This window comes from Myotis daubentonii, chromosome 5 (genome assembly GCF_963259705.1).
Source record: "Myotis daubentonii chromosome 5, mMyoDau2.1, whole genome shotgun sequence".
Classification (NCBI taxonomy): domain Eukaryota; kingdom Metazoa; phylum Chordata; class Mammalia; order Chiroptera; family Vespertilionidae; genus Myotis; species Myotis daubentonii.
The window spans coordinates 7,708,432-7,996,789 of NC_081844.1; the positions used below are offsets into that span (position 1 = coordinate 7,708,432).

At 45.5% G+C, this 288,358-nt stretch overlaps 3 protein-coding genes, 2 non-coding genes and 3 pseudogenes across 18 annotated transcripts; 5 read left to right on the plus strand and 3 right to left on the minus strand.

Annotated features, from left to right (window-relative positions):
• Positions 1–38,967: 38,967 nt before the first annotated feature.
• Positions 38,968–56,353, plus strand: LOC132234465 (zinc finger protein ZPR1-like; annotated as a pseudogene).
• An 11,905-nt stretch (positions 56,354–68,258) lies between these two features.
• Positions 68,259–148,754, minus strand: SNAP47 (synaptosome associated protein 47). 5 transcript variants are annotated; one of them, XM_059695822.1, is made up of 6 exons: positions 148,334–148,750; positions 129,859–130,016; positions 128,442–128,985; positions 89,613–90,103; positions 83,557–83,681; positions 68,259–70,910 (listed from the first exon to the last, which is right to left on the minus strand). In XM_059695822.1, exons 3-6 carry the CDS (start codon positions 128,939–128,941, stop codon positions 70,764–70,766), a joined length of 1,263 nt encoding a protein of 420 aa, XP_059551805.1. In that variant the 5' UTR covers positions 128,942–128,985; positions 129,859–130,016; positions 148,334–148,750; the 3' UTR covers positions 68,259–70,763. The 5 variants fall into 5 exon arrangements, with proteins under 5 accessions (XP_059551805.1, XP_059551804.1, XP_059551806.1 ...); XM_059695821.1 differs by having other exon boundaries at positions 129,835–130,016; XM_059695823.1 differs by lacking the exon at positions 129,859–130,016 and adding an exon at positions 138,792–138,897.
• On the plus strand, positions 139,114–140,872 carry LOC132234466 (beta-1,3-galactosyl-O-glycosyl-glycoprotein beta-1,6-N-acetylglucosaminyltransferase 3-like; annotated as a pseudogene).
• Positions 148,755–148,800: 46 nt separating the features above from the next.
• JMJD4 (jumonji domain containing 4) lies at positions 148,801–153,572 on the plus strand. Of its 4 annotated transcripts, none has more exons than XM_059695818.1 (6): positions 148,802–149,251; positions 149,504–149,669; positions 151,500–151,625; positions 151,954–152,200; positions 152,722–152,820; positions 153,174–153,572. In XM_059695818.1, the coding sequence occupies exons 1-6, from the start codon at positions 148,987–148,989 to the stop codon at positions 153,471–153,473; spliced, it is 1,203 nt and encodes a 400-aa protein (XP_059551801.1). In that variant the 5' UTR covers positions 148,802–148,986; the 3' UTR covers positions 153,474–153,572. The 4 variants fall into 4 exon arrangements, with proteins under 4 accessions (XP_059551799.1, XP_059551801.1, XP_059551802.1 ...); XM_059695817.1 differs by having other exon boundaries at positions 148,803–149,251; positions 152,722–152,868; XM_059695816.1 differs by lacking the exon at positions 149,504–149,669 and having other exon boundaries at positions 148,801–149,251; positions 152,722–152,868.
• A 21,416-nt stretch (positions 153,573–174,988) lies between these two features.
• Positions 174,989–248,483, minus strand: ZNF496 (zinc finger protein 496). 7 transcript variants are annotated; one of them, XM_059695832.1, is made up of 10 exons: positions 248,345–248,483; positions 246,886–246,988; positions 246,115–246,541; positions 245,568–245,751; positions 242,344–242,420; positions 193,253–193,385; positions 192,696–192,803; positions 191,574–191,687; positions 187,246–187,875; positions 174,989–178,528 (listed from the first exon to the last, which is right to left on the minus strand). In XM_059695832.1, the coding sequence occupies exons 3-10, from the start codon at positions 246,502–246,504 to the stop codon at positions 178,494–178,496; spliced, it is 1,671 nt and encodes a 556-aa protein (XP_059551815.1). In that variant the 5' UTR covers positions 246,505–246,541; positions 246,886–246,988; positions 248,345–248,483; the 3' UTR covers positions 174,989–178,493. The 7 variants fall into 7 exon arrangements, with proteins under 7 accessions (XP_059551815.1, XP_059551814.1, XP_059551813.1 ...); XM_059695831.1 differs by lacking the exon at positions 174,989–178,528 and adding an exon at positions 184,226–185,800; XM_059695830.1 differs by lacking the exon at positions 174,989–178,528 and adding an exon at positions 247,501–247,662 and having other exon boundaries at positions 184,226–187,875; positions 246,115–246,494; positions 248,345–248,482.
• Positions 184,216–184,352, plus strand: LOC132236311 (small nucleolar RNA SNORA4). Its single transcript, XR_009453253.1, has one exon. It is a non-coding gene; the product is annotated as a small nucleolar RNA SNORA4 (small nucleolar RNA).
• LOC132234649 (polyadenylate-binding protein 4-like) lies at positions 194,201–200,321 on the minus strand (annotated as a pseudogene).
• On the plus strand, positions 234,339–234,468 carry LOC132236335 (small nucleolar RNA SNORA33). Its single transcript, XR_009453273.1, has one exon. It is a non-coding gene; the product is annotated as a small nucleolar RNA SNORA33 (small nucleolar RNA).
• Positions 248,484–288,358: the final 39,875 nt, after the last annotated feature.

Sequence of the window (288,358 nt, forward strand, 5' to 3'; positions counted from 1 at the left end):
AGCAAGTTCGGGTTTGGTCATAGGACGCAGTATTACGGAAAAGTGCAAGCAAAATTCCTCACCTGTTTACTAATGTGACATTGAACAAAGCAAGTTATATTACTATCAGAAGAAAGGGTGGGAAGGTACACTATGCCCCTGAAGTTGTGCTGTCCTGACAGTATGTACACAAATGAACAGCACTGCGTTCCAAGAAAACGTTATTTCCAAATACAAATTCGAATTTCATGTGAAGTTTACATCCCACAACATATTCTTTTGTTTACCCTCAAGCATAAAATAATGTAAAAACCATTCTTAATTCACGACTTATATAGAAACAGGTAGTTTGCCAGTCTCTAGGTGTTTCATATATATACAGGGTACGGCCCCCCTCCCCCCCGCAAGATGTATACACACTTTAAAAGATGATTCTGTTACACTCTGAAAATAAAATGTATTTTAATAAACACTGCCTTTATAATTATTCAAAGTGTGTATCCATTTTGGGGGAGATATATATTTGTTGTAGTTTAATCCTTTATTTGGATGTGGTCCTTTCCATAAAATTATTTCCCCCGGGATTTATTTTATGTTTTAATTGAATTTATTGGGGTGATATTAGTTAATAAAATTATATAGGCTGCATTTATACAGTTATACAATACATATCTGTATGTTGTATTGTGTGTTTACCACCCCAAGTCGAGTCTCCTTCCGTCACTATTTATCTCCCTTTCACCCTCTTCTACCTCCCCCCATCCCTTTCCTCCATGCATATATTTAAATAGGTTTTACTTTTTTGAAAGAAGTTTTAGAATCACAGCAAAATTAATTAGAAGGTACTGAGGTCTACAATGGGGGAAGCTATGAATGTGTGGTATTAGGAAATCTTTATATTTCTTGATATTAATCCCTTGTCTTTTACAGATGATCTCTGACTTATAATGGTTTGGCCTAATGATTTTTTTACTTTACAGCCATGTCAAAGTGATACCCATACAACATTCTGTTTTTCACTTTCAGTACAGTATTCAATAAATACATGAAGTATTCAACACTTCAATATAAAATAGACTTTGTGTTTGATGATTTTGCCCAAATCTAGGCTAATGTAAATGTTGAGCATGTTTTAGTTAGGCTAGTCTAAGGAATGATGTTTGGTAGGTTATGTGTATTAAATGCATTTTTATTTGTATTTTCAACTTATGATGGGTTTATTGACATGTAATCTCATTGTAAATTGAGGAACATCTGTAATATATTGCCAATAATTTCTCTTCCTTTATGGTTACTTGCACTTTAATATGTTAAATATGTTTCAAGTGTGTTCATAATTGCTCAATGGAGAATTTTTATGATAGCTGCTTTAAAATCTTTGTCCAATAATTCAAACAATGTGTTAGCTTAATGTCTATTAATTGTCTTTTCTTATTGGAGTTGAGATTTTCCTGATTCTCAATGTAACAAGTAATTTTGGACTGTATCCTGTGCATTTTGAGTATAAATTTTTAAGGCTCTGGTTCCCACTTAAGTCTAATTTAGCAGGTAGTCAACCTGACAAGTCAGATGCATATCTGGCTCACTTTAGTGGACTGTGATTCCAATAGTAGTTGAGTTTATAAAGTCTCTGGAAAGGGATGCTGCTAAACATTCTATAAGGCACAGGACACCTTCCAAAAACAATGAATTTCCCAGCCTTAAATGTCAGCAATGCTGAGTTGAGATATCTTGGCCCATATGCTCAACAGGGGCCACCTTACTGCTGGGAAAGGGCTTGAAAAATAGCCTCCCATCAATGAAGCCAGCTTCTTCAGTGAATTTTGGAGGACTGAGGAGTGCAGCTTCTCTCAGAGCAGGCATATGGTGAGAAGGTTTCTGTCATGTTGTCCCACCCTTTCCTGGCCCTTAGCTTTTCTTATGGCTGGTGTGTGTTACCGCACAAATAACCCCAAGTCCACACAGGGGAAAGAAACACCCCAGGGATCTCCCCACTGGATTCTCCTTTCAGTTTTGAGATCCCTAGTTTACCTCCTTTTGTCCACCTTACAGAATCTTTTGGTAAGTGACTTGTGGTGTTGTGATTAGTGGCATAAATAAAATGGAATGTATTCATCATTTCTGTCTTAAACCTTAAAGAACTGGAAGTACTTCATAACTTTAATTTATCTTCCTTCTCCTAGCTGAGTTTGTTTCCCACAAATTGCAGTTTTCAACTTGATTGACTTGGTGTTTATTTTTCATGTTAGAGGCCCTTCTTAGAGGTCTGGTATTTCTTTGTCTTCAACTTGAAATTAAGACTGCTAGAACGAGAAGTGATTGGAAACTCTGGGCTGTTGATGTGGCTTACTTACTTTGATCTTCTCAGTGAGAGAACTGGGTGAGTCATGGGAAGCTGCAGATATCAGTATCTTTATATCATCTCTCTTGGGCTTGTTAGCTTCACAGATAATAACAAATTCTTTCTTGAATGGTGAGGATCTTATTGCAGGGTTCTGGCAGCTTAGATAGAAGGTGCCTGTGTCTAAACATTCTGCATTAAGTATGTTCATCATCTCCTAACCTTCCATTGTTGACATCCAGGACCCTAAACTGTTCCTGGGACTCCCCAATGTGGATTATCTCTTTTACTCTCTGCAGAAACCAAAACTCCAGATTTCTGCAATAGTAAGCTACATTAGTCCAGAGGTATGGAGTGGGGAGAAGGCTTAGCTATATAGTAATTGCTTTCAAATAGTCCCCCTGCCCCCTCCAATACTCCTAGGGTTAGCATTCCATCCCATAGATCTAAACATACTGCTTCTTTTTGAGAATTCTGTAATATATAGATCATGATGTTTTCAGCTTTCTTTATGGCCCGTCCAATTCTATTAGGTCAATTACTATTTATAGACCTGCCATTCAGCCATAAAATCTTTTCTGTTAAGGTAAAACTTACACACAATAAAATTGATCCAGTCATGCAGGTTTTGACAGCCAAGCTATAAAGGAGTTCCACTGCCCTGCCCAGTCTCCTCTGCCCCCAAATAATCAAGCCCTCCTACCTCCAGCCCCTTGAAACAATTAATGTAGTTTTCTACCCACATAGTTTTGCCTTTGTTCCAGAGTATCATATATGTAGTCTTTAGAGTCTGACCTCTTCTAGTTAGCATACTACATTTGAGATTCATCTATAGAATGGTCCGTAAAACCAACTTGGTCTGGAATTTTATTTTCTGAAGGGTTTTTAACTATGAATTCAACTTCTATAACAATATATAAGAGTACTCAGGTTATAGATTTCTTCTTGAGTGAGTTTTGATGCTTTGTATCTTCAAGAAAAATATCCTTTTCACTTGAATTGTTGAATTTATGGGCATAAAGTTATTAGTAAATATTCCCTCTCAATTCCTGTAATAATGACTCTCCTTCATTCCTGATATTGATAGCTTCTAACTGATTATTGTTTTATATGTGAATGCTATTGTTGGTTTGTTTTTGTATGCTACTTTACTGAATTTTCTTTCAACTTGTGATAGTTTCACATTGATTCTCTTTTTGTTATTGAGTTGTAAGATTTTTATAAATTCTTGATACAGCTCATCAGATATATGGTGTGCAAATATTTCTCACAGTAGTGTGCTGCCTTTTTACTTTCCTGAATGTGTTCTATGACACACAGAAGTTTTAATTTTAAAGAAGTCCAATTTATCTCTTTTTTTGCCGTTTATACTTTGGAATTTATATCTAAGGAACCATTGCTTAACCTAAGATCATGAAGATTTACTCCTATGTTTTCTTCTAAGTGTATTATCATGTTAGTGCTTACATTTAGGTCCATGATTGATTTTTAGTTAAATTTTGTGTGTGAATATCTGTCCCAGCATTATTTGTTGAAAAGAGTAATCTTTTCCTATTGACTATCTTGGAACCTTTGTCAAAAAACAATTGACCATAAATGTATGGATTTATTTCTGAACACTTAGTTCTACTCTATTGATGTATGCTTCTGTCTTCATGCCAGTTCTACACTGTCTCAGTTACCATAGTTTTGTAGTAACTATGTAATCAGGAAATGTAAGTCTTCCAACTTTGTTCTTTTTCAAGATTGTTTTGACTTTTGAGTCCTTTTTCATATTACTTTTCGATCAGTTTGTTAATTTCTGGAGGAAATCCAGCTGAAATTTTGAAAAAGATTGTAATGAATCTGTAGGTAAATATCGAGAGTATTACCATCCATTATGGGTTGGATTGTGTCCCCTCAACAAATATGTTGAAGTCCTAATCCCAGTACTATGAATGCTAACTTACTTGCAAACAAAGTCGTTGTAGATATTCTTAGATTGAACATGAAGTCAAACTGTAATAGGGTGGGCCCATAATCCAATATAACGGGTGCCTTTATAAGAAAAGGAGAGAGAAGCATACAGGGAGAAGATGGCCTTGTGAAGACACAGAGATAAATGGAGAGCACAATATGAAGATGGAGGAAGAAATTGGAATAATGCATCTGCAAGCACAGGAATTCCAATGATTGCTGGCAATCACCAGAAACTAGGGAAGAGACATGGAACAGACACTCCCTCGGAGCTCTCAGAAGGAACCAACCCTGCTGACACCTTGGTTTCAGACTTCTGGCCTCCTGAACTGTGAGAGAATAAATTTCTGTGGCTTTAAGCCACCAAGTTTGTGGTAATTTGTTATGGCAGCCCTAGGAAACTATTACAGATTTTGGTAACAGAAATGGAGTCTGACAAGTTCAAAATCTATAGGGCAGGAAATTCTGGCAAGAGTTGAGGTTTCAGTCATGAGTCTGAAATTGGTAGGGCAAGTCAGCATGCTGGAAACTCAGACAGTTTATGTGCTAGTCTTGAGTGAGGCCTTTTTGCTTCTCCAGGAAACTTCAGCTTTTACTCTTGAGGCCTTCAACTGTCTGGATGGTGCACACTCAGAAATCAAGAGGAATCTCCTTTACTTAAAGTCAACTGGTTGTGTTTGTTAATCACTTCTACAAAATACCTTCAGAACAACATTTAAACAACATCTAAAAAAACAACTAGGCACCATGGCCTAGTAAAGTTGATACATAAAATTAACCATGACAGTTCTCTCTTTTCAAGGTCTCCCAATCCAAACCTGATCTTCAAATAAAGACAATAACAAAGTCATTCTTTTGTATTATATGATACAGCCATCCTGAACAACTGAAAATGCACTAGCCCTTTCCCCAGGAGAGGATGCATCCTTGGGTGATGGTTGCTCTTCTTCTTCATGTCCTATAACACATTCACACATACATGCTTGCATGTGCACACACACACATACACACATGTATGCATACATATTCATAGCAAAGTGAACCCCAAAAGACTGATGCCAAGGCACATTATAACTAAATTGGCAAAACCAGCGACAAAGCAAGAATCTTAAAAGCGGCCAGAGAGAAACAGAAAGTTACCTATAAAAGATCTCCCATCAGACTAGTGACTGATTTCTCAACAGAAACACATCAGGCAAGAAGGGAATGGGATGAAATATACAAATTCATGCAAAGGAAAGGTCTGAATCCAAGAATACTGTACCCAGCAAGCTATCAATAAAAATTGAGGGTGAAATCAGGAGCTTCACAGACAAAAAAGGATGATGAGAGTTCATTACCACCAAACCAGCAATGCAAGAAATGCTAAAAGGTCTGCTATAAAAAAAAAAAAAAAGAAGAAACAAAGAAGGAACACAGGGGTAAATAATAAAAATGGCGACAAACAAGTATCTATCAATAATAACTTTAAATGTAAATGCATTAAATGCCCAAATCAAAAGACATAGGGTAACTGAGTGGATAAGAAAACATGACCCATATATCTGCTGTCTACAGGAAACCCAACTCAGAAAAAAAGATGCACACAGACTGATGGTGAAAGAATGGAAAAAGGTTTTTCAGGTGAATGGAAATGAAAAAAAAGACGGGGTAGCAATACTTATATCTGACAAATTAGATCTCAAAGTGAAGGACATAAAAAGAGATAAGGCAGGCCACTTCACAATACTGAAGGGATCAATCCAACAAGAAGAAATAACTCTGATAAACATAGACACACCCAATATAGGAGCACCCAAATACATAAGAAAACTTCTGGAGGAGATCAAGGGAGAGATTGACAGCAATACAATCATAGTAGGGGGCTTTAACACCCCACTATCACCATTGGACAAATCCTCTAAACAAAAAATCAGCAAAGAAACATCAATCCTAAATGACTCACTAGATCAGAGGGAATTAATTGACATCTTCAGAACATTTCACCCCAAACCCACAGAATATACATTCTTCTCAAGTGCACATGGTTCATTTTCAAAGATAGACCATATATTGGGTCACAGACAAATTCTCTTCAAATTCAAGAAGATAGAAATCATATCAAGCATCTTCTCAGATCACAATGGCATAAATCTGGAAATCAACTACAATAAAAACAATCCAAAAAAATCAAACACATGGAGACTAAATAGCATGCTATTAAACAATGACTGGGTCACCAGAGAGATCAAAGAAGAAATAAAAACATCATGGCAACAAATAACAATGAAAACACAACAATCCAAAACCTATGGGACACAGCAAAAGCAGTCTTGAGAGGGAAGTTCATAGCTCTACAAGCTCACTGCAAAAAAACAAGAAACAATGATAATAAATACCTAACCCTACAACTCAAAGAGTTAGAAAGAGAGCAACAAGAAAAGCCCGGTGTAAGCAGAAGGAAGGAAATAATAAAGACCAGAGTGGAGATAAATGACAGAGAGACCAGAAAAACATTACAAAAGATCAACAAAACCAAGAGCTGGTTCTTTGAAAGGATAAACAAGATTGATGAACTTCTAGCCTTAACCGGTTTGGCTCAGTGGATAGAGCGTCAGCCTGCAGACTGAAGGGTCCCAGGTTCGATTCCGGTCAAGGGCCTATACCTTGGTTGCGAACACATCCCCAGTGGGGGGTGTGCAGGAGGCAGGTGATCGATGTTTCTCTCTCATCTATGTTTCTAACACTCTATCCATCTCCCTTCTTCTCTGTAAAAAATCAATAAAATATATTTTTTAAAAAAAGATTGATGAACCTCTAGCCAGGCTCACTAAGAAACAAAGAGAGAGGACCCAAATTAACAAAAGCAGAAATGAAAGAGGTGAAATAACAACAGACCCCACATAAATACAAAGGATTGTTAAAAAATACTATAAACAACTCTACTCCAACAAACTAGACAACCTGGAGGAAATGGACATATTCTTAGAAAAATACAACCATCCAAAACTTATTCAGGAAGAATCTAAAAATCTAAATAGGCCAATAACTATGGAAGAAATTGAAGCAGTCATCAAAAAGCTTCCAGTAAAAAAAAAGCCCGGGACCAGACAGCTTCACAGGGGAGTTTTAACAAACAATCAAAGAACTAAAACCTATCCTCCTCAGACTTTTCCAAAAAATTCAAAAGGAAGGAATATTTCCAAGCTCATTCTATGAAGCCAGCATCACCCTAATACCAAAACCAGGTAAAGACAACACAATGAAAGAGAATTACAGGCCAATATCCCTCATGAACATAGATGCCAAAATCCTCAACAAAATCTTAGCAAATTGGATCCAGCAGTACATCAGAAAGATCATACACCATGACCAAGTAGGATTTATCCCGGGGATGCAAGGATGGTACAATATCCGCAAATCAATAAACATAATACATTACATAAACAAAAGGAGAGATAAAAACCACATAGTTATATCAATTGATGCAGAAAAAGCATTTGACAAAATCCAACACCCATTTTTGATAAAAACTCTCAGCAAAGTGGGAATAGAAGGATCATACCTCAACATAATAAAAGCCATATATGACAAACACACAGCCAACATCATATGCAATGGGCAAAAATTAAAACCATTTCCCCTAAGAACAGGAACAAGACAGGGATGCCCACTCTCACCACTCCTGTTCAACATAGTACTGGAAGCATTAGCCATTGCGATTAGACAAGAAGAAGAAATAAAAGGCATCCAAATTGGAAATGAAGAAGTAAAACTGTCTTTATTTGCAGATGACACGATATTGTACGTAAAAAACCCGAAAGACTCCGTCAAAAAACTATTAGACTTAATAAATGAATTTGGCAATGTAGCAGGATACAAAATTAATGGCAAGAAATCTATGGCATTTCTATACACCAATCATGAACTTACAGAAAGAGAGACTAAAAAAGTAATCACATTTACCATCGCACCAAAAAAATTAAGCTACCTAGGAATAAACTTAACTAAGGAGGTAAAAGACGTGTATTGAAAAACTATAGGAAGCTGAAAAAAGAGATAGATGAAGACATAAACAGATGGAAGAATATACCATGTTCTTGGATTGGTAGAATCAACATCATTAAAATGTCCATACTACCCAAAGCAATCTATAAATTCAACGTACTCTCCATTAAAATACCAACGACATATTTCAGAGACCTAGAACAAACTTTCCAAAAATTCATCTGGAATAAAAAAGACCCCGAATAGCTGCAGCAATCCTGAGAAAGAAGTACAAAGTAGGTGGGATCTCAATACCAGATATCAAGCTGTATTACAAAGCCACTGTTCTCAAAACTGCCTGGTACTGGCACAACAACAGACATATAGATCAATGGAATAGAATAGAGAGCCCAGAAATCAGCCCCAACCAATACGCTCAATTAATATTTGACAAACAAGGCATGAACATACAATGGAGTCAAAACAGTCTCTTCAATAAATGGTGCTAGGAAAATTGTACAGATGCATGCAAAAAAATGAAACTAGACCACCAACTTACACCATACACAAAAATAAACTCCAAATGGATAAAGGACTTAAATGTAAGATGGGAAACCATAAAAATACTAGAGGAATCCAAAGGCAACAAAATCTCAGACTCAGACATATGCCAAAGCAATTTCTTCACAGATACATCTCCTAGGGCATTGGAAACTAAAGAGAAAATAAACATATGGGACTACATCAAAACAAAAAGCTTCTGCACAGCAAAAGGAACCATCAACAAAACAAGAAAGCCTACTGCATGGAAGAACATATTTGCCAATGTTATCACTGATAAGGGTTTAAACTCCAACATTTATAGGGAACTCATACAACTTAACAAAAGGGAGATAATCCAATCAAAAAATGGGCAAAGGACCTAAATAGACACTTTTCAAATGAGGACATTTAGAAAGCCAAGAGACATATGAAAACATGCTCCAAGTCACTAATCATCCGAGAGAGGCAAATCAAAACAACAATGAGGTATCATCTCACACCTGTCAGAATGGCTATCATCAATAAACCAAAAAACGACAAGTGCTGCCCTGACCGGTTTGGCTCAGTGGATAGAGCGTTGAACTTAGGACTGAAGGGTCCCAGGTTCAATTCTGGTCAAGGGCATGTACCTTGGTTGCGGGCAGTAGGGAGTGTGCAGGAAGCAGCTGAATCGATGTTTCTAACTCTCTATCTCTCTCCTTCTCCCTTCCTCTCTGTAAAAAAATAAATAAAATATATTTTTTAAAGAACAAACAAAAAAACGACAAGTGCTGGAGAGGATGTGGAGAAAAAGGATTACTTGTACACTGCTGGTGGGAATGCAGACTGGTGCAGCCACTATGGAAGAGAGTATGGAGTTTTCTCAAAAAGTTAAAAATGGATCTGCCATTTGACCCAGTAATACCACTTCTAGGAATATATCCCAAGAAAACAGAAACACCAATCAGAAAGGATATATGCACCCCTATGTTCATAGCAGCACAATTTACCATAGCTAAGATCTGGAAACAGACTAAGTGCCTATGATCAGATGAGTGGATTAAAAAACTGTGGTACATCTACACAATGCAATACTATGCTGCAGTAAAAAAGAAGGAATTCTTACCATTTGCAACAGCATGGATGGAACTGGAGAGCATTATGCTAAGTGAAATAAGCCAGTCAGTGAGAGAAAAATTCCACATGATCTCACTCATTTATGGATAATAAAGACCATTATAAACCGATGAACAAAAATAAATACAGAGGCAGAGCAGCATTAAACAAACTGTCAAACTACAGCAGAAAGGCTGGGAAGGGTTGGGGGGGGAGGTAGGAGATCAACCAAAGGACTTGTATGCATGCATATAAGCATAACCAATGGACACAAGACACTGGTGGGTAGGGGAGGCTGGGGGAAGGTTAAGGGGGGAAAAAAGGAGACAAATGTACTACTTGTTGTAATATTTTAAGCAAAAATAAAAATATATATAAAAAATAAAAATAAAATAAAAAACAAAAAAACAAAAGAAAAAAAATAAAGTAAGCAGATAAAGAACATATTTTAATATAACAAAGGTCATCTTTACTAATAAAAGACAAACATGCAAATTGGCCATACTTTCGCTATGCCTTAAGCCACGCCCATCAGCCAATCAGAGAGACTATATGCAAATTAACCCAACCAAGATTGCGGCCGGCAGCCATGGAGCTGGAGCAAGCTGGAGGCTTGGTTGCCCCAATGATGGAGGAAGTCAAGCTTCCCAGCTGCCTCAGCTGGCTCTGAACTCCACTCAAAGCAACAAAGTTTCAATTATAGAAGGTAAATAAACCCCAGATGCCTTCTTTCAGCTGGCTGTGGCCACGGAGCTGGAGCGAGCAGGAGTGGGTTGCCCCTGGTGATGGAGGAAGCCAAGATTCCCTCTCACCAGCTCTGAGCTCCTCTCAAGGCTACAAAGTTTCAATTATAGAAGGTAAATAAATCTCAGAATTTAAAAAAAAAAAAAAAAGGAGAGGCTGGGAGCTTCCATCGCTGGGGGAGGAGGGCTTGGCCAGCCTGAAAACGGCCCTCAGCCCCTCACCCAGACTGGCCAGGCACTTTAGTGGGGACCCCCACCCTGAAGGGGGTGTGACCAGCCTGCAAACACCCATCAGCCCCTCACCCAGGCTGGCCAGGCACCCCAGTGGGACCCCCACCCTGATCCGGGACACCCTTCAGGGCAAACCAGCCGGCCCCCATCCATGCACCAGGCCTCTATCCTATATAATAAAAGGGTAATATGCAAACTGACCCTAACAGCAGAATGACTGGGAATGACTGGTCACTATGACACACACTGACCACCAAGGGGCAGACGCTCAATACAGGAGCTTCCCCCTGGTGGTCAGTGTGCTCCCACAGCGGGAGCTCTGCTCAGCCACAAGCCAGGTTGACAGCTGCCAGTACAGCGGTGGTGGTGGGAGCCTATCCTGCCTCCTCAGCAGCACTAAGGATGTCCAACTGCAGCTTAGGCCTGCTCCCCGCTGGTAAGTGGACATTCCCCAAGGTCTGCTGGTCTGCCAGAGGGATGTCCGACTGCCAGCTTGGGCCCGATCCCCCAGGGAGCGGGCCTAAACTAGCAGATGGACATCCTCCGAGGGGTCCCAGATTGCAAGAGGGCATAGGCCGGGCTGAGGGACCCCCCCAGAGTGCACAAATTTTTGTGCACCGGGCTTCTAGTCCTATATAATAAGAGAGAAATATGCTAATTAGCCTCAACTGGATATGCTAATTAGTCATGACCAGTATGCAAATTGAACATCACTCCAACACACAAGATGGCCGCCACAAGATGGCCCCACAAGATGGCTGGCAGGGGAGGGCAGTTGTGGGGGACCAGACCTGCAGGGGAGGGTAGTTAGGGGCAACCGGGCCTGCAGGAGAGGGCAATTGGGGGTGCCCAGGTCTGCAGGGGAGGGCAGATGGGGTGACCAGGCTGGCAGGGGAGGGCTGTTGGGGGCAATCAGGCCAGCAGGGGAACAGTTAGGCTTCAATCAGGCTGGCAGGGGAGTAGTTAGGGGCAATCAGGTAGGCAGGCAGGCAAGCGGTTGGGAGCCAGCAGTCCTGGATTGTGAGAGGGATGTCCGACTGCTCGTTTAGGCCCAATCCCACATGTATCAGGTCTAAACAGGCAGTCAGACATCCCTCGGGAGGTCCTAGATTGGAGAGGGTACAGCTGTACTGAGGGACACCCCCCCCCAGTGCACGAATTTCGTGCACCGGGCCTCTAGTATATAATAAGCCCATAACTGACATTGTACTCAATGGTGAAGGCTGAAAGATTTCCCTTTAAAATCAGGAAAAGGACAAGGGTGCTCAGTTTCACCACTCTTCTTAACACAACACTAAAAGTTTTAGCTAGAAAAATCAGGCAGGAAAAAGAAACACAAGGTACCGGAAATGGAAAGGAAGAAATAAAATTGTCTCTATTTGCAGATGACATGACTTCATATTTAGAAAATATACATTTTTTGTTCTGACCCTAAACGGGCAGGCGGACATACCTCTCACAATTCAGGACTGCTGGCTTCCAACCGCTTGCCTGCCTGCCTATCTGATTGCCCCTAACTGCTCCCCTGCCAGCCTGATAGATGCCTAACTGTTCCTCTGCTGGCCTGATCACCCCCAACAGCCCTCCCCTGCCAGCCTGGTCACCCCAACTGCCCTCCCCTGCAGGCCTAGTCACATATGAGGATCTGGGAAGTTGCATTCCATCCTAACAAGTTAAATGCTGTACAAACTGAAAATCAACAACTCTTCTTTGATTCTTTAGAGAAATGAGGGCATAGGGCAAACCCCCAAAACTAGAGAGACAAAGGTGAATCTAGAGAATCACAACTTACCAGAGAGAAACCCATGAGCAGAAACGTCCTGGGAAACCAGTGCTGGGGCAGGAAACCCTGAACTATCCTATATAATAAAAGCCTAATATGCTGTCCAGTTGTCCAGTAATCTGTTCAACCAATCAAAGAGTAGTATGCTAATGATATGCTAAGGCCACTCAACCACTCGCTATGATGTGCACTGACCACCAGAGGGCAGACGCTCTGACCCGTAGGTTAGCTTGCTGCTGGGGTCCAGCTAATCAGGACTGAGTGAGATGGGTTGGACATGCCCTGGAGCCCTCCCGTGTCCCCTCCCCTGCTGGCCAACCTCCCGCATCTCTCCCTGGCCCCGATCATACACTGGTGGGGTCCCTCAGCCTGGCCTGCACCCTCTCACAATCCGGGACTTCTTGGGGGATGTCGGAGAGCTGGTTTTGGCCTGATCCCGCAGGCCAGGTTGAGGGACCCCACTGGTGCACGAATTCATGCACCGGGCTTCTAGTAACAGATAAATGCTGGAGGCTCAGTGTGAACAAGACTGAGTGCAAAACTCCAGGAGAGCCTTCACTTTTATGAGTTTTAACTCCAGGAGCCACATCCAGTTCTCACACTGAAGATGAGAGAAAAATCCTTTACTCCTTCAGGTGGAGTGCTGGGGGAAATAGTCATTGTGAGTACACCAGAACATCTGTTCTTCTAACAAGGCCTGCCCTGAGGAGAAATCATTCCACCAGAGCCTGACCACCTTGGGGGAGGGAAATGCCCACCCCAGTCCCTTTATCTTTCTTATCCCACCTAAGAGGGGCTGAGGAACACATGTGAAGGTCACAGCTCAAGGTACAGGCCCACAAATACTGAGATCTGCTCATAGCAGGAAAGTAAGAAACTAGAAAAATCCCTGGGCTATTGGAATGGGGAAACGGAGACAAGAAAATTAAACAAGGCCAAACAGATTGGGCAGCTTGCAGCCAGCTTGGGAATCACAAGAACTTATCCTCCCCAACCAAGGACACTTGAGAGCGAATGGTTTATACCTTTCTCCTTAACCAGAAAATACATAGCTTAAACCACCCTGGCTGGGGAAAAAGAGAACAATGACCCAACTAATGTGATTTGTGCCAGCTAAACCCAGGGACAGATGAAGTTGGGGAACAAATAGCAATAACCCCATTAAAGCCAGACAGACCCTAGACAAAAGCAAAACAGCCCAAAGAATAACCCAAAACTCCCCTATACACTCATTTTGATGCATCAGCTTATTTAAAATGCACCTGAAAAACTGATGAATAGGAGAAAAAAATGGCAACTAGCAGGAAGGTAGGGAGGGAGAGAGTGTGAGAGTGCAAGGAAGTGATAGAGGAGTGTGTGGATGTGTGTGGTATGTGTGTGTATGAGCTAGGGACAGTTAGATTCCGCAGGTCTTCTAAGGGGCTGCTAAACTGGGCAGTCTTAGGCGGCGGCGTCCCGCTCCCTGCAAGGACACTCCTGGGCGGCCAGCACAGGCACAGCGACCATGCCATCTTGGGAAACAGAGCTGCTTGAGACTAGGATCCTGGCCTCAGCACCACCCAGTCTGATCTCAGACGCATACCAGGACCCTACAGCCACTGGGGACAGAGACCTGTGACCACAGCTACAGAACTGCGGACACCAAAAGTTCAGAAATCCCCGCGGCAGATCCGTGAGTAACAGAGCCCATCCCCCCTTCCCGCAGGCTCGTGGGCAGCGCCAGGGTAACTAACCCACCCCTTGCCTGGGCCTCAGCACTGCAGGAACTTTGGCCTGGAAGTGCACCAGCACCTTGGAACTGATCCCGCATAGGGCCGGGTTCAGGAGTCCTGGGCTGGGAGCAAACGCGTGAACCCCAGGAACTGAGCCTACGTGCACTGCGGCTTCGGAGTCCTGGGCTGGGAGAAATCGCCCGAACACCAGGAATTTGTCCTGCATAGCACAGGCCCAGGGACCCCGATTCTCTGGGCAGGAGGCAGCACCAAGCACCAGTGACTTGACTGTGTTTCTTATCACCTGCACCTGAGATCCTGATTCCCTGTGCATTCATACTAAGAGCCAGTGACTCCAATTCCTGGTGCAAGGGCACACAGGGAACCTGATTCTCAAGGCAAGATCTCTGATACTGGATTCTTGGGGAACTCTGACTCCTGGCACACGCTAGGGGGCTCTGGTTTTCAACACGCTCTAGGGGGTTCTCTGTTTCAGCAGGGTCCCTGATTCTAAGGGCGCGTACGAGACCACATTGAGCACTGACTACACTGACTCTGAGCGAGCCTGGTTCCCACCAACCCACAACAACCACACATCTTAGTGTCAGAGCTCTTCAGTGACACTAGGGTGGTGGGAGGCTCCCACTGCACACGGCCCAGGCCCACACAACTCGACGTTTGAACCATTGGGAGATAATCAGAATGAAGAGACGACACAACACCCAGAGGAAAGACAATGAGGAGTGGCCAAGAAAGGAAATTAATGAAGTTGAAGCATGCAACATGACAGAAAAAGAATTCAGAATAATGGTTGTACAATTCATTCACCGGATGGATAAGAAAACCAACAACCTATGCAAGAATCAGGAAGAAATGAAAAGTGATATAGCTACAATCAAAAACACCATGGAAAGTTTCAACAGCAGACTAGAAGAAGCAGAGGACCAAATTAGTGAGTTAGAAGATAAGACAGAGAAACAAGCTCAATCTGAACAGCAACTGGAGAAAAAAATTAAAAAGCAGGAGGAGAGCCTAAGGGAGCTTCGGGACAACATGAAACGAAGTAACATACGCATAATAGGGCTGCAAGAAGGACAAGAAGAGCAGCAAGGATTAGAAAATCTATTTGAAGAAATAATGTCAGAAAACTTCCCAGATATGGGGAAGAAAAAAGTTACACAAGTACAGAGAGTCCCAGGCAAGATGAACCCCAAAAGACCCACACCAAGACACGTCATAATAACGATGGCAAATGTACAAGACAAAGAGAGAATCTTAAAGGCTGCAAGAGAGAACAGAGAGTTACCTACAAAGGATCCCCCATCAGATTATCAAATGATTTCTCAACAGAAACACATCAGGCCAGAAAAGAATGGACAGAAATTTACAAAATGATGCAAACCAAAGGACTGAATCCAAGAATACTCTATCCAGCAAGGCTATCATTCAAAATTGAAGGGGAAATAAGAAGCTTCACAGACAAAAAAAAGGCTAAGGGAGTTTATCACCACCAAGCCAGCAATGCAAGAAATGCTAAAGGGACTGGTGTAAAAAGAAGAACTAAAAAGCCCAGAAAGAAAACAGCCACAAAAAAATACAAATGGCTACAAACAAGTACCTTTCAATAATAACTTTAAACGTAAATGGACTAAATGCTCCAATCAAAAGACATTGAGTGGCTGAGTGGATAAAAAAACATGACCCATATATTTGATGTCTACAAGAGACCCACCTCATTAGAAGGGACTCACACAGACTGAAAGTGAAGGGATGGAAAAATATCTTTCAGGCAAATGGAAAGAAAAAGAAAGCTGGGGTAGCAATACTTATATCGGACAAAATAGACCTCAAAGTGAAGGCCATAAAAACAGATAAGGAAGGCCACTTCATAATACTAAAGGGATCAATACAACAAGAGGCTCCCACTGCCTGATAAACATATATCCACCCAATGCAGGAGCACCCACATACATAAGAAAACTCCTGGAAGATATCAGGGGAGAGATCAATAAAAATACAATCGTAGTAGGGGACTTTAATACACCACTGACATCACTGGATAAATCCGCTAGACAAAAACTCAGCAAAGAAACAGCAATCCTAAATGACTCACTAGATCAGATGGACTTAATCGACATCTTCAGAACACTTCACCCCAAAGCCACAAAATATACATTCTTCTCAAGTGCTCATGGGACATCTTCAAAAATAGACCACATACAAAGTCTCCCCAAATTCAAGAAGATTGAAATCATACCAAGAATCTTCTCAGACCACAAGGGCATAATATTAGAAATAAACTACAATAAAAACAACTCAAAATACTCAAACACTTGGAAGCTGAATAGCATGTTATTAAATATTGATTGGGTTACCAATGAGATCAAAGAAGAAATTAAAAACATCCTGGAAACTAATGACAATGAAAACACAACAATCCAAAACCTTTGGGACACAATGAAAGCAGTCCTGAGAGGGAAGTTTATAGCTCTACAGGCCTATCTCAAAAAACAAGAAAAAATGGTAGTAAATCATCTAAATCTACAGCTCAAAGAATTAGAAAGAGAGCAACAAGAAAACGCCAGAGTGAGCAGAAGGAAGGAGATAATAAAGATTAGAGCAGAAATAAATGACATAGAGACCAAAAAAACAATACAGATAATCAATGAAACAAAGAGCTGGTTCTTTGAAAGGATAAACACGATTGACAGACCTCTAGCCAGGCTCACCAAGGAGCAAAGAGAGAGGACCCAAATAAACAAAATCAGAAATGATAGAGGTGAAATAACAACAGATCCCACAGAAATACAAATGATTGTTAAAAAATACTATGGACAACTCTACTCCAACAAACTAGACAACCTGGAGGAAATGGACATATTCCTAGAAAAATACAACATTCCAAAACTCAATCAGGAAGAATCTAAAAATCTCAACAGGCCAATAACTATGGAAGAAATTGAAGCAGTCATCAAAATCCTTCTGGCAAACAAAAGCCCAGGGCCAGACGGCTTCACAGGGGAGTTTTACCAAATATTCAAGGAAGAACTAAAACCTATCCTTCTCAGACTACTACAAAAAATCCAAGAGGAAGGAATACTTCCAAGCTCATTCTATGAAGCCAGCATCACCCTAATACCAAAACCAGGTAAAGACAGCACAATGAAAGAGAATTACAGGCCAATATCCCTCATGAACATAGATGCCAAAACCCTCAACAAAATCTTAGCAAATAAGATCCAGCAGTACATCAGAAAGATCATACACCACGACCAAGTAGGATTTATCCCAGGGATGCAAGGATAGTACAATATCCGCAAATCAATAAACGTGATACATCACATAAACAAGTTGAAAGAAAAAAACCACATAGTCATATCAATTGATGCAGAAAAAGCGTTTGACAAAATTCAACACCCATTTTTGATAAAAACTCTCAGCAAGGTGGGAATTGAAGGATCATACCTCAACATAATAAAAGCCATATATGACAAACACACAGCCAACATCATACTTAATGGACAACAACTAACACCATTTCCCCTAAGAACAGGAACAAGACAAGGATGCCCACTCTCACCACTACTGTTCAACATAGTACTGGAAGTATTAGCCATTGCAATTAGACAAGAAGAAGAAATAAAAGGCAACCAAATAGGAACAGAAGAAGTAAAACTGTCCTTATTTGCAGATGACAAGATATTATACTTAAAAAACCCTAAAGACTCCATCAAAAAACTATTAGACTTAATAAATGAATTTGGCAATGTAGCAGGATACAAAATTAACGCCAAGAAATCTATGGCGTTTCTATACACCAATAGTGAACTTGCAGAAAGAGAGACTAAAAAGGCAATCACATTTACCATCGCACCAAAAAAATTAAGCTACCTAGGAATAAACTTAACTAAAGAGGTAAAAGACCTCTACTCAGAAAACTACAGGACATTGAAAAAAGAGATAGAGGAAGACATAAACAGATGGAAGAACATACCATGTTCTTGGATTGGTAGAATCAACATATTAAAATGTCCATACTACCCAAAGCAATCTATAAATTCAACGCACTTCCCATTAAAATACCAATGGCATATTTCACAGACCTAGAACTAACTCTCCAAAAATTCATCTGGAATAAAAAAAAAAAACCCCGAATAGCTGCAGCAATCCTGAGAAAGAACAAAGTAGGTGGGCTCTCAATACCAGATATCAAGCTGTATTACAAAGCCACTGTTCTCAAAACTGCCTGGTACTGGCACAACAACAGACATATAGATCAATGGAATAGAATAGAGAGCCCAGAAATCAGCCCCAACCAATACGCTCAATTAATATTTGACAAAGGAGGCAAGAACATACAATGGAGTCAAGATAGTCTCTTCAATAAATGGTGTTGGGAAAATTGGACAGATACATGCAAAAAAATGAAAATAGACCACCAACTTACGCCATACACAAAAATAAACTCAAAATGAATAAAGGACTTAAATATACGATGGGAAACCATAAAAATACTAGAAGAATCCAAAGGCAACAAAATCTCAGTCATATGCCGAAGCAATTTCTTCACTGATACAGATCCTAGGGCATTGGAAACTAAAGAGAAAATAAACAAATGGGACTACATAAAAATAAAAAGTTTCTGCACAGCAAAAGAAACCATCAACAAAACAACAAGAAAGCCCACTACATGGGAGAACATATTTGCCAATGCTATCACTGATAAGGGTTTAACCTCCAACATTTATAGGGAACTCATACAACTCAACAAAAGGAAGATAAACAATCCAATCAAAAAATGGGCAAAGGACCTAAATAGACACTTTTCAAAAGAGGACATTTAGAAAGCCAAGATACATATGAAAACATGCTCCAAGTCACTAATCATCTGAGAGTGGCAAATCAAAACTACAATGAGGTACCATCTCACACCTGTCAGAATGGCTATCATCAACAAATCAACAAACGACAAGTGCTGGAGAGGATGTGGAGAAAAAGGAACACTTGTGCACTGCTGGTGGGAATGCAGACTGGTGCAGCCACTATGGAAGACAGTATGGAGTTTCCTCAAAAAACTAAAAATGGAACTCCCATTTGACCCTGTGATCCCACTTCTAGGAATATATCCCAGGAAACCAGAAACACCAATCAGAAAGGATATATGCACCCCTATGTTCATAGCAGCACAATTCACCATAGCTAAGATCTGGAAACAGCCTAAGTGCCCATCTGTAGATGAATGGATTAGAAAACTGTGGTACATCTACACAATGGAATGCTATGCTGCTGTAAAAAAGAAGGAATTCTTACCATTTGCAACAGCATGGACAGAACTGGAGAGCATTATGCTAAGTGAAATAAGCCAGTCAATGAAGGAAAAATACCACATGATCTCATTTATGGATAATAAAGACCATTATAAACTTATGAACAAAAATAGATACAGAGGCAGAGCTGCCTCGAACAGACTGTCAAACTACAGCAGGAAGGCCGGGGACGGGGGGTAAGGGAGGGGGTAAGAGATCAACCGAAGGACATGTATGCATCCATATAAGCATAACCAATGGACATACACTGGGGGGTAGGGGAGGCCATGGGATTGTCAAGGGCGGGGGGGGGGAAGGAGACATATGTAATACTCTTTGTAATACTTTAAGCAATAATAATAAAAAAAAACAAAAACTGATGAATATTCTACAGAAACCCTCCCCTAAGATTCTCCCCAACAGAAAAAAAAAAGAATAGAAAGCCCTCAGGATAAAGATTCAAGGCGGGCTCACTCTAGAGCACCTCCGTACCCCTACCCAGGCATTAATTTTTTATTTCTTCCTTAATTCTAAGGGTCCCCATGAGACTTGCATCTAGGGAAGCAGTGAGCAGTGGCAACTCGACCCAGGCTCACCCCTGATCCTGTCTCCAAGGTCCTCTTTTTCTCTGACGTCCCAGTGAGCTAAAGCAGCCCCACCCAGGCTCACTCTGTCACTGCGACCTTTCCTTCCCAGTGAGCCAACAGCAGCCCTGCCCAGGCTCACTGCTTTCCTAGAGCATTTCTAAGGAGCCAGAGCAGAGCACCTCCTACGCTCTCCTGCTGCTTCTACCCTAAGTGCTTCCTTTGTTTCACTGTCCCCAGAATTAAAAAACATACTCTCAAAACCATCTGACTCCTGATGCAAAATCTTTTCTACACAAAGTCAAGAATCTGCATACTACAGGCCAGCCTGAGGTAGACCTGCTCAGGGCCGGCCTCTGTCCAGTAGCAATAGAATTATGGAACGCTCTCCTGTCCCACACCTCACCACCACATTGAAATGACCCCCGGGTAATAATAGAAATACAATTTTTAAAACTATGTTTCTCAGACAATACTTAAGTCTCTGGGGAATCTCATAGATCAAAGAGGATAAGGGAGACAAAACAAGGACAGCACAGGAAAGTTTGTCCTCTGACAAGACAGCTACAGCATCCAAAACCTCATACAAACCTCACACAAAATTGTTTTTACCTCAGTTCCTTTTACTTGTGCATCTTGTCAGTTTTAACAAAAAAGTATAAGGCATACTAAAGGGCAAAAACACAGTTTGAAGAGACAAAGCAAGCATCAGAACCAGACTTATATATGGCACAGATGTTGGAATTATGAGATAAGGAATTTTAAAACCACTGTGATTTATATGCTAAGGCCTCTAATGAGTAAAGTAGACAGCATACAAGAACGAATGGGAAATATAGGTAGAGATGGAAATTCTAAGATAGAATTAAAAGAAAATGGAAGTGAAGACTGTTTTTGATGAGCTCATTAGTAAACTGAACACGTCCAAGAAAATAATCATGAGCCTGAAGATATGCCAATAGAAACTTCTAAAACTGACATTGTAATAGAAACAAGGAAAAGAAACAGAATACCCCAGAACTGTGGGATAATCAAAAAGGTGCAACACAGCCATGACCAGCATTGCTCAGTGGTTAAAGCATCAGCCTGCACACCAAAGGGTCTTGGGTATGATTTCTGGTCAGGGAACCTACATAGGTTGCAGGGTCGCTCCTTGTCCCTAGTACGGGTGCATGTGAGAGGTAACTAATTGATGTGTCTCTCTCACATCAATGTTTCTCTCTTCCTCCCTCCCTTCCACTCTGAAAAAGCAATGGAAAAAATATCCTCAGGTGAGGAGTAACAAAAAAAAAACACTTTTTTTTAAAAGATGCAACATACACATAATGGGAATATCAGGAGGAAAGAAAAGAGAGAAAACAACAGAAGAAATAATTGAAGCAACAATGTCTGAGAATTTTCCAAAACTAATGATAGGCCCAAACCACAGATCCAGGAACCCCAGAGAACATCAAACAGGATGAATACCAAAAAAGTCTACAACTAGCCATTCAATACCACAGAAAATTAAAGACAAAGTCTTGAAAGAAGTCAGAGGGGAAAAGCTCGACCTATAGAGGAGCAAGGGTAAGAATTATATCAGACTTTGCCTCAAAACCAAGCAAGCAAGAGGAGGGGAGGAAAATATTTTTTAAAATATATTTTATTGATTTTTTTTACAGAGAGGAAGGGAGAGGGATAGAGAGTTAGAAACATAGATGAGAGAGAAACATCGATCAGCTGCCTCCAGCATACCCCCTACTGGGGATGTGCCTGCAATCAAGGTACATGCCCTTGACTGGAATCCAACCTGGGACACTTTTCTATCCACTGAGCCAAACTGGTTAGGGCAAAATATTTAAAACGTGGAAAGAAGAAATCTCACTAATCTAGAATTCTATATTCAATGAAATTATACTTCAAAAGTGAAACAGAAATAAAGACTTCCTCAGGAAAACAAAAATTAAGGAATTTTGTCACCAGTAGACCTAACTTGCAAGAAATATTACAAGAAACTTTTCAGGAAAACAGGGAAAATTATACAGATGAGATACTTGGATCTACATAAAGAAACATTGGAGAAGGAGTAAATGAAGGCAAAATAAAACATACCAAACATTATTCATAGTAGCCAATAATGGTAGCTAGAAGGCAGTGAATAAAATATTCAAAGTGCTAAGAGAAAAAAAAACTATTAACCAAGAATCTATATCCAACAAAGCTATCCTATCTAATAAAAGAGAAACATGGTAATTAGCCGTAACTTCGCTACCCTTCCCATTGGCTAATCAGCAAGATATGCAAATTAACTGCCAACCAAGATGGCGGCCGACAGCCAGGCAGCTGATGCGAACAGGGAGGCTTGCTTGCTCCAGTGACGGAGGAAGCCAGGTTCCCCGCCTGCTGCTGCCGGCCTCTCAGCTGCTCTCTAAGAAACATTGTTACAAATATAGAAGCTAAACAAAACCCCAGAAACCTGCTTTCAGTCAGCCGGGATCTCAGAGCTGGAGTCGCAACAAAGTTTCAAATACAGAAGGTAAACAAAGTCCAGAAACCTGCTTTCAGCAGCCGAGGTCTCAGAGCTGGAGCCGAGCCTCAGAGCTAAAGATGGCTCTCAGCTCCAGTGACAGCCATAGAAGGTAAATAAAATCCCAGAATAAAAAAGAAAAAAGAAATAAAAGAGAGGTTGGGAGCTTTGGTCACCCGCCAGCCTGAAAACGGGCCTCAGCCCCTCACCCAGGCTGGCCAGGCACCCCAGTGGGGACCCCCACCCTGAAAGGGCTGTGACCAGCTGCAAACAGCCATCATCCCCTCATCCAGACTGGCCAGGCACCCAAGCGGAACCCCCACCCTGATCTGGGACACCCTTCAGGGCAAACCAGCCGGTCCCCACACGTGCACCAGGCCTCTATCCTATATAGTAAAAGGGTAATATGCCTCCTAGCACCGGGATCAGTGGAGCCGCAAGGCCTCCTGGCCTGGGATCAGCGGAACCACAAGGCCTCCTGAACCCGGGATCAGAGGAGCCATGAGGCCTTCTGGCACCGGGATCAGCGGAGCTGCGAGGCCTCCCGGCCTGTGATCAGCGGAGCCGCGAGGCCTCCCGAACCTGGGATCAGCAGAGCAGCGAGGCCTCACTGCCCCTGTGTCAAGCGGAGCCATGAGGCCTCCCGAACCTGGGATCAGCGGAGCCATGAGGCCTCCTGGCCCCTGGAGCAGCACGACAGGGGGCAGCACCCAAACCCCCTGATCGGCCCTGCTCTGTGTGTGACAGGGTGGAGCCACAACCTCCCCATCGGCCCTGCCTTGAGTGTGAGAGGGGGTGTCGCCCCAACCCCCCAATCGGCCCTACCCTGAGCATGACTTAGGGTGGCATCACAATTTCCTGATCTGCCCTGCTCTGTGCATGGCAGGGGGGATCCCAACCCCCTGATCGGCCCTGCTCTGTGGGTGACACGGGGGAGCTTCCCAGCCCCTTGATCAACTCTGCTCTGTTTGTGACAGTGTACAGAGCCCCAACCCCCCTGATGGGCCCTGCTCTGTGCGTGACAGTGGGCAGCGCCCCAACCCCCTGATCGACCGGCTCTGTATGTGACAGGGGTGGTGCCACAACCCCCTGATCTGCCCTTCTCTGTGTGTGACAGGTGATGGCGCCGCAACCTCCCCATCGACCCTGCCTTGAGTGTGACAGGGGGCGGCACCCCAACCCCCCAATCGGCCCTACCCTGAGCATGACTGAGGGTGGCATCGCAACCTCCTGATCCGCCCTGCTCTGTGCATGACAGGGGGTGGTGCCCCAACTCCCCAATTGGCCCTGCTCTGAGCCTGACCAGGGGCTGCGGGGAAGGCACCTAGGGATTGGGCCTGCCCTCTGCCACCCGGGAGCAGGCCTAAGCCAGCAGGTTGTTATCTCCCGAGGGGTCCCAGACTGTGAGAGGGCACAAGTGGGGCTGAGGGACACACACACCCTGCCCCCCCCCCGCCAGTGCACAAATTTTTGTGCGCCAGGCCTCTAGTCTATAATAATAAAAGCCTAATATGCTAATTAGACTGGACAGCTGAACAACCTTCTGGACGTCATTCCGGACGACCTTCTGGACGAAGCCTCTTTTGTGTTAGTGAATTTTATTGTCAATTGCCTTAACAGTAAAATATACATTGCAGTAAAATACACATCACATAGCATTTACTATTTTGACAATCTTTTTAAGTGTTCAATTCAGTGGCATTAAGTGCATTCTCAATGCTGTGCAACCATCACCACCATCCATTTCCAGAAGTTTTTCATATTTCTAAATAGAAATTGTGTGTCTATTGTTAACTCCTGCTACCCCCTACCGAAGCCCCTGGAAACTTCTATTCTACTTTCTGTTTCTACTAGAGGCTCAGTGCACGACATTTGTGCACTGGGGGGGGGGTGGAAGGGAGGGGTCCCTCAGCCCAGCCTGTGCCCTCTTGCAGTCCAGGACCCCTCAGGGGATGTCCAACTGCCAGCAGGGAGTGGGCCTAAGCCAGCAGGCGGACATCCCCTGAGGGGTCCTTAGTGCTGCCGCAGAGGCAGGAGACGCTTCCGCCACCATGGCTGCACTCACCAGCCGTGAGCCTGGCTTTCCCTGTGAGAATTCCACTCAGCCAGAAGCTGGCTAGCTGCTCCTTAGTGCTGCCTCGGAGGTGGGAGAGGCTCCTGCCACTGCTGCTGCGCTTGCCAGCCATGAGCCCAGCTTCTGGCTGAGCAGCACTCCCCCTTTGGGAGCCCACTGACCACCAGAGCACTCCTGGATTGAGCATATGCCTCCTGGTGGTCAGTGCATGTTATAGCTACTGGTCATTCCACCATTTGGTCGATTTGCATATTACCCTTTTATTACATAGGATAATGTCCCTATTCTAGAAACTCCATATAAGGGGGATGGTACAATAGTTGATTTTTTGTGTCTGCCTTATTCCAGTTACCACAGTGTCTTCAAGGTCCATCCAAGCTGTAGCAGGTGTCAGAATTTCCTTCCTTTTTAAAGCTAGGTAACATTCCATTGTATGGATAGACTACATTTTACTTATCAATTCATTTGTCCATAGGCACTTGGGTTGTTTCCATGTTTCATATTGTGATTAATGCTTTCATGAACATAGGTGTACAAATACATGTTTGTTTGCCTGCTTTCATTCTCTTGAATATATCATAGAATTGTTGGATCATATGATAATTCTAAGTTTAACTTTTTGAGGAACCACCAACCTTTCCACAGCACCATTTTTCACTCCCAGCAACAATGTACAAGAGTTCCAATTGTCCATATCCTAGCCAGTACTTGTTAATTTCTTTTTCTTTTTTCCTTTTTATTGACTTTATTGGAGTGGCACTGGTTAAAAATATTATATAGGTTTCAGGTGCACAATTCCACAACACATTCTCTGTATATTGTATTGTCTGTTTATCACTCAAGTCAAGGCTTATTCCATCACCATTTATCCCCCCATACCCTCCTCCACTTGCCCCCACCCACACTCCTCCTGGCAATCACCACATTGTTGTCCAAGTCCATGAGTTTTTTCTCTCTCTTTTTTCCTCTCAGTTCCATCACCCGGCTCCAGCCCCTTAACCTCCCCCTTGCAGATGTCAGCCAGCTCTCTATCTATGAGTCTGTCTCTATTTTGCTTGTTAGTTCAGTTTGTTCATTAGATTCCACATATGAGTGAAATCATATGATACTCTGACTAACTAATTTCACTTAACATAAAGCTCTCCAGGTCCATCTATGCTGTTGCAAAGGGTAATTTTTTCTTCATTTTACAGCCAAGTAGTATTCCATTTGTAAATGTACCACAGCTTTTTTATTCATTCATCTACTGATGGACACTCAGGCGGTTTCCAAATCTTGGCTATTGTAAATAATGCTGCAATGAAGATAGAGGTGCATATATTATTTTGAATTAGTGTTTCAAGTTTCTTTGGATAAATTCCCAGAAGTAGAATTGCTGGGTCATAAGGCAGTTCCATTTTTAATTTTTTGAGGTAACTCCATACCACTTTCCACAGTGGTTGTACCAATCTGCATTCCCACCAACAGTGCACAGGGGTTCCTTTTTCTTTACATCCTCACAATATTTGTTGTTTATTTATTGATTACTAGTGGCCTGGTGCATGGATGTGTGCACAGTGAAAGGAAATTAATTAGAAGAAATATTTTAATATTGCTATAAAATGAGATTTAGTCTCATCCCATAATTTCGACATAGCAAAACACATGTGTGTGAGAGCTTTATATATGGTGCATGCACAAGTCAACGTTTATTTTTAAACGTTGTGTGCATTATATGCACTGACTGGTCGGTCAGTCAGATGGTCGGATAGATGTACAGTCATTCACAGCTTTTTATAGATAGATAGATAGATAGATAGATAGATAGATAGATAGATAGCACTCTGACAGGTGTGGGGTGATATTGTGGTTTTAATTTGCATCTCTCTGATGATTAGTGATGTTGAGCATCTTTTCATATGTCTATTGGCCATCTGTATGTCCTCTTTGAAGAAGAGTCTATTCAAGTCCCTTTTCCAAATTAGATTGTTTTTTGGTGTTGAGTTTTATAGGTTCCTTATAAATTTCAGATATTAATCCCTTATCAGATGTATCATTGGTGAATATGTTCTATCTTCAGTGGGTTGTCTTTTCATTTTGTTGATGGTTTCCTTTGCTGTGCAAAACATTTTTATTTTTGTGTAGTCCCATTTGTCTTTTTTTTTCTTTTACTCGCCCAAGGAGATATATCAGAAACAATATTGCTATGAGAAATGTCCGAGATTTTAGTGCGTATGTTTTCTTCTAGGATGTTTATGGTTTTGAGTCTAACATTAAGTTCCTATTCCATTTTGAGCTTATTCTTGTGTGTGGTATAAGAAGGTGGGTGGCTGACCTTCCCCTGGTGAATTTACCACTAGACTCCAGTAAGGCTGCTGGGGCTGACCAGAAGCCCCTGAACAATGGATGAATGGATTACTCCAACAGTTTCACTGTGAAAGAGAAGGCTACGGGACAGCTGGCTGAGGAAGCCAGGCAGCCTCAATTGCCTGCATCGTTAGCCTTTTATTGTAACAGCAGTTTGAGATAAAGTTTATCTTTTAGATACAATCAGCAGAGTAAGTAATATTGGGAGGACACATGTGTTTGTAGTGTCTTTAAAGCAAGGACACCCAAAAGATTAAGCATAAGGATTCCAGTAAACACCCGGGGGTCTACACCTGCACAGACTTGTTTGGAAAGGTCAAGGAATAATGAGGGGCACGCCTTCAGCACTCCCATAAGTCTCCCCTAAGTCAGGATTCCGATAAACAGGGCAGGAATCCGCACACTTCCCTTTTCTCAGAATGTCCTCCTTATAAACTTTCCGACCAAGTCTTGTGTGCTCCCCAACACAGGGCCTTTACTCGGCCGGGGGGCAGGACCTATACAGCGGTGAAAACAAGACCCCATGGCCACAGTGTAATTGCAAGGGCAGCTTCCACTTTGGGGGATGAAGGCCCTCTGCTGGCAGAGGGGCCAGAGGTCCTTGCACTTGTCCAACTGCAAGCCTAGACTCCTGCATGCTGCGCCCAGAATGCCCACCTGGCTATAAGGAGTATCAGTGACCACTGTCCCCTGGGAGCCACATGGACAGTGCACCAGCAGATGGGAGCTCCTCTGCGCAGGGTCTGGCTCCCCTCCCCCAGTCTCTGAAGGCAGGGGCAGTGCCACCTCATCTCCCGACAGTGCTCAGGGGTGAGGAAGGGCCTTGGCCTGGTCAGGTGCGTGCTGACCTGAGCTGCGGTCTGCTCCCTGTGGGCGGCTGGTCTGCCACAGGTCTGGCGTGGCTGTGCCTGGGGGCCGGCAGCGGTGTTGGCAGATGTTCCCCTAATCCGTTCCCTACATAGCCAGGACGGCCCAGCCCAGGTGGGTTCACTCCAGCACCACAGCCACGCAGCCAAGATTGTCCAGGCCCCTCCAGGATGTGTGACCAGGGTGAGGCCCCACAAACCCACCCCATGGAGGAGGGTGGTTACGTGCAGACACAGATGAAATTGGGTGAGAACCCCCTCAACACACAGAGGGATGCTCTGCAAAACCGGCACACCCTTTTCAGACGTCAAGTATCTCAACAACTTTCCACTGTACAGATCATGCCCCATTCTGCACACCAACACATATTACCATGGGATGCATTTTTTAAATACATTGGCTTATGGGAGTGTCTGCATAGATAGAGCTTGATGGAAAGATTCCCCTAAAAAGGCTGTACAAGCGTCAGCCAGCAGACTGAAGGGTCTCGGGTTTGATTCTGGGTCAAGGGCATGTAGCTGGGTTGCAGGCTCAATTCCTGGGGCACCCGTGTGGGAGGCAACCAATCGATGTGTCTCTCTCACATCAATGTTTCTCTGTGTGTGTGTGTTTCTACCCCTCCCTTCCACTCTCTAAAAATCAATGGGAAAAATATTCTAGGGTAAGGGATTAAAGAAAAAAGGCTGTACTAGCTTAAACTCCCACCCCATAGGCCAGCTCCTTCCAAAACCAAACTGTTCCTAATACCTGTTCCTTGCTCCCTATGACCCCTCCTATACCAAAACTGTCCTCAACTGACCTGCTCCTTCTACACCCATGTCCCTCCTCCACCCCACGTGTCCCCATAGGCCTGCTCCTTCTAACCCTATATTTACTCCTGTATCCAAACTGTCCCCAAGGATCTGCTCCATCTATCCCATATCCCTTCTATACCCCAGCTGCCCTACAAGCCTGATCTTCCACCTTTATGTCCCCTTCTGTACACACTTGGCCCCCACTGACCTGTTCCTTCCACACTAGGTCGCCTCCTGTCACCCATCTAACCTTATAGCCTGGCTCCTTTCATCCCCACATCCTCTGTTCTATCCTACTTGTCCCTGAACACCTAGTCCTTCCACCTTTATGTCCCCTTCTGTATCTCATTTATCCCTCACTGGCCTGCTTAGTCCACCTTCATGTCCCCACCTGTACCCAACCTTTTCCCCATTGGCCAGTTATTTTCACCCACGTGTCCCTTCCTGGATGTGCTGCATGGGGAGCTGTCACTCCCCACATGGGCCTCTCTGGTCCTTCCCAGAAACCGCCCTCAGCTCATGGGCCAGGTACAAGCCTGTGTCCCTGGGAGACTTGGGGTGGGAGAATTATTCCTCCTGAGAGCAGGTAGATGGAGCAGGCTGAGAGCAGTTGTGACTGTACCAAAGTGGGGGGTACCTGCTAGGGAGGCCTCACGGGCTCAGGGGCCAGATGGGTGGCCCTGCACAGGGAAGCCAGGTGGAGGAGCAGTTTTCCTTGGCCCGAGGACAGGCCTCTGGGCAGTGATCGTGAAGCCACCACTGGCCCCAGGAGCCCTAGACATGGTCTTCAATTACTGCAGCTGTAGAGCTACCCAGGTCTTCCCTGGGAGATGATGTGAGCAGGGAGACATGGCCTGCTCCCGTCTAGACAGCATTCCTCCCACAGCTGGTTCCCATCAGAGCAGGGCTCAGCTGCCCACCCCACCCCACAAGTGAACTTGTCGGGCAAATGTAAAAACCCCCAATAGTCATCTCCTTTACCACATTCCAACCCTGGGAGCGGGAAGAGCAGTACTCCTGTGTCCCCAGCCAGTCCTTGGAGACCTTCACTGTCCACTGGCTCCAGAGAGAAGGGCTCCAGAGAGAGGAGCTGGGAGGTGGCCCACTCCATTGGAGGAGCAATAGGAGCTCCCCCATCCCCCATCCCCCCAATGTCTTTGGGCTGTGACTTTGGGCAGGGAAGGGTTGCTTGCCCCCCTTTCAGGGCTAGACCAGTCCATCCTCTGATGCTGGTGGGTGGGGCTCCAACGCATCAGAGAGATGCTCCCATCCCCTTGCCCTTTGAGGACCCACCAGCGTGAAGGACAGAAGCTGCCCCTGACTCCCAGTAGCTTACTCTGCTTATGCCCCTGGGGCCATAACCCGAGAGCTGCTGCATCCCCACTTCTTCACCTGCCTCAGCCAGTTTCTCTCCCCACTCACTGGCCTGGCAGCCTCTGCCCTTGGCCTGGCACAGCCCTGGGGCACAGTCTCCTGTCCAGGCTGGAGCTGGAGTGATGGGAACCCAGTGTTCTTCATTGCTATAGAGCTTCTGCCTGGGGTGCTGTGTGCTCCCTACCCCAGGGGCTCCTTGGCATTATATAGACAAAGGTTAAAGAGACAGTAAGGACTGTCCCCCAGGCAAACTGGTTGAGACCATGACCATACTATACATGTGTGTGTGAGCCATGATGGGTGCTGTGCACACCTGTGTGGGTGCCATATGTTGTATGGGTGCATAGGTCTGGTTCTCAGCCCTGACCTGGTCCTGGGGAGGGTAGCAAATATGGGCATGTTCCTCTGGAGAATAGAGGCCTCAGCCCGACTCCCCAGGGCCATGAGGGGAGCTGCCCTAACTCTATAGATCAGGAAATGATGCTTACCCCTGGCTGGACATACTGCTCCCTTTCTGGACCCTGTGGCCTCTCAGTGAGCCCTACTGGGAGAAGATGGGCTAGGGGAGCGGGGGGAGCACGGGGTTCCTCAACCCCCTCCTGCCCTGGGGCACATCTCCCAGGGCTCCCTAATCAGAGGCCTACAGGGTGGCACTGGGCCTGGCTGATGAAAAAGCTAGAGATGGATCCAGGTCCTGGGGATTCTCTGCCTTCAGGTCCTGGGACTCTCGCTGTTGGTGGGTGGCTGGTGGAGTGGAGGGTCCCAGTCATGGACTGAGGGGCCTGGGGACAAGTGTCAGCCAAATTGCTGGAAAAGTGGCCCAACCCCAAGGAAGACCAACAGACACTTGGGAGCTGGTACTGGACTCCACCCACCCTGCTTTACACTCTGGGAGCCAGCCAGGACCCCTCCCTAGTGGGGCTCTCTGGGCCCAGGTCCAGCCTGGCCCTGGGTTCTGTGATTCCAGCATACCTGGAGTCTGGAGTGACAGGGTCTCTTGCTCCCAGATCCTATCCCTCTCATCCCTTAGCTAATGGTCACCACTGCCCAGAGATTCTGCCCAAACACCCACCTCTCCATCTGTTCCATCTGCTCTGGGCTTGTCCCCCTTACTGCCTGGACCATGGCCCTTCAGCCTCCGTCTGACCCTGCTCCCCACCGCCAGAGGCCTGCCTTCAGCATGCTTTGCAGTTCTGTTCCGTCCCCTGGCAGGCATCACTGCAGCTGCAGGACAGCCACCTTGAGGGTGTTGCCAGACCCCTGCCCTCTGTCATCCATCCAAGGCATCAGTCCACACCAGACACACAGGCAGGCATGCTGGAACATACAATCTCACACATGCACACATGTAATCACACACTTGCAGGCATGCAATCACAGATGAGCCCTGGCATACATGCACGCATGCACTTGTACGTATGCATGTGTGTACACTGCATGTGGATGCATATTTGCATATGCACTGGCACATTGGTACTCATGCTGTATAGAAGTAGATGGGGACAAAGCCAACTCCATCTTTGTGTCCCAGATTTCATTTCATGTGTTAGTTTCATGTTGTCACCTCTGACCAACCTCACTGTCCTCAGTGAGCATATCAGAGCTTTCTATTTGATGATTATCTGTGTTCATTTAAATGTAGCCATGAATATTTTGTTAGCAACAGCCAGAATGGCATGACAACCAACATAAATATCAAAGTGGTGATAGTATTGATTATAAACAATCACCACAGGCCACCAGGAAATGGCTCTTGCATTACTGCATTCTTTGTGTTTTCCTGTCAGTGCCCGAGTTGTGCTATATATATAAAAAAAAACAAAAAAACAACAACGGTACAGTAACAGGGGTTTGTGAGCTGAGATAATCTGCGCAGAACTGCTGGGTCGGTGCCCTGTCTGACCCAATCTTCCCGCGTGAATAGATCATCCTGTAATAAATACCATTGTACTCGTGGAGTTGCCTGCTTTGTTCGTTTGTCTGAAAATACCTTCTTGTTATGGTGGCCATTAAACTTTTGCCCCACCATTGGACACATGCAGTCGCACACATGCACATGCGCTGGCACACGTGCACACATGTTGTGACATTCATGGCACTCATGCACACATGTGCTCTGGCCACACCAGCCAGGCCCACTTTCACTCTCTCCTTCTCTGGACTTTGAGTTTCAGCTGTCCCCCTGCCTGGTCAGCTTATTGTCAGCACTCAGCGTCCACCTCACATGAATTTCCTCTGTGTAGCATCCAGCCCGCAGGTGAACCCCGGGGCAGTGGTCATCTTGAGGGCAAGAGTGCTCCAGACGCACACACCCCTCCAGCAAATGCCTGCCCAGCTGGGTGGACATGACTCACCCTGACTGCTGTCATCCTGAGGCTTCAGGGTTCACACTCAGGAGGGAGCAGGAAAGACAAGCTCAATCCCTCACAGCACTAGGTCACCCTCCACTATGAGGGCAGGTAGCTACTGGCCCAGGGTCAGGGCACAGAAGCAGGTGAGCTGGGATGTGAGCCCAGGGGTGCAGGTGTTGGAGCTAGACCAGCCTTGGGCAAACTACGGCCCGCGGGCCGGATCCGGCCCGTTTGAAATGAATAAAACTAAAAAAAAAAAAGACCGTACCCTTTTATGTAATGATGTTTACTTTGAATTTCTATTAGTTCACACAAACACTCCATCCATGCTTTTGTTCCGGCCCTCCGGTCCAGTTTAAGAACCCATTGTGGCCTTCGAGTCAAAAAGTTTGCCCACCCCTGAGCTAGAACTTCACACCTGCACATTCTGGCTGGGAGGATGCTGTATGCTGGGAACTGGGCTGCCTGATGGCCCCAGAGCTTGACGGGGCCACACTCCTGGCCAGGACAGTCCCTGGATGAGGGATGCTGGACCAACACTCTGGGTCATGAGGATGGAGCAGGAGCCCATGTCCAGCCCACCTCAGGAAAGGTTCATCCCAGTTTTGCATGGTGACAGAGGGAGGGCAGGAAGATGAGAAGGAGCCAGTGGTCTCCCCACGAGTGGGGTCGCCTCCATGACGGACATAGGTCACACTGGTGGAGAAGGGCCAGTGCCAACACCTGCAGGCTGCTACGAAAGTGGCCTTAGAGCAGGGGTGGAAAAACTTTTTGACTCGAGGGCCACAATGGGTTCTTAAACTGGACCAGAGGGCCGGAACAAAAGCATGGATGGAGTGTTTGTGTGAACTAATATAAATTCAAAGTAAACATCATTACATAAAAGGGTACGGTTTTTGTTTTTTTTTTAGTTCATTTCAAACAGGCCGGATCCGGCCCACGGGCCGTAGTTTGCCCACGGCTGCCTTTAGAGTGAAGTATGTGTAACATAGCCCGCCCCTCCCCCCATCCTGCAGATGGAGAGACTGAGGCCCAGGCTGGGATAGTGAATCAGAGATAAAGCTGGGGAGGGGCCTGGGACACAGATACCTGGGAAAATGGGAGCTCTGGTGAGAATGAGGGAACAGCAGTGGCTCGAGTGCAGGGGCAGGTCCTGGCATAAGGACAGACATAGGAACAATAAGATGAAACTGGGAGTCCAAAAACACACCAGGCAACTATGGTCAATGGATTTAGCCAGGATTGCCAAGTCCATTCAGGGAGAAAGAATTGTCTCATCAACAAATGGTGCTGGGACAACCGGATAGCCACATGCAGAGGATGGGACTCCGGCTGCACCTCAACACCCAAATCAGCCAAAATGGATCAGGGGGTTAAAACTATAAAATGTTTAGAAGAAAACACAGGGCAAATCTTCATGGCCTAGGATTTGGCAATTAATTCTTAGATATGACACCAAAACACAAGCAATAAATTAAAAATAGATTAGTTGATATTCATCAACATTAAGCACTTTTGTAAATCAGAGGACATCATTAAGCAAGTGAAAAGACACTGTACAAAATGGAAGAAAATATTTATGTCATATATCTGAAAAGAATCTAGTATGCATAACATATAACGAATTATTTACAATTCAACAAGAAAAAGACAACCCAGTTAAAATGGGCAAAGGACTTCAACAAACATGTCAAACAGACGCACAAACAGCCAGCAAGCACATAAAAAATGCCCGCCATTACCAGTCAGTCAATAGGGATGTGCAAATCAAAACCATAACAAAGTATCACATCATACCTGTTGAGATGGCTAGAATAAAACTAACAAAAATAACCACACACACACACAACAAAACCCAGAAAATAACAGGTGTCAGTAAGTGCAGAAATTGGAATCCAGGTGTCATGCAGGTGGGAATACAAAAGAGTACATTCATTATGGAAAATAGAATGATGATTTCTAAGAAAGTTAAACATGGAATTACCATGTAATCCAGCAATCTTACTCCTAGGGAATGGAGTTTCTAGAACTGAAAACGGACTCAAGTAAACACACATATCCATGCTGACAGCAGCATTATTCACAATTGCCAAAAGGTAAAAACAGCCCCGTGTCCACCAATGGTGAACAGATTAACTCATGTCAAAGAAAAATTACAAATGGAGCCACTTTAAAATGGAGTTAGAGCTGCCATCCCAGAGGAACGGCCTTTCAAGTCTTATGCTTCAAATCTTTGGGATGTTAAAACAGGGCAGTATAACCTTTGAACTGGGCCTAAGCAACATTGTGTCCCAAAGAACTGTTTGCAAGGATAGTAAGAAAGCAGATATTATGACTATTGGACTGATGGCCGCTTACTGAAAATTAAAAACATTGTTTAAAACTAGCGGCACTCTGTTGGTTTATCTGCACCAATACAAATGCCTCCTTCCACTGAGGGAATTGTTCCCCTTCTTCTTCTCACAAATACCCTTTGCCTTTGTCCCCTAGTCAGGACACTCTCTGGGCTTCTGCCTGAATCTGTGTCTCACAGCTTTTCTTATGATTTCAATAAATGTGTGTTGCATTTTTAAAAAATCCTCACCCAGGGATGTTTTTTCCCTTTGATTTTCAGACAGAGTGGAAGGGAGGGAGGAGGGGAGAGAGAGAGAGAAAGAGAGAGAGAGAGAGAGAGAGAGAGAGAGGAATATCAACATGAGAGAGACATCAATTGGTTGCCTCCTGCACAAGCCCCAACTGGGGCTGGGGATTGAACCCACAACTGAGGTACGTGCCCTTGACCAGGAATCGAAACCACAATCCTTTGGTCCGAGGGCTGATGCTCTAACCACTGAGCCAAGCTAGCCAGGACTGTTGCCTTTTTCTGAAAGGCCTTTTATTTTTAGGTTAACACACAGAATATCATACAGCCACAAAAAGGAGCGAAGCCCTGACACAAGCTTCAATATGGATGAACCCTGAAAATATCGTGCTCAGTGACACAAGCCAGACCCAAAAGGCCACATTTTGTGTGATCCCGCTTATATGAAATGTCCAGAGTAGACAAATCCATAGACCCAGAAAGCAGGTTGGTGATACCAGGGAACAGGGAAGGGATGGGGAGAAACTGCTTATTAGATATGGGTCTTAATTTGGGGTAATAAAAATATTCTGGAACTAGACAGAGGTGATGGCTTCCCAACACTGTGAACGTGCCAAATACTACTGAATTGTTCACTTAAACGTGGTTAATTTCCTGTTATGTGAATTTCACTCTGTCCTGTAGCAGCAAGGGGACCATCAGTGGTCTTTTCAGAGACTGCTGACAGCCCACCCAGAGTGAACCCTGGCCTTCCTCCAAGCCACCTCCAGCCTCACTCACACCTTTGCATCCCTGACCCCTACCTTGACCCCAGGAAGGGTAAGAGGCTGGTGAAGAGTCAGACAGGACCAGGCCATTTCTATCTAGGGCAGATAGCCATGGGGCGGGGGCGGGGCAAAGCCTTCCTGGGACATTGTCTTCGCACTTGGCCTGAAGGTGGGGCTGAGGCTTTGGCAGCCCTTGTGGGCTGGGTTCCCCGGGCCCAGTGCCATCAGCCACCCATGGCAGTCCAGCTTGTCCTGCAAGCTCAGTGATACCCATCTCAGTGGCTCTAGCAACCCCTCAGGGGAGCTTCAGAGGTGTCCACAGTTGCCAGCATCCCAAGCAACCCTTCTCTGAGAGCCATGGGCCACACCTTCAAGACCCTGCCACAGGGAGTCCTCCTGCCTGCGGTGCCCTGACCCCCGCCACAGAGCCCTCAGCCCGAGCCTATACAGCCACGACAGGTGGCCACTTCCTGGGTGTGCAGGTCCTGTGGGAAAGGAACATTTCTGTCCCTTTTCAGGGGAAGGGGCTTAGTAGCAGGTATGGTCTCTTTTGGAAAAAGGTGTTCACAGGTCTACAAGCTTTAGAGTGTAGAAAGGGTGTTCATCAGGCTACAGATTCAGATCCCTGGGTTCTCCGGGGTTCTGGGCCCAGGAATCTGTGTGTACCTCCCAGCCCAGATGAAGTGGTGAGGGGTCAGAGTCCCACAGACCCTGAGTGAGTGGGCGGAGAAGCTGGGGGACCACACTCTCCAGCCCCCCCTTCAGTGACCCGGGACTCCTGCAATGTGTTGGGTGCTCCAGCCTTCGGAGAGGATGATACACAGAAAGCACCTCTGGCCTGCAGATGCAGACTGGGGCTCTGTGGGACCTGGAAGACCATCCTGCTGGGCAGACCCCTCACACTGAAGCACAGTATGAGGATGCTTTGCACCCCTCGCATTTAGTGCATTTTTTAAGTGAGAAATATTTTTTAAAGGAGTTATCTAAGTTTACTTTGGAAATCAGTAATTTCAATTTAGCAGCTTTCTTTGTATATTTAAAGGCCAATAGAGGGTCTCAGACATCTGTGAAGTGCGATTTGCTTGAGAGGCCCTGTGCAGGGATGGCTGCTAGGCTCTGTTTTTGTTTTGTTTTATTTTGTTTTTAGCCAAGTTAGCCACCAGGGTTCAGAATACACACAGATATCCACATGCTTTTAGATGGTCACTGTCCTTGAGCTGGTGCGTGGCCTGGAAGAAAAATGTGAGAAGCTTAGCCTCAGAAACCCACACTCACAGCACTGAGACAGGCTCACCCCACAGAAGGAAGGAAGCAAAGAACCTGGCTGCTCCTGCACTTGACGCTTGTTGGGGGAGTTTGAAATCACCTACTTTGAGGACCCTACCATTTACAACTTTGGGGAACGTTCAAGCAACAATGCAGAGCCAGGAGCAGCAACCCTGGGTGAAAGCGAGGGCACTAGCCCGCCTCTTTCTATTCCTTCTGAAGGATGGGACCTGGGGCCACGTAGCTGGGTGGCTCTGTGGAGGAGCCTGAAAGAAGGAACTGACCAGGTGGGCTGCGGTCTGGTCCAAGCATGGACAGCAGGAGAGGGCAGCAGCCAGAGCCCCTGCTTAGGAGGGCATCTCTAGAGAGTTAGGGTAGAGGCAGGGGGGACTGGTGGGTTTCTAGTACTTGGGGTAGGGAGTCTAAGGGAGGGAGGGCAGAGCCTGGGGTAACATGATGGGCAAGCAGGGGCTGCATACCTACCTGGGCAGAAAAGCCAGATGCTGGGGACACCTGGGAGACCCCAGCCCATGGCTGCCCCGGTCCCGTTCAGGCCTCTCTCCTGCCTGTACAGTGGGAGTTTTTTATTCATTCGCACAGCACTTACTCCTCAGTTTGGGAGGCTGATCCCTGCGCAGAGAGAGCACAGCCAGCCTGGGGTGAGGGATGTGAACTGTTCTAAGAGCAAGGGGCAGGTTAAAGGGAATGATGGGGTGTGTCAGGCCTGAGCAGCTGAGAAGTCATCTAAACAGGAGGAAACCCCCACAGCAATCCAAGGCCTGACTGCTCAGAACAAATCACGTCCCTGGGGCCCAGGACCTGGCAGCCCAAGGAGGGCTGACTGTTGACCCTTGGCCCTCTTGTGAGTGACCTCATATGGCCCCCATGGTCCCACCCCACCAAGGGGTATAGGGGGTGCAGGAGGGCGGCTCCACCCTTCCTGGAAGCAGCATGTCAGTCCCCTCTGGTGAGACCACACATATTCTCTAAAGTACATTCCAGGGTCCATCAATGGCCCGAAACCCTCTCCTGCCATTCCACCCTGTGGGGCCCATAGTGCCCCTCGGCATCTAGGGGCCTGAGTCTACATTTCACCAAGAGAAACAGGATTCACAGTGGCCTCCTGCCTTTTGTTGGGACTGAGAAAGGGTGTGCAGCCAAGAGATGGTTCCAGCTGTGTAGCCACATGGCCACAGCTTCCCTCCCTCTCCAGGACTGGCCTTGCTGCCACCTCTATCCAGGAAGCTCCAGCATGTCCTCTAGAAAAAGGACCTCTCAGCCAGCTCCAGCATGTCTCAGCTTCATCAATGCTCCATAGACATCTGGGGAGGCTCCCTCTCACATGGCTGCTCAACTCACACAGCTGTTATACCTCACCCAGCTGCTCCTTCTCTCCTAGGCTGCTCCCTCTCTCCCAGGCTGCTCCCTCTCACCAGACTGCTCCCTCCCACCAGGCTGCTCCCTCCCACCCAGGCTGCTCCCTCCCACCAGGCTGCTCCCTCCCACCCAGGCTGCTCCCTCCCACCAGGGTGCTCCCTCCCACCCAGATGGCTAAAGATGGGAAGGGCCTGGAGAGAGAGGGAAATGCTTGTGGCCATATGGCTGCACAACTGACGTCCACCTTACCTCTGTCTCAACAAAGGACAGAGAGATGGTGACATAAGGGTGTGTCCAAACCTGTCTCCAGCCTGTCCTCAGAGTACCCTCTCTGATCCCCAAACAACACTCAGCCTGAGAAGACAGCCCCTCACGACCCAGCAATGGCCCTTTTCAATTCCAAAGCCACCGCATTCATCTGGAGCATGGAGGACACTGACAACACAGCAACCTCAGGTGGAAGACCTGTCCTGTCACTAATAGGCACCAACGTGTGCCAGGTATGCCTGGTGCTGGTCATCAACATCGCTGAGAGCAGCTCCTGCCGGAAGGTTCTGCACTTCACCTGGGGACAGCATCAAAAGATGCAGAACAGGCTCCCGGGCCTGCAGATCCTCACCTGTGACATGTGGAACAGTTATACCCATCAGCTCAGGTGCATGAGGACTGACTCAGGAACCCTGGCTATCACCACATTGTCATCGCTGTGTCTCTGCTTTCATTCCCAGCTCTATGTGACATCACTGTCCTTTCTCCCATTTTCTTTCTTGTAACTAATCTATTTTCAGAGAAATTCTGTGTCCTTTATGAGCTGTTCTAAGATCTTTCAGAACAAGGTGCACTGAGTATATGCTGTGTGTGCCTATCTGCACGTGTCTGCATGTCCCCATGAGCCTACCTATTTTCATGTGGGCCTCCATTCTTCTGTGCATCTTTGTGTTTCCTTCCGGGTGGGTCTGTGAATTTCCATGTGTTTCAAGTTTTCATGTGTCTGCCTGTCTTCATGTGGGTCTGCAGGGGCCCTAGTGTTTGTGTAATTTCAGATCAGTCCATTGATGCATTCAGCCCTGTCTGTGTGTTGACACTGGCCCATTCATGGAGGTGGCAGGGAGGAGGTCACGTCTTCATCAATCTCAGCAGTTTATTTCTGTGGTCGGACAGTAAATTCAGTGGTGTGTTTTTTAAACTTGCCTTGCAATATCAGGGCACATTTTAACGATGCTGATCCAGAAGCTCAGAAGGAAGAGAGAAGGAAAACAAGGCTTAACATGGCTGTTTGCATTTCTGCTTACAAAAAAATAAAAATCAGCCAGGAGCACCAGCACTTACAAGGCCCTGGAGTCCTCCCTAATCTAATAGATGTTCAGTTCCAACATTTGCGGATTACAGAGGCAACTGGCAGCTTCCAGGACAAGAGTGTGGGGCACTTGCCCCAACCCCCCCCTCAAAGATCAGCCCTGGCAGCTCAGGGGGATGAGGCTTCTGGAGAGAGCCTGCTTCTCTGGGACCACTGCAGTGGCTCACATCCCTCCAGGGCCATCACACACCCGCTCATGTGGCCTCCACCCAGGGACTCCGGAGAGACTCCCCCAGGTGTCTCTGCCCCCTTTCCTGGTCTATCTCCTCAACAAGAGGGTGAGAGCTCCCTAAGCCCTAATCCAGTTTTCAGTGTTGCGTAGATGTTTCATTATAAGCCAGCATGATCCTTTGTGAGAGGAACGGAGCACAAACCATTAATTAGTCCATAATGTATTTATTAATCATAGTAGAGCCTTGTCATTTGAAGATTCTGTATCAGTGACTTTTCCTCCTTTTTAATTTAGACTTTCTTCAGCTTTTTGAAACTTGTTTGGCCTCTTTCAGTGACGACCCAGAAATACAGGACTGGAGTTGAGAAGAAAGGCCTGCCCTGCTGAGCAGATCTGCGCTGCCCAGAGGGCCGCTCTGAGCCCGTTTTCTGCTCTCGCCTCTGCAGGGGTGCGGTGGGGCCTGGGGCTCACTCCCTCATTCCCTGTCTGTAGGTGATGGGGAGTAAACCAAGGGTCTCTCCTCATATCCCTCCCGCGGCTTCTCCCTCAGGGAAAAGATGTGCGGGCTTGGGAAAGTTCAGAACACTCTCCCACTGGCCCCTTCGCCAGGGAACCAGACTGACCCTCCCTCTGTCCCCTCACACTGCTGTCCCCACTGTTCCTGTGGACCGTGCCAGGCATGTGTTCCCTAACCAAACATAGCTCTGGAGTCAGGAGGGAAAAGGCCAGCCCTAGGCAGGGTTCCTGGTTAGTCTCCTATGCAAATCCTGGTGGCCAAAGCCCAAGGAGCCAGAGGTTAGGGATCAAGCAGGCCATAGATCTGGTCGGAAGTTGGCATCCTCGGCAAGGGGCCAGGAGCCTCCTGATGCCCTCCTAGGCTGTGGGCAGCCTGTCTGCAGACATGTTTGTGGAGGACCCTACTGTGTGGGCAGGTACCACTGTCACCTCCTAAGTTGCTGTTTCCAGCTCATTCGTCGGGGCTCCACCGGTCTCCCTGCCGAGGCTTGGCACTTGGAAGGTGTGGGTCCTTTGCTCCCCTCGCCCATGCTTACTGAAGACCTGCCTCATAAACATGGCTCAGCATCCACCCCTCCCTCTTCCACACACTCTGGGTTCCAGCTGCAGTGAAATAGCACCAAGCTCTGCACTCCCCTCTGTCCCCTACCGCCTTTGCCTGGATGCCCTCCCTCTGCCCGGGTCCAAATCCCTGGGGTAGGCCACTCCATCCCTCTGCCCCACTGTGGTCATCAGCTGGCTCTTACCCCCTGGGGATTGGTCAGAGAGCAGGGCATAGACGTGCTCACACTTGCAGGTGAGTGTGCTCAGCAAGCGAATGAGTGAAATACTTCCTGCTGCACAGAATCTATCCAGTCTTTTCAGCACCATGTGGGCAGCAGGGCCTCAGTCTGCACCTCATTCTATCAGACTCTGAACATAAGGAAATAATTGAGTTGAAGGGGGTATCATTTCCAATCTAAGCAGATTTCTGTTTTGGAACCTTCTCCTTTGAAATTCACAGAAAGCCATTCCTGACAGGAATGCTTTCTTCTGAAATTGCAGAGTAATTTGTTTATTTGTTCAGGCTATGCACTCGATGGGATGGCATCTGGAGATAAACATCTGCTTTTGATGAGAGTCTGCCATTTAGTCATGTCCCGCACACTGTGACTTTGGCCACACAAATGCAGAGTGCCCAGCCCTCTTTCTGAAATAAGAGACAGGTCAGAGTCAGGCCAGGCGTGGGGTCTTCCACAGGACAGCTGATTGCAGAAGGGACCTTGGACCATTCATCCTCCTCTCCCCAGGACCCTGCTCCGAACCGTCACCTTTCTGCTTGTCCGCCCGCCTCCAACCCACAGTCACCTCACCCACCAGGCAGAAAGCAAGGATGGTCTCATCCCCACGGCCACAGCCCTCACGATGGGCTTCATCTGTTCCTTCTGTCTCTTCAAGTGTATGAGAGAGAGTAAGGGGATTCCCAGGACCACAGAACTAAGGGACTCCTGGAACAGGAGCGGCGTCACTCCTGGAGCCACAGGAGGACACCGATGATAGCAGAGGCGGTGCAGTCTGGGCCAGGGGTTCTGCCTGATTGTAACGCTGGGTCTTCAGGATCCCCACACTGCAGCTGCAGAAATGGATGTTCAGAGGCAGGATGTAACTTTCTGAGGCCCTACAGATGGAGAGGAGAGCCAGCATCAAGGCTCAAGCATCTATTCCCTGTGGGTAAGGGAGGAGTGAGGGTGGACCCTGGCTGTCCTTGGGTGGAACAGAGAGGAGCAGATCTTAAGAGGCCCTGACATTCTTGTCTGGTGCACACAACTTCTCCCAGTTATCCAATCAAATGTTAATTAGGTGCTGCCATCAGCTTCTGCAGATGGAGTCATGGTCCCTGATCAGTGGGGCGGACGATCACTCCCCCGGTGGGCCTGACCTGATAGCAGGGCCCTTTAAAAATCAGAGTTTTCTCTGGCTGATTGCAGAAGGAAGTCCAGGAGTCACAGTGTGAGAAGGATGTTACTGCTGCTGTGGTGTGAAGACAGAGGGGCCACAGGCTGAGGAATGTGTGTGACCTCTGGGAGCTCAGTGCAGCCCAGCTGAAGGCCAAGAGGAAATGGGGATCTGGATCCCACTGCCACAGGAGCTAAAACCTGCCAACAACCAGGACGAGCTCGGAAGAGCCCAGACCAGGCCAGATGAGGGCCAGATGAGGACGCAGCCAGGCCAACACCCTCCCTAATTTCAGAATTCCAGCCTCCAGAATTGTGGGGGAATAAATTTCTGTTTTTTTCAAGCCTCCCAGTTTGTGAAACTCTGTTATAGCAGCCCCAGGAAACAAATACAAATCCTGTCACCTGGATGCAGCAAATACCTGAAAATGTAGAAGTGCTTTGGAATTCAGCAATGGCTTGAAATTTTTGAGACAGAGGATGGAAAAGGCCTGGACTGGCTTGAATAGACTGTTGGTAGAAATACGGACATTGGCGACACTGCCAGTGAGTGCGCAGAAGGGAGGGAGGGACACGGCACTGCAGACTGGAGGGAACTGGTTATAAAGTGGAGAGAACTTGGGTGAAAAGTGAAAAGCAGAACTTGTAAATAATAAATCTGAGAAGATTTCTAAGCAAAATGTTGAAAATGCAGCCTGATTTCTCCTTGTGTATAGTAAAATGTGAGAGGAAAGAGATAAATTGAGGAAGAAATTGTCAAGCAAAAATGAACCAGCACCTGATGGGGGAAATTCTCAGTATGTCCAAATAGCAAAAGATGCTCAAATTAGGAGATTGTGTTTGGGAAAGTGTGCATTGCACAAAAAGCCAACAACGTGGCTGGAGAAATTAAGTGTGTGACTTGTGTTTGCGCTCAACCATCTCGGCAGAAGCCGGGAATGGGATGGGCTTGCCCAGGAAAGATCTGTGGAGGACCCTCTTCTCTGATGGTGTGCATCCCCATGACGAACACGGGAGACACACAGGTATTTGAGAATGTTGTATCAGCAGAAAACTCATGTTTAGACTGAAAGGGAGAAAGTGAAAAAGGGCGGTGGTTGGACTGCCAACATTCTACAGGCAGGAAATAGGCAAAGAGCGCTACTGAGCTGCAAATATGTTCTACACTTCAAGAAAATGGAGTGATTCCAAGAGGGGAGTCATGGGTGCAGAAGGTAAGGCCTTGGGCCACAGGGATTCTACTCAGATCTTGAGACCTAATGGAATCTGCCTGCTGGGCTTGGATATCCTTCTTTTACCTCCATCCTTTCCTTCCCTCATTAATTTTAAGTACACTTTTTTTTAAAGAGCAGTTTTAGGTTCACAGCAAAATTGAATGGAAGGTACAGAGACTTCCCATGTACTCCTGTCCCCACATACAAGAAGCATCTACCACTGTCACCATTCCACATGGAAGAGTTACATTTGTTACAGTAGGTGAGCCCACACTGACACATCATTATCACCCAAAGTCCATAGTTTACATTAGGTCCACTCTTGATGTTGTACGTTCTATGGGTTTGAGACAAATGCATCCACCATTACAGTATCACACAGAGTAGTTTCACTACCCTGAGAATCCTCTGTGCTCCACCAATTCATCCTCTTTGCCCCCAGCCCCTGGCAACCACTGATTCTTCCACTGTCTCCATAGTTTTGCCTTTTCCAGACTGTCATACAGTTGGAATACGATATGTGGCCTTTTCAGATTGGCTTCTTTCACTTATTAATATGCATTAAGGTTCCTCCATGTCTTTTCATGGCTCAACAGCCAATTTCTTTTTAGAACTATATAATATTCCATCGTATGAATGTAGCACGATTTATTTATCCATTCAGTCCTTTGGATAACAGTCCTTTATCTGATGTGTCATTTGCAAATATTTTCTCCCAGTCTGTGGCTTGTCTTCTCATTCTCTTAACAGTATCTTTTGGAGTGCAGAACATTTAAATTTTAATTTAGTTCAGTTTGTGCCTTTAGTGTTCTATCTAAAAAGTCATTACCACACCAGAGTTTTATAGTTCTGTGTTTTACATTTAGGCCTATGATCCATTTTGAGTTAATTTTTGTGAAGGGTTGTGCCTAGATTATTTATTTATTTATTTATTTATTTATTTATTTATTTTTGTTAGCCCTCACCTGAGGATATTTTTCATTGATGTTTAGAGACAGTGGAAGAGAAAGGGAGAGACAGAGAGATAGAAACATCTATGTGAGAGAGACACATCCACTGGTTGCCTCCTGCATGTGCCCCGACCAGGGCTGGGAATCAAGCCTGCAACTGAGGTACATGCCCTTGACCAGAATCAAACCCATGACCCCACAGTCCACAGGCTGACACTCTATCCACTAAGCCAAAACAGCTAGGGATTCATTCATTCATTCATTCATTTACATGTGGATGTACAGTTGTTTTAGCACCATTTTTTGAAAAGACTATCTTTACTCCATTGTATTGCCTTTGCCACTTTGTCAAAGATCAGTTGACTATATTTATGCGGGTCTATTTCTGGCTTTCTATTCTGTTCATTGACCTATTTGTCTATTCTTTCACCAGTACCACACTGTATTTATTACTATAGCTCTGCAGTAGTGTCAGTTCTCCAACTCTGTTCTTCTTGTTCAATATTGAGTTGCCTATTCTGCTTCTTTTGCCTCTTCATATAAACTTTAGAATCACTTTGTTGGTATCCACAGGAAAACTTTCTGGGATTTTGACGGGGATTGCATTCAATCTATAGATCAAGTTGAGAAAAACAGATAATATTGAGTCTTTGGGGGATCCAAGATGGCTGCCAATGGGATGGAAGGCTGCAAGATAGTGTGTGAGTGAGAGAACGGAAGGAGAGTGTGTGGACGTGTATTTGTGAGAGAAGGACAGCTATATTCCACAGGACTGCTGTGGACTGGCGGACCAGGCTCCCCTGGATGGGCAGCCTCTACTGCTGCTGAAATCTCTCCCAGAGCGCCGGCTCTGCCATAGAGATCATGCCATCTTAAAGGGGAGACCAGCTGTGATCAAAAGCCCAGCCTTACCTTCAACCGGGGAGACCTCAGATACCTCCCGAAACCCTACAACCACAATGTCCAGGGACCAGCTGCCTCAGCTGCGAACCCACGAACACCAGGACTCCAGCCTCCCCGACTGCAGGCACCAAGAAAGTCTGTCCAGGGGACTGAATATGCAGACAGGCCCTGCGCCTTCTCACAGAGCAAATAGAAGGAACAGCTGAATCAAACAACACCCACCTGGAATTGGCAAATTAAACATAGCTGGTGAGGCAACCGGTGGATGGAAAGGTCAGATATCACCTAGAGAAAGGTAAGATCTGGGATCCAGGCTGGAGGGAGAAATGCGCCCAGCGGGGACTAGTCTCAGAGGAAGACTGCGCTCTACAAAATCCGCGGCCAGCCGTTGGGGTCAGTGTAGCTCTCAAATGTGGAAGGGGGTCCACAGGGCTGCTGGCAGAAGGGGACTCTAGATATTAGTCCACAGCTGGGCTGGGCCCAGAAAGGCAGCCTGAATTTCTATACCAGCTGCACAGTGCCAGGGGAGTTGGTGCACTTCCTATGGCTTTTTTCCTTTTTAATTCCTTGATTTTGCTTGCTAAGTCCAGTACATAGGATCTTCCAATTAAAAATACTCACCGAGACTGCAGGGGAAAGTTGTTTTTATGGAAACTGGGGATCAGAATAAGGAGAGATGAGCAGGAAACCAGTTCTAGGGCAGTCCGTCCCTCCAACCAAATATTAAGTGCAGCAGAGAAAGAAAAATCTAAACACTGGGTAGAGGGGCCTTTTAGCCCTGGCTATTAACACAGAAACACTGCCACCCAGGGGTTGTATCAGAAATTGACTCTTGTGTAAATACAACTAAAGGCAGGCTGAGAAACAAAGGGAGCAGAGAGATCCCGCCTGCTTGAAAACAGGGTTGTGGCTTATGACACAGAGGAACGGTTGATCGAAGGGAACCTCAATACTGTGCTGACTACCTGATAGGAAATAGATGTGCCAAGCAGAACAGTAGAGGAAGTAAACGACCTTACTACTTCACTTTTTTATTTTTTATCTTTTACTTAAGAAACCAAAATGTTTTTCTCACTTAATTTTATTTTTATATTATATTTTTATTTTTAATTATTATTATTACTACTATTACTTTACCTTTTTAAAGTTTTATTTTATTTTATTTTAGTATTCGTGTTCTACATTTCATTTTTATTTTTTAGCATTATTTTACTCTATCTGAATTTTTTCTTTATGCCAACACTCTCTTCCTCACTTTTCCCCTTTATCACCCTGTTTCTCTTACCCTGTTCCTGCTTTAGTTTTTCTCTATCCTTTCTTTTTTCTCCCTGTTAAAAATTGATTTTATTCATATATCTAATTTCCTCTCCCCTGCTCCAAGTCCATGTACACTTCTCTCTTCTCTTTCTTCACTATCCAAAAATATTTTTCTTCCTCTTTATTTTTCTTTTTCTTTCTTTCTGTCTTGTTGGTGTTGTTTCTTTAATGGTTGGTTAGTTAGTTTGTTTGTTTTTTACTTCAGTTTTTCCTCTCCTCACTTGTTCTCTTCTTCTACTAATAGCGGAATTAATTTCAATCACCACCTCAGACCTATTGTTTTCTAATAGTAAATGAATACATACATAGACAGATTAAAGGAAGGGGAAAATTATATATATATATATATATATATATATATATATTCTTTTATATATATTTTTATACATAGTTTCTTTTATATATTTTTTTATTTTATTGTATTTTGTTTTTTACTTTTCTTCTTACACTCTCATTCTCTTTCTACGTCCTCTATACTGAATTGTGGCTATTTCCCCATTCATTCAATTCCTTGACCATACCTTCTGGAAATAAGCTCTGCCTTCTCAGATTCATCTGGGTGTTTGTTGTTTGGGTGTCTGTTGTTTGCATTTTTTGGATTAGTTGTTGTTTTATTGGAGTTTTCTCCCCATATACATATCTTTTTCCCTTCTTTTTTCTTCACTTTATTCTCTCTCTTACATTTTTTCCTTTTCTCAATATCATTTTTGCACTCCTTTCTTTTCCCTACTTCTCTTTTCTCTGATGGTCACCTTTATTTGGGATTATTAGTATTGTGAACACATTTGTGTTTGGTGCCCTGTACGTTGTGTCTTGTTGTGTTGTATTTTGTGCCTTTAAGTCGACACAGGAGAGAGCTACATAACCAGACACACTGAGAGAGCAATCATGGGGAGACAAAGAAACAGCCTGCATATGAAAGAAAAGGAGGAATCACCAGAAAAGAAAGTAAATGAAATTGAAGCAAGCAATATGACAGAGAAAGAATTCAGAGCAATGGTCATAAGGTCACTGAAAAGGATGGAAGACAAATTCACCAATGTAAGAACCAAGAGGAAATGAAAAAGAACCAAGAAGAAATGAAAAATGATATCACTACAATAAAGAACTCAATAGAAAGCATCAGCAGTAGACTAGAAGAAGCAGAGGACCACATAAGTGAACTAGAAGACAAGGTAAGAAAAAATACCCAACCAGAGCAGCATCTAGAAAAATAAACTTAAAAAACCTGAGGGGAGCCTAAGGGAACTTTGGGACAACACGAAACGAAACAACATCCACATAATAGGAGTGAGAGAAGGAGAGGAAATTGAGCAAGGAATAGAAAACTTGTTTGAAAAAGTATTGACAGAAACCTTTCCTGATATAGGGAAGAAAAAATTCACACAAGTACAAGAAGCTCACAGAGTCCCAAATAAGATAAATCCCAAAAGACCGACACCAAGACACATTATAATTAAATTGGCAAACACCAATGACAAAGTAAGAATCTTAAAGGCTGCCAGAGAGAGACAGAAATTTAGGTACAAAGGATCTCCCATCAGACTATCAACTGATTTCTCAACAGAAACACATCAGGCCAGAAGGGAATGGAATGAAATATACAAAGTCATGCAAAGCAAGGGTCTGATTCCAAGAATATTGTACCCACAAGGCTATCAATAAAAATTGAGGGTAAAATCAGGAACTTCACAGATAAAAAGGACTAAGGGAGTTTATTACCACCAAATCAGCAATGCAATAAATGCGAAAGGGTCTGCTATAAAAAGAAGAAATAGGAAGGGAAGAAGGAACACAGGCATAAAGAATGAAAATGGTGGCAAACAAGTACGTATCAATAATAACTTTAAATGTAAATGGATTAAATGCCCCAATCAAAAGACATTGGGTAGGTAAGTGGACAAGGAAACATGACCCATACATCTGCTGTCTACAAGAAACCCACCTCAGAACAAAGGCCTCGCACAGACTGATGGTGAAGGGATGGAAAAAGGTTTTTCAGGCGAATGGAAATGAAAAAAAGCTGGGGTAGCAATACTTATTTATATGAAAAATTAGACCTCAAAGTGAAGGTCATAACAAGAGATAAGGAAGGCCACTTCATAATACTAAAGGGATCAATACAACAAGAAGATATAACCCTGGTAAACATATATTCATCCAATACAGAAGCACCTAAGTACATAAAAAAAAAATTCTGGATGATATCAAGGTAGAGATTGACAGCAATCAGGTCATAGTAGGAGACTTTAATACCCCATTAACACCACTGGACAAATCCTCTAAACAAAAAATCAGCAAAGAAATATCAATCCTAAATGACTTACTAGATCACATGGAATTAATTGATATCTTCAGAACATTTCACCCAAAGCCACAGAATATACATTATTCTCATGTGCACATGAGTCATTTTCAAAGACAGACCACATATTGGGACACAGGCAAAGTCTCTTCAAATTTAAGAAGATAAAAATCGTATCAAGCATCTTCTCAGATCACAACGGCATAAAACTAGAAATCAACTACAATAAAAACAATTTTAAAAAATCAAACACCTGGAGGTTAAATAGCATGTTATTGAACAACGATTGGGTTACCTCAGAGATCAAAGAAGAAATAAAAAGCATCATGGCAACAAATGACAATGAAAACACAACAATACAAAATCTATGGGACACAGTGAAAGCAGTCTTAAGAGGGAAGTTCATGGCTCTACAGGCTACCTCAAAAAACAAGAAAAATGGTAATAAATTATCTAACCCTACAATTCAAAGAGTTAGAAAGAGAGTAAAAAGAAAAGCCCAGTGTAAGCAGAAGGAAGGAAATAATAAAGATCAGAGCGGAGATAAACGACATCCAGACCAAAAACACCAATACAAAAGATCAACAAAACCAAGAGCTGGTTCTTTGAAAGGAATAACAAGATTGATGAACCTCTAGCCAGGCTCACCAAGAAGTAAAGAGAGGACCCAAATAAACAAAATCAGAAATGAAGGAGGTGAAGTAACAACTGATCCCACAGAAATACAAACAATTATGAAATTACTATGAACAACTCTATTGCAACAAAATGGGTGCCAGCAAAAGACTGGTGTGCCATGTTTGGCACGCGTGCCAGGGGTTGCCCACCCCTCTCCTAGATGAACATAAATGCTAAAATCCTCAACAAAATTCTAGAAAATCGAATTCGGTATTACATTAGAAAGATCATACACCATGACCAAGTGGGATTTATTCTGGGGATGCGAGGATGGTACAATATCTGCAAATCAATACATGTGATACGTCACATAAACAAACGGAGAGACATAAGTCACATAATCATATTAAGAGATGCAGAAAAAGCATTTGACAAAATCCAACACCCTTTCTTGATAAAAACTCTCAGCAAAGTGGGAAGAGAGGGATCATACCTCAACATAATAAAAACTTTATATGACAAACGTATAGCCAAAATCATACTCAATGGGCAAAAACTAAACTCTTTTCCCCTAAGAACAGGAACAAGACAGGGATGCCCACTTTCATCACTCCTGTTCAATATAGTACTAGAAGTGCTAGCCATAGTGATCAGACAAGTAGAAGAAATAAAAGGCATCCAAATTGGAAAAGAAGAAGTAAAACAGTCCTTATTCGCAGATGACATGATACTATACATAGAAAACCTCAAAGGCCCCATTAAAAACCTACTAGACTTAATAAATGAATTTGGCAATGTATCAGGATACAAAATTAACACCCAGAAATCTATGGCCTTTGAATACACCAATAATGAGCTCATAGATAGAGAAACAAAATAAAACAAAAACAAAAAACAAAAACAACCACAATCCCATTTATCATGGCACAAAAAAAATTAAGATACTTGGGAATAAAGTTAATTAAGGAGGTAAAAGACCTGTACTCAGAAAACTACAGGACATTGAAAAAAGAGATAAAGGAAGACATAAACAAGTGGAAGAACATACCATGTTCATGGATTGGTAGAATCAACATCATTAAAATGTCCATACTACCCAAAGCAATCTACAGATTCAGTGCAATCCCCATTAAAATACAAATGGCATATTTCAAAGATGTAGAACGAACTCTCCAAAAATTCATCTGGAATAAAAAAAAAGACCTCGAATAGCCACAGCAATCCTGAGATAGAAGAACAAAGTGGGAGGGATCACAATACCAGGTATCAAGCTATATTACCAAGCCACGGTTCTCAATACTGCCTGGTACTGGCACAAGAACAGATATATAGACCAATGAAACAGAACAGAGGAACCCAAAAATTGACCCAAGCCATTATGCTCCATTAATATTTGACAAAGGAGGCAAGAGCATACAATGGACTCAAGAGAGTCTCTTCAATATATGGTGCTGGGAAATTTGGTCAGATACATGCAAAAAAAAAAAATGAAACTAGATCACCAACTTACAAGATACACAAAAGCAAACTCAAAATAGCCAAAGGACTTAAATGTAAGACAGGAAACCATAAAAATCCTACAAGACTCCATAGGCAGTAAAATAGCAGACATATGTCGTAGCAATATCTTCACAGACACAGCTCCTAGGGCAATGGAGACTAAGGAGAAAATAAACAAATGGGACTACATCAACATAAAAAGCTTCTGCACAACAAAAGAAACCATCAACAAAACAACAAGAAGCCCCACTGCATGGGAGAACATATTTGCCAATGTTATCTGCGATAAGGGTTTAATCTCCAAAATTTATAGGGAACTCATATAACTTACCAAAAGGAAGATAAACAATCCAATCACAAAATGGGCAAAGGACCTATATAGACACTTTTCAAAAGAGGACATGCAGAAGGCCAAGAGATATATGAAAACATGCTAAAGTCACAATCATCCAAGAAATGCAAATCAAAACAACAAAGAGGTACCATATCACACCTGTCAGAATGGCTATCATCAACAAATCAACAACGACAAGTGCTGGCAAGGATGTGGAGAAAAAGGAACCATCGTGCACTGCTGGCGGGAACGCAGACTGGTGCAGGCACTGTGGAAAATACTACGGCGTTTCCTCAAAAAATTAAGAATGGAACTTCCATTTAACCCAGTAATCCCACTTCTAGGAATATATCCCAAGAAACTAGAAACACCAATCAGGAAGGACATATGCACCCCTATGTTCATAGCAGCACAATTTACAATAGCTAAGATTTGGAAACAGCCTAAGTGCCCATCAGCAGATGAGTGGATTAGAAAACTGTGGTACATCTACACAGTGGAATACTATGCTGCTATAAAAAGGAAGGAATTCTTACCATTTGCAACAACCTGGATGGAACTGGAGTACATCATGCTAAGCGAAATAAGCCAGTCAGAGAAAGATAAATATCACATGATCTCACTCATTTGTGGAATATAATGAACAATATAAAGTGATGACAAAAATAGAACCAGTCATAGAAACATTGAACAGACTGTCCAACCTATGAGGGAAGGTGAGGGGTGAGGGGGTAAGAGATCAACCAAAGGACTTGTATGCATGCATATGAGCATAACCAATGGACACAGACTGGGTCGGGGAGGGAGGGGAGGGCATGTGCTGGGGGAGGGGGCAGCTGGGTAGAGGTTAATGGGGGAAAAGGAGACTTATGTAATACTTTAAAGTTTAACTGAGTTAAACAATAATGTTTTTTTAAAGTATGAATCTAGACAGACTTTTTGTAGATTTCTTTATGAAGTTGAAGAAGTTCTCTCTGTTCCTAGTTTTCTGGGAGTTGTCATTATGCACAGGCATTGGATTTTGTCAAATGCTTTTTCTGCATACATTGATGTCATCATGTAATTTTTCTTCCTTAATTTGTTAATAAAGTGGGGTTATATTGATTTTTTAAATAATTTTTATTTCTTGAAGTATTACAAAGAGTATTACATATGTCTCCTTTTTTCCCCCCATTGACATTCCCCCGGCCCCTACCCCCTAGTGTCTTGTGTCCATTGGTTATTCTTATATGCATGCATATAAGTCCTTCGGTTGACCTCTTAAGCCCCCCCCAAACCCTCCCCAGGCTTCCCACTGTAGTTTGACAGTACGTTCAATGCTGCTCTGCCTCTGAATCTACCCCTGTTCATCAGTCTATACTGGTCCCCATTATCTGTCCCAACCTCACTGGAGCCGTCCCAACCTCACCGGGGCCATCTCGGCCTCACCGGGGCTGTTTCAACCTCACTGGGGCTGTCTCGACCCACCGGGGCCGTTTTGGCCTCACCGGGGCCGTCCCGACCTCACCGGGGCCGTTTTGGCCTCACCGGGGCCGTCCCGACCTCACCGGGGCCGTTTCAACCTCACTGGGGCCGTCCCGACTATTGATTGATTTTTGAATGCCGAACTTGCCTTGCATACCTGGGATAAACCTACTAGGTCATTATGGGTAATTACTTTATACATTGGTGATTTGCTAATATTTTGTTGAGCATTTTTGCATCTATGGTCTGTAGTTTCCTTTTCTTGTAATGTCTTTGTCTGGTTTTGAATTAGAGAAATGCTGGCCTCATAGAATGAGTTTGGAAGAATTCCCTCTCCTTCTATCTTCTGGAAGAGATTATAAAGAATTAATATGAATTCTTCATTACATGTTTGGTAAAATTCACCAACAAATCCACCTAGCCTGGTGCTTTCTGTTTGAGGGAGTTATTAATTATTGATTCAATGTATTAACAGATATAGGCCTATTCAGATTGTCTATTTCTTTTTATGTGAGTTTTAGCAGATTTTATACTTCAAGAAATTGGACATTTCCTCTAGATCAGCAGTCGCCAACCTTTTGGACCTCACGGACCACCAGTGGTCCGCGGACCACCGGTTGGCGACCACTGCAGACTATCAAATTTGTGGGCATAGAGTTGTTCATAATATTTCTTTACTATCATTTTAGTGTCTACAGGCAAATAAGGTGATTTCCCCCCCCTTTGGATCCTTCCAAGATTTTTTCTTTATCTTCGAGTTTTTGAAGTTTGAATATGCCTAGGTATAGTTTTTTGGTTTTGTTTTGGCATTTATCCTGCTTGTTCTATTCTGAGGTTTCTGGATCTGTAATTTGTTGTCTGATATTAATTTGGGGGAAATTTTAAGTCATTATTTCCTCAAATAGTCCTTCTGGTTCTTTCTGTCTTGCTTCCTTGCTTCTCCTCCTGGTCTTCCCAATAATTACACTTATATGTCACCTTTTGTAGATGTCTCATCCTTGGGTATTCTGTTCTGGTGTGTGTGTGTGTGTGTGTGTGTGTGTGTGTGTGTGTGTGTGTGTGTGTGTTTCAGTCTTGTTTCTCTTTGCTCTTCCATTTTGGAAGTTTCTGTTGACATGTCCTCAGGCTCACTGATTGTTCGATGCCATGTCCAGTCTACTAAATGAGCCCAACAAAAGCACTCTTCATTTTTGTTACAGTGTTTTGATCTCTAGCATTCATTTCTGATTCTCTCTTAGAATTCCTGTCTCTGCTTATACTGCCTATGGGTTTTTTCATGCTTTATACATTATACATTACTTTATACATTAGAGCTGGATATTAACAACAATTGTTTTAAGTTCCAGCATCCTTGCATGTCTAATTCTGATGCTTGCTCTGTCTCTGCAGACTACTTTTTGTCTTTTGGAATGCCTTGTAGTTTTTTCTTGATAGCCAGAAATGTGTTGGATAAAAGGAACTGCAGTAAACAGACCTTCAGTGATGTGGTGATGAGATACAGGGATGGGGCATTTGATTATGCCCCATATTTGTGAGTCTGTTGCCTGGGCTGTGGCCTTTACATATGCTCCTCAGCCCTCCTTAGGTAGTACAAGAAAGATAAAGGAGCAGGATGGGCATTTCTCTCCCCCAGGTGGTCAGGATCTGATGGAATGATTTCTCCTGAGGGCAGGCCTTGTTAGAACACATGCTCTGGTGTATTCACAATAGCTACTTCCTCCCCACACCCAGCCTGAAGCAGGAGGGGATTTTTCTCCTGTCCTCAGTGTGAGAATCTGGTGTGGCTTCTAGAAGTAAAACTCACAAAAGTGGGGGCTACAGCTGTGTCCTCGCCCACTTCGGCCCCAGCGGCCTGTTTTTCCAGCCCATCAGCGCTGAGGACGAGGGCCAGCAGCCCAAGGAGATCGAGTCACTGTGCAAGAACAGCTATGGGACGGTGTGACGCGCATGCTGTTCATCACGATCCCCTTCTTCAGAGAAGTGATCGGCAGCTCCTTTTCCTGCGAGCACTGCAGCTGGAATAACATGGAGGTCCAGTCACTGGGCAGCATCCAGGGCCAGGGAGTGCACTACACTCTGATGGTCAGGGGGGTTGGAGGACATGAACCGAGAAGTAGAGAAGACTGATTGCCAGCCATCACAAGGATTCCAGAGTTAGATTTTGAAATTCCTGCCTTTAGCCAGAAGGGAGCTTTGAACACTGTTGAAGGATTGATCAGCCGTGCTATCTCTGGCCTGGACAGGATCAGCCCACATGAAAGGCAAATGAAGAAGCTGTAGCTGAAAAACTTGATGAGTTCATTGTCAAACTGAAAGAGCTAAAGCAGGTGGCCTCTCCTTTCACCATGCTCATTGATGACCCCTCAGGGAACAGCTTGATGGAAAACTCGCATGCTCCCCAGAAAGATGATGCCTTGCTGATCACATATTATAACCAGACTCCGCATCAAAAGGAGATGCTGGAGCTCCAGGCAGAAGCACCAGAAGAGAAGCCACAAGAGGAAGATCTCAGAAACGAAGTACTGCAGTTCAACACAAAATGCAATGCTCCAGCTCAGACCAACATGAAGCTAGTTCAAATCCCCCACTTTAAGAAGGTTATCATCATGGCTACCAACTGCCAGTACTGCGGTCATCCAACCAATGAGGTAAAGTCTGGAGGAGCAGTAGAGCCCTTGAGCACCAGGATCACTCTCCATATCATAGATCCCTCAGATATGACCAGAGACCTGCTCAAGCCTGGGACATGCAATGTGGAAATCCCAGAACTGGAATTTGAGTTGGGAATGGCTGTTTCTGGGGGCAAGTTCACAACACTGGAGGGGCTGCTGAAAGACATCTGGGACCCGGTGATCAAGAACACTTTCACACTGGGTGACAGTTCCAATCCTGGCCAGATGGACAAACTGCAGGAGTTTAGCCAGAAGTTGGACCAGAGAATAGAGTAAAATGAAGGCCCACTTTATTATAAATGATCCAGCAATAAACAGCTATTTGCAGAATGTGTATGTATCTGAAAATGATCTAGAGATGAAGGTGGGACGTTAGAAGTGCACGTTTGACAAAAATGAGGAGCTAGGGCTCAATGACATCAAGATGGAAGGCTATGAGAAAGGCCTGGCCCCACGGTAGCAGTGGACAGTTTCCCAGCCAACCTCCTGTGCTGCTCAGATCACAAGCATATTTATTACTATTGGAAAAGTGGGAGTGACCTCCTCACCTGCTCATGTGGGGAGGGCACCTGGTCTGAATCAAAGATCCTGGCACACTTTTTAAAATGTGTGGTGCAAGTGCACACCTGTTGGGTTATTTGACTTTATTTTGGAGGTTGTGAGTTAGCTTGGGAGGAGACCTGGAAGTGAACTATGAGGGATGTCACTATCACTTTTTCCCACAAGTCTTCACCCTCTGTCCACAATGTGCCCTCCTCTATAGCTGGAACACTGAAGTTGAGGAAGGTGGAAGACAGCTGCAGCTGGAGTTTAGGTGTTGGTTTTGGATGTACAAAATACTGATTTCCACACAAAGAAAGTCTTCTGAGGAAGGAAGTCCAGCACAGGTGAAGAAGTTCTCATTAAAATGATGTCTGTCTCATCAACAAATCAACAAACGACAAGTGCTGGAGAGGATGTGGAGAAAAAGGAACACTTGTGCACTGCTGGTGGGAATGCAGACTGGTGCAGCCACTATGGAAGACAGTATGGAGTTTCCTCAAAAAACTAAAAATGGAACTCCCATTTGACCCTGCGATCCCACTTCTAGGAATATATCCCAAGAAATCAGAAACACCAATCAGAAAGGATATATGCACCCCTATGTTCATAGCAGCACAATTCACCATAGCTAAGATCTGGAAACAGCCTAAGTGCCCATCAGTAGATGAATGGATTAGAAAACTGTGGTACATCTACACGATGGAATACTATGCTGCTGTAAAAAAGAAGGAACTCTTACCATTTGCAACAGCATGGATGGAACTGGAGAGCATTATGCTAAGTGAAATAAGCCAGTCAATGAAGGAAAAATACCACATGATCTCACTCATTCATGGATAATAGAGACCATTATAAACTTTTGAACAATAATAGATACAGAGGCAGAGCTGCCTCAAACAGATTGTCAAACTGCAGCGGGAAGGCTGGGGAGGGTTGGGGGGCAGGAGGGAGGGGGGTAAGAGATCAACCAAAGGACTTGTATGCATGCATATAAGCATAACCAATGGACATAAGACACTGGGGGATAGGGGAGCCTAGGGGACTGTCTAGGGCGGGGGGTGGGGGGGAAATGGACACATATGTAATACCCTTTGTAATACTTTAAGCAATAAAAAAATAAAATAAAATAAAAAATAAATAAAAATAAAATGATGTCTGTCAAACTGCACTGGCCCGGAATTCACTGTCTTTATTTGATATGCTGTTAGACTCTACCTCCTGAAGAAAAATTTCCCCAATGTGGCCACTGTAATTTGGAGATGGGAGCTGGCATTTCATTCATTCCTTCACAGATGTGCCAAGCACTCACTGAACAGTGAACAAAACAAGGCGCTGCAGTCACGAAGCTTGAAGTCTAGTGGGGAAAATTGACAATGGGGTGGATTGATAATAAACCAATTAAGTTAAAAAAGAAAAAGAAAAGAAAGTATTACATAGGTTGCCCCTTTCTCCCCATTGATTCCCTCTAGCTTGCCAATGGCCCCAACCCCAGGCCTTCACCACCGTATTGTCCGTGTCCATGGGTTATGCATACAGAGTCTTTGGTTGACTAGTTCCCACCCACCCACGTGTCCCCACTTTCCTTTGAGATTCTGCACTCTGTTCCATGCTTCCATGTCTCTTGATCCACAACATTCATCAGTTTATTTTGCTACTTAGATTCCACATATGAGTGAGATCATGTGATGCTTGTCTTTCTCTATTTCGCTTAGCATGATGCTCTCCAGGTCCCTCCATGCTATCTCAAACAGTAAGAGATTCTTCTTTTTCACTGTTGCATAGTATTCTATGGTATAAATGTACCACAACTTTTTTATGCAGTCATCGACTGATAGGCACTTGGGCTATTCCAGATCTTAGCTACTGTAATTGTGCTGCTATAAACACAGGGGTTCATACATTCTTTCTGATGGGTGTTTCAGATTTCTTAGGATATATTCCTAGAAGTGAGAGCACTGGGTCAAATGGCAGTTGCATATTTAATTTTTTGAGGAAACTTCATACTGTTTTCCATAATGGCTGCACCAGTCTGCATTCCCACCAGCAGCATACTAGGGTTCCCCTTTCTCCACATCCTCGCCAGCACTTGTCATTTTGTTGATGATAGCCATTCTGACAGGTGTGAGGTGATATCTCATTGAAGTTTTAATTTGCATCAATCTGGTGATTGGTGACTTTGAGTATTTTTTCATGTCTCTTGGCCACCTGTATGTCCACTTTGGAAAAGTATCTATTTAGTTCCTTTTCACATTTTTTATTTGAATTGTCTTCCTATTGTTAAATTGTATGAGTTCCTTATATATTTTGGATATCAACCCTTTATCAGATGTATCATTGCCAAATATGTTCTCCCAGACAATGGGCTCCCTTTTCATCTTGTTGATGGTTTCTTTTGCTGCACAGAAGCTTTTTATTTTGCTGTAGTCCCATTTGTTCATTTTGTCCTTAGTTTTCTTTAACTTAGATATACCTGTAAACATATTGCTGAGATGTCTGAGATTTTGCTGCCTATGGTTTCTTCTAGGATTTTTATGGTTTCACAATTTATATTTAAGTTGTTTATTCATTCTGAGTTTATTCTTGTATATGGTGTAAGTTGGTGGTCTAGTTTCATTTTTTTTTATTTTATTATTTTTTTTGCATGTATATATCTAATTTTCCCAATACCTTTTACTGAAGAGACTGTCTTGACTCCAATGTATGTTCTTGCCTCTGTTGTCAAATATTGAGAGCAATAGCTTGGGTTGGTTTCTGGGGTCTCTGCTCTGTTCCATTGATCTATATACTTGTTCTTGTGGCAGTTCCAGGCTGTTTTGATCATGGTAGTTTTGTAGTTTAACTTGAAATCTGGTATTATGATCCCTCCTACTTTCTCAGGATTACTGCGGATATTCGGGTCTTTCTTGATTCCATATAAATTTTTGTGGTATTTGTTCTAGATCTGTGAAATATGCCATTGGTATGTTAATAGGGATTGCATTGAATCTATAGATTGCCTTGGGTAGTATAGACATTTCATGATGTTGATTCTACCAATCCATGAACACTGCAGGTATATTCCTGCAGTTAATTTATATCTTCTTCTACCTCTTTTATTCAACATCCTGTAGTTTTCCGAGTATCTTAATTTTTTTGTTGCAATGGTAAATAAGATTGTTTGTTTAGTTTCTCTTTCTGAGAATTCATTATTGGTGTATAAAAAAGCCATTGATTTTTCGGTATTGATTTTGTACCTTGCTACATTGCCGAATTCATTTATTAAATCTAGTAGTTTTTTGGTGGAGTGTTAGGATTTTCTATGTACAATATTATGTCATCTGCAAATAATGAGAGTTTTACTTCCTCCTTCCCATTTGGATGCCTTTTATTTCTTCTTGTCTGATGGCTATGGCTAGGAATTCCAGTACTATCTATACTAATAAAAGGGTAATATGCTAATTAGACTGGACATCCTTCCGGACAAAGCCATGGTGGTAGGGCCAAGGCAGAGCCAGTTAGGGATGATCAGGCCGGCATGGGAGAGCAGTTTAGGGGGGTCAAGCTGGAAGGGGAGAGCAGTTAGGGGGATCAGGCCGGCAGGCAGGCGAGTGGTTAGGAGCCAGCGGTCCCAGATTGTGAGACATCCCACAAGGGGTCCTGGATTACAGAGGGTGTACGCTAGGCTGAGGGACACCCCACTCCCGTGCATGAATTTCATGTACCGAGCCTCTAGTCTATAATAATAAAGGTGTAATATGCTAATTAGACTGGACGTCCTTCCAGATGACCTTCTGGACAAAGCCAGGGCTGGAAGGAAGCCCAGATCCTGGGTGCCTGCTGGTGGCCAGAGGGAAGCCCAAGTCTTGGGTGCCAGAGGGAAGCTGGTGCTGGCAGCCAGGGGAAGGAAGGCCTACTTCTGCACAACTTTCATGCATCGGGCCTCTAGTGTTGAATTAACAGTGTTGAAAACGGACATCCTTTTCTTGTTCCTGTTCTTAGGGAAAATGTTTTTGTTTTTGCCCATTGAGTATGATGTTGGCTGTACGTTTGTCATATTTGGTCTTTATCATGTTGAGATAGGCTCCCTCTATTCTCACATTGCTAAGAGTTTTTATCAAAAATGGGTGTTGGACTTTGTTGAATGCTTTTTCAGTGTCTATTTATATGACCATGTGATTTTTGTCTTTCAGTTTATGTGATGTATCACGTTTATTGACTTGCAAATATTGTAACAACCTTGCATCTCTGGAATGAATCCCACTTGGTAATGATATATGATCTTTTAATATATTGCTGGATCCGATTTGCTAATATTTTGTTGAGGATTTTAGCATTTATGTTCATCAGAGATATTAGCCTGTAATTCTCTTTATTTGTAGTGTCTTTATCTGGTTTGGGGATGAGGATAATGCTGTCCTCATAAAGAGTTTGGAAGTGTTCCTTCCTCTTGGATTTTCTGGAATGTTTTGAGGAGTATAGGTGTTAGTTATTCTTTGTGTGTTTGGTAAAACTCACCAGTGAAGCAGTCTGGACCCGGGCTTTAGTTTGCTGGGAGTATTTTGATGACTGCTTCTATTTCATCAGTTGTTATTGGCTAATTCAAGTTTTCTGATTCTTCCTGATTCAGTTTTGGGAGATTGCATTTTTCTAACAATTTGTCCATTTCATCTACATTGTCTGGCTTGTTGGCATATAGTTGTTCATAGTATTTTCTTACAATCCTTTGTATTTCTCTGGTGTCAGTGGTCATTTCTCCGCTTTCCTTTCTGATTTTATTTATTTGGGATCTCTCTCTTACTTTCTTGATGAATCTGGCTAATGGTTCATCAATCTTGTTTATCCTTCCAAAGAACCAGCTCTTGGTTTTATTGATTTTTTATATTGTTTTTTAGTCTCTATGTCATTTATTTCTGCTCTCATCTTTTTTTATTTCCTTCTTTCTACTTACTCTGGGCTTTTCTTGTTGTTCTGTTTCTAGTTCATTAAGTTGTAGGATTAAATAGTTTATTGTTAATTTTTCTTGTTTTTTGAGGTAGGCCTGTAGTGCTATGAACTTCCTTCTCAGGGCTGCTTTTGCTGTGTCCCAGAAATTGTGTGTTGTTGTGTATTCATTTTTATTTGTTTCCAGGAAGTTCTTGATTCTTTTTTTTTTAAATCTCACTGGTAACCCATTCATTGCTTAATAACATACTATTAACCTCCATTTGTTTGAATATTTTGGGGTGTTTTTACTGTACTTGACTTCTAATTTCATTCCACTGTGATCTGAGAAGATGCTTGATGTGATTTCAATCTCCTTGAACTTGTACAGACTTGTTTTGTGTCCTAACATGTAGTCTACCTTTGTGAATGACCCAAGTGCACTTGAGAAGAATGTATATTCTGCAGATTTGGGGTGAAATCTACACTAATAAAAGAGAAACATGCAAATTGGTGTCACTCCGCTATGCCCACCAGCCAATTGGATGAGTATAGAAATTAACCCAACAAAGATGGCGGTTAATTTGCATACACAGGTGCAGAGCAAACACTGAAGGCTCCGGCCAGACTGAAGACCGAAGACTGAAGACCGAAGAGGCTTGGCTTCTCTGCTGCGGCTGCAGCGGAGAACCCAAGCCTCGCTGCGGCCACAACGGAGAACCTAAGCCTCGAGGCTTGGCTTCTCCGCTGCAGCCAGACCAAAGGCCTGAGTCCCGGGTGCCGGAGGATTATCGGTGCCAGCAGCCAGGGGAAGGAAGGCCTATTGCACGTATCTCTTCGTGCAATGGGCCTCTAGTATTCTGTAAATGTCAATTAAATCCATCTGATCCAGTGTGTCATTTAGAGTCACTGTTTTCTTGTTAAGTTTTTGTCTGGAAGGTCTATCCAGTGAAGTTAGTGGGGTGTTAAAGTCTCCTACTATGACTCTTCCAAGTCCTGTAGAAGTGTTTTTTTATATTTAAGTACTCCTGTATTGGGTGCATGTATGTTTACCAGGGTTATATCCTCTTGTTGGATTGATCCCTTTAGTATTAGGTAGTGACCTTTATTGTCTCTTGTAATGGCCTTCACTTTGAATTCTATTTTTTCAGAAATAAGTATTGTTACTCCTATTTTTTTTCCCATTCGCATGGAAAAATTATTTTCCATTCCTTTACTCTCATCTTGTATCTGTCTTTTGTCCTGAGGTAGGACTCTTGCAGACAGCATATAATTGAGTCATGTTTTTGTATCCATTCAGCAACCTTATGTCTTTTAATTTGAGCATTTAATCCATTTACATTTATTATTGACTAGTGGCCCAGTGCACAAAATTTGTGCACATTAAAAGGAAATTAGAGGAAATATTTTAATATTGCTATTTGCCCTTTCTCTATAATAGAAGTGTTAGAGATGAAAGAAAATTAGTAAAATGTATATGAAAATCTTCCTCCTGTCAGAGTCTGGCGCACACCACGGGACCCAGAGTCAAGTCCCCGCCCACCCATGTGCACCTCCAAATGGCGGGCAAGATCCAGACCCGGCCGGCCCCACCCCCGTCAAGCCCCGCTGGGTAGGGGGCACAGCCTCAGGTCCCCCGTCAAACCCCACTGGGTGGAGGGTGCAGCTGCAGTTCCCCCGTCAAGCCCTGCTGGGTTGGGGGCTGTGGCCTGAGGTCTCCCTTCAAGCCCCGCCTGGCAGGGGGGTATGGCCTGAGGTCCCCTGTCAAGCCCTGCTGAGCAGGGCGGGGGGGGGGGGAGCGCAGCCTCAGGTCCCCTGCCCCAGCCCGGTGCCACGCAGCCTCATGTCTCTGCCAATGGCTCGTTAAGGCTCGTTATGGGAACCCCGCCTCCTCTGTGGGTGCAGCCCACGTCTTATGATGGCATGCCAGAGTGAGGGTCAATTTGCATATTACCTATTATATAGGATAAGTACTTATTTACTGCCATTTTAATTCTGTATGCATAGGTTTCTGTCTCTATTTCTTCTTCTCATTACAGCAGTCCCGTTAGCATTTCTTGTAATGCTGGCTTGACTGTGATGTACTCCTATAGCCTTTTTTTTTTTTTTTTTTGGTCCGGGAAGCTCTTAATTTCACTATTTTGAATGATAGCCTTGCTGGATATGGTAATCTTGGTCTCAGATCCTTGCTTTCCATTACCTTGAGTACTTCATGCCATTCTCTTCTGGCCTGTAGAGTTTCTGATGAGAAATCAGGTATCAGCCTTATTGGAGCTCCTTTGTAGGTAACAGTTTGCTTTTCTCTTGATGCCTTTAAGATTCTTTGTCTTTAATTTTTGGCATTTTAATTATGATATGTGTGGGTGTGGGCCTGCTTAGGTTCTTCTTGCTTGGAACTCTCTGACTCCTGAATTTGTGTGATAGCAAATGTCTGCATGAGAAAGATGACCTCTGCAGCATGAGGGAATGACTCAACACAGGATACTGGGGTGTCTGCTTTCTGAGCTCTAACCCTTGAGCACCCCATTCTGGCTTCTTCTCATACATCTTCAGTCCACTCTGCCCTCCTTCTGCTGGAGCACAAGGTGAATGGCTACACAGGGAATTTTGTGTGTTGGCCCTTTAAGAGGGTTCCTGCATTTCCAGCTGTCTCTCCCTGGTGGACAGTAAACCTCACTGCTCTTCACAGCCAAATGTGGGTATCCTTCTCAGTTCTGGTGCCTCTGCTGGAGGCCCTGGCTTGGGGGTTAGATCCCAGATTTCTCAGTGGGAAAACCCCACAGTTGAGATATCTCTTTGGAATTTCAGTTCTGTCTGTGGAACCCAGACATCCCTTTCACACCTTCAACCCTCCTACCAGTCTCTATGCTGTCTCCACTTTCTGTTTTCGGTTATCAGGTTCTTTGTAGCAAGTCTTCCATTGATTATTCAGAAACTTTTTCTGTATTTTGGTTGTAATTGCAGTTTGGCCCTGGGAGCATGTCTTGAAGCACATAACTCTACCCCTATTTTTAAACCCTCTCTCTCCTAGAGTTTTGCACTCAGTCTTGTCCACACTGAGCCTCTAGCATTTATCAGCTCTGGTTCAGGGTTTCCTGCCCCAGCACTGGTTCCCCAGGACGTTTCTGCTCATGGATTTCTCTCTGGTAAGTTGTGATTTTATAGATTCACCTCTGTCTCTCTAGTTTTGGAGGTTTGCCCTATGCCAGCCATGGGCAAACTATGGCCCTCGGGCCGGATCCGGCCCGTTTGAAATGAATAAAACTAAAAAAAAAAAAAAAAAAAAAAAAAAAGACCGTACCCTTTTATGTAATGATGTTTACTTTGAATTTATATTAGTTCACATAAACACTCCATCCATGCTTTTGTTCCGGCCCTCCGGTCCAGTTTAAGAACCCATTGTGGCCCTCGAGTCAAAAAGTTTGCCCACCCCTGCCCTATGCCCTCATTTCTCTAAAGGATCAAAGAAGAGTTGTTGATTTTCAGTTTGTACAGCTTTTAACTTGTTAGGATGGAGTGCAATTTCCCAGATTCTCATATGTCAGAACGAAACAGGAACTCTGGTGCCCTAATTTTCATATTTTTTCTCTTTGAAGTAGGAGCACCCACCTCTATATCTAGAAATTGCTCATTTTTCTGACTTCACAAAGTTGGAGAGGAATTCTGCCCCATGATGGACTGTACTATCACCCATATTGGACTTAGAGATTAAAGCAGATGATATATAGGTGAGATTTTTGGACAAAGATTTGATGTGTAATAGTTGAAAATTTTGGAGATGTTGGGATAGAGTAAATATATTTCATATGTGGGATGAATGTAAATTTGGCAGGGATAGAGTATCATAGGTGGAATTGTGCTCCCCAAAATACATATGTCCAAGCCCTAATTCTAGGAACCTGCAATTTGATATTACTTTGAAAAGGTGTGTCTGCAGATGCACTAAGGTTAAGGTTCTTGAGATGAACAGATCATGAGGAATTATCTGTTGGAAAGGAAGATCCTGAAGTCAGTGGAGAGTGAAGAGCCAGGAGATAGGGAGACCCCACCATGATGTAGGGTCTGTGCACAGTGAGGGCTGGGTTACAGGGAGACCCAACATGCTGTGGGGTCTGTGCATAGTGAGGGCTGGGTTACAGGGAGACCCAACACGCTGTGGGGTCTGTGCACAGTGAAGACTAGGTGACAGGGAGACCTCATCCATGGTGATGTTCCTGTGTTGGGCAGCATGATAAAGCGGAGCTGAGCAGGCAGTAGGCTGAAGGCAACCTCAGGCCAGTCTGAGATGCCCAATAGGCAGAGTCTATTTTGCATAATCCAGAGGTGAGAGCTTGGATGAGATCCTATCACACACAGCTGCTGCCCTAAGGTACCAGCACTGTAGGTGATATGATGTGATAGGATGTGTGATAGGATGGCAGCCACAGCTTTAGAATGCATGCCCACATCCGCAGGAGCCCGGGATATGCAGTGGTCTTTCCTCATGACCGCACACTCCAGCAATGCACACAGTGATGAGGCTGCTGGTTCAGGTATTTCTCTGATTTTGGTTTGTGCTGGAGAGACCAAGACACCCTGTACCTTCGAGGGCATCTTAATCCACCCACCCACCAATCCCCCATATTGCTCCTACCTTGCCAGGGCCATGTCCCACATGGATAAGATCACTGGAAAGAAAGGCATTGTGTGAGTTCAGCAGGCAGCTCCCACCTCTGGTAGGAAACTAGTTTACTCTGAGATGGCTGCTCCCCCTTTTCCAGGGCATCTGCCCCAGAGCCTCTGGACATGGACTGGCCTCATTAACTTCCCAGCAGCAGCTGCATGGCCGAACATGGAACAAAAGGATCGCTGAGGCAGTGGGGCAGTTGAGAGTATGCAGAGGAGGAGACCCCCTCAAGACAGCAGCCTCAAGCCATCGGTGCACATCCAGGGACACCCACCAGGCCCAAACCCTCCTTTGCATCCAGCTGGGCTTCTGCAAACATACCATGGGCGAGAGCCCTGTACTCATCTAGGAAACATGACCCTGCTTGAGCAGAAGGGACACTTCCCTCCCCAGGATTTTACCAGGTCAGGGAAGTTTTCTGCCATTATTTCTTCAAACATGTTCTCTGTCTCTTTCTGCCTTTCTGCCTCTTCGGGCAAACCTGCTAGTCGAATTTCACACTGTTCTACAGCTCCCTTAAGCTCTCCTCCTGGTTTTTGTTTATTCTTTATGGTTCTCTGATTTTTTTCAATCCTGTCTTCTAATTCACTGATTTGATCCTCATCTTCCCTTAGTCTATTGTGTATTCCTTCCAATGTGTTCTTTATTTGTGCTATGTCGTTCTTTGTTTTCATAGTTAATCAAATTTTTTCGCATGCTGTTGAGCATCTTTACCACCATTACTTTAAACTCTATATCAGATACATTTCTTATCTCCATTTCATTTAGCTCTTCTTCTGGAGAATTCTCTTGTTCTTTCATTTGCGGGTTCTCTGTCTCCTCCTTTTGGCTGCCTGTTGGGTTTGTGACTATGTATTTTACATAGACCTCCTTCTCCTCTCAATATCTAGTTCAGGACAGTGTAAAACACTGTTTCTGACTAATTAGCTCAGGCAAAGCCTCAAAGCCTCCAGAGACCACCTCTGCCTACAGACTGATAGGAAGGGGCAGAGGTGGGGCTAAGAGATGGTGAATAAAATTCAAGGGCCCTGAGGAGCAGGTGCTGCTTAAGACTCAATGGGAGACTGTGCTGGAGGAGCCTGTGGTACTGGTACCTTAGGGCAGCAGCTGTATGTGATAGGATGGCAGCCACAGCTTCAGGATGTGTGCCCACATCCACAGGAGCCCTGGTTGTGCAGTCAGGGCCATGGAGCACACCTTGAGCTGGTCTTGCTCCTAGGTCCTGGCCCTGTAGCCTAGGTCTCTCTGTCCGGGCTCAATGGTCTTCACTCTAGAAACTATACATGGTCCTCGATGGCTCTCCCAGCGGCAAGCAACTCCTGGTGCCTAAGAATGGATGTTTTCCCCGCTCTGCCTCACAGACCTGCTTCTCACTGAGGAAGCTGAGGGGAGGATAAGACCAAATGACCCTCTGGGAAGCAGACCACCCTTGCCTTCTGATGAGTTGGAGGACCAGCCCTGTGGCTTTTCACTTTCAAAATGAATCAGGGAAAATTGCTTCCTCGACAAGTCCATTGCTATCCCACGTTTCCAGAAGGGTGCCAAAAGCTGGAAATACCATGTGGATATGTGGAGATCAGTTGCAATGTGAAACCTAACTACAATGTGGGTGTCTTTCAAGTTTTAATAAAACCTACAGCTAATAATTAAACTGGCAGCAGTGAAAGGGTAGGGGGCTCCTTCTAGGTGAGGCTGTGGGGCCTTGGAGGGGCCTCCTTGTAAAGTGGTCTCACGCCAGGGTAAATGCCTCAACCAATACAGCTGCCTCCTGGAGGGCATTTCACCCAACCCCAAACCAAATCAAGCCCCCACCCTGATTGCATACAGTTGAGTTTTCTGTGGTTTTGGAAATATCTCAAGGACTGATGGGTTTTTATTTTTTCTTCTCTCCTAAAATTTGTGTGTGCTGATTTGGGGCATCCAGGGAAGATCACTTGTGAAAACCAGCACATGCCTTTCCTCATCTTGCCGCCCCCCCGGCCCCGCCCCTTTCCACTGTGCCCCTATTCCAAGCTCTGCTTTCGCAGGAATAGGACCAAATGTCTGCAAAGCTCTGGACAGAGGAGCACAGCCGGAAAATGAGGTGGCGAAGGTCTCCACCTGGACTGGCATTGGCAGCAGTGTCATGATGAGGGCTGAGGCCACTCTTCAGTTGGGGGATAAGAAGGGCAGTGAGTCACCCTCTAGCACAGACATTGCTGAACTGTGGCTGTAGCCTTGGAGGTCACACCTGCTGGGCAGGTGAGCAAGCACAGCAGCCTGCTCCCCTGTGGCCTGCATGCGAAGGACCTACTTGAATTTTTACTGATTGAAAGAAAATCAAACAAGAATACCATTTCGTGGCGCATGGAATTCCAATTTCACAGGTAGTTTTATTGGAACCAGCATACCCATTGCTCACAAGTCCAGGCCATCTTCACATAAACAGCAGACCTAAGATGTCGTGACAGACACCAAAATGGCTCAAAAGATTAAGTTACTCCCTGTACTTTTACAGAAAGTCTGCTGACCCCTGCCCTAAGCTAACAAAAGAATCAGCCCCCTCTTTTATTGATTTTTAGAGAGAGAAGAAGGGAGAGGGATAGAGAGAAACATTGATGAGGAAAAACATCACTGACTAGCTTCCTCCTGGACATTCCTGAGCCCACAATTCAGGCATGTTCCCTGACCAGAAATCAAACTGTGACCTCTTGGTTCATGGGTTGATGCTGAATTACTGAGCCACACCAGTAGGGCAGAATCAGCCTTTTCTGATGAAATGTCAGAGCTGTTTCATTTAGCTGGATTCGAAGGACTTACACTGTGTCTACCTTGATATAGAGAGTAACTAAGCTCACATTAAGTTTTAGGAACTGCAAACATCTTACAGGGTGATAACAAACTGACAAAAATACTGACAGGGTAAAGGGCAGACAGATTTTGGTGCAGGAATGATGCATGTGGAGAGCCCCATGCATGGATGCATGCATGGCCCCACACACAGGCCCAACATCAGTGTCAGAAGGTAAGCTCCAACTCAGGAGAGGGAAAGCAGGACCGGAGACAACATGCTCTATGCCAACTAATGATGATGATGACAATGGCTCTAGAGGGTCTAATAACCTGATCCACTTGGTGGGAGCCATCAGGGCACGTGCTATCTGGATGTAAGAGATCACTAGCCTGCCTGCTGAACTCCTTTCTCCGGTCTAGCATCTGAGCATCATAAGGTCCACTCCCCTCATGTTTCTCCCTAGGGTGAAAGTGTAAGGTGAAGACAGTGCACCAGGTGAGGGGGACAGTGAAGATGAAGACAGAGAACTGGCAGTGGGAACCCTGGAGGGTGAAGTTGCATCGCCCTGGATGTGCTAGTCTAAGGAATTGGTATTTGTGCTCCTAGTGTGGAGGGGCCAGGAAAGGTGGAGTTAGTGCACCTAGGGTGGGAAGCAGTGGGAGGAAGAATTGAGCACCTGGGGGGGAGCAGGGGCTGTGGGAGTTCTTAGTGTCAGGGTTTTTGGCGCTTTTGCCTCAGCCTGGCTATTGTTAGTGGGTTTAAACAGATAGGTTTCTGTGTTTTGGGCTCGAGTCATCAACTCAGATGGATTTTCTGCTACTGGAAGCTTCTAAGTGCCTCAGGAGGAAGCGTAGCCCTGCAACACCCTGACCTTGGACTTCTGGCCTCCAAACCTGGAGAGCACACTCCTGTTGTCGTATACTCTGTGTGGAATTCCTAAGGTCAGCTCAGAAAGCTAGCACTGCCCAGGGCAGTTCTCTGAACCCACCTAGGACTCCAAACACAGCAGCACAGGGCCTGAAGGCGCCGTTCCAGGAACTGTAGACACTCTTCAAGATCCAAGGAGCCTCTCTGTGTACAGCCTCCCAGGATGCTTTTTCAAAGTGGTCTGGGAGATGCACGCTCCTCCACTTTCCCCTCATCCCCCAAGGGGCCCTCTCATGGACACCAAACCAAGCAAAAAGCAGCATCAATGTGTATCTTCACAAAAAATCCTAACACTACCATTTCTCTTTTGTTTCTGGACAGAAATGGGGCAGTAAAAGCAAAAATCAAAACCTTTTAAACAGGTGCAATATATACTATTTTCACCTTTGGCTAAAAACTGAGCAATGAAATAGTATTTCAGGTGTTTACTAGTATATGATGACCTCAAGGTATGCTAGACTCTTAGCTTTAGTTAGAAAATGACAATACAACCAAAAAGAAACTGGCCTTCCCACCAGAGAGATGAAACAAGTGAGGGCGGTGGGTTGCTTAGCGGCCCACAGAGGGGAGCAGGCTCAGGCATGTGGTCCTGGAGAAGGGACTGTGCCGATAAAAGGTACACCTGCAGTGCTTAGACCCACAGTTAAAAAAAAAGCAGATTTTATTCACAGAGGCTTAAACCTTCCTTTTACGCCCAACAAGAGTGGAGAAAGGATGATAATGCAGCTACTGGTGATGCTGGAGACCTGGGATAAGGCCATGCAAAGTGGTCCCTCAGTGCTGGGTGCAGACCAGCCTCTGAATGAAGAGCCACCACGCAGCTGGGCAGGGCTCACCAGGGCTCAGCCACGTGCTTGAGTGCATGGGTGCTCCTGACGGCACCAGCAGCTCGAGAGGGCCTTGGCGGGATACCGTTTGCTGTGTCCACAGGCAGAACTCCTCTCCTGCAGCTGCACCTTCAGGGCCCTGCAGAGGACCCCTCCGTGGCTGCCCAGGTCCTTCACAGCAGCCTTTGTCCTGAGGCAGGACCGCAAGTTTTTCTCTGGCCCTGAGAATGACCTCCTGTGGTCATCTGAAGGCAGCATGCAGGGGTTGAGGACAACATACTGAGATGCGATTCTCATCAAAAGCTCTCACCTCTACCCTCTCTTGTCCTTCTAGGTCAGTTTTTTCACTCGTCGATTGTGCTTGTCAATGGTTAAGGTTGCCCGGTCCACAGCAGTGGCGATGCCATCCAATGCCTCATCCTGTCTCTCCAGCTCCGCCTCAGCATCCAAGGCAAGACCCTTCAGCTTCCCAAGGATCTGGAGAGAAGCACAAAGACAGGAGGGGCTTACTTTCCTTAAACTCTCAAAACAGACTTCTTTCCACCATTTTTACAATGCTTAAGGAATTTTGTAAGTCAGTGGTGATAACACACCCTCTGTCCCACGGTGGAGCCGAGCTACAGCTTGGGTTTGGGTCTCAGCTTGACTCTGCCACTGACTGGAGAGCTGTTGGAAGATGATGCATTTGCCCCTGGCCTTGCTCCAGACATGGGCAGCACTCTGACCTCGAGTCCCTGGGGCATTACTGTTCCAGCCCGCAGTATGCTGTGTCACCAATGCCTTACCACATCCATGAGGAATTCCAGCGGTAGTAGAGGGGCGACAGACACAGGAGAACCAGAGAGCTGGGGCCAACAACTAGGATCCAAGTTCCAGCTCCTGCCCAATCACTATGTTCATTACCTGTCTACCCCCAATTACCTAACTGAACACTGAAGCTCAAAAAACAATATGTAAAAAGAAAAGCAAAATCCTTTTCTTGTCTGTGTTTGAAATATTTCACATACAAATACAAAAGGCAGCATAGAATACAGCACTAATAACTCAAATCACACAGCACAGCCCCCCCACCCTCGCCCCGTCCCACATGCCCTGAGCCTGAGAAACTGAGAAACAAGGGAACTAACCAGGGGCTCCAGGAGGTAAAGAAGGGACCAGGGCAAGGACAGAGAGGGGGCACAGAAATGCCACAAACCACAGTGATGCCACAGGGGAGGCTGGTGGGTGCCCACAGGGTGGAGGCTGAACTCAAGGCCCTCCCCCACTTGTGATTCATGCATGACAGCCTTCATACCATTAAGAGTGGCCGTTTTATCACAAGTCTATTGAGACAAACTGCATTGTGAAATGTACTTTAACTATATTCTTACTGAGTCTGGGTTGAAACATTTAATATTCTCAAGCTGACAAAAGGAATGGTTTTAAGAGAAATTATAATGACCAACTACTTGCTATAAATGTTAATGCCCCTTTTAGGGAAACTTTCAATCACTGGTTAGGCCAAGCGGCAGGAACACAGAATAGCAGTATGAGAGACTGCGGAGCCTTGCTTGTCCCAGGGGATCAAATGCCATGTCACATAGGGATGGATGTCAGCAGTTATCAGCCTGGATGACCACCCCAAAAGACCCCAAGTCCAATCCTACATAATAAAACCCTAATATGCAAATCAACTGGTTGCTATGATGTGCACTGACCACCAGGGGGCAGATGCTCAATGCTGGAGCTGCTCCCCTGGTGGTCAGTGCACTCCCACAGGGGGAGCGCTGCTCAGCCAAAAGCCAGGGCTCACAGCTGGCAAGCACCGTGGTGGTGGTGGGAGCCCTGCCTCCGCGGCAGCCCTAAGGGCCCCTCGGGGGAGATCCACCAAGGGGTCCCTCCCCCCACCCCAGTGCATGAATGTTGTGCACTGGGCCTCTAGTATGTTGATAATACATCATGCCCCACAATGACAACAGCCCCGGGTCCCACCAGGTGGTCCAGGACAAATGCTACCCCCAGGGGAGCAGAGTGAATGGCCCCATATAGTGTCAGGAGGCAGGGATGGTACCTGTGCTGTCACACAGCAGCTCTACGCTTAGAATCACAAGAAATGCCTGATCACCTGGCCACCACCCACTCGTGGGAGGACTACTTCGTCTGCTTAACAAGAAACAGAGTCAAGGCAGGATGATGGCCAGAAGGATAATAAGATCAGCCAGGAATGATAAGGCTCCAATGAGGTTACAAATGTGAAAACTGTGAGGTGCTATGTGTGGTACTTCAGCCAAGCCTCAGTATGCTTGGCCTGCAGGTGCCCAGTGCCAGCCCATTTGTGGAAGGGACAGGGACGAGCAGAGCTGAGGCCATCCATGCAGTCACATACAGGTTGGTGGCAGAGGCAGGACTACCCCATATCTCTCTCCAAACACAGCATCATTACTGAATCTTCATCCTGAGACACCAGCAGATCATAACTGGGCCATTCAGCCCAGGCACTACCTTTCTGCACCCTCTTGGAGCTGGTGGAAACTCCATCAGTTGAATCACTTGAAAAACTGGACGGTGCTCTGGAAAGTATACCAAAGGGTCAGCCGGCTCTGGAGGGGCTGGGCTGGATGACCTAATACAGGAGGTCTTTTCCATCTCTCATTCGAATGATCTCACAGGGCTGAGGCCCAAACAGCGTACTAAAAAAATCAGAGCTCACCACCATGTCATGCAGGTCCTTTCATGACGTTTTTCTCTGGTCAACTATTCCCTCCTAACTTACCTCCACTGTTAGTGTGATAAGAAGACTGCTCTACCAGATACTTGCACAAAATGTTCCCTGGATGATTGGCCTTTGCCGCACATGTGCAGCTGGTTTGACTCCCCGAGGTCTTTCTCCTGAGCTGAGTGATCAGGCTGCACAGACCCCTACAGCTCTCTCTGCACCCTCTGTCGTTGTAAATCATATCAAAGTGTGGTCAAGTTCATTTCCAGTTGAACTGTTCTTTAGGCCCCGGACTGTAAACAGCCACCCTTGTGCTGTGCTGTGCTGTGCTGTGCTGAGGGGGAAACGGGCTCTCAGCAGGCAACCATGGTTCCCTTCAGTGCAGATCAGGATATAGAACTTAGAGAAGAACCCACCGAAATCCACATCCAGACCGGGCCTGTCAAACAAGCACTGTGAGCGACTCTGGTGGCACCTTCCTTCTACTTCCTTCCATCCCAACAATCACTCCCACAGAAAATTAAATTGGCTTTAGAGTGTGTACACAGATTTGTTTTCTGTTTCCTCATTCCCTAGTCATCCTAAATAAGGCTGAGTTATGAGGCCTTGAGGTGTGGCTGAGTTATGGGGCCTGGAGGTGTGCCCTAACTATCCTTTCTCTGTTAATTCTCAAAGTCACTCTACTTCACAAACTAGGCTGAGGGTGCTGGGTGACTTGTATGTTTCCTAAGCTCTCAGGATGCATCTCCTGGTGTAACCCTGACATGACTGTCACACAGATACCAGAGGTCACAGCGCAGTGACTCAGAGGTCACATACCAGGACACTGAGAGAAATCGAAAACATCCCTTAAGAAAATGGCAAAAGAGCCACCACCAGGATTGGCAAGTCATACGCACACCAAAGGAGGACCGTGCCAGCTCATAGAGCCCTCAGCAAAAGTGGGAAGAAGTCCAGTATAAGGAGAACCACACTTGTAATTTTAAATTTTTTAATACAGTCAAACCTCAGTTCTTGAATATCTCCCATCTCGAATAATTAAGTTCTTAACCAAGTTGTTCACAGAAAAGGTCATGGTTGTTGAACAAAACTTCGGTTCTTGATCTGACAAGCGACAAAAGAGAATGAGCAAATATGAGTCAGTTTACCGCTAACCTTGCATTGTTAATATCTCAGGAAATTGTGCTGTGAATCTAAGGGGAAAAAATGATTTGGTTTTGGAATGAATCACTTCTCAAAGAGCCTTCTGGCCCTGGCCAATTGCTCAGTGGTCAGAACATCGGCTCTCAGACCAAAGGGTCATGGGTTCGATTCTCAAAGGCACATACCTTGGTTGTAGGTTCAGTTCCAGGCCTCAGTATGTGCAGGAGGCAATCAAGTGATATGTCTTTCTCACACCAATGTTTCTCCCCCCACACCCCCACCACCCACCATCCTTCCCTCCACTTTGTCTGAAAATCAATGGGAAAAATATCTCCAGGTGAGAATTTTAAAAATTAAATAAAAAAGTCTTCTGGAACAAATTAAGTTTGAGAACCGAGGTTCTACTGTACTCACATTTTAAAAACTAAAAAATGAGTGTAATTAATTTTAGTAATATATTTTATTTAACCAAATCAACATCAAATAGTATTGCATCAACATAAAATCAATGTAACTAATGAGATATTTTATAATCTTTTTTATATGAAGTCCTAGCAAGATGGTGTGAATGAGAAACAAAGGAAGTAAGCAGGTACTATATATACATAGCACATCTCAGTTTGGACCAGCCATTTTCCAAGTGCTCAGTAGCCACATGTGGCTATTGTGCCACATAGCATTGTACCACAATGCCACATGACGGTCCCTGTGTGTCCTCCATGTCCCATGGCCGGCCACCTTCCTTAGGAGGATGAATTGACTTCCTCTTTCCCAGTCCACAATTAAACAGTGGCAAAAGCAAGAATACCTACTTCCCCGAGTCTATGTTTAAGCAGCACAGTAGTAACAGGCACATACCACTTATTTTGTGAGCAAGAACAGCTGACATGCCTAAAGAAGTTGAGCATTTTATTGAGTCTGTAGTGCAAACAAGGGCTGGTTCCTGCCAAATTCTTTGATTTGGAAAAAGTCTCCAGGATGATGGCCTTACCTATAGCACGCATTCTATGCAGCCTGTTGAGACCCTTGGATACTCTGACAAAAATGTACTTGAAATTAGTTTTGCAAAAATACTAGAGAGATCTTTACAGCTACTAAGTGTACAAAGACAATTCCTGAGTAAACCTCTAAATTACTATACCTCAGAATACTGTGTCTTTTTCCTTTAAGACAGGGATTGAAGTAATTAAATGTCATTGCGTGCATTCCATATAACATGGGATGGAAAGAATGGAGAATAGGAAGACTGGCCAAACCACAGTTGTTACTTCTGTGGCCCAGGATGACAAGCTGTCTAGTCATCTACATAAGACGCTGCCAGCCTCTAAATATCAGCTGGCCTCTCAGATGGGCCCTCACTGGGTTCTGAGTCTAAGACCAGGCTCAAAGTGGGCTCTTCTCCGAGTCCATGTGACACTGATAAATAAACCAGGAGCCTTCTTTCCAGCCATATTCATACCTATGTTGAACTACCTGGTTTAAAGGGCATTGAGTTTTACAAGAAAATAACCTTATAAACTCCAAAGAAATACACAGTGCATTTAGTACAAGAAGACACAAAAGCACATATGCTAGCGCTGCCCAGGCACAGGGTCATGAAGAAACAGGAGCACTCGGTTTCCTTAGCGCGAGGGTCACAGGTGCCCACAGAGCCAGTGCAGGAGGCTCAGTCCCACAAGCAAATGCTGAGCGCGTTCACCAACGTCAGTGATTAGGGGTGGGGCAGCTAAGAAGACTCATGTAGAAGTGGGAGGCACTAGGTGGCTCAGGGCAGAGCAGACATTACTGGAAGGGTAAGAACCTCTACTTGGGTCACATACTATGGCGCCTCCATCCTCCAGTACCACAGATCTCAGGACTGCAGCACAGGCACCATCTGGGTCAACACAAGAACAGACATGGAGGCATTTTAGCCTTCTAACCACTTCCATTTTGTTTCTGAAAACAAAAAATAAGTTATGGAAAAATAGCTTACTCAGTAGAGTAGGTCCACTCACCAAAACAGACATGTTTACATGTCTGTGCCTCACCAAGCCATCAGAACCCTGAGCTCTGCTGTGAGCTGTGCCCCTGAGGAGCCCTGAGGCATGTGTCACTGAAGCAAGGGAAGAGCATGGTGCACAGAAGGAGAGCCTGGATATCTCCAAAATATCTACAAAATTCTAGTTGCTGTCTCAACTTATAGTCAGAAAAAAAGTAAGTTTTGCTCTACTTCATGATAAAAATCCAGGATTCTGAGTTTTACTATATTAATATTAAGCACTTAAAATGAGTTTAGTATTAGCTAGATTGTCTGCCCTCATCTTGTTATTAAGCTGACTCATTGCAAAACTGTGAATTTTCTTGCAGTGAGAAATTAGCAACCATTTAAGAACAGAGTTGGGATAAATCAAGCTGTCTGCAACTCCAAATAGTTCTACCAGTCGGGGCCATTAATATGCTACAGAGAAGGGTAAGAGGAAAAAATTGGCTTCTAGCACAGCCAAAGCTTTAGAGGCTGTAAAGAACATTCTGGGCTACAAACTGTCACATTCAACACTCATAGACCACCCCTATGTCCCATAAGATCCCCCTGCTGCATTCCTGAGCCGCGGCTCCTCTTCTAGGAGCCCCTGCGTGCTCCCTTCCTCATGCCCCCAGAGGGGAGAGCTGAGCACAAACCCACTTGATGAATCAGGGCTGCAACCACACAGCAGGGAGTGGTCAGTCCTGTTATAAATGGCCTCTCCAACTCAAGCACAGGTGAGCACCTCCCACGACAGGAGGGGGTCCTGGGAGCCAACCTGCCACCAGACCCTAAACAGAGCTTCCCATGACAAGAACCAGGTTTTTACGAGAACAAAGAATCCCCACTAAGTAAGACTCAATTAACTGAAGGTTCCTCTTACATGTGAAAGTAAATGCCTCAGTGGGGCAATTCTCAGAGTATGAAACATATGGAAAATGTATTAAGTTTGTGGCTTTTCGGAGCTGACAGGGTCACAGTCAATCAAAGCCCCACTGACATGTTTGTCTAGAGCTCACAAAACAATTCCACCCCACACAGTGCAAGCCTCCTCACCTCATCCCTACACAACCTTGAGGAGGGACCCTGTCTTAGAAAATGCGACAGGAACACTGAGCAAACATGCAGCTTGCTGAAGGTCACACAGCTAATGGGGCCAAGGTGCTCTCTGGCCACCTCAAGCCAAGTCTACAACAAATAGTCCCCAGACCTTGTGCTATAGATGGGACAGACAGAAATATGCTGCTGAGGACACAAGGCTAAGCATTCTCCCCAACACTAGCTCACAAACCATACAAACCAACTTCCCAGCATGAGCTAAAAACCACCTAATACCTGCTATTTTAAAAAGTTAATAAAATGAAATTGGTAATGGATAAGACACCCAGACAAAAGATCAGTAAGGAAATAGAGGATGTAAACAACATTATACATCAACTGGACCTAACAGATATGTATGTACAGAACACTCTACTCAAATCAGCAGAACACACACATTCTTCTTAGAGTTTCCAGGACAGACCATATGGTGGGCCACAAAACAAGCCTCAGACATAAAAAAGACTTAATAAGAAGTAAATTCCCTTGCTACAGGGGAATAAAACTAGAAATCTAGAAAACTAGAAAATTCACAAATATGTATAAACTAATATATTCTTTTTTTAATCCTCTTTTCCATTGATTTTTTAGAGTGGAAGGGAGGCAGGAGGAGGAGGGAGAGAGAGAAACATCGACATGAGCGAGACACATGGATTGGTTGCCTCCTGCATGCTTTGAAACAGGGCGGGGGATTGAACCTGCAACTCAAGTACGTGCCCTTGCCTAGGAATTGAACCCGAGACCTTTCAGTCTGCAGGCTGACACTCTAACCACTGAACAAATTGCCCAGGGCTAAATTAACATATTCTTAACCAATGGGCCCAAAAGAGAAATGAGTAAAATTCTTTGAGACAAATCAAAACAAAACACAACATACTAAAATACTAGCAAACCAAATCCAGGGATTTATCCCAGAATACAAAGGTGGTTCAATGTAAGAAAATCAATCGATGTGATAAACCACGGTACTAGAACACCATCTCAAATGATGTGGAAAAGACACCGATAAAACCCAACATCCTTTCATGACAAAATCAGTCAGAAAATGAGGAATGGGACTTCTTCATGAACCTAAGTAAAACTGTGAACACCCAACACTCAGTGAAGCCACCGGGCTGGTGAACACACTGGTGTGCCAAGAAGAGTGGCACACCAGTTCTACTGGGGAGGGCACAAAGCTCCAGGTGGGCCCCTCCCAGACTTCACCCCAGATGTCTCTTAATTCGGCTGTTTCCGATCTGCATCCTCTGTAGTCTTAAGAAGAGTGAGTTCCTGAATTCTGTGAGTAGCTTTCATGAACTATCAAACCTGTGAGGGTTCATGGGAACCCCCCTACATTTGTAGCCCATTGGTCAGAAGATGGACCCAGTGCAGCTGGTGTCTTAAGGAGGAGCAGTCTTGTTGGGGGCAAGGACCACTGTGGGGTCTGCTCTAACAATGGGTAGTTAGTGCCAGGATTGAATTGCAGTTCACTAGCGGGGCTTGAGATTAGAATTGCGTCAAAGGGCATTATCAAGAAAGTCAAAAGACAACCCACAGAATGAGACAAGTATCTGCAAACCACAGATTTGATAAGGATTTAATATCTAGAATTTATAAGAAACTCCTACAACTTAAACAAAGAGACAGCCAATTAATAAATGGGAAAAGAACTTGAATATACATTTCTCCAAAGAGAACATACAAAAGGGCCAAGAAACCCATGAAAAGATGGTCGACAATGTTAGTCACCAAGGATGTGCAAATCAAATCCATAATGAGATGGCTCTTCACATCCACCAGGATGGTGATAACAATTTTAAATTTTTCAAACAGGAAAATAAGTGTTGGTGAGGCAACATTTTGAATGTAATTAATGCTACTGAATTGTACATTTAAAATGGTTAAAATGGCAAAATTTACATTATGTTGTTATTTTACCACAATAAAAACCATGGTCATAATATATATAAATAATACATATTCATTACATATACAATAATAAATATATGTAACCATCCAAAGCCAGGCACTCAATAACAAAAAAATTAAACACTTGATTTTAAGACTTGAGGATCATTTAAGTGCTGACTGAGAAGACAGGAAAATGTTCCAGGGAGAACAAGTCATCCTTTTAATCCTGCCCCCACATCCCACCTCCTGCAGCCATGAAGCTGCTCTAGAAGAGGCTCACCCGGGCACTAGTATGGTCTGGAGTCCTGGAGGTCCTTATCTGGCAGGTCCCTCCCTGTCCACATGTTCCGGGGCAGTGGAAGGGACAGAATGCATCCCAAGATTCATGGGCACAGGCACCTGGACCATGTAGCCCAGATTTAGCCATGGCTTCTATGTGAGGGAGGTCCAGCACACCTGCACAGCCTTCTGTCAGCTGCAAGGGACACATAGCCACATGCTTGAACAGGCCCTCCCACTCTGAACAACCATTGCCACAGACAGCATGGGTCTATGCCAAATAAGTGACCACATTCAATGTGACAAGAGCTCTGACGCTGTTCCTGGGATTTCAGAGGGACCACAGCAGGCAGGGTAGGGTGGGGTGGGGGGTGTTGCATGTCTGCTGTCCTTCAAAGCAGTGCTCATTGTTACCAGTGACCTAGTTAACCCATAGAGCAGACAGAAAAATCATGAATGGATATTTAAAAGGCTTGGCACTTTTTGTAATTCAGCTTTCATTTCATCATGGTAGTTTCGGAAGTAGACAGTGGGGACCGGAAGCCAGGGTCTTGCCTTTCAGTGGTGGCGGCTGAGACCAGGGAAGGAGCAACCTGTCTGGGTCTATGGACCAACAGAGCAGGGCCAGAAGTAGCACCAGGACCCTAATTCCAAATGCAGGGCTCATTCTAGGGCACATGTCCTCTTATCAAAATGTCAATGGTGTGTGGATGTCAGAAGTTACTAAGCACTTTTCCTCAGTTAACTAATATGGTTTAACATTTAGAAATGGCATAGGATGTGATGTAAGGAACATTTATTAATAAATCACGATTAAAGTAACAGATATTGAAATAAGTGGCCTAGCTCACTGGTAATATCTCAACTGGTGTCAAAGCCATAAAAAACAACAACAGCATCATAACCACACCTCCTCCCCCAATTAGTAAGTGAAATTAGCAGTCAGGAGAAGGTTCAGAAGGCACAGGACAAGAAGAGAACCAGAAGAGGTATTCAAGTCTGAAATTATCCCACCACGCCTCACTCAAAAAATCCTCAGTGACTCCAAGCTGCTTACAGGACACACTTCTGACTCTCTGCCTGGCATGAAAGTCCCACTGTCTGTGCCACACCCCTTGCAGGTCCTTCCTAGCTGTCTACTTTCGAGGGTCCCCCAGCCCAGCCACACGGTGGCCCTCTTCATTAGGAATGACAAGGGCATCAGCTCAAGTCTCCTGTCGTTGCTGTTTTCAGCGCCTTCCCTGCAATCCACCAGGGTGGGAGCCTGCCCCGAACCTGCCTGGATAAACCAAAATACCAGACTCGTGCCAGATTCTTATCTGGTTCTTTCCTGGTGAAAGAGGGAGGCAGGATGAAGAAAGACCAAACGCAGGACAAGACAACGGAGTTGATAGGTTCAGAAGTTATAAAGAAAATGCCATGAAACTGAGATGCCCTCAGAGGAAGCCAAATGTGGTTTGGTTTTGTAATCTCCAAATGCTGCATCAAACATGTGGCAGTCACAGACTGTAATAAAGAGCCACCGTTCTGAGGCAGGGGGAGTTGGCCCGTCCCACCTTAGACAGGAGTCAGGGCACACTGCCAAACCCGTCCCAGCCAAGCCACGCTCTCCAGCCCCCACAGGGGTCCTCTTGCAGTGACACAGCCATGGCCACCACAAGGAGCTGCCACCCCAGGAAGTCAGGCGCACCATCTCTCAGCATCAACTGCAGTTTGTCACCAAGACCCATTTCACATGACTTTAATAGCATTTGTAGCAGAAACCACAGCTGAATTGAAGATGCGTGTGCATTCTTTTCTCCCCAGAAATTTAACTCATTCCTCCATATGCTCAAGTTTCATCATACAGTGAGATCTCCTCTCTAAGGAAACATGAGACTAACCTCTAAAAGATCATCTCTTGAAACTAGGCTCTCCCTGCAGGAGGAAGAGTGAACAGCTGACAGTAGAAAGCCCTGCCCCTCCCGCAGCAGCCCTGTCCAGTCACTGGTTACCACTTCCTCGGCCCTGAGGCCACTCCTGACTCACTAGGCAACTGTTTCCAGCACTAATGCACAGGCTCGCTAATAAGACTTATTGACGACAGTCAGGACCAGCTACACAGAAATGTGCTCTCAGGGGCTGTGGGTGAATTTATCCTGACCTCTCCCATCACTCATGGCTTTCAGAGGAAGGGTCCTCTCAAATTGCATAGCCACCTTCAGAATTAACAGATAAAATCCCTACATCCCCCATCACAAAGCCACAGGTTCCTTCCTCAGCCTCAATAACGTCATGGGAGGAGGGGGCAGATTCCAGATCCCACCAGCCTGAGACCTATGCTCCCATCCACTCCCAGGAGCATGGGCACGTCAGCCTTTATAGATCAGGGGCTCTCAAGCCCAGAGCAGACAAGAGCCACATGTTCTGGAAGCAATTAGGAACCTGCCACACTTGCTAGTAGCAGCTAAAAAGCAGCATTTCTATGTCATTACAAAAAATGACTAAGTTAGACCAGGAGGAAAAAGTGACAAAACATGTATATTTAAATTACCCCACAGTAAAGATGAACACTTTTTTTCCCCAAAAGGAAAGGGCTAAGCTTAAGGACTCTATGCCTGGGCAGACACATAGAAAACAGGCTTGCAGGTGTGTCTGCAGCTCCAATGAACTGGTCTCTCCAAAACAGAGCTAGGTCTGATGGGGCCTTAAAGCTGTATACTGACCTACAGAGAGCATACTGCTCACCCTGGGGAAACCAAGTCAGGAAGACACAAGTTGCAAAATGCTGATTTCAATGAATAAACTGCAAAGGAAAAAGAAAAGATGACAGAGGGAAGCTATGCATTAAGGTGTTTCACCGGACCCAGAACTCAGGTCTCACGGGCTCCTGAACTACAAATGCACAACACACTCCTGAAGTAGGATGACAGGGAGATGTCTGATGACAGCAGAAATTACTTTTTTTTTAAGGTAAGCTTGGTATGATGTTGGTTTTTATTTAATTACTTATTTTTATTTCTTTTTTCAAAATATATTTTCATTGATTTTATTTGATACCTGTTTATTGTCACTTTAGGTAAATAACTAATTTAATATTGCTTCATAATGATATATGATCCTATTTAGCCAAATGTCCAAACTTTACTTTTTAATATATTTTTATTGATTTCAGAGAGAGGAAGGGAGAAGGAGAGAGGGATAGAAACATCAATGATGAGAGAGAATCATTGACTGGCTGCCTCCTGCATGCCCCCTATGGGGATTGAGCTCACAACCCAGGCACATGCCCTGACACTCAACCACTGAGCAACACTGGCCAGACATAATGTTGGTTTTTTAAAAACAGTTATCTTTTAAAGATACATACTGAAATATTTAAAAATAAAAAACAATGTCTATGTATTTGCTTCAAAATTATTTAAAAGGGTAAAAAAGCCATTTTATTGCCCAGCAATAACATAGGGAAGACAAATTATAAGTATTTCTATCAAATATTATTTAAATTTCAACTTCCTGGATACAAAGTAGCCAGTCTCTTCAGAATCTAGTTGAGCACTTGAGAGAGATGACAGAACAAATGCCCTCCACTGGACGCACACACACAGCACACCTGTGTATACACACACACAAAAACCTAACAGCACATACACAGTACACATGTACACATATGTATGCTGCACAGGCTCACACACATACACAGACTCACAGCACACACACATACACCCACACAGCACACACGTACAGACTCAGCAGGCACAGCACACACATGTACCAGCTTAGCTCATGTACACATAGCTCCTGTGTTTACATACGTGCATGGGTAGAAGCATAGGAAGGCTGTGCTGTCTGCATGCACAGAGCACAAGGACTCGGGATGGGCACTGTCTTTCTCAAATGGATGTCTCAAATGGGTATCTCAGCAGCTCCTATGGGTGAGAGGCAAGTACAAGCCAGGGAGAATCCTTTTCAGGCAGGAAAGAGTAGAGAGTCACCTGCAAGGGAGGATGGAGCCCCCAAATGCATGTTACCTGTCTGAGTTCCTGGGTGTCCTCCTCAGAAATGAGGGGCTCGCTCATCTGTAGTTGAAGCAGCCTGCCCTCCTGGTTCCCCGAGGAGGGCTCTCGGTGCCTGGCGCAGTCCACTGGCCTGGATGCTGAAACACAAGTCAAACAGCAGTGACCTCTTCCATGACGCACACAATGTAGAAGTACTGACTTTACAAAGATCGCTCCTGCTCTCCAGGCCAACGGCATCTCTCCATCTGCAGTCTCTGCCTGCTGGTCCCCACCCTGAGCCTCAGCTAAGCTGAGTGGCTATGGGGCCTGCCCAAGCCTTGCCTTCCACTCCAGTCCAGGGTGGTTTCCTTAACCCACCCCGATCCCAGTGAAACACTGTAAATACCTGGGGTCTGGTTCTATAACTGGCTCTCAGAAGAAAGGGCCCTCTCCAGGAATAATCATTTTCTTTATTAGAAAAGACTATGAATTTAAAGTTTAAGATAGTACTTGTTGAATCCTCATAAACCCACAGGCCACTCTGGGTCTGGAGAGCACTGGGATGGCCAGCTGACTGGCCAAACAAAGGTAACTGTGGAGCCACGAGGGAGGGAAAGTCTGAGAGCACAAGGCCAGGCATTGCTCAGAATGGGTTTCCGCTCCAACAGCACCTGCCTGCGTAATGTCCCCGAGGAGCAGAAGGGCAGCCTGGTTAGAGGCTGCTAATCAGGTGGCTCACAGCCCCTCCCATGGTGTGCCACCTGTTCTTTATTTAAAGAAATGACTCCACCTGTACCCTGGCACTGGGAACCCAGATGAGGGCATCAGTTAGAGTCTGCTGCCTACTCTTCTGCACAGACCACCTCAGGTACACAGTAGTTACTGATTAGGATGCTGGAGAGGAGAGCAGGTGGCAGAAAGTGCACAGATCTGAGAACCAGCACCAGATGCTCCAAGCAGCCTTCTCTGCTTTAGTGGAATGGGGGCACAGCAGGGTAACAGGTGACCCCCACCTCCTTCCCAGCACCCTAGTGGTGGTGAGCAGAGCCGCCTTTCATCAGAGTGGCTTGGAGCAGCTGCTAAGGAATGGAAAAGCAAGTCTGTCTCGGTAAGGCTCTCACTGGCCTGAAGGGCTGAGGCCCAGCTGGTGGCCTTCAGGACACACCGACTGCACAGGTCCCTCCTTGGTAGGAAAGGTCAGCCACCCCAACCTGCACACAAAGGTGCCCCCACTAATCCTATTTCTTAAAAAAAAAATAATTCTTACAAATAACACTCCCTGAAGAGTGCCTGGAGGAGGAAGATGATGCTCGGCCTGTGGTCAGCAGACTCCTATCCTGCCTCAGGATAAAAGCAGGTTGTGATGGGACAGGAAGCAGGTTCTCAGGATCCCGGGAAGAAAAGGGCCAGGCCAAAGGAGTAAGCTCAGGCAACAGAGGAGTCAGTCTGCCGGAGGCAAGACCCCAGCCCTCCCCCAGCCCATCTCTAACTGTGCGAGTGAAAAACGCATCCTGTACAGAGCCACCACACCTGGACCTCATCTCTAGGTCTGGAAAAGTCGCACAAGACAAAACATTACTGCAAATCATGCACTCGAATATCTGCTGTTCTAGGCCATTCTTTATGAAAATGCTAGTTGAAGCCCTTCTAAACAATGTCATAACTTGTGTTCTATACTTGCTAAAGCCCCACCTACTCCAACATCCTGGGGGGCTTGTTCATCAAAATGGTCCCCATTGTTCCAACGTGGTCTAGTGTCCCTCACTGGAACATCACATATGAAAAGTCCTTTTCTAAAGTGTCAGTCAGCAGCAGAGCACTGTCAGAGCTGGGTTGAAAGCTATCATGGCAGAACAGAGGGAGTATCCTACTAGTTATTATTAGCCTAAAGGAGAGGCCACCTTATGCATGCCGTTAAAGCACTGCCTGTGATGACACAATGGCAAAGTGCACTTCATAGGCCTGAGAATAGCAGTTCTCTGGCCTCACTCAGCACGTACCTGTGCTCAGTCTAACCCCTCACCCACCCCCAGCATGCTGGCCTCACCTACCTCTCCACCCCACACAGGTCCTGCACTTGGCTCTTCCATCTGCAGCAATCCTAGTGTTATTCCATTTGCACACCTTTTAATGAACTTGCTTGGAACTGCCCTGCTGTTTATTTTTTCAGCATCACTCCAGGAACTCTCTGACTAGCTTCTGTGAGAGATGGTCCATCCACTCACACTGTGCACAGGACTGTGCTCTGGTGTCCATTTCAACACCTATAGCCTTATTACTGACTGAGGCATACTCTTTTTGAATGTTTAGTGAAAGAGTATTATTTAAACAACCAGAAAGCCAAAATGGAGGAAATTCTTCCTAGACTATACTAAGTCAGAGATGTTTTTCAGGACAAGCCATGGGCTCAGTGGAATCCCGCCCAGCACAAGGCTTTGGCCACCCCCAGTGCTGTGTTGACACTGGAGCTATTGACTCAGTTACCTCAATGCTTTGAAATACCTTCTGAGAAAAATTAGTTTGGTTCAGTATAAGATGGTTTTTGACTCTAAAGTCATTAATTATCTCTGTTAACCAAACTAAGCACACATTGTTCCAGCTAAAAGGAAACTTACAGATGATTTCACTTTCCAGGAAGGAGAAGACATTGAGGAGGGCCTGACTGGGCAGTAGGGGCGGCACCAGAGGGCAAGTGTGAGGCAAGATTTCCATGGGGTGAGTGAGCAGGTGACCAGGGTGTCTTGAATTAGGTGGTCAGGGAAGGACTCTCTCAGAAGGTGCCAGTCAGTAAACAACAAGAACAAAAATCAGTTCCGGAACCCTTAACAGTGCCAGGCATGGCCTGCTCTGATGGAGAAGGATCTGTGGGCTTCCTCCCACACCTGTCACTCCAGGACCATGAAACAACCTGGGAGCATGCTACGACTGCTAAAAACTATGAAGACCGCCAAAGTAAGGAGAGTCTGAGTAACTGACACAGTCAAGAAGGGTACAAGGAGATGCGCTACCTAAATGTCACATGGGATCCTGAAAAAGTAAAATGTAAAACAATCTGAATAAAATATGGACTTAGGAGAATAGCAACGTATCTGTATAGGGTCATTAGTTATGACAACAAAGGAAGCTAATGTCGGGTGACAACAAGAGTGTGGAAGACATGGGAACTCTGACTATCCTTGTAATGTTTTCTGCAAGTCTGATACTATTCTAAAATTTGAAAGGTTATTTAAAAGATACTATGCAGAAAAATAGTACTTTGCAACTGCTCTTCCCTAAAGTGGAAAGTGCCCACCTGTGTCATTCAGGGCCCTCAGAGGTCCACACAACACATTACCTCAGAGGTCTCTGGAAAGTTCTACTCACCCAAGGCAAATACCTGTCTCCTGTTACTAGACTGCCACCTACTGGCCAAATGTTTTACCCAAATACCTCATCAAGGAGAGGAATCCATTTCTGAGATGTCAGTCACTGTTTCCACCTCCACTGTCTCTGCAGTTTCCAATGTGGAACAGCAAAGACAGAGGTGATGGCAGACACAACACAGGCGACAGTGAGAAACTGACCCTCGTCGCTAGGCTTGCAGAGGACACAGTGAAGTTTCTAGCAAGTCAGATGCCATCTCACTTGCTAAACTCAACATGCTGGCTTCTTCCAAATACATCACTTCTCATTACCTGAGCCTCTCCAAACCCATAGCTGTAAGGTGCTCCTACTCTGTGAGGCAGGGTGGCCTCGCAAAGGGAGGATGGAACTTCTTGCTCAGAGCAGAAGAAGACACTCTGCAGGGATCCCACCCAGGGGCTAAAGTTAGCACCGAGATGAAAACCCATCTGTCAGCTCATTCCACACACATTGGATCCATTACTGTAAAAGGCCAGGCCACAGCTATTCAATCCAATCCTAATCTAGGTGTTTATAGTGTGGATAGAGGAGGCCTACAATCATTGACTTTAGGTAAGGGAGACTGTCCTAGATAATGTGGTGGGCCTGCTACAATCAGTTGAAAGGCTTTAAAAGCAGACCTGTGGCTTCCTGGAGGAGGAAGATGATGCTCGGCCTGTGGTCAGCAGACTCAGCCTGTGCCCAGGAGGTTCAGCCTGCCCTTCCTGACAACAGGCCTGTGGAACTTGCACGCACCTATCTTCCTACAGTCTGCCTGCTCCTCTCCAGCCCTGTCTGCCACCTGGGCTCTAGCGTCAGGGCCTGCCATCCTTTCATGGCAACCCTGACAGCAGGCCCAGCAATTTTGTGCAGTGTGACCTCTGTGCTACACATAGCGTGCTCACATCTGCCATCTCATTCATTACATGCTGTGCCCTATTTTCTATCAGAAACCCCATGTCCAACAACCCACAAACATGGTGGAGCTCTGTGACAAGGAGGGTTGTGGGTTTTATTTAGCGTTTTTTCCCAAGACTATAGGTGCCGAATACCATGCCTGGCTCTGCAGGGTTCTCAGTGCTGGCGGAACCAGTGGCTGATGGTTCTGTGTGTCTCATCCCTACAGAGCCTCCTCCTCTCACTGCTGAGGCCTCTCCCATGGGAAAATGCAGTTGGCGATTCAGTCAAAACTTGGGGCATCAGAGCAGCTGCCCAGCTGGGCTTGTGCGTGGCCTTGCCTGAAGGGCCCTCTGGTCAGGGTCTCACATTGGCTGCCACAGCCCACCATTCTTGCCTATTTTATGGGCCAGCTTCTGAGTCCTCCTTGAGTGAGGGGGCCAAAGAAAAACCAGAAATGCCAAGAAAGTAAGTTTTTAAATTAAGTTTTTACATTAATATTTCTAACATTTTGGATCTCATGAGACCATATCTATTATCAAGTATATATTTTTTGGAAACTCGAAGTCATCTAGAATAATATCAACATATTCATGTGTTAGGGAAATAGGTTACATATTAGAATTAAAATCAATCACTTAAGAGAAAGAAGAAAAGGAACCAGAATAGTAACAAACATCTCTCTTACTTTAACAGACATGCAGGAATCAAAGATACTTGTAGAAAAAAATCACATTAAATACAGAAGTAATATTACCTATAATTCTAGTATTAGAAAATATCAGAATATTTTATGACTTTAGTATTTCTTAAATGGGGCTCACAAAAAAACTTACGGGAGGAAATGGTGGATCGGACCACAGCAAAATTAAAGATTTCTGTAATGGAGGCTGACAGTCTGGGAAAGCACTGGCAGCCTCTCAAATCAATAAGGAATGAAAATCTACATAAAGAATACATAAAGAACTCTTGCAAATCCGACAAAACAATAACAACAACAAAACACACAGAACAGGCAATCCACAGAACAAAACCTGTGGGATTAAAGAGCAAATAAGCATCAGATGCTCTATCTCACAATCAGTGAAAGAAATTAAAATACCATCAAGATGCCACAGAACATTTGTAAGAATGGCAAAACTGAGAGGTCAAACATCAAGTTATCCTGTGCTATGGAGGACGCTGTGACCCAAGAACCTCGAGATGTGTGGACATGTAATATATCCGCATGTCCTGCCTCCCACACTCCACCCCACTGGACATGCCAGCTACACCCTCCACACCCCAGAGACCTGCAAGAGAACACCACAGAGAAAGCAAGTTTTTCAGAATACCTCACGGATGCCCCATAAACTACCCAAACTATGCTGCATAGTTTTTAAAGATTCTGATACCTGAACACACACCTGGAAGGTGGTCTGGGAAGACCTCAATCAAATGTGAAGGAAAACAGGAGTGAGGCTGAGTAAGTTACTGATGGGGGGACTGCAGACTCAGCAAAGCAGGTGGGGGCTACGGCTAGTTAAGACCCTGAAATGCTAATTCTCAAATCAAATAAAGGAAAGAGTGAAAACACTTAACTCAGACCTCTTTGTTCTGAAAGGGTCATCAAAACTCTTTCTGATCTACTTGGAAATCTCTATAGCTTTCCAGTGTATGATAAACCAAAGTGATTTGAGATTCACAGTTGACAACTACTAAGGAAAAGGGTCTGAAATTATTTTTATTTACAATGCATCATGTTAAGTACATACCACAGGCAGTCTAAGACTTCCCAGGTCTGTGCACAGGCTGTGTTGATGGTCACTTACCTGCCTGCCAGACTGAGTAGCCCTTCTCTGCTGGGGAAGAGGTTCCAGTGCTTCTGAGCATCAGGGCATCTTCTAAAAACTCGATCTTCTTGCTGAACTGCATTTCCAAAATGGGGACAACTTCTGGCATCTTGGCAGATATCAAACGAAAAGTTATGTCTGGCTTCCCAATGAACCGCTGGCGGATGCTAACTTCATAATGTGTGTGAACCTTAATGTCATCTACATCTTCTCTTTCAAATCTGTGTAACAGCAAAGAATTTGAGTCATGGATTTCCAACCCAGAAACAAGGATGGTGAGCCTTCCTGGTTTAACATGAGATTCTGTTCCTTGGGAAATAACAGCAGGAATTCTGATCACTATCCCTTCTTTTCCAAGAGCTTTGGTACTAGCCATTGAGGAGCCTCCCCTGGAGTTTGTGTCTGATGGCATCTTCCAAAGCTTGAAGCTAAAGGGCCACCAAGAATGAGATTCCAGTTCTTTCAGCAACCTAGAAGATGAAACAACATAGTAAAAACTAAGCCATGCAATTTTTAATACTTTAACTGCTTTAGCCTTTATAAAGCACTTTTACCATTTTACAGTTTTCTTTTCCACAAGTACTCCATGAAACAGAAAGAGCAGAAATGGTTATCTCCACATTTTAAGAAAAGAAACCTAAGGCTAAAAGCAGTAGTGTTATTTGCCTACGGTATGTATACAAAGCTATCTGCAGTGGACACATTATCTTTAGACTTGAATATTATTACTCTTACCACACTAACCCTGGGTAATTCTGACTCAAATCCTGTTCTTAATCTCTAGAGAGGTAATAGAATTCTGGCAGTGATCTGTACTGTCCAATACAGTAATAGGCACATATGGCTACCGGATACCTGAAATATAGCTAATGTAAGGAGGAACTGAATTTTAAACTTAAATTTAATGTAGTTCCTAGCTACCATATTGGACAGCACAACTCTAAAGTAACGAGTAACAGATATATCTAAAAAGTCAATAAAAGGGGAAAAAACAGAAGCAGGACTGGGAAAGCAAAGGAATAAGGATCAAATAAAATAAAACAAATAAGATGGCGGAATTAAACACAACCATATTAGTAATCATATTAAATAAAAATAGACTAAATTCTTTAATTAAAAGGCAGATTATCAGCTTGGAAAAAAACAAGATCAACTATATCTTGTTTACAAGAGACACTGTGAAATATGATGACACAGATACATCAAAAGCAAAGGGGTTGGAAAAAAGATATATCACACTAAAAGTAAACTTTTAAACAAGCAGTGTACCAGGAATAAAGAGGGACCGTGCATAATAAGAGGGTTGAACCAATTGAAATATTTAATACTAGTGGCCCGGTGCACAAAATTCGTGCACGGGAGGAGGGTGTCCCTCAGCCCAGCCTGCACCCTCTCCAATCTCGGACCCTTTGGGGGATGTCGACTGCTGGTTTAGGCCTGATCCCAGGATGTCCGACTGCCGGGATCGGGCCTAAACCAGCAGTTGGACATCCCTTTCACAATCCTGGACCGCTGTCTCCTAACCACTCACCTGCGTGCCTGCCTGATTGCCCCCTAACAGCTCCCCTGCCGGCCTGATTGACGCCTAACTATTCCCCTGCCAGCCTGATCATCCCCAACTGCCCTCCCCTGCTGGCCAGATCACCCCCAAGGCTTTTATTAGTATAGATATGGCCCTTCACAGAAAATTTCACTAACCCTGCTTTATAATAAGGAATTGACGATTGAATCATTGGGGCCAGGCACCACGATTTCCTTTCTTTGAATAGTGGAGGGAATAATTATCTTGTCTTTAAATTGCCCTGAACATCAAATGAGATAATGACTTAGAAAAGCATAAAAGCACCATATAAAGACAACTGTCTTTTTCATGTACTGAAAAGATAATAAAGTGGTAAAATGAAAAACACTATTTTTATTCTCCCCCTTCCTTCCTTTATAGCCTTTATTTATTTAAACTTTGACATTTAGAAAAATTTCACTCCTATTTTCATTTATTTACACTCAATATTATTTTGTATTAGTTTCAGGTCTTATATTAGTTACAGAATAGTGATTAGGTAATCATATACTTTACAAAGTGTTCCCTGATATTTCCAGTACCCACCTGGCTTCATACCATCATTACTACACTGTTGACGCTATTCCCTATTTAAGTGACAATCCTATCTAATAAAAGAGAAAAATGGTAATTGGCGTACGACGATATCCTTTTCATTGGCTAATCAGGGCTATATGCAAATTAACTGCCAACAAGATGGCGGCTAATTTGCATATGTAGGCACAATGCAGGGAGGCGAAAGGGAAAGCAGGAAGAAGCCCCCTGCCACTGACAGTGATCGGAAACCCAGGGGGGAGCTAAGAGCTGGGGGGCAGGGCAAAGGCGGCCCTGGGGCCGCCTTTGCCCTGCCCCCCAGCCATGATTGGAGAATCAGGTGCCTTTGCCGCCCTGGCCAGTGATAGCAAGAAGTAGGGGTGGAGCCAGCGATGGGAGCTGGGCACGGTTGAAGCTGGCAGTCCCGGGAGCTAGGGGTCCCTTGCCTGGGTCTAAAGCGAAGCCCACGATCGCGGGGCCGCTGCAGCTGCGGGTCCCCGCTGCCCAGGCCGGACGCCTAGGCCAGAGGTGTTAGGCCTGGGCAGGGGCGGAGCCTGCAACCACGGGGAGCTGGGGGGTCCCCTGCCCAGGCCTGACACCTCTGCCAGAGGCCTCAGGCCGGGTCAAGGGGCCGATCCGGGATTGGTGATCGGAGGGTGATGAGGGTCAACTCCTCTGGCTGAGGCATCAGGCCTGGGTGGGGGGCGGAGCCGGGGGTTGGGGGGATATGATGGTCCCCTTGCCCAGGCCTGAAGCCTGGGTCAGAGGCGTCAGGCTTGGGCGGGGGGTGGAGCAAGTGATCAGAGGGAGATGGGGGTCCCCTGCCCAGGCATGATTCCTGGGCCAGAGGCCTCAGGCCTGGGCGGGGGCCAGAGCCAGTGATCGGGGGGAGATGGGGGTGCCCTGTCCAAGCCTGACACCTCTGGCGGAGGCGTCAGGCCTGGGCAAGGGGCCGATCAGGCGATCGGAGGGTGATGGGGGTCTACGCCTCTGGCCGAGGCATCAGGCCTGGGCTGGGGGCAGAACCAGTGATGGGGGGAAATGAGGGTCCCCTGCCCAGGCCTGACGCCTCTATCAGAGGCGTCAGGCCTGGGCAAGGGGCTGATCCTGCGATTGGAGGGTGATGGGGGTCAACGCCTGAGGGCTCCCAGTATGTGAGAGGGGGCAGGCTGGGCTGAGGGACACTCCCCCCACACACACACACACCCAGTGCACGAATTTCGTGCACCGGGCCCCTAGTAGGCTTATAGGTTCCTTCCAATCTTTTCTTTTGTGTTGCCCGCCCTTCCTTTTCTTTCTCATGTCTTCCCTCATTTTCTTTATATAGTATCTCAATTGGCCCTCAAAGCTCAGTGAAGGCACTGGGACACGCTTAACACATTTTACAGAGCAGGAAACTGAGGCCAATTCCAGGTGGCTATGGAACTGGACTCCTTGCGCAGGAGCCCTCACAGCCGGCTCTCCACCTTTCCTAAGGGACAGCCGCTGGGCAAACAGAACAAACCTCCCCATGAGGCTTCCAAGCCTCATTCTCCAGCACCTCTTCATCATGGATGCTCCACATTCTTTCCTCTCCCCCGTCCCCACCCCATTCTTTACTGCCACCCCCCCTTCTGGGGAGCAGGTGGTAGGCTTGCACTCACCGTGCAGGTGTGCACCCCCACCAGGCGGGGCGAGAACTGGGGGCGGGGTGGATGCAGGCTTGTTTTGGGGCCAAGGTGGGAGCAGGTGTCCTGGCCTCTCAAGTGTGCAGGCCGAGGCAAGGCCCGGTTAGCACCGGGAGCTTCACCAAACCGCCGCAGTGGGGTACCCAGCAGTGCAGTGCTCCTCCACTGAGGTGGCGCCGCCCCTCCACCCCCGCCTCAGGGCTGCGAGTCCGCGCCCCTCCGCGCCCCCCCCACCCCCCGCGTCCTTCCACGCCTGCAGTCATTGTCTCTTGTTTCCCACCTATTGGTGCCACTACAGAACCTCACTCTCCCGGGGCAAGGCACATATCCGCCCGCCAGCACCCTGCCCAGGCCTGAGCCCCCTCCAGTGCACCCCACCTTGGTGCCGCTCTGCGCCCCTTGGGCCTCCTGCCTCCTGGCCAGCCGAAGCCATGGCGCTTGCCCAGGATCCCCCATCAGGCGGAGGCCTGTCCGCGCGCCTGCAGACCCCATGGCCGCGGCTCCTGGCGGCCGCTTTGCCGAAGGTTCCTCTACCTTCAGGCTCTCTCCTCAGACCCCTGCCAGTCCTTGGCTCCCTGCAGTCCCCGCTCTACTCAGCTCTTCTGCCATCCACCTGTCGGGAAGCTGCCCGGCGCCTTGCTGAGGGCAGGGTGGTTCTGGGGCAGGGGCTGGGGGTGTGGGGAGCAGCTCCAGTAAAGTTTAGTAAACCCCAGGCCCTGAGCCCCTCCTTGAGCAGAGCCCAGGGCAGGCTGGGGGCCTGGGTCTGAACACTGCAGCTGCGGAGGCCCCGCCCGCCCAGGGCCTCACACAGGGGTCCTGGCTGGTGTTGGGGCTTAGGTGCCACAGGGCCGGATGGCAGCTTGAGCTGGCCCTCCCTGCCTGGAGTATGCAAATTGGCCGCCATCTTGGTTGGCAGTTAATTTGCATATCGCCCTGATTAGCCAATGGGAAGCGTGTCAGAGGTACAGTTAATTACCATGTTTGTCTTTTATTAGATTAGATTACTAAATATGTAAGTATCTAATAACAGAACTTCAAAATTCATTAAACAAACATTGATATTATAAAAGGAGAAATAGATAATCATAGCTGTAGATTTCAACAAACTTCTCTCTATGATTGATCCAGCAAGAAAACAAAAATAATTAGTACGAATATAGAAATTTTGAGCAACACAATTTAACCAACTCAACCTGATTGGTATTCATAGGAACAGCATCAACTGCTGAATCATTCTTTTCAAGTGTATTCAGAACATTAAAAAAAAAAAAAAGAGTGCCCTAGCCAGTGCACTCGCACAGTGGTTCTCAACCTTCCTAATGCCGTGACCCTTTAATACAGTTCCTCATGTTGTGGTGACCCACCAACCATAAAATTATTTTTGTTATTACTTCGTAACTGTAATTTTGCTACTGTTATGAATCGTAATGTATATATCTGATATGCAGGATGTATTTAGGCGACCCCTGTGAAAGGATCGTTCAACTCCCAAAGGAGTCGCGACCCACAGGTTGAGAACCGCTGCACTAGAGGGCTGAGGGTGGTGGTAGAAATTACTGAATAGAAAACAGGGATGCTCCTAACATTGTATAATGCATGGCACAGCCTACACACACACACAATTTTAAAAAGTAAACCCCTAGCAAGAAATGCTCAAGAAAAAAAAATAAAGAAAATGCAAATTACCAATACCAGGAATAAAAAGGGGGCCCTAGCCGGTTTAGCTCAGTGGATAGAGCGTCAGCCTGCAGACTCAAGGGTCCCGGGTTCGATTCCAGTCAAGGGCATGTACCTTGGTTGTGGGCACATCCCCAGTAGGGGGTGTGCAGGAGGCAGCTGATCGATGTTTCTCTCTCATCGATGTTTCTAACTCTCTATCCCTCTCCCTTCCTCTCTGTAAAAAATCAATAAAAAATATTTTAAAAAGAAAGGGGGGCACCACCATAGATCCTTCAGCCATTGAAAGGCTATAGAGTAGAGGTGGAAAACCTTTCTTTCTGCCAAGGACCATTTGGATATTTGTATCATCATTCACGGGCCATACAAAATTATCAACTTAAAAATTAGCCTGCTCTATCTGGTCAAACATTTAATTAACTCACCCCTTAATGCCCTGGCAGGGCCAGATCAAATGATTTTGCAGGCCTTCTATGGCCCGCAGGCTGGGTACTCCTTAACCCTGCTATAGAGGATGTTATACTCAACCGATAAATTCGACAACTTATATGAAATATACAAAACACTTGAAAACCCAACATGTGAAACCGAGGAAAGAAAAGGTTTAAGAATAAGAATAGCTGCCCAGCCAGTGTGGCTCAGTGGTTGAGCATTGACCTATGAACTAAGAGGTCACAGTTCAATTCCCGGTCAGGGCACATGCCTGGGTTGCAAGCTCAGTTCCCAGTGTGGGACATGCAGGAGGCAGGCGATCAATGATTCTCTCTCATCATTGATGTTTCTATCTCTCTATCACTCTCCCTTCCTCTATGAAATCAATAAAAATGTATTTTTAAAAAATAGCTTACAAAGAAATTGAACCTGTAACTAAAGAGCTTTCCATGGGGAGTGGAGGTGAGCTATGGTTTAGGTGGCTTCACTGATGAATTCTGTAAACATATAGAAAAAATAATAATTGTATACCAACTTTTTCAAAGACTAGAGCAAAAAGTGAATGCTTTGCCCATTCAGTTCATAAGACCACTCTAATTCCTATTCCCAAACCCGGTAAGGACATTATAAGAAAACAAGAACATAGCAATATCCATCAATAACACAGATGCAGAAATTCCTTATGAAAATATCAGTAAATCAAATCTAACAATATATAGAAAATACTACATTATGATTAAGTGGTATTAATCCCAGGATACTGAGACTGGTTTAACATACAAAAATTAATCATTGTATCTCACTGGTGGAAAGCCACAGGGAAAACTGTAAGAGTATCACAAAAGATGCAGAAAAGGAATCTGACAAAATTGAACATCCACTCATGTACTTCCAGCAAGCTAGAAACAGAAGAAAATTTCCTCAATCTGATACAGGACATCTATAAAAAACTTACAAGCATGGTTAATGTTGAAAAAGTCAATGTCTTCCCTCTATGGTCAGAAACAAAGTTTAAAAAAATGAACAGATTTCTGAACTATCTGAATTTCGAAAGCATTCCTGAAGTCACACACAGAACCAAAGCAGAGCCTTATCAGCACAGGGTGTTAAAGCATAGCCTCGATCTGACCAATGGCTGACCATTAAGCTATGCTGACGCCAGAACAACCCAGAAGAGCCCATGTAAATTTAAAAATTAAAACATTTACAAACAAAAATAAAAGCCTGAGCAGATGACAAATATTGCACACTATAGTGTAAATACACTCTGTCAAATTAGTTTGGGAAGTTACTAAATTGAACAAACAAAAACTGCCACCAACGACACTACCCTGTGGTAAAAAGGGAGATCAGAATAAAAAATTGCAAATATATATATATGTGTGTGTGTGTGTGTGTGTGTGTGTGTGTGTGTGTGTGTGTTTGTTTATTGGAAAATACTTAAATTTTTAAGAAACGAACACATTTTTAAAAGAGCTTTGATGGGAGATATAGCCGTTCTAGGGCTCCCAGTCCACATCGAACACCAATAATATATATATTAAATGCCAAGTTTTCTAACAAAAAAAGTAAGAGGAAACCAAAATGTGACCTATACACAGGGATAAAAACCCCACAAAAACTAAACTAAACAATCAATAGAGTCCATTTCTGAAAGCATTCATATAGTGTATTTAATATAGATTTCAAAACACTTATATAAATATTCAAGGGGCTCTGCTTCTCAGTGTCCCAGTAATCGCTGCAAGCCCCATGGAGAGAAAGCTGCCCTAGGGTTCTGAGCGATGCCAGACAGTCCCGCTTCTCCTGTATGAGTCTGGGTCCCTAGAGACTCGCCCAGAACTGGAGCTCAGAGCCTGAGACTCCCTCCCGATTGAAAACGACAACTGCGCCCTCAGCCGCCAGCCCGCTCCGCATGCACTCCACACCTTAGTATTTTACTTCAGCACTGCGCCTCCTCTGAGTCTCGCACAAAAGCTGTGAGCCGCTTCCACTCTCCTTTTATTGTAGAAAATTACAGACATCTGAATCAGCTCCGGGAGCAGCTAGTCCATGACTGCAATGCTGAATGGCTTGATTTTCTAGAGAATTTCGGTGAACATTATCAATCCTTGTGTACAGCAGTACATCACCTAGCAGCTATTGACTGCATTTTCTCCCTGGCCAAGGTTGCTAAGCAAGGAGACTACTGCAGACCAACTCTGCTAGAAGAAAGGAAAATCATCATAAAAAATGGCCGGCACCCTGTGATTGACGTGTTGCTGGGAGAACAGGATCAGTATGTTCCCAACAGTACAAATTTGTCAGTAAGTTCTACATTATGCCCCAAATAAGTAAAAGGTTGATAACATGGAACTTTTAAATACCAAATAAAAATTTACCCAAGTTTTAAAAATAAATAAATAAATATTCAAGGAATTAAAGGAAACCAAGTTAAAAGGATTAATGAAAAGCATAATGATGATGATTCATCAAACAGAGACTATTAATAGAAATTACATAAAAAAAGAATCAAATAAAAATCCTAAAATTAAAAAGTTACAATAACCCAACAGAGTCCAGGAGCACATGGTTTTAGTGGTGAGTTCTACAAAACATTTAAAAAAGAATTAATACCAATTTCTATCAAACTTTACCAAAGCTAGAAGAGGAGAAAGCAATTTCAAACACATTTTATAAGGCCAGCATCACCTTGACACTAAAACCAAAGAAGGACACAACAAGAAATTTCTAAGCAAATATTCCAGATGAACACAGATGCAAAAACCTCAGCAAAGTATTAGCAAATCAAATTCAACAATATGTAAAAAGGATCATATACCATGACTAAGTAAGATTTATTCCAAGATGCAATGATAGTTTGACAACCAAAAACCAATCAACGTTACATATACCATGTTAACAAAATAAATAATAAAAATCATATAATCATCTCAATAGATGACAAATTATCAACAAGTGGCTATGGAAGGTTTGTACTTCTACATAATAAAGGCCATATATGACAAAAACCACAGCTAACAGCATAAGTAACAGCAAAAAGCTGAAAGCTTTTTCTTTAAGATCAGGAACAAGAAAAGTATGAGGTATGAGATATATAAGAAAACCACTTTTATTCAATACTAGAGGCCCGGTGCACAAAAATTTGTGCACTCAGGGGGGCGGGGGGTCCCTCAGCCCGGTCTGTGCCCTCTCGCAGTCTTGGACCCCTTGGGAGATAATGACCTGCTGGCTTAGGCCTGCTCCCGGGTGGCAGAGGGCAGGCCCAATCCCTAGGTGCAGGCCCTGGTCGGGCTCAGAGCAGGGCCGATTGGGGAGTTGGGGCGCCGCCCTGTCATGCACAGAGCAGGGCGGATTGGGAGGTTGCGATGCCACCCTCAGTCACGCTCAGGGTAGGGCCGATTGGGGGGTTGGGGCACCACCCCCTGTCACGCACAGAGCAGGGCCAATCAGGGGGTTGGGGCGCTGCCCCGTCACGCACAGAGCAGGGCCCATCAGGGGGGTTGGGGCTCCGTACCCTGTCACGCACAGAGCAGGGCCCATCAGGGGGGTTGGGGCTCTGTACCCTGTCACGCACAGAGCAGGGCCCATTAGGAGGTTGGGGAGCTCCCCCCTGTCACAGAGTAGGGCCGATAGGGGAGTTGGAGCACCGCCCCCTGTCACACACAGAGCAGGGCGGATCAGGGGGTTGGGGCGCCGCCCTCTATCACCCACAGAGCAGGGTCGATCAGGGGGTTGGGGCGCTGCCACTGTCATACTCAGGGCAGGGCCGATGGGGAGGTTATGGCTCTACCCCATCACACACAGAGCAGGGCCCAAGGGGTGGGGGTTGGGACACCGCCTTCTATCACCCACAGAGCAGGGCCGATCAGGGGGTTGGGGCGCCGCCACTCTCACACTCAGGGCAGGGCCGATGGGGAGGTTATGGCTCTACCCCGTCACACACAGAGCAGGGCCGATTAGGGGGTTGGGGCGCCGCAGCCTGTCACACACAGAGCCACAGGGCAATCAGGGGGTTGGGAGCTCCCCCTATCAGGCACAGACCAGGGCTGATCAGGGGGTTGGGGCGCCTTCCCCTGTCACGAACAGAGCAGGGCGGATAGGGAGGTTGTGGCCCCGCCCCCTGTCACACACAGAGCTGCAGGGCGATCAGGGGGTTTGGGCACTGCCCCGTCATGCTGATCCCGGTGCTGGGAGGTCTCTCGGCTCCGCTGATCCCGATGCTGGGAGGCATATTACCCTTTTTACTATATAGGATAGAGGCCTGGTGCACGGGTGGGGGCCGGCTGGTTTGCCCTGAAGGGTGTCCTGGATCAGGGTGGGGGTCCCCACTGGGGTGCCTGGCCAGCCTGGGTGAGGGGATGATAGCTGTTTGCAGCTGGTCACACACCCTTCAGAGTGGGGGTCGCCACTGGGGTGCCTGGCCAGTATGGGTGAGGGGCTGAGGGCTGTTTTCAGGCTGGCGGGTGACTGAAGCTCCCAACCGCTCCTTTTTTTTTTCTTTTTTTTCCATTCTGGGCCAGCTTTAGCTTTGAGGCTTGGCTCCAGCTCTTAGGCCTCCGCTGCTGAAAGCAGGTTTCTGGCCTTTGTTTACCTTCTGTATTTGAAACAATGTTGCGATCCTGCTGGCTGAAGCCTGACGGACTAAAGCAGGTTTCTGGGGTTTTGTTTAGCTTCTATATTTGTAACATAGTTGCTTAGAGTTGCAGCTCAGAGGCCTGCAGCGGCAGGCGGGGAACGTTGGAGTCCTCCGTCACTGAAGCAAGCAAGCCTCATGTTCACTTTAAGCTGCCTGGCTGCCGGCCGCCATCTTGGCTGGCAGTTAATTTGCATATTGCCCTGATTAGCCAATGGGAAGGGTAGCGGTCGTACACCAATTACCATGTTTCTCTTTTATTAGATAGGATAGTATTGGAAGTCCTAGCCACAGCAATCAGACAAGAAAAAGAAATAGAGCATCCAAACTGAAAAGGAAGAAGTAAAACTATTTCTATTTGCAGATGACATGACATTATATATAAAACCCCAAAGACTTCACCAAAAAACTGTTAGAATAAACAATTTCAGTAAAGTTGCAGGATACATTAATATACAAAAATCAGTTGCTTCTATACACTAATATCAACTATCAGAAAAAGAAATTAAGAAAACAATCCCATTTACAATTGGATGAAAAATAATAAAACAACTAAGAATAAATTTAACCAAGGAAATGAAAAACCTGTACAATCAAGACAATAACACACTGAAGAAAAAAAAACTGAAGACACAGATAAGTATAAAGATATTCTGTGCTCATGGACTCAAAGAAAACAGTAGTCCCGCTCTTATCTATCATTTCCTTTCTGCAATTTATTACCCATGGTCAGCAGTCATCAGAAATAAACATTCATGAGTTTTAACCAGTGTGTCAGACAAGCGATACACCCTCAACTTTATAATAGATCTCTATTTGCTAAATCTAAGCTGTAAAGGAGGATGAGGTTAAAAATGGTGGCAGAGTAAGTCAATGCTGCAAAGACACGATCCCAGGACCAAACTGGAACTACAAATAAAATACAGAAAAACTTCCTGAATAATTAAAGGAAGACTCATTGGAGGGAACCCTAATAACCAAAGACTGAAAGTGGGGACTGCATAGAGACTGGTAGGAGGAACGGAGGCAGGAAAGTGCTGGCCAGGCTTCCACAGACAGCAACTGAAGTTCCAGAGATATATCATAGCTGGGGGTGCTGCCTCTGAGAGCTCTAGGATCTGATCCCAAATCTGAGCCCCCCAGTAGAAAGCCAGAACTGAGAAGGGTACCCACATAACATCTAGCTGTGAAAAGCAGCAGGGTTGCTGTCTGCCAGGGAGAGACAGCTGGAAATTCAGGCACCCACAAAGGGCCAATGCACAAAATCCCTGTGGAGCCACTCACCTTGTGCTCCAGCAGAGTGGAATGGAGCTGTGTGAGCAGAAGCCAGGATCAGGGGCTTTGGGGTTAGAGCTCAAAAGTCAGACACTCAGGTTTCCAGCGCTGAGTCATCCCCTCATGCTGCAAAGGTCATCCTCATGCAGACACTGGCTATAAAGGCAGCCTTGCCTGAGGGGAAAACAGTTGACACACCCTATTGGAAAACACCTTGCCCCATGGTGTGGAGTTAAGGAGACCGTTAAGTGACCAAGAATAACAATTAGCCTCCAGACAGAAGCAATTGCCCAACACATGAAAAAAAAACAAAAAACTCTACCCACACCTGGGGATGATTGCCTGAGAGCAATTCAAGAAAAAATCCTATCCCTCTATAGACAAGGGTGGTCTCCAGAGGCTTTGAGTCTTTGATTGATCTAATTAGTCAGAAACAGCATTTGACATTGTCCTGCACTAGAGATTGAGAGGAGAAGCAGATCTATCTAATACAGGGGTGGGCAAACTTTTTGACTCAAGGGCCACAATGGGTTCTTAAACTGGACCGGAGGGCCGGAACAAAAGCATGGATGGAGTGTTTGTGTGAACTAATACATGTTAACACTGCTGCTGGTGAAGGAGAGGAGGGGAGAGCAAGAGAACCCTCCACTCTTTCGGCTCCGCGGGCCAGATAGAACAGCCGAACGGGCCGGATCCGGCCCGCGGGCCGTAGTTTGCCCACGGCTGATCTAATACATAGTCACAAACCCAAACAGGCAGCCAAAATGAGGAGACAAAGAAACAACCCCCAAATGAAAGAACAAGAGAATTCTCCAGAAGAAGAGATAAATGAAATGGAGAAAAGAAACTTATCCGATACAGAGTTTAGAATAATGATGGTAAACATGCTCAACTGCATGAGAAAAAAAATATAGTAGTAACTATGAAAACAGAAATAAAGAATGACACAGCACAAGTAAAGAACACTTTGGAAGGAATACACAGCAGATTAGGGGAAGCTGAGGATTGAATCAGTGAATTAGAACACAAGGTTGAAATAATCACTCAATCAGAGAACCAAAGAGAAAAAATAATTGAGAAATGGAAGACAGCTTAAGGGAGCTGAGGGACAGTGTGAAACATAATAATCTATAATAATAAAAGTGTGATATGCTAATTAGACAGGACATTCTTCCGGATGACCTTCTGGACGAAGCTGGGGCTGTGAGGAAGCCCGGGTCCCGAGTGCCTGTTGGCAGCCAGAGGGAAGCCCGAGTCCCAGGTGCCAGAGGGAAGCCAGTGCCAGCAACTGGGGAAGGAAGGCCTACTCTTGTACAAATTTCATGCATCAGGCCTCTAGTATTCACATAATAGGAGTGCCAGAAGAGGCAGAAAGGGAAAAAGGGACAGAGAACCTGTTTGAAGAAATAATGGCACAAAACTTACCTAATCTGGTGAAGGAAAAAGTCATACAACTTTAAGAGGCACAGAGCGTCCCCAGCAAGAAGAATCCAAACAGGCTCATGCCCGCATGCATCATAATTAAAATGCCAAAAATTAAAGACAAAGAGAGAACATTAAAGGCAGCAAGAGAAAAGCAAACAAAGGAGCTCTCATCAGAAACTCTACAGGAAGGAAGGGAATGGCATAAAGTATTCAAGGTAATGAATAGCAAGGATCTGAAACCAAGATTACTATATTCAGCAAGCTGCCACCTCAGAACAAAAGACTCACACAGTATGAGAATGGAAGGATAGAAAAAATTCTCCATGCAAATGAAAACAACAACAAAAAAAGCTAGGGTAGCAAAACTCATATCTGACAAACTTCAAAATGTAAGCCTTCACAAGAGACAACAAAAGTCACTATATAATACTAAAGGGATCAATCCAGCAAGAGGATATTACCCTGGTAAACTTCTAGAAAACTTTAAGGGAGAGATCGATGACAACAGAGTCATAGTAGGGAACTTTAACACCCTGCTGACTTCACTGGATAGATTTTTCAGACAAAAAATGAACAAGGAAACAGTGACTTTAAAGCAGCAGTCACCAACCTTTCGGACCTCACAGACAACCAGTAGTCTACGGACCACTGGTTGGTGACCGCTGCTCTAAGGATACACTGGATCACATGGATTTAATTGACATTTACAGAACATTTCACCCCAAAGCTGCTGGCTGAATATATATTCTTCTCAAGTGCACATGTAACATTCACAAAGATAGTTCACATGTTAGGACACAAAACAAGTCTCTACAAGTTCAAGAAGATTGAAATCATATCAACATCTTCTCAGATCACAGTGGAATGTAATGAGAAATCAACAACAGTAAAAACACCGAAAAACATTCAAACACATGAAGGCTGAATAGCATGTTATTAAACAACTAGAGGCCCAGTGCACGAATTCATGCATGGGTGGGGTTCCTCAGCCTGGCTGGTGATTGGGGCCAATCAGGGGGTTGGGGGGGTGCCCGGCCGGCCAGAGGGAGGGACCGTGGGAGGTTGGCCGGCTGCTGGAGGTTGACTGTGGGAGCACACTGACCACAGGGAGCAGTTTCTGCTTTGAGCATCTGCCCCCTGGTGGTCAGTGCACATCATAGCAACTGGTCATTCGGTCGACCAGTCATAACAGTCACTTAGGCTTTTATATAGAGAGATGAATGGGTTACCAACAAGATCAAGAAAGAAATCAAAAACTTCCTGGAAACAAATGAAAATGAACATACAGCCAACCAAAATCTCTGGGACACAACAAAAGCAGTCCTGAGAAGGAAGTTCATAGCACTATAGGCCTATCTCAAAAAACAAGTAAAATTAATAATAAATCACTTAACCCGGCAACTTAAAGAAATAGAAAAAGAACAACAAGAAAAGCCCAAAGTAAGTAGAAGGGAGGAAATAATAAAGACCAGAGCAGAAATAAATGACAAAGTGACTAAAAGAACAATACAAAAAATCAATGAAACCAAGAGCTGGTCTTTGAAAGGATAAAAAAATGTATGAACCATTAGCCAGACTCATCAAGAAACAAAGAGAGTGGACCCAAATAAATAAAGTAAGAAAAGAAAGCAAAAAAGTAACCACTGATACTACAAAGGATTGTAAGAAAATACTATGACAACTATATGCCAACAAGCTAGACAATGTGGATGAAATGGACAAATTCCTAGAAAAATACAATCTCCCAAAACTGAATCAAGGATCAGAAAACCTGAATAGACCAATAACAGCTGATGAATAGAAGCAGTAACCAAAAAACCCCCAGCAAACAAAAGCCTGGGTCCAGAAGGCTTCACAGGGGAATTTTACCAAACATTCAAAGAAGAACTAACACCTAAACACCTCAAACTATGCCAAAAAATCCAAGAGGAAGGAATATTGACCAGTTCTTTTTTTTACGAGGCCAGCTTTAGCCAAATTCCAGAAACAGATAAAAATACCTCAAAGAAAGGGAATTACAGGTCAATATCCCTGGTGAATATAGATGTTAAAATCCTCAACAAAATATTAGCAAATCAGCTCCAGAAATATGTTTTTTAAAAAAAGATCATACACTCTGACCAAGTGGGATTCATTGGTTCAATATTCACAAATCAATAAACATGATATATCCCATAAACGAATAGACAAAAACCACATGATCATATCAACAGACACAGAAAAAGCATTTGACAAATTCCAACACCCATTTTTGATAAAAACTCTCAGCAAAGTGGGAATAGAGGGAGCATATCTCAACATGATAAAGGACAAATATGATAAAACAACAGTGAACATCATACTCAATGGGCAAAAACAAAAACCATTTCCCCTAAGAACAGGAACAAGACAGAGATGTCCACTTTCACCACTCTTATTCAAAAAAGTACTGGAAGTCCTAGCCACAGAAATCAGACAAGAAGAGAGAACCAAGATGGCAGCATGAGGTACAAACCTGTACATGCTGCCCCCCACAACAACATTAAAACCACAACTATAAGACAAAACAGGTATCATCCAGAACCACGGGAAAGCTGACCGAGTAGAAGTTCTATAACTAGAAGGAAAGAAAAAAGCGCATTGAGACCGAGTAGGAGGGGAGAGGCGCCAAGAACAGAGGAACGGAGGCATGCGCGAGGCTGCTGTACCTGGGTGCACAGATTTTTTCAATCGGAAGGGACAAGCTCTCGAACGCACTGAACTCATTTATGGCGAGATGCTGGGGTCCCAGGCTCTTACGGGGAGAAATGGGACTGTCTTGCAGTGGGTCAGAAAGCGAGGGTGACTTTCTCACAAGCTGCTCGCAGGGATCATTGTTGCTGTGGGGGCGCACGGTACTCGGGGAGTCGCGGAGTTGGAGTCGTGGGGTCGCTGACGACACCATTGCTGTTTGCTCCGCCCTGGGGACTCTCTGAGACCCTGCTCCACTCAATTTACATCCCCTCCCAAGCTGTGCTCGGTGGCACAAAGGAGGCACCTGCACTTTTGCAGCCTAACAAACTGCAGTGAATCAGAGAGCTCCAAAACTTCCAAACTCCAAACAAAGAGGAGAAATCTGTTGATATTGCTGTAGCCCCTGCTGGGTGGACCCATACAGTGGTTGACTTGGAGATCCAGGAGCCACGGTACTCTGGATCAGATACTAGATTTCAACTCCTCACATCTATAAGGGCCACATTCAAGAAGCAGACTCAGTGAGGACCAAAGCCCCACTGAAGCAAGTCCTACCGCATAAGGGTGTCTCCAGCACAGCAGTTCTTATAGACACAGTGGGTCCTCGCAGTCAGCCAAAAATGCGAAGACAAAGAAACATGTCACAAATGAAAGAAATGGAGGAAAGCAAACTAATGGAGGACATAGAGTTCAGAACCACAGTTATAAGGCTACTCAAGAATCTTCTATGAACCTCCGAGGAACTTAGTGAGACCTTCAAGGATCTTAATGAGAATGCAAAAAAAATGGAAAAGGACCAAGTAGAAATTAAGCATACACTGACTGAAATAAAGAATAATATACAGAGATCCAACAGCAGGCGAGAGGATCCCAAGAATCAAGTCAAAGATCAGAAATACGAAGAAGCAAAAAACACCCAACCGGAAAAGCAAAACGAAAAAAGAACCCAAAAATATGAAGATAGTGTAAGGAGCCTCTGGGACAAATTCAAGCGTACCAACATCCGAATTATCGAGGTGCCAGAAGAGAGAGAGCAAGATACTGAAAGCCTATTTGAAGAAATCATGAGAGAAAACTTCCCCTACCTGATGAAAGAAATAGACTTACAAGTCCAGGAAGCGCAGAGAACCCCAAACAAAAGGAATCCAAAGAGGACCACACCAAGACACATCATAATTAAAATGCCAAGAGCAAAAGACAAAGAGAAAATCTTAAAAGCAGCAAGAGAAAAACAGTCAGTTACCTACAAGGGAGTACCCATACGAATGTCAGCTGATTTCTCAACAGAAACTATGCAGGCCAGAAGGGAGTGGCAAGAAATACTCAAAGTGATGAATAGCAAGAGCCTATAACCAAGATTACTTTACCCAGGAAAGCTATCATTCAGAAGTGAAGGCCAGATAAAGAGCTTCACAGATAAGAAAAAGCTAAAGGAGTTCATCACCACCAAACCAGTATTATATGAAATGCTGAAAGGTATCCTTTAAGAAGAAGAAGAAGAAGAAAAAGGTAAAGATACAAATTATGAATAGCAAATACACATCTATCAACAAGTCAATCTAAAAATCAAGTGAATAAATAATCTGATGAACAGAATAAACTGGTGAATATAATAGAATTAGGGGCATAGAAAAGGAATGGACTGACTATTCTCAGGGGGGAATGGGGTGTGGGGGGTGCGGGAAGAGACTGGACAAAAATCATACACCTATGGATGAGGACAGTGGGGGGGAGGGGTAAGGGCAGAGGGTGGGGTGGGAACCAGGTGGAGGGGAGCTATGGGGGGAAAAAAGAGGAAAAACTGTAATAATGTGAACAATAAAGATTTAATTAAAAAAATTAAAAATTAAACAAAAAGAATTATTTTAAAGTAATAATATATAAAGGGTGTCCCAAAATTCACGCAAGAAGTAATTTTGATAGAAAACACAGGTTTATAATTAAAAATTGTAAATTTTTTATTGATTCATAAAGTATACAGTATAGGGTGATATATGGAACAGCATATCGGGTTAATGGCCTCCACGGCTTTGCTGGCACATACGCATTCTTTTGTTGAAATTTTCCATGACCGTTTTGCATAAATGTGGCTGAATTTCGATGAGGCTCATTTTCATCTTGATGGCTTGGTTAATCGACAAAATTGTCACATTTGGGGTTGAGAAAATCCACGACTGATTGTTGAGAAACAAATGCATCCACAATGTGTCACTGTTTGGTGCGGATTTGGGGCTGGAGGCATCATCGGACCATTCTTCTTTGAAAATGCGGCTGCTCAGGCAATAACAAAAGAGTGCATATGTGCCAGCAAAGCCGTGGAGGCCATTTACCCGATATGCTATTCCATACTGTATACTTTATAATACTATATGTAATACTATATATATATATAAATAATACTATATGTAATACTTTAAACAATAACGAATTAAAAAAAGCAGTGGTACATTTATATCATGGAATACTATGCAGCAGTAAAAAAGAGACCTGGAGAGTATCATGCTAAGTGAAATAAGTCAGTTAAAGAAAGACAAGTATCACTCGATCTCACTCATATGTGGAATCTAATTAACAAAAGAAACTGATGAACGGAGTGGATCCAGAGACAGGGAAGCATGGAACAATGTGTGGAATCTCAGAGGGAAGGTGAGGGAGGGTGGGTGAGTGGGAGCTAATCAGTAATCAACCAAAGACCCTGTATGCATATAGGCATAAACCACAGAAACAGACAATAGAGTGGTGAAGGCAGACTTTAGTTGACATTAAAGATCTCCACTGGGACTGGCGAGAACACTGCCTGCACATCCACAGCTCCCTACCCCTGATTTCTTTGTTCTGCTTTCCCTCTCCTTCCTGATTAAAAAAAAAACCCTGCCTGCACTAAGATGTTAACATAGTTTTACAGGACAGGAGTCCACCATCTTCTCAGCTCACAGACGCTTAAACTACTTTTTTCCCCCACCAACACCTATCTCACAAGCTTGGCTTTTGTTGTGGCAGACAGCTGAATCTGCATTCAGTTTCAACCCTACTACGTGGTCAAATGCAATTCAAAACCAGTAGGATGACAGCCATGATTTTTTCTATTGTGTAGGACCAATTAGTTCAAGTACAGTTGTATGTTATACCCAAGTTATTCACTACTAATCTTATCATATTGGATAAGGAACTGCCTATCGTCCCAATCACGACAGTCTAAAATACTATATGTTTGTCAATATTGTCCTGTTGATAATGTTATTAAAAAGAATACCTCTTATAAACAAGAAACATCTTGTGCCAATTGCCCCGGTAACTGTGATAATTAACTATGCGCCAATAGTTGCCAGTATGAAGATCTCCTTAATAACTGTGGTTCCTTAAAGCCAACAGCTGGCAGTGAACAAAAATTGCCCAAGGAAAAGTGCAAGGCCACTCACCAAAATTTACTGAAATGCTCAACGATCATTGCACAAGACTAAGTGGATAAGGGATATACCACTTAACTGACACACCCCAGAGGAGAAATTGCAGTCTAGTTACAAATTTGGTTCCCAACAGTTTTTCTCTTGAATCTTTACAGAAATCTCTCTCATACATCAATTTACAAAAGCAGTACAGTCTATGATGACAACTTTGGATTTTACAAATTTGGTACTTTAAGAAACTGAATCAAGTTAAGGATTTTTAAAATTGTATAACCTTAAGACTTAGATCACTAGAAGTTTGAATTAAAATGAGGAATTACTCTGCCTGGGCCAGTTTTGCTTAGTGGTTAGAAAATTGGCCCATAGACCAACAGGTCGTGGATTTGATTCCTGATCAAGGGCACCTACCTTGGTTACAGATTCAGTCCTGCCCCTGGTTGGGGCATGTTCAGAAGGCAACCAGTCAATGTGTCTCTCTCACATCAATGTTTCTCTTTCTTTCTTTCTTTCTCTCTCTCTCTCTCTCTCTCTCTCTCTCTCTCTCTCTCTCTCTCTCTCTTCCTCTCCTCCCTCCCTTTCACTCTCTCTCTCTGAAGATCAATGAAAAAACAGCCTTTGGTGAGAATTAAAACAAATAACAAATTATGCTCTCTGAAACAAAATGCAAAAACCAACTAACATCACTGTCATTCCCACTACATGATTTTTTTACATGTATAAAGAATGAATTCAATGATCACCATCTACTTTTTCTTATGGCCTCCTCTTTAAAAAAGTAATCAACTCTTAGAATAAAGAATTTATCTAAGCAACCACATAGATCTGATTCTTGTGCTTTATTTTATAGTATTTACTAGAGGCCTGATGCACGAAATTCATGCAAGGGGCTCGGCTCTCACGGCCCTGGCTGCCTTGCGACCCTGCCCCGCCCCCCCCCCCCCCCCCCCGCCCACTGGTCATTCCAGAAGGTTGTTCCGGAAGGTCATTCTGTCATCTAGTCTAATTAGCATATTAGCTTTGTATTATATAGGATAATTAACTCCAGCTGGACTCAGCCTAGATAATAATTATTCAGAACAAAATTTCTAAAATATTTGCCTATAAAATTAAACTTTAAACTTTAACCAAAAAGAGGAAAAAAGTAGAATGGAGGCACCAGCATGGAAGAACAGATTAACTCTGGTTCTGTGTATTAATACTGCAGGACATATGATAAAGCAAGACATAGTGTACAGTGTGAAGAAATCACATGCTCTAAAACATACTCCAAAATTATCTGCTCATATTTTGGCAACATAATAAGAAGCATGTTGACAACCATCTTATTTATGGAATGGTTCCATCAATGCATCACAAGAGCACAGTACAATATGAGATTTTGAGAGAGAAAGAGAGAGGTCACATTCACTTAAGTTTTATGACAGCATATCATTACACTTATTCTATTTTATTACTGGTTATTGTTAGTATCTTATGGTACCTAACTTATAAACTCATCATTATCATAGATATGTACGCAGAGTGGGGGGAAATGTAATATATATATATATATAGGGATTGGTACCATTTGTGGTTTCAGGTATCCACTGGAGGTTTTGAAACATATCCCCCACAGATAGGGGGCAACTACTATATTGTTAAAATAACCATACCACCCAAAGAAATCTATAGATTCAAAACAATCCTTATTAAAATGCCAATGGAATATTTTCAGTAATAGAACAAATAATTCTAAAATTTGTATGGAACCACAAAAGACTCCAAATAGCCACAGCAATCTAGAGAAAGAACAAAGATGTAGGTATCACACTTCTGGAGTTCAAACCATATTATAAAGCTATAGTATTTAAAACAGAATGGTAATGGCATGAAAACAGACACATAGATCAAGCGAACAGAATAGAGAGCTCAGAAATAAACCCACACAATTAATTTACGACAAAAAAGCTAAAACACACAATGGAGAAAGAAGAGCCACTTCAATACATGGAACTAAGGAAACTGGACAAATAAATACATGCAAAAAAAAAAAAAAAACCAGAAAGGAAGAAACTAGACCACTTTCTTTTTCTTTTTCTTTTTTACAGAGAGGAAAGGAGAGGGATAGAGAGAAACATCTATGAGAGAGAAACATCGATTGCCGGGGTCCAACCCCAGCGGGTCCAGGGGTCCCCAAAGGTGTGGACGGAGTCGGCGAAGAAGGAATGTCACGGAGACAGCGTTCAGTTGATCAGCAACCTAGCCAGGATCTCTAGCCCGGATCTCCAGCCAAGTTCTGGTCTGGATCTCCAGAGAGGTTCTGCTTCGGATCTCCAGCGAGGTTCTGTAGCCATGTTCCCTCGCTAGGTTCTCCAGCCAGGTTCTGTCCAGGCTCTCCAGTCAGGTTCAGTGTCCAGGTTCCAGTCAGGTTCTCCTGCCAATCTCTGTGGTCAGGTTCAGTCCAGGATCCCTTGCCATGTTCTCCCGCTAGGCTCTGTCTCTAGGCTCCGAGGCCAGTCCCTCTCCAGGATCCTCCGGCATGCTCTCTCCAGCGAAGTTCTTCTGTCTCTAGGCTCCGTGTAGGTTCTGTCTTCTTGATTCTGTTCTAAGTTCTGAGTGTTTCTGTCTTGTTACAACTGTATTTATACCAGTTGATTCAATCCTATCAATCTCTATTACAAAGGTTAGGGCGTTTCTTATCTCCATTCCAGGGAGAAAAGATTATGTAGTTTAAGCATGATTGTTCGTAGTTAAAGGGATTAATTACCCGCCTGGCACTTAGTTGAGGGGTTTTATTCCCTCCCTAACTTCAGGGGAAAATCCCTACCTGGGGATTCAACCTTTCTCGGAGAGGTGACCTTGGTTAAAACACAGCGCCAAGAAGGTGAGCAAACATATTAAGAACCGTATGCCATATATGCCAGGTCCCTTGAAACAGCAAGGATGGACCGGCTCCCGGCAATCGATCAGCTGCCTCCTGCACACCCCCTATTGGGGATGTGCCCGCAACCAAGGTACATGCCCTTGACCAGAATCGAACCTGGGACCCTTCACTCCGCAGGCCGACGCTCTATCCACTGAGCCAAACCAGTTAGGGCTAGACCACTTTCTTATACCATACACAAAAATCAAGTCAAAATGGATTAAAGACCTGAACATATAACCTGAAACCATAAATTCTTAGAACAAAACATAGTAGGTAAGCTTCTAGACCACTGATGGCGAACTTATGACACGCGTGTCAGAGGTGACATGCGAACTCATTTTTTTGGTTGATTTTTCTTTGTTAAATGGCATTTAAATATATAAAATAAACATCAAAAATATAAATCTTTGCTTTAGTATGGTGGAAATATCAAAAAACTTCTATATGTGACACGGCACCAGAGTTAAGTTAGGGTTTTTCAAAATGCTTACATGCCGAGCTCAAAAGGTTCGCCATCACTGTTCTAGACATTAGTCTTGGCAATGATTTTTTTAAGATGACAATAAAAGCAAAAATGAGTGGAATTACATCAAGCTAACAGGCTTGTGCACAGCAACAAAAACCACCAACAAAATGTAAAGGCAACCTACAGAATAAGAGAATATTTGCAAATCATTCATGTATTTGATAAGGAGTTAATACCCAAATATCTAAAGAACTCAGTAGAAAAACAAACAAACACCAATCCAATTAAAATATGAGAACAGTATTTGAATAGATACTTTTTTCAAAGGAGATATACATACAGATGGCCGATAGACACATGAAAAGGCATTCAACATCACTAATCATCAGGAAAATGCAAATCAAAACCACAATGAGATATTACCTGACACCTATTAGAGTGGCTAATATCAAAAAGAGAAGAAATAACATGCAATGGCAAGGATGTGGAGAAAAGAGAGCCCTATGCACTGTTGGTGGGAATGTAAATTGGTGCAGCCACTATGGAAAACAGTATAGCGGTCCCTCAAAAAATTAAAAGTAGAACTACTATAATAATCCAGCAATTTCACTTTGGGGTATGAATTTGAAGAAAACAAAATAACTATCCCAAAAAGATATCTGCACCCCAATGTTCATAGCAGCATTATTTACAACTAGGGGCCCGGTGCATGAAATTCGTGCACTGGGGGGGGGGGAGGTGTACCTCAGCCCAGCCTGCCCCCTCTCACATACTGGGAGCCCTCAGGCGTTGACCCCCATCACCCTCCAATCGTAGGATCGGTTCCTTGCCCAGGCCTGACACCTCTGGCCTAGGCGTCCGGCCCGGGCAGGGGGGGGCGCCGCGATCGTGCGGGCTCTGCCCCTGCCCCTGCAGGACGCCTCTGGCTGAGGTGTCCGGCCCGGGCAGCGGGGACCTGCAGTGGCAGCGGGGGGCGCCAAGATCGCGTGGGCTCCGCCCCTGCCCCTGCAGGACGCCTCTGGCCTAGGCGTCCGGCCCGGGCAGCGGGGACCTGCAGTGGCAGCGGGGGGCGCCGCGATCGCGTGGGCTCCACCCCTGCCTCTGCAGGATGCCTCTGGCCTAGGCGTCCGGCCCAGGCAGCAGGGACCCGCAGCTGCAGCGGGGGGCGCCGCGATCGCGTGGGCTCCACCCCTGCCTCTGCAGGATGCCTCTGGCCTAGGCGTCCGGCCCGGGCAGCAGGGACCCGCAGCTGCAGCGGCCCCGCGATCGTGGGCTTCGCTTTAGGCCCAGGCAAGGGGCCCCTATCTCCTGGGACTGCCAGCTTCGACCGTGCCCAGGTCCCATCGCTGGCTCCACCCCTACTTCCTGCTATCACTGGCCAGGGCGGAAAAGGCGCCTGATTCTCCGATCATGGCTGGGGGGCAGGGCAAAGGCGGCCCCAGGGCCCCCAGCTCTTAGCTCCCCCCTGGGTTTCCGATCACTGTCAGTGGCAGGGGGCTTCTTCCTGCTTTCCCGTTCACCTCCCTGCATTGTGCCTACATATGCAAATTAACCACCATCTTGTTGGCAGTTAATTTGCATATAGCCCTGATTAGCCAATGAAAAGGGTAGCTCATATGCCAATTACCATTTTTCTCTTTTATTAGTGTAGATAGCCAAGACATAGAAACAACCTAAGTGTTGACTGAGAAAAGAATGAATAAATAAAATTTGATATTATAAATTTGATAATAACACAGATATTATTCAGCCATAAGAAAGAGGGAAATACTGCCATCTGTAACAACATGGATGGACTTTAGAGCATTATTCTAAGTGAAATAAGTTATATGGAATCTGTATATATAAAAGCCTAAGTGACCATCGCAACCGAACCAACCTAATGACGACCGAACAGGCTGCGTGGGGTGACCAGGCCAGCAGGGGGGTTAGTGAGGAACGACCAAACAACTTAGCAGTGGGCTGCGTAGGGAAACCAGGCCTGCAGGGGGTTTAGTGAGGGACAACCAAACAACTGAGCAGCGGGCTGCATGGGATGACCAGGCCAGCGGGGGGTTAGTGAGGGCCGACCAAATGACTGAGCAGTGGGCTACATGGGGCGACCAGGCTGGCAGGGGGGTTAGTGAGGGATGACGAAACAACTGAGCAGCAGGCTGCGTGGGGAGACCAGGCCTTCAGGGGGGTTAATGATGGCCGACCAAACAATGGAGCAGCAGGATGCGTGAGGTGACCAGGCCGGCAGGGGGTTAGTGAGGGGCAACCAAACGACTGAGCAGCAGGATGCGTGGGGTGACCAGTCAGCGAGGGGTTAGTGAGGGCCGACCAAATGACTGAACAGCAGGCTGTGTAGGGCGACCAGGCCTGCAGGGGGGCAGTGAGGGATGACCAAATAACCAAACAGCAGGCTATGTGGGGTGACAAGACTGCAGGGGGGGGGGCAACTGGGGGTGACCAGGCTGGCAGCAGGGGGGAAGTTGGGGCGACCAGGCCAGCAGGGGGGGCAGCTGGGGGTTACCATGCCAGCAAGGGGGGCAGTTAGGGGTGATCAGACAGGCAGGCAGGTGAGCAGTTAGGGGCCAGTGGTCCCGGATTGTGAGAGGTATGTCCAACTGCCAGTTTAGGCCCAATCCCCAGAATCGGGCCTAAACCAGCAGTGGGACATCCCCTGAGGGGTCACGGATTGGAGAAGGTGCAGGCTGGGCTGAGAGGGCCACCCCCCCCCCCATGTACGAATTTCGTGCACTGGGCCTCTAGTCTGAAAAATAAAATGCCAAATTCATGGATACAGAGAATAAATTGGTGGTTGCCAGAAGCAGGGTTTGGGGGAATGAGTTAAATAGGTGAAGGTGGTCAAAAGGTACAAATTTTTGTTATAAGACAAATAAGTGTTGGGACTGTAATGTACAGCATGGTGAGTATAGTTAACAATATTGTATTGTATATTTGAAAGTTGCTAAAAGAATAGATTTTAACAGTTATTTTCATAAGAAAAAACAATACGTGGTAATGAATGTTAACTAAACAAATTGTGGTGATCATTTCACATATATACATACATCAAATCATTATATTGTATACCTAAAACGAATACGATATTATATGTCAATTATGTCCCAATTTTAAAAGTACAGTAATGGAAAAAAAACTTCACTAGAGAGGTTCAATAGCAGATTTAAAATGACAGAAGAATCAGTGTTTGAAGACAAAAAAAATAAGTCATACAATCTTAATATCAGAAAAAAAGAATTAAGAAAAATGAACAGTTCCTTTGGAGGATACCATTAAACACACTACCAACATACATATAACATGGTTGAGAGGAGCAGGAGAGAGAGAAAGGTACAGGAAAATTCTCTGAATAGTCTAAATCCCCCAAATTTGAGGGGGGGGTGAAAGCACAATAACTTATGAATCCAAGAAGCTAAACAAACATCAAGCAGGTGAAACAAGGAGATTTACATCTGATACATCTTAGCCAAACTTTTGAAAACCAAAAAAAGAACGCTTTGAAAACAGTAACAGAAAAATGATTTATCATGAATAAGAGAACCATAATATTATGATGACCTCTATCAGAAACAATGGAGACCAGAAGTTACTGGGATGATATATGCAAAGTTCTGAAAGAAATAAAACTGTCAGTGGAGAATTCTATATCCAGCAAAACTATCCTTAAAAAAAAAACCACAAAGCAAAATAAAGACAATTCCAAACAAATACTGAGGGATTCACTGGTCGCAGACCCGCCTCACGCAAAAACAAAAACGAAAACGAAAACGAAAACCTAAAGAAAGTTCTTGGGCTGAAATGAAATGACACCCCCAGAAGGAAACTCAAATCCCTGCAAAGAAACAAAGGACACTGGTAAAGGGAACCATGTAGGTAATTAGATAATATAAATGTTCTTGTTTACTTTTCCTAACTGATTCAAATGACAACTGCATAAAATACTGCTTTTAAAGTTATACTGGAGGATTAGAAACATATAAAATACAATATACCTCCTTGGGAGGAGGCTGCATGGAGCAGCAGTGGCTAGGTGCCCAGCCTCACCACCACCCAGACTAGCCGCAGCCTAGGCCTGAACCCACAGGCACCCCACCCTAGACCCTACCCGCACCCCAAGGACACAACCCAGACCCCGGGTGCTCATAGCAGACACTGCCTGGACCGTGCACCTAAGTAAGTGAACACCAGCAGGACCCTGCGTGCCTTCAGCTGACATCTGTGGGACCTCGCACAACTGCCACAAGGAACTGCTGCTGCCACCACAGGCACTCCCTGGACACAGCTCCACCTAGGAGAGCCGTCATCTTAAAGGATTTACAAGGTCCTCCTTGGGAGGAGGCTCTGGGGAACAGCAGTGGCTGGGCACCAAGCCTCGCAACCACCAAGCCTAGACTCACCACAGCCTAGGATCAAAACCATGTGCACCCAGCCCCGGGCCCCATGTACCCACAGAGGTCACAACCCAGTCCCCACACACCTGCAATAGACACCTGTGGAACCTCTGCACCTATGGCACATATCCAGCCTGAACCTGTGAGCCTGACAGGAACACAACCTGGACTCTACGGCACCACTGTGCAACCACCACTGACCCAGCAGGACTCTTGCTCCTGCCATGTATTCACCCACTGCCACCACTACTGTGCTGCCACCACCGCTCTTGAGTCCAGCTGCTCAGCTCCACCGACAGGGCTCAGGGGCAGGAAAAGCACTGAAGGCTAGGAGGTGGGTGTAACCTCCCCTGACCTGGACCTATTAGAACTCAGGACCTGAGGAGACTAAAGAGGCTGCAGATCTGTAGGTGAGACGGGAATGCCTAGGACAGAGAGGAGGCCCGAGGGCACTGGCTGTGGAGACTTCGGAGTGGGTGCAGCAGTGGAAGCCTGGGGCTGAGCACCTGGATAGAGTAGCACTGGCACCCCACCATAGTGCAGCCTGGGAAGCTCCTCCTGACCAGTGGGAAGGACCAAACAGCGGAGCTCAGGGCCAACCTACACTGGAGGGGTCTGAAGGACACACCCAACATTGAATCTATTTCCTGGAGGAACTCGTGCTAGTGAGCAGAAAAGATGCTGGACAGTAGGTCCAGGAAGGGATCAGCCCTCCCACCTGGAACACAAAACACATGCTTCTGACCTGACCTGCAGTGACCTGAGGCAAGAAGGAACAGCCCGAGGCAGGAAATCTGTGCCCTTGCAGGTGACAGAGAGGAGGTGCCAGCAAACCAGGCAGAGCTGAGGTATTAGAAGGAGAAGAAGGGCTACCCCAACCTTCCTATAAGCTACTGGCACCACCCACAACACGAGTCTGATCAAACCATCCCGGCCAAGACCAGGATGTCCCAACAGAGCCCAGCTCAGAACAGGGACAATCAAGGTGTGAGACTTGAGGCAGACCCAGCCTCTGGGCTAAGGAGTCCCCACCTGCTGGACCACTAGGGGCTTCAACCTCTAGGACCTCAATCAGGTTGCCCAGAGCCAGAAAGGGACAGTGACTCACATGGAACTCCATGAGTAAAGCTCCCAGGAAGCTCCCAGGATACAAACACCAAGAGACCAGATTGAACAACATCAGAGAAAAATCCAGCGAGCTCCACAAATAGTGGACCCAAAGGATTTTCAGTGTGTGAATGTGTGTGGTTTTGTTTTTTGGTGTGTGTGTGTGTGTGAGTGTGTGTGTGTGTATGTGTGTGTATTTTTGTTTTTGTTGTTTGCTTAATCTTTTTTTCTTTCTTCTATTTTCCTTGCATATCTCTAATTTCTCTCTTTCCTTTGATTTTATTCTACTTTTGTATATTCTCATTGTTATTATCTTATTTTACTTTGTTTTTCTCATTTTTCCCATTTTACTCTTCCTATCTATATCTTAATATGTCCATTATTACTATATTTTAAATTCATTATTATTTCATTTACTTTGTTTCCTTTTCTTTTTTCTCCCTATACTAGTTCTTTGGCTTTTTCTTTGCTTTCATATACTAGGTGTACTGGTTAATAATGCAGGTTTATTTTAATACATGGAGTTACACATATGTTGATATATATGCAATTTGATATGTGTGTTATTTTGTTGTATGACAACAAGCTTCAAAAATTCATATGTCAAATTTTCTGAAGGTGTTATCATCATAGATATTTTTACGCTTAAAAATGTTGAATTTTGTGCCAAAAAAAGAGCATTTGCGGGAAGTTTTAATTCATTAGTTTATTTTGAAGAAAAGTGTTGCTGAATACTTCGGGAAGCTTATGGTGAACATGCTCCATCTCAAGATACTTGTGAACTCTGGTTTAAACACTTTAAAAGTGATTATTTCAATGTGAAAGACAAAGAACGTCCAGGTCAACAGAAAAAGTCTGAAGACCAACAATTACAAGCATTATTGGATGAAGATGCGTGTCAAACTCAAAAACAACTTGCAGAAAGATTAAACGCTGCTCAGCAAACAATTTCCGACTGTTTACAAGGAATGGGAACAATTTTAAAGGAAGGAAAATAGGTGCCACATCAACTGAACAAAAGACAAATGGAAAACCGAAAAGTCATCAGTAAAATGTTGCCTCAACGGCATGAAAGAAAGTCTTTTTTGCATCGAATTGTGACTGGCGATGAAAAGTGGATTTTGAGAATCCCAAATGCATAAAATCATGGGTTGATCCAGGTCAACCATCAACATCGACTTCAAGGCCAAATCGCTTTGGAAAGAAGACAACATTCGGCGTTTGGAAGGTGTGGTGTATTATGAGCTAAAACCAGGGTGAAACCATTAATACTGATCGCTACCGACAACAAATAATCAATTTGAACTACACTTTGATCGTGGAACAACCAGAATGTGCCAGAAGACACGGCAAAGTAATTTTGCTTCATGTTGACATACAATCACACCAAAACCAGTTAAAGACACGTTAAAAGATCTTGCCTGGGAAGTATTAATCCACCCGCTGTATTCACCAAGCCTTGCTCCTTCACATTACCACTTGTTCTGATCAATGGCCCACGCACTTCAAAACGTAGGAAGAAGTGGAAAATTGGGTTTCTGAATGGTTTGCCTCAAAACAAGAAAAGTTCTATTCGAAAAGTATCCACAAATTACCTGAAAGATGGGGGAAATGTGTAGCTAGGGATGGACATTACTTTGAATAAAGCACTTTTGATGTTTCTGTTGAAATTATTGTGTTTTCTTTGATTACAAAATCCGCATTATTAACCAGTACATCTAGTTGCCATTTCTCCCCCACTTCCCCCTACTCCTCCTCCTCCTTTCTCTCTTTTTCTTTATATCCCCTCAAAGTCTTGGGTCATGTATTTGATGGACATGAAGGGAGAAACTGACAGCAATGCTGTCATAGTAGGGGACTTTAACACCCCACTGACATCACTGGATAGATCTTCCAGAAAAAAACTAACAAGGAAACAGAGGCCTTAAATGGCACACTAGATCAGAGGAATCTAACGAATATTTACAGAACATTTTACCACAAAGCAACAGAATATATACTTTTGTGCAGTGCACATGGAACAATTTCAAAGCCAGACCACATGTTAGGGAACAAATAAATCTATATAAATTCAAAAAGACTGACATAATACCAAGCGTCTTCTCAGATCACAATGACATAAAGTTAGAAATCAATTACCATAAAAGAACTAAAAAACACTCAAATACATGGAGGCTAAAGAGCATGTCACTAAGCAATAAATGAGTTTATCAATGGGGTCAAGAAAGAAATTAAAAACTTCCTGGAAAAAAATGAAAATGAACACACAACCACAAAAAACCTATGGGACACAGCAAAAGCAGTCCTGAGAGAGAAGTTCATAGCACTACAGGCCTACCTCAAGAAACAAAAAAAAGTACTAATGAACTATCTAAATCTACAACTAAATGAATTAGAAAGAGAACAGCCAGAAAACCCCAAAGCTGAATGAAGGAAATAATAAATAACAGAGCAGAAATAAATAACATAGAGACTAAAAAAAACAATACAAAAGATCAATGAAACCAAGAGCTGGTTTCTTGAAAAAATAAACAATATTGATGAACCCCTAACCCAGGGGTGGGCAAACTTTTTGACTCGAGGGCCACAATGGGTTCTTAAACTGGACCGGAGGGTTGGAACAAAAGCATGGATGGAGTGTTTGTGTGAACTAATATAAATTCAAAGTAAACATCAACACTAATAAAAGAGAAAAATGGTAATTGGCGTACGAGCTACCCTTTTCATTGGCTAATCAGGGCTATATGCAAATTAACTGCCAACTAAGATTGGCAGTTAACTGACAACAAAATGGCGGTTAATTTGCATATGTAGGCACAATGCAGGGAGGCGAAAGGGAAAGCAGGAAGAAGCCCCCTGCCACTGACAGTGATCGGAAACCCAGAGGGGAGCTAAGAGCTGGGGGGCAGGGCAAAGGCGGCCCCAGGGCCGCCTTTGCCCTGCCCCCCAGCCATGATCGGAGAATCAGGTGCCTTTTCTGCCCTGGCCAGTGATAGCAGGAAGTAGGGGTGGAGCCAGCGATGGGAGCTGGGCACGGTCGAAGCTGGCAGTCCCGGGAGCTAGGGGTCCCTTGCCTGGGCCTAAAGCGGAGCCCACGATCGTGGGGCCGCTGCAGCTGCGGGTCCCCGCTGCCCGGGCCGGACGCCTAGGCCAGAGGCGTCAGGCCTGGGCAAGGGGCCGATCCTGCGATTGGAGGGTGATGGGGGTCATCGCCTGAGGGCTCCCAGTATGTGAGAGGGGGCAGGCTGGGCTGAGGGACACTCCCCCCCCCCCCCGCCACCCAGTGCACGAATTTCGTGCACCGGGCCCCTAGTCATTACATAAAAGGGTACGGTCTTTTTTTTTTTTTTTTAGTTTTATTCATTTCAAATGGGCAGGATCCAGCCCGCGGGCCATAGTTTGCCCACGGCTGCCCTAACCAGTGGTCGGCAAACTCATTAGTCAACAGAGCCAAATATCAACAGTACAACGACTGAAATTTCTTTTGAGAGCCACATTTTTTAAGCTTAAACTATATAGGTAGGTATATTGTTATTAATTTAATTAGGGTACTCCTAAAGCTTAGGAAGAGCCACACTCAAGGGGCCAAAGAGCCGCATGTGGCTCGCGAGCCGCAGTTTGCCTACCACGGCCCTAACCAGACTCATCAAAAAACAGAGAGGACCCAATTAAATAAAATCAGAAATGAAAGAGGCAATATAACAAGGGACACCACAGAAGTACAAAGGATTATAAGCAAATACTATGAACAAGTATATGCCTACAAGCTGGACAATGTGGATGAAATAGACAAATTCCTAGAAACATATAATTTTCCAAAATTCAATCAGAAAGAATCAGAAAACATGAGTAGGCCAATAACAACTGATGAAATAGAAGCAGTAATTTAAAAACTCTAAGCAAATAAAAGCTCTGGTCCAGATGGCTTCACAGGGGAGTTTTACCTAACATTCAAAGAAGAACTAACATCTATCCTCCCCAAAATATTCCAAAAAATCCAAGAGGAAGGAACACTTTCAAACTCTTTTTATGAGGACAGCATTATCCTCATACCAAAACCAGATAAAGACACTACAAATAAGGAGAATTACAGGCCAATATCCTGATGAACATAGATATTAAAATCCTCAACAAAATATTAGCAAATCAGATCCAGCAATATATTAAAAAGATCATACACCATGACCAAATGGGATTTATACCAGGGATGCAAGGCTGGTATAATATTCCAAATCAATAAACATGATTGATCACATAAACAAACTGAAAGAAAAATCACAAGATCATATTAATAGATGCCAACATAATACTCAATGGCAAAAACTAAAAGTGTTTCCCTTAAGAACAGGAACCAAGACAAGGATGTCTTCTTTCACCACTCTTATTCAACACTAGAGGCCCGGTGCACAAAATCTGTGCACAGGAGGTGGGGGGTGGGGGGGACGGGACGGTTCCCTCAGTCTGGCCTGCACCCTCTTCAATCTGGGACCCTTCAGGGGATGTCCAAGGCCGGTCTGTGGGATCGGGCCTAAACCGGGAGTTGGACATCCCTCTCACAATCCGGGACTGCTGGCTCCTAACCGTTCACCTGCATGCCAGCCTGAACCCCCTAACCACTCACCTGCCTGCCAGCCTGATCCCTCTAACTGCACTGCACTGCCAGACTGATCCCCCTAACTGCTCTCCACTGCTGGCCTGATCCCCCTAACTGCTCTCCCTTGCTGGCCTGATCACCCTAACTGCTCTCCCCTGCTGGCCTAATCGCCCCTAACCACCTCTGCCTCGGCCCTGCCATCATGGCTTTGTCCGTAAGGATGTCCGGTCTAATTAGCATATTACCCTTTTATTAGTATAGATAGTACTGGAAAACCAACCACAGCAATCAGATAAGAAAAAGAGATAAAAGACATTCAAACTGTAAAGGAGAAAGTAAAACTGTCATTATTCGCAGATGGCATGATATTGTACATAGAAAACTCTAAAGATTCCACCAGAATATTACTAGACTTAATAAAAGAATTTGGCAAGACAGCAGGACACAAAATTAATATCCAGAAATCGATGGCATTTTTATACACCAATAATGAACTCTCAGAAGGAGAAACTAAAAAAGCAATCCCATTTATCATTGCAACAAAAAAGATACCTAGAAATAAACTTAGCCAAGGAGGTAAAAGACCTGTACATGGAAAACTATGACATTGAAAAAAGAAATACAGGAAGATACAAACAAACGGAAATGTATACCATGTTTATGGATTGGAAGAATTGATATAATTAAAATGTCTATACTACCCAAAGCAATCTATAGATTCAACACCATCCCTATTAAAATACCAATGACATACTTCACAGAACTATAACAAATACTCCAAAAATTTATTTGGAACCACAAAAGGCCCCAAATAGCTACAGCAATCTTGAGAAAGAAGAAGTTGGAGGGATCACAATACCAGATATCAAACTATACTACAAAGCCATTATAACCAAAACAGCCTGGAACTGGCACAAGAACAGGATAGACCAATGAATCAGAACAGAGACCCAAGAAATTGACCCACACCATTATGGTCAATTAATATTTGACAAAGGAGGCAAGAACATACAATGGAATCAAGACAGTCTCTTCAACAAATGGTGCTGGGAAAACTGGACAAACACATGCAAAAAGATGAAACTAGACCACCAACTTACACCCTACGTATGAATGAACTCAAGATGGATAAAAGACTTAACTGTAAGGCATGAAACCATAAAAAACTTAGAGAACACTGGCAGTAAAATCTCAAACATCTCATATAGCAATATGTTTACGGATATATCTCTTAGGGCAAAGGAAACTAAGGAGAAAATAAACAAATAGGACTGCATCAAAATAAAAAGCGTGTGCACAGCAAAAGAAACCACTATCAGAATGACAAGAGAACCTACTGCATGGGAGGACATATTTGCCAGTGATGCATCCAATTAGAGGTTATAAGGAACTCATACAATTTAACAAAAGGAAGACAAACAATCCAATTAAAAAATGGGCAGAAGACCTGAATAGCCATTTCTCCAAAGAGGACATACAAATGGCCAAGAAACATATGAAAAAATGCTCAAAGTCACTAATTATCAGAGAAATGCAAATTAAAACCACAATGAGATATCACCTCACACATGTCAGAATGGCTATCATAAAAAAAATCAACAAACAACAAATGCTGGTGAGGATGTGGAGAAAAGGGAACATTAGTTCACTGCTGGTAGGAATGCAGACTGATGCAGCCACTACGGAAAACAGTATGGAGTTTCCTCAAAATATTGTAAACAGAACTTCCCTTTGAGCCAGCAATCCCACTTCTAGGAATATATCCTAAAACCCCAAAACACCAATCAGAAAGAATATATGCACCCCTATGTCACAGCAATGTTATTTACAAAAGCTAAGATTTGGAAAGAGCCCAAGTGCCCATCAGTAGATGAATGGATAAAAAAGCTGTGGAACATTTACACAATGCAATACTATGCAACTGTAAAAAAGAGGGATCTCTTACCCTTTGGAACAGCATGGATAGACCTGGAAAATATTATGCTAAGTAAAATAAGCCAATCTGAGAAAGACAAATATAACATGATCTCACTTATTTATGGAATCTAATGAGCAGAGAAGAGATAAACCAAAGAACTTATATACTTACTAGAGTATTTCGTGCATGGGTGGGGTACCTCGGCCTGGCCAGCAATCGGGGCCATCTTGCCCAGTCCCAATTGAGGCCAGCCGGACAGGGAGAGGGAGGGATTGCGGGAGGTTGGCTGGCCATGGGAGGTAGGCTGTGGGAGCGCACAGACCACCTGGCTGGCCAGGGGAAGGGACCACAGGAGGCTGGCTGAACAAGGGAGGTTGGCAGTGGGAGCGCACTAACCACCAGGGGGCAGCTCCTGCATTGAGTGTCTGCCCCCAGGTGGTCAGTGCGTGTCATAGCTACTGGCCGGTTGTAATGGTCACTTAGGCTTTTATATATAGAGCCTAGAAGCTGGGTGCACAAAATCTGTGCACAGAAGGGGGCTGTTTCCTCAGCCTGGCCTGTACCCTCTCACAATCCAGGACTTCCCGGGGATCGGGCCTAAGCTGGCACTCAGACATCCCTCTTGCAGTCTGGGGCTCTTGCAGTCCATGACCCCTCCCTCCTTACCGCCCGCCTGCTGCGGAGGCGGGAGAGGCTCACTCTACCTCCGCCACACTCGCTAGCAGTGAGCCCAGCTTCTGGCTGAGAGGGGACAGGGGGCAGAGTGCCACTCAACCAGAAGTCAGGCTCACTGCTCCTTAGTGCTGGCCCTGCCCCCCCACCCACTGGTGAGGGGGAGTGATCTGGGGCCGGCCTGGCCAGGGGAGGGGCCGTGGGAGGTTGAGGCGCCGTGGTCGCACCCTGCCCGCCTCTCGGAGGCTCTGGGAACTGTGCTGCCCCGTCCCCCCCGCCCCACCTCTGCGGAAGGTGTGGCACCAGGACCAGGCCTGCACCACAGCCTCTCCAGTCACCTCTGCGAAAGGAGTGGTGCCGGGATGGGTGGAGGTACTGGCCTGGTGCTGGTGCCGCCTCTCCCGCCGCCTCTCCAGAAGGGGTGATGCAGGGACTGGGCTGCACCATGGCCTCTTCCGTGGCCTCTGTGGAGGGCGGGGGGGGGGGGGGGTGCCAGGACCGCCATGGCTGGCCTGGCGGTACAGGCTCGCTGGCCCTGCCACCGCCCACTAGTGGTTCCAGAAGGTCATCCGGAAGGACATCCAGAAGGTCATTCGGCTGTCCTGTCTAATTAGCATATTATGTTTTTATTATTATAGATAGGCATAGTATGGACATAAGTAATTGGGTAGTGAAGACATGGGGGGGTGGTAGAGGCTGGAAGGACTAGAGTAAAGGGGGTAAAAAGGGGAGATATCTGTAATACTATCAACAATAAAAAATACAATAAAAATAGAGAAAGAAAAACTAAATCCAAGGTTCAACTGCCTGTCACCACAAAAGCCAAACTTGTGAGGCAGGTACTAGTGAAAAGTGAGGTTTATTAAAGTGCTGGTCACCTGAGAAGACGGGGGACTCTCGTACCAAAGCCCATCTTAGTATCTCAGTACAGGCAAGGGTTTTATAAGGGCACTGAGCACTCACTGCAGCAGCAGGCATGGGAACCCAATGTCTTCTGCTAAGCCTCACTTTACAGAGGTACAATGTCTCAAACAGTGCTATTCTTCACTGAACAGGTTATTATGTAATACTAGAGGCCTCGTGCATGGATTCATGCATCAGTGGGGTCCCTCAGCCTGGCCTGCACCCTCTCACAATCCGGAACACCTTGGGGGATATAGTAGTACCAGTAGCAGCAGGCGGCTGGGGAGGAGCCCAAGCCCGGGCCAGGCACCTGCTGCTGTCGCCGCCACTTGGTTGCACTTCTGCGGAGGCAGGAGAGGCTCGTGCTGCCACAGCGCTTGCCAACTGTGAGCCCGGCATCTGGCACCCAACGGTCAGTTGAGCGGCACTCCCGCTGTGGGAACGCACTGACCACCAGGGGCAGCTCCTGCGTTGAGCGTCTGCCCCCTGATGATCATTGCACATCATAGCGACTGATCGACCAGTTGTTTGGTCATTCGGTCTTTTAGGTTTTTATATATATAGACTAGAGCAGTGGTCGGCAAACTCATTAGTCAACAGAGCCAAATATCAACAGTACAACGATTGAAATTTCTTTTGAGAGCCAAATTTTTTAAACTTAAACTATATAGGTAGGTACATTGTTATTAACTTAATTAGGGTACTCCTAAGGCTTAGGAAGAGCCACACTCAAGAGGCCAAAGAGCCACATGTGGCTCGCGAGCCGCAGTTTGCCGACCACAGGACTAGAGGCCTGGTGCACAAATTCGTGCATGGGTGGGGTCACTTGGGGTGGCCTGTGGAGATCAGGCCCCAGCTCACACTCCAAGCCTTGTAGCCACAGCTTGCACCCCCAACCTTGCAGCTCTGCCTGGCTCCCCGCCTTGGCCTGGCACTGCCCCCTCACCTGCTCCACCATCCCGCCTGCAGGATGATTGATCGGGGCCACGCCCCCCACCCAGTTGCCTCAGCACCAGGGAGCCAGGTGGCAGCCCCGCTCCCACCGCCGCCGCTGGTCACCATCTGCGGGACAATCAGTGGAGCGACTGGGCCCCCCGCTCACACCTGCCTTGGCATGGCAACACCCATCCACTCACCTGCTCCACCATCCCCCCGCAGTCCCGCTCTCATTGGGGCCCATCAGGGCTGGCAGCACCTCCACTGCTGCCCACTGTCAGCACCACATCACCGATGCCTGCCATGTTCCACGCCGCTCCCTGGTGGTCAGCGCACATCATAGCAAGCGGTCGAACTCCCAGTCTCCCGGTTGAACTCCTGGTCAAATGACCACCCAAGGGGCCATTTTGCAAATCAACCAAACAGTGGAACGATCAGTCACTATAACACGCACTGACCACCCGGTGGCAGACACTCAACGCAGGAGCTGCCCCCAGCCTGCAGGCCCCAGGCCAGCCAAGGCAGGTGCCAGCGGGGGTCCCCCCCCATTGCCCCGCCGGTCGCCTCCCTGGAAGTGACCAGAAGCAGTGGCAGGGGGCAGGGCTGGCAAATGGGCGGCACCAGGCTGGCCAAGGCAGGTGCCAGCGGGGGCCCCCGCTCACTCCACTGGTCACCCCACAGATCGGCCCTGATCGCCGGCCAGGACTAGGGACCCTACCTGTGAACAAATTTCGTGCACCGGGCCTCTAGTAATAATATAATAATATAAAGGTATTATTTTTTAAATGTCACGTTACTAAGTCATGAGTTTATTTATTTATTTATTTTTTTAATATATTTTATTGATTTTTTACAGAGAGGAAGGGAGAGAGATAGAGAGCCAGAAACATCGATGAGAGAGAAACATCGATCAGCTGCCTCCTGCACATCTCCTACTGGGGATATGCCCGCAACCCAGGTACATGCCCTTGACCGGAATCGAACCTGGGACCTTTCAGTCCGTAAGCCGACGCTCTATCCACTGAGCCAAACCGGTTTTGGCATGAGTTTATTATTTTACTCTTTAAATGATAATATTTTTAATTTTTTAGTTTTAGAAAACATGGTCAATATAACATAAACCATAAAAGCTCTTTGGAGCCTCAATTCTTAAGAGAGTAGAAGTGCCCCAAGACCCAAGCTTTGAGAGTTGCTGGTCCAGCAGCTCAGGTGGTAACTTCTGGAGCCAAAATGTTTCCCTTGAAACCTGGCTGCTCCACAGATATATTAAAAAAAGTAAACTACTAAAAAAATAAACTATGCTAACAAACTTAGTGTGTGTGATCTCAAACAAATTCCTTGGCCTTTCAGACTCAAGTTTCCCCATGCTCTTCTTTGCTTGTCTGGTGACTGAATAAGTTGATCCTCATTAAAGACTTACACTAAATCTGGCAACAGTGCCCTTACTGTCTGCATGCCCAGAGCATCCAACCCAGTATAGCTGTCCACAGCAGGTATAACCCATGTTTTCTGAATGTGTATTAAATATGGGATATGGAAGACACCACAAGAGCAGCTTAAGGCTGCAGTACTTTTCTCTACCTGTCAGCCACATCCAGGTCAGACTCCATATTGTCCAGGCTGCTCGTTATGCTGTCCAGCTGCTCACCCTGATAGTGTAGGACTCTGGCTGCATCTTCTAGACGCTTCTGGGAACAGGCCATTAGACCAGTCAGCTCCTTCCCCTTGGTCATGCGGGAGGATGACGCCTCCACAGCACCTCCTGGTTGAGATAGCAGCAACTCTCTCCAGAAGTGTTCGATGATATGGAAGACGACATTCCGATTAGGCTGCAAGGAACTGAACCAGTGCTTGACATGGCCCTTTTCCAGGATGGTGACAGAACTGAAGATAAAATGAGAAGCTTCTTTCTTGATCTCAATTATATCAGCAAGAGGAAAGCTGACAAGAAAGTCTCCAGTTTTATCAGTCAGAAATTTTAGTGAGAGTGAAGTTAACCAAAGTTTTCCAGGAACCCATCGCTTCTCAAGTTCCAAATAATAGGAGCATGGCCAGGTGTGGACGCAGATGTCTCTGCTCATCTGGTTCCTGGGTCAGTCTCCACCAAGGTCCAGACCACCCTGTTCTGAAGGAAAAGGGACAAATTAGTGGGTATGTCAGGCTAAAATGTATCATCACACTTGACCTAGAGACACTAGGACATCAACAGCGAGGGAATGGTTTGGATTCAGAACAAACCTAAGACACCAGCACATAGCAGGGTCCTTGCCTAGCAAGAGCTCTCACCGCACATGTGACAGGCAAGACGAAGTCTTTGTCCTACTTAGCAGAGAGGACATGACCATGTTCCAGACTTGTGTTCTTCCCAAAGCCCCAGGGTCCCCGGGCTCTATGCCCACCAGAGCACCCCTCACTCAGACCAGAGTCCACAGCTGGATGTAACTGAAGGAAGAAAACTGCTGGAAACCACTACGCCAAGAGATGTAATGACCCCTATCACTACACATTCTTTACAAGTTCCTAAGCTAACAAAGAGTCCCCATTTGAAATTTTTATAAACTTAACTTCATAGAGAAAAATATTAAACTGATAAGAACAGATATTACACTTGATCTTAGCCAAAAAGCGATCACAGAGAAAATAATCTGACAAACTTCTCCACTCTTGTAACTCCAAATAGTTTTTATAGGGTTCCATACAATTATGGAGTGATATGTGTATATTTATAGTTTTACTAGAGGCCTGGTGCACGAAATTCGTGGATGGGTGCAGTCCCTAGGCATGGCCAGCAATTGAAGCGCAAGTGTCTGGCATGGAAAGGCAGGTCCCAGCTGACCTCTGGGCACTGGGCAGCACCTGGGCCCCTGGGCCCCCACATACCCCGCTCCGCCTGAATCATCAGGCCCCCGACCATCGCTGCTGGTCATCGTCCATAGGGCAATTGGCAGGGTGATCAGGCCCCACTTGCACCCACCTTGGCCTGGTGCCGCCTGCTCACCTGCTCCACCATCCCACCTCGGTCCTGCTCTCATCGGGGACCACTGGGGCCGGCAGGGCCTCCACTGCCACCTGCTGCCAGCGCCAAGTTGCCAACGCCCGCCATGTTTCGCGCCGCTCCCTATTGGTCAGTGTACTTCATAGGGAGCGGTCGAACTCCTGGTCAAGGTGGCAATTTGCATATTAGGCTTTTATTATATAGGATAATCAACACTAATAAAAGAGAAAAATGGTAATTGGCGTACGAGCTACCCTTTTCATTGGCTAATCAGGGCTATATGCAAATTAACTGCCAACTATGATTGGCAGTTAACTGCCAACTAAGATTGGCAGTTAACTGCCAACAAGATGGCAGTTAATTTGCATATGTAGGCACAATGCAGGGAGGCGAAAGGGAAAGCAGGAAGAAGCCCCCTGCCACTGACAGTGATCGGAAACCCAGGGGGGAGCTAAGAGCTGGGGGGCAGGGCAAAGGCGGCCCTGGGGCCGCCTTTGCCCTGCCCCCCAGCCATGATCGGAGAATCAGGTGCCTTTTCCACCCTGGCCAGTGATAGCAGGAAGTAGGGGTGGAGCCAGCGATGGGAGCTGGACACGGTCGAAGCTGGCAGTCCCAGGAGCTAGGGGTCCCTTGCCTGGGCCTAAAGCGGAGCCCACGATCGTGGGGCCGCTGCAGCTGCGGGTCCCCGCTGCCCGGGCCGGACGCCTAGGCCAGAGGCGTCAGGCCTGGGCAAGGGGCCGATCCTGCAATTGGAGGGCGATGGGGGTCATCGCCTGAGGGCTCCCAGTATGTGAGAGGGGGCAGGCTGGAGTGAGGGACACTCCCCCCCACACACACCCAGTGCACGAATTTCATGCACCGGGCCCCTAGTTTTATCTATAATTAGCATTTATCAATGCAGTTTGAAAAGTCATGATGGATTTGAAACAACCCTTATAGAGCATTTAGCCTAACCCTGTCATACAGGTGAAGAATACAAGGCCATGAAAGGATGAGGATCCTGTACAAGCATGTCAAACTTGCAGCCCATGGGCCACAATGAATATTTTTGCAGCCCAGCCCATATAACAGTATGTAAGAAACGTTTTAATAAAAATTTCGTAACTTGAGAGAGAAACCAAGATGGCAGCATAGGTAAACACCAGTTTGCTGCCTCAAACAACCACTTCAAAAATACAACTAAAAGACGGAACGGACATCATCCAGAACCACAGGAAGGCTGGCTGAGTGGAAATTCCACAACTAGAAGTAAAGAGAAAAGCATACCGAGACTCAGAGGAGGCACAGTACGGAAGTAAAATACTAAGGTGCGGAGGTGCATGCGGAGTGGGCTGGCGGCTGAGGGCGCGGTTGTCGTTTTCAATCGGGAGGGAGTCTCAGGCTCTGAGCTCCAATTCCGGGCGAGTCTCTAGGGACCCAGACTCATACGGGAGAAGCGGGACTGTCTGGCATCGGTCGGAACTTGAGAACAGCTTTCTCTCGGAGGGGCTTGCAGTGATTACTGGGACATTGAGAAGCAGAGCCTCTGAGAGCAGCCATAACTGCTGGCCCCTCCCTGTTGATGCCATGGGACCCACCCCGCCCAAGCCCTGCAGGGAGGCTTTTGCTAGATAGCCTCAAGCAGAGGCTAGATTAGTACCTCCCTAGAGATCCAGGAGCCAGGAAACCCAGTGGTCAGAGTAGGACCATCCACTTTGAAGCTCTGTGGAACCATAAAGGACACACTCAGGGGGCAGACTCAGTGAGCACCAAAGCCCCATTGAAGCAAGTCTTGCCCCAGAGGGGTGTCTCCAGCATAGAAGTTCTCCCACTGCAGACACAGCTGATTCTCAGAGCCAACTGGCCTGGAGGTCAATTCCTCCCAGTGATACCTACAACAATCAAGGCTTAACTACAACAAGACTGTGCACAAAAACCACAAGGGGGTGCACCAAGAATGTCCTCCTCAGGTAATTGGGGAGGCTGAACCACTGGGCCCTAGAGGACACTCAGCACAGAAAACCACTTTATCAACACAGGGAAGCATAAAAAATGTGGAGACAAAGAAAAAGGACACAAATGACAGAAATGGAGGAAAGCAAACTACTGGATATAGAGTTCAAAACCACACTTTTAAAGTTTTTCAAGAATTTTCTAGAAACTGCTGATAAACTTAATGGGATCTACAAGAAATCTAATGAGACCCTCGAGGTTGTGATAAAGGACCACTAGAAATTAGGCATACACTGACTGAAATAAAGAATATTATACAGACCCCCAACAGCAGACCAGAGGGTTGCAAGAATCAAGTCAATGATTTGAAATACGAAGAAGCAAAACATACCCAACCAGAAAAACAAAATGAAAAAAGAATCCGAAAATACGGAAGATAGTGTAAGGAGCCTCTGGGACAACTTCAAGCGTACCAACATCCGAATTATAGGGGTGCCAGAAGAAGAGAGAGAGCAAGATACTGAAAACCTATTTGAAGAAATAATGGCAGAAAACTTCCCGTATCTGGTGAAAGAAATAGACTTCCAAGTCCAGGAAGCGCAGAAAACCCCAAACAAAAGGAATCCAAAGAGGATCACACCAATACACATCATAATTAAAATGCCAAGAGCAAAAGACAAAGAGAGAATCTTAAAAGCAGCAAGAGAAAAACAGTCAGTAACCTACAAGGGAGTATCCATATGATTGTCAGCTGATTTCTCAACAGAAACTTTGCAGGCCAGAAGGGAGTGGCAAGAAATATTCAAAGTGATGAATGCCAAGAACCTACAACCAAGATTACTTTACCCAGCAAAGCTATCATTCAGAATTGAAGGTCAGATAAAGAGTTTCACAGATAAGAAAAAGCTAAAGGAGTTCATCACTACCAAACCAGTATTATATGAAACTAGGGGCCCGGTGCACGAAATTCGTGCACTGGGTGGCGGGGGGGGGGAGTGTCCCTCAGCCCAGCCTGCCCCCTCTCACATACTGGGAGCCCTCAGGCATTGACCCCCATCACCCTCCAATCGCAGGATCGGCCCCTTGCCCAGGCCTGACGCCTCTGGCCTAGGCGTCCGGCCCGGTCAGCGGGGACCTGCAGCTGCAGCGGCCACGCGATCGTGGGCTTCGCTTTCGGCCCAGGCAAGGGACCCCTAGCTCCTGGGACTGCCAGCTTCAACCTTGCCCAGCTCCCATCGCTGGCTCCACCCCTACTTCCTGCTATCACTGGCCAGGGCGGAAAAGGCGCCTGATTCTCCGATCATGGCTGGGGGGCAGGGCAAAGGCGGCTCCAGGGCCGCCTTTGCCCTGCCCCCCAGCTCTTAGCTCCCCCCTGGGTTTCCGATCACTGTCAGTGGCAGGGGGCTTCTTCCTGCTTTCCCTTTCGCCTCCCTGCATTGTGCCTACATATGCAAATTAACCGCCATCTTGTTGGCAGTTAACTGCCAATCTTAGTTGGCAGTTAATTTGCATATAGCCCTGATTAGCCAATGAAAAGGGTAGCTCGTACGCCAATTACCATTTTTCTCTTTTATTAGTGTTGATGCTGAAAGGTATCCTTTAAGAAGAGGAAGAAGAAGAAAAAGGTAAAGATACAAATTATGAACAACAAATACACATCTATCAACAAGTCAATCTGAAAATCAAGTGAATAATCTGATGAACCGAATGAACTGGTGATTATAATAGAATCAGGGGCATAGAAAGGGAGTGGACTGGCTATTCTTGTGGGGGGAAAGGGGTGAGGGGGATGCGAGAAGAGACTGAACAAAAATCATGCACCTATGGATGAGGACAGTGGATGGGGAGTGAGGGAGGAGGGTGGGGTGGGAACTGGGTGGAGGGGAGTTATGGGGGGAAAAAGAGGAACAAATGTAATAATCTGAACAATAAAGATTTAATTAATAAAAAAATAAAAAAAAATTTCGTAACTTAATTTTTACAATATCCTGTTATACATAATTAATAACAAATTACAACATTTGCTAATGACTGATTACTACAGGGGTCCTCAAACTTTTTAAACAGGAGGCCAGTTCACTGTCCCTCAGACCGTTCGAGGGCCGGACTATAGTTTAAAAAAAAACTATGAACAAATTCTTATGCACACTGCACATATCTTATTTTGAAGTAAAAAACAAAACGGGAACAAATACAGTATTTGTATTTGCATGTGGCCTGCGGGCCGTAGTTTGAGGACCCCTGGATTACTATAATCATGTTGCATTCATTTCCCTTACGTCATGCCTGAGCACCATTTCTCTCCACTAATACTAGCAGCGAATATTTTAGCAGCCCACTGCCATGTCATCAGTCTTGGACTGACTTGTTTGGTGTGCGCAACAGGAAATATTTCGCTTTCAGAAAACAAGAAAAATGGATTTATTTGCATTACGCTTATTAATTTCTGCAGTTATTCAGTGTCTGGTAAGTTAATGTTAAAAAAATTAATTTTTATTAAAACGTTCTATTATTTTATGTTAACGGTTACTCGTTTATTTCAGCCCTTTGTATTCAGCATGTCTCTATCAAAATAAACCTACGTTTCTATGAAAATTGAAGCTTTTGTTTTTTTGCAGCCCACATAAACTTAAACCTTGTTTATTTGGCCTGTGTTAGCCTTTGAGTTTTACCTGCTTGCTGTACAAGGTCAAACCACAAGGAAATGACATTGATGTGGCTAGAGCTAGGCCTTCTAAGGCTCTTCCAAGTAGAGGTCCACCGACAATACTGCACATCTTCCACTTCTCTCTGTCTCTCACATACACACTCTTCAATGATAATACAATTTCACTTATAAAAATGAAAACAAATCACTAATATCTCTTAAAATGCTGACAAGTGTGGCTTTCTCGGTCTGGCTAGGGGCCAAAGGGATTCTCTGTTCTGGTCAACAAGTTTTAGCCACCATACCACACTGGGCTGCAAGGAAAAGAGAAACGACACTGACATAAGTCCCAGGCTCCTGGAGCTTAGAATCCAGTGGAAATCTATGGATTTCCTCACTGAGCTACATTCTAAAGACCCAGACTCTTCAGTGTAATTGTACAGACACCACATCAAGCAACACAAGGTCTGACAACAAAAAAGGTAGAACCTACACCTAAAGAACTTGTGTGGAATTGATTCCTAATTATAAAGAAACAGTGATTTGAGAAAAGGCAACATATCATCAAATACAAAGGCAGTTAACACAAATGAAACCCCCAAGTTCATAGGGCTGCAGACATGATCAGGACCATGGCAACAGTCTAATGGGTCTCCTGCCTTTGGCATTTGCCACCCCAAAGCATCCTGCACTGCCACCGCAATCTCTCTAGAGAGGGAGACCCTGGTGCACCCAGCCCTTACCTCTCCCGCCCCCCCCTCCCCATGAGGCTGTGTAGACCTGGCACACTCACTCTACCTGTATGAGGCAGAATGACCACTTATTTGACTAAGCTCCCAGAGGACAGGTATTTTGTTCATGATCCTAACTCAGAGAACACTTTGTGACCAAATGAATGGAACAGAAACTCATGGTTTATACTGTTGTCCAGTGAGGACCCTCAGCCTGGCTGAGGTCAATGTTGCAGGCTGGCTTCATCCTGCTGTTTGGAATCCTACTCATGGCAGCCTTGATACTGTTATACAAACTGCACAGATCTGGTCCCAGTCAAATTAACCGGAGTGGCTGATGGAGTGAAATGGAAATATTCATCAAGGCCAAGATGATACAGAAACAAGAGGTGGACATTATTGAGAGGCAATTCTCCATGGTATTTCTCCACATCTGGTGTCAGGGTCTATCCCAGACTATCTTTCTCACAGCTGTAGATGGTGTTTCTCTTCTGGTCGACGTGGGTAACAGGATACTGTCCTCTTGGAGATAGGGTTAGGAAGGTTTGCTAGCAGACCCCTTATAAATTTGGAGGGTTCCTTGCTGTAACACAAACTCACACTGTGTGCAGCATGTACTAGGGTCCTGAAAACCTGGGGCACAGGGTAAAAGATGCACATAAAGCCTGCTGTGCCATGCATAACAGGCCCTTTCTCTCTGACCAGAGTCCCTGTCTACTGCCACATCTAGAAAACTGTGGCAGGTTCACTGCTAGCCTGCCAGCCTCCCATCCTTCACAAATACTGACAGTGATGTACACCACAAAGATCATTCTACTCAGGGTATAAGTTCTTCACACCAGAATCCTATCCTATATAATAAAAGCCTAATATGCTAAGTGTCCAGTCGACCGGTCGGCCATTCAACCAATCAAAGTGTAATATGCTAATGATATGCTAAGGCCACTCAACCGCTCGGTATGACGTGCACTGAACACCAGGGTACAGACAGTTGACCGGTTGACCAGTCGCTACAATGTGCACTGACCACCAGGGGCAGAGTGTCAACCAGTCAACCAGTCGCTATGACGTGCACTGACCACCAGGGGGGCAGATGCTCCGACACACAGATTAGCTTGCTGCTGGGGTCTGGCCGATCGGGACTGAGTGAGACGGGCCGGACACGCCCTGGAGCCCTTCCGCGGTCCCTCCCTGGCTGGCCAACCTCCCGCCTTTCTCCCTGGCCCAGATTGTGCACCAGAGGGGTCCCTCGGCCTGGCCTGTACCCTCTCGCAATTCGGGACCCCTCGTAGGATGTCGGAGAACTGTTTTTGGCCCAATCCTGTGGGCCAGGTTGAGGGACCCCACTGGTGCACAAATTTATGCACTGGGCCTCTAGTCTCAAATAAAACTAAATATTGAGGAAGCAAACTCCAGAAACCCACTCAATTCATAACACCCTAGGATGTTTCTATTGGACTTAAAGGAATACTAAAACTTTCCCCAAATTTTGATTCACTTTAAAAATAAGCGTATTGACGGCCGGCATGGCTCAGTGGTTGAGCGTCAACCTATGAACCAGGAGGTCACAGTTCTATTCCTGCTCAGGGCCTGGGTTTCGGGCTCAATTCCCAGTGTGGGGCTTGCAAGAGGCAGCCAACTGATGATTCTCTCTCAGTATTGATGTTTTTATCTGGTCTCCTTCTCTCTTCCTCTCTGAAATAAAAATTTAAAAATAAATGAATAAATAAAGCATACGAAAAGTTCAGAAACAAGAAGTCAGAATGCTGGTTACAATTGGGTAGATGGGAGGGAGCCTATATATAGGTGCCTCTGTGGCTGGTGATATTCTACTTCTTGTCCTGGGTGTACTCATTTTGTAATAATTCAAAATTGTGCATTTTCTTTTCTTGTGATTTATTCATTATTTTGCATTAATACTTCAATAAAAGGTTTATTGAATGTTTAGCAATATAAACTGTATTAAAAAGTACTAATGTACATATGAAAGTTATACCAGAACTGAATTTCAACTGGATGCTACAATTTCACAAACATCTGAAATCACTACCCTAGGCAGAAGCACAATTAGAAGACACACCACCACATGGCTGTCACACTAGTAACAGCAGATGTGCCATCATATTTGCATGTGACCCCTTGTTAGTTACTTACCTCTCTGCCTCCATTTCCTGATCTGTAAGTGGAGATAGAATTGTCCCTATCCCACACCACAATGGTAAACTTTAACTGATTTGATATATCAAAGACACTTAGAAGAGCACCTGGCTCCTTTATGCTACATGTGACATTATGATCATATTTAATCATACAAAATATCTAGAACTAACTCTGCTCATCGCTTAGAAGTGGGAAAAGTCTATAGCTTCCTCTGGACTCTTTTTTTTTTTATTTCTCATATGACTGCTAGAATGTCTTGTCCAAAATCTGCCATTTGGCCTAACTGGTTTTTATTATCTGATCAGAGTTGGCTACAGATAGCACCTAGCCACAAAAACAGACAGACACACACAAACATGATGATGAAGAAAAGAAAAGATGGAAAAATGTGCCCAGTGAACACAAAGTTAAGGTGCCAGGTTAAAGCAAGACAACTCGATCCCACCACAGGACAAATAAATTTAACTTCTATGTTAATCCAACTCAAGTACTTCACTAGTGCATCCTGGAACTTCTCTTCATCACCACAGGAAGGGCAGGCCTACTCATCTCAGATGCACACACATGCCAACCGGCTCCTGGTACTCATCAGTACAGATCATCAGCTGGGCTAATCACTAATACCTGAAATTAAGACAAGCCTAAAGAAGATCTGCCATATTAAGTGTGAGAACTCTGTCATCATTGCAAAATAAAACATGGTACTCAGAAGTACTATCTATAAAGATATCAGGGCTGGCGGGATCACAGAAACCATCTGCCCAACTCACATTTCATAGATGAATGTACATAGCATGTCATGGCAGAAGCTCTGAAGTCCACTGAGAGGCTGGTCAATACTCACTCAAGAGTACCAACATCAAGTGTTTTGCACAAGTGTCAATTCTGAGAAAGAATCAGCCTTAGGATCTGGATATTTAAGGAGATACAGTACAGTTTAGACACCAGAGTAATACAGGTAAGGAGACATAACACTTACAAATAAACAGTAAGACTTCACATACTTGGACTAAAGAACAAAGATAATATGTGGTAATCCTGGAACAGGCTGCTGTGGATTAAGACTATAGTTGGAAGGCAAGCCTTCTACTTGAAGAATGTGGTACAACTGGAGCAGAAAGCAGCAGGCCCAGTGCACCTTTTCGCATTGATAAGCATCACCACCCAGGCCACAGAGGAGGACCTGAAGCTGGCAAGGTCAGAAATTTGCCCAAATAGACAAACCCAAGAATCTGTCTTCTTAGCCAGGATGACAATTAATGCCAGACCAAGGATAATCACAACACTAAAAATGCAGGCAATGGAAAAAGGCTGGTGATTTATCCATCGTGACTACGTAATGAAGTTTCTATAAACACCCAAGAGGATGGGGCTACAAGAGCTTCCGGGTTCATGAACTTCTGGAGATGCGTGGAGAGTGGTGCACCTGGATCAGGCATGGAAACTTTGGGCCCCTTCCCACATACCTTTCCCTGTGCATCTCTTCCATCTAGCTGTTCTGAATTATATCCTTTTTACAGCAAACCAGTGACCCAAAATTAAGCAGGAGCCCGAGACAGTTTCTTGGACGTCCTATGAATATCAGAAAGTATATTTTGGAGGGGTTAAAAGAAAACCAAGGGATATGGTTTTCACATCTGCTTCCATGGAACCCAACCAATCTTCACTGGGAAACAGAAACAAACCATGGCAAGGGATCTACCCTAAATAGGAAAGAAGCTATTAAAGGATTCCAATCTCCTCTTCCTTCCCTGTGCCCAAACTCTACTGATCTCCCATACCATAAAGATGATTTGGTGGAGGAAGAAACTCTGTCGGCAGCCTAACCTGTGGGCCCTGGGCTCTATTTGCTGTTGGCCATTGTTGCTCTGAGATTCTCTCTCAGATTGAAATGTGACTTTGATTCCCTGGATCTGGAGTCCACAGACTTTCGAAGCAAGCACTATAGAGACATCTTGTACAAGTCCCTGCAGTTGACAGCAAGGAGATCCATCAACTCTTCTAGAATCATCCAAGGGGACAAGGAAGCACTGATTGAGGCTCTTCTGGACAAGCTGGAAGTTAAGAAGTGGGAGCCTTTTATAGACACTGACTGCATCAACATGGCCAGAGACGGTGAGTACTTTAAAGCCAAAAGGAAGTTCATACTGTACCCACTCAGCAAAGAAGAGTTAGACTTCCCTATTGCATACTCTGTGGTGGTCCACAAGAAGACTGAAAACTCTGAAAGGCTGCTGAGAGCTATGTATACTCTTCAGAACATAATATTGTATTCACGTGGATGAGAACTCCCCAGAAACTTTCGAAGAGGCATTCAGGGCAATTATTTCATGCTTCCCAAATGTCTTCATGGCCGGTAAGTTGGTTCGGGTGGTTTATGCCTCCTGCTCAAGGGTACAGGCAGACCTGAACTATATGGAAGACTTGCTCCAGAGCTCAATGCTATGGAAATACTTCCTGAATACATGCGGAACAGACTTTCCTATAAAGACCAATGCCGATATGGTCCTGGCCCTCAAGATGTTGAATGGGAAGAACAGTATGGAGTCCGAGATACCTACTGAGTGCAAAATATCACTATGAGGTAACAGACACAATATAAACTAACAAGATGAAGGACCCTCCACCTAATAACTTACCTATTTCATGGGGAATGCCTACATTGTGGCTTCTTGAGGCTTTGTCCAGCAGGTCTTCGAGAACCCCAAAGCCCGGCAACTGATTGAGTGGGCAAGATACCTATAGCCCCGATAAACACCTCTGGGCCATGCTTCAGCATGCCCCATGGATGCCTGGCTCTGCTCCCTACCACCCCAAGTTTCACATGTCAGACACAGCTGCCACTGCCAGGCTGGTAAAGTGGCAGGGCCATAAAAGAGACATCAGCATGGGGGCACCTTATGCACCTTGCTCTGGAACCCCCAGAAGTCTATCTGTATTTATGGCGTTGGGGATTTTCACTGGATTCTTCAGAACCATCACCTGTTGACCAACAAGTTTAACCTAAAGGATAATAATGTTCTTCAGTGCTTAGAACAGTGGTTCTCAACCTTCTGGCCCTTTAAATATAGTTCCTCATGTTGTGACCCAACCATAAAATTATTTTCGTTGCTACTTCATAACTGTAATGTTGCTACTGTTATGAATCATAATGTAAATATCTGATATGCAGGACAGTCTTAGGCGACCCCTGTGAAAGAGTCATTCGACCGCCAAAGGGGTCACAACCCACAGGTTGAGAACCGCTGGCTTAGAAGAATACTTACGGGATAAGGCCATCTACAGACTGAACTCAGATACACCGAGAGAACTGCTACCTCAGATTGAAATGTAGGGCAAGAACATGTGCAAACATGCCCAGAATGTTCTGGGACAGTGTGAGTGGGAGACCAGGTCTCTGGAATCCATGGCATCCCGCAGGGTTAGGGGGCTGCTACTGGAGTGTGGGTAAGTAGATTTGTTGCTTTGCAAATTGCTATCCCGGATGAACACTGACTTAGCTCTCCCCATTCCCAGTAGCCTCTCCACTGACGTTCTCACAGAGTGAGCTAGCTATTTGGGAGAGCCTGGGAGGGAAGTGTGACAGGGGACCCTGGACTTTAGTTGAATGCTTGGTGTCCAGCTTTTCCATTCTGTGGAGATGCCATTCCTAATAATTCTAGGCTTGGTAGTGGGGAGGGGAGTTTAATGAAAAGAGGGCCTTCTCCTGTACTATTAACTTAAAAATATATAGCTCCTAATTCAAACTTCTCCCTCCGCTTTCTGTTTGGGAAGCCAGAAATAAGACAAAAGTGTGATACTTTTTTTCATTACTATTGATGGCATTTAAAATCCCTCGTGGCTGGCCAGAGACTCCCCATTATTCCAAAATGATCATGGCAGGCTGTATAAATAGCAATTTCAAAAAAATATAGAGGTACAGAGCTGATGCTTTCATTGTTGAAAGCCCTCCTCACGTTGTTTACATTGCCAGATTCGTGACTCTTTTGTATGGGAAAAGGCAGGGTGATTTAACCAATCTGACCACTGTATCTTTATGGTGAAATTACAACCCTAATTTAGTTGGCTTCACAGCCAAAGCTTAACGTTCTATAACAAAGATAATAGCTAGCTTAGGTAAGATTACCATATAATTTTTTGTCCAAACTGGAACACTTTTACAGGAGGGCGGGCAGCTATACTATTAAAATTATGTGGGGAAACAAGAATAAACTACGACTGTTTAGCTAAACCAGAAAATCAGGTTATTTCACATTTACTAGTAGGCCTTTTGAGTGAAAACTCTTTTAAGTATGTGCATGTAAGAGTCACTATTTGTGGCTCTCTGGCTTATACATTTCCTCGTGGGGAGACAATTATGTGTGTGTGTGTTTGCCACCACTCCCCCAAAATGTTACCCAGTGAAACGATGATCTCTGAAGCTCCAGAGATAATTGTCATAGTATTATGACAATTGGCTATTGGCTATTAGAAATACTCTACTGTGATGGAAAGGGGAAACTACATAAAAAGAAGTATATCTTGTATATTGTACAGTTGATCTTCTGCATACAATATGCTTTGGAAAAGTGATTTAAATACAAATTAATTTGTGTAATTTGAAAGAAAAAATGCAGGCCACGACAGGGAGAACCAAGACGGTGGCATAGGTAAACGCCTGTGCTCTCCACCTCCCACAATCACATCAAAATTACAACTAAAATACAGAACAACCATCATTTAGAACCACCTGAAAGCTGGCTGAATGTAAGTTCTACACTAGAGAAGTAAAGAAGAAAGCACATCAAGACTGGTAAGAGGGGCAGAGACCCGGAACAGGCTGGTCTGACACCCACATGTGCTGTTTTTTTAATCTGGAGGGAGATCATCTCTGCAAAGGCCACAGGTGAGAAGCAGGGGATCCCAGCTGCACACCGGAACCCAAGCCCCAGGTTCCAGAGCTGGGAAGAGAAGTCCCAGTAACTTCAGGCTGAGTGATACGGAGGCTGCTGGAGAACCAGGTGTTCCTTTTAAGAGGCCGACACACAAACTTACTTAGACTTGAGCTCTCTGAGCTCCAGCGCTGGGAGGCTTTGGGAGACCCAAACAAATAAGGGGAGGAACTGTATTGTCTGGCATCAGGGCAGGAACTCAGGGATGGCTTTCTTCCAGATGGGGGTGCTTCCAGGGGTCATTGTTCCTGTGCTGGGTCCTCTCCCATTGCAGAGATGGCTGGCAGCCATATCTGAGTTTCCATCAGCATGACTCACACTGTTTGCTGAACCCTGATGATTCCCTGAGACCCCACCCTAACCAATTTGCAGCCCCACCCAAGCTGTTTTTCCATATGAATGGTCTATCTGGCTCAGGCTTCAGACTTTGCTAAAATCTCTCAAACAAACTGCAACTGGCATCAGTGTGCCCCAATAAAAGGCCCAAGACCCGGCACTAGCACAGGTCTGCCTTGCTTCACAGCTAGGCCTCACCTGGGCATCAGAAGTGCCCAATACAAATAGCAGCAGTCTGTGGATCTCTCTGTAGCTCCTGCTGGGTAGCCCCAGGCAGTGGCTGACTTTGCACATCTCTGGAGGACCTAGAGCCATTGGACAGCTTCAGACCATAACAGATTACAACTCTACACATCCACAAGCAATAAAGGGGCTGACTCAGTGAGCACCAAAGTCCCACTGAAGCAAGTCCTGCTCCACTGGGGTGTCTCCTGTGCAGCAGCTCTACCACTGTGGTTGCAGCTGGTCCTCACAGCCAATTGGCCTGGAGGTCAACTCCTCCCAGTGACATCAACAGCAATCAAAACTATGCACACAGCCCACACAGGGGTACACCTAGAGTGCCCAGCTCAGGTGACTGGGGAGGCTGAGTCACTGGGCCCTACAGGACACCTAATACCCAAAGCCGCTCTAAGCCTAAGAATTCTAAGAGACATTGCAGCTCTGCCTAATACATAGAAACAAACACAGGGAAACAGCCAAAATTCGGAGACAAAGAAACATGTTCCAAATGAAAGAATTGGAAGCATACAAACTAATGGATACAGAGTTCCAAACAATGGTTATAAGGTTACTCAAGGATCTTAATGAAAGCTTTAAGGGACTCAAAGAGAGCTTCCAGGGACTTAGTGAGACTTTCAAGGATCTTAGTGAGAATGTCAAAGACATGAAAAAGGACCAGTCAGAAATTAAGCATACATTAACTCAGTGGTCGGCAAACTGGCCCCTTGAGTGTGGCTCTTCCACAAAATACCATGTGCGGGCGGGCACGTACAGTGCGACTGAAACTTCGTGGCCCATGCCACGGGGCCAAAGAGCCGCATGTGGCTCGCAAGCCGTGGTTTGCCAACCACTGCACTAACTGAAATAAAGAATAATTTAAAGGGATTCAACAACAGAGGAAAGGATTCTGAGAATCAAATCAATGATCTGGAATATGAGGAAGCAAAAAACACTTAATCAGAAGAGCAAAAAGAAAAATCAATTAAAAAAATATGAAGATAGTGTAAGGAACCTCTGGGACAACTTCAAACATACCAACATTTGCATTATGGGGGTACCAGAAGGAGAAGAGAAAGAGTAAGATACTGAAAACCTATTTGAAGAAAGAATGACAGAAAACTTCCCCTACCTAGTGAAAGAAATAGACTTACAAGTCCAGGAAGTGCAGACAGTCCCAAATAGGAGGAACCCAGAGAGGCCCACACAAAGACACATCAGATTAAAATGCCAAGGGTTAAAGACGAAGAGAGTATCTTTAAAGCAGCAAGAGAAAAGCAGTCCATTACCTACAAGGGAGCATCCATACAGCTATCAACTTATTTCTCAACAGAAACTTTGCATTCCAAAAGGGAGTGGCAAGAAATATTCAAGGTGATGAATAGTAAGGACCTACAACCAAGATTACTTTACCCAGCAAAGCTCTCATTTAGAATTGAAGGTCAGATAAAGAGCTTCACATACAAGAAAAAGCTAAAGGAGTTCATCACCATCAAACCAGTATTACATGAAATATTGAAGGGTATTTTTGAAGAGGAGGATGAGGAGGAGGAGGAGGAGGAGGAGGAGGAGCAGGAGGAGGAGGAAAATAAAAAATATGAACTATAAAATGGCAATAAATACATATCTATCAACAATTAAATCTGAAAATCAAAATAAACCAACAAGAAATCTAATGAACAAAATAAACTGGTGAATAAAATAGAATCAGAGGCATGAAAATATGGAACAGACTGACAAATCTCAGAGGGAAGGGGGTAGGGGGCAGGAAGAAATTAACCAAAGATCTTACCTGTGGACACAGACAAAAGGGTGGTAAAGGCCTGGGGCAGGGCGGGATAGGAACCAGGTGTGTGTGTGGGGGGGCGGGGGGGGACTATGGGGGAGAAAAATGGGGACATCTGTAATACTCTCAACAGTAAAGATTTAAAAAGAAAAAAAAGGGTGAAAAGATAAAATAAAATAAAAATGCAGGCAACAACAGCCTCACACTCTCATCCCAGGAGACTCTGAAGGAGCCAGAAAGTCCACGCTCTTATGTCACTGGCAAGTCAGCAAGGAGTTCCTCAGCTGTCTGACTCCTGACCTCTGAACAGAGGACAGTGTTATCTTCTTCAAGGGCTCTCCACACACGCTGGACCTTGCAGAAGCTCATTGTGGGGGCAAGGTCCTGCCTTCCCCCTATGCCAACGGCTCAAGCAGGAGAGAGGGAACCTTAAGGCACCTGCATCTTCATCAGCCCTTTCTCCCTAGTGAGAAGGGCACTCACCTGGGTATTCTGAGACAAGCACAGACAAAATGCCGAACATTGCTGCGTGGGACTGACCTCTCACAGGACAGGATGCAGGTGTCACAGGCCCCAGCCGGTTATGACCAACATACCTACCATGCACACAACCTGCTAGATTGTGAAAAATGCCAAAGGTCTCTACTTTCAGAATTAGGGGTTGACTATGACACCAGTGTCACCATGGTCTTCAGTGTTTTCACGTCTGACAAATGTTGGGGGCCAAGTATCTCAGGCCTCCATCATAGCAGCATGCTCACAGCCCTGGTCAGCCCTGAACCTGCTGCTCCAGGACACTGAATGCCTTTACCCCAGTGACATCATCTCTCCCAAAATGGAGCCTCATCATGGAGCCCTCATCAACCACAGCACTCAACACAACTCCTAAGAGCCTATGAATGTGCCACATGAGGGACAACTGGGTCTGCATACTGGAGAAGCAATCATGCGGAGATTGCCTTGTGCACAGTGCCAGCACATCCAGGCACCCAGGAAGTATCTGCTAAGTCAGTGATGGCGAACCTTTTGAGCTCAGCGTGTCAGCATTTTGAAAAACCCTAACTTAACTCTGGTGCTGTGTCACATATAGAAATTTTTTGATATTTGCAACCATAGTAAAACAAAGATTCATATTTTTGATATTTATTTTATATATTTAAATGCCATTTAACAAAGAAAAATCAACCAAAAAAATGAGTTCGCATGTCACCTCTGGCACGCGTGTCATAGGTTCGCCAGCACTGTGCTAAGTGAATCCCATGCCATGTGGAAACATCAACTGTCCACTGTGGACTGCTTTCCTCCTTTATGTGCTGATGCAGGTCCGATATGTGCTGAGTTCTGGAGTCCTTACTTGGTCCTCACCCGCTGTAATCTAGAACCTACATCTTCTAGTGAAAGACTTACAGACTTGCATGAACCCCGAAAATAGAGCTGAAATGGGAAGGGAAGGCCATGACAGGCTCCCAAGGATGTTTGGAGCTCATCGGCAGAATGATGCTCTAGGTTACTGGACCACACTTATGATGCACGGTATTCAGTATAACATCTCTTTCAGTTCTTGCATCAGAACTGTGCCTACAGTGAAAAAGTATCAAGTAAACACCTATTTTTAGTTAATTTCCAGAGTAACAGAACCAGCAACATTTTACACACCTTCCAATAACTCCTGACCACAAGAAGGCTTAGAGTCAGAACAGTGGGAGCAGTGTCTCCAGGTGCCATGGCCAGCCTTTTCCATTACCTTCATCTCCTGCTCCTCAGAGGCACCCACTTTCAACCTGGGAGGTTCCAAGTGCTATTTGGATGTTTTACTGTAGCAGCATGGTGTATTCACAGGGCGTGCCCCATCTTACTAGCTGCTCAGAGTAAATAGGACTTTATGTAATTCCCACTGCATTTCCTACAAAAGTAAGCACTACAAAGTGCTTACTTTTAAACTCCCTCCTGCTGTTTTCTTGCTGACCCTCTGAGGGGTGTTTCACAGGGAAGTACCCAACCCGAGGGCTGTGACTCCCCAGGATGTGACCACAGTATGTCTGAGTGGGGCCCAAGCATGTACATTTCTCACCAGTTCCAGGTGATGCTAAGGCTGCCGTCTAGTGGCCTTTGAGGGACACAGACCTGCTCTCACTGGTTCTGTCAGAGACTTGTGTGTACAGTGGTGGTGACACTGCTTGTGCTAGGTCACCGTGTGGGCTAAGAGAAATACAACACAAATGCCTGGAACAGCCAATGCTCAAAAAAGGGCCTATCTCTTACCCTCGAGGGACAACCTTGGGGAGCATGTGGACCTGCTGGCCCAAAGCCTCCCCTTTCTTAGGAAATTTACTCTCAACCACACACCTTCAGGAGCTGGATTCCTCCCAGGCAATACCCAGCTGAATTTCATTTCTCCCATGGGGAAAACTTTGACCCATATTTCCCAAATCTTTATACTAGTATACTTATGAATACTTTGCCCCTCTGCCCCCCATGATCCACAACTGTGTGAGTGTGCAGGGAGGAAGAGAATACAAAGGAATGAATAAATGAATGAACACATATCTGGAATGATAGCTCTACATCAAAACGGAAAACATGCTCATCTCTGGATGGGATTATGGGTGGCTCTTTTTCTCCATTTAGCCTTCCCCTTGTGTTCTCACTGTCTGCCCTAAACTAACCAGCCCAATGAAGAATGCCACACCTTAAGCACACAGGCAGATGGGACACAGATCACACACCTCCCACGGCTCCACTTGCCACACAATATCCACCCCCAGTTCCATCTCTCCCATGTTCTTTTTTGTTGTTGTTAATCCTCACCCAAAGATATTTTTTCCATTGCTTTTTAAAGAAAGTAGAAAGGAAGAGGAAAGGGGAAGGGGAGGAGGTGGAGGGGAAGGAGGAGAGGAAGGGGAAGGGGGTGAGGGAAAGGGGAAGGGGGAAGGAAGCAGGAGAGGAGGGAAGGGAGGGGGAGGGGAGGAGGAAGGGAGCAGGAGGGGGAGGGAGGATGCATCTTTCCCTCCAGGAAATGGGAGAGAGGCCGTATTTGCTTTTTCTTCTGCCTCACTATGTTGGAGATGTGTGAAGTTGTGCCCAACTCTGTTCTCTCTTGCTGACGCTCCACATGCGTGTATTCAATCTGACAAGTTCACACAGTAACGAGTCTGGTTTCTTTCTTTCCATGCTGAGGTGGGTAGGTCTGTGCGGGTAGGACACTGATTTCTCCCATATGTTGAGACGTGGCCTGTCACCCCCACCACCTTTCCACTCATGTCCTTCCATTTCAGGCCTGTGGGAGATGCAAGCCCAAATCCCCATCCTTGATCACCACACCCTCTTTTCAAGTCTTCCTATTACTCCACAATCCCTCCTAGCATCTTCCAGGCAACTACCAACCCCTCCAAGTCCCCGCTCTCTCTCCAGCCCCTCCCCCATCCTTCAGGTCTCCGCCATCCCCCCTAGGCTCCCATCATCCCCTCCAGGTCCCCCTGGTTCCTCTAGGCTCCTAGAGTCCTCCTTGACCCAGAGTCTAGGGCCCTTCATTATTCCCTCCAGGTTTCCACCAGCACCATACGCCCCCGTTATCTCCTCTAGATTCCCACACTCTCCCTAGGCCCTCTTATTCCCCTTGCGCCCCCACCGTCCTCTCCAGGTCCCCCATCATCCCCTTAGTCCTTCACTATCCCCCAGTACCCCACCTTTGGCCCTTCTGTCCCTTTCTCAGCCCGGCCCACAACCCACCACCTACCGCAGTCCCTGGGGCACTGGAAAGAGGAGGGGTCCTCACTGCCAGATAGACTAGGGACGACGCGCTCCTGAGTCTTGAGGCGCGAAGATGACGAGACACGGGGTGGTCGCCGTTTGAAAAGCTCAGGCGCGGTGTGGACCGGAGCTGGGTCGGGTGTTTGAGGGCCGTCCCAGGCCGCCGTACCGGCACCGGGGAGAGCCGCCGCGTTGTGCGCATGCGCTCAGGGCCCGGCGCTCCGCGGCACCGGCTCCGGCAGGAACTCTGTCTGGGGCGTCTTGGTTCCTCTGGCGCTGGTGTGTGCCTCGCGATCTCGTTCGCGCCAGCGCGCGGGTACCCAAGGCGTCTGTGCGGAAGTAGTTTTAAGAAGTACTTCCTTTCACCTCCCGGGTTAACACGCCTGGCGGTGGGAGTCCCGAGGCCGGTTTCCGGTTCCCGCCGTCTCCCGGCGGCACTGGCATTCAGTCCTCCGAAGCTGCCCGGCCCCGACCCCCCCTCCCCCCCAGCCCCTCAGCTCTCGGTAGACCCTCTCCTCCCCTCCCGATCCTCCCCGCCCGGAACTTCTCCATCCCCCGACAGAACCCTTTGTTCCCTCCCGAGCCGCCCCCTCCGCCCTCAGCAGCCCCGCACCCCATGGATGCAGAGCCTGGCCTGGCATGGACAGGGAGACGCGCGTGTTCGCCGAGAGCCATTTCCGAGGCCTCCGGGGGCGTCTCCCCAGCAAGGTCTGCCCGACCCCGGACCGCGTGGACTTTATCGAGAAGCCCGACTCCTTTTCCTACACGGACTTTTTCAAGAGGTACCTGCTCCCCAACGTGCCCTGTGTTTTCTCCAGCGCCTTCACCGAGGACTGGGGCAGCAGGAAGCACTGGGTGACGCCCAGTGGGAAGCCCGACTTCGATTATCTGCTTCAGAATTACGGTAGGCCTGAGGGCGAACGCAAGCACAGGGCTAGAACAGGGTCCTCTTTTTCTCCTCCTGCCAGATTCCCTTAGTCATATTACAAGGGCCGCAAACGAGGGTAGCCACCGAGGGTTTGGGGAGAAGGCGTGAGTGGGTTCCCAAAGGAATTCATGCGGAGACGGGATAAGCAGTGAGTTGGAGGGCGGGCAGGATCAGAGAATGAAGAAGCTGGAGGACTCAGAAAAGCATGTGCCTGACCCTCCCTTTCAGGAGATGTAGTTGTACCTGTGGCAAACTGCGGGGTCCAGGAATACAACTCGAACCCTAAAGAACACATGCCCCTCAAAGATTACATCAGCTACTGGAAAGAGTTCATCCAGAGAGACCACTCCTCTCCTCGGGACTGCCTCTACCTCAAAGACTGGCACCTGTGCAGGTAAAGGTGTGGTGCAATGGCCACGGCACTGCTTTCTCCACGCTTGAGTGAGTCCTGGCTGCACGCAGGGGGTCTCCTCTTTTCCCCAATTAGGAATTTTAATCCGTATAAAAAAAATCCAGCTCTGCAGCACTGTGTGGCCAAATCATGGTATGCACGCAGTTGGCTGCTGTGGAGAAGCGGGATTGGTGGAGGTGCAGGTGGGCTCTGGTAATTACATCTTTGTCACATTTGTTCAGCACTTCCATCTACCTGGCAGCACCCAGCCTGCCTTCCTCTGCTCAGATGCCCCCTTTCCAGCCCTCTTTCTCTAGGTCCAGCCTGTTGTGCTGCCAGTCTCCTGACTGGCTGCCTGCTGCGCCCTGCACCCCACTGCTAGGCTCACTAAGGTCCAACTGCTCTTTCCAGCAGAACTGTGGCCCACCTGCTTAAAATCTCCATCACTGCTGAGCAGCACCAACTCTCCAAAGAGGACTTTCTTTGTCTGCTCCCTTCTACACACTTCCACCTGGGAGCTCAAGCGACGCTGCTCTGAAAACATCTCACTTTCGCTGTTGTGACCACTTTCTAAGGGGTCTTCTGGTTTTGTTTCCATCTCCCCTACCCAGGGGCATGCTTTCCACCAGCAGAAACCATCCTAATCAGACTCCCCTTAGCTGGCACAAAGGTGTTTAATTAATGTTGGATGAATGAGTGCACAAATTGAATTCTTGTTTGCTGATGTGGAAACTAAGGCTCACAAAGGTAAAATGAGACTAGAACTAAGGCTCATATGATTCTAAGACCACTGCTAGAGTGCGCGAGACACGCCAGCGCCAGCCCCCACCCACAGTACCCATAGCATGTCCTCCGTGTTCCTGCCTCAGCTCTTTTTATTGGGCATGGAGCTTTCTGTGTAGACAGTGGTTAAGGTGTGACCAGACACTGATCCTGGCCCTCGGGCACTCATAGGCCCTGATGCTTATGCAGTGTGGATTTGAGCTTCAGATAAGCAATGAGTGGGTGTGTTTTTTATTTGTTTATTGTTTTTTGGTGTAAATATATCCCAAGTGTGCATGGGGCACACTTGTACTAAAAACTTCATTGTTTGTTTGAAATTAGGTTTTGACTGAGTGTTCTGGCAACAGTAAAATGAAGAGAGCAGAACAGGCCTGAGCTAGGCAGACATGGGAGGCACTGTCCGAACAGGGTTTGTGAATGGGCAGGGGTCTGAGTGCACAAGGCATGGTGTTGGGGGAACTCCAAGTGGTTTGGTGGTACTGGGTTCTCCTCCTGGCCTCTGACCAAGCATGATGTGTGAGCCTGCCTGGCATTTTCCCTTGGGCAGGTTTAACATGCTCCTGTGTTTGAGAGCCTATAGTTGGGTTGTGGGATCCACCAGTGGAGTAAGGATTTGAGAGGCTGAGGGTGAAAAGGACCTTGGTGTTCATGACAGTCCTTGTGCCAGGGCCTGTGGCCTTGTGTCTGCTCAGCAAAGTCAAGGTCACTGGTATGGGTAAAAACACCAAAGCGACCCACAAGTTCAGAAGACAGTGTAATTCCAATGATGTATTTAGAACCCAACTCTAAAATCCAACAGTCTGAAATCCTGGACCATGTGTTGGAGGGCCCAGAGCACATGGGTTGCTGCCTCCATGGGTGGTCTAACCCTGTCACAGCTCAGCTAGGGTCATCTGATGGACGAACCAGGGCTGGGTCATATGAGGTGGCCCCACTCAGCCTGGCAGTTGGTGCTGGCCCTGGAAGGCAGCTCCCGGGCCCTCATATCAGTGACCATTGGGTTTGGGAGCATGGAGATGGCAGCATCCTCATGCCACTTGCTCTCTGAAGGTACTCCTCTGCCGAGGGCTTATTCACCTTGCCCGTCTACTTCTCCTCCGACTGGCTCAACGAGTACTGGGACACCCTGGACGTGGACGACTACCGTTTCATCTACATGGGGCCCGCTGGCACCTGGTAACCGTGTATCCACTCCCACCCACCGCCCTGCACCTTGTCCCTGATCACTCTCCTGAGCCATGTGGGCACTCTCAGAGCCTTGGCCAGGCCAGGGAGTCAGCTGCCAGGTCTGGCATTTCCAAGCCCATTTCCTTCTTTCGTGGCTCTGCTCAGAACCTGTGTCCCTCCTGCGGGATATTCTGAAGTGGGGAAGGTCTGGCTCACCCCTGTGGCTCACAGATAGGTGTGAGAGCTGGGGACCTTGAGCCTCTGAGTGTGGCCAGTCTATTTGGAAGAACCAAAGCCCATGCCCAGGCCATGAGACATCAACCGGGACTCTTCGCAGGTCGCCGTTCCATGCTGACATTTTCCGCTCCTTCAGCTGGTCTGTCAACATCTGCGGAAGGAAAAAGTGGTTCTTCTTCCCACCAGGGCAAGAAGAAGCCCTGCGGGATTGCCACGGTGGCCTACCCTACGATGTGACCGCCCCTGAATTCCTGGATAGCCACCTGCATCCTGTGCTAGAGGTCACGCAGGAGGCAGGCGAGATGGTGTTTGTGCCCAGCGGGTGGCACCACCAAGTCCACAATCTGGTAGGGTGGGTACACCCTGCTTCACGTGCCCCAGAGGTAGTCCGGGCAGGCAGGGAGAGATGCCATGGGGTTTTACCAGGCTGGCCTTGACCCCCTTTCAACTGGGCCTCTCAGCCTGCTCTGGGACTTTTCTTGATGCTTCCTGAGGATAGAGGGCTGTGGCATCCCTACTGACTCCACAGTTGGCAGGTTGTCCCTCTGGGTGGTAAGGCAGGCCATAGTGAGGCTGGGCCCATGTGTAGGCTTGTTGACCCCACAAGCACTGCTAAGGGTTCCATCCCTCCCACATTACTTTCCTAGTCCTCACACAGTAGGGTTGTCCAGCCCCTGGGGAGCCTCACCCTGGACTAGCTATGGACTCAGATGGTCCCAGACTCGGTTCCCTCTTGCCTGCTGACACCCACTGGGAGATGGGAGGGTGAGCCTTTCTCAGCTGAGGAGGGCTGGGAGGGCCTCAGGATGGGGGAGGGGACAGTGCCCCTGTGGGCTTTTGGGGACAGCATGCAATCTGCCTCTTCCAGGAGGACACCATCTCCATCAACCATAACTGGGTCAATGGCTGTAACCTGGCCAACATGTGGCATTTCCTGCAGCAGGAGCTGTGTGCCGTGCAGCAAGAAGTCAGCGAGTGGAGGGACACCATGCCAGACTGGCACCACCACTGCCAGGTGGGGTGTTTGGTCTGGACAAGACTGGGGACAGGGAGAGGCCAAGGCGTGGGAGGTTGGTGGGAGCTCACCAGAGACAGGCTGCAGTGGGGGGAGAGGTGGCTACCTGGTCTGCTGGGGCTGAGGCAGATAACCAGGGCTCAGACCAATCCATCACTGGCTGGCCCCCAGGTATCTGTCTCCATCCTCAAAAACTGGTCCATGGCTTGGGATCCTTTGCAGCTGGGACTCTGTCCACAGTCAGCAGAAACTTGCCTGGAGTTGCAGGTAAGCAGTAGCTCACTCGCCTCTCCTTTCTGCTCCAGGTCATCATGAAGTCCTGCTCTGGAATTAATTTTGAAGAATTTTACCAATTCCTCAAGGTCATTGCTGAAAGGAGGCTCCTCCTAGTGAAGAAGACAGGCCCTGGTGAACTGCAGTGCAGTGAGGACTCTGGGCTGGGCCTCCAGCACACCATTTTTGACATCAGCCGGATTGCTGAGGTGCTGGCATCTGTGGTGGTCAACCCCGACTTCCAGAGAGTGGACACCAGCAGGTTTTTGCCGCAACCAGAGGACCTCCTACAGCAGCTGCAGGAGGCCCTGGCCACCACAGAGCCTCTTTAGTGTGTGCCATGAGCGTTAGTTGGCAGCCTGACAAGGACCCTCAAGGCCCTGCGCCAGGGTCCCTTTCAGAAATAAAGCTCCATCCTCTGTGGGCTGGGACATGTGGCCTCCCAGATATGGTTCCTGCTCTTAAGGGTCTGGTACTGTCCTGGCATCCCAGACTTCAGTGCCTGTCCAGAGGGTCCAGGTTCCTTGTCCTTGGAAGGCCCAGCAGGACTGAGGACTCAGATCTGGTGAGGGGGTGGGTGAAGAGTTGGTAGCTTGGACCTGTGGCAAGGCTGTGGGTATGCTGGGGACTCAGGAGTGTGAGCAGCATGTGGCTGATTTTTCTTGGTGTCCCTAGCCTGCCCTTCGCTGAGACCAGCACCAAGCTGATGGGCTTCCCATCCACAGCAGCACAGGGTAATGAATTATCTTGCAGGCCCACTCTACAGTAGCATCACACCCCCCAGAGTCCACGCCAATTCCTCTGGAGCAAGCCCCCTGGAGTTGGGTAGAGACGGGCCCAAGGCACCTCCATGCTGCAGGACCTATGTCTATCCCACATTCGAAGCACTGTTCAAATAGCTCACTCCTTTCCTCCACTGCCCCCTGGCCCCCTTGTCAAGGTCCTGAGCCAGAGATGTCATATTGGTCTGTGCTCTAGGCCAACCCTTCAGGTATCACAGGCACTGTATTCAGGGGACACTCAGCCCTACTGACAGTAAGTGGCAAGTCAGAACACCTGTTGCCTCTCTTTTGCTTGCTGCAGCAACACCTTCCCCTTCAGAGACTTCATTCAGGGACAGCCCTTTGCTCCCAACCAGCAGTAAGAGGATCTACCTATAGGCCAGATGGAGCCCAGGCCTCTTCCACACCTTGCACATCCATTCTGCACCACCCACCTACTTGTTGCAATCGCCATTCTGCACACTCATTCTTTCCATCTATTTCCCAACCCTTACACATCTCTTCTGTGCCAAGCAAATCAATTATTACACACTGTTCTACATTTTAACCTCTGCATGCTTATCTGCACCATCCAATTGCTACCCCCTGCACACCTGTGTGCCACTGTGATGGTATGAATGCTCTCCAGGGAAGCAGAACCAAGCTGTATGAAAAGAGATGGGGCTGGTGAGTGTGAATCGGCAGAGAAGGCTGGAGCCCCAGAGAAGAGTTGACATTATATTCTTGGATCCAAAGGCTGGACTCCGGCAAAGTTTCTGTGTTGTAGTCTGGAGGCAAAATTGCTTCTTCATAAACCTTGGTCCTTGCTCTTAAGGCCTCAACTGATTAGACAGGGCCCACCCACATTATGGCAGGGTCATTTGCTTTACTCAGTCTGCTGAGTTAAACATGAATCTCATCTAAAAACCTTTGCGGGCATATTCACACTGGTGTTTGACCAAGTGGTGCTGTGGCCTTGCCACTTTGGCATATAAATGTGACCAGTGTCATCACCCTGCTTGTTCATTTGGATTCAGCAGTCATTGCTTACTCCAGCACCCACTTCTTAACACACCCACACTGACATTCAGCAGTCTCCTTGCACAGTTACTACAGGCAATCCAATAACGCCCCCCTTGGTGTACTCGCCTGCACCCATGCTCTTCCATTTGACTCCCTCAGTACAATTCCCTGAGTGTTTTGTTTGTTTTTAATCCTCACCTGAGGATATTTTTCCATTGATTTTTAGAGAGAGAGAGAAATATTGATGTGAGAGAAATACATCGATTGGTTACCTCCTGCGTGAGCCCCGACCAGGGCCTGGGCTGGGGAGAAGCCTGCAACCAAGTTACGTCCTTTTGATCAGATTCGAACCTGGGGCCCTTCAATCTGCAGGCCGACGCTCTATCCACTGAGCCAAACCAGCTAGGGCTCCTGGGTGTTTTTCAACCACGGGTTTGCCACTGTGTGTGACTAAACTATTCATATCGCTGTATAATTCTGCAACCACCCATTGCACACTTGTTCTATACCAACCAACTTCCACTGTTTGCATGCCCTCTCTACTATTTAATAACTGCACACTGTGTAATTCAAGAGTCACGGTCTCATTCTCCATTCAACCTCACACTTTGCACACCCAGTGTTTGCCATTCACAGTCAACTTTTACCCACTCACCATGTGCAGCTCAACAACCAATCTGTGTGCATGTATCTCACTCCGTCCAACTTTTCCTCCAGCACACCCTCTGTGGCATTTAACAACTGCTTTTCTAATGCTCACAACTCGCTTTTCACAGCCACCGTGTGCTGTTAAACAGTATCTTGTTGCACACTCCCTGTGCAAGAGCCACTCTGAACACTTTCTGGTTACCAACCGCTATTCACCATTCTGCTCTTTCCAGCTCCCATACTGCACCACTGTGAACCAGTGCTTGCACATTCACTGCAAGTCAACAACTACTGATGCATGTCAATTCAGTCTTTCCTTGCACATTAGCCCTACACTATCCGAGTTCCACTAAGCCATCAATAATCACCTCACAATCACTGGTTGAACAGTCACTTGCACCATTTTGCTCTCTACTATGTCTACTTGCACAGTCACTGGGCCCTGCACAGGGGATAATTGTAGCCATCATAGGGGAAGGGATAACTCAACTGCCCCACATTTCACCCTGCTCCTGCCTTTACATGCTGTATATTCTGGAGCTCTTAAAATAAGTGATAGACTGGAGGTTGTGTCTGTCCCAGAAGCTCCCTGCTGAGTCTGCTGTTAGCCCTTAAGCCCTGATCCTGGGGAAAGCCCCAGAGAGTGCTCATGTGAGCTCAAGATAGGTGTCTTTCCCTAGGGTTGGAAGCACTGCAGTATTCAATTGGTAATGATGTGTCCTGCTGCTTGTGACATCAGTCCTGCTTGCACTCCCCACTGCCCACCAGGCTACATCTATCAGCCCACCCCACTGCAAAGGTTATACCCCCATGACAAAACGGAAGCACATTCCTCAGGGCGAGCAGGAAGGGAGTGAACACTGTGCCTGAATTGAGGGGGTGGGCGGCTAGAGGCTCTCTCCCAGGACGATTCAAATCTAGGTGAAAGGCCAACTGCAGGGCCCTTGGGACAGGATAGAGTCCTGCCCGCCCTCATTTTCTTGGCTAATCTTCCTCTGGCCTTTTCCTTCCTACATTGTATGTTTTAATCTATTTTACAATTTTTCCCATTTAGTGCTGATGAATTCCAGTTTGATCTTAAAAACTACAGTTCCCCAATTGGCAGTCAAAAGATACCTCAGCAGGGGAAGCAGAAAGTGTCCCTTTTTCCTCAAAGTGTAGAAAGGCAGCCACTGTCCTGGGGCAGGAAGTGGCCCTGACAAGTGCTATTTTTAAAGACGCCCAATTTCAGGGGCTGTAGCTCTGCCTGTGTAAGTACCTTCAACCTCTAATCGCAGGAGCTCTGAGGGGCTGTCTCTGCTCCTGGCCCAGGTTCACAACACTGGAGTGAACCTGTCCTCTGAGGAAGTGGGACTTGGGCATGTGCCTCAGGTCCAGGGAGGGAGCTGGCCCTTCTCCCACCTAAAATAAATGAATGGTTCTGCAAAACTTACAAGGAATGAGTCTGATTTAACAGGAAATGAAGAGCAAAACCACAACTTCCAGGCTATAGTAGAAACATCCTAATATGTAAAAACCCTGGGTCCCTCATAACCAGAGGCTCAACCAACCAGAAGTCAGTCCTGCAGTCAGCGCTGGGTTGCCATGGCGACCCAGCACTGACTGCTGAGGGGTGTGCAAATCAGGCCCGGAGAGAGGCTTGAAGAGAGAAGCAGGGTCTAATCCGTAGCATCTGTGGCAGCTGTTGATCAGCACTTGCCTCTCTCTTTCTCTCCAGCAGCTGCGCCTCCATTTCTCTACAAGCCTCCACTAGGGCTGCTGATCAGCCCCACCTTTCTGATCAGGCCCCATTGATAGGCCCAGAGACGCTGACTGGCATAGAAACCGACCAATCAGAACCAAATCTGGGTGAAGTGTGAGGAGCCAATGGCTGCCTAGGAGGCGGAGCTTTTGACACTGACTGGCATAGAAACTGACCAATTAGAACCAAATTGGCCAGCAGAGGAGGGCCATTGGGGGTGAGATCAGGCCAGCAGGGGAGGGCAGTTGGGGGCAACCAGGCCAGCAGGGGATGGCAGTTGGGGGGGGGGGGGGAACCAGGCTTGCTGGGGAGGGAAGTTGGGGGTGAGATCAGGCCAGCAGGGGATGGCAGTTGGGGGGGGGGGGGACCAGGCTTGCTGGGGAGGGAAGTTGGGGGTGAGATCAGGTCGGCAGGGGAGGGCAGTTTGGGGCTACCAGGCCGGCAGGGGAGGACAGTTAGAGGCGATTGGGCTGGCAGGGGAGCAGTTAGGTGTTAATCAGGCCATCAGGGGAGCGGTTAGGGGGGATCAGGCTGACAGGCAGAAGCGATTTAGGGGCAACCAGACAGGCAGGCAAGCAGTTAGGAGCCAGCAGTCCCGGATTGTGAGGGATGTCTGACTGCCAGTTTAGGCCCGATCCCACAGGGATCTAAATTGGCTGTCAGACATCCCCGAGGGGTCCCAGATTGGAGGGTGCAGGCTGGGCAAGGGACACCCCTCCCCAACTGCACTAATTTTGTGCACTGGACCTCTAGTACTTCAATATAATACTCAAGTGTAGCTTTCACTTTTCACAACCAATATTGTAATAAGATTTTTTTTTTTTACCTTTTATACAAAAATCCAATCATACCTCCTCTGAAATCTTCCCTTCCCACTGACCCCACCTCCTGTGGTCTCAAAATCCTTTGTGTCTGGCACTTGCAGGGGAGCCAGAGAACATCAGTGGGACTTAGCTGTCTCCTGTTCACCTGGTGAAGAGCCACTTATGTGATGGGTGGGTCTCTCCCAGAGGAGGGGTAGGCAAGACTTGATGATGGGATCTTTGCAATTCCATGTGCTGACAAAGGCTAGAGAGGTGAGAGGCTGGGCCAGGACCCTGGGAAGTTCACAGGCAGGTAATGTAGACATGAGAACTGCAGTCTTCAGACCTAGTGGGTGCTCTGGCTGCCTATGGGCCTAGGTGACAGGAACCCACCTGTACCTGCAAAGGGACAGCTAGTCCTCTGGTTCCCAGAGAGCAATAGGCACCCAAAGCAGCAATTGAGCCCTAGGAATCCAGGTCAGCCTGTCAACAGTCTGGCATCATACACAGCCAGAACAGAGTTCTAATGGTGAGACAAGTCTGGAAGTGGCCTGGGCTGGGCAGGTTGGGAGGGAGGTGCCTGGCTGGCTAGGGCCACTTCTGTCTAGCTACCTGATGAGTCACACCCTATAGAAGTGGTCCTGAGGCTGGCAATTGCCAAGAGTCAGAAGATGCCCATTGTGAACTAAAAAAGTAAAGCTAAAAAATATTAGAACAGAAGGGGAATAATAGAGAACAGAAAAAAATAAAGCAAAAGTTGTTCTTCTGAAAATGATAATAACTACAGCCAGAGCTGGGTCTCATCCTACCTCTGGATCTGGTGCTGGAGCTGACTAGAGCCCAGGAGTGCATGCTAAAGCAGGCCCTAGCTGTGGATCTGGTGATGGAGCTCTGGAGTTGCTGCTAGAGCTGGCTGGTGCTACAGCTGGCTTGGGAGGTAGTGATAGGGCTGTCTCTATCTCAGGTTGTTTGTAGACCTGGTGCTGGACCTAATTCTGGTGCAGGTGCTAGAACTGGTACTGAGACTAGTTCTAGTTCAGGATTTGGCACTAGCTCTAGCTTTGTAGCTCATGCCAGAGCCTCCTGATGGAGAAGCTGGCACTGGTGTGGACTCCAGCTTGGAACTAGTGTCAGAATTGGTGTTGGATTTGATTCTAGCTCAGAATTGGTGCTGACTCTGGCTTTGGAATTAGTTTTAGAGATGATTCTAGATCTATAGCTGGAGCTGACATAGGAGTTGGTGATATAGCAGTCTCTGTCTCTAGAGTTGGTGCCAGAGCTGACTCTTACTCGGGAGCTGATGCAAGAGCTGGTGCTGAAGTTGGCCCTAACTCTGGTGTTCACTTCAGCTCTGGCAAAAATGGTGAGGCTGGCTCTAGCTCCAGAGACGGTGCTAGAGCTGCTTTAAATATAGCACTGGAGCTGGCTTTAGCGTTGAAGCTGGTGCTGAAGCTGGCTTTGGCTTTAGAATTCGTGCTGACGCTAGAGCTGACTCTACCTCTGAAGCTGTACTAGAGCTGATGCTGATGCTAGCACTGGTGCTAGAAGTGGCTAGTTCTAGAATTGTTGGCAGAGTTGGTGCTGGAGCTGGTTCCACCTATGCTAGAACTTGCTGTAACTCTGGAATGGGTACTGTCTCTAAATCTGGAAGTGATACTAGAGCCAGATTTGGCTCTGGTCGAGCTGGTGCTATAGTTCTAGCTCTGGGGCTGATGATGGCTCTAACACTTGAGCTGTTGTTGGAGCTGGCAATGCAGCTGGCACTAGCTCTGGAGCTTCAGGTAGAGGAATGTTCACCAACGTGATCATCTTTCTATTTAACATTTAAAGACATAAAACACGCTCTTGCCTTGAAGAGAAACCCCAGTGCCACATCCAAGTAAGTATTCCCAGGCTGAAGTCCACCACTGAAACCCTAGTCATGCACAATTCCCTTGGGTGTTAATAGTGAGACCAGGAGACAGACCTGGTGCAGGACTCCTGTCCCTAGAATCAAAGATGCAGCCACAGATATCAGGAGAAAGCACCTCTCCTTAGTGATTTGATGGAATGTGACCCTGGAATCTCAGCAGAAAGCCTTTGAAGGAATAGCCTGGAGAGTTCCCTGCCCATCCTGGGACTTCCTTTATTTGCTGATATCGGGGGTGGTTTATTCTGGCCAGACAATGGTTCAGCAGCAGGACATACTGATCCAGTCAGATCATCCACAGATAACCCAGCACCCATTTCTCACAGGTTTCAAAGTCCATGGGCACCTTGTTTCCACACCCTCCTCACACGCACTGTTACTCAACCCTAAATGATGCCTCCTCCTAATATAACCTAACACCCACTCGGTTACCCATATCCCATTGACAGAGACTTTCCCCTTGGTTGGTCACTATGTGAGTGATGCTGCCCAGAGGAAACAGATTGCTCTTTCAATGGTTTATCCACATGAAAAGCCACCACGGAAGTTAACTCTTATCGGGTCTGAGGACTCTGCAGAGATTCTGAGATACCAGAAGTGTGACACTAGTTCTATCCCTACAAAACCTCAACCCTACCCTCGCCATTACCCCTAACCCCTCTCCCTAACCCTTAACCCTATCCCTAGACCTAACTTTAGCCCTAACATTAACCCCTTGCACTCACCCTCACTCTACCACTAATCTTAACCTCTTATCCTCACCATCACTCTAACCCCCAAATTCTCACCTTAAAACTAATCCTAACTTAAAATCTAACCATAACCATAACCCTAAACCTAACTCTAAGCCTAAATCTATCCTAACAATAATCCATAAACCTAATTTAAACCTAACCCTCTATCCCTAACCCCCTGACCATTTACCCTTAACCCTAAACCTAACCCCCTAACCATAATCCTTTAACCTTGACCCTGGCTCTTAATTTTAACCCTAATCTATAAACCCAAGTCTAAGCTCAAACCCCTAACCTAACCCCTATTTATACTTTCTGCACACTCCCCCCCCCCGCCCAACCCCCTCCCTCCACACACAGAGAAATACTTTCTGTTTGGAACAATGCATGGGTTTGGGGGCTGCAAAGGAACAGTCAGCTGGAGTTGAGAAGAGGATCAAGAAAGTAGTGGGGCCCTGGCCAATGTGGCTCAGTTGGTTGGGCATCATCCCATGCACCAAAGGGTTGCTGGCTTGATTCCCTGTCAGGGCACATGCCTAGGGATTGTGGGCTCAATCCCTGATAGTGTGTATGCAGGAGGCAGCTGACCTATGTTCTGCTCTCCCATTGGTGTTTCTTTCTCTCTCTCCCTTCCGCTCTAAAAAAAAAAAATCAATTAAAAAAACAGTGGTTGGAAGCAGCTTTGTCATGGGGCAGGGCTGCCTAGTCTCCCAGCAGCACACTCACAGCCCCAGATTTGGGAGAGGAAGAGATGCCAGTCTGACAGGGCAGGGGAGTCCCCAAGTCTCTCAGGGGCCTTCTGGTTGGGGCCATCTGCAGAGCAACCTGGAGAGGACGGGATTAGGGTCCTGTGTCTACCTCTGTGGAACCTGGAACAAGGATGAGCAGCCCCACTAAGTGTGGTGGAGCTACAGGGGAGGAGGCCTCAGGAGCTCAGAGTGGTGACCCTAGGTTTCCGCATGATTGGAGAAGTGTTTGATGGACTCGGTCCTTCACTGATGGTCCACTGTGCCTGAGCTCCCTGGTGGACCTCTAAGCTGAGAGCAGTTCGCAGACTTGGGGGATTGAGGACCTGGTATAATATAGAATGTGGCTGAGCATGGACCACGAGTCTAGTCGGAGTCCAGGACACAACCATCCTTGTTGTAGCCTCGGGTCCTCGTTTGGAAGTGGGGTCAGGGTCTTTGTCTAGGCCTAGTGAAGGAACTGGACACCTAGGGCCAGCAGAGGAAGAATTGAAGTTCCTTTCATTATCCCAGAAGGCTCCCACCACATGGACCGACATGAGGCACAGGGTCTGATTCTAAGTTTAACAGGAGGCCATTGGAAGGTTTTATGACATGGATAACAATGTCTGAATTTCCACTCCTTTTACTCCCTTAAAGATGTAGCTGAGATCAAGATGGGCAGTGACTTCCCAAGTTCACATGGCTGGAACCCAGGCCTGTTTTGAGTGGTGTTTCATGCTATGTCCCACTCAATCTTGTAATTCTTCCACCTCTATGTTTATGCATCAGTTTTCTGTGACACCAGCCCATGGAGTTATAGGTATTATCTAAACCTGATGATATCCCTAGAAAATGGTGTCTAGCGTCAACCTCATTGTGCAGGTTGGGAGACTGGGGAGGCCCTGAGAGGCATAAAGGATTTTCCAGGACACAGAATTTGTAAGAAAAAAGGAGGTATAAACTTGGCTCTTTACTCAAAGCTGGGAACCTGGTACATTCACAAGAATGGATGGGGCGGGCTGTGTTGGATATTCATGTTCAATTTTGAAGATGACATCATCAAGGAGGGTGAGCTTTTAACATCCCAGAGATGCTTTGGCTGAGTCTGATTGGAGAAAGGAACCTAGGGAATGGAACCTCAAAGAAGTGACCTCACATCCTTAGTGATACTGTTAACTAGACACCACCATCTAGAGACCACCTCCTGTCCAACTCACTTGACCAGAAGTCAACCAGAGCAGGATGTTTTCTCTTGACTTTCCAAGTCTCTGGCTGAGGAAAGCCCAGAGTGAGAGATGTTTCTGTTGCTGTAGACATTGCCTGATCCCTTACCTCCAATGCCTCTGGCCATTTGGCTCAAGGCAACCTAAGGTAACACAGTCCAAAGTAGGGGAATCCAGGCCAGGCAACAACTGTGATTCCACCTGGGCAGCCACTCACCCCTTTCCCCTCATTTTGCACATTTGTGTATATATGTGTGTTGGAGGGTGATAAGGGAAAAATTGGGGTGAGGGGTGCCCATCCCGGACAGAAGCAGGTTATTAGGTATTGAATGCCTGGCAGTTCTGTTATGTTTCTACCCCAGGTCATGGCTGGCAGGATAGGAAGCAGAATGCTGGAGATCAAGTTTCTCTACCCACTATTACACCTGAGCCCTGGAAGCATCCTTTTGTTTCCTCCCTAGCTGGAGATCAGTGTAGATGCCCCTCTGTGCCTGACTTAAGGGACAGAATTTATGATGGGCGTTTCCCACTGTTGTGATGCCGTGAAGCCTCCTTGCTTGACTGCTGAGCACTCTCTTTGCAGAGCTTCATTCCAGAGATTCCAAAGGAGTTGGTGCATGGGGACAGGGGACAGATGCACCAGGCCACCAACTAGCCAGGACAGAGAGGTCTGGTACACCCAAGACCCCAAAGATGACCAAGAAAGGTGGAGAACCCAGATGCAAATCTGAGGACTCCCCCAGGACCTCCCACGGCTTTCACACTAGAGTGTCTCACAGTTCCATTCCTAAAGAATCTGGACTTCCACTCCTCCATCCAGCTACAGGAGAGGATAAAAATACCCTACAGTAGAACCTTGAAGTAATGGACTAATTCAGGTGAGGAGGTGCCCGGTAAAGCCAAAAGTCCATTTTCCAAATGAGTATGATAAAAAAAGAATGGCAAATTAGGGAGAAACCAAGATGGTGGCATAGGTAAACACCTGAAATTGCTGCTTCACACAACCACTTCAAAACTACAACTAAAAGACAAAATGGACATCATCCAGAACCACAGGAAGGATGGCTGAGTGGAAATTATACAACTAGAAAGGAAAGAGAAAAGCACACTGAGACTCAGAGGAGGTGTGGAAGTAAAGTGAAGAGGTACAGAGGCGCACGTGGAAAGGGCTGGCAACTGAGGACACAATTGTCTTTTTCAATCGGGAGGGAGTCTCAAGCTCCTGGCTGCTCTGAACTACAGTTCCAGGTGAGTCTCTGGGGACCCAGACTCATACGGGGAGAAACTGGACTGTCTGGCATCGGTCGGAACTCAAGGGTGGCTTTCTCTCAGAGGTGCTTGCAGCGATTACTGCAGGACACTGAGACCCTGGGCGACTTAGGGGAGGGCTCAGGATAATCCATAGCTGTTTGCTCTGCCCTGTTGATTCCCTGAGACCCTACCCCACGCGAGCTGTGCGCAAAGGCTTTCGCATATAAATGGCCTGGCCCTTTGCAATCTAAAACTACCTAACAAACTGCAGCTGGGTCAGAGAAACCCAGAACATTCAAAAGAAGGCCAAAGGCCCAATAGCTGCTTGCATTGCTTCACAGCTGGGCCTCATCTGTGCACATCCAAACCCCAAACAAAGAAGAGGAATCTGCAGATCTCTCTGTAGCTCCTGCTGGGTAGCATCAGGAAGAGGCTAAATTAGCACCTCCTTAGAGATCCAAGAGCCAGTGTACCCAGTAGTCAGAGTGGGACCATCCAGATTACAACTCCTCAGATCCATAAGGGACACCCTCAGGGGGAAGACTCAGTGAGCACCAAAGCCCCACTGAAGCAAGTCTTGTCCCCTAAGGGTGTCTCCAGCACAGAAGTTCTCCCACCATAGACACAGCTGATTCTCACAGCCAATTGGCCTGGAGGTCAATTCCTCCCAGTGATACCAACAACAATCAAGGCTTAATGACAACAAGACTGTGCACCCAGCCCACAAAGGGGTGCACTAAGAGTGTCCACCTCAGGTAATTGGGGAGGCTGAGCCACTGGGCCCTATAGGACATCTAGCACAGAAAGCCACTCTATCCACACAGGGAAGCAGAAAAAATGCAGAGACAAAGAAACAGGTCACAAATGACAGAAATGGAGGAAAGCAAACTACTGGATATAGAGTTCAAAACCACACTTTTAAGGTTTTTCAAGAATTTTCTAGAAACCGCCGATAAATTTAGTAAGACCCTCAAGAAGTCTAGTAAGACCGCCGATAAATTTAGTGAGACCCTCAAGAAATCTAGTGAGACCCTTGAAGATATGAAAAAGGACCAACGAGAAATTAAGCATACACTGACTGAAATAAAAAATATTATACAGAATTCCAACAGCAGACTAGAGGATTGCAAGAATCAAGTCAAAGATTTGAAATACAAAGAAGCAAAAAACACCCAACCGGAAAAGAAAAAAGAAAAAAGAATCCAAAATTATGAAGATAGTGTAAGGAGCCTCTGGGACAACTTCAAGTGCACCAACATCCGAATTATAGGGGTGCCAGAAGAAGAGAGAGAGCAAGATATTGAAAAGCTATTTGAAGAAATAATGACAGAAAACTTCCCCTACCTGGTGAAAGAAATAGACTTCCAAGTCCAGGAAGTGCAGAGAACCCCAAACAAAGGAATCCAAAGAGGATCACACCAAGACACATCATAATTAAAATGCCCAGAGCAAAAGACAAAGAGAGAATCTTAAAAGCAGCAAGAGAAAAACAGTCAGTTACCTACAAGGGAGTACCCATATGACTGTCAGCTGATTTCTCAACAGAAACTGTGCAGGCCAGAAGGGAGTGGCAAGAAATATTCAAAGTGATGAATAGCAAGAACCTACAACCAAGATTACTTTACCCAGCAAAGCTAACATTCAGAATTGAAGGTCAGATAGAGAGCTTCACAGATAAAAGCTAAAGGAATTCATCACCACCAAACCAATATTATATGAAATGCTAAAAAGCATCCTTTAAGAAGAGGAAGTAGAAAAAGGTAAAGATACAAATTATGAACAACAAATACACATCTATCAACAAGTGAATCTGAAAATCAAGTGAATAAATAATCTGATGAACAGAATGAACTGGTGAATATAATAGAATAAGGGGCATAGAAAGGGAGTGGACTGACTATTCTCAGGGGGGAAAGCGGTGTGGGTGATGCAGGAAGAGACTGGACAAAAATCGTACACCTATGGATGAGGACAGTGGGGTGCGGGTAAGGGCAGAGGGTGGGGTGGGAACTGGGTGGAGGGGAGTTATGGTGGGAAAAAAGAGGAATATCTGTAATAATCTGAACAAGAAAGATTTAATTAAAAAAATAAGGAAAGCTCTTCTTTCAGTAATATGATAACTAATAAAAATGCAGAAAAAATGACAGAATTAGAGAATTACCATTTTGCAACCATCCTATCTAATAATAGACAAACATGGTAATTGACTGTACCTTTGCTATGCCTCCCATCGGCTAATCAGTGTGATATGCAAATTAACCGCCAACAAAGATGGCTGTTAATTTGCATACGTAGGCATGAAGAGGCGGAGCAAAGACTGAAGGCGGCTCCAGCCGGAGCAGCAAAGGCTTGAAGGTGGCTCCGGCCAGAGCAAAGTCCTGGGTCCCGGGTGCCAGAGGAAAACTGGTGCCGGCAGCCAGGGGGAAGGGAAAATCTATTGCATGAATCTTTTCGTGCAACAGGCCTCTAGTTAAAGTAATAATTGATTCAGGCATGAATTATTAATGGATAGAAAAACTAGCAAATGAAAGTTCAAAGCAAAAATATATGGTTTCAAAATATTGCCTCACTAATCAGTTATCCTATCTAATAATAGACAAACATGGTAATTGTCCATACCTTCGCTACACCTCCCATTGGCTAATCAGAGTGATATGCAAATTAACTGCCAACAAAGATGGCGGCTAATGTGCATACTGCAGGCAGGGTGGGACAGCGTGAGTGCCAGCTGCCATCCAGGCCCCCCTGTGTGACCCCAGAAGCCTCCTGCCTGCTGCCCGTGATGGATCCGTTCCCAGGCCACAGGCGGGACCCAGAAGCCCCAGAAGCCATCTGCCACCCGTGATGGATCCAATCCCAGACTGCTGGACAGCCCCAGAAGCCCCAGAAGCCACCTGAAATGGCAGTAACTCTATCAATAAGCACTCTGAAAGTCAGTGGCATAAATGCATCAATTAAAATACAGATTATGAGGGTGAATCAAAAACAAAACCCACTTTAAATATAAAGACACATATAGATTAAAAGTAAATGAATCAAGCTGCAGCCTGTTTTGCTCAGTGGATAGAGCATTAGCCCATGGACTGAAAGGTCCCAGGTTCGATTCCAGCCAAGGGCATGTACCTCAGTTGCTGGTTTGATCCCCAGTCCCTATTAGAGCATGTGCAGGAGGCAACCAATCAATGTGTCTCTCCCTTTCCCTTCACTCTCTCTAACATTCAATGGAAAAATATCCTTGGGTGAAGCTTAACAAAAACAAAGTAAATGGATTAAGTAACATTAAAGAGATTATAAGAAAAATATATTCCAAATTTTGTTAGTTGTAAATGGTTATGTTTAAATTATTAACACCTAAGAAATTGGGTGAAGGGTACATATGATATGCTGTAGTATTTTATAGGGGTTTTTTTTACCTGTATGAGATTATTTCAAATTAAAATATTAAAAAATTAAAAATAAAATATTAATTAAAATGTATCTGCATTACATGAAAAAATCTCCTAATTGCTTCTAGCATAATTTATTAAATTGTGCTAAAATTTACAAGGGTTCAATTAAAAGATATCTTAATTCTAAATGATATAATAGAAAATATATAATAGTGCAGTTATAAGCACTTATCTGAAAATACAAATTTAAAGAAGTGAATTTAAAGAAGGGATTAGCCAAAGAAAATATATGCAGAACCCATGGACAGAGACAACAGAATGGTGATGGCCAGAGAGAAGTGGGGGGCAAGAGCTGGGTAGAGGGGGCTAAGGGGAGGAAATAGGGACATCCTATATAATAATAATAAAAGGCTAGTATGCAAGTTGACTGAACAGCAGAATGACCGGTTGCTATGATGTGCACTGGCCACCAGGGGGCAGACACTCAATGCAGGAGCTTCCCCCTGGTGGTCAGTGCACTTCCATATGGGGAGTGTCACTCAGCCAGAAGCTGGCTCATAGCTGCCCAGTGTAGAGGTAGTGGCAGGAGCCTCTCCCACCTGTGGCAGCACTAAGAATGTCCAACTAACGGTTTAGGCCCGATCCCTTGGGGGCCTAAGCCTTTAGTCAGACATCCCCTGAGGACTCCCTGGCTGCCAGAAGGATGTCTGACTGCAAGCTTAGGCCTGATCCCCCAGGGAGTGGGCCTAAGTCAACAGGTGGACATCCCCCAAGGGGTCCTGGACTGCAAATGGGCGCAGGCCGGGCTGAGGCACTCCCCCCGCCCCCGAGTGCACAAATTTTTGTGCACTGGGCCTTTAGTCTATCTCTATATATAAAAGGCTAATATGATAAGAGTCCCTCCACCCATCCAACTGGTTGCTATGACCTGCACTGAACACCAGGGGCAGACGCTCAATGCAGGAGCTGCCAAGCTGCAGTGGTTTGGCAGCAGCGGTTCTCGTGTGACGCACCCTGGAAACCAGAGAGGAGGGAGCCCGATTCCTTGTGGGGCTGCACAATTGCACCTTTGGCCATGGGTTATGTTGTTGCTGGGGCACTGTCACCCTGAATCCGGTTTACTGCACACTTGCATTTGCATTCTACACCCTGTACGACAGCAACTTTGCAGAGTGCCCTTTCCCACTCCAGGACTCCTGGGGGGATGTTGGAGAGCTGATTTCAGTCCTATCCTCGCAGGCCAGGCCGGGAGACCCCACCTGCCGGAGGGATGCAGCTCACTCCGCAAACCCCCTTCGAGCCACAGCACCACCCCAGGTGCAGCCGGCTGGGGAGAGACCACGGGAGGTTGGCTCCAGGGCGTGTATGGCCCATCTCACCCAGTCCTGCCCTGCCGGCCACCTTCTAATTAATTTCCTTTCAATGTGCACAAATATGTGCACTGGGTCACTAGTTAATTATAAAGAAAGGGACAGTAACTTTATAGTGGGTAAACCTGGTACCATGTTAGCTAAGTAGTCAAAGTTAACATTACCAATAATAGAACAAACAATCATTGATATGATGCATTAAGGAAGGGTAAAAACTTCACTGAGTTGGTATTCTTGCTAAAAAAAATCTTTTCATGAGAAAACAGACAAACCCAAACTGAGGATATTGTACAAAATAATGTTTGCTTTTTAATGACAAACTTGCTCAAATTGAGTGTTGCATCAAAAGTTGCATTATCAACGACACCACTAGATGTCACTGTGGTTTTACCAGTTGCACAAGTTTTATTTGTTTTAGTAAAGAATATCAAATTCCTCTCCAGCACTTGTCGTTTGTTGATTTGTTGATGATAGCCAGTCTGACAGGTGTGAGATGGTACCTCATTGCTGTTTTGATTTGCATCTCTCGGATGATTAGTGACTTTGAGCATGTTTTCATATGTCTCTTGGCTTTCTGAATGTCCTCTTTTGAAAGGTGTCTATTTAGGTCCTTTGCCTATTTTTTGATTGGATTGTTTATCTTCCTTTTGTTAAGTTGTATGAGTTCCCTATAAATTTTGGAGATTAGGCCCTTATCAGATATGACATTGGCAAATATGTTTTCCCACACAGTGGGTTTTCTCGTTGTTTTGTTGATGGTTTCTTTTGCTGTGCAGAAGCTTTTTATTTTGATGTAGTCCCATTTGTTCATTTTTTCTTTAGTTTCAAGTGCCCTAGGAGCTGTATCAGTGAAGAAATTGCTTCGGCATATGTCTGAGATTTTGTTGCCTTTGGATTCTTCTAGAATTTTTATGGTTTCCTGTCATACATTTAAGTCCTTTATCCATTTTGAGTTTATTTTTGTGTATGGTGTAAGTTGGTGGTCTAGTTTCATTTTCTTGCATATATCTGTCCAATTTTCCCAACACCATTTATTGAACAAATCAACAAACGACAAGTGCTGGAGAGGATGTGGAGAAAAAGGAACACTTGTGCACTGCTGGTGGGAATGCAGACTGGTGCAGCCACTATGGAAGACAGTATGGAGTTTCCTAAAAAAACTGAAAATGGAACTCCCATTTGACCCTGTGATCCCACTTCTAGGAATATATCCCAAGAAACCAGAAACACCAACCAGAAAGGATATATGCACCCCTATGTTCATAGCAGCACAATTCACCATAGCTAAGATCTGGAAACAGCCTAAGTGCCCATCAGTAGATGAATGGATTAGAAAACTGTGGTACATCTACACGATGGAATACTATGCTGCTATAAAAAGGAAGGAACTATTACCATTTGCAACGTCATGGATGGAACTGGAGAGCATTATGCTAAGTGAAATAAGCCAGTCAATAAAGGAAAAATACCACATGATCTCACTCATTCATGGACAATAGAGACCATTATAAACTTTTGAACAATAATAGATACAGAGGCAGAGCTGCCTCAAACAGATTGTCAAACTGCAGTGGAAAGGCCGGGGAGGGTTGGGGGGCAGGAGGTAGGGGGGTAAGAGATCAACTAAAGGACTTGTATGCATGCATATAAGCATAACCAATGGACATAAGACACTGGGGGATAGGGGAGGCTAGGGGACTGTCTAGGGCGGGGGGATAAAATGGACACATATGTAATACCCTTTGTAATACTTTAAGCAATAAAAAAAAATTCCTTTGTGGCCTGGCTCTTAACTTGGATACCTTTGAAGACAGATACATTTAGCCAAGTCCAATATATAGCTTCTGAGAAGCCTACAAGTTAAATAATGGTAAAAGCATTGGAAGAAGAGGCATCCAGCTTACATTAACACCTGTCTCTGGCATCACAAATTGACCTTTGCTCATTATTTCTGCCCTGTCGCTGGGCCTCGTTCTCTTTATTTGTAAAATGAACATATTTTACAAATCTGTTCATCAGCTCTGACAGTATATGATTTTTAACGTGACATTTTCTAATGTTTTATTGTTTATTGTTCAGATTATTACAGATATTCCTCTTTTTCCCCCCATAGCTCCCCTCCACCCAGTTCCCACCCCATCCTCTGCCCTTACCCTCCACCCCTCACTGTCCTCATCCATAGGTGTACGATTTTTTGTCCAGCCTCTTCCCACATCCACCACACCCCTTTTCAGCCGAGAATTGTAAGTCCACTCTCTTTCTATGCCCCTGATTCTATTATAATCACCAGTTTATTCTGTTCATCAGGTTTTTTATTCACTTGATTTTTAGATTCACTTGTTGATAGATGTGTATTTGTTGTTCATAATTTGTATCTTTACCTTTTTCTTCTTCTTCCTCTTCTTAAAGGATATCTTTTAGCATTTCATATAATACTGGTTTGGTGGTGATGAACTCCTTTAGCTTTTTCTTATCTGTGAAGCTCTCTATCTGACCTTCAATTCTGAATGATAGTTTGGCTGGGTAAAGTAATCTTGGTTGTAGGTTCTTGGCATTCATCACTTTGAATATTTCTTGCTACTCCCTTCTGGCCTGCATAGTTTCTGTTGAGAAATCAGCTGACAGTCATATGGATACTCGCTTGTAGGTAACTGACTGTTTTTCTCTTGCTGCTTTTAAGATTCTCTCTTTGTCTTTTGCTCTTGGCATTTTAATCATGATGTGTCTTGGCGTGGTCCTCTTTAGATTCCTTTTGTTTGGGGTTTTCTGCACTTCCTGGACTTGGAAGTCTATTTCTTTCACCAGATAGGGGAAGTTTTCTGTCATTATTTCTTCAATTAGGTTTTCAGTTTCTTGCTCTCTCTTTTCTTCTGGCACCCCTATAATTCAGATGTTGGTATGCTTGAAGTTGTCCCAGAGGCTCCTTACACTATATTCATAATTTTGGATTCTTTTTTCTTTTTGCTTTTCCGGTTGGGTGTTTTCTACTTCTTTGGATTTCAAATCTTTGACTTGATTCTTGCGATCCTCTAGTCTGCTGTTGGAACTCTGTATAATATTCTTTATTTCAGTCAGTGTAGGCTTAATTTCTAGTTGGTCCTTTTTCATAACCTTGAGGGTCTCACTAAATTTATCGGCGGTTTCTAGAAAATTCTTGAAAAACCTTAAAAGTGTGGTTTTGAACTCTATATCCAGTAGTTTGCTTTCCTCCATTTCTCATTTGTGACCTGTTTCTTTGTCTCTGCATTTTGGCTGCTTCCCTGTGTGGATAGAGTGGCTTTGTGTGCTAGGTGTCCTATAGGGCCCAGTGGCTCAGCCTCCCCAATTACCTGAGGTGGACACTCTTAGTGCACCCCTTTGTGGGCTGGGTGCACAGTCTTGTTGTCATTAAGCCTTGATTGTTGTTGGTATCACTGGGAGGAATTGACCTCCAGGCCAATTGGCTGTGAGAATCAGCTGTGTCTATGGTGGGAGAACTTCTGTGCTGGAGACACCCTTAGGGGACAAGACTTGCTTCAGTGGGGCTTTGGTGCTCACTGAGTCTGCCCCCTGAGTGTGTCCCTTATAAATCTGAGGAGTTGTAATCTGGATGGTCCCACTCTGACTACTGGGTACACTGGCTCTTGGATCTCTAAGGAGGTGCTAATTTAGCCTCTTCCTGATGCTACCCAGCAGGAGCTACAGAGAGATCTGCAGATTCCTCTTCTTTGTTTGGGGTTTGGATGTGCACAGATGAGGCCCAGTTGTGAAGCAATGCAAGCAGCTATGGGGCCTTGGGCCTTCTTTTTGAGGTTCTGGGTCTCTCTGACCCAGCTGCAGTTTGTTAGGTAATTTTCAGATTGCAAAGGGCTATGCCATTCATATGCAAAAGCCTCAGCACACAGCTTGGGTGGGGCGGGGTCTCAGGAAATCAACAGTGCAGAGCAAACAGCTATGGCTGGTGCTCAGTGCTTCCCTAAGAGGCCCCGGGTCTCAGTGTCCTACAGTAATCGCTGCAAACAGCTCTGAGAGAAAGCCACGCTCGAGTTCCGACTGATGCCAGACAGTCCAGTTTCTCCCCGTATGAGTCTGGGTCCCCAGAGTCTCACCTGGAACTGGAGTTCAGAGCAGTTGGGAGCTTGAGACTCCCTCCCGATTGAGAAAGACAACCGTGTCCTCAGTTGCCAGCCCTTTCCATGTGCGCCTCCGTACCTCTGCACTTTACTTCCACACCTCCTCTGAGTCTCAGTGTGCTTTTCTCTTTCCTTTCTAGTTGTATAATTTCCACTCAGCCATCCTTCCTGTGGTTCTGGATGATGTCCATTTTGTCTTTTAGTTGTATTTTTGAAGTGGTTGTGCGAGGAAGCAATTTCAGGTGTTTACCTATGCCACCATCTTGGTTTTCCTTTCTGCTTCTTTAGTAGGTGGGCTTGGAAAAGCTCCTGTGCAGGGTGTGAGGGGTGAGCAGGAAGGATTAGAAGAGGGATTGGTGGGTGGTGAGAACAGTAGGTCTGAAGCTGGCAGAGGGGGAGGGAAATGGACCAAAGGGAATGAAGGTTCCTGCAGCACCTATTCTTTCAGACCCTCATGTGGTAGGTTATGGAAGCTGAGAGAGAAGAGGGCAGGTGCTTGTTTGGTCCTTTGGGCGGACACAAGTGTGGAGCGGGGTGGGTGGTCAAGGGCACAGCCTTCTGAAACCTGGAGGTGGGTGCCTAAAGAGTCACCATGTCCACCTTCCCATTTTATGCTGCCTTGAGTCCTGCCCAAAGCATGGGATGGTTGCCACTAGCCAGTGCCTCCTGGGCCTATTTAGAGCTCATCTGAAGAAACCAAGGAGGCCCCTCTACCAGCCAGGGCAGATATCCCAAGGATGTGGCATCTTAGAACCCAGGGAAGGTTAATCTCACTTCTTAAGTCCATCTTCCTGACTTCCAATTATGTATCCTATGGAGGTTTGATCATTCATTGAAAAATTTCATGCTGAGAACCTCCTTTTCACACCACAGTGATAATAAAGGTGCTCTTCTCACTTCTTTCTTTCTAAAGCTGGTGAGCAGTGTCAGGACCCTGGAAGATGTAGGACAGGAGGGTCAGTCTTCCTTGGCCAAAAGTGGGTGTGCATCCCTGACTCCTGGCTTCTGTGCTGAGAGCTGGCTGTGGCTGACCCTGTCATGACAGTGCCCTAGAGATTCAAGGAACTATGAGAATCTCAGCAGGAGACAAATCAAGAGACTTGGAAACAAGCTCTGTCTTGACCAGACCCAAATTTACTTTCATGATGAAAAGCCAACTCTAAGCCTCATCATCTGTTATCCTGGGCATAGGACTTATTTGGAACCCAAGTTTTGCACTCACTCAAGACTTCCGTTCACCAGCTATCTGAGAAAGTAGGCTTTGGCTTTTGTTACACAGACCTGAAGAAATGAGTGTGAAGGTTGATTTCATGTGTCAATGTGGCTGGGCCATAGTCCAATGCTTTTTTTTTAAATTTATAATATTTCCATTTAAATCAGCAGACTTTGAAGAAAGCAGATCGCTCGCCATAATGTGGGTGGGCATCACCTAAACAGCTGAAGGCTGATATGAAGTGAATGTTTATGCCCCCTCAAAATTCACACATTGAAACCCAATCTCCAATGTGATGGTATTAGGTGGTTGTGACTTTAGGAGGTGATTGGATTATGAGGGTGAAGTCCTCATGAAATTCAGTGACCTTATAATAGAGATCTAATGAACTTCTTCACCCAAATGATAACACAGCAAGAAAATGGCTATGAACTAGAAGTGGGTTCTCACTAGACACCAGATTTGCTGGTGCCTTGATCTTGGATTCCTGGTCTCCGAAACTGTAAGAAATAAATTTTTCTTTTAAGAAACATTGTTTACTTACCTATTTTATGGTATTTTTGTCACAATAGCCCAAACTAAGACAAAGGCCTTAATAAAGCAAAGACCTACCTTCCCCCAAACAAAGGAATTTCTCTAGCAGAGTGTGTTAAAACTGGAACTGCAACTCTTCCCTGGGTTTCCAGCCAGTCGGTCCATCCTGTAGATTTTATTTTTATTTATTGATTTGAGAGAGAGTGGGAGAGAGATGTTTATGTATTGCTCCACCCATTTATACATTCATTCATTGGTTGACTTTATAAATAATATTTATTTAGTGCTTAATAATGTAAGCTTTTTGTTGTTGTTGGATATTTTTTCCATTGATTTTTAAAGAGAGTAGAAGGGAGGGGGGAGAAAGAGAGAGGGAGGGAGAGAGATAGAGACAGAGAGACGGAGAGAGAGAGGGAGGGAGAGAGATAGAGACAGAGAGAGGGAGAGAGAGAACACATTGATTCGTTGCCTCTCACATGCAACCCAACCGGGGCTGGGGATTGAACCTGCAACCAGGTACATGCTCTTGACCAGGAATCAAACCTGCTACCCTTTGATACACAGGCCAACACTAATCACTGAGCACACCAGCCATGGCTCATTGGTTGATTCTTATATGTGCCCTGACTGGAAATCAAATCCACAACTTTGGTGTACTGGGAGGACACTCCAACCAAGTGAGCTACCTGGCCAAGGCTTGCCTATAGATTTTAGACTTGCCAGCCCCCACAATCATGTGAGCAAATTCCTTGGAATCAATCTCTTTCTGTATACATACACATGCTTTTGGTCCCATTTCTCTGGAGAATCCTGAGGTATACACTGAGGTATTTCCCTGTCTCTCCTCCAATCCTGGCCCACTGCCAGAAATCTTGCATTCTTTCCTCTAATTATCTCTGATCTCAGACAAAATGTTAACCAAATGGTCCCTACCTGTCAAGGAGGACTTCAGGTAACTCACTGTGTCTCTTTCAGGTTAACAGGAATTTTTGACTGAGAGAATTATTTCCTGAGGGAGAATGAATGTCAAGGGCAGCTTTGATTTGCCAGAGTCCTAGATTATTGATCATCTGGCTGGTTTTGATGTTATTCCTCCCTTGAAAGGATCAGATCCTTGATAATCATTGTAGTGAATTGAATGGGGCCCCCATGAAGATCTGTTCATTGGAACCTCTGATTGTCACCTTAATTGGAAGAAGGGTCTTTGCAGATGTAATTAAGTTAAGGATTTTTAGATGTGATCATCAGGATTGCTTGGGTTGGCTCTAATTCCAATGATGTGTGTTTCTAAGACACAGAGAAGTGTCATATGAAGACAGAGGCAGAGTTTGGAATAATGTGGCCACAAGCTCTGGGATGCCTGGCACTACCAGAAGCTGATGTGACAAATTGCTACAAACTTGGTGGCTCAAAACAACAAAAATGTATTCTCTCATAGTTCTGAAGGCCAGAAACATGAAATCAAGGTATTTAAGGCAGTAGGGACAGATGCCTCGTTGCCTTCTCCAGCTTTGTTGGCACCAGCAGACCCTCAGCTTATGATCATGCCACTGTAGTCTGCCTCCATCTTCATATGGCTATCTCTTGTATATCCTCTCTTCTGTCATGTTTACTCATCTTAGAAGGACATCTTTCATGGGACTTAAGGCTCACCCAGGTAATCCAGGGTGATCTATTCTCAAGATCTTTAACTGGATCACATCTGAAAAGGCTCTTTTTCCAAATAAGGTCACATCCATAGGTTCTAGAGGTTAGGACATGGACTTATCTTTGGGAGGGGGGTGGTACACAACTCAACACACTGCACGTGCCTTCATCCCCAACCAGTTTCCCAGTGTCTTCTCTTCCTCTCCCTGGGGCCATGTTTCAATCTTATTTTGTTTTTTAAAATGTTTTTTATTGACTTTAGAGAGAGGAAGGGAGAGGGAGAGAGAGATAGAAACATCGATGAAAGATAATCATCGATCGGCTGCCTCCTGCACTACTCCTACTAAGGATTGAGCCGCAACCTGGGCATGTGGGTGTATTGAACTGTGACCTCCTGGTTCATAGGTCAATGCTCAACCACTGAGCCACACTGGCTGGGCTCAATTTAATTTTATATGCAGGTTGTGATTATTACTACTGCCTGCTTATAATAGGTTCTCAGAAATTTTGAATGAATGTTCTCTCTCCCAAGGTTATTTGCTATAACATGGGATTTGTTCCTAAGAGTGAAGCCTATGAAACTCTTGGGGTCTTCGTCGCTACTCAAGGAGGAGGGAATCACAGGAAGGGCACACAGGAGCCGTGGCCACTGGTCTGAATGGTCCTGCATTACTCAGCTGATCAACCCTGGAGTCATGATATCTGGACCTTGACCCAGGTGCTCACAAGCCTCACGTTCTAATGCTTTCTGGCTCACCAGAAAATTGCATGAGGCAAATTGCTTTTTGTAAAAACCTCCTTCCTTGAATCTTGACTTTTTATAATGTGCTTCTGTGCTGAGAGCTATGTGGAAGGGCTTGGGAGACAGGCTCCCAGATTTTGTGGATAAACTATGTGATGATTAGAAATGCATGAGAAGCCTGGCCAGTGTAGCTCAGGGGTTGAGGGTAAACCCATGAACAGGGTATCAGGGATCAATTCCCCGCCAGGGCACATGCCTGGGCTGTGGGCTCGATTCCCATTAGGGGGGCATGCAGGAGGCAGTGGATCAACAGTTCTCTCTCATCATTGATGTTTCTATCTCTATCTCTCCTTTCCTCTCTCTGAAATCAATAAAAACATATAACTAAAAGAAAAAGAAAAAGAAAAGAAATGCATGAGAAGGCCTGTTGCCTGGGAGGGGGAAAATGGGTCAGATACACGTACCTTGGCCTAAATTACTTCACGTTTTATGAGCCTCTGCACTTGATTTGCTTCAAAACGAGAGGCTAGAAACAGTTACCTGACTCTTATCTCCTTGGGGTGTAGGAGCCTGCCTTTCTTGTGAGTGTGCCACTTTGCTGAGAGTTGTTTGCAATGTGGCATCAGGAAGATTCCATGCCCACAAAAAGTGGGCCTCATGGAAAAGTGCTCCAATCGTATTAAAGTTTTGGTGAATACAGCCAAGTAAATTGATGTGCTCAATATATTTCTCTTTTTTAGACAATGAAGAATTTGCAAACATAAACCATCCAAAAGACACTTGAAGGTACTACAATTCTAAAACCCAACTCTGTGGGTGTTCCCACAGCTGTGGACTGGAGAAAACATGATGGGTGACTGCTGTTGAAGACCAGGTATCTACTGTCAGCTCCACTTCTCGGGATTAGAACACAAGTTTACTACAAACTGAGGAAGTTAATCATGGATGGGAACTGCAGCATTGCCACTTCCTGTGGCCTCATGAGATGTTCATCTAAAGCAGGTGTTTAATGACTACAGTCTAGTGTTTCACACCATTCCTCGCACTTCCATTCACTTTATTTTTTAATTTACTATTATTATTTTAATGTATTTTTATTTATTTCAGAGAGGAAGGGAGAGGGAGAGAGGGATAGAAACATCAATGATGAGAGAATCATCGATTGGCTGCCTCCTGCACGTCCCCTACTGGGGATCAAGCCCACAACCCAGGTATGTGCCCTGACCAGGAATCGAATGGTGACCTCCTGGTTCACTGGTCGATGCTCAACCACTGAGACACACTGGACAGGCTCCATTCACTTTAGACTTTTATGAGTCTCCTAAAACAAGTAGAAGAAATGGATACTCTCTGTTGTAGACAGAGGAAATTGGGTACAGACAGGGTCTCTAAAATCACTTGGCATCCAGCCCCATCACCTGCAACAACCAACCAAAACCAGGCTAATTCCCTGAGGGTGAAGAAGGATGTCTCCAAAGATGTTCTTTAGGGTGGAGTAGGGGGGTTGTCTGTGGTTACAAATGTTTAGGATTTGAAGGCCGATGCATGAGAACATCCACCTGTGACAGAGAAATGCTTTGTCTAACTCCAGATTGTTCAAACCTGCTTTGTTTTGCATATAGACAAGCTAATCATTAGAGGAATTCTACTTACAGCTTGAGTTTTTACAAAAGCAGCCCCTCCCATTCCCCCTACCCTTGACATAAAAGAAGCCTGAACTTAGTACTTTCTTAAGATGAATTTGAGGAACTACTAGGACTCCCATCTTCTCAATCATTAAACCTTTCCCGCCCAGTGGTTGACCATTGACCTATAAACCAGGAGGCCATGGTTCAATTCCCAATCATGGCACATGCCTGGGTTGAGGCTCGATCCCAGTAGGGAACATGCAGGAGGCAGCTGATTGATGATTCTCTCTCATTATTGATGTTTCTATCTCTTTCCCTCTCCCTTTTGCTCTGAAATAAAAAATATATTTTAAAAGTAAAAAATAAACCTTACTCTAAACTGACATTTTAAAAAATTATTTTTTTTAATTTTGAGAGAGAAAGGGAGAAGAATCGAGATATGAACATATTGATGAGAAAGAAACATCAAAAGACTGTTTCCTGCACACCCTCTACTGGGGATTGAGCCCGAAACTTGGGCATGTGCCCTAACCAGGAATCAAACTGGTGACCTCTTGGTTCATAGGTAGATGATCAACCACTGAGCAACACTGGCCAGGCCAAATTCTGACATTTTTAGTTTTGACTTTCTAAAGCATCAGTACATGGGCTTTGGGCCAGTAACACACCTGTACACATTCCTTCCCAGTGTTGGACTGGATTATTTAGATAATCTGCACACTGGAGTCACAAAGCTGACTGGTGGGTCCCTCTGCAGTGCCCACCACTGTGCACATGCAGAGTGCCCCAAATATGAAGCCACATATCCATAAGGAGGTGTCCACCATCTTTGAATAAAATCCTAAGAACAAAGGCTGCTTTGGTCTTCTAGTTCCTAATTGTGTAATCTCCTTAGCTGCCCCAAATTGCAGCTTGTCAAAAGTACTAATGAGAGCAGGTATTCATAGGAAACTTGCATTCCAGGGTACATGCAGTTCTCATTGGGCAGCATTTCTGTGATACCAGCAAGCTGGTGTCCTTAAGTGAACAAGCCCTGGTGGTCTGCAGCCAGCACAGAAGGGCAATAGGGGCGGTGAGAAAGATGCCTAGGTTTCAATCTCCAGGAGGGGCGCATGTGGGAGGCAGCTTGAGTTTCATGGCATGGGGCATCAACATGAAACGTGCTAAGAATCCTGGACAGCTCAGCTTAGCTCAAGGTGACTGGCTGAGAGCTGGCTGCACCCTAGTCCACAGAGGGAGGGCATGGAAGCTCTGGCTTTCGAACACCCCTCCCGACATCGCCCAGTACATCCCTCCCTTTTTGCTGTTCCTTGGTTGTATCTGTTATAAAAACTAACCATAAGGATAACACTTCCAGTGAGTTACTGGAAGTCATTGTAGTGAATAATCAAAGGGGTCTTTAGAACCCCCGTTTGTAGCCATCTCAGCATTAGTCCGTATGGCCCCCAAGAAACCTTACTGGCATTTGAAGTGGGGTATCTTGTGTAGGACTTCATCTTCATTCTATGGGATCCAATGTTCTCCCAGATCATTAGTGTAAGGATGAAACTGAGTTGTTGTGACACCCAATTGGTGTCAGAGTATTGGCATGAGGACAGCACAGGCTTTGCTTGGCACTTGGCAAGCTAGCTTCTAAGGCCCTGCTCTGGCAGGAGCCAGTGCCTCTCAGGAAGGCAGACCAGACAAGGTATGCCTTATACGTCACATAACAAGGTTCCACTTCATTTCAGACTTTGTCAACAGGAACACGATGAGGTCTCCATCCTTGGTGACTAGTAGTGGGGAAAGTGTTGAGAGGTGCACCAGGTATCTCCTCCTGACAACATGGGTCTGCATTCACCCTCTCTGAGCCCCAAGACTGCCTACAAGCCACCGGGCTAATTTGTTATAAGACAGAGTGTGTGTAAGCCAGAGGTCTCTGCTATTAACAGCAGCAGCTAGGTGAAAATCCCCACAGGGATGGAAGACTGCCTTAAGAATGTTGGGGCCCTTGATCTTCCCATCTTGGTGGCCATTTTTTTATTTTTATTTTTAATTAAATCTTTATTGTTCAGATTACAGTTGTTCCTCTTTTTCCCCCCATAGCTCTCCTCCATCCAGTTCCCACCCCACCCCCTGCCCTTACCCCTCCCACTGTTTTCATCCACAGGTGTACGATTTTTGTCCTCTTCCTGTACCCCCACACCCCTTTCCCCCCAATTGTCAGTCCACTCCCTTTCTATGCCCCTGGTTCTATTATATTCACCAGTTTACTCTGTTCATCAGATTTTTTATTCACTTGATTTTTAAATTCACTTGTTGATAGATACGTATTTGCTGTTTATAATTTTTAACTTTACCTTTTTCTTCTTCCTCTTCTTAAAGAATACCTTTCAGCATTTCATATAATACTGGGTTGGCGGTGATGAACTCCTTTAGCTTTTTCTTATCTGTGAAGCTCTTTATCTGACCTTCAATTCTGAATGATAGCTTTGCTGGATAAAGTAATCTTGGTTGTAGGTTCTTGGTATTCATCACTTTGAATATTTCTTGCTACTCCCTTCTGGCCTGCAAAGTTTCTGCTGAGAAATCCGCTGACAGTCGTATGGGTACTCCCTTCTAGGTAACTGACTGTCTTTCTCTTGCTGCTTTTAAGATTCTTTCTTTGTCTTTTGCTCTTGGCATTTTAATTATGATGTGTCTTGGCATGGTCCTCTTGGTTTCCTTTTGCTTGGGGTTCTCTGTGCTTCCTGGACTTGGAAGTCTATTTCTTTCACCAGGTAGGGGAAGTTTTCTGTCATTATTTCTTCAAATAGGTTTTCAATATCTAGCTCTCTCTCTTCTTCTGGCACCCCTATAATTCGGATGTTGGTGTGCTTGAAGTTGTCCCAGAGGCTCCTTACACTATCTTCATATTTTTGGATTCTTTTTTCTTTTCTGGTTGGGTATTTTTTGCTTCTTTGTAGTTCAAATCTTTGACTTGATTCTTGGGATCCTCTTGTCTGCTGTTGGATCTCAGTATATTATTCTTTATTTCAGTCAGTGTATGCTTAATTTCTAGTTGGTCTTTTTTCATATCCTCCAGGGTCTCACTAAATTTATCGGCGGTTTCTAGAAAATTCTTGAAAAACCTTATAACCATGGTTTTGAACTCTATATCCAGTAGTTTGCTTTCCTCCATTTCTGTCATTTGTGACCTGTTTCTTTGTCTCTGCATTTTTTATGCTTCCCTATGTTGGTAGAGTGGCTTTATGTGCTAGGTGTCCTATAGGGCCCAGTGGCTCAGCCTCCCCAATTACCTGAGGTGGACACTCTTGTGGGCTTTGTGCATAGTCTTGTTATAGTTAAACCTTGATTGTTGTAGCTATCACTGGGAGGAATTGACCTCCAGGCCAATTGGCTGTGAGAATCAGCTGTGTCTACAGTGGGAGAACTTCTGTGCTGAAGACACCATTCTGGGGCAAGACTTGCTTCAGTGGGGCTTTGGTGCTCACTGAGTCTGCCCCCTGAGTGTGTCCCTTATGGATCTGAGGAGTTGTAATCTGGATGGTCCCATTCTGACCACTAGGTACACTGGCTCTTGGATCTCTAAGGAGGTGCTAATTTAGCCTCTTCCTGAGGCTACCCAACAGGAGCTATGAAGAGATCTGCAGATTCCCCTTCCTTGTTTGGGGTTTGGAGGTGCCCAGATGAGGCCCAACTGTGAAGCAATGAAAGCTGCTGTGGGGCCTTGGGCCTTCTCTTGGAAGTTCTGGTTCTGTCTGGCCCAGCTGCAGTTTGTTAGGTAATTTTCAGATTGCAAAGGGCCAGCCAGGCCTTTCATATGCAAAAGCCTCTGTGCACAGCTTGGGTGGGGCGGGGTCTCAGGGAATCAACAGGGTGGAGCAAGCAGCTATGGCTGATCCTCAGGCCTGCCCTAAGAGGCCCCGCATCTCAGTGTCCCGGTAATCACTGCAAGTACCTCTGAGAGAAAGCCGCCCTCGAGTTCCGAGGTCTGCCCGCTGCCAGACAGTCCAGTTTCTCCCCTGATGAGTCTGGGTCCTCAGAGACTCACCTGGAACTGGAGTTCAGAGCAGTTGAGGGCTTGTGACTCCCTCCCTATTCAAAAAGACAGCCGTGTCCTCAGTTGCCAGCCCTTGCTGCGTGCGCCTCCGTACCTCTGGACTTTACTTTGGCAGTTCCTCTGAGTCTCAGTGTGCTTTTCTCTTTCCTTCTAGTTTTAGAATTTCCACTCAGCCAGCCTTCCTGTAGTTCTGGATGATGACCATTTTGTCTTTTAGTTGTATTTTTTTTAAAAAATATATTTTATTGATTTTTTACAGAGAGGAAAGGAGAGAGACAGAGAGTTAGAAACATCGGTCAGCTGCCTCCTGCACATCTCCTACTGGGGATACGCCCGCAACCCAAGTACATGCCCTTGACCGGAATCGAACCTGGGACCTTTCAGTCGGCAGGCCAACGCCCTATCCACTGAGCCAAACCGGTTTCGGCCTTAGTTGTATTTTTGAAGTTGTTGTGTGAGGTAGCAATTTCCGGTGTTTACCTATGCTGCCATCTTGGTTTCTCCCGGTGGCCATCTTTTTAAAAAATATATATTTTTATTGCTTTCAAATAGGAAGGAAGAGGGAGAGATGGAAACATCAATCATGAGAATCATTGATCAGCTGCCTCCTACACACCCCCCACTGGAGATCAAGCCCACAACCCGGGCATTGGAATCCAGCCTTGATTGGAATCGAACCTGGGACCTTCAGTCCGCAGGCCGACACTCTATCCACTGAGCCAAACCAGCTAGGCCTTAGTGGTCATCTTTGCTGGAGCACCAAGTTCTGTGCAAATTTAGTGAATGCACATCTGGTCAGACTTTTGGCTTTTTGAGCACAGAGGGTTAGTGAAGCCTTTATAGCATGGCCACAGAGTATCATCCTAATTTTTTTAAAAGCCAAGCTATTTTAGATAAATGGGATAACCAGACGGGAGACCAAGATAAATATGGTTTACCTATCCTCAGCCCCCACTCCCCCAACTGGGTGGGTCAATGTTTGCTGAAAATGCAAAGTGCTGGTAAAATTTCCGCAAGTTTATACTCTTTCTCACTCAATCTTCTTCTGGGAAAACACTTAAAAATATCCAGAAATATGCCTGGATGGTGTGGCTCAATGGTTGAGCGTTGACCTATGAACCAGGAGGTCAGAGTTTGATTCCTGGTCAGGGTACATGCTGGGATGCTAGCTCAATCCCCAGTGTGGGGCATGCAGGAGGCAGCCGATCAATGATTCTCTCTCATCACTGACGTTTCTATTTCTCTCTCACTCTCTGAAATCAATAAAAAAAAAAAAATTAAAAATCTAGAAATCTCACTCTGAATTTACCTTCAGTGGGCTGGAGGCAGGTCCTGTCTCTTCTCAGAGCACACAGACACATTCAAAGGGGCTCCAGCTTAATTTGGATGGAGTAGACTTACCCTGACTCTCAGATGTGCCTTTTCTGACCAGCAACATTTTCTAGGCAAGTGTTCCAGCCCCTCCATATTTTGACAAGATGTAGCAACATAAGTTATCACCAAATCCCCTACATTACACTCTGAACTCTGCTTCTGGCAGAAAGGGAAAACCATTTTATGGGAGAAAAGTGACAGACTACCAAAAGTTTTATTTTGGGTGAAGGTTTTTTAATAACCTTTACTAACTTAGGCTCTTTGGGAGAATAAAGACCACACTCCACAGTGGACTATATCACTAAACATATAGCCCATTACTATTTTGTGGCCTACATTACAAAAAAGAAATGGGAAAAAAAAGTGACAGACGGATATCCAAGGCAGGCGTAGACTCATACCTTCTCACCACTGGTCACATCACTCAGCTAGGGGGAGAGGTTGGGAGAAAGGATATAGGACAATGGTGAGGTCAGGTTAACCAGCTATAGTGTGACAAGGAGTACCCCAGGTGTAGTGACTTCCTCTGTACTTTGGACGGGGGTCAGATCAGGTGAGCAGGCCATCTATCTGAGGCTTAAATGTGCCACAAGGTGAAGTCTGACACCCAGAGGACTATTTTCATCCTTATACCTCAAGCTTACCTTGTCAGGCCAATCAACTACGTCAGCTGTGCAGCACATTACTTTTTAAACTACATGGAAAGTCTAACATGAATATTAATTCAGCAAGTTAATTTTTATTATGTACTTATGAGTTTGTGGAAACACTGTCCAGAGTTCCAAGGAAGAGAGAGGGCAGATGCTTCTCAGATGTGGGCCTGCACTTCCATAGTAAGGTGGAGATGTAGCTCACCTGCCTGCCCATCCCCCAGGGAGGGAGTAAGTGGTCAGTTCTCCGGTGCCTGGAGGAGCAGGTAACCCCACTGGCCTCTTTGGAATGGGATGAACGGGATTTGAGCTACATTACCCTGGAGGGCTTCTGAATCCTAAGTGATTGACCTTCCAATTAGGTAGGTACTAGGTGTATTGGGTCAGTGAGTGGGGGGCTCCCCACAGTATTTGGTGGGGACTCAAGACACAGTCACATCCCCTTGGTGTTTTTTTTAATTTAGGATCTGGTTTTACAGGTAAGACACAACAGTAAATGGGGCAATGTTCCTCCATTAGACTAATGTCTGAAGCAGATGGAGAACCATCTTCCAGCTGACAAGCCCTTGAGCAAGAGTGTATGAGGGTGGGGCAAATGTATAACCTGGCTTCTATTTGGAATTTCCTCCTCAATAGCCTTAAAGATTCACTTTCCCCCTTTTCCTGGCAGATCAATAAGAGGCAAACTATTTAGAAATGAAGAACCCCAATATTTATTTTTTGTTCAGGGTATGACCTAACAGTTTTATTGCATTTACTGCTCCTCAGGATGCAGGGATGTCTACAGTAATCAGAATTATAAAACCTGTGGCTCTTCCATTGGGTTTGATGGCATCTCATGTGACAATATAGATGACAAGGAGCCTGGCTGCCTACTGATGGATATACAAATAGCACAAAATGTCCACCTGGTGGCTTTGAATCAGCTACTGCTACTCCATAGTCCCTGTGCTTTCTTGACATTGAGCCTGGCCGATATTACCAGTCTTCCAGGAACAGTAAGACCATGGTTTTCGTTGCTTGAGATTTCACAGCCAATGGTCACTCCCAATCCAGAACTCCAGGCCACGCACTTTCAAAGCTATGCTGCTTCCAGTGGAACGGACAGCAAGCCAACCACAGCTTCTGTTGACTCATCTGTTAATCAGGGATGACCAGATAATTGCAAGACTATCTGCTGTTGTGGATTGAATTGTCTCCCCACCACCCCAAATTCATATTTATGTCCTAACCCCAATACATCAGAATGTGGCCTTTCTTAGAATATGGTCATTGTGGATGTTACTAGTTAAGACAGGAATATACCGGAGTAGGCATGGGGGCCCTGATCCAATGTGGTGTCCTCATAAAAAGGGGAAATTTGGAGACAGACATGTACACAGGGACACGACATGAAGATGAAGGCAGAGATGGGTTAATATTTCTACAAGGAACATCATCGACTGCCAGCACCACCAGCAACTGGGGGAGAGGTGTGGAACAGACCTTCCCTTACAGGGAACCAACCCACTGGCCTCTTGACATTGGACTTCCAGCCTCTATAACTGAAGCAATATATTTCTGTTGCTCTAAGTCACCCTGTTTTTGGTATTTTGTTAAGGCAGCCCTAGCAAATGAATATGAACAGCAGACTAAGTTACTATGTATGAAGAGCCCAACCTCACAGGAGGTTTTTTCCACTGCCCCTCATCCAGACAACAGAACCCCCCACTGGGGCTGAGCTCCCCATTCCCGAACACAATGGGACGAGCAGGGGAACTTAAGTGCCTTTCGAATGATGACAACTGCTTCTACCCCACAACCATTTACCGGGTCCTTCAGGTACAAAGAAATGACATTTGAGCAGGGTGTGCAACAAATAAAATGTGGGCATTGCCCTCAGTGAACTCAAAATCCCTAATAAGCAGCTGCCTTCGCAAATAAAAGTATGACACAATTCTCCTTCGCAAGCAGCTGTACAGCGCCCCAGAGGCTTCTGACCCTGACAGGGCTGCCTGGTAACAGCGGGTGTTCTTTGGGTCAGCTGGTGACATGGCAGGATTGGTGTGCCTGGCCTTGCTGCCCACATGCACTCCCTGCCTTTTTCTCGCCCACAGCTTCTTGCTCTCAGATGGGAAGTACAGTCACCCTAGAACCTTAAGATACGGGCAGGGGTTCAGACAAGGCAGCATGGGAGTATAGTGAGTTGGTGGCAAGGGACAAACCCCAAATGGTCACTGCAGTTGGGGCAGTCCAGTCCCTTAGACCGCTTGGGAAGCACTGGACAGGGCTCTCCTCTGACCCAGAAACACCGGGCGAGTCCAAGCTGGTTATGCACCTCCCTCCCTGCTTTTTGGCACAGCAGAGACAAAAGAAATGCTCAGTTGATCACTATCTCATTTCTACCTGAGAGCGAAGGGTGGGAAGGTGAGGTCTGTCCAGGGGCAGGTACGTCCCGGGAGTGCCTGGCGTCAGTCAGTAAGAGTTGAGAGCCTGCTTGGAGCGGCGTTTCATATGCAGGCGCTGGTGGCGCAGGAGGTCGGAGTTGTGCAGGAAGCTTTTGACGCAGTACCGGCACCGAAAGGGCCGTGCCCGGTCCTTACCGTGCACACTGCTGCGGTGCCTCGCCAGGTGTTCCGGTCGCTGGAACAGCTTCCCGCAGTCACAGCACTGGATGCTCAGCCGGGCCCGGCCCTCAGCCAGCGATGCATCAGGCCCCCCACCTGTGGACTCTGCCGCCCCCTGCTCGCTCGCAATCACCGGCAGGGGCCCGGTGGGCGGCAGGTGGACCCGCCTGTGGCAGAGCAGGTGCGAGTTGAGGCGGAAGCTCTTCCCGCAGGCGCCGCACCGGAAAGGTTTCCGGGCCTCGTGGGCTTCCAGGTGCCCGTCCAGGTCCTCGCTGTCACTGAACAGCTCCCCACATACCGAGCACTCGTGCAGCTTCTCCTGCTCCCTGCGGCTGCGCAGGTGTCGGATGAAATTGACCCTCCAGCGGAAGACCTTGCCGCAGTTGGGGCACACATAGGACTTCCCAGAGGTGTGCACCTCGCCCCCCACAGACAGGCCATTCTGCTGAGGCATGGGGGTGCCGTTTTGCTTCCCCAAGGGGCTCCGTGTCTCATTTGTGCAGTAGGGGCCCAGTTGGGAGTCTTCATCCCCAGAGCTGGATAGGACGATCTCGATGGTCACCTCCTCATCCAGGCTGTTCTTAGGGGGCGGTGGGTCATCTCCAGCTGCAGGAAGGCAATGTGGAAGTCACTTAGAGTGGCTGATGGAATAGGTATGACATTGGGGGTTATGGGGAAAGGGTGAATGTATTTTGAATGTGAGGACATGAACTTAGGGGATCCGAGGGTGGAGTGCTAAGGGCAGAACTGCATCCCCCCAAAATTCCTATTATGCTTAAGTCATAACCCCAAATACCTCAGGATGTGACTATATTTGGAATTAAGGTCTTTCAAGAGTCAAGTTAAAATGAGATTATTAGAGTGGCTTGTAAGCCACCTGGCATCCTTCCAAGAAGACATTAAGAAACAGACACGTGGAAGCTCAGGGAGAAGACAGCCGGCCAAGGAGACTTGCTGCAGGAGAAGCCCCTTTTGATACCTGGACCTCAGACCTTCAGCATTTTGAGAAAATCAATTTCTGTTGTTTGAGCCTCCTTAGAAGACTAATACAGTGCATACAGGACGACAACCCCTCAAATCAGCTAAAGTGACAAAAAATAAATGCAATTTCTAAAACGGGGCATAAACAACCCTTAGTGCTCCTGTGGGCCATTTACACAATGTTAGGAATTATTGCTAGGTGAGGTGGGATTCAGCAGTGAGCTCCAAACACCAGAGAAACAGTAAAATCAGGGAGTGATGAGTATAGAAGGGGGTGTGTGGGGGGACACAAACACTGAACCCCGTGACAGGTACTCTTGATGTTTTCACTCTGCCCCTGGGGCTCCTGAACAGAAGTCGCTGACCCGGGGTGCACCGTGACAGGCCATGGGTGTCAGACTGAGGATCTGAATGTGGGCTGTCAAGCCCCAGGTTCGGGCTTGACTCCACATTGCCTAGCCATAGCCTGCCTTTTCTGTGAAGTCAAAATTATGGGTCTAAATCTGTTGCATCTTATTTGCACATAATCCCTCGCATTTTTCTTTTCTTTCTTTTTTTAAAAATTTTATGTATATTGTTTCGGCACATTTGTTTTTCACAGTTTTAAAATGCAACACATTTATTCATCTCCTTTTTGGTTTTGTCTTACAAGAAAGCTTCCCCATCCTAACATTGTAAGAATATATCCTTTTTTTTTTTTAAAATATATTTTATTGATTTTTTACAGAGAGGAAGGGAGAGAGATAGAGAGTTAGAAACATTGATGAGAGAGAAACATCGATCAGCTGCCTCCTGCACATCTCCTACTGGGGATATGCCCGCAACCCAGGCACATGCCCTTGACCGGAATCGAACCTGGGACCTTTCAGTCTGCAGGCCGAAGCTCTATCCACTGAGCCAAACCGGTTTCGGCAGAATATATCCTTTATAATGCCTTTGTCTTTTGTTTTTCACTTCTGGCTTCCTAGCCTCCCTGCTTTTCTCTTCAATCCCTCCAGCTCACAGGGAACCACCCATCATCCATCCCCAGGCCACGCACAGCATGGCCACAGGCTTCAGTATCCCCAATCTCCCGACTGAGCTCAATTCCCTTGACACGTTGGGCAACTTTCTTTCTCTTTTAAATTTTTTTCTGTAAAACAGAGCTAGGAATCAGAACTGCCTTTTGGGGTTACTGTTGAAGATTACACATGATTTAATACATATGCAGGCACCCACCCTGTATATCATGAGGCTGCTATGGGCAGGCAGAGGCCAGAGAAGGCCGGAAGTGCACATGTGGCAACAAGCATTCATCTAGCCCCACTGAGATAGCCACCCTCATCCTGGGGAGGGGCCATCCTCAGTTATGCAAGGCCACTCTCAGCCTGTTGCAGGCACCTGAGAAAACCAGGAGTGAGGGAGCTCAAAGTTTTGGGGAAGGGTCTATTCTCCTTCTGGATCTGTTGTAAATGTAGAATTCCTTTTGTCTACACGTGACGGGGTGAACAGAAATAGCAGGGAGCCCTGCACAGAGCTAGGTGGAATTACCACAATGCTAGACAACTCTTTTTTTTTTTTTTTTTCTGAATCTTGGCTTCACCCCAGAATCATCTGGAGAATTCTTTTTTTATTTTTTAAATTATTTATTGTTGAAAGTATTATGTCCCCCATTGACCCTTTCCAACCTGGCCCATTCCCCCCCCCCCCCCAGGTCTTCAGCACCCTACTGTTTGTGTTATGCATATATGCATACAAGATCTTTGGTTGATTACCTCCCACTTACCCATTCTCCCCCACCTTCCCTCTGACATTCCACACTCTGTCCCATGCTTCCATGTCTCTGGATCCACTCTGTTCATCAGTTTCTTTTGTTAATTACATTCCATATATGAGTGAGATCATGTGATACTTGTCTTTCTCTTAACTTATTTCACTTAGCACGATATTCTCCAGGTCCCTCCATGCTGTCTCAAAGGGTAAAAGATTCTTATTTTTTACTGCTGCATAGCATTCCATGGTATAAATGTACCACAACTTTTTTATCCACTCATCTACTGATGGGCACTTGGGCTATTTCCAGATCTTAGCTATTGTAAATTGTGCTGCTATAACATAGGGGATGCATACATTCTTTGCCAGACAACTCTTGCTCCAAAAGGCATCTTGGGTAAAAGACTGTACATGAGTCAGACCCCACAGCTGTGGAAAGTCTCATCACACAGTGGGTTTGAGTATGAACCAGAGACTAATATAATACTGTATGTCAACTGGAATTTAAAAAAAGAACCAGCCGAAATCGGTTTGGCTCAGTGGATAGAGCGTCGGCCTGCGGACTGAAGGGTCCCAGGTTCGATTCCGGTCAAGGGCATGTACCTGGGTTGCGGGCATATCCCCAGTAGGAGATGTGCAGGAGGCAGCTGATCGATGTTTCTCTCTCATCGATGTTTCTAACTCTCTATCTTTCTCCCTTCCTCTCTGTAAAAAATCAATAAAATATATTTAAAAAAAATAAAAATAAAAATAAAAATAAAAAAAGAACCAGTGACTCAGGTTTGGTGTCTGGAAGAACACCTTAACCCCAAGGACATTAAAGATGGCCACACTGTCCGCTAGTGTGGCTCAGTGGTTGAGCATCAGCCCATAAACCAAGAGGTCACTGGTTTGATTCCTGGTCAGGGCACATGCCTGGGATTGTGGGTTCGATCCCTAGGATCAGGTGTGTAGGAGGCGGCCTACTGATGTTCCTATCTCTCTATCCCTCTCACTTAAAAGATTCCTCTTTCTCTAAAGATCAATAAAAACATATTTTTAAAAAAATGATGGCCACATTTCAGTCTTTGCCTCTGGACTTTTACCAACATGACCCTAGGAGGCAGGTGGAGGAAACTCAGAGTCCCTTTTGCAGGCATGCCACACTCCTGCTCTTTAGGTCCAAGACTTTGCCCAGGACTCTGGCTTTTGTGCTCAGGGAAGAAACACACCCCTAATGGCCAGTAGCACTGTGGCGCACCTGCTTCAACATGCCAGGATAAGGCCAGGAGGGGAGGGTCTTGGGCTGGAGCTCAGCTGGGAGAGACCCTAGCAAAAGGGAACCCAGCACAATAAGCTGACAACTCACAGGAGCCGTCGGTCAGCAAGGACCTCAGAGAGTTCAATCCCTGACCGCACCCACACCAGCAAACGTGCATGCACACACCATATACATTCACACTTCCACACACAACATACCAGACGCTATACACACACAACATGCACATGTACACACCACATAGCAGATACCACATGTACTCATATGCTCACATATGTATCACACACCCCATACCCTCCCAGGCCCTCTTTACCTGGGCAGGTGCTCTGAGCAAGTGTCGTCTGCTCGCAGGCCTGGGACTCTGGTCCCTGTAGCTCATCCTGTTTTCCTCTTTCTTCGGCCTGGAATGGCTGGAGACTTGGAAAGTCTTTCCAGAGAAGAAAATAGAAAGGTGGATTTGTCGTGCAGCTGTGGCACTACCTGGGGAGGCATCTTAACAGATGCCAGGCTGTGATCCAAAGGCAGCTCTGAGCTCCCTTCTTGGGCAGCGACTCAGTCAATGTTTGTGGAGCAAATTAATTTGCAGGCAAAAAGATTCTGAAGCTATATGGAGTAAGCATGAGTCCTGGATCTGCCTGTCGACTTGCCTGTGAAGAAGTGACTGCCACCCTCATGGTGATTTCCACTTCTGTGGTGGGATTTCCACAGGCCCCAGGACCCCTTACAGATCCTGCATAAACACAGTCTGCACAGAGCCTGCTGGGCTGACAGGACAGGGAGCTGGCCACCCCGAGGCCCTGCATGCTCGTCCAGGTGGGAATGAAGACCCACACTTGACTGTACTGTGCCAGCTCTAGGTCCTGAAGGGGAAGGAGTGGGGCTGCTGTTGAAACCATACAAAGCCTTTTGTCCTGAAGGAGCAGGGTCTCAGGCATTATGGCAAATGGTTAACAACTTACACAGAAAGCCCAGATAGGGGGACTGGGAGGTGCTGCTGCCAATGCTGTGCTGTTGTCAGCCAAGCCCCAGCACCCCGTGCCTTGGTTTCCTCACACTCGCAGCATGTGGAGGAAGGACTAGAGAATGAGACACCTGGAGGTCCTGCACTAGTGCTCCTTCTCTACCTAACCTATGGAGGATGTGACCTCACCTGTGGGCGGGCTGCTGGCTTGCCAGCAGAGCCCAGGTGCTGTTCATAGCAGAGAAGGATGTTCCCACTGTGTCCTAGTCCCTGGTTGATGAGTGTGATCCCACACCCACAAAAAAATACACCTACATTTTTTCTGGGAAAAGTCATGGAGGAGGCAAAACATGCTCTACTGAGACAGAGCCTGGGGTTACAGAGGGCTGCAGAGAGAAGGCAGGGAGTGGCCCACCTCTGGCCAGCACCACCTACCACCCTACTCTGTCCACCCAGTGGTGGAATCATACTCACCCAAGTAGGAGACCTGGGTAGCACCCTTGCCCTGGAGGTCCTGCAGCTCGGGAACACATGGCTCGTTCTCCTCACCCTGGGAGAGGTCCTGCTGGGCTGCTGGGTCACCTGTTCACAGAAAAGGGGAGGACACACATTCCTCAGTGAACTGGAGGGACGCAGGCCAACCCATGGCAGTGACAGGGTGACACAGGGCTTCAGAGAAACTGAAAGGCTTGAGCAAGCAGAGAGGGCGGGGAGGGGCATACTAGTGGGGGAGCTATGGGCTTGGGGCAGCTGTTGGCCCATGAGATAGAAAGCCAGAACTTCAGAGGCCATAGGATCAGAATGACAGAAGAAAAGTGGGGGCACAGGAACCTGTTATGTTTGGTTTCGAATGCAAAACAGCCAGTAAGCCTAATTTACATGTGATAGTGGCAGGTGAGGATGCCTCTCCTAAGTGCCCTCAGTGTCGCTGTGTGCAGGTGACCTCATGTCAGGGATGGAGGGTGGTCGGCAAATTCAGATGTGGGCCCCCAGCTCCCTGGTCTCAGGAGAGGGTTGGAAGGGCGTCTTACTTGGAGGCAGCGAAACCCCACAGTCCTCTCCAATGATGAACTCCCCGTAGAAGCCAGTCTGGGCAGGGTCTAGAAGGGACCAGTCCTCTTCCGAGAAACAGAAGATCATGTCCTCGAAAGGAGAAACCCGTTTCTGAAACCGCAGAACAACAGGGACGCCTCAGTCCAAGGACAAGCTAGGGAAGGGTCGCTGCAAACAAGGGAAAGAGCTGGGGCTGAGGGCACACACCTCCACTGAGTGTGCACAGGAGAGAGCAGAAAGCTGCTCTCCAGCCCTCGCCTGGGATCCACCTCCTTCCTATCTGGTTTGGCCGAATGCAAACCATGGTGACTCTCTAGTGGCCAAGATTGTGGGCAGGGCACACAGTCCCATGCAGCTAATGAAGGCCGAGACACCAACAGGCTCAGCCCAGCAAATGCCACGCCATTTCTAGAGTTTATTTTGCACATATGCAGTGTTAGGTCTGGATCAGCCTAGTCACAGCAGCACTGATAATCACAGATACTATATTATCAATACATTTTGATCATAGATAATAAAGACTGAAGATGCTGTTTATAGCAGAGAAGAATGTTCCCACTGATGGGCTCTCTGCCCATCACCAGAGCATGGATTAACTCCAGGACAGTCTGGCAGGTTCAAGCAAACTCCCATTAGGAGCGAGGGTCCTCTCTGCATGACCAGAAAGCCCTCCAAGCTGTGTGTCACATGATCTAGACTACTCAACGACAAAATGTCCAGAAGTCTGGATCACCAGCAGTTTAGCAGTGGGACCTGGGGTAAGGCATGGCTGGGAGACTTCGCTTAAACTTGAATCACAGACCATGGTAATATGTCAAATTAATATTAATTAGTTAATTAAAAAATCTTTCTATGGAGAGCTTTTTTTTAATTGAGAAACTTAAGACTTGGATACATCAAATAAAACCAATTTCTGGGGGTGGGGGGGGAAACTCACAACAGGGGAAAAAAAAAGTTAACACTGCCTGAGCTGTAGCAGAACCCAGAGAATACATTCTTTTAACTAAAAAATTCTAGGTGCTTCATAATTGACCTTTTGGTACTAAACGACCTATTAAATTTGCAATTTGTGGTTCTTAGTGTTGAGGTCCATAGGGCAAGCTAGGAAATCTTCAAACCTTGAGCTGAATTTCATGACGGGTTATTTGGCTTCTGAACCGTTTTTTCCTTGCCTAAGAGGTAGCAGCAGCAACAATGCCCACCTGGGCAGCTTCTTTCTTGGCATGATGAGCCTGTAGAACTGCCACAGCTTCATCCACCTCAGAGCAGAGAGACTTGGGGGGCTCCAGGATGTGCAGCAGCTCAGAGTTGTTGATCATTCCCATCATCTTTCCAGCCAGGTTCGAACGCATGGTTTGGATGAGAATGAACAAACGTTCACCCAGCATCTGCTTCTGCTCCTGGGGGGGTGGTGGTGGTGGGGTGCTGCGGCCAACATGGAGGTGGTCAGGGGCTCCTGCCCCTGCACATGGGCCACAGGCTGAGGTGCCTGCAGAGGTGGTATGGCAGGGAGAGGGCTGCAGACACTGGAGGCATACTTGTAAGGTGCAACAGCCCGAGGAGCAGCTGCAGCCACAGCGGTGCGAGGTGCTAAGTTCTGCACAGCTGTGGGAACACCTCCAGACCGGCAGCTGTCAGTCAGCCCTTGCTGGGTGGCACCAGCCCCACCAAAGTCCATAGCCAAGCGGTCTGGGCACTCAGACCCGACTCTCTGAGTAGTAGTAGGGAGGCCACGAGCGGCCGAATCATTACCAGTTGGAGCCAGATGGCGAAGAGTTGGACGAGGCTCAGACTGGTGTAGAGCACTTGGCATTCCTTGGAAGCCTTGCTGCCAGCATGGACTAGGTCACATCTGTGCTAACTGGTTAGGTGTGTAATATGGAGGCCTTCTCTGAGCCTGTGGAACTGCTGGCACGAAGTAGCCACCAGCTGCAGGCTGGGACTGATTTAAGATGGCATTGGCAGGGAGTGCTCTCATTCCGGCCACCCTCCGCATATACAGTGGCTTGGAACCCATGATGCATCCATTCATCACAGTGACTGCTTTGGCGGCCTCTTCAGGAGATGAGAAGCCAACAAAGCCAAACCCCTTGCTTCTCCCATCCTCCAGCATTACCTTAGAGCTGGTGATGGATCCGAAAGGAGAAAAATTTCCATAACTTCTCATCGGCAATGGTGTTATCCAAGTTCTTCATGTAGAGATTCACCCCTGATATCGACTAATTCTCTCTTGCTTCAGCTGTTCAAATTTCTGTTTTAACTTGGCCTGCCATTCCACTTTTTTCTGTGCACAGCCTACAAAAATGACTTTCCCACTGATTTCTTTTCCATTCATCTCTTCACACCCATATTGGCATCCTCGTGTGTGTATGCTTTTTAAATATATTTTTATTGACTTCAGAGAGGAAGGGGAGAGGAGAGAGAGAAACATTAATGATGAAAAAGAATCATTGATCAGCTGCCTCCTGCGCCCACTGGGGATTGAGCCTGCAACCTGAGCATGTGCCCTTTACCGGAATCAAACCTGGACCCTTTAGTCCGTAGGCTGACACTCTATCCACTGAACCAAACCAGCTAGAGCTATCCTCATGTTTTTTAACTCACAAAGCCAAAGTCTTTGGATTTCCCATCACCTTGACACTTAAGGTCTTACCAAACTGGCTGAACAGCTCTTTCAGAATCATCCACCTCTTCCCCAAAGCTTTTGATATACATATTAGTCAACTCCTTGGCTTTGGCCCCTAGCTCGGCTTCCCATTCTTTTTGAGACTTGAATCTGCCCACAAACACTTTGTGGTCATTGAGGAGCATGCCGTTCATCTTCTCGATGGCCTTCTCTGCAGCCTCTTGGGTCTCGAAGAGAACGAAGGCATAACCCTTAGAGCCGTTCTTGTCACACACCACCTTGCAGGTCAGAATGCTCCCCAAAGCAGAAAAAGTATCATGAAGTGCCTTGTTATCTATAGATTTTTCCAGGTTCTTGATGAAGACGTTTCCCACACCAGCTTTTCTCAAAGAGGGATCCCTTTGAGATCACATGATTCGGATTGGCTTTCCCTTAATCACATCAAAGTTCACAGTATCCAAGGCCCGCTCAGCGCCAGCCAGCTGCTGGAAGTTGGCGAAGGCATAACTCAGCGAGCAGCAGGTGATCCCATTGTGGCAGACCCGGGTGGAAGCCAGGCCCCACAGGGCTGAACTCTGCCCCCCCCCACACTGACCTCCCCCCGACCTCCCCTACCCCCTGGCACTTGTCCTTGTCCCCTCGAACCTAAGTGTCTTGCGTCTGTTGGTTGTGCTTATATGCATGCATACAAGTCCTTTGGTTGATCTCTTACCCCCACCCCCCCCAGCCCTCCCCTACCTTCCCGCTGTAGCTTGACAGTCTGTTCGATGCTTCTTTGCCTGTCTATTTTTGTTCAACAATCTGTAATGTTCTTTATTATCCACAAATGAGTGAGATCACGTGGGCTTAACTTTTCATACAGCATGGCCTCAGTGACATCCCCGTGCAAGTTACCCACATACAGGGAGGCCATGGGGTAGCTGCTGGTGGCAGCATCCATCTCCCCAGCCCCCAGGACCCCAAGCCCTGCCAGGACTTCTTACAGGGCTCACAAAGGATAAAAGGGGTTCTTCCCCAAGCAGCGCGCAACTGGCTCACAGGTGGCAGAGCAGGAGGGACCCAGAAGTTTGGGGTGGCTCCCTCGAGACTACAGGACCGCAGACAAAAGGCTCTCAAAAACAATATGGCTCTCCCTGGGAGCTTGTAATTTTCAGCTCCAAATTTCCAAAATAAATGTATTAAAATGGGGACTTTCCTCCAAATTACAAAAATTCTTAAAGGGCCAGCCGAACGGTGCCCACGCAGCCTCTGGGATACGTGTTTCTCTTTAAATATAGGCCCCGGGCTGCTGACACTATAAGATTTACAGCTGCAAAATATTTGTCAGTTTGCAAGCCTGGGGGGCCGAGCGCGCAGCTGCCTTCACACGGGCTGCCATGGGCAGCGCGGACACATGGTGCTCAGGGAGGACAGTGTGGGGCTGCCACGAGGCTGGGGCGTGGACACGCGTGGCTCACCACTGACGCCCAGGTGCAGTGGAGGCGGCAGGCAGGCCAGAAGCGTGCAAAAGTGACTTCCCTGTAGGTTCGAAGAGGATTCACTTTTTCTTTCTCTCTTTTTTTTCCTTTTCCAGATTTTAAAGCGTTTTCGAGGTTTTTTTGGTTTTGTTTTTTTAATTTTTTCTTTTTTTCTTCAGGCTACTGAGCCCAAAAGCAGCAGAGACTGTGGCAACCCAGGGCGGAGAGCTTAAAATATATTTTTATTTATTTCAGAGAGGAAGGAAGAGGGAGAGAGAGGTAGAAACATCAATGATGAGAGAGAATCATCGATCAGCTACCCCCTGCATGTCACCTACTGGGGATCGAGCCCACAACCTGGGCATTTGCCCTTGACCAGAACCGAATCTGGGACCCTTCAGTCCCACAGGCCAATGCTCTATCCATTGAGCCAAACCAGCTAGGGCAAATTAATTTTAATTTTAAAAATGGTGACATATCCATATTATATGAGAAGGCCATAAAAATAAAGAAGTCCTTTACAAAATGGAAATAGATATTTGCCCATTGAAGCATGAAGTTATTTGGGTCTCAAACTTCCTATAAATATTAATATGACAATAAATTGATAACAATAAATGTCACTAAAAAATTATTCACTTTGTTTGAAATAATCTGGAACCTTGATTATTTCAAAGAACAGGGGAGAACATGGAGAACTCCTGGTCTAGCTGACATTTCTGTTCATACTGTCTAATCCCAGAAGAGCAAACACACAGCATATCTCCACTAAGTATGTCACACTGTACGTGTATATATGGTTGCAGGAACTGCCTGCATGTACATTCACTCGATATTGGCAGGTGTGAATGAAGCAAAATTATACCTATTTTTTTTTGTCAGATTGACAAAAAATGTGTTCCATGAAATGAGAAAGGCTAAAAATTGTGGCTCTAGGTCAGTGGTTCTCAACCTTCCTAATACTGCGACCCTTTAATACAGTTCTTCATGTTGCGGTGACCCCCAATTTCATTGTTACAAATTGAACAAAATTAAAGCATAGTGATTAATCACAAAAACAATATGTAATTATATATGTGTTTTCCAATGGTCTTAGGTGACTCCTGTGAAAGGGTCGTTCAACCACCAAAGAGGTCGTGACCCACAGGTTGAGAACCGCTGCTCTAGATGATCACCAGTTACCTGGATGGTTGCTCTGGGGCTAGGATCAGGTGTGTGTGGGGGGAACAGGCTGGGAAAGGACAGTTTTCAACGAATATCCTTTGGATTCTTCCTCCCCTACGTACATAGTTGTTTTCACATTAACCCAGAGACAGCAGAGAGTAGAACAATGAGCATAAAGGGCCCAGAGCCCTTCAACTAGATTTACTAAGTTAACATCTTGCCTATCTGTCACATTTGCCCTGTCTCTCATATATGATGGGTGGGCATGTTCCCTCATCCCCTGGGTCACTGGGGACTTAAGGCATTACGATACGTTGCTCCAATTAAGTGCCTGCATGAATCTTCTAAGAAAAAGGTTATTCTTCCACATCAGCACAATTTCTATGGCACTGTGACTCTGCACCCAGAGGATTTGTGGCAATGCCTGGAGACACTGTCACTACTGGGATGGGTACTACAGACATCACAGGGATGGAGGCCAGGGACGCTGCTCAACACCCCACAGTGCCCAGGACAGCTCCACGTGACAAAGAACTGTCAACCAAAATGTCAATAAAGCCGTGGTCTAGAAACTGCTCTATAACATCAGAAAAATTTAACATGGGTTCAACAACAACATTTAGTATCTTTTGAACTATGAAATAGTGTTACTTTATCAAGGTAAAGAATTATGAAGACTTCCAAAGGTGACCACGACAAGAAGTCAAGATTGGAAATTGCTGGGTCAAAGCTTTCTAATGGGCCCTAGAAATCTTGTTAAATGTGTCTTTAAATGTCAATCATCAGGTATACAAGTGAAATCCAACAGTCTTATGTTTACATTAGAGGCCTAGTGCACGAATTCGTGCACAAGTGGGGTCCCTTGGCCTGGCCGGCGATCGGGGCCGCCAGCCAGGGAGGGGCTGCAGGAGGGCTCCAGGGTATGTCTGGCCCGTCTCACTCGGTCCCGATCGGCTGGACCCCAGCAGCAAGCTAACCTACCGGTTGAAGTGTCTGCCCCCTGGTGGTCAGTGCGCATCATAGCAACTGGTGGAACGGTCAGACGAATGGTCGGACACTTAGATTATGTTTTTATTATATAGGATGAAAATAGTCATGGGCTTACAAACACTTGTTTTGTTTTGCCCAAGCCCATCAGGAAAAAGATGAGATTAAGTGTAATATTCCCATGGGTCCTTGGAGAAATTTCTGGACAATTGGGGAGAAAGTAACAGAAGTACACCCTGTGACTCATTAATTCCATTTCCAGGACATTTTCCTAAAGAAATCATGAGGATGAATGCAAAAGTGTGTGCAAAAGAATGTAGAAGATAATGTTTGGTAGAATCGAGGTTTTTTCTTTATGCCTTTTTCTGGTGTCTGAAGATTTATCCTAGGCATGGAACATTTAAGTTTCATTAAATGTTGAAACAAAATACCCATGCACCCACCTCTAAGATACAAACAATGTAGACAGGCTGCAGTCTTTGCTTCAGGTTTTCCTTGAAAGGTGTGGTGTGTAGGTCACAGACTGCACTGGGTTAAACTCTGAGCTTTTCCTGCCCCCAGTGCCACCTGCAGACCTCCCCAGAGGGAGGTTGCCATCTGGGTTTGGTGTAAATATTAGTGCATGCCTTTTAAACTCTAACTGCATCTCAATATAACTTGAAATGATGTCACAGCACTGTTTTGTATGGTTTTAAATGTTGAACTTGACTCACATTCCCATTCTGTTTAAGACTTATTCATGTGCATACATGTTGGTCTAGTTCAGTGGTCGGCAAACTGTGGCTCACGAGCCACATGTGGCTCTTTGGCCCCTTAAGTGTGGCTCTTCCACAAAATACCACATGCAGGTGCACACGTACAGTGCGAAGTTGACTTAAAACTTTAAGTAAAGTTTATTAAGTTAATTTTAGGGAACATTGTGGAGTGAAAGAAGATGTACTGTCGAGGACTGAGAAAGGTGTGTTGTGATGGTGTGGCCATGCAGAGAGGATGAACGAAAGGAGACAGACGAAACAAGTATACAAGACCAGTGTGGATGGGAGTGTTGGAAGGGGTCGACCTCAGCGAACGTACCTCAATCAGATTGAGGACGTTTTTAGCAAAGGCCAGCTTAGGAGTACCCTGATTAAGTTAATAACAATGTACCTACCTATATAGTTTAAGTTTAAAAAATGTGGCTCTCAAAAGGAATTTCAATTGTTGTACTGTTGATATTTGGCTCTGTTGACTAATGAATTTGCTGACCACTGGTCTAGTTCATTGACTTAAACTAATGTGTAGAATTTCAGAGTGCAGTGATTTCACCCATTCTTTTATCAATGTTTAGGTTTTTCCCAGGACAGATGCTCCTCAGCCAAGATGCGGTTGCATCCTGATAATCTCATTGTAAATTGAAAATATCCTAAGTCGAAAATGCGTGAAATATCAAACTGTGATCACTTGGCTGTCAGGACCTGCGCTCACTGCCCTTCCCAGCACCATGAGAGGGCATCCTTCTGCATTTGGCCAGCCCATGAAAACACCTAATTTCAAAATCCGAAACACCATTTTTATTATATCTATCACTCTCCTACCACAGTAAAGTTGAGCCATTCTAAGTTGGGACCGGCTATACTTTGCTATTACAAGCAACAGTTCAGTGAACTCTCTTTTCTGTCTCCCAGCCCATGTGTAAGTGTTTCTAAGTAGGAGAGTTGCTAGACCGCGGGGAAACACGTCTTCACTGAAGTGACACACCGCCCCATGGCTCTTCAAGGGGAGGCACCAGCCAGTACTGGGGCTGTCAAAGGTCTATGGTTTTGGCTCCTTGGTGGGAATCAACTTTTATATTAAAAATTCTAAATGTGTTATAATTACTTAACAGTGGTATAACTAATCAGTAACATTAGTGGTATAGAACAAACTTCAACAAAATGTTTAACAAATTGGTATAGTGAGCCTGGCTGGCATTACTCAGTGGTTGAGTGTCAACTTATGAACCAGGAGGTCACGGTTTGATTCCCGATCAGGGCACATGCTGGGGTTATGGACTTGATCCTCAGTATGGGGCATGCAGGAGGCAGCTCACCAATGATTCTCTCTCATCATTGATGTTTCTATCTCTCCCTTCTTATCTGAAATCAATAAAATATATTATAATAAAAAACCCCCCACAAAAACAGACCATTTACAGTAGCATTAAAAAAACCATGGAATTCTTTTTTGTTGCTGTTTAAATATATTTTTATTTAAATGCCTCCTACTGGGGATTGAACCCGCAACCTGGGCATGTGCTCTTGACCAGAATTGAACTTGGGGCCCTTTAGTCCATAGGCCAACGCTCTATCTACTGAGCAAAAACAGGCCAGGGCAAAAACCATGGAATCCTTAAGGAAAACGTGTACATAATGTGTCCCACTTGAACAAAAAGAAATGAAGGATTTAACAAGATGTCAATTTGGCCCACAACACCCTATAGGTTCAGTGCAATCCCAAGCAAAAACTTCAGGAAGATTCTAAAATTTATATAGACGTGCAAAGCACTTAGAAGCAGCCAAAAGAATTTTGAAAACTGGAGGACGCACAGTACCCAATGGCAAAACTTACTATACCACTAACATTACAGTAATAATGACATAAAGGATCAAAACAAAGCTCAACTGAGGTTGAGCCCAAATGTTCAGACATATGTGGACAACTGATTTTTGACAAGGGTGCCAAGGAATTCAACAGGGGAAAGGAAAATCTTTTCAGTGAGTGGAGATAAACAATTAAATATCAAGGGGGAAGAGCAAGGATCTGAAACCAAAATTATTATATCCAGCAAGCCTATCATTCAAAATAGATGGTGAAATAAAGAGCTTCCAAGACAAAAAAAGGCTGAAAGAATTTATCACCACCAAAACAGCGCTACAAGCAATGCTAGAGAGACTGCTGTAATGACAAGAAATAGAGAGAGGAATGTAGGCATAAAGAATTAAAATGGCAATAAATAAGTACCTAACAATAATAATCTCAACTGTAAATGGAATAAATGCTGCAATCAAAAGACATAGGGTAGCTGAATAGATTAAAACACATGACCCAACTATATGATCTCTATATAAGAGATCCACCTTAGAACAAGTCTCACACAGGATGAGAGTGAAGGGATGGAAAAAATTTTTCCATACAAATAGAAATGGAAAAAAAAAAAAAAAAAGCTGTGGTAGCAATACCCATAATATCTGACAAAACAGACTTCAAAATAAGGCCATCAAAAGAGACAACAAAAGTCACTACATAATACTAAAGGGATTGATCCAGCAAGAGGATATAACTCTGGTAAACATATATACACCCAATATAGGAGCACTTAAATATATTTAAAAAAACTTCTGGAGGACTTTAAAGGAGAGACTGACAGCAATATATCCATAGTAGGGGATTTTAACACACCACTGACTTCACTGGATAAATATTTCAGACAAAAAATTAACAAGGAAACAGTGACACTAAAGGACACACTGGATCACATGGATTTAACTGACATTTATAGAACATTTCACCCCAAAGATGCTGAATATACATTCTTCTCAAGTACACATGGGTCATTTACAAATATAGAACACATTTTAGGACACAAAACAAGTCTCTATAAGTTCAAGAAGACTGAAATCACACCAAACATTTTTTTTCAGAACACAGTGGAATGAAATGAGAAATCAATTACAGTAAAAACACCCCAAAACATTAAAACACATGGAGGCTTAATAGCATGATATTAAACAACTAGAGGCTCAGTGCACAAAATTCGTGCACTGGGGGTTGGGGGGGGGGGCAGTCCCTCAGCCCATCCTGCGCCCTCGTGCAGTCCAGAACCCCTTGGGAGATGTCCAACTGCCTAAACTGGCAGGAGGCCAGGGAGGAGCCCGAATCGCTTGCACTCATCCTGGCCTGCTGTGCCTGCTGCCACGGCGTCGGGAGAGGCTCCTGACCTTGTGGCAGCTGCGCTTGCCAGCCACAAGCCCGGCTTCTGGCTGAGTGGCACCCCCGCTGTGGGAGTGCACTGACCACCAGGGGGCAGCTCTTGCGTTGAGCATCTACCCCCTGGTGGTCAGTGCACATCATAGCGACTGGTTGTTCCGCCGTAACACTCGCTTAGGCTTTTATTATATAGGCTAGAGGCCTGGTGCATGAATTCGTGCACCAATGGGGTCCCTTGGCCTGGCCTGCGCCATCAGGCTGAAACCCACTCTCTGACATCCCCCAAGGGGTCCTGGACTACGAGAGAGTGCAGACCAGGCTGAGGGACTCCACCAGTGCATGATTGGGGCTGGGGAGGGATGCGGGAGGTTTGCCAGCCGGCAAGGGGCAGAGGGAGGGCTCCAGGGCATGTTCGGCCTGTCTCATTCAGTCCTGATGGGCCGGGCCCTGGCAGCAAGCTAACCTACCAGTCAAGTGTCTCACCCTGGTGGTCAGTGCACATGATAGCGAGCGGTTCAGCAGCTGTAGAATATCATTAGCATATTATGCTTTGATTGGTTGAACAGCCCACTGGTCAACTGGACACTTAGCATATTAGGCTTTTATTATATAGAATGAAACAGATACCAATGAGATCAGGAAAAAAATAAAAAACTTCCTGGAAACAATGAAAATGAACACACAACAACACAACATCTGTAGGATTCAGCAAAAGCAGTCCTGAGAGGGAAGTTCATAGAACTACAGGCCTACCTCAAAAAACAAGAAAAATTAATAATAAACTATTTAACCCTACAACTTAAAAAATTAGAAAGAGAACAACAAGTAAAGCCCAGAGTAAGTAGAAGGAAGGAAATAATAAAGATTAGAGTAGAAATAAATGACACAGAGACTAAAAAACAATACAAAAAATCAATGGAAGCAAGAGCAGGTTCTTTGAAAGGATAAACAATATTGATAAACAGCCAGACCATCAAGAAAAAAAGAGAAAGGACCCAAATAAATAAAATAAAAAAGGAAAACAGTGAACAACTGACACCACAGAAATACAAAGGATTATAAGAAAACACTATGGACAACAACATGTGTACAAGCTGGACAATGTGGATGAAATAGACAAATTCCTAGAAAAATATAATCTCCTGAAACTGAATCAGGAAGAATCAGAAAACCTGAATAGGCCAATAACAACTGATGAAATAGAAGCAGTAATCAAAAAATTCCTAGCAAAGAAAATCCCTGGTCCAGATGGCTTCACGGGGAAGTTTTACCAAACAGTCAAAGAAGAACTAACACCTATCCTCCCAAACTATTCCAAAAAATCCAAGAGGAAGGAACACTTCCAAGTTCTTCTTATGAGGCCAGCATGATCCTAATTCCAAAACCAGATAATGACACTACAAAGAAAGAGAATTACAGGCTAATAACCCTGATGAACGTAGACACTAATATCCTCAACAAAATATTAGCAAATCTGATCCAGCAATATATTAAAAAGATAATACACCAAAACCAAATGGGATTTACTCCAGGGATGCAAGGCTGGTACAATTTTCACAAATAATAAACCTGATACATCACATAAACAAACTGAAAGACAAAAATCACATGATCATATCAATAGATGCAGAAAAAGCATCCAAAAAAATACAACACCCACTTTTGATAAAAACTCTCAGCAAAGTGGGAATAGAGGAAGCATATCTCAACATAATAAAGGACATATATGACAAGCCTACAGCAAACATCATACTCAATGGCAAAACCTAGAACCATTCCCAAAAACAGGAACAAGACAGGGATGTCCACTTTCACCACTCTTATTCAACACCGTACTAAAAGTCTTAGCCACAGTGATCAGACAAGAAGAAGAAATAAAAGGCAACCAAGTTGGAAAGGAGGAATTATTTGCAGATGATGTGACATTATACATAGAAAACCCTAAAGGCTCCACAAAAACCCCTCTCTAGATTTAATAAATAAATTTGGCAATGTACCAGGATACAAAATCAACACCCCAAAATTGATGTTTTTTTTTTAATACACCAAAAATTAATTCTTAGAAAGAGAAACTAAACAAACAATCCCATTTACCACTGCAGCAAAAAAAATGAGATTATTAGGGATAAACTTAACCAAGGAGGTGAAAGACTTGTACTCGAAAAACTACAGGACGTTGGAAAAATAGATAGAGGAAGATATAAAAAGTTGAAGAATATACCGTGTTCATGGGTTGGTAGAAGTAACATCATTAAAATGTCCATACTACCAAAGGCAATCTACAGATTCAATGCAATTCCTATTATAATACCAACAGCGTATTTCACAGATCTACAACAAATACTCCAAAAATTTATATAGAACCAAAATAGGCCCCGAATAGCCACAGCAATCTTGAGAAACACGAACGAAATGGAAAGAATCACAATACCAGATATGAAGTTATACTACAAAGTCAGCATAATCATAACAGCCTAGTACTGGCACAAGAACAGGCATATAGATCAATGGAACAGAACAGCGACTCCAGAAATCGACCCAAGCCATTATGCTCAATTAATATTTGACAAAGGAGGCAAGAACATACCATGAAGTCAAGACAGTCTCTTTAATAAATGTGTTCGGAAAATTGGACAGATACATGCAAAAAATGAAACTAGACCAGCAACTTACACCATACACAATAATAAACTCAAAATGGATAAAACACTTAAATGTAAGTTGTGAAACCATAAAAATCCTAGAAGAAACCAAAGGCAGCAAAATCTCAGACATTCCTTGTAGGAATATGGTTACAGATACATCTCTTAGGGCAAAGGTAACTAAGGAGAAAATAAACAAATGGGACTATATCAACATAAGAAGCTTCTGCACAGCAAAAGAACCCATCAACAAAATAAAAAGGAAGCCCAGTATATGGGAGAACATATTTGGCAATGATACATCTGATAAAAGGTTAATATCCAAAATATATAAGGAACTCATACAACAACCCAATCAAAAAATGTGGCAAAGGACCTAAATCAGTGATGGCAAACCTTTTGAGCTCGGCGTGTCAGCATTTTGAAAAACCCTAACTTAACTCTGGTGCCGTGTCACATATAGAAACATTTTTATATTTGCAACCATAGTAAAACAAAGACTTATATTTTTGATATTTATATTATATATTTAAATGCCATTTAACAAAGAAAAATCAATCAAAAAAATGAGTTCGCGTGTCACCTCTGACACGCATGTCATACGTTTGCCATCACTGACCTAGATACTTTTCGAAAGAGGGCACACAGATGGCCAAGAGACATATGAAAAATGCTCAAAGTTACTGATCATCAGAGAGATGCAAATTAAAATGACAATGAGGTATCATCTCACACCTGTCAGAATGTCTATCATCAACAAATCAACAAGTGCTGGCGAGGATGTGGTGAAAAGGGAACCCTAGTACACTGCTGGTGGGAATGCAGACTGATGCAGCCATTATGGAAAACAGTATGGCGTTTCCTCAAAAAATTAAATATGGCACTGCCATTTGACCCAGTGATCCCACTTTCAGAAAGAATGTATGCACCCCTATGTTCATAGCAACAGAATTTACAATAGCTAAGATCTGGAAACAGCCCAAGTGCCCATTAGTAGATGCGTGGATAAAAAAGCTGTGGTACATTTATACCATGGAATACTATGCAGCAGTAAAAAAGAACAATCTCTGCAGGGGGTGGAGGGTGGGCAAGAAAAGGAAAACCAAAGAACTTATATACTTTTATGCATAGCCCATGGACATGGGCCATAGGGTGGTGAAGACCTGGAAGGGTGGGTAGGGCCTGGGTGGAGCAGGGAGAAGGCGGAGAGAATGGAAGATATTTGTAATACTATCAACAATAAAATATATATTTTAAAAATTTAAATTAAATTAAATTAAAAACAAAAAAAGAAGGATCTCTTACCCTTTGAGACAGCATGGAGGGCCTGGAGAGTATTATGCTAAGTGAAATAAGCCAGTCAGAGAAAGGTAAGTATCACATGATCTCACTCATATGTGGAATCTAATGAACAAAATAAACTGACAAACAAAATAGATCCAGATAAGTAGAATCATGGAACAGAATGAGGAATCTCAGAGAGATGTTGGGGGAGTGTGGGTGAAGGGGAAGAGATCAACCAAAGAACCTGTATGCATATATTCGTAACTCATGGATACAGACAATAGGGTGGAGAAGGCCTGGGATGGGGGGAAGGGGTGGGTTAGAAGTGGCCATTGAGGGGGAAGGAAAAGGGACACAAGTAATACTTTCAACAATAAAGAATTTTTTAAAAACAAAAAGAATAATAAAGCTATAGAGAGACAGGAAAAAAACCTATAGATTATACTCAAATTTTATAAATGTCATATTAAAAATTACCTAGGAACCCTGCCCTGGTGCTCAGCGCTGTCAGGAGCCCTATGTGGCACACTACTTCGATGCCACCCCTGGAAGGACATGACTCAGCCCAGCATTCCCACCAAAACATGTGACTTGAACCTCAATAGGAATTAAATCTTATTAAGGTCTAGTCTTCACTCTTCAGAATTATGGATGCCATGACAAACATGGACACCCCAAGGAGGAAACACTGGAGCCAGGATAAAGAAATGAGAAGCACAACCCTGGTGTATGTTATTTAAATGTTAAATTTCCAGAATATGACACACACACTAGTAAGTCCCTACTTAACATTGAAGATAGGTTCTTGGAAACTGTGACTTTAAGCAAAACGATGTATAAGGAAACCAATTTGATCAGGGGCATTGGCATAAACTAGACCAAGTTCCTATGGCATATTTCTGGTCACAAAAAAATCACCAAATTTCTAAATGAAGACCCAAAATTCTTCTCATATCAAACACTGAAATAAATGTGAACTATACAGACATTTAAGAAAGATTAATAAGAACAATTAAGAACATGACTTTCCCACATGCTGACTCAGGGTCATGGTGGCCAGAGTGGAGCCTCTCTGGCAGGTTGGCCCTGGCAGGACCCACTATCCTGGACAGGATGGCCTTCTAGTTCTTCCATCACAGGGTACTTACACCCACACTCAAACTACAATGAGGTAGACACACCAATTGCCCTCATGCACATCTTTGGGACAAGGAAGGAAAATGGAGTCCCCAGAGAAAAACCATGCAGATGTGGGGAGAATGGGTGAACTCCATATGGAAATCGATTCTCCCTCTACATCAACGTTTTAATGGCTGATGTGGCTCAGCGGTTGAGCATTAACCTACATGACCCAGGAGGTTAAGGTTTGATTCCCAGTCAGGGCACATGCCCAGGGTTGTGGGCTCGATCCCCACTGTGGGGCGTGCAGGAGGCAGCCGATCAATGATTCTCTCTCATCATTGACCTTTCTCTCTCTCCCCCTAACTCTGAAATCAATAAAAATATATTTGAAAAAAAAAGGGTACTGAATGATACAACTTTATTCGAGAACCTGCTGTATTGTGGTTAGGTAAGCAACCATCCTAGCTTTTAGAAAATATGCTCCCATATGAATAGAGAGACACAGTCTCTAAAAATTCAGGAAAAAAATGTATGCAGAGGCAAGAGGTGAAACAGACAGGGAAGGGGAGAAAATGAATATACAGAAATTAAAGTGAAGGGCATTTGGAAATCTCTGTCCTATTCTTATAATCTCACCAAGTTTGAAATTAATTCCAAAAAAAAAGTTAAAATAAATAAATAGTATATTTCAAAAATTAAAAAAACAGTGAATAAAGAAAACAATGAAATATAGGAAAGAATACACATTCTGCCTCAGTTGGTCTGGGGTGCAGCCTGAAAAGCTGCATTTGAAGAGGACCCCAACTGGCTTTGCTGCTAGAAAGACGCAAGCGTTGCCCTAACTGGTTTGGCTCAGTGGATAGAGCGTCGGCCTGCGGACTGAAAGGTCCCAGGTTTGATTACAATCAAGGGCATGTATCTTGGTTGTAGGCACATCCTCGGTGGGGGGTGTGCAGGAGGCAGCTGATTGATGTTTCTCTCTCATCGATGTTTCTAACTCTCTATCCCTCTCCCTTCCTCTCTGTAAAAAAATCAATAAAATATATATTTTTTTTTAAAAAAAAAGGAAAGAGGCAAGCCTGGGGGAAGCCTGTCCCCTGGGACAAGTCCCTCAGTATGGAAGCCAGGGGCTTCCAGAAAATAATTTGATGTTGGTCTCAAAGGGGATCAAATACGCTACCCCAAAATGAGCAAGCTTGGAAAAAGACTGTTTTGAGCTGAAGTGAACAGAGAAACAAAGTCTGAATTTCCCTTTATGCAGGAATACCATTTCCCCTCCTCCCAGGAACGGCACAATAACTCTGGATTAGCAGACAGAAGTTTAGACTTTTATCAGTCCAAGGCAGCATAACGAACTACTAAATAAACCTTATCTTCCATAAGTGTCCACGTATATTTACCTGCCCACAACTTACTGCCCCTTGAAGCTCAAATTCCTTTTCCTTTGTCTTGTCATTTCTCCATGAAAATGGTATATAAGCTCTGACTGCTGTCTCGAGATTTTCATTTCATTTCTGTCAGGCACCCCATAGGCATATGAAATCAGTCTTTTTTCTCCTGTGAATCTCTCTTGTCAGTTTGCAGGGCCCCGGCCACTGAACCTAAGAAAGTAGAGAAAAAGAGTTTTTTCCCTCCCTGACAGTCCCTTAATGAGGAAAAGATGCTAACTGCCACCATCGATGAAATATGAGAGGAATCTGGTCTCTGGGACAGCACCGGGAGGTGTCTGGCTCTGCAGTTTCAAGAAAAAATTGGCAGCATATATTATCAAAAGAAATGTGGGTCTTGTTTCCCTTTGACCCTTGGTGGTGTCTGCGAAAACAGCGGGCAAGGATGTTCACAAACCATGGAAGCAAACCGGAGTGCCAGCACAGGTGAATGACCAGTGGCCTCCAGTTGCCAGCCGGACAATGCTGACACAGCCACTTATTGGACACCCAGGGAGCTTTTGAGTCATATGGGAAAGCTTCCATTTGGAGAGAAGCATAAAAACATGGTACAACGATCTACAGAGTGACCACAGAAAACCCAAATCCAGAAGAAAGTGCATCAAAACATTTCTTCTGAGGTAACTGGGGACGTGTAACGTACTTTCACTTTCTAAATCTTGCCAATTTTTCAAAATGGGAGAATGGATGGGGGAAATTCGGCTGCCTCCTCAGAGATGGGGCAGATGTGCTTTTCCCTGGTTCCTCCACTCAGGACAGCCCAAACCCTGACAGCCTAGGGCCCTGGGGTCCCGAGGATCCGCATGGTGTTGAGGACCCTGGTTTTCCTTATGCCTCAAATATCAAACTTGAAGCTGAAGGAGCTGGCAATCCAGAAATGCCAGCAGGCACAGATAAAAATAAAACCCAACAGAACTTATTCACTCAGCCACAGAATCAGGAAAGGGCAGCAGAGTCAGACAGACAAGAACTGCTCTACTTCCACCAAGCACCGCACAACAAACTGGGGAAGCCCAGGCCTCCCCCAAACCAGGCTGCAGTGAGGGGTCTCAGGAGGACCAATGGGGAGCCAGGACTTTTGTCCCTGCAGGCCAATGGCAGCCCCTTGCCACCCCCCCCCCCCCCCCACACACACACCATCGGTGAGCTCCTATCTCCACTCAGAAGCCCCCTTCAGAGACAATGAAGTCCACAGAGGAATCTCAAACTGGAGGGGAAAAAGACCAACAGATGTGAGCTGTTAAGAACCATCTGACAAGAGAAGAAGAAGCCTTGATAAAAATGCTTCAATGAACAATTACAAACATACTAAAAACAAATAAAAATCCTCGGCAAAGACATAGTCTCAGCAAAGAAAACAGAAGATAAGAAGAATAACAAAATGGAACTGCAGGAATTGAAACCACAACACAGGCATACCTGGGCTTACTGTGCTGCATGGACACTCCATTCTGTGCAGGATGGAGGCTCATGGCACCCCAACAAGCAGTCTACCGGCACCGATTTCCAACAGCATTTGTTCACTTTGTGTTTCTGTGTCACATTTTGGTAATTCTTGCAATAATTTAAACATTTTTATTACTATGTTTGTTATGGTAATCTGTGATAAGTGATCTTTGATGTTACTACCATTACTGCTTAGGGCATCACGGACTGCATCTACTAGTATATAAGAGGGTGAACATAATCAATAAAGGTTGAGTGTTCTGACTACTCCACCAAGGGGCTGTCCCCCATCTCTCTCCCGCTCCCCAGGTCTCCCTGTTCCCTTCGACACAATAATGAAATTAATCCTGTGAATAACCATACAATGGAATCTAAGTGAAAGAAGAGTCATGTTTCTCATCTTAAATCTAAATCTAGAAATGATTAAACTTAGTAAGGAAGACATGTAGAAAGTCAAGATAAGACTTACATCTTCCCAATAACAACATGAAAATTAGAGCTAAACTACAGAACCATCATTCAGAACCACGTGAAATAGAGCTGAATGGAAGTCCTACAACTAAGGATTTAAAGAAGCCACATCAAGACTGGTAGGAGAAGTGGGAACACAGAACAGCCTGGTTCCACACCTATGTGTGGGGGACAAAAATTGGAAGGGATATCCCAGCTACAAAGGTCACCCCTCAGGAGAAGGGGTCCCAGCCCCACACCAGACCCAGACCAGGGTTCTAGTGTCAGGAAGAGAAATCCTCATAACTTCTGGCTGTAAAAACCAGCGGTGATTGAGGCTGAGGGAGACAGGACTGCTGGAGTCCCAACCAGTTCCTCTTAAAGGGCCCATGCACAGACTTACACAGGCTCACTCCCGCTGAGCTCCAGCTCTGGGGCAGCAGCTTGAAAGCACCAGAAACATACAGGGAGGAACTGAATTGTCAGGCATCAGAGAGTGAGCTGGAGAGGCAGCTTTCTCCCAAACAGAAGTACTGGCAGAAGCCACTGTTCCTTTTATAAGACTCCACTTCCCACAGAGCCCACAGGCTAGTGTGCACCATATCTGAGGCTCTATCAACTTGGCTCACCCTGGAGAGTCCCTGAGACCCCACCCTACCCAACTTGTGGGTCCACTCAAGCTGTTTCCAGTGGCTTTTCCATACTAAGGGCCTATCTTGGCTCGTGCTCCAGACTTTTGTAAAATCTCTCAAACAAGTAGCATCTGGCTTCAGTGTGACCCATACCTCTTGCTAAGTGGCCCCATGCCTGGCACTAGCAGCAGCTAGACTTAGATCACAGCTTGGCCTCTGGGCACCTCCAAACCCAGCACAAGTAGCAGCCATTTGCAGATAGCTTTGTAGCTCATGCTGGGTGGCTCCAGGCAGAACACGGGCAGAAGCTGACCCTGGCCTGCACCTCCTGGGAGGTCCCAGAGTCAGCACACATGGTAGGTAGCTCCAGAACATATCAAAGCACCATGTAACCACCTCCACAACCAATACACTAAAGGGGCAGACTCCGTCGGCACCAGAGCCCCTCTGAAATAAGTCCTGCTCTGTGAGATGGTCCCATGTACAGCTAATCCTTCAAGAAAGAAGCCAGACCAAAAAAAAAAAAAAAAAGAAAACTAGCCAAGATAAGCTGATCTCTAGGCCTCTTGCACCAAACAGACAAGTTATGGATGCAAAGGAAAAATTCTTGAGGTAAATTAAAAGTGATACTCCAATAAACACACAAATGTTAAGAAAGTGAAACCCTTATTGTTGATATGGAAAGTTTTAGTGGTCTGGATAAAATGCCAACCATCCACAATATTCCCTTAAGCCCAAGCCTAATAACAGAATAAGACCCTAACTTTCTTCAATTCTATGCAGGCTGAAGAATGAGGCAGCTGCAGAAGAAAAGGTGGAAACTAGCAAAGATTGGTTCATAATGCCCTAGCTGGTTTGGCTCAGTAGCTAAGAGCGTTGGCCTGTGGACTGAAGGGTCCCGGGTTCGATTCCAGTCAAGGGCACATGTCCAGGTTGCAGGCTCAATCCCCAGTAGGGGGTGTGCAGGAGGCAGCTGGTCGATGATTCTCTCTCATCATTGATGTTTCTATCTCTCTCTCCCCATTCCCTTCTTCTGTGAAATCAATACAATTATATACATACTAGAGGCCCGGTGCACAAAAATTTGTGCACTCGGGGGGGAGGGGGGGTCCCTCAGCCTGGCCTGTGCCCTCTCGCAGTCTGGGACCCCTCGGGAGATAACGACCTGCTGGCTTAGGCCTGCTCCCGGGTGGGAGAGGGCAGGCCCAATCCCTAGGTGCAGCCCCTGGTCGGGCTCAGAGCAGGGCCGATTGGGGAGTTTGGGCGCCACCCCGTCATGCACAGAGCAGGGCAGATTGGGAGGTTGTGATGCCACCCTCAGTCACGCTCAGGGTAGGGCCAATTGGGGGGCTGGGGCACCGTCCCCTGTCACACTCAAGGCAGGGTTGATGGGGAGGTTGCAGCGCCACCCCCTGTCACGCACAGAGCAGGGCCAATCAGGGGGTTGGGGCGCTGCCCCCGTCACACACAGAGCAGGGCCCATCAGGGGGTTGGGGCGCTGCCCCCGTCACACACAGAGCAGGGCCCATCAGGGGGTTGGGGCGCTGCCCCCGTCACACACAGAGCAGGGCCCATCAGGGGGTTGGGGCACCGCCCTCTATCACCCACAGAGCAGGGCCGATCAGGGGGTTGGGGCGCCGCCACTCTCACACTCAGGGCAGGGCCGATGGGGAGGTTATGGCTCTACCCCATCACACACAGAGCAGGGCCCGTGGGGGGGGGGGGGTTGGGGAGCTCCCCCCTGTCAGGCACAGAGCAGGGATGCTCGGGGGGTTGGGGCCCCGCCCCCTGTCACACACAGAGCCGCAGGCGATCAGGGGGTTTGGGCGCTGCCCCCTGTCACGCTAATCCCGGTGCCGGGAGGCATATTACCCTTTTACTATATACGGTAGAGGCCTGGTGCACGGGTGGGGCTGGCTGGTTTGCCCTGAAGGGTGTCCTGGATCAGGGTGGGGGTCCCCACTGGGGTGCCTGGCCAGTCTGGGTGAGGGGCTGAGGGCTGTTTTCAGGCTGGGAGTGACTGAAGTTCCCAACCGCTCCTTTTTTTCTTTTCTTTTTTTTTTTTAATTCTGGGCCAGCTTTACCTTGAGGCTTGGCTCCAGCTCTTAGGCCTCCGCGCTAAAAGTAGGTTTCTGGCCTTTGCTTACAATGTTGTGAATCTGCTGGCTGAAGTCTGGCGGTATTTGTTACAATGTTTCTTAAACTGCCCGCTCAGAGGCCTGCAGGCGCAGGCGGGGAACGTTGGTTTCCTCCAACGATCCTCCGTCACTGAAGCAAGCAAGCCTCATGTTAGTTTCAAGCTGCCTGGCTGCCGGCCGCCATCTTGGCTGACAGTTAATTTGCATATCTCGCTGATTAGCCAATGAAAAGGGTAGCGGTCGTACGCCAATTACCATGTTTCTCTTTTATTAGTGTAGACTAGAGGCCCGGTGCACAAAAATTTGTGCACTCGGGGGGGTCCCTCAGCTCAGCCTATGCCCTCTCGCAGTCTGGGACCCCCTCGGGGGATGTCCACCTGCTGGCTTAGGCCCACTTCCTGGAAGATCGGGCCTAAGCTGGCAATCAGACATCCCTCTGGCAGCCCGGGAGCCCTTCGGGGATGTCCACTTGCCAGTGGGGAGCAGGCCAAAGCTGCAGTCGGACATCCTAAGCGCTACTGAGGAGGCGGGAGAGGCTACCGCCACCACCGCTGTGCTGGCAACCATCAGCCTGGCTTGTGGCGGAGCAAGGCTCCCCCTGTGGGAGTGCACTGACCACCAAGGGGCAGCTCCTGCATTGAGCATCTGTCCTGTGGTTGTCAGTGTGTGTCATAGTGACCATTCATTCCCAGTAGTTCTGCTGTTAGGGTCAATTTGCATATTACCCTTTTTTATATAGGATAGAGGCCTGGTGCACGGATGGGGGCCAGCTGGTTTCCCCTGAAGGGTGTCCCGGATCAGGGTGGGGGTCCCGCTGGGGTGTCTGGCCAGCCTGGGTGAGGGGCTGATGGCTGTTTGCAGGCTGGCCAAGCCCCCCAGTGGGGACCCTCACCTTATGGAGGTGTGGCCAGCCTGCGTGAGGGGCTGAGGGCTGTTTTCAGGCAGTCCACAGCCCTTCAGGGTGGGGAGGTCCTGCTGGGGTGCCCGGCCAGCCTGGGTGAGGGGCTGATGGCCATTTTCAGGCTGGCCACATCCCCCAGCGACCCAAGCTCCCAGCCTCTCCTTTTTTTCTTTTTTCCCAGAGCAGCCTGAAAGCAGGTATCTGGGATTTATTTATCTTCTATAATTGAAACTTTGTAGCCTTGAGCGGAGCCCAGGGCCGGCCAGGGCAGACGGAAAGCTTGGCTTCCTCCATTGCCAGGAGCAACCCAAGCCTCCTGCTCGCTCCAGCTCCATGGCCATCTTAGTTGGGTTAATTTGCACACTGGCTCCTGGTTGGCTGGTGGGCGTGGCTTGTGGGTGTAGCAGAGTGATGGTTAATTTGCATCTTTCTCTTTTATTAGTGTAGATATATATGATTGGTTCATAAGATTTAAGGGAAGAAACTGTCTCCATGCCATAAAAGTGCAAGGTGAGGCAGCAAATGCTGATGTAGAAGCTGCAGCAAGTTATCCAGAAGAACTAGCTAAGATAATTAATGAAGGTGGCTCAACTAAATGTAGACAAAACAGCCTTATATTGAAAGATGTCATTCATACAGGATTTTCATAGCTAGAAAGGAGAAATTAGTGCCTGGCTTCAAAGGACAGGCTGACTCTCTTGTTAGGTGCTAATGCAACTTGTGACTTTAAGTTGAAGCCGTACTCAGTTACATTCTGAAAATAGTAGGGGCCTATCTTGGACCCCACTGTACAATGGATGACCCCACCTTGGAGAGTCCCTGAGACCCCTCAAATAAAGAATTATGCTAATCTACTCTGGAGGTGCTCTATAAATGGAACAAGTCTAGCTGACATTCACATCTGTTTACAACATGGTTTACTGAATATTTTAAGCCCACTGTTCAGACCTACTGTGCAGAAAATATTCTTTTTAAAATGTTACTGCTCACTGACAGTACACCTGGTCACACAAGAGCTCTGTCCGATAAAGATGTACAATGAGACTGTGTTGTTTACATGCCTGCTAATACAGCATCCATTTTGCAGCCCATGAATCAAGGAGTAATTTCAACTTTCAAAACTTAAGAAACACATTCCATAAGACCATAGGTATCATAAATGGTGATTCCTCTGATGAATCTAAGAAAAGTAAATGAAAAACTTCAGGAAAGAATTCACCGTTCTACACATCATTAAAAACTCATACAAGTTAACATAAAAAGGCAACAACAATCCAATTACAAAATAGGCAGAGGATCTGAGTAGACATTTCTTTAAAGAGGACATACAGCTGGCCAATAGACACATAAAAGATGCTCAACATCACTGATCAAAAGGGAAATGCAAATTAAAACCAGAGTGAGTTTTCATCTCATACCTTTCTGAAAAGATATCATCAATAAATCAATCAAATGCTGGCAGGATGTAGAGCAAGCATGTCAAACTCGTGGCTCGCATGCAGTCCACAATGAATATTTTTGAGGCCCAGTCAATAAAACATATGTAAGAAACATTTTAATAGAGAGATTAAAAATGGTGGCAGAGTAGGAGGATGCTATATGGACATGCTCCCAGGAACAAGCTGGAATTACAACTGAAATATAGAAAGGCTTCCTGAATAGTCAATGTAAAACTCACAGGAGAGAATGCTGATTCCCAAGGACTGAAGGTAGAGACCACATAGAGACTGGTAGGAGGGGCAGAGGTGTGAAAGGGCTGGCCGGGCACCCACAGACAGCAACTGAAGTCCTGGAAAGATACCTCAGCTGTGAGGGGGGCGGGGGGTGCCACTGAGAACTCTGGGATCTAATCCCGAAGCTGGGCTCCCCAGCAGAGAGCACCAAACTGAGGAGGGTACCCACATAACATCTAGCTGTGAAAAGCAGTGGGGTGCTGTCTGCCAGGGAGTGGCAGCTGAAAGTTTGGGCACCCTCTTAAAGGGCCAACACACAAAAATTCCCTGTGGAGCCACCCACCTTGTGCTCTGGCAGAGGGAGGGTGAAGTGGACTGGAGCTGTGAGAGCAGAACCCAGGACTGGGGACTTGTGGGATAGAGCTCAGAAGGCAGACACCCCAAGTTTCCTGGGCTGAGCAATTGCCTCATACAGCAGAGGACATCTTTCCCACATAGACAACTGCCTTGCCTGGGGGGAAGATAGTCCACACACCCGTTTAGGAAAAAACCTTGCCCTGAGGCCACTTAAGAGATTAAAAGTAACAATTAGCCTCCAGGCAGAAGCAATTGCCCCACCCTGTTGAAAAAACTCTCCCTGTACCTGAGGACAATTGCCTGGGGGCAATTCAAGTCAGAATCCTTGTAATCTGTAGACAGAGGCAGTCTCTGGAAGCTTTGAGTCTTTGCCTGATCCAATTAATCAGAAACAGCCTTTAACACTGTCCTGCACTAGAGATTGAGAGGTATAGAGGATCTACCTAAAACATAGTCACAAACCCAAACAACCAAAACGAGGAAACAAAGAAACAATCCCCAAGTGAAAGAACTAGCAAATTCTCCAGAAGAAAAGATTAATGAAGCAGAGATAAGAAATTTATCTGAAATAGAGTTCAGATGTTAAAAGTGCTCAACAGTATGAAAAAAGACATAGTAACTATGAAAAAAGAACAGTCTGAGATAAAGAATGACATAACACAGCCCTAACCGGTTTGGCTCAGTGGATAGAGTGTCAGCCTGCAGACTGAAAGGTCCCAGGTTCGATTCTGGTCAAGGGCATGTACCTTGGTTGCGGGCACATCCCCGGTGGGAGGTGTGCAGGAGGCAGCTGATCAATGTTTCTCTCTCATTGATGTTTCTATCTCTCTATCCCTCTCCCTTCCTCTCTGTAAAAAAATCAATCAAATATATTTTTAAAAAATGCCATAACACAAATAAAGAACACATTGGAAGGAATACACAGCAGATTAGGGGAAGCTGAGGATCAAATCAGTGAATCAGAAGACAGAGTTGAAAATATTACTCAATCAGAGAACCAAAAAGAAAAAAACAATTAAGAAACAGGAGAACAACTTAAGGGAGCTGCGGGACAGTGTGAAACGTAACAATATTAGAATAGTAGGTGTGCCAGAAGAGGCAGAAAGGGAGAAAGGAATAGAGAAGGTGTTTGAAGAAATGATGGTAGAAAACTTCCCTAGCCTGGTAAAGGAAAAAGTTATACAAGTTCAGGAGGCACAGAGAACCCCCAAACAAGAAGAACCCAAACAGACCCACACCCAGACACATCATAATTAAAATGCCAAAAATTAAAGACAAAGAGAGAATCTTAAAGGCACCAAGAGAAAAGAAAACTGTTACCTACAAAGGAGCTCCCATAAATCTGAAACCTGATTTCTCATCAGAAACTCTACAGGCCAGAAGGAAACGGCCTAAAGTACTCAAGGTAATGGAAAGCAAGGATCTGAGACAAAGATTACTATATCCAGCAAGGTTATCATTCAAAATAGAAGGTCAAATAAAGAGCTTCCCAGACAAAAAAGGCTAAAGGGTTCATCACCACCAAGCCAGCATTACAAGAAATGCTAAAGGGATTACTGTAAGGGATTGCTGAGAAGAAGAAACAGAGAGAGAAACCCAGCCATACAGAATTAAAATGGCTATAAATAAGTACCTCTCAATAATAAACCTAAATGTAAATGGATTAAATTCTCCAATTAAAAGGTTTAGGGTAGCTGAATGGATACAGAAACATGACCTAATTATATGCTGTCTACAAGAGATCCACCTCAAAACAAAAGACACACACAGGATGAAAGTGAAGGGATGGAAAAAAAATTTCCATACAAATGGAAAAGAAAAACAAAGCTGGAGTAGCAATACTCATATCTCACAAAATGCCCCCGTGTGCTGCCTAAGCCTCGCCCCCAGCCGGGACCCCCGTGTGCAGCCCTGGGCGGGCGGGGCTTGGCGGTGCGATCGACCCAAGGAAGCCCTATTCTTGCAGGAATCTTCCTGCAACGGCTTCTAGTGTTATTATACTTAAAATCCTTTTATTCTTGAAATATTAATGTATTATTATATGTAAGATGATTTTTTCTTGAATATAGTAGGCCCTCAGGTTATGTCGAAGATCTGTTCCTATGGTGCCATGTAATGCGATTTTCGGCGTAAGTCAGAACCCACTTACGTAAGCACCTACGTCACTCACATGGAGCACATACACAGTAGTAATGAAGTGAAATAGTAAAAAAAAAATGTAAAAGAAAGATAACAATTACTGACCTTTACTTATGGTAAATAAATAATAAAAAACATAAAGCACATATGTACACACGTCGAAAAAATGACGGAAATTTTTTTTTAATAAATGGGAGATGGCAATGTAACCACAAAACCAGAACCTGCAGACTGCCTATAATTGGTGTTTATTTCATGTAACATTATTATATTTAAAATAGTTTTTCTTGATATTAATGTTTATTGCATGTAACATTATTATATTTAAAATCGTTTTTCTTGAAATATTAAGATTTATTGCATGTAACATTATATTTAAAATCATTTTTCTTGAAATTAAAAAAAGACGTTTTAATAAAAATTTCGTAACAATTTTTACAATACATAATTATTAATAATGAACTACATTTGCTAATGACTGATTACTATAATTGTGTTGCATTCATTTCCCTTACACGCCTTACGCACAGGCGCACCACTTCTCTCCACTAATACTAGCAGCGAATATTTAGCAGCCGATTGCGACGTCATTAGTCTTATTCTGACTTTGTTGTGTGCAATAGGAAATATTTTGCTTGCAGAGAACAAGAAAAATAGGTTTATTTGCGGTACGCTTATTAATTTGTGCAGTTATCCAGTGTCTGGTAATTTAATGTTCAAGAAAAATATTTTTATTAAAATGTTCTATTATTTTACGTTAACGAGTACTCATTTATTTCAGCCCTTTGTATTCAGTACGTCTCTATCGAAATAAATCTATGTTTCTATGAAAACTGAAGCTTTTGTTTTTTTGCGGCCCACATAAACTTAACACCTTGTTTATTTGACCCGTGTTAGCCTTTGAGTTTGACTTATTTGACCCGTGTTAGCCTTTGAGTTTGACATGCTTGATGTAGAGAAAAGGAAACCCTCATGCACTGATGGTGAGATTGCAAACTGGTGTACCCACTATGGAAAATAGGATGGAGTTTCCTCAAAATATTAAAAATAGAACTATCATATGACCCAACAGTCCCACTTGTGGATATTTATCTAAAGAAATCCAAAACAGTAATTTGAAAAAATATATGCATCCCTATGGTTCCTTGCAGAATTATTTACAATTATCAAGATACTAGGGGCCCGGTGCACGAAATTCGTGCACTGGGTGTGTGTGTGGGGGAGTGTCCCTCAGCCCAGCCTGCCCCCTCTCACATACTGGGAGCCCTCAGGCGTTGACCCCCATCACCCTCCAATCTCAGGATCAGCCCCTTGCCCAGGCCTGACGCCTCTGGCCTAGGCATCCGGCCCGGGCAGCGGGGACCTGCAGCTGCAGCGGCCCCACGATCGTGGGCTTCGCTTTAGGCCCAGGCAAGGGACCCCTAGCTCCTGGGACTGCCAGCTTCGACCGTGCCCAGCGCCCATCGCTGGCTCCACCCCTACTTCCTGCTATCACTGTCAGTGGCAGGGGGCTTCTTCCTGCTTTCCCTTTCACCTCCCTGCATTGTGCCTACATATGCAAATTAGCCGCCATCTTGTTGGCAGTTAACTGCCAATCTTAGTTGGCAGTTAATTTGCATATAGCCCTGATTAGCCAATGAAAAGGGTAGCTCGTACGCCAATTACCATTTTTCTCTTTTATTAGTGTTGATGGAAGCCACCCAAGTGCCCATCAATAGATGACTGGATAAAGATGTGATACAAGCCTTGGTTGGGTAGCTCAACTGGTTAAAGTGTCCTCCTGATACACCAAGGTTGAAAGGTTTGATCTCTGACCAAGGCACATATGTAAGAATCAACCAATGAATGCATAAGGAAGCGGAACAACAAATCAATGTTTCTCTCTCTCTCTCTCTCTCCAATAAGTAAAATTTGAAAAAAGATGTGTTATATCTATATCTATATATACATATACATATATATATGGTGGAATATTGTTCTACCATAGAAAAGAATGAAATCTTACCATTTGTGGTGTGCTCTATCACTCAGGAGCGCACCTGTGCCTTTCCCCATCCTTTCTTCCACCCCCACAGGCACGTTACCTTTGCCCTTCTCCTAAGCTCCAAGGTCTCTTCTTCTTCTGTAGCTGGTTTTCTTAGCCTACGGAGCCCAGCTGGCTCACTTCTACTATCTCCGTAACTTTCAAAATAAACTTGCTCTTATAATTTGAAGAAAAAAAAAAAAGGGGGGAAATCTTATCATTTGCGACATTTATAAAACTAGAGCAGCCGTGGGTAAACTACGGCCCACGGGCTGGATCCAGCCCGTTTGAAATGAATAAAACTAAAAAAGAAAAAAAGACCGTACCCTTTTATGTAATGATGTTTACTTTGAATTTCTATTAGTTCACACAAACACTCCATCTATGCTTTTGTTCCGGCCCTCCGGTCCAGTTTAAGAACCCATTGTGGTCCTCGAGTCAAAAAGTTTGCCCACCCCTGAACTAGAGGGTATTATACTAAGTGAAATAAGACAAAGACAGATACCATATGATTTCACTTATACATGGAATACAGAAAACAAAATAAATGAATAAACAAAACAGAAACAGAGAACTGATGGTTACCAGATAGGTAAGGCTTTGGGGGGCTGGGTGAAAAAGGTGAGGGGATTAAGTACAAATTGATAGTTACAAAATATTCATGGAGATGTCAAGTACAACATAGGGAATCCTATATAATAAAGCAATAATATGCAAATTAACCCTCATGCCCTCACAAGATGGCTGCCCACGACCAGGCCAGCAGGGGGGATAGTGAGGGACGACCAAACGACTGAACAAGCAGGCTACATGGGGCAACCAGACGAGCAGGGGGGTTAGTGAGGGGTGACCAAATGACTGAATAGCTGGCTGCATGGGGTGACCAGGCTGGCAGGGGAGCGGGGGTGGGGCGCAGTTAGGAGCGACCAGGCCAGCAGGGGCAGCAACCAGGCTGGCATGCATGGCATGCAGAGGCAGTGAGGGGATATCAGGCTGGCGGCGGGGGTGTGTGTGTGTGTGTGTGTGTGTGGTGGTGGGTGCGGTGGGGGGGGGGGGGGGGGGGCAATTAGGGGCGACCAGGCAGGCAGGCAGCCAGGCAGGCGAGTGATTAGGAGCGAGCAGTCCAGGATTGTGAGAGGGATGTCCGACTGCTGGCTGCAGTCGAACATCCCCCAAGGGGTTCCGGATTAGAGAGGATGCAGGCCAGGCTGGGGGACACCCCACCCCCCACCCCAGTGCATGAATTTCATGCACCGGGCCTCTAGTATAGTAAAATAATATTGTAATTATTTATGATGTTAGGTGAATACTAGACTTATCAGGGGGATCACTTCATAAATTATATGTCTAATCACTATGTTGTACACCTAAAACAAATGTAATATTGAATGTCAACTGTAATTTAAAAAAATAAATTTCTACAGCCACCCAAACTTTCAGCAATCACCACCCTTATCAATCAGCAGCTATAAACATCCAAGCTAAGACCCTTCATCAGCAAAACGATTATGACTCACTGAAGACTCAGATGATGGTTAGCATTTTTAGCAATAAGAAATTTATAAATTAAGGTATGTACATTGTTTCTTTCAACAATGTTATTGTACTTAACAGACCTTGGTATAGTGCAGGGGTGGGCAAACTTTTTGACTCGAGGGCCACAATGGGTTCTTAAACTGGACCGGAGGGCCGGAACAAAAGCATGGATGGAGTGTTTATGTGAACTAATATAAATTCAAAGTAAACATCATTACATAAAAGGGTACGGTCTTTTTTTTTTTTAGTTTTATTCATTTCAAACGGGCCGGATCCAGCCCGCGGGCCACAGTTTGCCCACGGCTGGTATAGTGTAAACATAACTTATATGAGCTGGGAAACCAAAATATTATGTGACTCACTTTACTGCAATTTTGCTTCCTGGTGGTAGTCTGGATTGGAAGCACAGTATCTCCGAGGTCTGCATGTACTAAAATAAAGAGCTCAGGGGATGTATGTACTCAACAGCAGAATTGATGGGACAGAGAAAAGGATCAACTTGAAGACAGGAAGGGAAACTGTCCAACTGACCAACAGAGAGAAAATAGACAAACTTAAACAGAGTGTAAGGTATGCGTGAAACTATAAAATCTGTGTACTGAGAATCCTGAGAAAAGAGCAGGTGGGGCTGAATAAGCACCTGAAGAGAAAAATGGCTCAACTTCCCTGATTCAGAAAGAGACATAAAGCCAGATTCAAGAAGTAGAAAGAACCCCAAAACAAAAATCCAAAGAAATCCATACCAAGACACATCATAATAAACTTCTGAAAACTAAAGATGAAAAGAAGAAAAAACCCTTAGAAGTCACCAGAGAAAAAAACACTATCTTTCCTCTAGGAGAAAAGGAAATCCAGAGAACAGCCAACCTCTGGTCAGAAGCCATGGAGGGAAAAGGAAGGGCTCATATTCCCAAGTGAGAGGAAATCGTCAGCCATGGATACCGCCTCCAGTGAAAACAGCCCTCAAGAATGAAGAGGGATCAGGACATTCTCAGATGAATCCAAAAAAGTGCATTTGCCACCAGCAAACTTAACCTAAAAGAATGGCAGAAGGAAATGTGTTAAACAGAAAGAAAATGATTAAAGGAGTTCAGAATAGGTGCCTAAGACGGGCCACTCTGCATGTGGGTTGCTTTGAACTAAAGGCATTTGAGGCCATGCAGGCTCAGGAGACACTTCTCCCATGAAGAATTTAAATTGGGGCCTTGCCCATAATAATTATCACCAGAAATAACTATTTTTGAGCTCTCTATAGGGCAGGCAAACTAACTTCTAATTACTGAACACCTGCTCTTCTTGTCCTGCAATGACCCTCCTCCCCCTGTAGCTCCAGGTGTCTGACCTCTCCCTTATCTCAGAATGTCACATCTATTTCATTTTATCTTTCTGTGTGGAACTTATACTGTTACAATAACCTGGTTATTATTTAACAGTAAAGGAGTAAAGACTAGTTAATATAGGCATGCCATTTATACAGCTCTGCTAATTTAACACTTTCCAAGTCCGTTCTCTGCTGATGGATGGGAGAAGGGACTGAACAAAGGCAGTTTGGACACATGCCCAGTAAGATCTGAGTGGAAAAGTGCCTGTCAGTCACACCAGGATAGGTGTGGTCAACTGCAAGGTCTGGAAACCTGAATATTTAACTCTGAACAAAGGGGCACTCTCTCGCCCTAGCCGGTTTGGTTCAGTGGATAGAGCGATGGCCTGTGGATCAAAGGGTCCTGGGTTCCATTCCGGTTAAGGACACATAACTTGGTTGCAGGCTCTTCCCTAGCCTGGGCCCTGGTCGGTGCAGTAGGCAACCAATTGATGTGTTTCTCTCATATCAATGTTTCTCTGTCTTTCCCTCTCTCTTCAACTCTCCCTAAAAATCAATGGAAAAATATCCTCATGTGAGGATTAACAAAGGGGCACTCCCTCCTGGTTTTTACCCCCTTGGCTGCTTGCCTGTGCTCCTGTGACTCCTGTTGTAGGGGGTGCCCTCCCCGGTGCCCACATGGCTCATGGACTCTAACTGATGTTGAACTGGACCCAGCTGCAACATGGAACAGAAGCTCTGGACACTGGTCCTCCTTTTGGCTCTACTGGAACCCCAGTTGCACCTTTTTCAGGATCGGGTCAAGGGGCATGGGACTTTGCCACCTGAGGAATGTAACACCATGAAAATAAAGTCCTCTACCACACCTCACTCTCCCGTGGGGGCTTCTTAAAGTGCTCATTTCAGTGGTACCCCAAGAACCTCATGCCTACTCGAGTCTAAGAAATCTGACCCACTGGTTCCTACAGCAACAGAAACTCTCATGTGTGTGTGGTTCCTGTACGTATTAAATTTGGTTATTTCCTCTTGCTAATCTGTCTCATGCAGATTTAATTAGTAGACAAATAGAACAAACCTAAAATAGCAGAGGAAAATTTCTCCCTCCCCGTCACAATGAATGAAGGAAATGTGGAACAGAAGAAAATGGTAAGCCAAAATATGAGTAAATGCAACAGGCTTTCCTTTGCCTTTTAAGTTTTCTAAATAAGGTTTGATAGTTAAAGCAAAATTTGTAACATTGGGATGTGCTTCTAAATGTGTTACAGAAACTATTTAAATTGATTATGTTAGAGAGGGAAAGGGTGAAAGAGAAGTCAAGAATGTGGTAGGTTATGCATATATAATGTTATATCAGAGTAATCTCTAGAAATGCTATATTATCTCTCTCCCAATTTTTTTCTTGGAAGGCAACCAAAATTTTTGGTGGCCTTGAAAAAAATAAATAAATAAAAATGCCATATTGACAAATATTCTTTGGTTGACAAACTTTAGGCTCTTAAACCTATCCTGGGCTCATCTGTGCACTTCCTTGTAAAAATCCACCCTTCCTATCTGATCATCCTGGATTTCTGATCCGGTTCCTTTCCCTCCACCACTTCCAGATGACATTGATAACCCTGGCCTGTCTTCAGCAAGAATCCTGATAGGTCATTTTAGCCAGAATCCCCACTGTGATGTGATTTATAATAGTTGGTCTATGCCACTTTCTGGCACAGAGCTCCTGAAACTCTAGGAATTTCCTAAGTGATGAGAGCCACAAAGGTGTCTTTAGTTATGTTAGTGTGGTAACTTTGAACCCTACCTAAGGATGGGGCATTGTTTGCCAGGGGAACCAACCAGTGATTAGAGGGTTAGAACTATCAGTCCCACATCCTCCCCCAAACTCCAGAGAAGGAAGAGAAGCTAGAGGTTGAATCAACAGCCAACAGCCAATTGGTGGACACGTGGAGATGCAGGGAAAGTGGAGAGAGCATGGAAGCTCCTTCCCCCTTCCCACATACCTTGCTCTGTACATGTCTTCCATCTGGCTATTCTTGAGTCATATCTATATGCATGATGTGCACTGACCACCGGGGGATAGACGCAGGAGCTGCTCCCTGGTGGTCAGTGCGCTCCCACAGCCAACCTCCTGGATCGCCGGCCAGGCTGAGGGACTCCACTTGTGCACGAATTCATGCACCGGGCCTCTAGTTCTTTTATAATGAACCAGTGATCTAGTAAGTAAAATGTTCCTCTGAGTTCTGTGAGCCGCTCTAGCAAATTAATCAAACCCAAGAAGGGGGGTTGTAGGAATCTCTGATTTACAGCCAGTCGGTCAGAAAGATAGGTGACAACCTGGGCTTGTGACCAGCGTCTCAAGTGGGAGGAGTGGGTGTACAGTCTTGCAGGACGGAGTCTTTAGGTTGTGGGATCCATGCTCTCTTTGAAAATTCTTTGTGAATATAGGGGAACTCGCCCCCCCATTAGAAACACCCAAAAGTCCCCCTTATGCCCTGATGTTTCCTCTTAATAATTTTCTATTCACTGACCCCAAATCCTGCTCCTTGGCTATAAATTCCCTTTTTTTTTTTTTTTTTAAAATATATTTTATTGAGTTTTCACAGAGAGGAAGGGAGAGAAACAGATAGTTAGAAACATCGATGAGAGAGACATCGATCAGCTGCCTCCTGCACATCTCCCACTGGGGATGTGCCCGCAACCCAGGTACATGCCCTTGACCGGAATCGAACCCGGGACCCTTCGGTCCGCAGGCCGACGCTCTATCCACTGAGCCAAACCGGTTTCGGCTAAATTCCCTTTTGTCTATATTTGGAGTTTAGCCCAATATCTGTCCCCTACTGTAAAATCCCATTGCAGTGGTCCCTACATCTACCACAATGGTCCTGAACAGTTTGCCTTACCATCTTTAGACAAGTATCACTGAATATTTTTTCTTTAGAAATATAAATAAATACACTCAATAATACACTACGTATATCAAAATGGAATTATAGAAAATGTTCGAGTAACCCATAGGAAGGCAAGAACAAAAAAAACAGAGAAATAAAAAACAGAACAAATGGGAGAAAAGACAGATTTAAGCCCTAACATGTCAATAAATGATTATGTTAAAATACAAATGGTCTAAATACATCAGTTAACACAGCAACTGGAAGTGGATTAAAAAACATGACTCAACTACAGCATACCTCAAAGATACTGAGGTTTGTGGGTCTTGACCATTGCAATAAAGCAAATATCGCAATAAAGCGAGTCACATGAACTTCTTGGTTTCCCAGTGCATATAAAAGTTATGTTTACACTACACTGTAGTTGTTAAGTGTGCAACAGCATTGTCTAAAAATACAATGTACATATCATAATTTTTTAAAAATTTATTGCAAATAAATACAAACCATCATGTGAGCCCTCAGTGAGTAATAATGTTGTTGCTTGTGGAAGGTCTTGCCTTGATATTGATGAAAACACAGTAATATGAGGTCTACCTGTGGCTGCTATTTAAACAAAACTCACTTCAGCCCGACCAGTGTGGCTCAGTGGCTGAGTGTCGACCTATGAACCAGGAGGTTAAGGTTCAATTCCTGGTCAGAGCACATGCCTGGGTTGTGGGCTCAATCCCCAGTGTGGGGCGTGCAGAGACAGCTGATCAATAATTCTCTCTCATCACTGATGTTTCTATCTCCCTTCCTGAAATCAAAAATATAAAAACAACAAAAAAGTAACTCACTTCAAATACAATGATGTAGGCAGGTTGAAAGTAAAAAGATGGAGAGTATATGTTACATAATAATTAATTAAAAGGAAAAGAAGTAGCAAATGCCAAAAAAGGTAGAATTTAGCAAAAAGAAAATTATAATACCAGTAAACTAGAGGCCTGGTGCACGAAATTCATGCTGGGGGGGGGGGGGGCGGGGGGGATTCTATCAGCCCGGCCTGCACCTTCTTACAATCTGGGACATCCCTCTCACAATCCAGGACTGCTGGCTCCTAACAGCTCGCCTGCCTGCTCGCCCCTAACCGCTTGCCTGCCTGCTCACCCCTAACCGCTCACCTGCCTGCCTGATCGCCCTAACCGCCTCAGCCTCATCCCCTGCTGTTGTGGCTTCGTACAGAAGGACGTCTGGAATGACATCTGGAAGGTCGTTCGGCTATCAGGTCTAATTAGCATATTATGCTTTTATTATTATAGATGGATAATTTAGTAATTTACTGAACGGAAGCCATGGAAGGAAAAGGAAGGGCTCATATTAAAATTATTAAATTACCCATCCTATCTAATAAAAGAGAAACATGGTAATTGGCGTATGACCGCTACCCTTCCCATTGGCTAATCAGAGAGATATGCAAATTAACTGCCAGCCAAGATGGCCGCCGGCAGCCAGGCAGCTTTAAACTAACATGAGGCTTGCTTACTTCAGTGACTCCAACGTTCCCCGCCTGCCTTGCCGGCCTCTGAGCTTGCAGTTTAAGAAACATTGTAACAAATATAGAAGCTAAACAAAACCCCAGAAACCTGCTTTCAGCGAGCCCAGGATCTCAGAGCTGGAGTTGATACAGAGTTTCGATTATAGAACCGAAACAAACCAGATACCTTCTTTCAGCAGCAGAGGCCTCAGAGCTGGAGCCAGAGCTAAAGCTGGCCCAGAATAAAAAAGAAAAGAAAAAAAGGAGCAGTTGGGAGCTTCAGTCGGCCTGAAAATAGCCCTCAGCCACTCACCCAGACTGGCCAGGCACCCCAGTGGGGACCCCCACCCTGAAGGGTGTGTGACCAGCTGCAAACAGCCATCATCCCCTCACCCAGGCTGGCCAGGCAGCCCAGTGGGGGCCCCACCCTGATCTAGGACACCCTTCAGGGCAAACCAGCCAGCCCCCACACATGCACCAGGCCTCTATCCTATATAGTAAAAGGGTAATATGCCTCCCAGCACTGGGATCAGTGGAGCCGCGAGGCCTCCCAGCACCGGGATCAGCATGAGAGGGGGCAGCGCCCAAACCCCCTGATCGCCCTGCAGCTCTGTGTGTGACAGGGGGCGGGGCCACAACCTCCCTATCCACCCTGCTCTGTTTGTGACAGGGGAAGGCACCCAACCCCTGATCAGCCCTGCTCTGTGCCTGATAGGGGGGAGCTCCCCAACCCCCTGATCACCCTGCGGCTCTGTGTGTGACAGGGTGCAGCGCCCCAACCCCCCCACCCTCCATGGGCCCTGTTCTGTGTGTGATGGGGTAGAGCCATAACCTCCCCATCGGCCCTGCTCTGAGTGTGACAGTGGCGGAGCCCCAACCCCCTGGTCGGCCCTGCTCTGTGGGTGATAGAGGGCGGCGCCCCAGCCCCCTGATCTGCCCTGCCCTGAGTGTGATAGGGGGCGGTGCCCCAACTCCCCTATCGGCCCTACTCTGTGAGTGACAGGGGGGAGCTCCTCAACCCCCTGATCAGCCCAGCTCTGTGCATGACAGGGGGGAGCTCCCCAACCCCCTGATTGGCCCTGCTCTGTGCGTGACAGGGTACGGAGCCCCAACCCCCCTGATGGGCCCTGCTCTGTGCATGACATGGGGTGGCGCCGCAACCTCCCCATCGACCCTGCCTTGAGTGTGACAGGGGGCGGTGCCCCAACCCCCCATTTGGCCCTACCCTTAGCGTGACTGAGGGTGGCATCGCAACCTCCCAATCTGCCCTGCTCTGTGCATGACAGGGGTTGGCGCCCCAACTCCTCAATCGGCCCTGCTCTGAACTCGAGCAGGGGCTGCACCTAGGGATTGGGCCTGCCCTCTGCCACCCGGGAGCAGGCCTAAGCCAACAGGTCGTTATCTCCCGAGGGGTCCCAGACTGTTAGAGGGCACAGGCTGGGCTGAGGGCCCCCCCCCCCCCGAGTGCACAAATTTTTGTGCACCGGGCCTCTAGTCCTATATAATAAAAGCCTAATATGCTAAGTGTCTGGTCGTCCGTTCAACCAACCAAAGTGCAATATGCTAATGATATGCGAAGGCCGCTCAACTGATCGCTATGACGTGCACTGACCACCAGGGGGCAAACTGTTGACTGGTCAACGAGTCCCTATGATGTGCACTAACCACCAGGGGGCATACGCTCCAACAGGCAGGTTAGCTTGCTGCTGGGGCCTGGCCGATCGGGACTAAGCAAGATGGGCCAGGTTAGCTTGCTGCCGGGGCCTGGCCGATCGGGACTATGCAAGATGGGCCGGACACACCCTGGAGCCCTCTTGCAGTCCCTCCCTGGCTGGCCAACCTCCTGCGTCCCTCCCTGGCCCCGATTGTGCACCGGTGGGGTCCCTCGGCCTGGCCTGCACCCTCTCGCAATCTGGGACCCCTCGGGGGATGTCAGAGAACCGGTTTCGGCCCGATCCTGTAGGCCAGGCCGAGGGACCCCACTGGTGCACGAATTTGTGCACCGAACCTCTAGTTTATTATAACATTTGGTTATTGGCAAATGTTTGCAAGGATGTGGGGGATGTGGAGAAAGATACCAGAGTGATTGCACCACAGGTTCATCCCCTAAGAAGACATTTCTAAATATACATGTAATATGTGAGTAGCAATTCTAATGCATATGCACCAAACAGAGAGCGGCAAAGGCAGAAACTGACAGAACCGAAAGGAGAAACAGGCAAATCACTACAGTTGGAGATGTCAACATCCCTTCTCTCAAGAACTGGAAGAACAATCAACTACACAGAAAGTCAGGAAGGATATAGAAAACTCAATAGCAGCATCAACCAATAGGCTCTAATCAACATTTACAGAACACCCAATGAGAACAGAATATATGTTCCTTTCAAATACCAACAGAACATACAACAATACAGACCACACACTGGGCCATTGAGATCCCAGAAAGAGAGAAGAACGCCACCCCCCCCCCCCCAAAATCTAAAAGTACTGACATCATACATTGTGTTATCTGATCATAATGGAATCAAACTAGAAATCAATAACAGAAAGCTCAGAGGAAAATCTGCAAGCCTTGGAAATGAAACCATATTTCTAAATAATCCTTAGGTCAAAGAAGGCGGCTCATTAGAAATACAAAATATACTGAAATTAATAAAAATAAAAATGTACCTTATTACAATTTGTGGGATGTGACTAAAGCAGTGTTAAGATGGACATTTATGGTACTAACATGCCTGCATTAGAAATGCTTACATAAGCGGGAAAGTCCCACCTCAAGCTTCTTAATGTAAGCTTTCCACCTCAAGAACCAAGAAAGGGAACAGTAAAATAAACCCAAAGAATGCAAGATGAAGAAATAATAGATGAGACAAAAACTCAATAAAATTGAAACCACAAAAACAGTAGGGAAAAAAATCAATGAAACAATGATGATGGAATACCACAAATAACTCCACACGCATAAATTTGACAATTTAAGATGAAAACAGCCAATCCTTTGAAAAACACAAACCACTACAGCTCATCTACTATGAAGTAGATAGTATGAACAGCCCCCATTAAGGATGTTGAACCTATAATTAAAATATAACTTAGAGCCCAGCCAGTGTGGCTCAGTGGTTGAGCATCAACCTATGAACCAGGAGGTCACAATTCGATTCCCAGTCAGGCACATGCTCGGGTTGAGGACTTGATCCCCAAGGTAGGGCATGCAGGAGGCAACCAATCAATGATTCTCTCTCGTCATTGATGTTTCTTTTCTATCTCTCCCTCTCAAATCAGTAAAAACAAGAAAAAAAATAAGCTTAAAAAAAAAAAAAGAATACCACTTCTGCTACAGCCCTTCTAAGTCTCCCAGGTCATAGATTTCACTAGAGAATTCTAACAAGTGTTCAAAAATTAACACCGATTTTGCACAATCTCTTATAATAAGAGGAGGGGACACTTCCAAATTCATCTTATGAAGCTAGTATTACCCTAAAACCAAAGCTAGACAATGACAATAAAATAAACACAGAACAATTTCACTCCTGAACAGATATAAAATAATAGCAAACAAAACTCAGCAATATATAAAGAGATTTTATACCATGACATTAAGGGAATGCAAGGCTGGTTCAATAATTAAAAATCAGTCAACACAATCCAGCACATTAACAGCCTAAAGAAAATTCACATGTTCATTATCAACTGAAGCAGAAAAGACTTTTGATTAAATCCAACACCCATACACAATAAGAAATCTCAGGGAGAAAAAATTGAGGTGCTTCATCTTGATAATGAGAATTACAAAAACTTATAGCTAACAGCATATTTAATGGTGAGATGACACTTTCCCCCTAAGACTAGCTACAAGGCAAGGAAATCCTCTCTCACCACTGCTATTCAACATTCTGCTGGAGGTTCTAGCCAATGGAATGAGGCAAGAAAAAAAAAGGCATAAAAGCTGGAAAGAAATAAAACTGTCCTTATTTGCAGATAACATGGTTGTCTACAAAGAAAATCCAGGACTCTATTTAAAAACAAGCAAATACACATTAAAAAAAAACCAACCCTCCTTAAAACTGATACAGTATATGAATCCGGCAAGGTCACAGAATAAAAAATAAACATACAAATATCTGTTGTGTTTCTTATAGTAGAAATGATTATATTGTCATCAAAATTAAAAATATAATTCCATTTGCAATTGCTTAAAAAATGAGGTACTTATGTATAATAAAACATGTATAGAACTTGTGCATTGAGAACCACCAACCAGTGATGAAAGAAATCAAAGAGAATGGAAAGGCATATCACATTCACAGATCACAAGACCCAGATAGTAAAAATGTCAATGCTCCGTAAATTGACACACACGTTTAACAAAATTTTTTATCAAAATCTCAGTGGGATTTTTTGCAGATATGAGCAAGATTATTCTAAAATGCATAGAGAAAAGCAGAGAAATGAAAATACATAATTTCAAAAAAGAAGAATAAAATAAGAGGAGCCAGTCCACATATAAACTATGTACTATTAGTGGAAAGACAAATACATCAATGGACCAAAACGGAGAACCCAACAATAACCCACACAAATATGCTCAACTGAGTTTTGACAAGAGAATAAAAGCAATTCAGTGGAAACAAACTTTTCTGCCAAGAGGGCCGAAGCAATTGGACATCTACTAGCAAAAATAAAACAAAACAAAAAAACAAACTGTGACCTAATTCTCCACCTTATACAAAAATTAGAGATATAGACTTAAATGCAAATGGACCACAGATTGTAGACTTAAATGTATTTTGGACCAAAATGTAAAGTGGATAACTAAAGGAAAAAACATAGAAAATCTTTGGGATCTAAAACGAGGCAAAGAATCCTTAGACTTTATACCAAAAGCATGATCCTTAAAAGGAAAAATTGATTAACTTAACCCAAATTTAAAACTTTTGCCCTGCTGAAGACCCTGTGAAATGGATGGGATGAGAAGAAATATTTACAAAACATACATCCAACAAAGGACAAGTATGTAGACTATATATAGAGTTCTCAAAACTCAACAGTAAAAAAACCAAAATGGACAATTAGAACATGGGCAATAGTGTGGTGAAGGCCTGGGAGGGGTGGGTGTGGGGTGGAGAGAGTTAATGGGGAAAAAAAAGGGGAGACATCTAATACTTTCAACAATAGAGATAAACCAAAAAAAAAAAAAAAAAAAAAAAGGACAAAAGTCATGAAGAGACCTTTTATGGAGAGGATATAGATTGCAGATGAGCACATGAAAAGACATCTAACTTCATTAGCCATTAGAGAATTCAAATTTAAGTCCACAGGAGATATCAGTATGCATCTATCAGAATGGCTGAAATAAAAAATGGTGAAAGCCAGCCAGTAACTCTGCTTACCTGAATGTGTTTCTGCAGAAATTTAGACAAAGCTGGCAATAATAAAGTCATATTACGAGCCTTAAAGACACTGAAGTCATTAAGGTCCCTGAAAATGGCAATAAGGAAATAAATTAATTAATTAAATAAAAAACAGTGACAACATCAAATGTTGGCAAGGATGTGGGGAATATAGTGGAAATGTAAAATGGTACAGTCACTTTGGAAAAAGGTATCAGACAACCCAACAATGGATACCTGGGCATGTGTCCCCAGAGAAATGAAGACTGATGTTCACACAAAACTGTACAAAAATGTTTACAGCAACGTTATGCAAAATGCTCTAAACTGGAAACCACCCAGATCTCCTTCAGCAGGTGAATAGTTCAACAAACTGTGATACAGCCATACAATGGGATCTTTCCTTAGTAATAAAAACAGAACGGACTACTGACACAGGAAAACACTTGCTGAAGCTCCACAAAATTATGCTGATTGAAAACCATACCCTGCAAGATTGGTACCATATCTGGAAATCAATAAACATTATACACCACATAAACAAAATGAAAGATAAAAGCCACATGATTATATCAATAGACACAGAAAAAGGCCTGGCCAGCATAGCTCAGAGGTTGAGTGTCAACCTATAAACCAGGAGGTCAAGGTTCAATTTCCGGTCAGAGCATATGCCCGGGTTGCTGGCTTGATCCCCAGTGTGGGGCATTCAGGAGGCAGCCGATCAATGATTCTCTCTCATCACTGATGTTTCTATTTCTCTCTCTCTCTGAAATTATTAAAAATATATATATTTTAAAATTGATGCAGAAAAAAAAACCAAAAAAGAAAATAAATGCAGAAAAAAAGCTTGATAAAATAGAGCACCCACTTATGTAAAAACTCCCTGCAAAGTGGAAATACAGGGAACATACCTCAATGTAATAAAGGCCATTTATGACAGACCCACAGCCAAAATCATACTCAATGGCCAAACTATAAGCATTTCCCTTATCATAGGGAACAAGACATGGATGTCCACTTTTACCACTCTTATTCAACACGGTACTGGAAATCCTAACCATATCAATCAGACAAGAAGAAATAAAAGGCATTCAAATTAGAAAGGGAGAAGTGATATTGTCATTATTTGTGGATGACATGATACTGAATAGAGAGAACCCTAAAGATTCCACCAAAAAACTACCAGAACTGATCAATGAATTCAGTAAAGTAGCAGGATTCAAAACTAATATCTAGAAATCAGTTGCTTTTTTTTTCCCCATCACCGAAAAGTATTTATTAGGAAAAAGAAAGGATTGCAATACAAAATTTGCAGAATTGGTGAGCCATGTGCAAATTCCTCAGTAGCATTTATATACACAAATAATAAACTATCACGAGGAAGAAAACCAAGATGGCGGCATAGGTAAACATCGGAAATTTCTGCCTCGCACAACCACTTCAAAAATATAACTAAAAGACAAAACAGACACCATCCAGAACCACAGGAAGGCTGGCTGAGTGGAAATTCTACAACTAGAAGGAAAGAGAAAAGCACACTGAGACTCAGAGGAGGTGTGGAAGTAAAGTGCAGAGGTACAGAGGCACATGTGGAAAGGGCGGGCAACCGAGGACGCGGTGGTTGTTTTTTTCAATCGGGAGGGAGACACAAGCTCCCAACTGCTCTGAACTCCAGTTCGGGGCGAGTCTCTGGGGACATACGCGGAGAAACTGGACAGTCTGGCATCAGTCGGAACTCTAGGACGGCTTTCTCTTAGAGGTGCTTGCAGCAATTACCATGGGACACTGAGACCAGGGGCCTCTTAGGGCTGGGCTGAGAATCAGCCATAGCTGTTTGCTCTGCCTTGTTGATTCCCTGAGACCCCGCCCCACCCAAGCTGCGGCAGAGGCTTTTACATTTGAATGCCCTGGCTCTTTGCAATCTAAAATTACCTAACAAACTGCAGCTGGGTCAGAGATACCCAGAACAGCTAAAAGAAGGCCCAAGGCCCCACAGCAGCTTGCATTGCTTCACAGCTGGGCCTCATCTGGGCACCTCCAAACCCCAAACAAAGAAGAGGAACCTGCAGATCTCTCCATAGCTCCTGCTGGGTAGCCTCAGGCAGAGGCTAAATTAGCACCTCCTTAGAGATCCAAGAGCCCGTGTACCCAGTGGTCAGAGTGGGACCATCTAGATTACAACTCCTCAGATCCATAAGGGACACCCTCAGGGGGAAGACTCAGTGAGCACCAAAGCCCCACTGAAGCAAGTCATAAGGGTATCTCCAGCACAGAAGTTCTCCCACCATAGACACAGCTGATTCTCACAGCCAATTGGCCTGCAGGTCAATTCCTCCCAGTGATGCCTACAACAATCAAGGCTTAACTGTAACAAGACTGTGCACAAAGCCCACAAAGGGGTGCACCAAGAGTGTCCACCTCCGGTAATTGGGGAGGCTGACCCACTGGGCCCTATAGGACACCTAGCACTCTATCAACACAGGGAAGCATAAAAATGCGGAGACAAAGAAACAGGTCACAAATGACAGAAATGGATGAAAGCAAACTACTGGATATAGAGTTCAAAACCACACTTTTAAGGTCTTTCAAAATTTTCTAGAAACCGCCGATAAATTTAGTGAGACCCTCAAGAAATCTAGTGAGACCCTCGAGGTTATGAAAAAGGACCAACTAGAAATTAAGCATACACTGACTGAAATAAAGAATATTATACAGAGTTCCAACAGCAGACTAGAGGATCGCAAGAATCAAGTCAAAGATTTGAAATACAAAGAAGCAAAAAACACCCAACTGGAATAACAAAAAGAAAAAAGAATCCAAAAATATGAAGATAGTGTAAGGAGCCTCTGGGACAACTTCAAGTGTACCAACATCCGAATTATGGGGGTGCCAGAAGAAGAGAGAGAGCAAGAAACTGAAAACCTAATTGAAGAAATAATGACAGAAAACTTCCCCTACCTGGTGAAAGAAATAGACTTCCAAGTCCAGGAAGCACAGAGAACCCCAAGCAAAAGGAATCCAAAGAGGATCACACCAAGACACATCATGATTAAAATGCCAAGAGCAAAAGACAAAGAGAGAATCTTAAAAGCAGCAAGAGAAAAACAGTCAGTTACCTACAAGGGAGTACCCATACGACTGTCAGCTGATTTCTCAACAGAAACTATGCAGGCCAGAAGGGAGTGGCAAGAAATATTCAAAGTGATGAATAGCAAGAACATACAACCAAGATTACTTTACCGAGTAAAGCTATCATTCAGAATTGAAGGTCAGATAAAGAGCTTCACAGATAAGAAAAAGCTAAAGGAGTTCATCACCACCAAACCAGTATTATATGAAATGCTGAAAGGTATCCTTTAAGAAGAGGAAGAAGAAAAAGGTAAAGATAGAAATTATGAACAACAAATACACATCTATCAACAAGTGAATCTAAAAATCAAGGGAATAAATAATCTAATGAACAGGAAAAAAAAAAGAATAATAAACTATCAGAAAGGAAAACTAAGAAAACAATATCACTCACAACCACTTAAAAAGAAATTTAAATACCCAGAAATAATATTAACCAAAGAAGTGAAAGACCTGTACTCGGAAGATATAAGACACTGAAGAAAGAAACTGAAGATACAAATAAGTAGAAGCATATACCATACCATGTTCATGGATAGGAAGAATTAACATATAATTAAAATGTCCATACTACCCAAAGCAACCTATAGATTCAATGCAATTCTTACCAATATATCAAAGGCACATTTCACAGTACTAGAATATTCCAAAAATTTATATGGAACCACAAAAGACCCCAAATAGCAACAGCAATCTTGAGAAAAAAAGAACAAAGCTGGAGGAATCACACTACCTGATATCAAACTATATTACAAGGCCATAGTAATCAAAACAGCATGGTAATGGCACAAAAATAGACATATAAATCAATGGAATATAACAGAGATCCCCAAAATAAACCCACACCTTTGGGTCAATTAATATTTGACAAAGGAGCCCAGCTGGCGTGGTTCAGTGGTTGAGTATCGACTGGGTTGTGGGTCAATCCCCAGTGAGGGGTGTGTAGGAGGCAGCTGATCAATGATTCTCTTTCATCATTGATGTTTCTCTCTCCCCCCCACCCCCCGCTTCCTCTCTGAAGTCAATAAAAATATATTTTTTAAAAATGTTTGACAAACGAGGCAAAAACATACAATGGACTAAAGATAGTCTATTCAATAAATGGTGTTGGAAATACTGGACACAGTATGTGCAAAAAATTAAAACTAGACCAACTTCTTACACCACACACAAGGATAAACTCAAAATGGATCAAAGACTTAAATGTTAAACTTGAAACCCTAATAATCCTACAAGAAAACATAGGTAGTAAAATCTCGGACATTTCTCACAACAATATTTTCTCTGGTATGTCTCCTCGGGAAAGGAAAACAAAAGAAAACAAATGGGACTATATCAAACCAAAAATTTTTTGCACAGCAAAGGCAACCATCAACAAAATGAAAAGACAACCCACTGAATGGTAAAAAATATTCACTGATACATCTGATAAGGGGTTAATATCCCAAATTTATAAAGAACTTATAAAACTGAACACCAAAAAACCAAACTATCCAATTAAAAAATGGGCAAAAGACCTGAACAGACACTTTTCCAAAGAGGACACACAGATGGCCAATATACATAAGAAAAGATGTTCAATGTCAGTCATCACCAAAGAAATGCAAGTTAAAACCACAATGAGATATCATATCATGCCTGTCTGAACGGCTAGCATAAATAAATCAACAAGTGGTGGTGAGGATGTGCACTGTTGGTAGGAATGCAGACTGGTGCAGCCACTATGGAAAACATTACGGAGCTACCTCAAAAATTAAAAATGGAACTGCCTATGACCCAGTGATCCCACCACTTCTGGGAATTTATTAGAAGAAACACGGCACACTAATTCAGTGGTTCTCAACCTGTGGGTTATGACCCATTTGGCGGTTGAACAACCCTTTCACAGGGGTCGCCTAAGACCATCCTGCATATCAGATATTTACATTACGATTCATAACAGTAGCAACATTACAGTTATAAAGTAGCAACGAAAATAATTTTATGGTTGGGTCACAACATGAGGAACTGTATTTAAAGGGCCAGAAGGTTGAGAACCACTGCACTAATTCGAAAGAATATTTGTACCCCTATGTTCATTGCAGTGTTATTTACAATAGCCAAGATTTAAAGCAGCCCAACTATCCATCAGTAGATGGGTGGATAAAAAGAGCTGCGGCACATTTACACGATGGAATACTACTTGGCTGTAAACACAACAAAACAAAACAAAAATGGAAATCTTACCCTTTGCGACAACATAGATGGACCTGAAGAACATTATGCTAAGTGAAATATGCCAATGAGAGAAAGACAAGTACCATATGATTTCACTCATATGTGGAATCTAATGAACAAAATGAACTAACAAGCAAAACAGAGACAGACTTACAGATAGAGAGCCGACTGACAGCAGGGGGGGTGTTTGAGGTGGGTGTCTGAATATTAGGTGGAGGGATTGAGCAAAAAAACCCACAAAGAAAACAGAGGCCCTAACTGGTTTGACTCAGTGGATAGAGTCTCGGCCTGCGGACTGAAGGGTCCCAGGTTCGATTCTGATCAAGGGCATGTACCTTGGTTGTGGGCATATCCCCAATAGGGGGTGTGCAGGAAGCAGCTGATCGATGTTTCTCTCTCATTGATGTTTCTAACTCTCTATCCCTCTCCCTTCCTCTCTGTAAAAAATCAATAAAATATATTTTTTTAAAAAGGAGACAAACAAAGAAACTTATGGACAGCGACAATAGTGTATAATGAAGAGGGGACGGGGACTAGAGGAAAGGGAGTAGGTTTTAGGAGGGATAAATGGAGACTTGACTTGGGGTGATGAACACACAATACAGTGTACAGATGATGTGTTGTAGAATTGTGCACCTGAAACCTGGATAATTGTTAACCAGTGTCACCACAATAAATTTTTTAAAAAGTCCATACCCAAATGTGACATACTAGTGCTGTATGAACCCACCTACTTAATGTTCTTAAACAACACTATCAGATGGTTATCAGAGACCAATGAGAGGCTAGAGTGATAGCAAGTGGGTATGACTGAAAAAGGCAATAGGAAGGATGCTTCTGAAAGCAAATGTTCTGTATCCTGTGTGTATTATTGTCAGTATGCTGCTTATGACATTGTATTGTATCTGTTATTTCTTACATCTGAGGTGAATCTATGATTACCTAAAAAAATAAATAAATAAATAAATGCACCTATATTCATAGCAACATTATTCACAGTGGCCAGAAGGTGGAAGCAACCTAAGTGTCCATCAAAGAATGAAATGACCTCGCCGGTGTGGCTCAGTTGGTTGGGCATCGTCCCGTACACCAAAAGGTTGCTGGTTAGATTCCTGGTCAGGAATGCCAGGGTTGTGAGGTCAATTCCCAGTGGGGAGCCTGCAAGGGGCAGCGAATCAATGTTACCCTCTCACATCAATGTTTCTCTCTAAAAATCAGTAAAAATATTTTATTTTAGAAAGAATGAATGGATAAGCACAATGGATTACATACACACCACAAAAATATCATTCAGCCTTCACGGAGGAGAGAATTCTGACACATGCTACATCATGGATGAGCCTTAGGACGTTACACTGAGGGAAGTAAACCAGACTCAAAAGGACAAATGCTGTATGGTTCCATGTATGTGCTCTCTAGAGTGAGTGAGATGGTGGGTGCCAGGGCCAGCAGTATGGGGGAATGAGGAATTATTACTGATGGTAAGGAGTTTCAGTTTGGAAAGATGAGAAAATTCTGGAGACTGGTTGCACAACAATGGGATATACTTAAGATTACTGAACATTTAAAAACACCACTGTACATTAAAAATGGTTAGAATTGTAAATTTTGTTATCTGTATTTTACAATTAAAAATTCAAAAGAAAAAGCCCTAAAAAATAAGACCTTCAGGATGGTGACTTAGTGCATTGGGCAGAAACAATCTTCAATGGAGTGATAAAGAGCACTGATTTATCAGAATCTGTCTGTCTCTTCTGCTCACTGTGGTATCTACAGGGACCTGGATAAATTCAAAGGTGAACAACTGAAACTCAATAGATACTAAATTCATAGCATCACTTTGCAAGTTGTACTGGTCAAAGGTATCAGCACATGCTGTGTTCCAGGGGTACAGCTCCAAGAGAATGGACAACCCCCCACTTCATGTGCCCAGCAAATTCCCTCTCGTCCTGAGCTGAACCCCCTCTCAAGTTTAAAGTCCTGCTAAATGCACTGTGCAGAGAACAAATTGCTGTCCTTCAGATAGTCTTCCATCTGCTGAGAACCAGTAACAACAGGGTCCACCCCTTTACAGCACCAACATTCTTGTAATAACTGAATTTCATGCCAACGAAAGGAGAGTGTTCAGTAGGAAAACTAAGGGGGTGTGGTCAGAAACCACAGCCCCAGGCAGAACTGGGATGGAAAGAGGTGAGTGAAGATACCTGCGAAACCAAAAACAGCTCCCACCACCTGAGAAAGTAAGGCTTACGTGGAAACCCCCTAACAGCCCTCTGCATGGCTACGTGATGGTACCAACGACATCTACGTTTTCCCCTCCCCTTTTCACTGGAGGGGACACCAAGATGCCAAGAGGAAGAGAGATGGGGACTGGAGGATGTTTGTTGCCCACAACCATTGTCCACACAGGCTCCCAAAGGTGACGGCACAGCCAGCATGGTGAGCAGCCCAGACTATGGGGCAGGAGGAGGGATAGGAGTCACATAAACTCACATCTGTCCTTTTATTTTTTCTAGACGGGGGCTGAACAGCCTGTGTGGCAGAGAGAAAGCTGGCCAGGATCCTGGCAAAGCTTCCCTGTAGCTGACAGAGAGGCAAAGTGGGGTTTTCAAGGGTTCTTGCAGAAGTCACTCACCAGGGGCAGCTGGAGAGAGGTCATCTGCTGTCCATCCCTCATGCTCACTTCCTGAAGGAGGGATGGGTCCTGAGGAACTGAAAGAGATGAGAAAAGGGTGTCTCATAACCCTGGGTCTCTTTTCTTACCTGGGAGGACAAGATAATGCAGATAAAAAACTTTGGGCAAACTTTGCTTTCAAACACAACAAGGGAGACTTTAACAGGGAATGCCTGGGCTTGAGTTGGCCCTGCCACCAAGTCGCAATGTAACTTCCCAAAGATGCAGGGGCTTCAACTTCATGATCCGAAATATGGGGAAAATAGAGGTTAGAGCTCTGAGTCAAGACATCAGTAAGAGCTGCCAGCAATGAAAATTACTGTGGGGCTCCAGGGTCATAGAAATGTATACACCTGGAAGTTTATAAACTGTAAACTCCAGAACACTGTGTCCCTGTTATCCCTCCCAGAAGGAGCACTTGTTGAAGTCCACTAGAAAGTGCAGAGTATAGAACTGGGACCACCTCCCTTAGCCTGACCTTGAGGCCTAGAGGCAGGGGTTGCTATTACAACAGACTTCTCTCCCTGACGGGCAACTACACCTTGCTCAGGCTTCTGTAAGCAGTGAGCCACATACCTTGCCCAGGGTGCAACCATATGAAAATAAGTTGTTTCAAAAGGTGCTCCTTTCACAGAATAAAACTTGGAAAGCTGCACTATCGTTTCTTGGTCTTTTGAAGGTTGATCCTGTCACATGTGAAATCAGCCTCAAAGCTAACACAGAAGCCAGCATCTCTCACCAAGATGCAGCAGGGAAAGGTGTAACTATTTAGAACAAGGGTCCAAACAGGAGGCAGAACAAGAGACAACTTAGCCAGCAGTGACACTGGGGTCCCCGAGGGAGGCAACCTTCTCACTCTGCTGGGGAAAGCTCAAGCAGGGTGGGTGTGGATGTGAGGGGCGAGTTCATTCTGCTCTCTCACAGCTGCCACCTTCTGGGGGATGAATGACAGCCTCTCCCTACCTTTCCCATGGGACATGAGTACACGGACACTTTTACAAATCATTGTGAAAGCTTTACCCTTTAAGTCAGATTTAGCGTTTTGGGAAGATTTTCAAGATTAGAAACTACAAGGTTTTTACTGGCGGCTCATCCCAACAACAAATCACTTTAAGTCTTTAAGGTCTTCCTAGTAACAAACTCATCATGGCTCCTCTGTCCACTCATTATTGCTCAGGGTAAATGGAGGAGCTGAGTCTTTGGACCAGAATCCTATCAGTGGTAACTGGCTTATCTCTGAACTTCCTCAAGAAGCACCAGCTTAGGCTGAGGCAGCTACTTCTGAGGGCATTCTTGCTACCCACAACCTGCATATCACAAGCTGCCTGCACATGCAGTGTTTATTTGGACCAATGGTTGCTTCCCTTCAGCTTGTCGTTAGACTAAATTATGTCCCCACCAAATTCACATGTTGAAGTCCCAACCCCTAAGACCATAAAATGTGACTGTATTTGGAGATGGGGATCTTTCAAGAGGTAATTAAGTTAACAAAATTTTTAGGATGGCCCTAACCCAGTATGACTGATGTCCTTTTAAGAAGAGATTAAACCCTGGCTGGTACACCAAAAAGTGGCAGGTTTGATGGCTGGTGTGGTTCAGTGGTTGAGCATCAACCCATGAACCAGGAGATCATAGTTCGATTCCCTGTTAGGGCACATGCTAGGGTTGTGGGTTTGATCCCCAGTAGGGGGCGTGGCAGCCAATCAATGATTCTCATCATTGATGTTTCTCTCTCTCCCTCTCTCTCTGAAATCAATAAAAAAATATTTAAAGAAGAAAAAAAAAGTGGTGGGTTTGATTCCTAGTCAGGGCACATGCCCGGGTTGCAGGCTCAATCCCGAGTAGAGGGCATGCAGGAGGCAACCAATCAATGTTTCTCTCACATTGATGTTTCTCTCCCCCTCACCCTTCCTCTCTCTAAGATCAATTAAAAAAAATTTTTAAGTAGTTAAAATGGTAAATTTTATTTTAAAAAGAGATTAAGACACACACAAAGGGACAAACACATGAGGACATAGGTAGATGATGGCCATTCACACACCAAGGAGAGAGGCCTCAGGAGGAACCAGCCCTCCTGACACCTGGTCTGGATCTTCCAGGCTCCAGAACTGGAAGAAAGTAAATGTCTGTTGTTTAAGTTGTCCTGTCTGTGGGACTTTGTTCAGACATCCCTAAAAAACTATTTGGACTTTCAACCAAGGGGAGGCTGAAGAGTTTGATTTATACAGAAGTCAATATAGTTTAACCCAAAAAGAAATTTAATATGCTTTTTTTTAACTGAAAAACTTATGACAATGTTAAGGACGACTGTGAATCTCAAGAATACTCTCTTCTGGCACCCTCCCTCCTTTCATCTGTTATCTATCGCACAATGTAGCAAGTCTGCCCAAAACAACCCTCACACCACAGAGGTCACTTAACCACAGGGCAGCACATCTCCCCAGAGGATTACTTCAACCGATAATCATGACTGCTTAGCATTTTATGGATATAATCCTTTAATCCTCAAGAAACTCAATAAGAGTAATGATTACCTCCTTTGGATGGACCAGTAAACTGAGGCTTGCAGAGTTTAGAAGCTGGCCTGGGTTATAGCGAGAGGATTCAACATCAAGTATACCTGGTGCCAAAACCACCTGCCTGAAGCCACCAGCATACTTTGTACAGATATTTAGACATGGCTAGGTGACAGTCAAGCCCCAAACCCTGAGACATCAACCTGTTCCCTCTACGAGTTATTTCTGTATTTCCTTGCAGCATCATAACAAGCCTGAGATCAGGGGCTGTTTTGCTGGGAAAGAGAGGTTCAGGGAGACAAGTGGATATGGCCACACTCGGCTCCTGACACAGCCCTACTGGGACAGCCAATAGTGCCCAGCTGTCCCACAAAATGACACAGCCCAGAAATGCACCCTCTCAGAGAGAAGATGGTGCAGCTTCAAAGACAGCCCCTTACAACAGAGTCTGCACTGGGAGACAGAGGTCCCTCTGAATGAATGGGGCACCATGAAAAGAACAGACATCCTCAGGAAATTCTGATTCAATCACTCTAGGGAGGAGCTCAGACCTTGAAAGTTGTTTATGGCTCCTCAGGGGATAAGAGAGAACTACTGAGGTCAAGAGCCACCTCTAAGGCACAAGGTGGGGTACAAAGGCCAGCCTGCCCCCCGCCCCAGACTCCCTACCTGGGTCCCCGCTGAGCTGGCCTGGCAGTCTGCTTGGGAGCCCAGGGCCCTGGGGCAGGGCCACTGGCTGGGCTTCCTGGCTCTTTGCAAGGTGGCTCTGGGCCTCTGCTGGCAGCCGCTCCTGCTCCTGGTCCAGAGGGCCATCCCCATCGTCAATCACCACGGGGTCCTCACAGTGCTTGAGCTGCAATCCCAGAAAGAGCTTTTCAGGACTCACAGAGAGGTCCCTAGCCAGCAAGGGCCAGAGGCTGTGCAAACTCCCTCCCTTGGCCTACTGACCATCACCTCCACAGCTGATCACTGGAGGCTCAGCCCAGGCCTTGGACAGGGCTGTAAAGGGGAAGGACTTATCTTCCTAGTTATAGCCTTTAGGGGATATAATCTGCTCTACTGAGAAACCAACACTCATGTGTACTTCACCAAAGCAAGAGCTCTGGAGAGAATTCCTCATCCCTGTCAGGGGACGGGGAAAGTGTGTGTGTGTGTGTGGAGGCTCTTACCCTCTTCTCCCAACCTCCAGCCAGCCCAGAGCAGCTGCTCCACTCACCCACTGCCAGGGTCTCCCTGGCTCCCTTTCTAGTGCCTCCACAGCAGCCACAGCCTGCTCTCCGCTCTCCGGCTCCTGGGCACGCACCCAGCCCTGGATCTCACGAGGCAGGATGGCTAGGAATTGCTCCAGCACCAGCAACTCCAGGATCTGCTCCTTGCTGTGCCGCTCGGGGCACAGCCAGCCCCGGCACAGGTCCCAGAGGCGCTGTAGAGCCTCACGGGGGCCCGCCGCCTCCTGGTAGCGGAACCGGCGGAAGAGGCGTCGGGAAGATTCGGGGCTGGGAGGCTCGCCCTGGGGTCCAGGGCTCTCTCCCGGTGGGCTCCTCATTTTCCTGGGCTCCTCACTTTCCTTCGGAGCCAAGACTCGGGGACACAGGGCTGTGGGCATGATGGGATTTGATGGGGGTCAGCAGCAGAAGACGACCCTATTTCCAAACAGAAATCACTGGCTTCAATACTTTGGTCTCTTGTAAGTAGGTGTGGAGGGTGGTGATGGGGAAAGTGACAAGGCCCAAGGACCAGCCCTTGGGAGAAGCCCTGGGACATGTGAGAAGTGTCAGTGTGACTGGTCCTTATACAAATGGAGAGAGGGAACTGCCACCCCCAACAGCATCATTGCATGGTCCCCCTAATTGGTCAACCTGACAAACAAGGTAGGGAGTCCGGGAGAAAAGTAGTGTCCTTTCAATGTGACAAAGACATTCCGAGCATCCCAGGACAATGACAGGGCTACATGCAGGAGAGAGAAGGAATTAAGACTCTGTGGTACCTTCGGTGGCCAGATCCTCCTGGAGAAAACCCAAGAGGGCCGAGCTAAGCAGGCTGCTATCTTGGGATTTCTGAGCCAAAGTCACCGTTCCTGCCCTTGAGACCTTTACAACATGAGTTGGAAAGACAAAGACAGATGTTCCAGATAAGAACCATGAAGGCATGTTGAGGAAGGGAAACCCACACTGCTAATGGCCAGGGCAGACTACTGGTTCATCTAGACTGCTGGATCCACACAGCCAGAACCAGCTCTGACCCAGAGAGTCTGCATTGGGAGACAAGGGTGAAGCACATGGCCGAGAAAATACCCAGACAAGCCCTGGCCAGTGCAGCTGTGTAGGTTGGAGCGTTGTCCCATACACCAAAGGGTGGCAGGTTCAATCCCCACAGTTGGGGTTTGTATGAGAAGCAACTGATCCATGTTTCTCTCTCACACCAATGTTTCTTTCTTCCTCTCTTTCTCAAATCAATTAATAAAAACATATCCTCAGATGAGAATTAAAAAAGCAACAAAAAATGGGACAGTCAAAAACAAACAAAAAAAAGGGGGACAGTTAAAAGTGACAGCCACACCTCAGTTTCCAGGAGAAAAGTAATGCTGTGCATTTATAAATACCAGTACTGCCTGGCCGGTGTCCTCAATGGCTGAGCATCAACCAATGAACCAGGAGGTTCATTCCCAGGTCAGGCTGGATCCCCACCAGGGGGTGTGCAGGAGGCATCAGATAGATGTTTTTCTCTCATCAATATTTCTCTCTAGCTCTCCCTTCCTCTATCTCTAAAATAAATAATAATAAAAAAATGGAGTAAACGCCACTACTCAGAGGCTATGGGGCCCAGAGAAAGTCCCTCCCCTTCTCTCAGGCCGTGAGATCACTGGGTAGTCACTGGACTTCCATACCCAGACCAGAAGAACCACAAAGCCACGGAATAGCAGTGTCTGGACTGCTCTGCTTTCCAATGGAAAACAGACTAGCAGAAAAGGACTCAAGCAGTCTGGCTGGGCACGTTAGAGCCTGCCCCATGGCAACCTTCCTTCAGTGCCTGCTCCTGCATTTGGAACCAGCCCCCTAAAGTCCCTGAGCTCAGCCACCACACAACGGCAGGGCCTCTGGGTTCCCAGGTCGGCCCCAACCTAGGGTACCCAGGCCCCACCCTTAGCACTCAGTGTGCGCTGGGAACCAGCCCTCATCAGACAGTGGCGCTCCTCTTTGTCACCCAGTGGTAGGAGGCTCGGGAGTGATGCCTGATGAATGAACGAACATGGGATTCCCGCGGGGCGGGGCTTAAAGCAGCTGATGGAGGAGGGACAGCGCGGGATCAGCAGAAGGAAAGGGAGGGCATTTTAGGCCAGGGGAAGAGAGAGCTTTTCCTCGCTCTCCCTCTCCCGCTTCCCTCCCAGCGCGCGCACGCACACCCCGCGCGCGCGTCTCCGGAGTAGCCAGCTCCCGGCTCCTCACCTCACACCGTCTGGAACTCCTTCCCGGCGTCTAACTTAAATGGCTCCTGCTGCGGCGTTAGTCTCCACAGCCGTTCCTCATCCTTCCCAGCCCGCCTCCCGGTGTCCTTCCCGAGGCGGGCTCTCTGCTGGGCCCGACTCCGTCCCTGGCCAGCCAAGCCACGTCTCCAGCTCATCCAGAAATCCACGACTCCACCTGGGAGGGAAGAACAGAAAGAAATGCAGGACCCCGAAAGACGATATCGCCTTATCTCCCCGCCCGCAGAGCCCCGACTGGCTCCGCGATGGGGGACGCGCGAGGCCGACGGGCGCGCGGGGTGGGTCCGGAGCCGCGGGGCCGCGAGTCCGGGGTGCTCGGGGCTGGGAGAGGCGGCGGGGGGGCGCCGCGCGGGCCGTAGGGGCCCGGCCGCACTCACCGCCGGGACGCGTCCCCGCTAGCCGGCCGCGCAGGCTTGGCCGCCGCTGGAGCCCGCCGGACGCGGAGGAAAGGAAAGGCCGGACCCTCCTGCTCCCTCCCCTGGGACACTTCCTGCTCCACTCTAGGACGGCGGAGGTCTCGGCGTCTCAGTGGTTCGCTCCCCGCCCCCCGCCCCCGCCCGCCCCCCCCCCCCCAGGCCGAGGTGTGCGCAGGGGTGACATCCGACACCCCCAGCCCGGCCCGCGCGCCGCCCCGCCCCGCCCCTCTCCTCGCGCGTCCCGGCCTCGGCGCCGCCGGGACGTGGGCCCCGTCGCCAGGGCCGGCCTCCTCGCGGCCCGGGGGCGCAGAGGGACGGCGCCCGCATACGGTGGCCGAGGACACCGTCGGCACGAGGGCGCGCGGGGCGGGAAGGTGCCTGGACTATCCTTTCCGCTGTTCTCCCCACTCCCCGGCCCCCCGACTAGAGGATGCCCGGAAGGGCAGATGGGGGCCATGCTGAAGGCTGGAATGGGAAAAGGAAGCCGTTCCATTTGGGAATCCTTGTGACCGCCCCCGGATGGCAAAACCCTTTCTCTCAGCCTGCTGCAGCCGCTGAAGAGGCCAGAAGGTCGAGAGAGACGCAGACACCCCGCGCCCCCCCCCCCCCCCCTCCACCCCGCCACTCCACACCCCATCGCCTCCTCCGCCTTGGAAGGTCCAGGTGTCAGTTTGCGCTTTCTTGGGGTGAAACAGTTTTGCGGAGTTTCAATTTAAGGAAGGTTGCCCGCTGCGTGGCCTTTCTGAGCGTGAGGACAAGGCTGGGGAGTGCGCAGAGGGCCCCGGTGAATCTCCCACCCCCACAGCGGTTGGTGCGGGAAGCTTGGTGCTCTTGGTTCGCACTGAGCCAGAGGCACAGGGAAAGGTTAGAAGGCTTTGCAAGTTAAGTGGCAGTGAAGGGCAAGCAGGAATTAGGGCCTTCGGACCCCCCAAACACTACCCTATGCCGAACATAGCCCGAGTCAGGAGGGGTTTTCCTGGGTCATCCTTAATCTTCAGATTCCGGAGTTTGAGAGAAAGAGTGCCTCAGGTCCCCTCAAACCTCTCCTCCATAAACCCCGCATTGAAGTTAAACTCTCCCACGGAACAGAAGGCAGAGAAAAGTCTCCATGTACCAGAGAGTCACCCGACTGCAGACACCTCTGCTTTCTGTCAGACACCCTTCCTTCCTTCCTTCCTTCCTTCCTTCCTTCCTTCCTTCCTTCCTTCCTTCCTTCCTTCCTTCCTTCCCTCCCTCCCTCCCTCCCTCCCTCCCTCCCTCCCTCCCTTCCTTCCTTCCCTCCTTCCCTCCCTCCCTCCCTCTTTCCTTCCTTCCTTCCTTCCTTCCTTCCTTCCTTCCTTCCTTCCTTCCTTCCTTCCTTCCTTCCTTCCTTCCTTCCATATATTTTTATTGATTTCAGAGAGGAAGGGAGAGGGAGAGAGAGATAGAAACATCAATGATGAGAAAGAATCAGTGATCAGCTGCCTCCTGCATGCCCCCACTGGGTATGGAGCTAGCAACCCTGGCACGTGCCCTTGACCTGAATGGAACCCGGGACCCTTCAGTCCGCAGGCCCAGACTCTAGTCTAGCCACTGAGCAAACGGCTAGGGCATCTGTCAGACTCTGTTTCAAGGGCAAGCAGAACAAGCCAGTTCCCTCAAAGAAAACGGCCTGGCTAAATGGGTGGGGAGGAGATGAGTGGGCCAAGACATCAGACCCTTGCCCTGCATGTCTTATCATTCCATGGCCTGGTGTCTCCTGTTTCTTCCTTTAAATTACAAATCATCACTCCTGACTAGTGGAAGTTACTGGTAGCTACATTTGTCAAATGCCTGGACTCTGACATCAGCAGGAAATGAACAAAGCAAAGGATTGAAGCTCTTTTTAGTGAACAGTGATTGTATTCCCCCAAATGTCAGATACTGGCAGGATCACCCAGAGATCTCATCTGGAGCCTACAGATACCAATGGGAGCCACCCCTCTTTAGCCTCACTGACCCCTCATGAACACCAGCAGCACCATTGTGGCATGGAGTGGAGGAGAGGCTCCCCATGGGAGGAACCAAGGACCAGTGAGGTAGGCTGGACTTAGGTGCTTTAGCAAACAGCCCAGCCTGTGGCACTGCTCTGGAGGTCCAGACCCTCTGCAGGAGCTCCCAGTTCTGTGACTGGCTGGGGAACCAGCTGTTGAGTGTTGGGAATTTGTGCTCCTCTTTCTGCCTAGAGCAGCCCTAAAGAAGGTAAAATGCAGAGCCCAGAGATTGCTAGCACACAGCAGCAGGTCCATCCCCACTACCCAGCCCAGCTCCTTCCCTGAACAGATACCTCCCTGCAAATTGTTGACCCATCTTATCTCAGAACTTGCACTTCTCTTGTGTTTTGCTAAGCACAGGGTTTAAGAGTCAGAGCACCAGAGTTAAATCCTGCCTCCCCGACTCCTCACTAGATGATTTCAGGCCAACTTAACCTTTCTGTGCTTTAGTGTCCTCATCCAGAAAACAGACATGATGGTGGCCAGTGAACAAGGGGAGTGCTGTTGTCAGAGTGGGGACGGGAGGGGAGCACTGAGTGCCATGGGAAGGTGCTTTCCTCTGCAACAAATGGGATTGTGTTATTTGTCACAGGGGAAGCACCAGCAGGGAAACACTGCTCTAAACCCTGCTGAAGGCCCACCAGCCAATGTGTATTTGGTTTATATTACTGCTGCTGATTGTGTATGTTTTTATAAAATGCTTGCTGCGTGCCACCGATTGTTCCATCCTTGGGGAGACCACGATGGACAGAAGATCCTGGCATCTGGAAGGGGAATCCGATAGTAAATAAATGACCCTTCAATATAATGCCATTGTTGATAGATGCCATAAAAATAAATAAAATAAAATGGTAAGGAGGAGCCTGCCATGGCAGTCAGGTAGGACCTCCATGAGGAGAGGGTATTTGAGCACAGAGCAGGTAGATGGAGAGCACAACAGAGGTATGCGGAAAGAGCATGTCAGCAGAGGGAACAGTTCATGCAAAGGCCATGAAGCAGGAGTTTGGTCTCCTTGGAACAAGAATAGTGCAAGCCCGAGTAGTGTGGCTCAGTGGTTGAGTGTCGACCTATGAACCAGGAGGTCACAGTTTGATTCTGAGTCAGGGCATGTGTCTGGTTTGCAGTCTCCATCCTCAGTAGGGGGCATGCAAGAGACAGCCGATCCATGATTCTCTCTCATCATTGATGTTCTATCTCCCTCTCCCTTCCTTTCTGAAGTCAATGAATATATATATATATATGTGTGTGTATATATATATATATATATATATATATATATATATATATATATATATATATTCATTGCAGCAATTCTTCTTGGCATTGACTCCACAAGATGTTGAAAGGTGATGTGAGGAATCTGACACCATGCCTGATGAATAGCACTGTCCAGTTGTGTGAAATTTGGTGGTTGTGGAACCAGCTGCCTGATGGCTCTTTTAACTTCGTCTCACAAATGCTCAATTGGATTGAGATCTGATGATTGTGGGGGCCACCTAAGCAAGGTAAAGTCTCCCTCATGTTCTTGGAACCACTCCTGCACAATACGAGCACCGTGGCTTGGCACATTGTCTTGTTGGAAGAAGCCATCTCCATTGGGATATGCCATCAACATGATAGGATGAACTTGATCAGCAATGATACTTAGGTATGTTGTGCTATTCAGACGTTGTACATGAATTAAAGGGCCCAAATCATGCCAGGAAAACATGCCCCAACCACAACACTGCCCCCCACCAGCTTGAAGGGTTGTACTCATGCATGTGGGGTGCATGCTTTCATGCTGTTTCCGCCAAATTCTCACTCTGCCATCTGCATGATTCAACTGGAAATGTGATTCATCGGACCACATGACTTTTGTCCAATCCTTGTGTTCCTGTGCGAATTGGAGCTGTTTTATCTTGGTAACTGCAGACAGCAAAGGTGTTCGAACAGACATTCGGCTTCCATATCCCATATGATGAAGTGTACGGCTAATTTGCCTACAAACATCAGGTGGTCATAATAATCTGGCCACGCACTGTAGTTTGAGAATGTCCAGGCTGGGTTCAAGTAGGGTGTGGCCTGATGGGACCATCCTTTACCATGATCATTATTCAGAAGATGTTGGAGCAAAAGAAGCAGGTGCCACATTATAAGGGCAGCAGAAATGCAGGCAGGAGATGATGATCCTTAAGTCAGCTGGTGGAATAGCTGTGGTTGAGCCTGAATTGGGTCCGGACATGGAAGTAGGTATCTGGGAGGGAGGTGGGAGATGATGGTGGGTTTGGTCCAAAAGACAAACAGTGATGACCCTCCTGGAAGAAGGCTGGGGCAGTTGAGACCCTAGGATGGACAAGGTTGATGGAGAAGCAGCTTCAGAATGGAGAGGGCTGACCACCAGGATCATGCCAGCTTTGGAGACAGGAGAAAAGGGCAAGAGGAGGTAAGGCAGAAGAGGGAATAAGGTGTGTGTGTGGGGGGGAGGGAGAAGTAGCCACCCCGAGATGCAGGAAAACATAGACAGTATCAGAATCCAGACAGGCAACTTCGATTCAAAGAAGAGGGCTGGTCAGTGGGGGTGAGTGCTGTTTTGAGGTCCAATTAGATAAGGAGAAAGTGCTGATGAGATCACTGACCCAGGATTTGGTAGAGGCCCTGGGCAGAGCAGAAGTGCTGAAACTTCTGGGCTAGAGCATAGTTTAGAGAAGGGAGTGAGGGAGTAGAGATGGCTGGTGGAGAAAAGTAACTGTGACCAAGGGGGCCTGAGTCCCATATTAAAAATGAGAGAAATTACAGTGTAGGCCTAAAGAAGGGAAGGACTGGGCAGACACCAAGGCCCAGCAGACAGGAGGGGTCTGGGTTCCAGGGCCATGGGAGAAGGGGAGGCTGGACAGAGATGGGCATTATGAGTGTGGGGTGGACTTGTAAATGCTTAGACACTTTTATGTGTGTCTACTTGCCCAGGCCATGGTGCTCAGGCATTTGGTCAAACACTATTCATTTTAGATGAGATTCACATTTAAATTAATAGACTCTGAATAAAGCAGGTTACTCTCTATAATGTGGGTGAGCCTCATTCAATCAGCTGAAGTCCTTAAGTGTAAAGACTGAGGTCCCTAATGAAGAGGAATTCTGCATTCAGCCTGCCTTAGATTCAAGACTGCAACACTTCTTCCCTGTGTCTCCAGCTTGTAGAGTTCAGACTTGCCAGCCCCACAGTTGCGTGAGACAGTCCCTTGTCTATATCTCTCTCAGAATCACAGAGAGCAGGCAGACAGCTCTGGTGGTGGTGGTATTTTGGGAAGATGGAGGATTGAGAAAAAAAAGGAGAGAGAACTCATGGACATGGACAACAAGTGTGATGATTGCGGGGGATGGGGGTGGAGGGGATAGGGGAAGTGGAAGAGAGCATGAGGATAGTGATGGAAAAATAAAAATAAGTCTCTCTCTCTCTCTCTCTCTCTCTCTCTCTCTCTCTCTCTCTCTCTCTCTCTCCTCCACACACCTCACTGGTTCTGTTTCTCTGGAGAAGGCTGACCAACACATGAGGTCTGAGCTGACAGGGAGAAGAAGGTATAACATGTTCATATTGCTGAGGAAGGTGAATGGGCTGTAGCAAAGGAAATGACAAGTTCAGCCAAACACAAAATGAATAGTGCATGGTGAAGTAACCATGTGTAGCTTTCCTAAAACCCAGCATCTATACACAAAAGGGCAGCAATACATCTCCCTGCAGCAGGAGGTCAGCATTCCACAAAACATGCTTATATGTAAAGATAAGCCACCTTGCCCTGGCAGGTGTGGCTCAGTCGTTTGGATTGTCGTCCTGTACACCAAAAAGGCTGCAGGTTCTATCCACAGTCGGGGCACGAACATGAGGCAACCAATTGATGTTTTCTGACACATCAATGTGTGTTTCTCTCTCTCTCTCTCTCTCTCTCTCTCTCTCTCTCTCTCTCTCTCTCTCTCTCTCAAATAATAAGACATATACTTGGGTGAGTATTAAAAAACAAATAAACAGGTTCTGGCCTATTTTTAAAAAAAGATAAGCCACCTCACCATCTGGTCCAGACCTGTACACCTGCCTTCCCCAGAAGCACATTAAAAATAGAACCCTAAGGCCTCAAGCACAGCCTCCAGCTAACTAGGCACCAGGACTGAGAGTTGTGCTCTGCAGTGGATACACTCTGTTGTGAAGGGTTCAGCAAAGGGCCAGGGCATAGTAGCTGCTTAATAAACTAGCTGTACAGGCAGTCCTAGGAATAATAGTACCAATATTATTCTGACTTATTCACAAGCTTCCAGGAGGCACAGACAGCAGGGCCTTGGTACTTTGGTATCTAGCAGAGGTTGTGGCTGATGCAAAGGCTTGGTGGGAATCCAGTGAGTGAAGAAACCGGGTGTTATTAAGGTTTTCGAAATGCAGACCTCCTAACTGTCACAAAAGGTACCTATTCATCACAGTCCTCTTTCCTTTTCAATTAACTGCATATGAATTTTTAAACTTTTTAATGTTTTATACCTCTGTGTTAGCATATCTGTTTACTTTTCTACTATTGAACACCTGGGTGCCACCACATATTTTTCCACCAGGCAGGAAGAATTTTTAATGGCTCCTCATTCCTCAAACACTCCAAGTACATCTAACCATTGAACAATGTGAGGGTTAGGGACTTTGACCACCATACAGTAAAAAATTTACATATAACCTTAGACACACCAAAAACTTAACTATTCTTGGTATCCATAGGGAATTTATTGGTTCCAGAGCCTGTCACAGATATCAAAACCTATGGATGCTCAAGTCCTCTATATAAAATGGTGTAGATCAATACTGAATTAGGAAGAAACTGAAAATCTGAACAAAACAATCACTAGTAAAAACATTGAATCAGTTATAAAAAAACACCTCTGAACTAACAAAATTCCTGGACTAGATAGCTTCACAAATAAATTATACCAAATATTAAAAGAAGAATTAATATCTATCCTTAACAAACTATTCTAAAAAACTGAAGAGGAAGGAAAGTGCCCTGACCAGGGATCAAACCCACAACTTTGGGGTATTGGGACCACGCTCTAACCAACTTAGCCACCCAGCCAGGGCCAGATAAGACCTCTTGAGAAAATTTGCTATTTGGGGGAGGAGCTGTGTGGCAAACTTGGAGATGAAGTCAGAGGTCCTCATACACCAGGCTTAAAGGGTTTACAACTTTATAAAAAATATATTTTATTGGGAGAACCAAGATGGCGGCATAGGTTAACGCCGGAGTTTGCTGCTTTGAACAACTACTTCAAAAGTGAAACCAAAGAACGGAAGGGACATCACCCAGAACCACAGGAACGCTGGCTGAGTGGAAGTCCTACAACTAGGAGGAAAGAGAAACGCACACGGACACTCAGAGGAGGCGCAGTGGTGAAGTCAAATCCTGAGGTGCGGAGTGCGCGGAGCGGGCTGGCGGCGGAGGGCGCGGTTGTTGTTTTCAATCGGGAGGGAGTCGCAGACTCTGAGCACCAGATCCGGGCTAGTCTTTAGGGACCCAGACTCAAACGGGAGAAGTGGGACTGTCTGGCTTCGGTCAGAGCGAGTGCAGCTTTCTCTCCGAGCTTTGCAGCGGGTGCTGGGACTCAGAGAGGCAGAGCCCCTGGGGACAGGACTGAGAGCCGCCATAACTGCTCTCTCTGGCCCACGCTGTTGATCCTGTGCGACCCGCCCCGCCCCGCCCAAGCCCTGCACAGAGGCATTTGCCGGATAGCCTCAGGCAAAGGCTAGATTAGCACCTCCCTAGAGGACAGAAGTTCTCTCACTGCTGACACAGCTGATTCTCATAGCCACTTGGCCTGGAGGTCAAACCCTCCCTGGAATTAGCTACAACAATCAAGATTTAACTATAAGACTGCGAACAAAGACCACTAGGGGGTGCACCAAGGAAGCATAACAAAATGCGGAGACAAAGAAACAGGACAAAATTGTCAAAGGAAGATATAGAGTTCAGAACCACACTTTTAAGGTCTCTCAAGAACTGTTTAGAAGCTGCCGATAAACTTAATGAGATCTACACGAAAACTAATAAGACCCTCGATCTTATATTGGGGAACCAACTAGAAATTAAGCATACACGGACTGAAATAATGAATATTATACAGACGCCCTACAGCAGACCAGAGGAGCGCAAGAATCAAGTCAATGATTTGAAATGCGAGGAAGCAAAAAACATCCAACCGGAAAAGCAAAATGAAAAAAGAATCCAAAAATGCGAGGATAGTGTAAGGAGCCTCTGGGACAGCTTCAAGCGTACCAACATCAGAATTATAGGGGTGCCAGAAGATGAGAGAGAGCAAGATATTGAAAACCTATTTGAAGAAATAATGACAGAAAACTTCCCCCACCTGGTGAAAGAAATGGACTTACAGGTCCAAGAAGCGTGGAGAACCCCAAACAAAAGGAATCCAAAGAGGACCACACCAAGACACATCATCATTAAAATGCCAAGAGCAAAAGATAAAGAGAGAATCTTAAAAACAGCAAGAGAAAGAAACTCAGTTACCTACAAGGGAATACCCATACGACTGTCAGCTGATTTCTCAACAGAAACTTTGCAGGCCAGAAGGGAGTGGCAAGAAATATTCAAAGTGATGAATACCAAGAACCTACAACCAAGATTACTTTATCCAGCAAAGCTATCATTCAGAATTGAAGGTCAGATAAAGAGCTTCACAGATAAGGAAAAGCTAAAGGAGTTCATCACCACCAAACCAGGATTATATGAAATGCTGAAAGGTATCCTTTAAGAAGAGGAAGAGGAAGAAAAAGGTAAAGATACAAATTATGAACAACAAATATGCATCTATCAACAAGTGAATCTAAGAATCAAGTGAATAAATAATCTGATGAACAGAATGAACTGTTGATTATAATAGAATCAGGGACATAGAACGGGAATGGACTGACTATTCTTGGGGGGGAAAGGGGTGTGGGAGATGTGGGAAGAGACTGGACAAAAATCGTGCACCTATGGATGAGGACAGTGGGTGGGGAGTGAGGGCGGAGGGTGGGGCGGGAACTGGGAGGAGGGGAGTTATGGGGGGAAAAAAAAGAGGAACAAATGTAATAATCTGAACAATACAGATTTAATTTAAAAAAATATATTTTATTGATTTTTTTACAGAGAGGAAGGGAGAGGGATAGAGAGAAACATCAATGAGAGAGAAACATCAATCAGCTGCCTCCTGCACACTCCCTACTGGGTATGTGCCTGCAACCAAGGTACATGTCTTTGACCAGAATCAAACCTGGGACCCTTGAGTCTGCAGGCCGATGATCTATCCACTGAGCCAAACCGGTTAGGGCAAATGGTTTAAATTTTATTCTACAAGCGTTTCTCACACTTTTTTTTTGCCTGCAGCCCAGAGAAAGGCACACACATCAAGATTCACTCTGATAATATGCTCTATTCTATTCTGCTAGTAAAAGGCTGGGCCGTTGTGGCAAAGAAAAGAAATGGGGGAGTGGTGGAATTTATGGAAAGTAACCTCACAGATGGTTTGATCATAAATTTCTAACTGGGCAGATCATGGTGGGTAGTCATGCCTCAGGTATATAATGTTTTTAAAAATATATATTTTTATTGATTTCAGAGAGGAAGGGAGAGGGAGAGAGATAGAAACATCAATGATGAGAGAGAATCATTGGCTGACTCCTGCACGCCCTGTCCTGGGGGTCAAGCCAGCAACCCAGGCATGTGCCCTGCCCAGGAATTGAACATGACCTCTGGTTTGTAGGTCGATGCTCAATCATTGAGCAACACCAGCTGGGCTATATAACATTTTTAGTAAAAGTTTCATCTTTGTCTTAAGCCCAGTTTATTGTTTCTGTGCATCTATGTGGGTTAACACCCCTTTGCAATGCACCCTCCTTCTAAAGAGTGACCACTCTCAGTCCTGGCATGGGAACTCAGTTGGTTAGAGTGTCATCTCCATCTGCCAAGATTTGGGTTCGATCCCTTTTCAGGGCACATGCAAGAATCAACCAATAAATGCATAAATAAGTGGAACAATAAACTGATCAATCTCTCTCAAAGTAATTAAAATATTAAAATTGTAACTGTTTTGTTAATAAAATAAATCAATAAATTAAAAAAATAAAGAAACCTGTTTGGCTTAGTGGATAGAGCGTCGGCCTGTGGACTCAAGGGTCCCAGTTTTGATTCCGGTCAAGGGCATGTACCTTGGTTGCGGGCACATCCCCAGTAGGGAGCGTGCAGGAGACAGCTGATTGATGTTTCTCTCTCATCGATGTTTCTAACTCTCTATCCCTCTTCCTTCCTCTCTGTAAAAAATCAATAAAATATATTAAAAAATAAAATAAAAAATAAAGAAAATAGAGTGACCACCATCAAGAGAGGACATAATCTTTCTTTTGTTGTGTTTTTCTTTTTAATCCTCACCTGAGGATATTATTTCCATTGATTTTTAGAGAAAGTTGAAGGGAAGGAATGGAAGGAAAGAGAGAGAGAGAGAGAGAGAGAGAGAGAGAGAACGAGAGAGAGAGAGAGAGAGAGAGAGAGAGAGAGAGAGAGAGAGAAGTGTGAGAGAGACACATCAATTGGTTGCCTTCTGCATGAGTGCTGAATGGGGCCTGGGAAAGAACCTGCAACCCAGGTATGCACCCTTGACAGGGAATTGAACCCAGGACTCTTTGGTGCAAGGGCCAAAGCTCTACCAGAGACTCACACCGGCCAAGGTGAGAGCACATAATCTTATTATAATTGAATCTCCCACTTTCATGTAATCTTCCTTATGTTCCCTTTTAACCCCAAATGCATAAAAGAAGCTGCAGCCCTTGCCAGGTATCTCAGTTGGTTTGAGTGTCCTCCTGATACACTAAAGTTGTGGGTTTGATCCCTGGACAGGGCACATACAAGAATCAACCAACGAATGCATAAATGAATGGAACAACAAATTGATGTTTCTCTCTCTCTTTCTCTCAAATCAATAAATAAGAAATTAAAGAAAAAAGAAACTGTAAAACTGTCATTTTCTGAAAATTTTGAGATTTTTGCTTCCTGGCAATTGTAAGTTTGGCTTAAAGAAATTCTTATAAAAATTCTCTACAGGTTTAAATGTTCTTACATTGACAAATCTCTCCTGAACCAAACTCTACTCAAGCTTCCCTGGGCATTTTTCTCTGCATTGTCCTATTTTAGTAAGAATCTTGTCAGTTTAACCAGAACCTCCACCATCGAGATATCTGACCACCCTAGACATCTGGTCAGATTCCTCATCCCCACCCTCTCTCAGGTAATCCCTTCAGCAGGAATCTGCAGAGGTCAGCTCAATTTAGTCAGAACTCCCATTGCCCTTTATGTTTCCTCTGAGTAATATTCTATCCTCTTACCCCCACCCTGCTTCTTGGCTACAAACTTCTACTTTTTTAGAATTTGAGCCCATAAAGCTCTCCCCACACTACAGGACCTTACTGCAGTGGTCCCTGCACCTATCCCAATAGTCCCCAGAACAAAGACTGTCTTACAGTGCTCATCAAGTGTTATAGGTAATTAAAAATTTTTTAATGCTGTTGCAAGCCGTTGTGGTGGTTCAGAACCAGTCACCTCAAGATGTGTCTTTGTGGCATGTGGATTGTTTTGAACTAGAGGCAACCAAGACCCTGTGGGCTCAAGAGAAATGTCTTCCCTACTTAAAAGAACTTGAATTAGGGGCCTTGCCCATAATAAGAGAGTTATCAGAGATAACCCCCTATTTTTTAAAATGTATATATATTTTAAATATGTTTTTATTGATGTCAAAGAGGAAGGGAGAGATAGAAAACATCAATGATAAGAAAGCATCATTGATTGGATGCCTTCCCCACAGTCCCCACAGGGGATTAAGCCCCAAACCCAGGTATGTATCCTGAATGGGAATCAAAAGATGACCTCCCGGTTCACAGATCGACACTCAACCATGGAGCCACACTGGCGAGGTGAGATAACCTCCTTTGACCTATCTGTGGTAGGCAGTTAGGCAGACATGAGCAGAGTAAGAAGGATGGGCCAGGAATAGATGGTCACCAGGGTGGAAAGCCCTGGGTGCCTAGCAAAGGATGATTGTAAGGTGGGACCTTGCCCCCAGGGTGACTTTTCCTTTCCTAGCATATCACTGGTCATGTGGTTTGGACCCCCTGACCTTTCCTCTCTAGAGATAACCTCTAGGCTTCGGTTGTATTTCTACTCCAGGCCCAATAAAGCAGAAAAACCAGACAAGCTTCACCACTGCTGACTTCAGGACCAGCTGCATTGGATAATGACCCTCTGCCCTGGCACCGACTAATCAATCAATGGAGACCTAGATTCTGAAAGGCCACACCTGGAAAGCTCTGAATATTCTATTGAGATCTTTCCCTGGAATGCCCCTAAAATCTCTACCCTTAAACCCATAAGAGGGAGGACCCAGGGCACTCTCCCTCCCGGAGCATGCCTGCACTTTCCTCACTGCCAAGCTCCAAAGGCCCTCCCTTTACCTCTATAACTTGTTTCGTAAGCTCATTTTTTTTCTAGGAATTATTTTTTTCTACCTCTGTGATTTTACAAATAAATGTTATCTTATAGTTTGAATCTTGCCTCTGAATTCTTCCCGGCCAGAACTCAAGTACCAAGGTTGCTGAATCTAGGTCAGCCTGACCCCAATGGTCTAACACCTGGTGCCATTCCCGCTGCCTACAACATACCTATAGGGCAGGACAAGCTTCTAATTACTAAACATCTGCTCTTCTTATCATCCAGCCCTGGCCCTCTGAAGCTCCCGAGGTATCTTCCCTCATCCCTAGCTCAGGATGTCTTATGTACCACACATTTTCCCTTTCTATTTCTGAACCTCTCATGCATTTGGAGTCCCCATGCATATGTATGTATTAGAGTTTGTCCTCTTGCTAATTTGTCTCATGTCTATTTATATTATTAGACCAGCTGAAATAATCTTGAAGGTAAAGGAGTTTCTTGTCTCCAACACTGTAATGGATCTTTTAATATAACGGAGTGTTGCCCTGGCCAGTTTTGCTCAGTGGATAGAGCATCGGCCTCCAGACTGAAGGGTCCCAGGTTCGATTCAGGTCAAGGGCATGTACCTGAGTTGCGGGCACATCCCCAGTAGGGGGTGTGCAGGAGGCAGCTGATCGATGTTTCTCTCTCATCGATGTTTCTAACTCTCTATCCCTCTCCCTCTCTGTAAAAAAAAAAATCAATAAAATATATTTAAAAAATATAACGGAGTGTTGATAAAAGGTTCTCATCAGGCCAACGGGTACCAGCACTCTAGACAGGTACCAGAGTTCAGTTAGCATTTTTGGAAACCCAGGAGGGAGAACAGTGGGTTGCTAGCTCACTAGAGAGACAAGGCTACCCTATAACTGTTATTGAATATAGCAATCACTGAAGGGGGCCTGTGGTAGGCCTCAACCACTGTCAGGTTGTGAAAAGACTTTGTCAGGTAAAAATTCTCCGCAAAATGCAGGGAAAGTCTGGGAATCAAAAACTCTCAGGCTGGCCCAGCCAGATGTGGCTCAATGGTTGAGCATCAACCTATGAACCAGGGGTGGAGGTTCAATTCCCGGTCAGGGCACATGACTAAGTTTCAGGGATCCATCCCCAGTGGGGAGTGTGCAGGAGGAAGCTGATCAATGATTCTCTCTCATCAATGTTGTTTCTATATTTCTTTCCATCTTCCTTCCTTTCTAAAATAATTTAAAAAATATATTAACCCCCTCCCAAACCTCTCAGCTTGGCCCTGGCAAGGTAGCTTAGTTGGTTAGAGCACCCTCCTGATACACTAAGGTGATGGGTGTGAATCTGGTCAGGGAACATAAAAAGATTAACCAATGAATGCATAAATAAGTGGAACAACAAATCAATGTATCTCTTTCTGATCAATAAATAAAAACAACAACAACAACAAACAAAAAGTCTCAGTGTAATAGTTTGCAGATGTGAACAAAAAGGGGTGCTGTAATAAATCATAACTTCCTGTGATGGGCAGTCACATCACAGGCTTATAACTTCTTGAGTAAGAGATTTTTAAGCAGGTCTGTTCATTGTCCTTGTGTACCTAGGTTAACACATCTTTGAAATGCCAGAAGTAATATACTTCGACGGCATGACCACCCTCAAGAAAGTACATTATCTTAACTGTCCTGTAATCCAATCCTGTTTTGCTTTTTACCACCTCTGTGGAATCCTCCTTATTTTCCTTCCTTAATTTCAAATGCAGAGATTTAAAATGGTGGCAGAGTAAGTGGAAGCTACATGGACTTGCTCCTGCTAGGGTGCTGCCCTAGAACTATGACTAAAATACAGAAAAAATAATCCCTAAAAATCAACTAAAGACTCTCTGGAGAAAACCCTGATAATCAAGGATGGAAAATGGAGACCAAATAGAGACTGTTAGGTGGGGACAGAGTCACAAAAGGACTGAATGGGCTCCCACAGATAGCAACTGAAGTTCCAAGAGATATCTCAGCTATGGGGGTTGCCACTGAGAACTCTGGGGTCTAATCCCCAAGCTGGGCCACAGAACTGAGCACCAGAACTGAGAAGGGTACCCACATAATGAGAGGATTAACTTGAAATGCAGGCAGATAGGGCAGGGGTCCAGTGGAAAACAAAGGCAGGTAGAACATAGGCGGAGCAGACATGGCAGTTTGAGCCAGCCTGACCACATGAACCAACCAAGTAGAAATAATAAAATGTTTCTGGACACAAAGTAGGAGGTATGGGAAACCAAGGGAGGGCCTGCAGTAAACAAAATGTACGAACACATAGAAACAGAAAAAGTTCAGCATAGGAACAGAGAAAGAATGCATAGAAACAGGGAAAGTTTAGGTCCGTTGCTGGGCAAAAACAACTGAAGGAATCAATCAGGTGATGACACAGGTAGACATAGAGCAGGCTTGTAGAAAATATATACCCCTGGACTACAAGGCTTTAACAGGCAGCCCATTATTGGGCCCCTATCCCCTTGCAGGGACTCTAAATCTGCTTATAAATTTTCCACACTTTCGCTTAAATCTTCCGGTCCGTGTAGCTCATTCTTTGGGGTCAAGAAACATGACCCGGGGAAACACCTTGGCTCGCCATTCCAGTCATCAATAATATCTGGCTGTGAAAAGCAGCAGGGTTGCCATCTTCCAAGGAGAGATGGCTGGAAATGTAAGCACCCTCTTAAAGGGCCAATGCACAAAATTCCCTGTGCAACCACCCACCTTGTGCTCTGGCAGAGGGAGGGCAGAGTGAACTAGAGCTGTGTAAGCAAAAGCCAGGTTTGGGGGCTCTAGGGTTAGAACTCAGGAGGCAAATACACTGGTTTCCTGTGCCGAGTCATTCCCTCACTCTGTGGAGGTCATCTTTCTCACCAGTTATTTGCTATCTAGGCCATTTTGCCTGAGGGGAAGATAGTTGACACATACTATTGGAAAACCCCTTGAGACCAAGAATAACAATTAGCCTACAGGCAGAAGCAATTGCCCCACCTTGGAAAAACTCTCACCATACCTGTGGACTATTGGCTGAGGGCTATTTAAGACTAAATCCAATCAGTTTGCAGGCAGAGGCAGACTCCGTAGTCTTTGAGTCTTTGCCTGATCAAATTAGTCAGAAAAAGGTGTTTGACACTGTCCTGCACTAGAGATTGAGAGGTGTAGAAGATCTACCTAATACAGCAGCAGTTTTCAACCTGTGGGTCATGACCCCTTTGGGGGTCGAATGACCCTTTCACAGGGGTCGCCTAAGACCATTGGAAAACACATATATAATTACATATTGTTTTTGTGATTAATCACTATGCTTTAATTATGTTCAATTTGTAACAATGAAATTGTGGGTCACCACAACATGAGGAACTGTATTAAAGGGTCGTGGCATTAGGAAGTTTGAGAACCACTGTAATACAGAGTCACAAACCCAAACGGGCAGTCAAAATGAGGAGACAAAGGAACAACCAGCAAAAGAAAGAACATAAGCATTCTCTAGAAGAAGAGATAAATGAAATGGAGATAAGAAATTTATCTGATATATAGTTCAGAATAATGGTAGAAAAAGATGCTCAACAGCATGAGAAAAGACATAGTAACTATGAAAACAGAAATAAAGAATGATATAGCACAAATAAAGAACACATTGGAAATAATACACAGCAGATAGGAAAAACTGAGTATCAAATGAGTGAATTAGATCACAGAGTCGGAAAAAATCACTCAGTGAGAGAACCAAAAAAAACAACAACCAACAAAAACCATTAAAAAACAGGAGGATAACTTAAGGGAACTGTGGGACAACATAAAACGTAACAATATTTGAATAGTAGGTATACCAGAGAGGCAGAAAGGGAAAAAAGGGTAGTGAACATGTTTGAAGAAATAATGGCAGAAAACTTTCCTAACCTGGAAAAGGAAAAAGTCACACAAGTTCAGGAGGCACAGAGAGTCCCAAGCAAAAAGAACCCAAACAGGCCCACAGCCAGACACACCATAGTTAAAATGCCAAAAATTAAAGACAAAAGTAGAATCTTAAAGGCAGCAAGAGTAAAGCAATTTATTACCTAGAAGGGAGCTCCCAAAAGGCTGCCGTCCGATTTCTCAGGCCAGAAGGGAATGGCATGAAGTACTCAAGGTAATAAAAAGCAAGGATCTGAAACCAAGATTACAGCAAGACTATCATTTAAAATAAATGGTGAAATAAAGAGCTTCCCAGACAAGAAAAAGGCTAAAGGGGTTTATCACCACCAAGTGGGCATTGCAAGAAATGCTAAAGGGACTGTTGTAATGAAAAGAAGAAATAGAGAGAGAAACCTAGGCATACAGAATTAAAATGGCAATAAATAACTACCTATTAGTAATAAACTTAAATGTAAATGGATTAAATGCTCCAATCAAAAGACATAGGGTAGCCGAATGGATACAAAAACATGACCTGACTATATGTTGTTTACAAGAGACACACCTCAGAACAAAAGGCTCACACAGGATGAGAGTGAAGAGATGGAAAATTTTTTTTCCATGCAAATGGAAATTTAAAAAAAGCTGAGATAACAATACCAATATATGACAAAATAGACTTCAAAATGAAGGCCATCACAAGAGACAATATGGGTCAATACATAATACTAAAGGGATCAATCCAACAAGAGGATATAACCATCCTATCTAATAAAAGAGAAAAATGGTAATTGGCGTACGACGATACCCTTTTCATTGGCTAGTCAGGGCTATATGCAAATTAACTGCCAACTATGATTGGCAGTTAACTGCCAACTAAGATTGGCAGTTAACTGCCAACAAGATGGCGGTTAATTTGCATATGTAGGCACAATGCAGGGAGGCGAAAGGGAAAGCAGGAAGAAGCCCCCTGCCACTGACAGTGATTGGAAACCCAGGGGGGAGCTAAGAGCTGGGGGGCAGGGCAAAGGCAGCCCCAGGGCCGCCTTTGCCCTGCCCCCCAGCCATGATCGGAGAATCAGGTGCCTTTTCCGCCCTGCCCAGTGATAGCAGGAAGTAGGGGTGGAGCCAGCGATGGGAGCTGGGCACGGTAGAAGCTGGCAGTCCCAGGAGCTAGGGGTCCCTTGCCTGGCCCTAAAGCGTAGCCCACAATCACGGGGCTGTTGCAGCTGCGGGTCCCCGCTGCCCGGGCCGGACGCCTCAGCCAGAGGCCTCAGGCCTGGTCAAGGGGCCGATCCGGTGATTGGTGATCGGAGGGTGATGAGGGTCAACTCCTCTGGCCGAGGCATCAGGCCTGGGTGGGGGGCGGAGCCGGGGATTGGGGGGATATGATGGTCCCCTTGCCCAGGCCTGAAGCCTGGGTCAGAGGCGTCAGGCTTGGGCGGGGGGTGGACCAAGCGATCAGAGGGAGATGGGGGTCCCCTGCCCAGGCATGATTCCTGGGCCAGAGGCCTCAGGCCTGGGTGGGGGCCAGAGCCAGTGATCAGGGGGAGATGGGGGTCCCCTGTCCAAGCCTGACACCTCTGGCGGAGGTGTCAGGCCTGGGCAAGGGGCCGATCAGGCGATCGGAGGGTGATGGGGGTCAACGCCTGAGAGCTCCCAGTATGTGAGAGGGGGCAGGCTGGGCTGAGGGACACTCCCCCCCACACACACACCCAGTGCACGAATTTCGTGCACCGGGCCCCTAGTGGTAAAGATAAATGCAGAAGACTTTAAGGGAGAGATTGACAACAATACTATCATAGTAGAGGATTTTAACACACCACTGCCTTCACTGGGTAAATCTTGCAGTCAAAAATTAACAAAGAAGGAAACAGTGATTCTAAAGTTTAAAGGACACACTGGATTAGGTGGATTTAATTGACATTTACAGAACATTTCACCCAAAAGATGCAGAATATACCTTCTTCTCAAGTGAACATGGGTCATTCACAAAGATAGACCACATGTGAGGACACAGAACAAGTCTCTACAAGTTCAAGAAGATTGAAATCATATCAAGCATCTTCTCAGAACACAGTGGAATGAAATTAGAAATCAACTTCCATAAAACACCCAAAAACATTCAAACACATGGAGGCTAAATAGCATGTTATTAAACAATGAATGGGTTACTAGTGAGATCAAGAAAGAAATCAAAAACTTCCTGGAAACAAATGAAAATGAACACACAACAACACAAAATCTCAGGGACACAGCAAAAGCAGTCCTGAGAGGAAAGTTTATAGCACTACAAGCCCACATCATAAAAACAAGAAAAATTAATAATAAACCTTTTAACTCTACAACTTAAAGAACTAGAAAGAGAACAATAAGAAAATCCCAGAGCAAGTAGGAGGAAGAAAATAATAAAGATTAGAGCACTAAAAAAAAAACCACAAAAAAACAAAAAAAATCAATGAAACCAAGAACTGGTTCTTTGATAGGATAAACAAAATTGATGATAAATTAGCCAATAAGGGAGAACCAAGATGGCGGCATAGGTTAACGCCGGAGTTTGCTGCTTTGAACAACTACTTAAAAAGTGAAACCAAAAAACGGAAGGGACATCACCCAGAACCACAGGAACACTGGCTGAGTGGAAGTCCTACAACTAGGAGGAAAGAGAAACGCATACGGACACTCAGAGGAGGCGCAGTGCTGAAGTCAAATTCTGAGGTGCGGAGTGCGCGGACCGGGCTGGCGGCGGAGGGCGCGGTTGTTGTTTTCAATCGGGAGGGAGTCGCAGACTCTGAGCACCAGATCCGGGCGAGTCTTTAGGGACCCAGACTCAAACAGGAGAAGCGGGACTGTCTGGCTTCGGTCAGAGCGAGTGCAGCTTTCTCTCCGAGCTTTGCAGCGGGTGCTGGGACTCAGAGAGGCAGAGCCCCTGGGGACAGGACTGAGAGCCGCCATAACTGCTCTCTCTGGCCCACGCTGTTGATCCTGTGCGACCCGCCCCGCCCCGCCCAAGCCCTGCACAGAGGCATTTGCCGGATAGCCTCAGGCAAAGGCTAGATTAGCACCTCCCTAGAGGACAGAAGTTCTCTCACTGCTGACATAGCTGATTCTCATAGCCACTTGGCCTGGAGGTCAAACCCTCCCTGGAATTAGCTACAACAATCAAGATTTATCTATAAGACTGCGAACAAAGACCACTAGGGGGTGCACCAAGGAAGCATAACAAAATGCGGAGACAAAGAAACAGGACAAAATTGTCAATGGAAGAAATAGAGTTCAGAACCACACTTTTAAGGTCTCTCAAGAACTGTTTAGAAGCTGCCGATAAACTTAATGAGATCTACACGAAAACTAATAAGACCCTCGATCTTATATTGGGGAACCAACTAGAAATTAAGCATACACGGACTGAAATAACGAATATTATACAGACGCCCGACAGCAGACCAGAGGAGCGCAAGAATCAAGTCAATGATTTGAAATGCGAGGAAGCAAAAAACATCCAACCGGAAAAGCAAAATGAAAAAAGAATCCAAAAATGCGAGGATAGTGTAAGGAGCCTCTGGGACAGCTTCAAGCATACCAACATCAGAATTATAGGGGTGCCAGAAGATGAGAGAGAGCAAGATATTGAAAACCTATTTGAAGAAATAATGACAGAAAACTTCCCCCACCTGGTGAAAGAAATGGACTTACAGGTCCAAGAAGCGCGGAGAATCCCAAAACAAAAGGAATCCAAAGAGGACCACACCAAGACACATCATCATTAAAATGCCAAGAGCAAAAGATAAAGAGAGAATCTTAAAAACAGCAAGAGAAAGAAACTCAGTTACCTACAAGGGAATACCCATACGACTGTCAGCTGATTTCTCAACAGAAACTTTGCAGGCCAGAAGGGAGTGGCAAGAAATATTCAAAGTGATGAATACCAAGAACCTACAACCAAGATTACTTTATCCAGCAAAGCTATCATTCAGAATTGAAGGTCAGATAAAGAGCTTCACAGATAAGGAAAAGCTAAAGGAGTTCATCACCACCAAACCAGGATTATATGAAATGCTGAAAGGTATCCTTTAAGAAGAGGAAGAGGAAGAAAAAGGTAAAGATACAAATTATGAACAACAAATATGCATCTATCAACAAGTGAATCTAAGAATCAAGTGAATAAATAATCTGATGAACAGAATGAACTGTTGATTATAATAGAATCAGGGACATAGAACGGGAATGGACTGACTATTCTTGGGGGGGAAAGGGGTGTGGGAGATGTGGGAAGAGACTGGACAAAAATCGTGCACCTATGGATGAGGACAGTGGGTGGGGAGTGAGGGCGGAGGGTGGGGCGGGAACTGGGAGGAGCGGAGTTATGGGGGGGGAAAAAAAGGAACAAATGTAATAATTTGAACAATAAAGATTTAATTAAAAAAAATAAATTAGCCAATAAGCAATAAATGAAAAAAACAAAAACAAAACAAAATTGATGAACCATTAGTCAGACTTATCAACAAACAAAGAGAGAAGACCCAAATAAATAAAATCAGAAATGAAAGCTGAGATGTGACAACAGACACCACAGAAATACAAAGGATTGTAATAAAATACCATGAACAACTATATGCCAACAAGCTGGACAATGTGGATGAAATGGACAAATTCCTAGAAAAATGCAATCTCCCAAAACTGAATCAGGAAGAATCAGAAAACCTGCATAGACCAATAAAAACTGATGAAATAGAAGCAGTAATAATAAAAAAAAAACTCCCAGAAAACAAAAGCCCAGGTCTGTTTTTCTAAACATTCAAAGAACTAACATCTATAGTCATCAAACTATTCAAAAAAATCCAAGAGGAAGGAACACTTCCAAGATCTTTTTATGAGTCCAGCATTATCCTAATTCCAAACCAGATAAAGACACTACAAAGAAAGAGAATTACAGGCCAATATCCCTGATGAACATAGATGCTAAGATCCTCAACAAAATATTAGCAAATCAGATCCAGCAATATATTAAAATGATCATACACCATGATCCTTTGTATTTCTGTGGTGTCTGTTGTCACATCTCAGCTTTCATTTCTGATTTTATTTATTTGGGTCTTCTCTCTTTGTTGATGAGTCTGGCTAATGATTCATCAATTTATTCCAGGGATGCAAGGCTGGTACAATATTTGCATATCAATATATATCTTATATCACATAAACAAATTGAAAGACAAAAATCACATGGTCATATCAATTGCTGCAGAAAAAGCATTCAACAAAATCCAACACCCATTTTCAATAAAAACTCTCAGCAAAGTGTGAATAGAGGGAGCATAACTCAACAAAATAAAGGTCATATATGACAAAACTACAGCCATCATCATACTCAATGGGAAAAAAACTAAAACCATTCCCCCTAAGAACAGGAACAAGACAGCAATGTCTGATTTCACACTTATTCAACATAATACTGGAAGTCCTAGGCACAGCGATCAGACCAGAAAAGAAATAAAAAGCATCCAAATTGGAAAGGAGGAAGTAAAACTGTCCTTATTTGCAGATGACATGATACTGTACATAGAAAACCCTAAAGACCCAACCAAAATACTACAGGATTTTATTTTATTTTTTTTATTGTCTAAAGTTTTACATGTCTCCTTTTTCCCCCAATTGACACACCCCCTCAGCCATTCCCACCCCGGAGGGCAACCCCCCACCACCCCAGTGTCTGTGTCCATTGGTTATGCTAAAAACTACTAGATTTAATAATTGAACTTGGCAATGTACCAGGATACAAAATCAACACCCCAAAATCGATGGTTTTCTTATACATCAACTAGAGGCCCAATGCACGAAATTCGTGTAAGAGTAGGTCTTCCTTCCCCCGGCTGCCGGCACTGCCTTCCCGGGACCCAGGCTTCCCTCAGGCTGCCAGCAGGCACGCGGGACCTGGGCTTCATCCGGAAGGTCATCGGAAGAATGTCTGGAAGGATGTCTGGTCTAATTAGCATGTTATGATTTTGTAATATGCTAACTAGGCCAAATTGCCAAATGATCTTCCAGATGAAGCCGGGGCTGTGAGGACCAAGGCAAGCCTCTGTGGTTGTGAGGGCCGAGCTCCTTGCACGAATTTCGTGCATCGGCCTCTAGTTATAGATAATAAATTATCAGAAAGAGAAACTAAACAAACAATTCCACTTACCATCGATTTGCCATTGAAACAAAAAAATTAAGATTCTTTGAAATAAACTAACCAAGGAAGTAAAAGACTTGTACTTTGAAAACTACAGGACATTGAAAAAAGAGATACAAGTGGAAAAATATACCGTGTTCATGGATTGGTAGAATCAACATCATTAAAATGTTCATACTATCCAAGGCAATCTACAGATTCAATGCAATCCCCATTAAAATGTTAACTGCATATTTCTCAGATCTTTGATGTGGAACCCAAAAAGACCAGCAATCTTGAAAGAGAAGAACAATTTGGAGGAATCACAATACTAGATATCAAGCTATATTACAAAGCCACTATAATCATAACAGCCTGGTACTGGCACAAGAACAGGCATATAGATCAATGGAACAGAACAGAGACCCCAGAAATTTACCCAAGCCATTTTGCTCAATTAATATTTGACAAAGGAGGCAAGAGCATGCAATGGAATCAAGACAGTCTCTTCAATAAATGGTGTTGGGTAAATTGGACAGACACATGCAAAAAAAATGAAACTAGATCACCAACTTACACTATATACTATATACAAGAATAAACTCAAAATGGATAAAACACCTAAATGTAAGTCCTGAAACCATAAAAATCCTAGAACAAACCATAGGCAGCAAAAGGTCAGACATCTCTTGTAGCAATATATTTACAGATACATGTCCTTGGGCAAAGGAAACTAAGGAGAAAATAAACAACGGAACTACATCAAAATAAAAAGCTTCTGCACATGCCCTAGCCAGTTTGGCTCAATGCATGGAATGTTGACCTGTGGACTGAAGGGTCCCGGGTTATATTCCCATGAAGGGCACATGCCCAGGTTGCAGGCTCGATCCCTAATAGGGGGCATGCAGGAGGTAGCCGATCAATGATTCTCTCGCATCACTGATGTTTCTGTCTATTCCTCACCCTTCCACTCCGAAATCATAAAAATATATTTTAAAATAAAGCTTCTGCACAGCAAAAGAAACCATCAACAAAATGAAACCGGAGCCCACTGTATGGAAAAACATATTTGGCAATGATACATCTGATAAAGGGTTAATATCCAAACTGTATAAGGAACTCATACAACTTAATGAAGGAAGACAATCAATTCAATTTAAAAATGGGCAAAGGACCTAAATAGACACTTCTCCAAAGTCGACATACAGATGGCCAAGAGACATATGAAAAAATGCTCAAAGTCACTGATCATCAGAGAGATGCAAATTACAATGACAATGGCTACCATCAACAAATGACAAGTGCTGGCAGAAATATATATAAAAGGGAACCCTAGTACACTGCTGGCAGGAATGCAGACCGTTGCAGCCATTATGGAAAACAGTATGGAGTTTTCTCAAAAAATTAAATATGCAACTGCCTTTTGACCCCAGGATCCCACTTTTAGGAATATATCTTAAGAACCCGAAAACACCAATCAGATAGAATGTATGCAACCCTATGTTCATAGCAGCACAATTTATAATAGCTGAGATCTGAAAACAGACCAAGTGCCCATCAGTAGGTGAGTGGATGAAAAAGCTGTGGTACATTTATGCCATGGAATACTATGCAGCAGTTAAAAAAGAATATTTTACCCTTTGAGACAGCATGGAGGGACCTGAAGAGTGTCATTCTAAGTGAAATAAGTTAGTCATGATCTCATTCATATGTGGAATCTAAGTAACAAAATAAACTGATGAATGGAGTGGGTCTAGAGACATGGAAGTATGGAACAGAGTGTGGGACCTCAGAGGGAATGTGGGGAGGGTGGGAGGTAATCAATCAAAGACTTTGTAAGCATATACAGATAACCCTTGGACACAGTAGGGTGGTGAAGACCTGGGGACGCCTGCCCTAAACAGTCACCTTTGGATTTGTGGTCTGTCACTCATCCTTCATCTCTCATGGGTCATGCCACACTTCCTCTGCACACTCACGGGAGAGATCACGCCCAAGTACCTCATTTTATTTTGTAACACTGTTTGGCCACCATAAACTAGATAATAGGTCTCAATGGCCTGAAAACGACACTTTCAATTTTAACACACTGAGCAATTTAGATAATTTCTGTAACTGCAATGAAAAATGGTCAGAGATTCCCTACATTCAGGCCTTTTGCAACCTCCGGTCCCGACCCTCTCTCTGTCAGTCCTTCTCTACCCATCAGAACCTTCTCCTTCACATAAAACACCATACCCCTTACACTTCTGATTCTGAATCTACTTTTGACCCAGTAGATCATCAACTTCCACCCCATTCCCATCCCCTCCCTCACCTGCAGGAGATTCCCAAAACCCAGATCCTCCTAACAAGCAACCACTTTCTCCCCCAGCCCTGAGACCCAAATCCCAAGAATTCAAGCTCCAAAACAGCCTTTTCCCATGTAACAATTGCTCTTGGGCCACCCAAAGACCACCCTACTCAACAGCCTCTTCTATTCCCACGCCCATTCTTCCCCTAAAGGAGGTAGCAGAAACTGAGGGTATTGTCTGGGTACACATCTCATTTTCCATGTCTGACCTCACACAGATTGAGAGGCATCTCAGATCTTTTCCCACCAATCTGACCACCTTTACCAAGGAATTTGAGTATCTGACCCAGTCCTATGACCTGACCTGCTACATCTAACTCATCCTGTCCTCCTCTCTCACCCCAGAGGAGAAGGAGTGTATCTGGCTAGCAGCTCAGGACCATGCCAAGGCCATCCATAGACAGGACTCAATGGCCAATCTGGATGCAGTCCCCTGAACTGACCCGGGATGAGACTATCAGGTCAATTCTACAGGACGCCAGCTCTGTGGTCATATGATCATCTGTATCATTGCCAGACTCAAAAAGGCTGCCCATAAGGTGGTCAACTATGACAAATTTAATTAAATCACTCAGGGCCCTGATGAAAACGCACCTCTGTACCTCTCCTGACTCATGGAGAAATTTACCACCTTAGACTCGGTGGAGGGAACCACCGAGGGAACCCTTCCTCTGAACACCCATTTTATATCCCATTCAGCCCCTGACATATGTTGCAAATTTCAAAAAATAGACACAGGTCCACAAACCCCTCAAAAAGACCTTGTTAATCTGGCCTTTAAGGTCTTTAATAATAGAGGTGAGGAGACTCACATCAAAAAACAAAGGTGAGATCAGGCCAAGGATGAGGGCCAGAGGAGGCCTTCCAGCTCCTAGCCACCACTTTCATGAAACCTAAACAAAGTGCCAGTCTCCCAAGGGCAAGTCAGAGGCTAAGCCTCCTTTGGGCCCATGCTTCAGATGCAACAAAGAAGGACACTGGAAGAAGTCCTGCTCAAACCCGAGACCCCTGCTGGGCCCTGCCCAAGGTGTGGAAGGGAAGGCCACTGGAAATCCGACTGTAGTCTAACCCCTCCGGGTCAAACAGTAGTCGGCCAGTCCAGCAAGGCCACCCTCTGGATCCAGTGTGGAGCTCCCAGGCCTCTTGGGAGTGGCCGCCAAAGACTGAAGCTGCCCAGGCCCTGACAGGGCCCCACAGATTTACATCATCAGAACAGAGCCTAGGGCTGTGGTCAGCAAACTGCGGCTCTCGAGCCACATGCGGCTCTTTGGCCCCTTCAGTGTGGCTCTTCCACAAAATACCACGTGCGGGCGCACACATACAGTGCGATTGAAACTTCGTGGCCCATGTGCAGAAGTCGGTATTTCATGGAAGAGCTGGTATTTTGTGGAAGAGCCACATGTGGCTCGCGAGCCGTGGTTTGCCGAGCCGCAGTTTGGCAACTACTGGCCTAGGGTAACGATTGTGGTGGCAGGTAAGCTGATCGCTTGTTAATTAACTTGGGGGTTACATATTCTGCCCTCCCCGAATTTTCTGGGACCCTTGTCCCCTCCTCAGTCTCTATTATGGGGGTTGACGGATTAATCTCACAGCTATTAGCCACCTCACCTCTACACTGCATCTTACAAAACACTCCGATTCATTCTTTTCTTTTAAATATATTTTATTGATTTTCCACAGAGCGGAAAGGAGAGAGATAGAGAGCCAGAAACATTGATGAGAGAGGAACATCGATCAGCTGCCTCCTGCACATCCCCCACTGGGGACGTGCCCGCAACCCAGGTACATGCCCTTGACCGGAATCGAACTCGGGACCTTTCAGTCCGCAGGCCGACGCTCTATCCACTGAGCCAAACCGGTTTCGGCAGATTCATTCTTTTCTTGTTCTACCTCTATGGCTGATCAGGGCTACAGCACATCCTCTCATAAAGCCCATTTGTCTCACCCCAAAGAACTGAGCCATTATCTTGGACCTAAATGCCTTATCTCCTCCACCACTGTCCCCTCCTCTAGATAAGAAATAGGCTCCTTTTTCGGGCTCACTGGATACTTTTGCCTCTGGGTTCCCAACTTTAGTCTTCTTGCAAAGCCCCTCTACCACTCAGTGAAGGGACCACTCACTGAACCTTTAGATCCCAAGGCCAGCATTCTCACTGCCTTAATGCTCTAAAAACTGCTCTCACCTCAGCACCTTTTTACCCTCCTGCCTCCCAAAGAACAGTTTCTTTACTAAAACTGAAAAAGCTTACTTAACAGTGCGGCTCTTATCAGAAGCTGAACTCATTATTACCCAAACCTTAGCATGTTATCTTTAAGGAAAAATGTGGCAGTTTTAAATCTAAGCAACTGGAGGCCTGGAAACTGCAGTCCTAGAACAGGCTGTAGGGCCTCCTCTCCCCCCTACTCCCACCAGCCTTTTCTCCAGCCTCATATGCCTATTCATAATTTTCCAAAGTCTTCTTTGGCAACTTAAAAGCTTTGGAGCATTGCTGGGTTAAATGTTAAACATCTAAATATTTCAATAAGTGCCAAGTTCACCCGATTTTAGCTTTTGTTACAGAAAATCTATAAAGTAGATTTGGAACTGTTAATGTAATGTCTTGTGCTTTGTTAAAGGTATGTTTCTTGAAAGTGAGAATGTTCATAAATGTCAGTCTAAGAAATGCTGGCTGTTTACTTTTTTATTATCATTGGAAAATTAAGGTTTCTAAGAGTCGACAATAGAAGGCATAAGGCATGGACATGCATTCTGAAGGAAAAAGAAAGTGAGTTAAAATTGTAAGAATGTTTGTGAAATTGTAAGAATGTTTGTGAAAGTTGTAAGAAGGTTTGTGAAAAGTTGAAAGAAGGCTTGTGAATGTTAAATAAGGCTTGTAGGAAGAAATCTATCCTATATAATAAAAGAGAAACATGCAAATTAGCCATCCCTCTGCTATGCTGAAGCCACGCCCACCAGTCACACACACCAGCCAATCCGAGTGACTATGCAAATTATCCAACAAAGATGGCGGTTAATTTGCATACACAGGTGTCAAGCACCCTAGGAGGTGACGGCGGCCGTGGCCATGGGCTCCCGGGACTTTCGCTGGCCCCGGGAGGCAAGACCGTAGCCACATCTGCAGGCTCCCGGGACTTTTGTTAACTGTCACTCTGCGACAAAGATGGCGGTGCCCATAGTGGCCGGGGCGGGATGCTGGCGGCGTTGCCCCAGCAACACAAGCCCAGCGTCTGGCCCAGCTGCGTGGAAGGAGGGGAGGGGAGGGGCCTCCTGCCAGAGTCCACTTCAAGGGATGCCCAGCGTCTGCACCCCGGCCAGGCAGAGGGAGAGGAGGGCAGGGGCCTCAGGCTGGAGTCCCTGGCGAGGAATGCTGGGCTCACGGTGATGCGTTCAGCTTTAGAAGTTATTTACTAACCATCAGTAAGTAAATAACTTCTAAAGCTGAACATGTGTGCTTGGCTGGGTGAAGAGAGGTGAGGGCAGGGGCCTTGGCCAGAGTTCGTGGCGAGGGATGCTGGCATCATTGCAGGCCAGGCTGTGGGGAAACCCTCCCCCACCTGCACGAATTTCGTGCATCATGCTGCTAGTATATATATATAATAGCTTAAGTGACCATTGCGACTGAACGACTGGAATGACCGGCTGAACAGTTGCTATGATGTGAACAGACCACCAGGGGGCATATGCTCAGTGCACTCTCATAGCCAACGTCCCTCAGTTCCTCCCCCTCACTGGCAAACCTCCTGCGGCCCCTCTCCCTGTCCTTCCTGCCCCATCCAGCAGGTCCTGGCTGGCAGCTGGCAGGCCCCAACCAGCCTGGCCCTGGTCAGGACTGGGTGAGATGGCTCTGATAGGACCTGATTGTTGGCCAGGCCTAGGGACCCCACTCATTCATGAATTTCTTGCACCAGGCCTCTAGTGTGATATAAATGACACAGGCCAGTAAGAGGACAAGCAGAATAGGGAAACTGAGATAGTAAAACTGCAGTTTGCAACCATCTAGAAAATCCAGATGCCAAGAAGTTTGCAGTCATCTAGAAAACCCTATCTTCCCTAAACCAAGGACACTTAAGAGTAAATGATTTGAGGATAAACCTCATTTTGGTATATTAGACTACAGCCCTCCAAACCAATGTCTCTTTCCTTCCACCAGACCACTTATCATAATTCTTGTTCTTCTAGCTTTTGCCCCAGGAATATTAAAATTTATAAAACAGTTTGTCTCCACCAGGTTACAAGCCCTACTTGTACTCAGGAAATTCTACCCCTTATACACCATCATAACTTCCTTTTGTGCCCAGGCCTCATAGTCCCTTTGACCCCAGAGCAAGGATGATGGGCCAGGTACAGGTATAGAAACTCACTGGGCCAGAAAGCTCTGGATGCTAAAACGGGGCAAAACTGGGAAAAGAACCTCGCCCTCAGGGTAACCTATCTTCCCATAGCAAATAACCAGTTAGGCAACTAAGAACCCTGATCTTTTCCTCCCTAAAGATAACATCTGGGCTTCAGTTGTATTTTAGCTCCAGGCCCAGAAAAGTAGCAAAACCAGACAAGTGATGCTGTGGCAGCCTCGGGGACATCTTTTACCTCCCGAGTCACTCAACAGGACCACTTTTGAGCCTTCACCAACCAGTCTCTTGGGGAAATCATGCTGCCCTGACCCGTTGTCCAGCCCACTACTATCAAATCCATTCCCCTGTGATCTCGACATCCCACCTCAGCAGAAAGTAAATACGGAAGATATGACTTTCATTTCTATTCCATAAAAAAAAAAGCTGGAATGTTAGGTCTGATCAAATAATTGAATCAATAGCCTCTCCCCGGGGAACTGACCTTTAGGCCACCTCACAACGGACATTCCACTTCCTTAGTCCACATTCTACTTGCTAAAACCATTATCTCTCCCCTCTGGAGTTTCCCAGAGTTTGGATCTGCACAGAGAATTTTCTGCCCAGAAAAAGCCCACCCAGAGTCTTTTAAAAACCTCTGACTCCCCATCTTTGGATGCTGGTGCCATTTTTTGTTTGTTTGGTTTTGTTTTTTAAAAAAATATTATTGATTTCAGAGAGGAAGGGAGTGGGGGAGAGAGATAGAAACATCAATGATGAGAGAGAATCATTGATTGACTGTCTCTTGCATGTCCCCTACTGGGGATCAAGCCTACAACCCAGGCATGTGCCCTTGACCTGAATTGAACCCAGGACCCTTCAGTCCACAGGCCGACGCTCTATCCACTGAGGCAAACCAGCTAGGGTGCTGGTACCATTTTGGTGCTCAGCTTATCTGGTATCCAGATGACCTAATAAATTTATAATCCCTTACCATTTTGGCCTTGTGTGTTCCTCCTTTGGAAACTCTAACAAATTTGAAATTAATGAGGAAATGTAAGGGAGATTCCATGGAGGTAGGAGAAAGCTAGGTGAGGCTGGGTTACAGGGTAATATAAGATTAAGAGCTCTCTTGGGGGTGGTTCCGTAGTAGAAGGACGGGTCTGAAAGGGGGCATTTCTATGATGTGTTAACCTAGATGTGTTAACCTAGAAACAATGGACAGGGCTTGCTTAGCATTAAGGTAAAGATAAGTCTTTTACTAAAATGTTATATGCCTGGGGCACGATTACCCACCATGATCTGCCCAGTTAGGAATTTATGATCTGATCACTGTGTGAGGTTACTTTCCAAAGAACCCTCCATTTTTTTAAATTTGTTTTTATTTTGAGAGTACATTTATTAAAGCTGGGGACAGTGAAATGAGGAAGGGCTTAGGATAGAAGAAGCAATAGGAGAGAGCCTAGATGGGGCTGCTTTGGTTCACTAAGAAATAAAAGTTACAAACAGAAGGAAAAAAAAAGAAAAAAATCAAAAGCAAATGAACAAAATAAATAAGAGTCACAGGGATAGAAGTGAGCCAAGGTGGGGCTGCTATTAGTTCACTGGAAAGTCAGAGAAAAGGGGGCTTGGAGACAGGATCAGCAGGCTGGCCCAGGACAGGCTGTGAATGCCCATTGCTCCCCTGAAAAGTGTTAGGTGATCAAATAACTGAATCGATACTCTCTCCCCTGGGAAGTAACTTTTAGGCCACTTCACAATGGACATTCCCTTTTGCTTAGACCACATTCCACTTTCTAAGGCCATATTCCACTTGCTATGCCATTATCTCTCCCCTCTGGACATTCTCAGGATCCAGACCTGCCCAGAGAATTCCCCCAGCAAAAATCCACCTAAGTCCTTTAAAATCTCTGACTCCTGTCCCTGGGTGCTGGCACCATTTTGGAGCTCAGCCCATCTGGTATCCAGATGACCTAATACATTTAGAATCCCTTACCACTTTGGCCTCATGCATTCCTCCTTTGGCGACCCCAACAAAAAGAATGCCTTTTTTGCCCACACAGATTTCACACTATAGGAAGAGATGTTTTAAATGTTATTTTGTACTCCCATTTCTATTTTTTTTAATAAGAGAAAGTTTGTTTGTTTGTTTGTTTGTTTATTGTGGTAAGGGATTATAAATTTATTAGGTCATCTGAAAACCCAGATGGCCTGAGCCCCAAAGTGGTGCCAGCTGAGAAAGTTTATTGAGAAAGTTACAGAGGCACAGGAGACAATTACACAAGAAAAGGAAGGGCCCTTGAAGGTTAGGAGAGAGAAACATGTCTGGGGAGAAGAAGAGGAGGAAGGGAAAGGCATGGTCCTGCTCCCCTTTTCTTTCCTTTCTATATATTTATACGTATAGGTACATATACATATACATATACATATACATATACATATACATATCCTATATAATAAAGAGGTAATATGCAAATTGACCATCACACCCTCACAAAGATGGCTGCCTACAACAAGGCCAGCAGAGGGGTTAGTGAGGGACGACCAAACAATTGAACAGCAGGCTGTGTGGGGCGACCAGGCCAGCATGGGGGGCCATGAGGGGCGACCAGGCCGGCAGGAGAGACAGTTGGGGGTGACCATGCCAGCAGGGAGGGCAGTTGGGGGCAACCAGGCCAGCGGGGTTGGGCAGTAAGAGGCAACTAAGCCAGTGGGGAGGGGGAAGTTAGGAGTGACCAGGCCAGCAGGGAGGGGCCAGTTGGGGGTGACCTGGCCGGCAGAGGGAGGCAGTTAGGGGTGATCAGGTGGCACGCAGAGGCAGTGGGGGCAATCAGGCTGGCGGGTGGGGGGGGGCAGTTAGGGGTGACTAGGCAGGCAGGCAGGTGAGTGATTAGGAGCCAGCGGTCCAGGAGTGTGAGAGGGATCTCCGACTGGGATCGGGCTTAAACCAGCAGTTGGACATCCCCCAAGGGGTCCCGGATTGGAGAGGGTCCAGGCTGGGCTGGGGGGACCTCCCCGCCCATGCACAAATTTCATGCACCAGGCCTCTAGTGTGTGTGCGTGTGTGTGTGTGCGTGTGCGCGCGTGTGTATCTTATATAATAAAAGCCCAGCAACCGAACTGCAGAATGACTAGAATGACCTGTCAACCAGTTGCTATGATGCAAACTGACCACCAGGGGGCAGACGCTCAACACAGGAGTTGCCCCTGGTGGTCAGTGTGCTTACCACAGTGGAAGTGCTGCTGGGCTGACCGGGATGAGCAGCTGCTCCTGCAACCCCAGGCCACAGGCAGGAACCCAGGTTGCGATCGTCGCCTCCTTGCCCCAGGCTCCTCCTCGCTCCCTGCTGCCTCCTCTGGACGCCCACTCACAGAGCTGACCCCAGAGGCTGGAAAGCAGGTTTGTGGCTGCCACGGGACTGAGGCCTACTCCACCACTTCTCAGTGCTATTGTCCCTGGGCCCAGCCCTGACCAGGTCCCCTGGAGAGGTGAGTGCTCCAGCTCCATGGAAGATGCTGGACCAGGGAGCAGCCACTTAGAGGGTGGGTCGACAGCCACTCGGCTGACCAGGATGAGCAGTGCTCCCACAGCGGGCCAATCCTTGCAGGCCATCCCCCCAACCAGTGCATGAATCCTGTGCACTGGGCCTCTAAATATATATATATATATATATATATATATATATATATATATATATATATATATATATATAGAGAGAGAGAGAGAGAGAGAGAGAGAGAGAGAGAGAGAAACATTGATGTGAAAGAGAAACATTAGTTGGTTGCCTACTGCACACACCCCAACTGGGGATCAAACCCCTAACCTGGGTATGTGTCCTGACTGGGAATTGAACCCACAACCTTTGGTGTATGGGACAACACTCCAACCAACTGAGCTATAGCAGCCAGGTTTATTTATTGATGAGAGAGAAACATCAATCAGCTGCCTCCTGCACACTCCCTACTGGGGATGTGCCCTCAACCAAGGTACATGCCCTTGACCAGAATCGAATCCAGGACCCTTGTGTCTGCAGGCTGACGCTATATCCACTGAGCCAAACCAGTCAGGGCTGTTTTTTCTTTTTTTAATTTATGAAAACAAACACTTATGTTAAGGGCTGACTGTCAATAGATTGCAATGAGGGAGTTGCACGTATGAAACCCTGACCTTATTGTCACTTAAAAAGAAATCTGCATGTCTCAGGATCAGTTATTATTCATCCCACAACTATTTGGTATCATTCCTCTAAAAGGTTTTTTGTTTTGTTTTAATTTGCTACTTCTACTAATACAGAGTAATACTGTGAGAAACGATCCAGTATACAACTCCTTAACTGAATTGAAACCAAGGCCCAGAAAAGTAAAGGACCCACACACAGGGCATTGGAGGAATTTCTGGGGGATATAACAGGTGCACTTTGCCCTGATTTCCAGGCTGTTTTGCAGGGACTACTGCGTGGCCTCACAATTTCAGAGCTTCCCCTTTGCTGGGCTGGACACTGCAGGCCCTTTGGTCTTCCTTTCTCTGGCCCTGTCAATTGGACCCTGGCCTCAACAGTTCCTCCTCTCCATCCCACTGCCACAGTGGCTCTGGGAGTTCCTCCTGACCAGTCCCTGGGGATACTCCTTACATACCTTTCCCCGCTCCTGAAGTGGAGGGAGGGTGAGGAGGGTGGGATGATCACATACCCAAAGTCTGTAGGCACCCAGACAGGAATTTATGATAGTTGAAAACTACAGAATTCCCCACTGTTGGTCACCAATGGCCACCGACTTTGGTTCTAGGTCTCAGTTGTAGTAATAAGTGGAGTTTGACAAGCAGACTCTCCCTATGAGTTCTTGTCTAACAAAGTTCTGAAGAATAAAATTCGTGGACTAAAAGATTTTTAGGCAAAAGTGGGGAAATTTATTGGAAGCATATACAAATTTCCCCTGGTGAGGGGTCCCCAAAATGGGAAAACCTGCTCACTTTCTCTAAAATGGGAAAAAACTACTTCTCTGAGTCTCTTTATCTACTAGTTTATAAAGGGTGTTCCAAAATTCATGCAAGAAGTAATTTTGATAGAAAACACAGGTTTATAATTAAAAATTGTAATTTTTTTATTGATTCATAAAGTATACAGTATAGGTTTATGTGTGGAGTAGCACATTGGGTAAATGGCCTCCATGGCTTTGCTGGCACATATGCAAAGCCGTGGTCTTCATTGTCCCTGCTCCTGGGCCATAATTGGTACTTTGTAATGCTTACAAATTGAAGGGATTAAAATCAAAGGGCAACAGATATTAGAATCTGATTCAATAAACCAAGTAAAATTAGGCTTTTATTTTTTGTTGTTGTGAAGGCTCACGCAAAATTCAAATCTTGCGTGAACTTTGGGACACCCTTTATATGCTGGTAGCTTCCTTGTCTGAACATGATACTTTCTAATTGGACCCTTCCTTAATTTATGTCCCCTGTGCTCTCCTAATTGGCTACTTTATGGCAGGGTAACAGTTTCAAAGTTTAAAGCTCACCTGGTGCCCCCCTCTTCTTCCCCCTGTCTTGTAACATTCCTCAGTCCTCTGTGTATGTATTTCCTCCTCCCCATTGGACTCCATTTCCCTAAAACTGCCTTTCTTGTCTTTAAAATTCCATTCAATAGTAAGAAGGGATAGGCAGGGCAGGCCCTTGCACACTGGGAGGGGTAGAACAGGTCTGAGGTAGCTCTCCCTTCCCCATAAATGAATGGAAAGAGAACTGGGGATGAACATTTATTTCCAAGTTACTGTGTAAATACTTGAAATCAGAATCCACCAGCATTTCAGCCCCCACTTCTAGGGCAGAAGGTTTAAAGAAATTTAAAAAGCAAATTGTTTTCTTAAGCAATTTCCTTTAAAAAGGAGGCTACAGCAGGGTAATCTGTCTAATCTGTGGACAAAAAAGGGGTGCTGTAATCTATATATATAAAAGCCTAAGTGACCAAATGACTGAACGACTGGTCAACTGGTTGCTATGATGCGAACTGACCACTAGGCAGCAGATGCTCAATGCAGGAGCTGCCCCCTGGTGGTCAGTGTGCTCCCACAGCGGGAGTGCCACTCAGCTGACCGATGGGCACCAGACGCCAGGCTCACGGCTGGCAAGTGCAGCTGCAGCGGTGCAGAGGGGCTGGGATGAGCGGGAGCGGTACAGCGCCTGGCCCGCCTTGGGCTCCTCCCCAACCACCTGCCACTTTGGGAACTATTACATCCTTTGGAGGATGTCAGACTGCTGGTATAGGCCCGATCCCCTGGGATCTGGCCGAAACTGGCAGTTCAACATCCCCCGAGGGGTCCTGGATTGGGAGAGGGCACAGGCCAGGCTGAGGGACCCCACTGGGGCATGAATCCGTGCACCGAGCCTCTAGTAAATGATAAAATCTTAAACTGGGTGGGTCTTGGTGGGTAGTCACACTCCAAGTATATAATGTCCTTAGTAAAAGGCTTACCTTTGTGTCAACCTAAGAAACATTCAAACCTATAGAGAATTTGTGTGAGTTTATTTGAGCCAAACTGTTGACAATTGCCAAGAAGAAAAATCTCAATGGATTGAGATAGTATTCCAGAGAATGGCAGTTTTTCACCTTATTTTATACATTATATTCAAAAGAGAAGATGTGATTAGGTTAGATGAAATTTGTTGGTATCAATTAGGGAGGCTGGAGAATGCAAGCACGGAAACCTCTCAGATTGGATAAAAAATGAAATGATAGAAAAACACTTATTTTATTTCAGTGGGTATAGGATAGTTAAGAGTCAATAATTAACTCAATAACAATGAGGGGTTTTGTGGTTTTCACCTGTACATTGAGGGGTCTGGAAAAAGGAAAATGACTTTGACATTCCAAAGATGTGTTATCATAGATGCAAAAAGACAATAGACAGGCTCAGTCAAGGTAAAGATCGACCTTTGTCAGGGAAAATGTGAGCCTAGGACATGACTACCCACCATAAACTGCTTTTAGTTAAAAAGTTTTAATTTCAGACCATCCTTGTGGTTACTTTATGTCTCTAAATTTGTAAGACTGCCATACAGGCCTGCCTGAACTCGTAAGGTTTAGTATGTGGTCCCTTTAGGCAATCCCTGACAGTTGTTGTATCTAGGTAACACATCTTAGAAATGCCTCCTTTTTAGACCTTTCCTTTTATTTTTTTTTAAATTGATTTGAGAGAGAAACATTAATTTGTTGTCCCACTTGTTTATGCACTCATTGGTTGATTCTTGTATCTGTTGTATGTGCTCTGACCAGGGAATCAAACCTGCAATTTTGGTGCAACTGAGCATCCCACCAGGGTCAGACCCCTCCTTCTAAGAGGGAACCACCCTCTAGAGCAGTGATGGTGAACCTTTTGAGCTCGGTGTGTCAGCATTTTGAAAACCCCTAACTTAACTCTGGTGCTGTGTCACATATAGAATTTTTTTGATATTTGCAACCACAGTAAAACAAAGATTTATATTTTTGATATTTATTTTACATATTTAAATTTTCTTTTCTAAAAAGAAAAACCAACCAAAAAAATGAGTTCGTGTGTCACCTCTGACACGCGTGTCATAAGTTCGCCATCACTGCTCTAGAGAGCATAATCTTAACTACTCTGTAATCTAATCCCCACCTTGTAATCTTCCTTATGTTCCTTCTTCCTTAAATTCTTTCCTTCCTCCTTAATTTCAAATGCATAAAAGAATCTCAAAACCTGTTGAATACTCCAGGGCATTTGAGATCTTGCTTCTTGGCATATGTTGTCAGTTTGGCTTTTTACAGATTTGGATGTGATTTCTTTTCTTTTCTTTTCATTCCTTTCATTTTCCTTTCCTTTCCTTCTCTTCTCTTTTTTTAAAAAAATATATTTTTATTGATTTTTAGAGAGAGAAGAAAGGAGAGGGAGATAGAAACATCAATGGGAGAGAAACATCAATTGGCTGCCTCCTGCACTCCCCTCCCCCTGCCCCGGGGGTCGAGCCTGCAACCAGGGTATGTGCCCAGACTGGGAATTGAACTGGGGACCTCTTGGTGCATGGGTCAATGCTCAACCAATTGAGCCACACTGATTGGGCTGGATGTGGTGTTTCTTATGTGGACAAATCACTGTGCTGAATACCTGAGACTAATGCAATGTTATATGTCAACTGTAATTGAAAGACAAATTTTAAAAAAAGAAGCAACCATGTCTATACCTCTCAATTATTCTGATGTGTTATTGATGCAAATTAAAGGAATAAACACCAGCTGAAGGTGAAGTATGGTAGCAGTCATGTCAGGTAGAAACTATAGCTTAACTTTAACCCTGCTGTTTGGCTTCTGTGCTTATTTGCTTTGTTTAACAATAGGAAAGTTATTTAGATTTTCTGAATTATATAAATCATCCCATTCGATTGAATACCCTATTGATTGTAATGTAATATCCCATTGGTTGTGGTCATACTGGTCTTAGAAAGCACATTCTTCTGTGCCTGGGAAGGACAGCACAATTATCCCAAGGCCCGAGGCCTCCAGATAATGTGTCCCTGTTGACTGAGTGGTCCCAATGCCCGAGGGCTCTAGATAATATGTTTCTGTCAACTCAGTGATCCGGAGACCTAAAACTATAATTTAATTAACATGCTTAAGTCTGCTTCTGTAAACTGCTTTTTTTTGCAAACCAGGTTTCTCATTCCAAACCCTGGGGTGTAATCAATACCTTTGTGATCTTTGTCTATATAAATCTGGTGTTGGTGCTGGGGCGGGCATTATGAGATTTGGGAGAGCAAAATGACTCCTCATAGTCCCAGATTTGCAATAAATGTGATTCTTTAATTTGACTTCTTGAGGCTTCCTTGTGTGATTCGCGGGGCACATTACAACATTTGGAGGCCCCAGTGAGATACAGCTCCCTAGGGGTGCTGTTTCGGACGCAAAGGGAGGCCGAACCTCCCCTGAGCCTGTCGTGGAGACTGAGGGGTCTCTAGGGGGTGCGTACCCTGAGAAGTTCCAGGGCCCTGGAGAACTTCGCTTCGGATCCAGCTAGTGGACAGGGGACGTTGGCCCGTCCCTAAAAAAAATTTTTCGGAGTCACCTGAGAAATCCTCTAGAGGTAAGTTATGGCTTTTCGACTGGTCACTGGTGGATTGCGAGGAGGGCTGGATGCACTGCTTGGGATGCCTCACAATCACGAATGACAATGAGCTTCTCCCAGCCACGTGGCTCACTGCCCAAGAGCAAGGCTCCTCTCGGTTAGATCTTGTCTCCTTTAACTGTATCTCTTTACTGGGATCTCCAGACTGTTGGGGCAGTGTGGCCCTCCTCCCCCTCAATCACCAGAGCCATTTTAAGACCAGTTTGGCTTCTTTCCTACTGGAGGCATATGGCATCCTCGAGTCCAGTTTTTCTTTACTGTAGGTGGCCCAGCTCCAGTGGTAATGAAAATTAGGATCCTGTCTTTAAACCTGGAACCTCACAACACGTCCATGAGTTTCCCTATAGGTCCATGAGTTATGCTGGACTCAATCAAGCCATGGGTTGATGCCACTCTTGTTGTTTATTGAAGAGGCGAGTGGAGATGTCTGTGCACATTGCCCTAGTTGGGGAAATAAGTCCATAGAGGCTGAGGTTTCTGAAATAGGACTTTCTGCAAGAAGTAGGAATCAGGGGAGCATCCAACAGCCCAGTCACAGATGACTTCCCACAGTTCTCTCCACAATTTGAAGGGTTCTTCTCTAGAATAAAAGAAGACATTCCCTTCTAGAAAGAGTGGTTTGGGTATCAACCTGGAGTCTGGAAAGTCCTCAGAAGTAAACATACAACCTGTGTTTGAAAAGCTACACAACAAAAAATAAAGAAAAACAACACAAGTACTCGATTTGAAATCCACCCTAAATACTTAACTTTAAGGGTGTGCTATGCATTTGAAAAGCCATCCAAATATACATTTAAAAGAGGGATTAGAGAAATGCAGGCTTTATTCAGAGCAAAGACAAGCCCGGCCTTGAGGGAGAAAACTGTAAGATTGTTATTGTTCATGCATTTGTATCTTTTGGAGCACATGACAAAGTTCTGGTTGTAGAGGGACCCTCATCACACTGCCAGTTTAGTATTGTTCCCTGAAATTTCTTCCCATTTTATTTTTATTATTATTATTTTTTGTTGTTAATCCTCACCCGAAGGATATTTTTCCATTGGATTTTAGAGAGTGGAAGGATAAATCAGTGGTTAGGCCCCCATGCAAGTTCCAACCTTTGCTGTGATGCCAAAAGTTATTAGGAGAAGGATTATCTGAACTGCCCTTTTGTGTCAGATATGGTGGGTTATGGGG

What these genes read in the sequence shown, in the direction of transcription:
- SNAP47 (XM_059695822.1), bottom strand. Translation starts at nt 128,941, where the DNA reads ATGAGCAGAGACATCTGCGTCCACACCTGGCCATGCTCCTATTATTTG. An exon ending in GACCTGGATGTGGCTGACAG is followed by an intron (nt 90,104 to 128,441) that starts GTAGAGAAAAGT and finishes TTCATCTTCTAG; the next exon opens with GTTGCTGAAAGAACTGGAAT. An exon ending in ACACCCAGGAACTCAGACAG is followed by an intron (nt 70,911 to 83,556) that starts GTAACATGCATT and finishes GCTTCTCTCCAG; the next exon opens with ATCCTTGGGAAGCTGAAGGG.
- JMJD4 (XM_059695817.1), top strand. Translation starts at nt 148,987, where the DNA reads ATGGACAGGGAGACGCGCGTGTTCGCCGAGAGCCATTTCCGAGGCCTC. An exon ending in AAAGACTGGCACCTGTGCAG is followed by an intron (nt 149,670 to 151,499) that starts GTAAAGGTGTGG and finishes TGCTCTCTGAAG; the next exon opens with GTACTCCTCTGCCGAGGGCT. An exon ending in ATGGGGCCCGCTGGCACCTG is followed by an intron (nt 151,626 to 151,953) that starts GTAACCGTGTAT and finishes GACTCTTCGCAG; the next exon opens with GTCGCCGTTCCATGCTGACA.
- ZNF496 (XM_059695828.1), bottom strand. Translation starts at nt 246,504, where the DNA reads ATGCCCACAGCCCTGTGTCCCCGAGTCTTGGCTCCGAAGGAAAGTGAG. An exon ending in CCAGCTCAGCGGGGACCCAG is followed by an intron (nt 242,421 to 245,567) that starts GTAGGGAGTCTG and finishes CATCTCTTTCAG; the next exon opens with TTCCTCAGGACCCATCCCTC. An exon ending in CCTCTCTCCAGCTGCCCCTG is followed by an intron (nt 193,386 to 242,343) that starts GTGAGTGACTTC and finishes CTGCGGTTTCAG; the next exon opens with AAACGGGTTTCTCCTTTCGA.